The sequence below is a fragment of the Podarcis cretensis genome (genome assembly GCF_951804945.1).
Source record: "Podarcis cretensis genome assembly, chromosome: 3".
Taxonomy (NCBI): Eukaryota; Metazoa; Chordata; class Lepidosauria; order Squamata; family Lacertidae; genus Podarcis; species Podarcis cretensis.
Genome location: NC_137172.1, coordinates 48,468,936 through 48,757,293, shown reverse-complemented (window position 1 = coordinate 48,757,293; position 288,358 = coordinate 48,468,936). Strand labels below are relative to the sequence as shown.

At 43.0% G+C, this 288,358-nt stretch overlaps 4 protein-coding genes across 4 annotated transcripts; 3 read left to right on the top strand and 1 right to left on the bottom strand.

Annotated features, from left to right (window-relative positions):
* The first annotated feature begins 38,001 nt into the window (after window positions 1-38,001).
* On the top strand, window positions 38,002-42,481 carry MAP10 (microtubule associated protein 10). Its single transcript, XM_079971790.1, has one exon. It carries the CDS (start codon window positions 38,035-38,037, stop codon window positions 40,606-40,608), a length of 2,574 nt encoding a protein of 857 aa, XP_079827916.1. The 5' UTR covers window positions 38,002-38,034; the 3' UTR covers window positions 40,609-42,481.
* Window positions 42,482-87,723: 45,242 nt separating this feature from the next.
* On the top strand, window positions 87,724-99,311 carry NTPCR (nucleoside-triphosphatase, cancer-related). The gene is given in 6 exon segments (XM_079971834.1): window positions 87,724-88,050; window positions 88,053-88,152; window positions 91,932-92,094; window positions 92,779-92,875; window positions 94,484-94,693; window positions 99,147-99,311. Coding segments are annotated over 6 exon segments (888 nt in total). The 5' UTR covers window positions 87,724-87,801; the 3' UTR covers window positions 99,216-99,311.
* Window positions 99,312-107,225: 7,914 nt separating this feature from the next.
* Window positions 107,226-226,533, bottom strand: PCNX2 (pecanex 2). The gene is made up of 34 exons (XM_079971845.1): window positions 225,736-226,533; window positions 223,905-224,104; window positions 223,465-223,582; window positions 221,435-221,471; window positions 219,858-221,150; window positions 218,494-218,644; window positions 218,136-218,281; window positions 216,808-216,901; window positions 207,087-207,219; window positions 199,507-199,649; window positions 198,449-198,602; window positions 198,323-198,355; window positions 186,993-187,164; window positions 181,217-181,327; window positions 180,280-180,371; window positions 176,288-176,397; window positions 174,434-174,530; window positions 169,707-169,799; window positions 168,340-168,490; window positions 165,222-165,363; window positions 160,704-160,881; window positions 153,483-153,591; window positions 151,206-151,335; window positions 137,256-137,314; window positions 132,689-132,904; window positions 130,549-130,802; window positions 126,408-126,641; window positions 125,086-125,189; window positions 119,245-119,389; window positions 118,333-118,563; window positions 117,198-117,472; window positions 115,771-115,949; window positions 109,960-110,420; window positions 107,226-108,394 (listed from the first exon to the last, which is right to left on the bottom strand). Exons 1-34 carry the CDS (start codon window positions 225,886-225,888, stop codon window positions 108,221-108,223), a joined length of 6,372 nt encoding a protein of 2,123 aa, XP_079827971.1. The 5' UTR covers window positions 225,889-226,533; the 3' UTR covers window positions 107,226-108,220.
* A 4,399-nt stretch (window positions 226,534-230,932) lies between these two features.
* Window positions 230,933-264,824, top strand: MAP3K21 (mitogen-activated protein kinase kinase kinase 21). The gene is made up of 11 exons (XM_079971810.1): window positions 230,933-232,484; window positions 246,517-246,697; window positions 247,726-247,874; window positions 249,260-249,435; window positions 250,680-250,920; window positions 251,663-251,785; window positions 255,412-255,562; window positions 257,488-257,582; window positions 258,518-259,276; window positions 261,019-262,170; window positions 262,547-264,824. Exons 1-10 carry the CDS (start codon window positions 231,677-231,679, stop codon window positions 261,402-261,404), a joined length of 3,069 nt encoding a protein of 1,022 aa, XP_079827936.1. The 5' UTR covers window positions 230,933-231,676; the 3' UTR covers window positions 261,405-262,170; window positions 262,547-264,824.
* Window positions 264,825-288,358: the final 23,534 nt, after the last annotated feature.

Below are 288,358 nucleotides of genomic sequence, written 5' to 3'. Positions count from 1 at the left end.
GGGGCTCCGAGGTGAGCTTGGCTGTCTGGCTGGTGTACCGGCCACCTAGCGCACCAGCAGCCACCCTGTCAGGCCTGCTGGAGGCGGTGGCCGGCTGGGCCTTGGAGTTCCCTAACCTATTGGTATTGGGGGACTTCAACACCCATGCTGATGCCACTCCCTCCTCACAGGCTCTGGACCTGGTGTCTTCCATGGCGACACTAGGGCTCTCCCAGTTTGTTTCGGGCCCCACACATCAAGCAGGCCACACGCTGGATTTGATCTTTGGCGTCGGTATAGATGTGATCATGTTTCCTTCGATGAAGGTGCCATGGTCTGATCACTATGCTCTGAAAGCCAGGATTGACGTTCCACCCCCACCCTGCTTGGGTGGCGAGCCAATTTGGGCCCGCCCGCAGAGGCTGATGGACCCTGATAGATTCCGTCAAGCCTTGCGGGACCTTTCTCCCCCTGGCGACTCATTGACTGAGCTTGTTGAGGCCTGGAATACCCAGCTCCTGGCAGCCATCAATGAGATCGCACCTAAGCGCCCTCTGCGACCCCGCAGAAACCGGGCTCCCTGGTTTACCGAGGAGCTCCGGAAAATGAAGCGGGACCTCAGACGGCTAGAGCGAGTATGGCGGGGTGCCCGTGACGGAGCCTCAAGAACATCTTATAGGGCTTTTATGAAAACCTATGAGATGGCAGTGAAGGCCGCTAAAAAGTCCTACTTCTCGGCCTCCATTGCATCCGCTAGCTCTCGCCCGGCACAATTATTTAGTATAATTCGGTCTTTAACGTCCCTCGAAGGACAGCCAAATTTAAATAACAATTTGACACACAGCTGTGAGGCATTTGCGAGCTTTTTTGCGGAGAAGGTCTTGTTGCTCCGCCATGACCTCCCTGCCAATTTGGATACAATAAAGGAACTGGAGGCCCCTCGACTGTCCTCGGGTTCAGTATTGGACCACTTTGACTGGATATCCCCAGCTGATGTAGACAGATTCCTCCGAGCTGGAAAGCCCACCACCTGTCCTCTCGACCCGTGCCCGTCCTGGCTGATTAGAGCGTGTCCAGAAGAGGTGCGGGCCCCCCTGGGGGATATCATCAATCTGTCCCTTGGCACCGGGACATTCCCAGGGGAACTGAAGGAGGCAGTGGTGCGCCCGCTCTTAAAGAAAACATCATTAGATCCCTCAGATCTATCCAATTACCGCCCGGTTTCGAATCTTCCATTCCTGGGTAAGGTGATTGAGAGAGCGGTTGCTGAACAGCTTGGTAGGTTTCTGGATGAAACATCAGCTCTGGATCCATTCCAGTCCGGCTTCCGCGCTGGTCATGGGACCGAGACGGCTCTGGTCGCCCTAACAGATGATCTCCGCAGGCAGCTGGATCGAGGCGGGTCGGGGCTGCTGATTCTTCTAGACCTGTCAGCAGCCTTTGACATGGTCGATCACGAACTCCTGGACCACCGCCTTGCCGACGTGGGGATCCAGGGCACAGTCCTTCAATGGCTGCGCTCGTTTCTCTCTGGTCGGGGACAGAGGGTGGCGCTTGGGGGGGAATTGTCATCCCGCCACTCCTTGGTGTGTGGTGTGCCTCAGGGTGCAATACTCTCCCCGATGCTTTTTAACATCTTTATGCGCCCCCTCGCCCAGCTTGTCCGGAGTTTTGGGCTGGGCTGCCATCAGTATGCTGATGACACCCAACTCTATTTGTTGATGGACGGCCACCCGGACTCGGCCCCAGACACACTGATCAGATGCTTGGAGGCTGTGGCTGGATGGTTACGTGGGAGCCGGCTGAAGTTAAATCCTTCGAAGACAGAGGTCCTCTGGCTGGGACGGGACGACATGGGACTGAGGGGGCAACTCCCATCTCTTGCGGGGGTGCAATTAGTGCCAGCACCGTCCATTAAGAGTTTGGGTGTAATCTTCGATACCTCCCTCTCCATGGAGGCGCAGATTGCAGCTACAACAAAGGCGGCATTTTTTCATCTCCGCCAAGCTAAGCAGTTGGCTCCTTACCTCTCTCGCCCTGACCTAGCCACTGTGATCCACGCGACGGTCACCTCCAGACTGGATTATTGTAACTCGCTCTACGTGGGGCTGCCCTTGAGACTGACCCAGAAACTCCAGCGGGTGCAGAATGCCGCAGCGAGACTCCTTACGGGGTCCTCGCTTAGAGATCACATTCATCCGGTGCTATACCAGCTGCACTGGCTCCCGGTGGAGTACAGGATCAGGTTTAAGGTGCTGGTTTTAACCTTCAAAGCCCTATACGGCCTAGGGCCCTCGTACCTACGGGACCGCCTCTCCTGGTATGCCCCACAGAGGAACTTACGATCTTCAAATAAAAACACCTTGAGGGTCCCAGGCCTCAGAGAGGTTAGGCTGGCCTCAACTAGAGCCAGGGCTTTTTCGGCTGCGGCTCCAACCTGGTGGAACGCTCTGTCGCAAGAGACAAGGGCCCTGCAGGACTTGACATCTTTCCGCAGGGCCTGCAAGACAGAGCTGTTCCACCTGGCATTTGGTCAGGGCGCAGCCTGACCCCCTCCTCTGGCAATCTTTACAAAGTTTTAGTTTATGGTTGCCATCAATTTTGATTTTAATTCATTTTTATAATGTTTTATAATGTCACACTGTTTTAATGTTGTTAGCCGCCCTGAGCCCGGCTTCGGCTGGGGAGGGCGGGATATAAATAAAATTTATTATTATTATTATTATTATTATTATGTGGCTTGGGCTTTCCTTGTGGGGCTTCAGATGGAAACATGGCCTGCATTTCTTCAAGGATTCTAGCAGTAGTTAGTAAAATGTTTCTCTTGAGAAGACTAAGCAGGGGCATTATTAATGTGGAAGTGCTGCAGAGTCTTTAAGGACTGTTGCTCAGGAGTGTGTCACCTGCCTTGGAGGCGGGAGAAGATCCCTGGTCTGATCTCCAGATTGGATTGAAACCCTGGAGAGCCTGGAGAGTCAATAATTAGACAGTAGCAAGGTAGATGGATGAGAAGTTTGATAATGCAGACTCCTAGGTTCCTGTCTGTGCAGTTGCCATTCCTAAACTACTTTTGTAGCTGCTGGAAAACAGAACCAATGGAACCCTTGCAAATTGCCCAATGCATAGATACAGATGTTGCTTCACAGCTGGTCCTAAATCATACAGCTTTATCTTGCTGGCATTTGCCTACCATTCCCCTCTGGTGAAATGGCTTATTATGGTTGCATGGAATATAGTTCTGAGTACTTTCTTTAGTCTACCATATGCCTCACCCAAAATGACTTCCCAGCAGCATTTGCATTCATTAGCCACACACACACACACACAAATCTAATTCCATTAGGTCCAACAGCACTAGATCCATCGGTTGCTGCTGATGTTAACAGCTTGAGGACATTACCTCTTCTAGGCAGACAGAGTTTCATAACCTAATAAAGCCAGGAATTAGATCCTGGCTCAGCGCCTCTGCAACTCCAGCTCAGTAAGCCAGCAAAACAGAAGCTGTATCTGTACATTATTTATATCCCCTATTGTCCAAAATATTAATTTACCAAAAAAGGCAGGAAGACAAAGCAAACCTCTGGTACTCTGTGCTGCTCACGGATTTCAGAGACCTTGCTACACAGGCATGAATTTCTGAAACAGAGAGGTGTTGCCTGCTTTTCAGTTTCACTTCAGAGAATCCACAAAATGGTTGTTAACATTTCCAAAAGTCTGCTTTGCAGAATCAAAGACCTGGTTTCCCAAATATCCTGATAATAATGCAGCTGGTATCCTGACCCATGTATAATTCTGATTTAACCTTAAGGGTTTTGTGTTTTGTTTTGTTTTTCTTTCTAAAAATGCTGAGCATTTTTATAGCACCCCAGAGTGTTGAAAGCACTTGACATACTTAAGAACTATTGAGGTAAATAGTTCTTATAACCCCCTGTAAAGTGCATTGGTATTATTATCCCTGTCCTTCAAATGGATGGCTGAGGCTAAGAAATAGTAGCTGCCTTTCCTAAGGCCACATACTGAATATCTTAATAACACATTTTACAGTGTGACTTAAGTGGGGGAAAGGAGGCAGGTTTATGCCCCAAAGAGCTTACTATCTCTAAATCTCAACAGTGAGAGAGGTTCCAAAGGATGCCTAATATTTGCCCCCCCCCAAATATTAGGAATTGTAGTTTACCCCTCACAGAGCAACAATTCACAGCACCCTTAACAAACTACAGTTCCCAGGATTCTTTGGGGGCAGCCATGTGCTTTAGGTGTCTGGTGTAGATTTGGTCGAAGCTAACAAGGGATGAAATGTGTGTTAAATGTTCTTTTTTATACAATTTTAATAATAATAATAATAATAATAGAGCAATCAACTTATTTTTACATCTGGTCAAAACCAAAAACCATGTGTTGACTTCCCATTAGCAATCCATAATACAAACTGTAGTTTAGCTTGAATCAGGACACAGAATCAGCCCAGAAGATAACCCTGAATTAGTCAACAATATCAATAAATTATTTCCAATGGAGTAAAATGTTCTTTTGAAACATTGTAACAGCACCCAAACTTTAAAGGCATCGCTACCTTTCAGATAAGGTCCAAAGTGGGACTTAGAGACATAGAATGCTTCCTTCTCCCAAGTCAGACCCTTGGGTAATTACGTATAGTGACAGGCAGCATCTGTCCAGGTTTCCAGACCGAAAACTTCCCCAGTCCTATCTAGAGACACTGGTGGACGAACCTGGGACTTTCTGCTGATAAATCTTGCACTCCACCACTGCACTACGACCCTTCTCTGTAGCTCAGAAGACAAACACCAGGCTGCTCAGAACTCTGGGAGACAAATGCATTCTACGTTCTCAGGACTGCCTCAAACATTACAGCCCACAACATGCACATTGCAGAGAAAAGACAGTTATGAATGCCATGTGGAAGCCATAATTCTTGTAAACAGCTTACCATGCGGTTAGGGCGGCTGACATCATGCGAGGCGTCTTCATACAGGCACTAGATTCCCTTGGTAGCCACTGGCATGGAGAGGTGTCGTATTACTGGCCCAAACAACACCCCGAGTTGTTTACAGGCATGATGATGATTTCCACATGCAGAACCACCCCATGGAAACATTTCTTGGTAGCACTTGGGTGGAGGAATGCAATGTTTTTGAACCTGCCCTGGGCTGATTTCCCATGAGAAACAGCTGGCGGGCAATAGGCCAAGGTGGAGGGAAGGATGTTGTTCAGGAGGAGGAGGAGAAGGTTGGGGACAAAATGCTAGATTCAGAAAGAGACCAGATGGGAGAGTTGGAGGTAAGATTCAGGGTGAAAAGGAGACCCCAGAGACCCCTGAATTAAGGGGCTTGGAGGGTGTCACTATGCTCACCATTGGCCGCACAGATATGTTGTAGGCTGCTATAGTCAGATTTAATGGGCCAAACCGGTGCTATTTTGCAAGAAAAAGAGGTGCCAAAACTTGTTCCAGGTGATCAAGATACATTTCACCCAGCTGATGCTTTGGCTGAAGGAGGATGATCCAGATTCCACCAAGTGAAATGAATATATTTGTTTGGATCTGGCAGACAGATTTCCGAAGTGAAAAATCAACGGTGCTGCTTTCAGGCGTACAGGTCTTGCAGTGGAATAATAAATGTGACATTGCCGGCCTGCTGGCAAGTGCATTCTTCTGTGTCCTTGCATCACCTGCACAGCGTGGACGTGCCTAGTGAATCACACAGACACCACCCATCTTTTGGGCTGCCCTGTAAGAGGCTGCCCTGGACTTCTCCTGAATCCAGGAAGGGGAGAATGTAAAATACTGTGCCTGAATTAGTGGTGAACACTTGGGCCACTTCACTATCCTCTTCATAACATACACATTTAGGGACCACTGAGTGATTTGAGGGGCAGGGCAAGGTGAGCACGTTCCCTTGTGCTGCTGGATGCCATTTTGTTAACCCCCGGCTAAGGCTCCCCAATGAGAGCAGGAAGCGTTGCTCTCACACCCCAATGTTTCACAGTAAAGTCACATGGGGATATGGCATTGGTGTGAAGCCAAATCAAACCATACCCTTATGGATTTGGGGGAGTGGGGAAATGCATCCACCAGCCATCAGGACTCCCAAGAGTGCAACCGACACAACTGTCCAAACCAGGGTTTCCCAAACTTGGGTCTCCTGCTGCTTTTGGACTACAACTCCCATCATCCCTGGCTAGCAGGACCACTGATCAGGGATGATGGGAATTGTAGTCCAAAACCAGCTGGAGACCCAGGTCTTGGAAACACTGGTCTAAACCATGAAATGGGGGGTGGCAGTGGTGGAAAGAGAGAAGGGCGTGCAATTTTAGGGCTCCTTTCCCCCTGGAGCCCCCAGTTTCAGGCAGAACAATTTAATGAATAACTTTCAGCTTAGCTCTATAGGAGATGTCCTTCCACAGTGCAAAAAAAGCAGAGCATTTAAGCTGCTGCTTCTTATGCCCAAAGGAGATTGAAGACACCAAAGATGGCTGCTTTTCCTTAACATTGTTCCATGTTAAATGCTCTTTGGCTTTTGGAAACAAGGTCAAATAGATTTAAGCTGTTCATGTTATTAAAGTTCTCTGCAGGAAGACAGGGGACAAAGTTGTTTTCTTCTGCAATTTTTTTAAGCCAATCTATTACTTAACACCAGGTAACATATAAATTGCCATTGTAATTGTTCAATGTACAGCATCACTGTCACTTTTTACAGTATCTTTTGTTAGAAAAGTCCAGAGGTTGCAGAAGGACTAGTAACATCACATCTGGACCACGGGCAATGTTGCGTTTTTGATAAAATGCAGCCCAGCGTTGCTTTTGATTTCCCTGCTGTCATACCGCTATTCATTGTGTGAGGCCAATGTAATATTTTTAGCCTACCGAAAGCATGTCATTGTCTTGCCTTATCAAGAAGGCTGCCTTGGGTCATTCCTACTGTTGAGAATAACAATGACTCAGAGCAAAAGGTCACAACAGTGCAGAGATGTTTGAGAAAAGCTCTGCCAGAATCCTTCTGCCTAGCTGACAAAATTCCAGAATACAGATGTAATCCTTCCCCATTTATACATAGCTGAAAACATCCCTGGATTGGTCTGTCCCAGAGCCAGTTTCTCGATGTGGGAAATAGCTAGCCTTCCAGCAGACATGTTTAGTGGGGCACATAATTTAAAATATGTAAGAGTTAAAGGTGTGGATGAGGTGGGACTTGTCCTGCATTTCTTTGGCTTTGTGCACATTTGCAGCTTGAAACACAGTGAGTGTGTGGCCCTGCCCTCCAGTTGTGCTTTTGTATGCTGCTCCTCACAATAGAGAGGTGGTTGGGATGTCTCTACCTGATGTCCATTGCCTGGTTTGTTCCCTCATGCTGAACTCCAATTTGCTAAAGCCATTATCTGCGCATTGGCTGCCTGAAATCTACTCACCTCCGCTTAACGGTGGCTTCCATTTTGTAACTGGATGGAAGCTGGATTAAGGGAAAGCACATCAAGTGAGCACTTTAAAAATATTCTGTATTGATTTATCATACAAACTAACACATAACTATGCAAACAATAACAGAACCATACATGGATCACATGCACTATAAAAATCAAATTACAGAGATGCAGTTACATACAGCCAGATTTTAAGATGAATCTATATAGTCCAACCACAACAAAGAGTGAGTCATGGGACGATTATTTATTGACTATATATAATCAAAACATGGAGACCAGTCTACAGAACTGTCCAATTTGGCTTCACCCTCAACTATCTGACGTTAAGATAAAATATATCTCAAGAAGCTACAGGATGCCAATGGATGATGGCTAATGTCAAGTGTAGTTCGAAAAACCACCACACAGCCTTTGCCTTACTTTTTATCCCACAGTTGTGATGGATCAACCCAAATTGCCTCTAACATCTCCCCTATCAGCGAGAGGACAGGAGCCACCCTGAGGGAAGAAGAAGGGCAGAATGATTATGCTTATTTTCAAAATTTTCTCTGGCTTCGCCGTTCCCATGCATAATATTTGCCTCTCTTCTATGGGCAGAAAATAGCAAGCCAAACCCCCTCCCATTCCTGTTCTTCCTGGCTCAGCTTTTTACAGTTCTGCTTGTCAAAAGCTTCCAGCAAGTCTGCATATTAATGAAAGCACAACTTGTACATTTTATCCGAGCGACTGTGTGTGAGAGAGGAAGGGCAAATGGGTACAAGACAGCAAAGTGTTTCCAAAGAGGCCCATCTGCAAACTTTGATGGGTTTCGCCTTGTATATAATATTTCCTCTGTGTGTGCAAAGCAGCTAATGAGCCCCACCAAAATCCCATTCTGTGGGAACTCGTTATCATCCCCACTCAGTATTTTTAGCGGCCAAGAGATAGCAGTTTTCCTAATGTTCGCCATTGGAGTTGAGCTCAGGTATCTTTCAAGCAAGGCTCCACATCTAGTGGGCAAGTGTCACAAGCAGGGATGGACCAACCTTGCCTATTTTGCTTTCACTCCATATCTCACTTTCCTAAATTCTTCCCAGTTCTGCATCACTCCATGCTTTACTTAAAAAAAACAACAACACAAAAAACTACACAAAAATTCACCAGCATTTTAATGAGAACTTCTTTTAATGTATACAATTTTGAATGCAATTTTTCTTGGCTCCCACTGGATAAAGAACTTGAACTCAGATTATGGCCTCTGCAAAAAACTTCAATGCTCAGATCAGCGCGGTACCTAAGCAAGGGGAAAGGGAAGGACCCAGCAAGTGCAATGGATGGCTAAAGGAACTAAGATCCAATGGGTGATGTACTCCCTGAGCTCCTGTTATATAGGAGTGGGGCGTGGGCATGGCTTTATCATTGCAAGTGGGGCATTTCTTTAGAATGGACAGGCAAATGGGACTGCCTTCCGGCAGGCCAAGCCTGCACTGTCTGCTTGCGCCAGTGTTGGCATCCCTGTGTCCTAGGTGACAGAGGTGAAGACAGCACCAGCTCAGAACCAGACTGATATCTTCTTTGTGGGTAGGTGCTAGTCAGCAGGCGTCAATGGAAGGGCAGGTTCCAGTGGCATGAGAGGCACCATCAGGGCTGGAGGTGGGGTCAGCTGGGTGGCAACTCACTGGGTCTTCCTCACCTGCTGCAATCCCACCCCCTACTCTGGATAGTCTCACAGGGCCTTGATGTGGCCTGTGCCAGATCACTGGGTCCTTTCCCAGGACCATCAGTTTCCAACTTCTTCAGCTGTTTCGTCCAGTTCTGACCAGCCCCTCCAAAACATCTCTTCAGGACTCATGTCAGAGTTTTCCAAAATATACACGTTTTTACAAGCAATTTTCAACAATATAATGCATTTTGTGTGTGTTCTTTTCCCTAATTATATGCCTTCTATGGACACACTTCCATAATCGACACATTTTTGTGTGCATTTTTTGGTTGAAGAACTGCATCACAAAATTCAGAGAAGTATGAATTTTGGAGGCTAAGACCATAAGAAGAGCCTGCTTTATCAGGCCAGTGACCTATCCTGTTCTCACAGTTGCCAAGACCTCAAGAAGGACCTGAGCACAGTAGCACTCTCACCTGCATTTCATTTGTGTCTTGTTTTGGGAAACACAAATTAGGTAACACAAATTTCTCTCCTATCTAACTCCACTGGTCAGGTATCTGGCCTGTCCAGTATTTCTGCAATCACAAGCAGACAGAAAAATGGGAGCTTTATTGATTCCACAAAACCTGCATTTGGCTTGATGGGCCACAAGATATGCAGATCTACCCTAAACTAGCATGAATTCTCCATCCACTAGCCTGGCCAAAAATGCTGCATGGATAGGGGTGTGTGTGTGTGTGTGTGTGTGTGTGTGTGTGTGCATGCAAGCAACTCCCTGGATCACATTCTATTTCGATGCTGATCGAAGTATAAAACAGGACTAGATTTGTCCCCAGAAATTCTGAAAATAAAGCAATATTTTACCTCCTAAGAATGTGGAAGAGCAAGCTAATTCTCAGTCATTTTCTGCACTTTGTCTTTGAATGCTACCCTTTCATAAATGCTGACTCTGTTCACAGCCACTCAAGGGTGTAGAGTGCCAACATCAGCAGGAGGAGATTCCACACCATCCATCCTTTGCTGAGGCTTTACAAATGCAGACAAGGCAATAACACATTAGTTTTCCACCAATCTGCCTGCTTCGTTTCAGCACTTTGACTTGAAAACCATCTGCTCCGTTTTCCACTCCAAAGTACACAGAATTGGCTATTCTGTGAGGTAAACATTAGATTTTTCAGCAGCCTGAAAAATGTCTGGTGCTGCGATGCTCAGCACAAAGGTCAGTCTTGGATCATTTTAGAAAAGTTTTAACATTCTGCGAATGGACACTTGTGACCTGGAACTCAGTCACTGCAGTGAGTTGGAGAGGGAAAATCTGGATGAAAAGGTCGTGTCACTTGTTAAACAGGTCAACAGCTCAGTCAGGCTGCTTCGCTGTGAAGGATCAGGCACACAGAAGGAAGGGTAGCAAACAGGCATCTCAGTCTAATGGTCCTGTGGTCCTGAGTGGTCTCTTACATCAGTGTAAGTTTGGTAGCTGCGAGCCAATTCAATGTGGCAGCAATGTCAACAGCAAAGCAATACTACTACTAGAAACAAAAGATAATGTAGCAAAGCCAGACACTTCTACAGTAACCCTAGCAACACCCATCAATCACAGTGTAGTGCACCAAGCATGTCCCTCCCCACATTAGCTAAACACAGAAAGAACCAATCCATGTGTGAAGAGGGCGGACTAGCTCTGTGAGATCATTCTGCACCACCACACATTCAGCGCATGACCCTACAGCCACAGAGAGACTGCTACACTCTGACAAGTGCACAGTACGGTGTCACAGCCAGCACAAGCTCTGAAACTGACCCTGGCCCCCTCCAGGCTGTCAGTATTTTGCAGAAGAGATTCGAGTGCGCATGAGAAATTTAGGTTTGCACAATAAAAGTGGATTGAAGTTCCCAGTCACCCTAGCACAACAAATCCACTTGAAAACATCAACAAAAGGCTTTTTACAGTTAAGAAAGCAGTGGGGAAATGCACCAAAAAGTGCACCATGAGTGACTGATAAATGGGAAGATAAAGAAACATCAGACAAGCAAATCAGAAAAATGCTCATTGGCCCTGCAAACAAATAAAAATGAAGTCCCAATAAACACCAGGCTCAGTCTAACTTCCTCATAAGCTCTGTGCAAGCAGATCAATAAACAGGTCATGTGGAGGAGCCCATCAATAGCCAAGAACTCTTGGAATTTGACCAGAGGTTCTCTTATCATAGGATTTTGCTCTCAGACTCTCTCAACCTGCACCTTGCTTTAAATTTCTAGGTTTTTCTTCAGGTGGGTTCAAGCAGCTGGCTATAGCAGAGATTTGGGCAGGGGTTATGGCAATCATTTGTTTGTGCTGACACATCAAAGCCATGTGATGAAATCATCTCTCAGCATCTGTTGGCTCCCTCCGCATTTTAAAGGTATTTCCACAGGTGGTGACCTATGTTTTCATCCCCTCATTGTGACCCATCAGTTGCCATAGAAGTTAAAGTATCACTGAGAGACAACTGCTGCTGCAGTTGCTCCTTGCCCAAGTTGTTCATCGAAGCTACCCTCAGATTTCCAAGACAACAACAGGAAACATCACCCACCCCCGATAGTTAATTCAGCTCAGTTTACCAGTATGTATCACTTCACACTGCCAGGAGGAGTCCTGGAGCAATTTATAGAGAAAATAACAAACAAAACATATACAATAAATAATTATTACAAGGAAACAAATATACTAAACATGTCCCCCCCCCCATATCATGCAACAACATAAAATAAACACCCCCACCCACCCCAAAAAGAAGACTCATTGCTTTTCTGTATTCACTGTATTCAAGGACATGGACATTTTTGCCAGTTCAGCATATTGATATTTTTATTCATTAAGAAACTGATCAATTTCACACAATCAGCTAAATTGCTGCTTTGATGCTATTACAGAAAGATAAGTGTTTCGCTTAATTCCTTCCTCTTTTCCCCAGCCATTATGGGTGAAATCCAATAGTGACCGTCCCCCAATGGAATGAATACTGCTGGTGGCACAAATCTCCCCTCCTTTTCTGAAGCTGACAGGCAGACATGTGGGGGAGGGTGGGGCTGCAGAAGGGATGAGAGGAATAGAAATCTGTTGTGTGGTGCTGGATGTCGCCCTATAAGTATACAGATTGTTTACGAGAAGAAAAACAGCACTTAAACCCTTTAGTGTGGAACAGCCTGGAAAATCCATGTGTTTAACCTGTGAACAATGAATTGCTCTGATTAACTGAGTAATGCACCTCAGCTTTCTTACAAAGTGGAATGAATACGTCGTTTCATGAATGAACCTTCCACTCCTATCAAACTCTGCCTACAAAACTTGTGCTTTAGAGAGAGTTATTCTTCTCAGTGTAGACTACGGGCAAAGTCTTGATCGAAGATGGATCTGTTCATCTGTGGCTCCTATATTCCCCCTGCTTCTGCTTTGTATGCTCAGCTGAGCACCTTGCTCCATTTGTTTTTTCCAAGTTTTCAGGTATGTTAACAAGCAGGTCAGCACCATGATTGCAGAAATCTCTGCTCTTATCAGGATGCTATTGTCCTTTCTGGGGAGACAAGGTACCAGCTGCCCTGGAATGTGCCGTTTCAGTCAGGCATGCCTCAGGAGTGTCTGTTAATCTGTGACTTCCAAAGAAGGTTTCTCTTATCTAATATTGTAAAAAGGCAAAATTTATGTGTACTGTTTGAGATAACCGTGAGTGATTCTCCTGTTTTCTTCCCTCAGCAATTTAGGCAGAGCCAACATCCATTCGAACATTCATTTTCCACACTGATACAGTTTCGAATTGATTACATTACATTAGTGAGGAATTAAAGTTAGGGATAATAGAAACATAAGGGTATAAAGCACATGAAGCAAGTTTAGCTTTTAAATCTTTCTAAAGAAACATTACTGTATGTCCAGGGAGCCTACATGAATACCCACATGACAACACGGGAGCTGATTTAATGCAATGTGTGACAAGAATACAAAAGCAAATTTTAGACAAAAAAGGAAAAGAAAACCTAGAGGGAGGGAGGAACAACAAAAACAACCCAATGAGGCTTGAGTGTGCTCATTGAATGATGACTGAGGCTTGTCCACATTTGAGCATTATTTAGCTGTTATTCCTTTCCACCCAAATTCTAATTAGACTAGAGCTGTCCACACCCACATGTATTTACAATTGTATCTGAGGAGAAACTTTGGTTTCCCCCGTTCATACCAATAGGTGTTCCCTTTCATGTCTGTCACTGCCTTCTAATTCGTTGATTCTATTATGGCAATTAGGTACTGGCAGAGCAGGTGCAATGCTTGCGCGCCTTGTGGGTTTTTTATTATTTAAAAAGACAATCCTTGCCCAAGAAGGGTACAAAATCACACCATCTGGCAATTATAAATTTGCTTGGGCAGTTTTCCAGTTTTGTGCAAAACTGAAAGGGGTGTGTGTGTGTGTGTGTGTGTGTGTGTGTGAACTCCTGTGGTCCCTTACTAGCTAGCATGCTGGAAAAGAGACCGAAAGGAATTGTAAACGGTCAGCACACACTTTTCAGCCTGTTGCCCAACATACCTGGTGTAGAAAATTGTAATCTAACACACAACACTGTCAGCTTTACCCATGCAGTCCCTTCCAACTCTACAATTCTATGATACATGTAAATTACACAATGGCAGGGACAACTTTATGGTTGGTCACACGTTAGATTTCACATGAAATGAGTAGTGCATGCCTCTAGAGAAGATGTGCTGTTTCAGTTCATCGGTGTTATGCAGAGTTGAGGCGACCCGTTAAGGTTCCAGATAACCTGCAGGGCAATGGAGGGACGGGGTGGGAACGGAACATTTCACCTGGACGAAATGCCATTCATTTTCATTATTCAAATACAGAATGGCAACACTCTCTTTGCCCAGGGTTAGGCTGCTGTACCACATTTTAAAACAATAGCGCACTTGGAAATAAAAAGCGTTGGAGCCGAGTGAGTTTTTCAGAGGTGACAGAAATGGCGGCTGTTGATTTAAAATATCTGTGAAATATTTGGTTGGCGAGATCTTGCTTAGTGGGTATGATACCCACATCTATTTTGTGCGATTCGGTTTATGAACCACTTCCTGTAAAATGCCTCAATGCCATTTTGATGTAAAAATGTCAACAGTGGAATCAATTCTGTACATAAAAACAATTCCACATAAGCAAAAGCTTGTTGGAAAAGGAAGTTATTCAACAGGTGCCAAAAAGAGGATGGAAATGGTGCTTGTCTGATACCTTGTGGGAAGGAATTCCAAATGGCAGCTGCCACCACACACCTTGTAGGGAATAGATCACCTGATATGATGGTATCCGTGGTTCTCTCTTGCAAAGCACAACAATGAAATGGGTATATGAGGAGTACGACAATGTTTTCGGTTCCACCAGGATACAACTTTCCCTAGGTTGTAAAGGGTTTTCTATACTGGAACCAACGTCTTGAATTTAGCTCAGTGGCTAATTGGCAGCCAATAAATTCTTCCAGCAGCAGTATTTACATGGTGGTGATAGTCTGCATCAGTGAACAGCCGAGCTGCTGCATTTTGCATGGGCTGCAGCTACAATTCTATGCTTCTATTATTCAGGATTCTCAGGACCCCGTTAGAATGCATCACAGTATTCCAACTGAAAGTTGCCAGCACACCGATGACAATGGTTAGGCTAGCCGCTTCAGAAAACATTTGATGAGGAATTTTTCCTATGCAAGAGCTATAGCTTTGCATACAGATGCTCCCAGCTTCAAAATATGGTATCTCCAGGTATGGCTGAGAATGCCTCACAATCTGAAACCTTGGCGAGGTGTCACAGTCAGTGTAGACCATAGGTAGGCAAACTAAGGCCCACGGGCCAGATCCGGCCCAAACACCTTCTAAATCCAGCCCGTGGACGGTCTGGGAATCAGCGTGTTTTTACATGAGTAGAATGTGTGCTTTTATTTAAAATGCATCTCTGGGTTATTTGTGGGGCATAGGAATTTGTTAACCCCCCCCCCAAAAAAAAATATAGTCCAGCCCCCCACAAGGTCTGAGGGACAGTGGACTGGCCCCCTGCTGAAAAAGTTTACTGACCCCTGCTGTAGACAATGCTGAGCTAGAGAGGTCAATGTCTGCCTTGGAATGAGGCAGCTTCCTATGTTCCTATGAGTCTCACTGAAATGAATGGGAGTTGCCTGTGAACTATAACAACAACAACAACAACAACAACAACAACAACAATTTATTATTTATACCCCGCCCATCTGGCTGGGCCTCCCCAGCCACTCTGGGCGGCTTCCATAGAAACCAAAAATACACTAAAATATCACACGTTAAAAACTTCCCTGAACAGGGCTGCCTTAAGATGTCTTCTGAATGTCAGGTAGTTGTTTATCGCTTTGACATCTGCTGGAAGGGCGTTCCACAGGGCGGGCACCACTACCGAGAAGGCCCTCTGCCTGGTTCCCTGTAGCTTTGCTTCTCGCAATGAGGGAACCGTCAGAAGGCCCTCGGCGCTGGACCTCAGCGTCCGAGCAGAACGATGGGGGTGGAGACGCTCCTTCAGGTATACTGGACCGAGGCCATTTAGGGCTTTAAAGGTCAGCACCAACACTTTGAATTGTGCTCAGAAACGTACTGGGAGCCAATGTAGGTCTTTCAAGACCGGTGTTATATGGTCTCGGCGGCCGCCCCCAGTCACCAGTCTAGCTGCCGCATTCTGGATTAGTTGTAGTTTCCGAGTCACCTTCAAAGGTAGTCCCACGTAGAGTGCATTGCAGTAGTCCAAGCGGGAGATAACCAGAGCATGCACCACTCTGGAGAGACAGTCCGCAGGCAGATAGAGTCTCAGCCAAGTTACCTGATGGACCTGGTACACAGCTTCCCTGGACACAGATTTGACCTGTGCCTCCATGGACAGCTGTGAGTCCAAAATGACTCCCAGGCTGCGCACCTGGTCCTTCAGGGGCACAGTTACCCCATTCAGGACCAGGGAATCCTCCACACCTGCCCGCCTCCTGTCCCCCAAAAACAGTACGTCTGTCTTGTCAGGATTCAACCTCAATCTGTTAGCCGCCATCCATCCTCCAACCGCCTCCAGACACTCACACAGGACCTTCACCGCCTTCACTGGTTCTGATTTAAAAGAGAGGTAGAGCTGGGTATCATCCGCATACTGATGAACACCCAGCCCAAACCTCCTGATCTCTCCCAGCGGCTGCATGTAAATGTTGAAAAGCATGGGGGAGAGGACAGAACCCTGAGGCACCCCACAAGTGAGAGCCCAGGGGTCTGAACACTCACCCCCCACCACCACTTTCTGAACACGGCCCAGGAGGAAGGAGCGGAACCACTGTATGACAGTGCCCCCAGCTCCCAGCCCCTCAAGACGGTCCAGAAGGATGTTATGGTCGATGGTATCAAACGCCGCTGAGAGATCCAGCAGAACTAGGAAACAGCTCTCACCTTTGTCCCTAGCCCGCCGGAGATCATCAACCAGTGCGACCAAGGCAGTTTCAGTCGCATGATGAGGCCTGAATCCCGACTGGAAGGGATCCAAATGGTCCGCTTCTTCCAGGCGTGCCTGGAGTTGTTCGGCACTCGCTCGCTCAATCACCTTGCCCAAGAATGGAAGATTTGAGACTGGACGATAGTTGGCCATCGTGGCCGCATCTAAAGATGGTTTTTTAAGAAGCGGTTTAATAACCGCCTCTTTCAGCGGGTCTGGGAAGGCTCCCTCACGGAGGGAAGCATTCACCACCCCACGAAGCCCATCGCCCAGTCCTTCCCGGCTAGCTTTTATAAGCCAGGATGGGCAAGGATCCAGGAGACAGGTGGTTGGTTTTACTCGTCCAAGCAGCCTGTCCACATCCTCGGAGGTAACAGATTGGAATTGATCCCACTCAACTTGACCAGACAGAACTCTAGCACTTTCCCGCCCCGGTCCTGCTCCCACGGTGGAGTCTACTTCTTCCCAAATCTGAGCGATTTTATCTGCAAAAAACTTTGCAAAATCATTGCAGGAGAACATGTGGCCCGTACTGGGCCCCGATGTTGCAGGTGGTTCCGCTAAATTGTGAACCACCTGAAAAAGTCTCCTGCTGCTGTTTTCTGCAGATGCAATAGAGGCGGTGAAGAAATTCTTCTTCGCCGTCGCTATCGCCACTTGGTAGGCTCGACGTTGAGCTCTAACCTGTGTCCGGTCAGATTCGGAATGAGTTATCCGCCACCGGCGCTCTAGCCGTCTCAACGATTGTTTCATTGCCCTCAGATCCATGGAAAACCACGGGGCTGTCCGGGCTCCATGCAATCGGAGAGGGCGCTTCGGAACCAAACAGTCGATAGCCCTGGTTAACCCCACATTCCAGCGGGCCACCAGGGAATCAGCTGAAAGGCCATCAACATGGGATAAAGCATCCCCTACCACTCTCTGGAAACCATTTGGATCCATTAAGTGGCAGGGGCGGACCTTCCGAATTGGTCCCACCTCCTTGCAGAGGGGATGGGTCGCAGAGAAGTCTAGTTGCACCAGGAAGTGATCTGACCATGGCATTTCTTTCATTTCGCTTTTACTTAGTGTCAGATCACCAACATCCATAGAGGTAAACACCAGGTCCAAGGCATGTCCGCGGCTATGGGTTGGGCCAGACTTATTCAGGGACAGCCCCATGGAGGCTATGCTTTCCACGAAGTCCCGAGCGGCCCCTTGTAAGGTTGTGTCGGCATGGATGTTAAAATCCCCTAGGACGACCAAGCTAGGTGTCTCCAGGAGAACATCCGCCACGACCTGAAGCAGCTCGGGCAGGGAATCCTTGGTGCAGCGGGGAGGTCGGTACACCAAAAGGAATCCTGTACTGTCCCTATTGCCCAACTTCCAGAACATGCACTCGGAAAACTGGGTCTTCCCAATAGGATGCCTGGTGCAAACTAATGACTTCCTAAAGATCACTGCAACCCCCGCTCCCCGCCCACATGACCTGGGTTGCTGTGCATAAGAGAAACCTGGTGGACAAGCAGTGGCAAGGACAGGCCCATCTGCTTCATCCAACCAAGTCTCTGTTACACATGCCAGGTCAAGTCCTCCATCCATGATCAAGTCATGGATGGAAGTGGTCTTATGAATCATTGACCTGGCATTGCACAGCAGCACCTTCAGGTCATGTGGGTATCCCTTGCTGATTCTAGTATCCATCCGGTCAGGACCAGACCTGGAGGCAGGAATAGTCCTCAGACAACGACTAAACCTGCCCCCTCTGACATGGTCTAGTCTTAGCGTAACTCCTCCTTCTACCCGTGGTCACTGAGATCGGTTGTCCCAGTGCATCCCCCCCCCTGTGGAACATGCCCCAGCCATTTTGTGGGCTGGGGCCCACTCCCCGGCAGCCCTGACCCCTCCCCTTAAGAACAAAATAACACCTTAAACAAACAAACAAACAAAACCAATAAAGCAATACAAACAAAAAACTGTAAAAATTACAAAAACATCAAAATCAAAAAAATTCCCCAAGCCCAACCAAACATCCATCCTGCCCCCATACCCCACATACAAAAAATCCAAAAGATTTTTTTAAAAAACACTCTGTGCCCCTCCGGCAGTAACAGCAACTGTCCTAGTGAGGCCTGTCAGGCCCCGCCCTGGGCCAGGTGGTAAGTGGCAAGAGCAGGGCCCTCAGGCACTCACTCAGGGGAGTCCTCCTGGGCAGAATGCTTTGGCACAGCTTCCATTCATTTCAATGGGTCACACTCCAGAGAAATTCTCAGTGGCTTGGGCCCATGTCGTAGTGTATCTTTGGTTAGCACCAGTGAAGGGAAATGAGTTTAACTAGCTTTACCCTACTCAATATCTTCATTTGGCTCTTTAGATCCATATCAAAATGTCACCGCTGAAAGCAAATGAAGCCATAATAAATACTGAAGCAGATCAGTAGCCAAATATTTTAATAAATAAGAAGATGGTATTTTAAACAACAACGACTGTGAGATATATAACTATTAGCAAGATTTATTATGGCTCAATGCGATTGCATCTGCATTGCTTTGGTAACTAATGAATTATATTTCATTTACAAAAACTTTGGCGACAACAGCAGTTCAATTTTTAAAGGTATTTTCCAGCAGAGCCTGAAATCTTTCAGCTGCTGTACATGATCACACGGGGAGAAGTAAAAATCCTTAATATGCTGCCTTCAGTGTGTTTACCTGTCAGCTCAGCTAATGGAAAACTCGAACTTTAGCTAATGTGAGCATGGCCACAAGCTAAACTGTAGGCACACATTAAAAGAGTTACAAGCCCCCTCCCCATTATTATTTTTTTACACAAGCTGTTGGTTGCACCACCATAAGCAAACACTCACTCTGTGTTTCACTGTGTGGCTTTCCACAAGGGATCTATTTCCCATCACTTCTAACACATGATCTAGTATTTTGGATCCAACCACCACCAGTCAACTGGATTTGTGCTTCTGTTTATGGAGGGATCATGTGTTGTGCTAACCAGAGCTGGCCTCACCATTAGGGAGAGCAAGACGGCCATCTCAGGAAGCAGATGCTGAGAGACGGAGAATGAACATGGCTGTGAGAGTGATACACCGTCTGCCCTGCACCCCTTAAGCTGGCCTACTGCCATGGCATGTGATGGAGGATTCTGTCCCATTGACAGTGTTGAACTCAGAAACAACTGCTAGTCCAGTTGGGATTTGGACATGGCCAACACCATGATGTTCTTCACTTCAGGTAGTGAAATGTTTTGGGCTGGCCTTGGTCCTAACCAAGGAACTGTCTTACCATTCGTGCATGCCGGGTTCTGCCCAACTTTGGGGAGGCCTGGTGTGCACTTACAACATCACACGGCAGAAGGAGGCCCAATGGGGCCTGTCACAGACCACAGAATATTGAGGGGGTCCAATCCCCTCCTTGAGATTTTTTTGAGGGTCTTGGCCCTTTGATTGTAGTAGACCCTCTAAGCAGCTTACAATAAAAGTTAGTGATCAATAAAAACAGCTAAAATAAATAAACATGATCAAAAATAACAAGTATATTAAAACATGCGAACATCTATGTGTCTGGGTAGACTTGCCCAAGCAAAAATGTATACAGAAGGCACCAAGAAGAGTTGTGCAGAGGCCCTCAATAGGCAAGGAGTTCCAAAGTGAAGGTGCAGCCACACTGAATGATTGATTTCTCCCAACTGTGGAATGTTGAACTGTGGAACATGTAACAGTGCCAGTTTGGCAGATGGAAGCAGTTAAGTGGGCACATGCGGGGTAAGGTGATTATGCAACTAAACTGGTCCCAAGCCATTAAGGGCCCTATTAGAACTTGGTCCCATAACAAATGAACAACCAGTGCAGATCTCTGAGCTGAGGTGTGATATGTTGACAGGGTCTTGTTTGGAATAAGCCAGAGTGTTATCTGCTTGACACTGCCTGCTTCAGCACATTTGCTGCAAAATCCTAGCTACATGCAAGAATGGGTATTAGGTTTCAAGGCATGAACCAGATTAGGGGTTAACCCAGGGATCAGAACAAAGGATCCTTTATTGTGTGGGACACATTTACAGTATTTACTTGAGTCTAATGTGCCACCGAATCTAATGCACACCTCAATTTTCAGAATCTTAAAACAAAAAAAAGTATTTGCTGGCGAATGTAAATGTGCCATCGAATCTTAAGTGCACCTTAATTTTTGCAATGTAAAAGGTAAAGGTAAAGGGACCCCTGACCATTAGGTCCAGTCTGGGGTTGTGGAGCTCATCTCGCTTTATTAGCTGAGGGAGCCGGCGTACAGCTTCCAGGTCATGTGGCCAGCATGACTAAGCCACTTCTGGCGAACCAGAGCAGTGCACGGAAACACCGTTTACCTTCCCGCCAGAGTGGTACCTATTTATCTACTTGCACTTTGACGTGCTTTTGAACTGCTAGGTTGGCAGGAGCAGGGACTGAGCAACAGGAGCTCACCCCGTCGCAGGGATTCGAACTGCCGACTTTCTGATCGGCAAGTCCTAGGCTCTGTGGTTTAACCCACAGCGCCACCCGCGTCCCTTTTTCGCAATGTAATTTGGCCAAAAAAGGTGAGCATTAGATTTGAGAAAATACGGTATGCCAAGTCAAGGCCTCTGTATATGCAACACTTTTTTTCCATGGGAAGCAATATAAACCTATTGAAAGGTGTATAGCAGTTTTACTGAAGTCATCATAAATCTTCATCTGAACAAACAAAACATTTTCTAAGGTAAGTAGAAAATTCTATTTGTGCACCCAGAGAATTTTATGCTAAAGTGATCAATTTCTACAGGCGATCAATAGTGAAATAACTAGAAGTCAGTTTTGATGGGGCATATTTCTTGAAAAGAGTATAGAACAAAGAGCTGAGATACAGAAAATAAAACTGTATCGAGCAAAGTCTACATATTGGTTGTTAAATGATGACTTACATTACAATCATATGTATGTTAAGCAGAAAATTATGGAAATTACATATTGCTCATGAAACAATATTCTATCATGTCAACCCAGGGGATTTTTGATCATCAAAATATAAAATATATAAATTATAAAATGTAGATGCAGCAGTGCAACATGGTAATAACACCCAGTCCATTAATGATCTACAAGCTAGTATTGGAACTACCTACCATCTTCAAAGGGAAATCCCCATCCTCTGTTAAAATACATTAAAATACAGTGGTACCTTGGGTTAAGAACTTATTTCATTCTGGAGGGCTGTTCTTAACCTCAAACTGTTCTTAACCTGAGGTACCACTTTAGCTAATGGGGCCTCCTGCTGCTGCTGCGCCGCTGGAGCACGATTTCTGTTCTCAACCTGAGGTAAAGTTCTTAACTCGAGGTACTATTTCTGGGTTAGCGGAGTCTGTAACCTGAAGCGTCTGTAACCCAAGGTACCACTGTAGTCTAATCTGAAGGTTAACAAACCATGGATAACAAAGGGTAGGCTATCAGTCTAAATTACCTCACGGGGTTGTTGTAGGGTTAAATTGACCCTCCTCTTCTTTGCAGGGAGAGTAGGAAAGAAATGCACCATGCCCAATATGTTATCACTAATTCTTCTCCTCCCCCAACAAAATCATCAAGGGGCTTAATTATTCAGCTAGGCCACCACTGAGGCAATGTTCTCTAGACACTTCACATGCTGCCCCAAGATATGGAAGAGTACAGAGATATTTCTTCTTGTGACACATTCATGTAAGTGGTCAACCTATTGCGGAATCATGTGACTAAGCCATGTGAGGCCTCACATAATTTACAGCAGAGGCGTCTAACCTGGGGGCTCCCAGAGGTTGAAGGGCTATCGCTTCCCCTAATTCTGATCATTGGACTTGCAGGCTGGGGCTGATGGGAATTGGAGCCCAACAAAGTCTGGAAGGCCAAACATTACGGCGAGCCACTGTTGATGTTTACTCAGAAGTGGCTGTAATGGAATTGACCTTGCTCTCGGGCAGGTTTAGGGCCACCATTCCAGCCACTGGAAGCATCATGGGGGCAGGACTGAATAAAAGAAAGAGGGGAGGAATTTAACAGTTCAAGCCAACTTGGGCTCAGACAAAATTCCAGCCCGGACGTTGGGTTTAAGCTGGTGATAGGTACCCCTGTAGCAGCCCACCATATACTGTTGGACTCCAACTCCCATCAGCCCCACCAAGCATGGCCAATGGCTAGGGGTGGTGGCAGCTGTAGTCCAGCAGCATGTGAAGGGTCAAGGTTCTCTAACCCTGGCTTGAGCCTTCCGTCAGGTGAGTACAGAGAGGCTGCTATGTAGCTAGGCTCTCATTCTGAGGCCCCTTGCTATACAACCACCAAGGAAGGAGGTGAGGCTTTTAGGGAAGAAAACCCCACCACGTCTTTTCAGGAATAAACATAGCATACACAATAACCTTTAATTAAAATGTTTAAGTGGGATTTCCACTCTCCCTGACAAAATCTAAAATTACAGCAGGGAAAACGCAGCGATTCTTTATATAGCCTTCACACAGTTCTTGAATTAGAGGTGGTGGTGCACCCTCTCAATGCCCAGTCACTCTTGTCAGAACAGACTTGCATTTTTCAGAACTTTCCCCCTTCTCTATAAATTTAAAGCGAGCAATTTAAAGGCAAGTCTTAATTAGCATATTGAGGATGGTTTATTATTTATGAGATGGAAATCAGGATCCCAGATGACTGAACTCATTAAAGTCTCTTTGGAATGGCTCCCATCTACCTCCTCTCCTGCACCCACACAGCGAGTAATTCACACTTTAATTAATGCGGCGTCTTCCCAAACAATGCATGCTCCTGACAGAAATCTTTCCTAATGCAGCTAAAAGAAGAGAGTCACAATATTGAATTGAAAATGTGGCACCACTGCAGTACAAGAAGTGTGAGATAAGGCAACAGCAGCACCTGCAATTCAGTTTACGCTGGGTCCAAATTGCAATCTGAACGGTTGGGTGGACCTGAAACAATATGTGTACTCTACAGCAGTCAGTGGTGGAACAGTTCCTACCTGACCTTTCTGTTAAGTTGTGGGTGAACATATCAGACGACACAGCGATTCTTCAAACAGCTCTTGTTTATTCACAGGCCAGAACAGAACTGAACTGAAGGGTTCAGCCAGCCTGCTTATATAGAGCTCCACTACAACGCAACAGTAACCATTTTCTGTAACTATCTAATCACTGAACGTCACTTTCAATCCCTTATTTGCATATGTGGACCTGAGCAAACAGCATGCAGACCTAGTGGTGGGAGGAAAAAATCCTTAAATAAGAGACACGGGGGAATGATTAATGGACTTCAATGTCTGTACACTAATGCGCAAAGCATGGGAAATAAACAAGATGAGCTTGAGCTCTTGGTACAGCAAACTAAATATGACATAATAGGCATCACTGAAACCTGGTGGGATAAGTCCCACGACTGGAATGTAATAATGGAGGGATACAATCTAGTTCAGAGAAACAGACCAGACAAGAAAGGAGGAGGCGTGGCGTTATATGTCAGGGATGTGTATACCTGTGAAGAGATCCAAGATTTAGAACCTCAAAGCCAAAGTGAGAGCATTTGGGTCAAAATTAAGGGAGAGAAGAATAACAGTGACCTCATTGTGGGAGTTTACTATAGATCCCCAAGCCAAACGGAGGACATAGATTATGCCTTCCTGGAACAGATGGCCAAGCATGCAAAAGGAAGGGAGATAGTAGTAATGGGGGACTTCAATTACCCGGATATTTGCTGGATGTCAAACTCAGCCAAGAGCATAAGGTCAAACAGATTCCTCACTGGCCTTGCAGACAACTTCGTTGTCCAGAAAGTGGGAGAAGCAACAAGAGGAACAGCCATTTTAGATCTGGTCCTAACCAATGTTGATGACCTGGTTAGTGGGGTAGAAGTGGAAGGATCATTAGGCGCGAGTGATCATGCTCTTCTGAAGTTTACTATACAGCGGAAAGGAGCAGCCAAGCATACTAGGACTCAATTTCTTGACTTTAAGAAAGCCGACTTCATAAAACTTAGGGAAGTGCTGGGTGAGATCCCATGGACAGTAATACTAAAAGGAAAGGGAGTTCATGATGGCTGGGAGTTTGTTAAGAGGGAGATAGTAAGAGCACAACTTCAGGCAATACCAATGAGACGGAAACATGGAAGGTGCCTAAAGAAGCCAGGGTGGCTATCTAAAGAATTTTTAACTGAGTTAAGATTAAAAAAGGATGTGTACAAAAAATGGAAAAGGGGGGAAACCACCAAAGAGGAATTCAAACAAATAGCCAGCACGTGTAGACACAAAGTCAGAAAAGCTAAAGCACAGAATGAACTCAGGCTTGCTAGACAGGTTAAAAGCAACAAAAAAGGCTTTTATGGGTATGTTCGTAGCAAAAGGAAGAACAAAGAAACAGTGGGGTCACTCAGAGGAGAAGATGGTGAAATGCAAACAGGGGACACAGAAAGGGCTGAACTCCTCAATGCCTTCTTTGCCTCAGTCTTCTCCGATAAAGAAAACAATGCCCGACCTGAAGAATTTGGAGCAAATGATTCAGCAGAGGAAACACAGCCCAGAATAACTAAGGAGATAGTACAAGAATACTTGGCTAGTTTAGATGTATTCAAGTCTCCAGGGCCAGATGAACTGCATCCAAGAGTATTAAAAGAACTGGCAGATGTGATCTCAGAACCACTGGCAGTCATCTTTGAGAATTCCTGGAGAACAGGCGAAGTCCCGGCAGACTGGAGGAGGGCAAATGTTGTCCCTATTTTCAAAAAGGGGAAAAGAGAGGACCCAAATAATTACCGCTCAGTCAGTCTGACATCAATACCAGGGAAGATTCTGGAGGAGATCATTAAGCAAACAGTCTGTGAGCACCTAAAAAGGAATACTGTGATCACCAATAGTCAGCATGGATTTCTGAAAAATAAGTCATGTCAGACTAACCTGATCTCGTTTTTTGACAGAATTACAAGCCTGGTAGATGAAGGGAACGCAGTGGATGTAGCCTACCTTGATTTCAGCAAGGCATTTGACAAGGTGCCCCATGATATTCTTGTAAAGAAGCTGGTAAAATGCGGTCTTGACTATGCTACCACTCAGTGGATTTGTAACTGGCTGACTGACCGAACCCAAAGGGTGCTCATCAATGGTTCCTCTTCATCCTGGAGAAGAGTGACTAGTGGGGTGCCACAGGGTTCTGTCTTGGGCCCGGTCTTATTCAACATCTTTATCAACGACTTGGATGATGGACTCAAGGGCCTCCTGATCAAATTTGCAGATGACACCAAACTGGGAGGGGTGGCTAACACCCCAGAGGACAGGATCACACTTCAAAACAACCTTGACAGATTAGAGAACTGGGCCAAAACAAACAAGATGAATTTTAACAGGGAGAAATGTAAAGTATTGCACTTGGGCAAAAAAAATGAGAGGCACAAATACAAGATGGGTGGCACCTGGCTTGAGAGCAGTACATGTGAAAAGGATCTAGGAGTCTTGGTAGACCACAAACTTGACATGAGCCAACAGTGTGACGCGGCAGCTAAAAAAGCCAATGCAATTCTGGGCTGCATCAATAGGAGTATAGCATCTAGATCAAGGGAAGTAATAGTGCCACTGTATTCTGCTCTGGTCAGACCTCACCTGGAGTACTGTGTCCAGTTCTGGGCACCACAGTTCAAGAAAGACACTGACAAACTGGAACGTGTCCAGAGGAGGGCAACCAAAATGGTCAAAGGCCTGGAAACGATGCCTTATGAGGAACGGCTAAGGGAGCTGGGCATGTTTAGCCTGGAGAAGAGGAGGTTAAGGGGTGATATGATAGCCATGTTCAAATATATAAAAGGATGTCACATAGAGGAGGGAGAAAGGTTGTTTTCTGCTGCTCCAGAGAAGCGGACACGGAGCAATGGTTCCAAACTACAAGAAAGAAGATTCCACCTAAACATTAGGAAGAACTTCCTGACAGTAAGAGCTGTTCGACAGTGGAATTTGCTGCCAAGGAGTGTGGTGGAGTCTCCTTCTTTGGAGGTCTTTAAGCAGAGGCTTGACAACCATATGTCAGGAGTGCTCTGATGGTGTTTCCTGCTTGGCAGGGGGTTGGGCTCGATGGCCCTTGTGGTCTCTTCCAACTCTATGATTCTATGATTCTATGATTCTATGAGTGAAAACTATCTACAGTATCCCCCTGCTGGCCCAGGGTGAAAACTTCAGTATATAACACTTTCCTCACTGGTGTTGCTGCAGTTACTCTGAGGGAAAGGGGGAGGGCTGCGATGGCAACAAGTTTGGTGTGGTGCAAACACACACTGGCAGGAGCAGCGATTGGCTCTGATGGTGCATTTGCACCATGCTGACCATGCCCCTTCGCCTTTCCATCCTGGTATGCTGCAGTGATATGGGCAACTGGAGGTCAAAGGAGCACCACCACCCCACCCCACTGTCTGCTACTGTAGTGCTGTTAAGTCTAATGCAATTGCCACACTCAGAGACTCTCCTTGTAATTCTTAACACAGCTGCTGCAAAGGAAAGCAGGGGTCTTGTATTTCTAACAGAGGGGTTTCTACAGATGCACTTTGTTCCAGCCCTATATGGAAAGTAGCACCTGCCAAATTTTCCATCTTCTGTGTGCCCTTTAAAGGTACAGAAGTCCCAGTCTGTTTTGCATCTGGTTCCATCCTTACAAACAAGACTGAGCATTCAGTGCCAGACTAACCCAATGCTTCTTGGTTTTATTCTGATCTAACCACTGACTTTTGAAACATAAACAGCAATAAAATTAAATAGCTCAGCCATTAACATCCACCGGAATCCTCTTGAAGTCTCAGAATGAACAAGAGAGCCCAGAGCAGCCTGACTGAGTTTTCCATCTGTTTTTGAAGAAAAGATAAAATCTTTTGGCACAGAAACCGCACAGAGTAGTTGAACTATAAACTTCTGACAAAATGCGGTTTGGCTGCAGTACGATCTCTTGAGCTGATGCTAGGATGCACACAGTAAAAACATATTTGTACCCAAACAAATATTTGAAGCCCTTTTTTGTTGTTCGTAAAAGCTCATCTAATTGTTTCATCTCCTTCTGAAACCTCCCTGAGGCGCAAAAAGGGCTTTCAGAGTGGAAGGCACTGTGCAGTTTTCAACTGCAATTCAGCCCTGGGTGGTTTACAGCTTGACCTATAAGAATACTGTAAAATGTAGCTTTTCAGGTGGCACTGAGCAAATTGAATAAATCTTTGCCTGCAGTGAAAGGGCCCAATCTGGAGAGGTTCTGGATATTTCAAGGACTGCTTGGTTTCAGCAGGAGATGCAGGTGCTGAACGCCACCTCAAGGCGCAGCCTCGATACTTTCTTGACATCACACATAACTGTGCAGGCTTGTTAAAGCTGCCCTTTATGGCTGACTAAGTAAATGGGATACCAGCATCATTTGTTGGGAAGACGTTGTTGCTGCATATGGCAAAAGAAAACAGATTGACTTAAAAAACAAAACAAAAAACCAACACTATGCAATCAATTCCCTGGATCCTAGATGTGCAAATATCAACATTTAAAGATGTACATTAATTAACAATGAATTACACCAGAAATACTCATGGGGTTTCCAGTAATACCACATGAGGGAGTGATGTTCTACAGTAAACATTATAAGAGAACGATGATGAAACTCTGATTCTACAGTGGGGGGAAAGAACATGGAATTTTATCATGACCCGAACTGTGCTACAGAGTTACTGGAACAATGCCTCCCATATTAGAACAGCAAATCCTGATCCTTATTCTTCTTTAAAGCTAACCTTCCAAAGACGACAGCAAGGGGGGGGGGCAGGGTCAGACTTAATTGCTACAAACCTCCCTAAGTCAAGCAAACTGTTATTTGAGACTCCCTAAAAATGGCAGTGTGGTTTTTTTGCCTGAATCTGAGAGAAAAAAGATTAAAATAGACAAACCACTGAGGTCCACAGCATATCTAGCAAAGCTGAATGCTTGTAAAAATAATCTTCTCCTCAGTTCTTGGCAATCAATTTGGAAGGGAGCTACACACTATTGCAAAGTGCCAGCAGCCAAGATGGGTGAAAAACATGGCGGAAAGTGAGTGGAGGGGTTGATGTTCTGGTACACACCAGAACTAACCAAGGTAGAAGGAGCTCATATATTCCTCAGAAATTTTTCTCACTCCTCCAGAAAGATGTGTCACACTTTTTGAGAACCTCTGAACCAAGGTTTTCATAATGTAAGAAATACAGAAGCATCAGATATAGAACTCTCGCATTATCTTCAAGGTTATTTTCATTACTCATAGGGTAGCTGGGGACTTTCTGCTCTACCCCATGTGGGATCACAAAAAGTGCCATCTTATATCCCTCAGGCTGCTAACAACTATATGAAACCACAAGGTAAGGTTTGGAGTATGCTAATAACACTCTGTTTCTCTGTCATTTGGAGTGGAATCTACACACATATAAAAACCGCTGTGAAAATGCTTTTTTAAAAAACCTTTTGAAAAATACATTGAATTTGGCATAGCTCACTGTCGCCATCTAGTGTTACTGTTGTATATTGCACTTTACAACAGATTTAAAACATTTTATTTGCAGCTGTATAGCTGAGGGTCATTTTCCCTTTCACTTTCAGAGCCTAGATAAGAACACTTTGGAAAGATAGGTGTAGGCAAGTATAGAGACTGAATTTGGGGGTCCACATGAAAATACAGATTTGCTAAGCAGAGCAGCTTTTGACTCATTTTCCTTCAGCTGCAGAGAGAGGATATTTGAAAAGTAACTCAGATTTGCAAAGACTTCAAAAATGAGTAATTGAAGAGATCAGAATAAAAAACCCAAGAAACATTAGCTAGGCTTTAACTGAACAGAGGAAACTAGATTCTTTCAAATGTGAGTTTTTTAAAAAGTAATTCTTCCAAAAGCCTGTTCCCCAAATAATGCCAAATCAGTGTTCTGACAGCAAAAGGACAAGCTTAGCAGACTGACATGTTGGAATGAAAATCTGAGTTGAAGGGCTGTCTCTTTGAAAGGTCAGGTCTTATTTCATGCAATCTTCTCCCTCTCAACAAACTAGAGTAGACAAGCTTCTGTACTTTGTTTTCTTCTCCATTGTCTCTCCCATCACCTGAACATTCTTTCCCGGGCTTACAGTGGGTGGTCATTTTTTATTAGGTCTTTGGTTCTTCTTGGGAGGGGAGAGTGAGGAAACTATGTTCCAACAAGAGAGTATTTTAAAACTGTGTTGATGGGTTAAAGTCAATCTTGCCTTTCCGTCACAAGAGCAGTAACCTAGAACTGGCTTTACTGATCCAGCCATGAAAATCATTTGATTCAAGAAAGCCCCCTCATTAGTAAAAATGAGGTGATGATTATTCCATTACGTGTGAAAAATGCAAAGGATTATATCTACAAACAATCCTTTACTTTTTCACACTTAATGCCAGCACCCAGTTTCTCTTTTCCTTGTTGTCTTATGATGACTGGCTGTTCTGACTCTGCAAATGATAATGCAGTTGTGCCATGCAATCTCCAGATCCTTTAAATCAGAGTGGGGCAAATGTGACCGCCTTGACCCTTGGAATTCTCCTCAGGTCACAACCCTTCCTGAGCCAAATCTACTCCATCCAGGCCATCTACTCTAACCAGCCCAACTTCATAGTCTGCTTGTGTGTTTTTGCCTGGCTGGGATGTGTCCTTGAGAAAGTACCATGGGTGCCAGTTGCAAAATGGCTGCTCTGAAAGGAGAACATTGCATGCTGCCATTGGGGCTCGACATGACACAAAATGTCTGCTGTAGGGCATGGCACTATACAAAATGGCTGACCCATCTAAAATCTGAGAGAGACAGGACTGCAAAATTGTGTGGCCATATCCTCCATATATAAAAAAGGGGATGCAGGTGGCAATGTGGTCTAAACCACTGAGCCTCTTGGGTTGCTGAATGGAAGGTCAGCGGTTCGAATCCGCACAATGGTGGTGAGTATTTCATGACGCCCCCAGGCACTGCATTAAGTCAAACTATGGCATATTGTGAACACACAAACCCTGGGAAACTACAGCTGCTTTGTTTCTCCCCATGCAGAGCTAAGTCACGGCTTGGCTGAGGATGTTGCCCAAAACTGGGCTTGTGGTTTAGCCTTTTCCAAACTAACTAAAGTTTGTCCTGTGATTTATAGCTTATAGTTTGTGCAAGACAGCTATGAGTGCAGGCTGAAATGATACACTAAGCCAAACCATGGCTTAGTTCACTGCAGTGCAATAGCAGAATAATCAGGGAGTAACAAAGAGATGATAATTTTATCTCTAGGAGTCCATATGCTTTCGCTAAGCCATGACTTACCATGATGAGTGAGCCAGGCCTCTGCTTATTCTGGCTATTCCCTGGAGCAGCTATTTTAATTTGCCACCATTGGCTTGGATTTGGAAGGATGTAAACTGCAGTCTTAGCTATGAAGACATCCATCCTTTAAGAAGGGATGACCACCTTCTAATTCCTAGTGATGGGCATTAACATTTAAGTCAGCTTAGTCCCTGTAGAATCAGCGATACAAAAAATATATATTTGTTATTGTACGTCAGGCAAATGTAGGAATTTATTCAGGCCAAACTGAATAAATTTCAATGCCAGAACTCAAGTCAAAGAATAAATATCACTTCACTACGCAGCTTTTTCTGGACAAGCTTAAGAGTATCTATTTTACAGCCAGCCCCTATGTCAGGAAAGGGAAATGTCTGGGCCCTCACTTGCTGTTGGACTATAATTTCCATTATGCTTGAACATTGACCATGATAGCTAGGGGGTTGATGGGAACTGGAGTCCAACCATAGCAGGAGAACCACAGATTCCTCCAAGCCTCCCACCCCCGTCTCTTTCCAGTGTATTGGGATTGGGGGTCAAATCTCTCAGATCAGAAGGTATAATTTTAGGGCACTTACTGGTACTTTGGGTAAAGGCAGGTCTATCTGTGAACACCAATTCTTTTAATCGATCAAATTCAACCCCCTGCCCACCGATACATTGGCTAAATGCTGACTATAAACCATTTTAAAGTGCCACAAAATGGAACAAAATTTTCCTTTCTTCTTAAAGTGGTGTATTGCACTTATTGGCAGGGAAGGCGGGAGGCAGAAAGTCAAGAAACAGAGAAATGGGAGGAGTTGGTTTTCACTTCCATTTATCAGAACCTGCTAAAAATAAACCACAGCTTTGATGTCTTTTCGTTTATTTTTCTTATTGTTTCACTGGTTTTCTTTCGGCTGAACAAAACAACTTTTTAAATGTAAGTATCTCTTCACTCATCATTTCTTCCTTTCAGTGTCGCTGGGACTATTTGGAGATGATGAAGGTGACGATGAAGTGAGGGAGCCAAATGGCCAGAAAAAACAAACAAGCCCTTGTCTGAATTCTCACCTCACAGCAGTATAACCCAAGTTGCCTCAAACTTGCAAGGAGAACAAATGGGGAAGCCATTTTTAAAACTGTTTATTTAGCAACTATTCTGATTTGTTTGTGAAGAGGTTATAATACATCACATTAAGCAATTGCTATTGTGTATTTTCCAGTGCAACTTCCCATCACTTTCCTTATTGCCAACAAGTCCATTGTAGTGGTGCTGGGTTTTGGGAATGGGAGTGTCAAATCCACTTTAATTGCTCAGTGTGATTTTGCCTGTACGTGACTGAATCCAACCTGCAAAAGAGCAAAGCTCTGGAACAATCCCAAGACATCTTACTCAAATGAAGGCAATCTGCCCAGAGAAGCAGCCTTCATTATCAGGGACCACAAATGTAAATTAGTTCCATATGCGAATATGCATCCAAATGCAAAAGTTATGTCTTCAACCCAAGCATTACTTTTAACACATTTAGATGTGCGTTCTACTCCATATCCAAAAGGGAAAGCACATTTAAATGTGCATCAGAATGTTTGTTCCAGTAAAAGCAAGAGGCTTCCTCATTCAAATGTGCATCCTATTTACATTACATGACAGTCCCCAATAAGTACACAGAAGTCTGCTTCCATGTGCAGATTGCCTTCTCTGGATCTGGAACAGCATAGCATTTTGGAAAGTCACATAGAGCCACATGTAACTTATGCCCTGATAATGAATTCACTTTGGCATATCTGGGGTTTAGCAACATGCTGAGGTTTCTCATAGGTCTCAAGTACTCATTTAGCATATGCAGCCTCCACAGAAACATCAGGTCTAGGCCAATCATCTGGCAGACCACACAGCAGACCAGAGAGAAACTTTGGGAGAACTGTGGGAGCAGTCAAATTCTGTGGAGAGCAAGAACATGAATCATACTTTTTTGGAGTGGGGTGCTGGCTTTCACACTTTGTGCTGAGACTGAAATCTGAAGCAAGCATGCCAAGAAATATTTCCTGTTTAACACAGTAGGGCTGACTTCTGAGATCATGGAATTATGGAGCTGGAAGTGATATCAAAGGTAGTCTGATTCAACTCTATGCCATAAGAAATGCACAACAATATCCCTGATGGGTTACCATCCTGCCTCTGCATGTTTAGGATTAGGCCACAAAGCATACAGTTGGTCTTCATATTGGCCCAAGGGGTGGGAACCCTGGACTTAATCTTGAGTGGTGCCCACAATCTTGTGCGAGAGGCAAGTCTTGTCGAGCCATTTGGGAGCAGCGACTGGACTGCTTTTAAACTGAAAATACAGGTAAATAGCCAATTGTCTAGAAAATTCAACACAGTCACATTTGCCTTCAAAAGAGACTTCCCCAACAATAGGGGATTGGTAAAAAGGAAGCTGAAAGGCAAAGTCAGAAGGGTTGACTCACTCCAAAATGTTTGGGCGTTGTATAGACACAATATCAAGCTCAACTAGACTGTATATTGCAGATTGGTAAAGATACTACAAGGCCAAGTATATGCTGGTGTGGCTAATCAGCAATCAAAGCAGCTTTTAGAGGCAACAATGCTTCCTTCAAAATATGGTAGTTTTGCCCATTTGAGAAAGATGAACACAAACTTTCTTTTTGGGGGAGACGGGGCACAGGTAGACAATAAGGTATGCAAAAAAAGAATTTGAGCACATTGCTGAAAACATTAAAACCAACAGAAAGTTTCTTAAATACAGTAGTAGCAAAAGGTGCTGGCTAGGGAAGCAGCTGGACCCTTGGAAGACAAGGGAGTCAAAGGTGTGTAAAGGAGGGGAAGGGGATTGAAGAGCAGCTGAATGAATTCTTTGCACTCATATTCTGTTTGCATGCTTCCCACAGTGGTTGGCCACTGTGAGTTGAGTACAAGTTGTCAGAATACAAGTTGCCATTGGCCTCCATCTGATCATTTCTGATGCGGAAAAAGACAGTGAGGTTGGATCCAGGCTTAGTCTGCAATCGGAAATGTGTGAGTTGGGTGCTGAGGCTTCCTCTGCCAACCCTGCTGGCCCGTCTGCAGTGACACCAGTGTAATTGCACAAGCACAGGACTCCCCATTTCGCATGACAAACACATGCAGTTGCCAAAGAAGGACATTGCTGGGGGTGGGGGAGAGATAAGTCAGTCTAAAACAGCTGGATCCCAAGATGTCCCTACCGTTGTCACTTGATAAGTGTCCCAATCACTACAAGAGCTCCAAGCTATTCCTCGCCTCCCACCCGAAAATGAGCAACAGGGCTGTGGAGACATTGGTGGTTCCACTGCTTTGTCACCCCTGCTGCTGCCCGGCTGGAGTGCAAATGTTTTGTTAGTCATGCTTAGAATGGACTTGTTGAAATCAATGACATTACTCTTAGGCATGATTTAAGTCTGGCTCCAACGCAGTGTTTGAATCAGCGATATACTCAGGGCCTTGCAGAGCCAGGCAGAGGCCCGGGCCAGGTAGATAATGTGCCTCCCCTCTTTTTACCCTGGGGATAACTGAAGTCTTATAAATAAGTAAGTATATAACGTATTTTTTTTATATTGTATTATAATTTTAAATACATTTTACAATAAATACATTATTCATTTTAAAATGTATTATACAATTTTTAATAGTTTAATAATGTATTTAAAAATCTATTTTTAAGTAGACAACTTTGACTATTATTTATAATTAAATTATAATTATAATTCAAACTTCTCCGTCTTCTTATTCTACTCTTAAAAAAGATGTATGCTTGTGAGAAAGCCACTATTGCTCATAAGCCACTATTTCTTTAAAAAACATGGTTTCCACCAAATTTTATCCTCATTGAGCTATATGTACTCCTCGGGTGTAAGTAATATTCCTGGCCTAGTCAACAAAATTTTAAACAAATGGCCACATCTTCATCAACTTTTCATCATTAAAAAAAAAAAGCGTTAAGAAAGCCAACACACTTATCTTTAAGGTACGTGTGGTTTTAACTTTTGGCAAACAAGATTTCAAACAAAAACTCACCAACTTTTAACAGCATGAAAAACATGGTCCACCATCACGTTCACGGCACGCTGGCTGCTGGAGCCTTGGTCGCGTCCACCCACCCAGCGCTCGTTCCGCGCTCCTCTGCGGAGCCAATCGCAGACCCCGCCACGGACGCCAGGGAAGCTTTTCTCTCGCGCTGCCAGCCATGGCCCCAGAGAATCCTCCCACCGCCGCCTTTGCGCCTCTGCATTCACCCCAGTGCATCCCCTGCGATTGTGAATATGCTGACTGAGGACCCCTTTGGAATCGGAGGCCTGGGCCAAGTGGCCCATATGCCCCCCCCTCTGTCTGTGCCTGGATATACTGATAATAAACATGAATACATTCTGCTTAATTCAGGAACCACTGCAACTACATAAACTACTTTACTTCTCAGCATGTAATTATTTGGAGAATCAAACGCAAACACATGCATGTGTAAACCAGATACAGTGGTACCTCGCAAGACGAATGCCTCGTAAGACGAAAAACTCGCAAGACGAAAGAGTTTTTCGTTTTTTGAGTTGCTTCGCAAGACGGATTTCCCTATGGGCTTGCTTCGCAAGACGAAAACGTCTTGCAAGTTTGTTTCCTTTGTCTTGCAAGTTTGTTTCCTTTTTCTTGAAACCGTGCATTCAGGGGGTGCAGTTGCGACTTGACTTCGAGGAGCAACTCATAGCACGCGGTGTGGTAGCCTTTTTTGAGGTTTTTGAAGACTTTGGTGATTTTTGAAGCTTTTCCAAAATCCGTGCTTCGCAAGACGAAAAAAATCGCAAGACGAAAAAACTCGCAGAACGAATTAATTTCGTCTTGCGAGGTACCACTGTACAGGAGGAAGGGAATCTCATGCAAACATGCTTTTTGAACTGATGCCTGAAAGTGGCTATCGTATTGAATAGAGGAGGCTATGGAGCGATGGTGCCTGAGTTTGAGAGTGTTCTGACGTTTGTTTGTTTAAAATATATATTTATTTGGCTACGCAATATTACAATTATTTAAGAATCTATTTATTTTAAAAAATATTATGACAAAGCAAAAGACAAATTGCTATTTCGATAGTTTATAGATGCTTTCAATCTTAATAGTTTTCAGAAACTGAACAAACGTTACTATAAATGTAATACGGTTATATTTTGTACAAAAGGGAGAAACCAAATCCTAACAAATACATTCTGGCTTAAAATAAATCTTCTACTCGTAAGTGTTCCTGTCCTGCATTGTACATTTAATCCTCTAAACTGCATTAAAAGCACAAGCTTTACCATGCATCATAATACAGGCCACAGGCTACTCAGCATGTGAACCATGGGCATTTCCCCATGATTTAAGTATTTTAAACATAAACATTACGTGCAATACTGTGTCATCTTTGGGGGAAGAGTAATTCATTCCATAAAACAGAAAAGGAGTATCTGCTTATCTCTTCCCGCAATGAAAGGGCACTGCTCCATTATAATCAGGGCACTGCTGTCTCCCTGTCAGGGAGGGAAGGGAGCCCATATCTGGCCTGTAGAGGACATGCTCTGTATTCTCTCCAGGCTGCTTGAGTGCACAACTCTTGTTGCAGGCAGCACAGATTCCAGCTCACTGAGATGTGTTACATTAATCCTAACAAACAAGAAGAAGCCAAGTCAAATCTGGTACGTTGGCTTGAACTGTTGACAACAGCAATCTTCCTGTCTGCAAACTAAGTGCCATACGTGAATTATTCACTCCAAATAATTCAAACCCCAAGTGTTTAAAAGTCTTGGATGAAGCCCAAAACACAATCAGATTAAGGATAAATCAGTGAGTTTGAAGAGGAAAAATGGTTTTGGAAGAGTTTTAATTTCCATTCTGATTGTTTGATATTTGGAACAGTTCATTAACTTTTTCAAGCATTCTCTATGCAACAGCGAGTAATAAAAACACACTAGCTCTCATGAAAGTTCATGTTCTCAGAAAACCAGTCTGTTACAATGACTGAGTTATTTTGCAAGGGAGGGGAAAGTTGAGTTTGACATTTTATGTTCAATGAGCCTACATCTGTGGCTGCTCCTTTTTCTTGACAACCCCCCCCCAAAGGATATTTGTCTTCCTCTTCTAATGAGGATGGCTTAAAATCACAAAAGTTTGGGCCCAGATTTATCTTGATTTTGAACATTGGCTGCATACTTTCAATGCTTGTATCAATGAAAGCGGATCACTAAACCGATCACTCAAAACAAAAATTTCATGTTGCAGTGGAGATGATTTCTCCTGTACAGCAAAAAAGATAGAACGTTTTCCAAAGCCTGCAGCTAAAGAAATACATGCATCCATATGTAAACAACGCTCTTCCCCTTTGAAATCCCACTCACCCCCCTCTTCCAACACCTGCAACATTTAACATTAAAAAACAACACAAAAGGAGGAAGGATGTGTAGGAAATGCAAAAACAACCCCCCCTAAATGCAAAAACAACCCCCCCAAAACCCTGAGGAGCATTCAAGCAAAATTACAAATTCATCCCGTTTATTTCCACTAGATATTGGTCAGCATTGTAAAGACAACGACCCAAAAGCAATTTAAGGTGCTTATCTTTGTCTGGATTGTGCCCCTCAAGTCAGGAGACCAAGAGGGGGGGTGGACACCATGTTTCTCTTCACTGGTATCTCAGAATTCTAAAAACTATTTTTGCTCTAGTCTAAGCGAACGGCTGCTTAAACAATAACATCAAGACAAAACGAGGCGCGCAAGACAATGAAACCCGTTCTGCTGCCGCGGATATTGCGCCGTTGCTGGTACAAGCCTCCGCCTGCAGCAACGGCCTGCTGTCTAGCAGCTCCCAGCGTTAGAACGTCTCTTGGCGGGGGCTGGACTAGATGACCCCTGGGAGTCCCTTTCGACTCCGCGGTCCCGACCCCGATACGGCCCGGAGAGCTTGATCGCAGGAGAGGTTAGCTGGGATTCCCAGAGGGCTTTGCGGCTGCGGCGGCCGGTCGCTAGACAACGGCTTCCATAGAGATAATTATACGCGGAGGCTGGCGCGCGCGCGTAGCCGCGCGGTTTCCCCCCTCCGGTCTCGCGAGAGCGAACGTTCGCCGCCGCCGCCCGCCCGCCCGCCCGCCCTGCTGTCGACGGCGAGCCGGGATGGAGGAGGGCGACGGCTGCGAGGAGAGCCTGTTCTCGCTGGAGCTGCTGGTGGAATCGGCGCGCGTGGAGCCGCGGCTGCTGCCGACGCCCATGCCGGCCAGCAGGCCCTTCCGCCCGGCGGTGGCGCTGCGGCTACTGGACTTCCCCACCCTCCTGGTGCGCGCCCCGCACTCGGTGCCGGGCCCGCTGGTGCCCTTCGGGCGGGGCAAGTCGTGCCTCTTCCGGCTGCGGCCGGGCGCCCTCAAGGGCCTCCTGAGGCGCTCCCCGCTCTACGCGCTGCTGCTGGCGCTGCCGCCGGGACAAGGCCCCGCCCGCCTGCTGGGCACCTCCAGCGTTTCCCTGGCGGCCGCCGCCGAGGAGCTGCTGCTGGGCAGCGGCCCCGGAGGGCGAAGGGGGCAGTTTCCGCTGAGGGACCTGATGGGGGAGCCGGTGGGAGAACTGGGCCTGAGCTACCGCCTGAGCAACTTGGGGCCCTGCCTGCTGGGCCACTTGGGGCAGGGGGCGGCCCCCGGGGAGCCCCACATCGAGGAGCGGCACAGATCACCGCCTCGTCCGCCCAGCGTCCACAGCGACAGAGGGGTCAACCTGGAGCTCATCCCAGAAGGAGAAGAAGACCAGCAGGACCCTGCCCCGGAAGGTGGCAGCACGGAGTCCTTCAACAGCACCCTTACCGAAGAACAACCCCCCAGCCTTGCTGTGCAGAAAGCAGCCCAAGAGTTGGAGATTTTGACCAACGTCTTCTGCCCCCCGCCAATGTACTATAGCCGCCCGGCTGAAAATCCTTGCTCCACGCCGAAAGCTGCGGCATCAGGGATGGTGACGGTGGCTGCACCTCGCGAACCTTTTCCAGAAGAAGAAATCGTCTTTCCCTCTGCAGAGCCTCTTAAGGAGGAGCCTTCAGGTAGCGTCCCAGAGCCTGCCTTGGCATCTCCAGCGCTTAGTAGCCATGATCAGCTCAGACAAACCTTGAGCCAGCTGCCTCTGCTGAATGCTTTGTTGGTGGAACTGTCCCTGCTGAGCAACCAGTCGCTGCAGCCAGGGCCGTCTACTGTGCACCCTCAGTTAGCATGGCTATACCAAAATGTAGCAGATGGTACAAAAGCCCCGCCCTCAAGTGTCAAGAGTCTATGCCCCTTCCGGGAATATAAAAAACCCTCTCCTAATCATAAAGAGAGAGGAAGGTCTGCTAGCCCAAAGTTAAAAAGAAATCGCCCAGATCATTTAAAATGTATGTATCCCTCCATGCACGTTACAAGCACTGGTAAAGGATTCACAAAAATGGAAAGAAGTGGCAATCTTGAGAAAAGCAATACTAAGGAAAACTCTTCCCCTAAACGAAGGCTTACTTATGGGCTAACAAATACTCTAAAACTTCGTTTGCTGCGCTCCAATCCAGTCATGTTGAAAGTGCATGAAAAAAGGGAACATCGTAGAAAAAAGCAAGGAGACTTCACCATTGAAAGGAAAGGCAAAAGCTCTTCAAATAAAGGGAAACTATTGCGGAGCTCTCCCGAGCGCCATTCAAAGTCTTCTGTACAATTTGATGAAAAAAGCATCTCTGAAGAAAATGCTCAAATAAATGAAAATGTTGAGACTCTAATACAAAGCAGTACTGACCAAGATTACTCTGCCACCATAAAGGGACTAACCTGTGATCTCAAAAAAAAAGTTGCAGCCCGCCGTGTAAAGAGTCATGAAAATGCAAAACACAAGGGCTTTCCTGAAAGTATTAGCTCTTCTTATAAAGAAAAGAGTTTGAAAGTCCATCTGCCGAGAGTCTGTTTGCAGGATACTAATGCCCTTGAAAGTAAAATTGATACAGAAGAAGAAAAATGTGTACTGAAAAATAATTGGGATGCTTCAAGCCTTCGTAATGATAGCCAGAGCAACAATTTTGAAAGCAGCTATGGACTTAAGAATTCATGTGATGTGGTTCTTGGCTCTGAAAATGCAGCCTATTCAGAAGATTTCACCAATGTTGACAGTTCAGGCACAGCCTTAGAAGATCAAGAGAGCAGCTCTGAACCTTTGCTAATAAACCCAAATCAAAGCCAGTCTGTTATGGACTCGGATTCTAAAATGTCTGAAAGAAGTATGACTGCTGAAAGCATTTCACCCCCTGTTCCAGTTCCCTCAGATACATCTCCTATCCAATCTCTTAAAAAGATCTATTATTCAAAATCTAATGAAAAAGCCACAGGTGTTGCTCTTAATCAATTTGATCATGATTCTCCTTCTGCAAGAGTTTCAAAGGAGGAACTTGCAGCTCAGCGGGCCAACAAGGAAGGGAGCAAAGATATGCAGACCTTGGGAGAGGAACAAGTTCCCTCTGAGAGAAATAATAATGTAGAAAAAGGTGAATCATCTGTGGAAAGGAGCCAGTCAATAAGGACATCTCAAGTTAGCTCTTACTTGCCCTCCAGTGTGTCTGATGTTGATCTTAGCGGGTTAGAAGAAAGCAATCCATCTAAAAAAGAAAAAGATGATAATTTTGAGATGGTGGATGTTACTAATCAATATAGACACATCAGTGAATTAGTAGTAAACAAGCTTCCAGGATACACAATGTAATTACCAATAATAATGACCAGATCAAAGTGAAAATGTCTTTATTTTTATATGCTAAGATTGCAAGTATTATGACTGTCTTTCACAAATGCAGTTTTTATTTTATAAGTGATGGATATAAAAAAATGTACCATGGGTATTTTTAGGTGAGCCATCCAGAGCATGCAGAACTCTGCAACTGTTTGGATTTTAGGCTAGTGCTCTCGCACACACGTACAGAATGGTGAGCTGCTTTTGAAACTCAAACAAGTTTCAAAAACTTTTGGGAGAAGACTGTCATGCAAATATACATTTTTGTGTTTCCAGTGAGTATTTGGGTGCATGCAGAATTTCTATCTGACTGATGGCCAGTGTCTCCCATTTTTAGCAGTTTCCTTTCATTGCAAGTAGATACAGGGATCCTTGATTTGTATCAAGACTGGCTTGGGGTAAAGAATTGACCCTTCCCACCCCACTTCATTTTAGAAAAAATACAAGGCTACGTAAACTAATGTCGTTTACAGTTTGGACCTAAGTTTATGAAGTGGAATGGCATTGCTGCCATGTGACACATTTGGCCTCTGCCACGCTAGCGCAAATATTAATTTGAAAGAGAATTTGGGCTTTTATGCCAAAAGGCAGATCTAACATGTAGCAATGGCTGCACTCAACAATTCATCCTCTGAAATAAATTCAGTCTGATCAATGCTGAGCAAGTCAGTAATATGAATAAGTCAAAAATGCTTTTTGATATTGTATTACTGCAGCACCACTTGATTGCCATGTGATTGTGCAGTGGTTCTACCATCCTAGCTAATGTCCAATAAGTGTTCAGTGATCAAAACAATTTGTATACAAGTCCTCAGACATACTTTCAATTCAAATAGAACAGTCTAATTCTTAAATTAATTTCAGAAGGGGGAAACAGTTAAAATGAGATGAACAGGAGCACTCTCACATTTATTTTTAACTGACATATGAGAGACAAGGAACTTGCAAACTGGCTGTTTATTGTGCAGTCACACTGATAGGGTTGCATGAAACTTGTGTGGAGGCTATATGATGCCACCAGTTTATTGAGAATTCATCCTGATATGTTAGCGCAGCGCTTATATGACATTGCCAGCTTGTGATTGTTATCTTGCATTTTCCAGGGCAATTTCCCTCACTTTTATTGGACTTTTTGCAGTGAGGAAAAGTAACACAATACTTACACTAGAAAGTGTGGGATAAGAACTAACTTTTGCACAGATAAATAGCCTGTTTGGAAGCACGCTGGGTGTCATGCATCAGCGGTACTGATTTTTGTTAAAGATGGGATATAAATACCTTAAGTAAATAATACTAGTAAGACCAAGTTCATGTAAGTTTTAGAGTAGATGTTTTTTGTCCCAATTAAGAGCCAAGTCCTGTTTCTGTTATAGTGCAAGTTCATATTGTGGCTGCCCCTAAAATCATATCAGATCTTAATTCAGAAATGCAGAGGATCTTATTCTACTGCCTGCCAAGTGTACCTGAAAAGCCAGATTTAAGAGTTTCCCACTCTTTTGTGTGAAAGTACCATAAAGAACCCTTGATAAGCACTGGATTGAGATCAAGAATGAAACAAGATTATGTGCTGGGGTTCCATAGGATTGGGCTCTTAGTGCATCAGTACCAGAAGTGAGTGTCATGTCGTTATAGACAAATGCTACTTTAGTTTCATTAGCATAAACATTGCATTCAAAATGTCAGAAGTAACGGTACAGTATACTGAGACTTTCGGGTATAGGGTGGTATAGAAATAAAATAAATAATAATAAATACAGTAGTATATAGTGGAAGGTTCGATTCGATTCAGTGTTCTATTTTAGAGTACTATAGGACAATTTGAAGTGAATCAGGATCAGAAAGGAGAAACAAATGCAGAATTTACAGGGTGTGTTTAGGACAAAACGGGGTTTGGGACACCATAGAACAAAAATATAGAAAAAGCAAATGAAATTCAACTGCAGGAAGTAAGATGTCATTTAAGTTGGAGAGGGGGCAAATTAAATTGAGGGTGTCATGGGAGACAGCATTCTCAAACTATACATAGTAAGTTTCCATGAATGATGAAAAAAGCTCATGCTCTCTAATAATATAGACCAAATACAGATATTTTGAATGGCTCTGCTCACTCTTGTCACTGGAAGAGGAATAATCCAGAAAAGCCAATGTACTAAAAAGTGAGGCAGTTTTTCTGTGAGTGCATGCGCAGGAGGGAAGGGAGGAATATTGACTTCATAAGTACACACAAATTGCAGCTTTGACATCTCTGCCTTTTCAGAGTAACCTACCTCTCACTTGTGAAATCTAGACAGAGGCAAGTTGTAGACTCCCCTTTTTTTGAGAATGTAATTGTTTGAATTTATAATTTGAAGCTTCAGCCCTGTTCATTTATAATTTAAGGATTCCATCCTATTTAGGCAGGCATATATACTTGTGAACTAAGACTTCACTTTTCTATCTTTGCATCATTTCAGAATAGTTCTGGATCTGCCCAGTCACAAAGAAGAGACTAGGCCACACACAAACTTCAACATACTCAACCAGCCCTTTGTGTTGGAGCTTCATATTTATAGATTTATAGAATCCTGCCTTAGGGCAGTGGCTTCATTTGGAAAAGTTCTGAGGTTCCCTTTTGCCCTTCTCTTTTTTCAAATGTTCCTGTCCAATTAATTCCTCATTTTCTGCTATTGTGATCTGAAAGTTTATTGGTTACAACTCACTCAGATGCTGAGATGTTTCCACAGGATGTTAATCTCGTTTCACCAAGACAGCAGTTCATATAATAATATTCTGAATATATTTAGTGTTAAGTTGCATTTTATTAATGTGTTATTAAATAAAACAGTATTTTTATTCTCAGGCTTTTACCCAAGATTGAAAAATTCTAATTTCTTTAATTGCATTTTTCCTAGTTTCAAAATGTAATGATAAAATGAAATGTAATTTCTTTTTTATACAATATTTGTTACTGTCTTGGATTGGGTTCATTCAGAGAAACAATTAAAATAATTTGCAGTTGGTTCTGAAAACATCTTGTTGGTACTTCACTATGCTATAAACTGGCTAGCTCTCAGTTATTTAAAACATACTATTTAACGTTTTTCAAACTCCGTGCTGCAAAACTGTCAGTTCGCTGCAGCCCAGTATAGCACTTCCCACACCACTGTAAAGGATTCTCATACTCTCAAGAGCAGTTTTTTTGGGGGGGGGGTATAGGGGGAATAAGGGGACACAGGTGGTGCTGTGGTCTAAACCAGCAAGCCTCTTGGGCTTGCCAATCACTAGGTGGGCAGTTCAAATCTGCATGATGGGGGTGACCTCCTGTTGCTCTGTTCCTGCCAACCTAGCAGTTAAAAAATGTACCAGCACGAGTAGATAAATAGGTACCACTGCGGTGGTAAGCAAAATAGTGTTTCCGTGCGCTCTGGCTTCCGTCACAATGTCACATTGCACCAGAAGCGGTTTAGTCATGCTGGTCCCATGACCCAGAAATTTGTCTGTGGACAAACACTGGCTCCATTGACCTGAAAGCTCCTTTGACCCCATAGTGGAATTCAACTGGACAACTGTCCAGGAGTCCTTTACCTTTTACTTTTATAGACGGAATGCATTTTCTACAAAAATGTAGAAGCATTTTTTACAAGTATGCAAAGGAAACAAGTTTTGCAGTCCACTGAGCACCTAGTTTGCTATACCGTTTCAGTTCTAGCACTCTTTAGAGAAATCAAAGTTTTTGCATTTTCTGTAGGGGAAACCCGTGCAATTCAGATGACATTAGCGATGTTTGAATCCCACTGAAATCAGAAATGCATGTTGCAATGGGGGCAGAACATAGGAGCACCAATGATATTTTTGAACGGGAGTTTATTTAGAAAACTGGTTAATGTTTCTCATTTCGTTCAAATGTAAGACTTCCCTTTTTTTTTTTAATTCCTCCCCTCCCCTTAATATGACCAAACAGAATTACTTTTCATTCAGTATTTTGCCATTGGTAAGTACATGTATTTATTTCTCTTAATTTTCCTGAGCTTACCCAGCCAGCTTACCTTTGGCGAAAATGATCAAACAGTGATATGTGGGATAGATCAGTCAGTAGAGCGTGAGACTCTTAATCTCAGAATCATGAGTTTAAACCCCAGGTTGGGCAAAAAGATTCTTGCATTGCACAGGTTGGACTAGGTAACCCTCATGATGCCTTCCAACTGTACAATTCTATTATTTTGTTCATTTATTGCTACATACCTTTGACGGCTCTGTATTCTAAATAATATTTGGTTCCTTGCTTGTTTGAATACTGTGATGGTGAAAAATTGCTTTGCTTTTCCAAATCTTAATTTTGATCCAGCCATTGGACCTGCGACATAGGATTGTGTCCATCACATTGCTGAAATCCATACAGCAGATTAGTCTTAACTAACTTAACTACGCCACCCCTTTGATTCTGATGGGATTTAAGCACAACTAACTTCAGCCGGATTGCTTTTGAGAAGTTCATTTCAAGTTTATTTATTTTACCCTTTGGCCATAACAGAGCAGAACAAAATATCAACCAAAAATAATAAATCCAATCAGGCAGTAGTCAAAGAAATACATACAAAACATCTCTACAGAGTTACAGTAGTCCAATAGCCAAGCATCCTGATTACAACCCACAACATGAGTCATTTTTGTTGTTGCTTCCTGGCTGCCAGAGCAAAAACAGTCACTGTATAAAATTGCTTTGCTCCCATTGGCCAGCAGGAATTCTAAGTTCTGCTGGTAGGACCAGAGTTAATAATATCTCAGAAGTTGCTTTAGAAATATATTCCCAATATTCTTGGAAACGCACAGTGCAATATGTAGTAAGGAAGGACTTCCACTGTTTTTCACCCCAACAGAACAATGGCACAGATAAAAAGTTAGTTTGCAGCCCGTCCACCTACAGAAGCCAGGGGCGTTTGCTGGAATTTTAGTAAGGTTAAGGTCTTCCTTAAATCAAACTTGGCTCTAACAGGGATTTCTCGAGCAATATGGAATCTTAACTGCATATCATGACATGTATTTTACATTAGTGATGATAAGCTGTTTAAAAACACCTGTTTTTTAAATCTAACTTAAACATATAGCTGGTGGTATTGTAGCCAGTCTGTAACTTAACGCCTTAATTTTTCCATAGGTTTCAGTCTGGGTCCTGCCCCCCCCCCCCGTAAAATCCAGCAATTCCCTGTAAATCGCCCATTGTCTATCCATATTACCTCTCTTAATTGTAATTGCTTCAATGGGGGATAACCGTAAAGGTGTTTTCCTTTCCAGCAAATTTTTATATTTCTCCCAAACACTACAAATCCTTCCTGAGAATGCAGTTCATAAAACTCTTACAGATTTTAGCTTTCCCATACCAAAGACATGCATGCCAGCCAAACTTTAAATTGTGGCCTTCCCAGTATAAAATGTCTGCATTATCCAATACAAGAGATGATTCATCCAGGTGTAAAAGCAATAGTCTGCCCTTTTGAGACAGAAACCAAGAAAGAGTTTTGCTGTGTGAACAACCTAAGGTTGCAGGTTGGTCTCTATGGAGGTCTGATGTGGGAGCAGTGGACTTTTATCTGTTCAATTGTTTAAGATGGGTTGTCAACTTGCAGATCTCCAGATAATTGCAGTCTCCAACTCCCATCAGACTCAGCCAGCACGGTTAATGGTCAAGGATGTTGGTGGAAGCGGCAACAGTTGTATTATAACAATATCTAGAGGTCCATGGTTTACTGACCCCTAATTTAAGATGTATCTCCGACTATGCTCAACCTGTATCTAAAGAAATGAACATCACAAAATGCCAATTAGCCTCCAGTGACCTTCAAATGGAAACCAAATCTGGGTAAATGCTGAGTTCCTGGAACTTCTTGCTGCTCAAAGAAGTGGGGTGGAAGTAAGATTATTTTACAAGGATGAGCTTCTGTGGACCTTTTATAAGCATTTTGTTTTCATGAAGCAGAAAAAAGGTGGTTATTTGAATTTTAAGAGGAAACGGGGGCTTATGCAAAAAGTCATACTTTAAAAATAAAACGAGTCAGTTTTGTGCTAAAGGACCAAAGCTTGGATCCCAGGTTGCTCCTTCACGTAAGAGGGGAGAGTAATTTGTGCTAACTCCCTGCTCTGCTTCAGCTTCCCATACCATTCCCAGTGGTTCCCCAACTCCTAGCAGCAGAATTGCGGGGGGAGGGGGGAGGTGGACTGTGGAGAGGTAGGAAAGTCCAATTCTGTGAATTGCTAAATTCATGGAATGCCTTGTTTTAGTTGGATGGCTGTCATATTCCCACCTATACATCTTATTTAGTTCGATGGACTTTACTTCCTCATACATATGCTTAGGACCACAGAAGTAATGAACATATTTTCCGCCACTTAACATCAGATTTAGGATCATGCCTTATATTCTCCCATTTTTGATGGCCACTCAGTTGTTTTGTGCTGCAGGTACTTCAACAATTGCAAAATGAATTCCTTTTCTGCTATTTCAAAGAACCTTTCATACCAACTCAAATGTATTCCTCATATTGTATTGAACTTTGACCTGTCCCAGTTAGTTCTCAAAAACCATTGCAGCTTGCTAGAAAATGTGTGTTATTCTTCAGTATGTTGTGAAAGGATGTGTCATATCACTTAAAATCATCTATTAGATCTTGCTCATCCCATTTTTCAATTTATAAGAAATGCACTTGCGACTTATGGTTCTTCTCATTTTAATAAAGTATACAGCCTCCTGGAGAAGCTTTCTTGCTATCATCTGAGTTTTCAATTGCTTTTGGCAAAATTTCAGTTTAAAAATGCATTCAATTATATAAATTACATTTTAAAATGCATTTACCTGCGGTTATTATGAGAGGCACAGACAAGATGAAAACAAATTTTTACAAGGAACGAAATATCTTCAACTGTACTGCAAGCCTTAAGCAATGTAGCATAATTATCTTAACTCACATACGGTAAAAGTAATTTCTGAATTTGTTGTTGTTTTTGAAGCTCATATTATAATTGGCTCACAAAGTGGCAGCATCATAGCATTTCTACATTTGTAAAATTGGATTTTTTTCCTGGACATGATTTGGGTTTTAATGGTTACAGCAAGATTCTCAAGGCCTTCCCTGGGTCCACATAAACCACCATCAACATTTTGTATACTACTTTGTTTCACAAATGCGATTATTGCCCATGATAACCAATATTTATCATTTCCATAGCCCCATATTCATGGTGCTCAGAGTGGGTTAAGAAAACCACCACCACCACGTTCAGCTCTGAGGACTTTCTTGCATCGTGTGTGGATACTTTCTGCACTGAAAAGGGCGGGGGGAACTTTTCACTTTGAGTGCTCTTCACTGGCCATTTATTAAAACCTAAAGTATGTTTCATGCACTCAACAGCTCCCACGCAATCACTTCTGGGAGTGCACAGGGCAATTGGCTCATGGATGATGCTATCAGCATTCCTTGGGCTTTCAGCTATTGGTAAAAGTATTACAGGGTAAATTACTGTTTAGTTTGTGTGTGTGTTTAAGTGGAGCATTAATGGGTAATGAGTAGAGAATGGTTATAGGGAAGCTTGCACATTCTGAGAGATGCAATCAGGTTAATTCCCCAAGAATATCTTGTTGGCCATTTTATTCCATATATTTTGAGTGGCTTTGTGTTACAAAAAATTAGAAGATATTCAGCACTTTCCTTTTCACACATGACAATGGGGGATGGTACAAGTAATGCATTTGCCTAGTTTAGCATTTGTCTTTTTTTTGCCACATCTTAGGATGTGCAAAACTACCTATAACTTGGGTTCTCGTGATCTATGTCACAAAGAAATCAAAAAAGTATAGCTAGATGGATTTGGGTACCTTTGATTTACCTCCCTGCTTTAATTAACCAACTGGTTTTGCAGATTGCATGCATGAGTGTTTGGATGCATAGACTCGGTGCTTTTTTTCTGAGGAAACGCAGGGGTACGCATACCCCTAAACATTTTGTGAATCTAAGTTTGGCCACATTGAGGGGCAGTATTTCAATATGAGTAGGAAAATGAGAGTACCCTTAAACATTTTTTTAAAAGAAAAAAAGCACTGCATAGACTGCATAGACTGAAGTAACCTTTGCAGTAACTCTTGTCTTCTTGTCCTTGGACAATGTTTGTACAGTGCCTGTGTATAAGCTGTAGTGTTACTTACTAATAATGCAGTTTGAATGGGAAATGTTAACCTTTCCAGAATGCCTTGCAGCCCAGTGTTCCAATGTAACAAACAACATCTCTAGACCCAGGGGAGCGTTTCACTTTTTTTTATTGTGAAGGAGGAGAATCAGCAGGTGGGCGCTCTGAGCCTTACTTACCGAATGTTAAAGTCAATCGATCAGCAGTGGTGGTTAAATTGAGAAGTCTATTATTAAGGAATGAGAAGATGTTGTAGTGACACATGCAAGAATTCTCAGTTCAGCTGATAGTCCCCCTGACTAGGTAGGAACAAGTGAGTATGCAGGTAAAGGTAAAGGGACCCCTGACAGTTAAGTCCAGTCGCGGATGACTCTGGGGTTGCTTCATTCATCTCACTTTACTGGCCGAGGGAGCCAGTGTACAGCTTCTGGGCCATGTGGCCAGCATGACTAAGCTGCTTCTGGCAAACCAGAGCAGCGCATGGAAATGCCATTTACTTTCCTGTCGGAGCGGTACCTATTTATCTACTTGCACTTTGACGTGCTTTTGAACTGCTAGGTTGGCAGGGGTGAGCAATGGGAGCTCACCCCATCATGGGGATTAGAACCGCTGACCTAGGCCCTATGGCTTTACCCACAGCGCCACCTGCGTCCCCCACCGCATGCAGGTACTTAGCAGGAAAAATCACATTAGTTTCACTCCTTCCCCAGTCCTGCTACTGGTTTGGCTTAAGGTTATGTCTGAACCTGGGCTCATGGTGGGCAAGATCTTTCAGAGCTGAGTGTTATCTGGGCCTTTGAAGTTGGTTGTATGCTGGTGACTACCATCTCCATATTCCATTCACTAGGCAGCCAAGAGCAGCTGTCTCCCTTCTAAATCAGCACCTGTGATCAAACCAATGAGGTTAAACAGGTTGAAAGCGAATACAAACAATGTGGAAGGGCTACTGGTAGGAAATGTCAGTACTCTGGAACTTGAAGGGTCTGGTCCTTCCTATGATAGAAGGGCTGGTTGTTTCTTTATCTTGAGGGTGAGGAACCACCTTCAGCTCAAGGATCATGTTTCCTTCTGGACAACCTTGGGGTTGGGGGCACGCCTGTGGTGGGTGGGGGCAGGAGCAAAAGTGGGCTTTATTACAAAATATGTATGTTTTGGGCTAAAATGCCTATTTTGTAAAATACAAATAGCAATTGCCACGCAGTGTTATTTTTGTAATTTAAAAAAGAAGAAGAGGAGGAATTTGGATTTGATATCCCACTATCACTACCCTAAGGAGTCTCAAAGCGGCTAACAATCTCCTTTCTCTTCCTCCCCCACAACAAACACTCTGTGAGGTGAGTGGGGCTGACAGACTTCAGAGAAGTGTGACTAGCCCAAGGTCACCCAGCAGCTGCATGTGGGGGAGCGGGGAATCAAACCTGGTTCACCAGATTACGAGTCCACTGCTCTGAACCACCACACCACACTGGCTCACCCTACATTGATGCAGAAACTTGAACTTAGGAGATGTGAATGAACATAAGTGAAACTGAAACAGATGGCTCTGTCCACCCTTAGTTAGAAATCACCCCATGTGAGCCCAGGGTCTGCCTGTGTTCTGAGGTGCGGTCCCTGTGCTGTTGTTCCCACATGGCACAAGGAGGAGAGATATGATACAAGGCATGGGTACAGTGTGCTTTTTCTCCAGTTGCTCTGAGCCTGTGGCTGGAATAAGACAAGCTGTCCTGAGCTCGTGCTTTCTGTAGAACAGGGCTATGGAGCCTCAGGCCTGGATGTGGCTCTCAATACTTCTCTATCCGGCCCTCAGGACCCAACCCAGGCCACACCCCCTCCTCAGCCTGGTTGCTGACTTCCTTTAATGCTTTTTCCTGTCTGGAATGTTTCCTAGGGCACCTTTGCTTGCTTAGATGGAGGATGAAGAGATGTGGGTGTGCAAAGATCTCTTGCGTTTGGTTTGGCTGGAACATAGCTTACTGCAAAGGTAAGAGTTGCATCTGTTGCTCTGTCTCATTTTGCCAGTGGCTTAACCCAGCACTACCATGCAGCTGCTAGAAGGATTCCCATAAGGGAACATTTCCCCTGGGCTGAAAAGAGGATGTAAAACCTACGTCTTCTGCAAGGCTGTGGTGAGTGTGCATTGCAGCTTTGCATTGTCACTATAGCTCTTAATTCTGTTGGAACTACCGATGTTCTTCATTTGTTTTATTGCAGTTTTGTAGTTTTCCTCTGATGGAAGCTGTGTCAAGTTTTGGAGAGGATGTCTTATGTAAATAAAAAAACATTTCTGAGACAGAACACAAAATCCAGACATTCTTTATCCCCTTAGAGGCTTCCTGTGATATTTCTTTAATAACCTGTCCTGACTTTATTTGTAGAGAGTCACAGGGAAGAACAGTTGCATGACTATTTGGTGACAGCTTGAAGTCCTTTGCAGGAAAGGAGATGGATCTGTGAGGTTTCAGACAAAGCCGAATCTGCTTCCAGAGCAGAGTTTTTTAATTAGGAGGTCGTCTTCTACACAGCTTTCTTTATATATCTGCATTTGATGTAATTCTCACTTGTCAGACCAAAGAGGTTATTTACACACCAGCTGTACCACCCTGATATGTATTTCACAGTGTGGCTTTTCCAATTTACCTGCCATATGGGTCTTCCTTTAGAAACACAACAACTGTCTAAACTGTTTCTTTCTGACAACAAGGGAGGGATAGCAAAAAACAAAAAAACACCCACCAAAAACAGAAATAGCGGGGGAGAAAGAGCAACATTTGTAATTAATGGGGGTTTGCTGATGACAAAGTTTCATGTGGGATCCATCATTTCCTGGATCGGCTAATGGAACTTAATTGGAATTTCATTCCTGTCTAAGCGACTGCCAGCATAACAGATGGTATGTTACTGTTATGTTCACAAACTGGTTTATATGACATACAATGATTACAAAATTGAACGGGAGGCGTGCTTGGCAAATATTTTAAAGGCAGAAACCATACTGTTTAAAGAGTGCAAACGCAACGGTTGAGGCACTTAATTAACAATGTAAAGTGGTGGGGTAGCAACCCACAGGGGATTTCCCCAAAGCAAACATCTTTTTTTATCACCAGCAAAATTCTTATAGCTCAGGATCACCATTTGGCCAATTGTAGTAAATTGGATTATTATAGAATGTAGTGGCTGTCGTCCATTTGCTCTGGGAATGGTGGCTACGGCAGAGCAAACATAATACCATAAACAGATGCCCTGTTTATTTGCATTCATCCTGATTTGTTTGTGGCGAGGCTGGATTCCAATGCTTCACAGTAAACGTTATCCCACCTCTCCAGTGCATTTCCCATCACTTTCTTTATTGCAAAAAGTCCCATCTTTTGGGGAAGCACCTTCACTCCACAGGACCTCTCAATCCACTATGATTTCAAGACCCAAATTTGCCAGTATGTAATTGAATCTCACCCAAAAATAACAACAGTCTGGAAACCCCCCTGTATCTTTATTGAATCTGTCAGAGTGCCTCTGTTGAATAGCCTAGCATTGCTGTTGCGTAGTGGCTAAGAGACTCAGTAAATCCTTGCTTTCAACCTCACATCTGCCATGAGCTCACTAGGTGGCTGTTAGGCAAGACATATTCTCTCAATCTTATTGCCCCCCCCCCCGCCTGCCGCCAAATCTGTAATATTAGTGAAAATAACATAACAAAAATGATTTGTATAAGGGGAAATTGCTTTGCAAAATTTTGTCTGTTAGGCAAGATTGCATGCAGAAATGTGCCTATTAGGAGGCATCACACTAAAATGCTGATGAATTTTTCATAAGGACTTTTTTAAAAAAAGAATATGCAAACTGATGTGGAGACCTGAATTTAACATTGGAAAAATTGGAAACTGAGGGAAACCGAAATTGACGTATTGACTTCTAGGGGGGGGGGGGGGGAAGGTTGTTACAGTAAGTTGTTGAAGTTGTTACAGTAAGTGCCACATTTTTAACCAGCGCTTTTTTTCTAGGAAAAAGGTGCCAGTACTGTGTACCCTTGAATTCCCTCAGAAAAATAGCACTGGGCCCACCCCTAGTGGTGAGGGCTTCTAGGAGCTGTGGCCCAACAACAGCTTCCCCACCCCCTAAGGTAAAGGGACCCCTGACCATTAGGTCCAGTTGTGGCCGACTCTGGGGTTGTGGCGCACATCTCGCTTTATTGGCCAAGGGAGCCAGCATACAGCTTCCGGGTCATGTGGCCAGCATGACTAAGCCACTTCTGGCGAACCAGAGCAGCACACGGAAACACCGTTTACCTTCCCGCCGGAGCGGTACCTATTTATCTACTTGCACTTTGACGTGCTTTCAAACTGCTAGGTTGGCAGGAGCAGGGACCGAGCAATGGGACCTTCTGATTGGCAAGCCCTAGGCTCTGTGGTTTAACCCACAGCGCCACCCGCGTCCCCTCCCCACCCCCTAGACCAGATTAAAACCAGGGACTTCCTCTGAGCCAGTAGCTCAGTCTCTTTGCCACACCCTTCAGCTTATCTACCTACAGAAGCCACAAGAAGAGCAACTTTTTAATGACTGCCAGCAAGTGGGTCTCTTCTCCTAACCCCGTTCTGTGACTCAGTTTTCTCCACCTGCTTCCGAGCAGCTTATCTACTTGTTCATACAAGTGTGGCAGCACAAAGGAGGAGAAATTTGTCACGTGAGAACATACGGCCAGATTCAACCCCTGCAGGCTTGACCTCCCTAATTGCCTTTCAGAAATTATTATTTTTGCTGTAGCACAGTCTGTTAGTCATCCATTTTCTCTTTGATTTGACCCTGTGCTGAGCCCTGTTGCCGTTCCTCTTGCATTCCCATTGCAGAGTTTTCTGGTTTAGTTTCAATGTGCAAGAGATGAAAAACACAGATAATTTCTATGCTGGCAGGTTTTATTTTTGATGCCTTATCTTCCTTTCCCATATCGTAGCTTTCTCTTGAACTCGCTCTGCTTGGGTTTCCCACCCTCCTGTTTGGTCCCCACGCTGGCTTATTATCCCCAGCGCATTAATAATTACAAAAGCATTTAATTCTTCGGTGTATTCTTCAGTCCTTCTGGGAGCATTTGTTATCTCTGCGCAGCTGCAGATGGAGGAACTCGCACAACTTCCATTAAAAAGGATGACTGTCCGCCCTGCTTTTCCTCTGCTGCCCCCTCCTCCCTCCGATGATGTACGAAATTGTGCTGACTCCTCAAAAGCAAAGACTGCAGGTGCTAAGCTCTTCTTTGTTTATTCTGGCAAGGTTGGAAATAGCAACTGCTAACAAATATTTTGCCCTTCACGAGTACTTCTTACGGCACTGCAGCTGTTATCTCATGCAAGTACCTGCCCCAAGGGGAAACAAGGAACTTAATTAGGGTAGAATAAGCTTCAAAAAGGTGCCTGTGCGCCAATAGTAGGAATAATAATAATACCCACAATGCTCTGGAGTGGAGAGAGGGGGGTCCTTGAACAGGAGCCTTGGTTGTGCTGTGGGAAGCCGTTATTGCAACTTTCTCTTATGCTTACCAGTATCTTAGAGATTGATGGCTTTTGATAAATCACTAGAAACAAAGCAATTTCATTTTCTTCTGGCATTTATTCCCAGCAAGGTTAATAATAGATATCACATTACCACTGGGAAGAGCACCCCCAGGAAGAATGGGAAAGAGACACTGCACTCAGCAGCTTGATTCTAATGGATTCAAGAACAGGGCACGGCACACCAGCTCTCTCTGTCTCTCCCATGACATTTTTGTGCTGTGATCAATAAAGAATAGGTGTGCATGCCTTTCTGTCAGATCTCAGCATCTTACTGTGAGCTGTACTTCTCCAACTGATATTTAAAGCAGTGTTTAAGGAGTAACACTACAAGGCATGTGGGTGGAGGCACTGAAGGTTTCTAAGCATGCATCAAAAAGATGCATACAGGATATACAATAGCTTTTGTGGTGATAATTACAATCAAAATCCAGCTGCATACACTGGATGTTTTGTTTCTAATTAACATTGATCAAATCTCTTCCTTATAGAAAATAAATAATGCTTTGCCCTATTACTGCAATACTCTCTGTGTGAGAGAGGGTCGGGTGTGTGGCTTTTCTGCAACAAGGACCATGTTGCATTGATTTTTGTGCCTGAAGCCAGTGTCTTCTCTCGAGGAATTGTTTCTGTTGCAGGAGGAAACTTCCTTCCACATTTGAAAATGCAACATATTATTCCCTTTTTTAAAAACCTGATAAGGAACTAATTGTTGTACTGAGTGATATTTAAAATGTGAGTGTACAACTGGAAATGTTTGTGATATAATCAATGGTAAACACAACAATTAACTTACCACATGCTAGTGAAATGTGCGCATTGTATTTACTTCTTGGGGCTTTGAATACACACACACACACACATGGTGCGCAGGCGGGCGCATTTCTGTAGTGCAGTGCAACAAGTCACGCAGTGCCCGTGAAATGGCTTTCAAAATGCACAGGGCCTAACACACACACGTGCACATCTCCTCTCTTGATCCATCTGTATAATGTAGCTCACAATGATCAGCCTGTTACTAGACAGCAAGACCAATTGCACTCAGAAGGACTTATTTCTCATTAAGCAGGAAGGCTGCCCACATACTAGGGAGGGAGTAAATAAACAACAAATGGTGAGACAGTTTAGGAGGAGACATTATTTCCCACTAGGATGCTCTGCAGGGCCAAGGGACATGCGTGGCGCTGTGGTCTAAAACCACTGAGCCTCTTGGGCTTGCTGATCATAAGGCAAGCTCCTGGTGCTCTGTCCCAGCTCCTGCCAACCTAGCAGTTCAAAAGCATACCACTGCAAGTAGATAAATAGGTACTGCTGTGGCAGGAAGGCAAACCACATTTCCGTGCGCTCTGGCTTCTGTCACAGTGTTCCGTTGTGCCAGAAGCGGTTTAGTCATACTGGCCACATGGTCTGTATGTGGACAGTTGACCTGAAAGCAGAGAGGAGCGCCACACCCCACGGTCCTTTATCTTTACCTTACCTTACCTTACCTTTCCTCTGAAGGGCCACCAAAATAAAATTTATAGAAAGTTACTGAGTGTAGCTCTTGTCATCGACTGAAGGCTGCACATGCACATACATTCAGCAGTCCCTTAATATTTGGACTATACTATTGTAATGTGGCCCTGAAGACTATTCAGAAGTTGCAACTGGCTGAAAATACATCAGCCCCACAGTTGACAGGGACTAACCACTGACATGCTAAGAGCTTGGCTTGCTTAGTTCACCCATAGGAAACTTGGCTGATGGTCACAAGGAGCACAGCCAGCACAATGTGCCACTCTCCCAGATTTATTCTGTAAACTCCATCTCTGCCGGCATTTCAGCATATCAACAATGTCTTAGCATTGGCTTTATTTATTTTTTGATTGCATTTTGGTTTAATTGTAATCCATCTTGTGGGTATGCCAGACCAAAAAGCTGGAGTATAAAAATAGCAAATAAATCAACAATTGCATCCAAAGTAGCAAATCCCACAGTCTGCTGTGGCCTGATTGACATGGGATTAGAAATCTGAAAGTCGCAGACAGTCAATTATACACGACAAGCTGACTATATACACCTATTACCATTTTCTTCCTGCAAGGCAGTTAAGTAAATAAACCCATGAAGGAGGCAGCAGACAGGCTACAATTTGATCCTCATTCCAGGGATTCACTGAACCACATCCATCCGACTGCCCCAGAAGAACAGTGCAGACCACATAAAGAACCAGACAAAACACAAGTGAGACCAACAGCAATGCTGGAAGAACACATCCATTGCTCCTTATTCTAGCTAATTGTGCACATCAACTAATTAGTTAGGCCAGACACAGGGAGGTTAAGTAACCACTATACCTCCTTTATCCATTATATTTGCTTTCGAAGGCTTGCCTTGGAAACTAATGAGAAAGCTAGGGAGGACTCTCAAGATTGCCATTGTCCCAATTTATGCATGCATCTCCTTTTAAATGATAAAGTGGTGTGGTCTAGTGAAAAGGTACAAGTGTTGCAGTAGACCTGATTCCAAGCGATTCAGGCACCCATATATTATTTAAGAATATCTGCAGCATTTTAAAAATCAAGGATTTAAGTGGAGATATCTGTTGGATTGTTTCTGGTCTGTATCATACCAAGCTGAAATTGTGAGGCAGTCTCCCATTCTAAGCAGCAAAGTGTTTCCAAATGATCCTCCCCAAACAATTAAAGGTCAATCAAAGTTTGAAATTTACTGCTGAAATGGGAAGGATAGTGTCCCTCTGAAGGCAGTCTTAGGCACACCAAAGGTGGCAACATGGGAAAAGAATCTACTTCTAGCACTATGTATTTCGTTTTTCTGTTTAAGCAATTTCCATCCTGACCTTCATTATTGCTGACCCCAGAACGAGCTGCAAATATAACCACTTATACAACATATACTGAAAAATGCAGGAAAAAACCCAGATGATAAAACCAATGCTCAAACCAGATAAGATTCAAAGGAAAGCCATCCCATTCCATACAAATTACATTTCACCCTGTAAAAACTTGGGAAAGCAAATGGAGTTGGTTTCAGATTTAGCCATGCTTTGAGTCGACTAGTCAACCAGTTGGATTCAAGTTAGTCATAATTACTAACAAGTCCCATTGACTCTACCCTAAACATGCCTAAATCTGAATCCAACCCAAGGTCTTTGTCAGGATGCTGTCAGCGGTTCCCGGCTGGTTGCCCAGGAAAGTATAAAGACAAGGAAAAGTTTATTGCAGTCCTTTTTTTTTATTTCAAACAGAGAGAGGCTATAGAACCCATCCTCTTGGATAATGGCATTGCCCAAGTGAATCTCCTCCCCCCGACTCTTCCCCTTCCTCATTCGTCATCCTTACCACCTCATCTATGGGTGCTGCTAAGTGCCCTCTGTCTTTGAGCTCTTTGCTCTCCTACCTTTAAGGCCTGCTGGGTTCTGGGAGAGCGATGATCTGGAATGCTTTCTAAGGACGTGTCAGCCAGCTGCTCTGGTTCTCCCACGATTTCCCAACTTTCCCCCTCATCTGTCTCTGAGCTGTGACCTTCCTCAAACCCCTGCTGTAAATCTATACAAATCTATACAGTGGTACCTCGGGTTAAGAACTTAATTCGTTCTGGAGGTCTGTTCTTAACCTGAAACTGTTCTTAACCTGAGGTACCACTTTAGCTAATGGGGTCTGCCGCTGCGGCTGCGCAGCTGCCATACAATTTCTGTTCTCATCCTAAAGCAAAGTTCTTAAACTGAGGTACTATTTCTGGGTTAGCGGAGTCTGTAACCTGAAGCGTCTGTAACCCGAGGCACCACTGTACTGTCTTCCTCTTCCTCCTCTCTGGAAGGGTCAGGATGGGGAAGCGGACTCCACCATTCCTCCTCCTCTGCCCATTCCCTGACAGTCTTACGCTTTGAGTGTACTGCCCAACTGATCTTGTTTATTATTATTATTATTATTATTATTATTATTATTATTATTTCTGAACCCATACACCTTTCCCCCTTTCTACAGGTGACATCTATGCGACAAGGAGATCTTCATGTGCTCAGCTGCATACAAAGATATTGGCTTCAGGTCGTTATGCTGCCATCATTTACCTCTTCCCTTCATCTGCTCTCATTTTTCTCAGTACCTAACAAAATACTGTTAGGAGTTGATAGAGCAATCCTATGCATGTCTTCTCAACAAGCCCTAACAGGTTCAATGAGATTTATTCCCAGGTAAATGTGTATAGGATTGCAGTCTTAGAGTAATATTTTCAAGCAAATCTGTGTAACCACAAAAGATTCATGGCATATGCTTTTATTTTAAAACAGTATACTCCACATAATTTACAAAAGTGCACTGCCTTTTGTGGGACAATCATGAACGGCAAAATAAAGAATTGATGCAAATTGTTTTGACAAATGACATTTGTACAAATCACTCCATGCTACAGGAATATTTCCTGAGATAGAAATGAAATGCGAAAATACACCTACTTTCTTTGATACATTGACATTTCCTCCACCCACTTAAATCTGACGGAAAAAGTGAATCAGACTGAGTACTTATCTATGAGCGATTCCCCACCACCACCACCTCAGATGGACCCAAGATCTGGTCATGCTAATCCAGTGTGGAGTCAACTGTAACACAGTCAATTTTTAACAAAGATTCAACATAAACTTCTGGCCATAGGTCAGTATGATGGCAACAGAGTTGTTTATCATTCCAAATGATTGGGGCATTAAATTTCTTCCAAGTTCCATCCTACGCAGCCCCTCAAAGTTCTCACCACTACCAATTCCTGTTACACTCCAGTGATCTAGAGCTTTCTTGATAGTGCAAAACACCCTTTTCAGGGAAAACAAGCAGACCTCTCATCTGCTTAGTTTAAGGCACCAAGTAGAAAACTTTGTTTAAATTGTTGGGGGCTGCCCTGCTTTTACCCTTTTCTTCCAAGCTGTCATTGTCCCGCAAAATCAGCCCCCAGTGCAAGAATCAGTGAATGAGACCCCACCCCCAACCCTAATTGCCATGGGGTCTGTGAAGGGACCTGTGCAGGCCGCATCTGGCCCTTAGGCAGGAAGTTCCCCATTCCTGCCTTAGACTCTGATCTGGCTGCTGCAAATGCAGTGCTTTGTGATGGTGCACTTGACTTTCATTTGTAATGCGGTGTTATTTCTTATTAAGTTCTTTTCCTGAAATATTTTCTCACCTTTTGTATGCTCCCTCAATCATGGCGCTCTGCAGGAAATGGCCTCCTGCAGATGCACAATAGTGTGGCACCTTGGGAACTCCCTCCTGTTACATATCATAAAAGTGTCATCTCTATTCTCTTGTTGGCACTTACTGAAGACTTTCCTTTTATAGGATAACCGGCTTCAGATAGTCAATATTCTTAAGTCTAATTAATGCATGAAGGGGTTAATACCATAGAGTAAGCTGTCCTGGTAGGCTTAGCTATGTCAATTCCCCTTAGCTTGAGAGGAAATAGGTCATCAAGCCTTTGTCACCTCCCCTCCAGTCTACATGTGAATTCAGCATGTGAGGGCATCTGAGCTCATTGATCCAGCAAAGCCACATGACTCTCACCAGCCTATCTTGTGTTCCTATACCAATAGTTTAGGAACTTTTACCACTGCCTGTGCAACTTTTCTGACCGATGTATGGAAAAAGCACAGACCTTTGAAAGTGAACCATTTTAAAACTTTTCACGCGTGGTCTTTTCCTATGCTGGGTGAGGAAAACTTTGAAAGGAACTGTCACCTGTCATGAACTGTTATATGCCATGGAATGTGCACATGGGCACTTCTCACACAGGATAAATTACATGTGGAATCTACCAAGGCAGAAGTGACTTTTATTTTGTCAAACTTACTGGTACTCCTTTGTTGAAGCTTTAGCGAGTTTGGCAAAGGGCCACGCATAAGGAGTAGCTGGGGAGTGATCCCACTGAAAGAAAATGCCAGTGTTGTATCTTCTTATTTCAAAGAGAATGCCAATTTAAGAACTCTGAATGGGTCAGGACAGAAACCACATCTGTTAGCGGATATGGAGATTCGTGATGGAATGGGGTGACCAATTGAAGCTCAATCTAGACAAAATTGGTTGGCAAGCCTTATGTCGATGGCAACAGCTAAAGATGGCATGAGGCAAGTTTGCCAGAGAATTGGAACGGATTTGCGCCAAGGTGAAGAGTTGGTGGAAGAAGATTGGAAAAAATTTAAAGTTTATTTACAGAAATATTGCAAAATTAAGGAATGTTAGAAGGATTTTGGAATGAAGTAATGTGGTTTTAGCAGAAATGATATAAAGGATTAGGTAAAAATTGATTTTTTTAATTGGAGAAAGACGAGAATGTAAAATTACAGTATATTAAGATAAATTATTAGGATAAAAACAAAGTTAGAAAGGATTTGCTGAAATATCTAATTGAACTAGAATACAAAAAAGGGAGGTGTGAGGAGGTCAAGGAAATAAGCAAAGGAAAGAAAGTTATGGAAAAGTTTGAGCTGTTTCCCCCCCCCCCTCTTTTTTCTTTTTTCGAATTGTTTGTATTTTTGTATTGTATTTTTGTATTGTATTTTTTGTATTTTTTATTTTCCTTTTTTGTTTTTTTTAATTTTCTCTTTGTAATCTTTAAAATTTGAATAAATATTATTTAAAAAAGAGAGAGAGAGAATTGGAACGGATTTGGGAACCAGTAAGGGACACCTTATGGGTAATGATGGAGATTCAGATAACTCGCATATGCTGAAAGGACCCATGAGGAACTCCCTCCCCATCACTGGCACGTGCAATAACCACCTCCACTGTTGTAAGAACAGTTGGTCAGCATGTGAAGGGTCTCTACCTCCAACATGTGAATTGCAGGTTGCAATGGATTCTTTGGGAGGGGGAAAGTTGCTCTTACTTTATGGTGTGTACACAAAGCCAAAAGCTCAAAAGGACTCATTCAGTTCACCTCTGACGCTTGTCAGAATTGCTCCCTAGTATCTCTCCTTTGTGTTGTGAGAGCCAACCTGACAGGGTACCTTACTGTGTCTCCAAAGAACCAGAACAGGACAGGGAGTGTCTTCTGAATCTCCCTAAAGAGAGGTTCTAAAATGTGGTAGAAGTTGTTTGAACAGACACTCGCTGCATTATTATATCCAGTATTTGTTTCCATGACAGAGCATGTGTATTGACTCACCAATGTATGTCAAACAAAGCTGGGTTTGTGTAGCATTTCTGGTTTAAGCATGAAAAATTCATAGGACTAATACCAGAAATAAATTTATCCAGCCATCTTCCAAGATGAATTACAGGTAGAAGACGATAATATATAAAAGTGGCAATTTCTTAACAAGTCATTAAGTAACCACACCGTTTCTGTCTTGCAGCCATTAGAATGCACAAATTCAAATTAATTGCTGACAGTCATGTAATTTAATATGGTAATATCTTTATGATGGCTTTTTAATCTTGATCATTATAAAGAACAAATGTGGAAGTGTTCAGCCAATCATCCTGCCCCATTAATATAACATCCTCTTGTGTCTTTGCTATGGCTGAATAGAGAAGAGATTGCCTCGAGAAACAATAATTAATTGTCTCAATTTTTAACAAATGAAGTGTTTTTGTTTTCTTACATGATGTAAACCGGTACATTTTATGTATAATATTGCCTCCTCAAAATTTTGAACTCATTTAAAAAAATATATTGTCTGTTCTTCAAGGCTCTTGATTTTTATTTTATTTTGTTTGGTAATGTTGATTAAATCAGAATCCATTAGTATAGGAAAGTGGTGGAGAAGAAACTTGCATTATGATGTGAAAGTCCACAGTAATCACATGGATGATGTGGGTTTGTTATGCCTCAACCAAGGGACTCCTCATCAGAGGAGGGAGACCACAGACTGTTCTGACCCAGCTTCTCTCTAGATCCTTCTTGTGGATGCTGCTTGACTGTACTCTTGGGCTGTACTCTTGGACTGCTCTGACTTTGTCTCTCCCCTGACATCGTGTTGTCTTCCCTGCTTGCTTGGACTTTGACATTGGACCAGCCCTGGTCCCTACTCTGGGTTCCTGTCCACATTGCATGAGACACTGATGGACTATACGGACACAAATCTAATATTGATGGGAGATATGAATGGAGTAGTATCGACCAACATGGACAAATCTCAAAGACAGGTAGTTACAAAAGATGGAAGACTACCAAAAATCTTTTTTGAAATGACTGACAATATGGATCTAGTGGACATTTGGAGAACAATACACCCACTTGAAAGAGAGGGAACTTTCTATTCTGAAGCTAAAATGACATGGACTAGAATTGACCAAATATGGATTACTAGAGGAATGGCACCTAGGATAAAAAAAGTTGAAATCTGCCCAAAGACTTGCTCCGACCACAATGCAGTAAAGATGGTGATGAAGTTAACAACAACTGGTACCTTTAGATGGAGGATGAATGACACCCTATTTAGAGATGAAGAAGTTTGCAAAAAGGCACAGAAGACCTTGAAGGATTATTTTGAAATTAATATGAGGACCAATATAGAAAAAAGAATTATCTGGGACGCAAGCAAAGCAGTGATGAGAGGATTTTTGATACAACAGAATGCAATTAAAAAGAAAAGCCAGAATGAAAAAAAAGAGAAAATCTTGGAGAAAATAAAAGAGGGGGAAAGGAAATTGAGATCTAAGCCAAAATCACAGGATATTTTGAAAGAAATTAAACTATATCAGACACAATATATGGAGCTGATGAATCAAGAAATAGAGTGGAAAATTAAGCAAATGAGACAGAAGACTTTTGAATCGGCTGATAAATGTGGTAAACTGCTGGCTTGGCAAATAAGGAAGAGACAAAAATTGAACACAGTTACAAATTTAGAAGTGGATGGAAAGAGCATCTATAAACCAACAGAAATTAGGGATTGCTTCCAGAAATATTTTAGACAATTGTATAAACAAGGTCCTCAGAGTGATACGGATATAGAACAGTTTTTGGAGAAAAATGGACTGAAAAAGATCTCTCAGGAAAGTAAAGGGATTTTGAATCAGAAAATAACAGAGCAAGAAATAGAAGGTGCCATTCAAAATATGGCATTGGGCAAATCTCCAGGACCGGATGGATTGACTTCTAAATATTATAAGATTTTGAAAGAGTGGTTAATACAACCTTTGAAAGAAGTTTGTAACGAAATTTTGGAGGGAAAGAAGGCACCAGATACGTGGAAAGAAGCCTTTATCACACTTATACCAAAGACTGAGATAGAAAAGACTCAACTTAAAAACTACCGCCCAATCTCCCTATTAAATGTGGATTACAAAATTTTTGCTGATATTTTAGCGAAAAGGTTGAAAGTAGTTTTGATGGAGGAGATACATAGGGACCAAGCAGGTTTTCTTCCGAGAAGACATTTGTCAGATAATGTAAGGAACATAGTTGATATTTTGGAAAAACTGGAAGTGAATATTAATACTAAAGCTGTTTTGATATTTGTGGACGCTGAAAAAGCTTTTGATAATATTTCATGGAGTTTTATGATAAAAAATCTTCGGGGGATGGGGGTAGGTCAAGGGTTTGAAAATGGTATAAGTGCGATATATTCTGAACAAAAAGCAAAATTAATTGTAAATAATGTGGTTACAGAAGAAATTCCTATTGAAAAAGGGACACGTCAAGGATGCCCAATCTCTCCATTACTTTTTATATCGGTCCTGGAGGTTTTGCTGAATATGATCAGAAAGGACCAGTTGGTTAAAGGAATACAGGTCGGAGTTAAACAATATAAACTGAGAGCTTTTGCAGATGATTTAGTACTTACATTGCAAGAGCCTGAATCTAGTACTAAAAGAGTATTAGAACTAATTCAAGAATTTGGTCAAGTAGCAGGATTTAAACTAAACAAATCTAAAACGAAGGTTTTGGAGAAAAATCTAACAGTATTGGAGAAAGAAAAGTTTCAGAAGGAGACAGGGTTAACTGTGGTTAAGAAAGTGAAATATTTGGGTATAAATATGACATCTAAAAATTTGAATTTATTTAAAGATAATTACGAGAAAACTTGGACGGAAGTAAAAAAAGACTTAGAAATTTGGTCAAATATGAAGTTTTCCTTGTTGGGTCGAATTTCAGTTATAAAAATGAATGTACTGCCTAGAATGTTGTTTTTGTTCCAAACATTGCAAATAGTGGATAAGATGGATTGCTTTAAGAAATGGCAGAAAGATATTTCTAAGTTTGTCTGGCAGGGCAAGAAGCCTAGAATAAAATTTAAGATATTAACTGATGCGAAAGAAAGGGGCGGATTTGCCCTGCCAGACCTTAAATTGTATTATGAATCAGCAGCGTTTTGCTGGTTGAAAGAATGGCTACTTCTTGAGAATACTGATATTTTGGACTTAGAAGGTTATGATAATTTTTTTGGATGGCATGCATACCTGTGGTACGACAAGGTAAAAGTTCACAAGGGTTTTAAAAATCATATTGTCAGGAAAGCATTATATAATGTCTGGATTAGATATAAAGATTTGCTGGAAAGTAAAACTCCAAGGTGGTTGTCGCCAATGGAGGCAAAAGCCGTTAAAAAATTAAATATGGAGGTTAATTGGCCGAGATATTGGGAAATTTTGGAGCAAGAAGGAGACAGACTGAAATTGCAAAGTTTTGAGAAGTTAAAAGGGAAAGTGAGAGACTGGCTGCATTATTATCAGATAATGGAAGTCTTTAAACTAGACAGGAAAGTCGGCTTCCAGGTGGAAAAATCAAAATTAGAAACTGAACTGTTAGAATCTAGTACTAAGAACTTGTCAAAAATGTATAACTTGCTGTTGAAATGGAATACACAAGATGAAATGGTTAAATCTGCAATGATTAAATGGGCCCAGGATATTGGTCATGACATAATGTTTGCTGACTGGGAAAAGTTATGGACCACCGGGATTAAATTCACGGCATGTAGTGCCTTGAGAGAAAATATTATGAAAATGATTTATAGGTGGTACATGACCCCAGTCAAGCTTGCGAAAATCTATCATTCGCCCGAGAACAAATGTTGGAAATGTAAAGAAAGAGAAGGAACATTCTTTCACCTTTGGTGGACATGCCCAAGGATTAAGGCTTTCTGGGAACTGATCTATAATGAACTGAAAAAGGTACTTAGGTACACCTTTCCTAAGAAACCAGAGGCCTTTCTCCTGGGCATGGTCGGCCAAGTGGTTGTAAAGAAGGATAGAACTTTTTTTATGTATGCTACAACAGCAGCAAGAATTCTTATAGCAAAGTACTGGAAGACACAAGACCTACCCACCATGGAAGAGTGGCAGATGAAAGTGATCGACTACATGGGCCTGGCAGAGATGACGAGCAGAATCCGCGACCAGGGAAAAGCAACGGCGGAAGAAGATTGGAAAAAATTTAAAGACTATTTAAAGAAATACTCTAAAATTAGTGAATGTTAGATTGATGTTGAATAAGAAAAATAGGGGTTAACAGCGATTATGATTAAGTGGAAGAAAATGAATGTTTTTATAATAAATCTGAAAGTAAGGGAGGGATTTGTTAATTAATTAATTTGACATGAGAATGCAGAAAGGGGAGGTATGAGGAAGTCGGGAGAGTAAGAAATATGAAATTAAGAGCAGGAAATTATACATGTTGCATTTTATTGTCTTTTGTTGTTTTGTTTTATTTGTTAAAAAATATATGGAAAACTGAATAAAAATTATTAAAAAAAAAAAACACATTGCTGAGACTTCTGGCAAGTCCTCACCGGCAAGTTACTCAGATACCCAGTGAGGATAGAACAAAATTCAGGAATCACACGTTTTGAAGAATGCTGATATGACCACCCAGATTTCTTAGGCTCCTGAGAAACAAAAGGACCTTGCCAAACTACACTTTCATCTTATTCTATAAGACATAGAAATATGAAATGATTGCACGTGTTGTAGGCCTCTGCTGTGGCACAGGTGGCTCAGTCTTGGTAAGATTAGTGAGCTCCAGAAATCATCTGAGTTCCACAAGTTCCACATGCCTTTTAGAGTAGAAACACAAAAAGCAGTACAATTCCACACACCCCCTTTCCAGTTCTATGTAACATGTGGAACAGACTCAGGGCCAAAGGAGATATTACAACAAATGCACAGTTGCCAACAGAAATCATTACAGCTTACCTTGTTCTCCTCTCTACAATGTGTAGTGGAATTTACCTCATGTAGTGACATCACAACATTTGGCATTTGCCAGACACCTACCAATGCGGCAGAGGTGTGGAAATGTTGAAGGCTGCTTGACATCACAACCAAGTACATTCTAGATGTTATGAGGGGAGGAAGATGAGATAAAGAAACATGTGGCAGCTGTCTTTGGGCAGAACCACAGGATTGCCATAATATCTAATTTGGCCCTTAAAAGTTGTCTGTTTTTCTGGAGTTTTTAGTTTAAGACTTAGTATGGAGCCAAATTACAGCTTTGCTGCTTTCTAACTGGTGTAATTACCACTAAATTATAGTTCTGCACATCATCAGTGACCACAGAATGATGCAGGAACATCAATACACATTTCTCCTAAATTGGAACTAGAGTGTGTTCTCCAACATGAGAACACATGAGAACACTGTATGAGTGGAAATAGCAGAACTTTTCCCTCCTCTCCTCCCCATATAACCTCTCCCCAATCTGCTCCTTCACACAAACACAAAAGCTGATTTGGGGAGTGCATGAGGGGTTGGAAGGGGAATGAGAAGACAGGAAAGTCTTTTTGACTCACAGATGGACACAATTATTACTCACAGGTTGTTTGGGGGCTATGGCTGGGTTCCTGTTGTTTATTTCTATTTTAGTTGCATTATGTTTTATTTTCTGTAAAGTACCAGCCCTGGATCTTCTGATGAAAAGCATATAAGATGATGATGATAGTGGTGATGATTTTCAAAATTGGATGCCATTCATTGTGTGGGCATTAGCAATAATCAGTGCAGTTCCGTCTTTCTGCCTGAATGGAGATTCCTTGGCCCTCTACCCCTCTTCTCCATTCTTTAGTGCAAGCAAAGAATTGTTCAAGAACCACTGGTTGTTCAAAAGTCATATTGCATCCAGTGTTGAAAACTGGAAGGAAAGAAAGTGCTATCACACACCACATTTCTCTCACCTGTAAATGGAAGGTAGCGTAGCTCAGTAGTAGAACAAAGGCTTTGCTGGTTTTGTGTGTGTCAAGCCCCAGATTCAATCTTTGGCATCTCCAGAGTTAGTTTGTTTTTTAACAAAAACCAGGCAAGATTTTATAATTCTATGATTCTATGTCAATCAAGGAGAACTTGGAAAGACCTACAGAAGTATATAGTACCACAGGTCTCACAGGATAAGGCTACTGCATTAGGGCTACTATTGTGTCAACCCGGTGAAGAGATAATTATCTCTGGGTTTTTGGAAGCTTGTTAGATCACATTTGATGGCTGGTGGCTTCCAGCTCGTGCACACACACTCTGCCTGCTAGGTAGGGGCTGAAAGAAGTGAGCTGGCAGATGGAATGTCTCCAGCAGAAGGCCAACTTGTTTCAGTTTTACTTTTGCATTGGTCAGTGGTCTCTAATGGCCTGTTGTTCTAGGGCAGCTCTTTATATCCCTTGCAGCTACACTATACTGAGCTGGGTGTCAAGAACCTGTGCAGGAAGGTAAAGAAAGCCGAGATTTGTGCTTTTTAAAATTTCCATGAAGCCTCTTGAAAGATTTTGCACCGTGGTGAGAAAGAGAAACATGAAAAGCAGAAAAGGTGAAGGAAGACGACCCCCATGCTGACTGTTTCCATTCTCCCTCGTGATTCAGTCTGAGTCACCCCCCTGACCTGCAGACAACCTCTGTCAGAGTAGGGGGAAATAATCTTTCTAAGTGTGTTTCTCTCTGAATAAAACATACTCAATCATCTGCACTGTTGCTGCTTCCTCTTCCTTTTATGTTACAGAAAGAGCAGCTGAGTGGTAAAAGATGAAGTGTCTGTAGGAGATGGAAGGATGGAGCAAGTCATTAACTGAAGCAAGCTCCTGGGTCTGCAAGCCAACCAAACCCCAGAAAGAAGAAATGACAAGATCAAACAAATGGTGACACAGAATTAATCAAGGTTTCGCCAAGGGAGAAGAGTGGGAACCAATGGCATCAGGCAGTCTTAGCAGCAGCAGCAGCACAGAATTCAGGGGGGAAAGGGTTTTTGTTTTTCAAAAAGTTGTTTGCTTTTGCAAGACAAGTGTATTTGTTTGAGGAAGAAGAGGGCAAAGGGAGCAGTAATTGGAAAAAGTACAGTAATCACATTTTCAGCAAGACGTGCTTAAAGGGGAGGCGAGTATTAGAGAAGGCAAATTTTCAACCCTGTTTTGAACCACATGGCAGTGAACAGGTAGAGGAAGATACTGGGTTCGGTTTTGTTTTGTACCAGAATAGTGGAAGAAGCCGGCTTGCGTGTTTTCTCCATTACTAATTCATAGAGTTTTAGAATGAGTGAAAGGAACACCGCATTGTTAAACCAAGCAGACATCAGATGGTTTACAGAAGGCCTTTAGGTTTGTATCATTTTACAGAGGCCACTGTAGCCATGGAGACTGTCGTCCACTTTGGATAATCTCCTCTGGTGTCCACTTGCTTATTATGAAGGTAGAGCAAATGCAGAACCAGAAAAAGCTGTGGGGGGCGGGGAGATGATGCTGATCTGTATAAAACTTACATATACTTCTATGTATAGGCGTAACTTGGGGGGGGGGGAATACTATAATTCAAATAGAAATATAACACTTCAAAAGAGGAAAGTAAAATAGAAATAAATTGCCACCAGTGAGTTCTTTCTCCTACCCCACCCCACATGTGTCCTGCCTCTTCCACTGTAAAGTACATTGATTCACTTAATCCAAATAATGAAAAACACACCCATGGCAAACATTTTCTGGCTGCCTAGATCAATAGCTGGATGTTCGACAGCTTCTTTTGAGCCTATGGAAAACACATGTCAAGATCAGGATTAATAACATCCTACACTGAGGTAGTTGGGAACTAAATTAAGAAAGTCTATATATAGATTTGCAATCCAGTACTTCATTGTTTTGGTACAGGGTCTCCACATTCCCGTGCAACTAATGTTGCTTAGGGATACAGCCTTCTGTGGTAGGGAAGAAATTATTCTTTTTAAGTTACAGATAGGTAGCCGTGTTGGTCTGCCATAGTCAGAACAAAATAAAAAAATTCACTGTGTGTATCTGAAGAAGTGTGCATGCACACGAAAGCTCATACCAAGAACTAACTTAGTTGGTCTTTAAGGTGCTACTGGAAGGAATTTTTTTATTTTGTTCATTCTTTTTAAGGTTATTTCCCAAGTAAAGTGTTGTTTTGCTGGCATGTAAAGGGTTAAACATATATGGAGTGACTGTGCTTTTTAAAAGAACTGTTTAGATACATGGTACCTCCTCTGTATACAGACTTTTATAGGCACAATGGACAGTTCTGAGTAGATATCACTATAAGGAAGACTTGGCATTGGTATAGTGCCGCCACCACTTGACAATATTGACTTCAGTATATGAAATACTGACATGTCTACTCTTGTTTCCTTTATCCATTATGTGCCTGTTTAATATTCCTTACTTATAATATTCCTTACTTTCTGTGTATAAGACTAGGTTTTTTTAATTTTAAAAATCATGCAAAAAAATGGGGGTCATCTTATACATGGGTAGTGCATAGGGTGGACGTTTGATTGGTTGCTGCTGTGGCTGTTAGTGTCTATTGCGTGTGTCCCCCAAAATAGGGGGTGTCTTATACACGGGGATGTCTTATACACTGAAAAGTACGGTACTGCTTTCCTATTTATCAAAGAGAAATTGCTAGGCAAAATGAATGGTGATTTCGGATCTATTCTCAATCATCCTGGAAGAAATCTAAGGTATGGACCAGCACACCACACAACTATCAATACACAAAAATAATGTCTGCAACAATGTCACAAATAAATGGAAGTCATCACTGGGACATCACGGAGTGCTGTGCTGCTGCTTGTTCCCCCTGCAAAGAAAAATGAGATGTCTGAAAGCACCCGAAGCATATTCATTCCATTAAGTCACATGACAGCTTATATGAGACTTAAGGTAACTGGAACTCACATGGAGAGTCTATAATTGCCATCTACTGGATAGATGACTCACTGCAATTACCTTTCTAATTCATCATGCCTTCTAATACCAAACTTGGGGGTCTGGTGTCTATCACCTGGGCAGGGAAAGACAGCCAACACCAGACAAGGCTGTAGTTTCTGTATACTCAGAGGACTCCACAGGTATGCAGGGAAATATTTGCTGGTAAATTAAAAGGAAGAGGAGAAGAAATCATTGGCTGATGAGGACTGAACATGCCCAGCGACCACGAGGAGGCACATAAAGTTGAGTTTCCAAGGAGTGGGGAGGAGAATGGCATGGGAGAAAACTGGCCTAAGGTATGCCTGAAGGAATGGAGTAGAACTGAGGACACGTACAGTGAGGCAGATGGGGGTCATCAACCTAGGAATGTAGCTCGTCTCGGAGAAGGAAAACTCTGAACCTCAACCCCTGCTGCCTTGTGACACTTCTTCAATAAAAGAAAAGGTTAAGGAGTAAACCCTACACAAATCCAGAGTGGAGTCCCTAAAACGGTAGGATGGTGCCTTGCCTTGCATGCCTTCTTCCAGCAATTATTGCAGCCAAGCTGGTGCCAGACGTATTACAGTGGTACCTCGGGTTAAGAACTTAATTCTTTCCGGAGGTCTGTTCTTAACCTGAAACTGTTCTTAACCTGAAGCACCACTTTAGCTAATGGGGCCTCCCACTGCCGCCGCGCCGCCGCTACACAATTTCTGTTCTCATCCTGAAGCAAAGTTCTTAACCTGAGGTACTATTTCTGGGTTAGCGGAGTCTGTAACCTGAAGCGTCTGTAACCTGAGGTACCACTGTACTCTGCTTTCCTTTGGACCACAGGCCAAGAGGGGGGTCTGGCTGCCTGGGCAGCCCAGGACCTCCAGAAACACTGCCCAGGCTTTGGGGAGGTCACTTCGGTGCTGCTAGCGCAACAGCTTGACTTCACCCCGGAGACGCACTCCATTGTCTCCTGAGACAAATGGATGCCAACAACTGAGGCATACGCCTCTCTAACCTCCCTACGCTACATTCCAGGATATTGTTATAAGGGAGTTGACCCACCTTGGGGTTGAGGTATTATTAGGATCAGTGTGAAAACACTTTCTCTGATCTTAATTAATCATCCCTCATCAAACCACTGAAGTTGTGTTGAGGACACAGCTAATAACAGCTTGAAGGTGGGGGGTGGCCACTGTGATGACCTCCAGATGTTATTGGACTGCAGCTGCCATCAGCCTCAAGCAACATGGCCCATGGTCAGGGATGAAGCGAGCTGTGGCCCAAAAACATATGGAGGGCACCACATTGGCTTATATCATCCTTAAAGCATCCTGAAAGGAGAAGTGAATTTAGGATCTGCGGATGTGTGCCTAAGGATCACATTACATGACCCCAGTTCCATTGCCAGCTCTCCCATACATGAAAGGATAGGTCACTCCCTACTGTACTACTCTTGTTTGGGGCTAGATAAGCAGCTTCCTTCTCACCTAGTCACCAATTTATGTGGTCATTACTAGGGCACTATACTCCAGAGGTTCAGTGTCCAAAACAGGCTCCAGAACTGAACCGTTTCCCACTATGGGGTGGAATCTCCTGACTTATTTATCCTGTCCTACCATGATTCCTCATGGTCTCTGGACTTTTTGTAGAATGTTTTTGATACATTCCTCTTGCAGCTTCCCACAGTCAAGAGGAAAGTGATGAAGCTGATTCCAGTGTCTCACTTTATATATTTTCTTTTTTAAAAAAAATAATATTTATTAAAGTTTCAAAAGTGTTACAAAAATGAAAAAACAAAATAAAAAACAAAATACAGAAAAATAAAAACAATTAAAAACATTTCAATCTTTCCATGTCTTGTCTTTCATTTACTTGTTTCCCTGACCTCCTCACACCTCCCTTTTTTGTATTCTAATTCAATTAGCAGTTTCAGCAAATCCTTTCCATTTTTGCTTTTATCTTAATAATTTATCTTAATATATTGTAACTTTACATTCTCACCTATTCATAATCCAATTTTACCTAATTCTATAACATTACTGCTAAAACCACATAACTTCATTCCCACATCCTTCTAACATTCCTTAATTTTACAGTGTTTCTGTAAATAGTCTTTAAATTTCTTCCAATCTTCTTCTACCGACTCTTCTCCCTGGTCTCGGATTCTGCCAGTCATTTCTGCCAGTTCCATGTACTCCATCACCTTCATCTGCCATTCTTCCCGGGTGGGTAGATCTTGTGTCTTCCAATACTTTATATATTTTCACTTTATATATTTTCTTTACTACTTCTATTTTCTTTTCTACTTCTATTTTTCCATAAGCACTGAACTAACCTTATCTGTCAGCATATATACCAACCATAATGTTTCTTATGCTCTGTGGAGTATAGAGAGGAGCAGGGATGACCATATGAAAGGTGGAAAAGATCCACAGGAAATAGCATATCCAATTTTCAGACAGAAAACACACCAGCACTTCCTTCTCTAGTCCCTTAGATTGGGATCTGCACTCTCTTTAGCATCTTTCTCGCATGTGTTACCTTGTACCTGTGAAACTTTGCCAGCTGTCTCCCATGGCATTAAGAATTCATATGTTTAATTTTGCTTGCTTTATACTTGCTGATAGTGCTTTCTCCATTCCCTGCCTATCAGAACATAATATTATGCAATATCAAAGGATCACCTGATCCAGCTGTATTATCATAGTGGATTTTTTCAGATGGCTCATGGAGCGGAACATTTGGGGTCCACTGCCTTAACCTCCATCCATTTGGATGGGCCCCTGGTGCACTTTTCATTGTGCAATTCACAAAAAGTTGACCTACAGAGCAGTCATTCTAGGACATTTTCACAAATTTTCACCTGTACTGTACAATGTTCTTAAATTTCAGCCAAGTGCCACTTATCATTTTCCTTTTGGGAACAAAAACAAACAAACAAACAAACAAACACACTTTGCAGCTCCAAAAACCATTGAACTTTGCCATTGTGGTGTGTTCACTACCCCAGCCATTGCTAGCGGATGGGGTAGTAAAGCACATCATCATTTTTTCTACAGAGCTCAGGGAAAGAGCAAGAAACTGTGTGGGGTGTCTACAGGCTGGCACAAACCATATTTCAACTAAGGAAAAGGTTTTATTTGGGGGTTTGTTTGTTTTTTGCAGGTTTCTTGATGGTGGCAGAAAAACACCCCATGAAACTCTTACAAGAATAATAATCAGGGCTTTCTTTCAGTCGGAACTCACTGGAACTCAGTTCTGGCACCTCTCAGTAAATTCAACTCATGATGAATTCTGACACCTCTCTTTCTAGAAAAATAGCACTGAATAGTTTTATTATTTGTACCCCATCCATAGCTGTCAATGTTCCCCTTTTCTAAAGGGATATTCCCTTATTCCACATAGGATTCCTCGCAAGAAAATGGAAAAGTTGACAGCTATGACCCTGCCCATCTAACTGGGTTGCCCTAGCCACTCTAGGAGCCTTCCAGCATATACAAAAACATAATAAAACATTAAACATTAAAAACTTCCCTTTACAAGACTGCCTTTAGATGTCTTCTAAAGGTTATTTAATACTTATCTCCTTCACATATGTTGGGAGAGCATTCCACAGGGTGAGTGCCACTACAGAGAAGGCCCTCTGACTAGTTCCCTGTAACATCACTTCTCGTAATGAGGGAACCACCAGAAGGCCCTCGGAGCTGGACTTCAGTGTCCGGGCTGAACGGCAGGAGTGGAAACGTTGTTAAGGTTTGCTCTCAGTTGTAAGTTTTTTCTAGACAGCTTACAATATTTTAATAACATTTTTTTAAAAAAATAAAATAGTTTTGTTGTTCATAATTGGGAATATCATTGGGCTGAAAAATAAACCCCCAAAGCTATTACTGTGATGCCCACTACCACCACTAGATGAAGGTTAAGGTGTTTCTGGACAACAATTTCTATCACTCTTGTCTATTGGCCATGCTGGCTGGGATTAATGAGAGTCGAAGACCAACAACTTCTGGAAGTCCACATGTAAGCAAACCCTGGTCTAAAAGGGTCATAATTGGAATGAACATCCAAATAGAGGACACCTTCTAATAGAGGACTGTACTCAGTGATGTAGACCACATGGCCACCCAAAAAGGACTCTTTTAAAAGTGTAATGCATGAAGCAGCCTTGTGACAGGATCCAATTAATGCACCATAATTTGTAGACACTCTGATCAAAGAATGCTTTTTATCTTGAAAAAAACAGATGTTGTGAGTTATTTAGCAAAAACTACTTTATTGAGTTGGGAAAGCAGTTTGGGCTGATGCTTGTCCCAAAAGTCTCTCTCTCTCTCTCTCTCTCTCTCTCTCTCTCTCTCTCTCTGCAGCGTGGGGGCTCCATCTCTGTAACAGTTTTGTGTGATAAATAGCTTATCTATGGAACAAGGTAGCAGCCTCTGAAATCACTTGGAAGTACTCAAGCACCATGGTAAAAGACTGTAATTTACTGAGTTGTGCATCACGTAGATACAGACAAGCTCGTGATGAAGGCCTAGAGACATTGTGCAGGTCAAAAAAACTGAAATTTGTTCAGACCATTTGTCTTTGTTTCTGATGCCCAACTGTCTGAGGATGTATGAAGGGCCCAGGTAATGACTCACCATTTTTCATTCCAGGATGTTTTCCCCTCTTTTTCCAGACATTTGAATGCACTAACAAGGGCTGTTCACAGCCATTATTCAGTGTGATCTATATTTGGAGATGGTTCTGCTCTGAAATCACTCTGAATTACTGAGAACTAGCAAGAATCTTTCTATGTCCACGCTGGAAAAAACCAAAGCAAAATAAAAAAAGTAACTGGATGACTCATACCCTCTGAGCAATTCCGCTTAAATATCTAATGTGCTGCCTGTCTTGAGATGCTGGAAGAGCTGTAAGGAAAAGAAGATAATGTTTTACGTTCATACCATTATGCAATTATTAATCCCATTCATCAAACCAAAAATAAAAACCAAATGCGGACTTTCTAATACATGCTGCCTGGGGGGAAAGGGATGAATTATGCATGGTACATGGCGGGCTCCAAATAGGGTTGCCAGATCTTCAAGTCTGTGGGTGTTTTTGCCTTTAAAGATGCCTACATGGAAGTCAAGGGGGAGGGAGACCCCATGCTTACCAAAAGGAAACAAGAGAAGGCAGCCGCCAAAGGAAGAAGGTAATTATCTTGGCACCATGTAGCCAGGTGGCTTTTGAGTGGACAGCTGCATCCACCATGGTCTGCTGATACGGGTGATCAACACCCATGCAGCCAGCAGCGGAGCCTCTCCTTGCTCCATCTGCTACCTCACACCTCCTTTTGGCATGAGTGTGACCCCCCTCCGCTCTCAGACAGTGGCACTGGCCCACTGAGGATCTCCTGCCCATCCAACTGTAGTCATAGCTTTAAAGGCTGAATGCTGGAAGATTCATAGAAGTGCTTCTTCACACAGTGCATAGTTAAACAATAGAATTCGCTCCCACAAGCGGCAGTGATGGCCACCAACCTAGATGGCTTCAAAAAAAGATGAGACAAATTCATGAAGGAGATGGCTATCAATGGGTACTAGCCATGACGGCTAGGCTCTGCCTCCACAATTGGAGGCTGCACTGCTTTTGCATACCAGTTACCAGACAGCACAGCAGGGGATAGGGCTCTTGTGCTCGGGTCCTGCTTGTGAGTTTCCTCACAGGCACCTGTGAGCCCGGGTGGCTGGACTGAATGGGCTATTGGCCTGCTCCAGCACGCTCTTTCTATGTTCTTTCATTCTTAAGGCACAGCTTCCATAACCTCTAAGCTAGTAATTTGTCAAGAATGCTGCCCATTGCCCCATGTGACTCAGTGAAGAACCTTCTGGACCAGATCCATCCTTCCCTGCAAGCTGACCGTTGGCCCCTCCAGGGCAGGAAGTGGTGCATAAGGAGGACTTCTTCTGAAGCTCTCCGTTGCGTGATAAACAAATCTACCTGAGCTCGAGTGAATCTTGTATTTCTGATCCTGGTCCTTAATTGTCAGGAATAGGAAAGGACCATAGCTCAGTGGCAGGCCATGTGCTGTACATGCAGAAGGTCCCAAGTTCAATTCTCAGCACTTCCAGGTCAGGCTGGGAGAGCCTCCTGCCTGAAACCCTGGAGAAGGCTGCCAGTCAGTGTAGACAATACTGAGCAAGATGAACCAATAGTCTGATTCAGTATAAGGCAGCATCTCCAGCGGTGTTCTCTGCTTTGCCCTCTGATCCCTGATAGATCTTAGGTCCTGGCTTCTAGTTGCCAGCTCCTGAATCTCTCCAGATTGATGCCTATGATCCAACCCTGACTCCATCATACTCCCCAGGTGCTCTTCACACACTCAAATGTGATATTTCTAATCATCAAATTGTCATAATTTAGAACCACTTCTAAAAATATGCTTCTAAAAAGGGAGTTTTCTATTTGGGTGCTCTACACCAATTCAGACAGGAATATTTGAGTGGCTCATCAGTCTTTTCATCTCTCTCTATATATCTGCAGTGAGCTGAATAGTTAGTCTTCTATTATGTGGCAAAGGCGCAATCTTGGTTGCACAAGCATAATTAAAAGAGAGCCTGTTTAATTAATTGGTATGCTTGCCAGAAGTTAAATTGTTCAGTGTTGTTCTTTCAAAATGACATCTTAATAAAGACATCCGCTGGGCCATTGACTACTATTAGGCACATAGCTTGCCACTACATTGTAACAGATGTTAATTTCCAATTGTGCATTTCCAGAGAATATGGCTATTGTTTAAGAATGTTGTTATGAGAGACCTTTTGGAGTTAAGTGGGATCTCTTAAATACAAATGAGATGTTATTTTACCAGTGGAGTTAATTACAATGTCACATTGTAAAGTTGGCTGAAGTGATTTACATACAATGAACTTGCCCTAATTTGTCCTCACAATGTTGCTGACTTGTTGATGTTTACACACAGCTTGAAAGAAAGTTTGTAGTGGCTTAAGCTCACACGGGTGGCACTTTGGTCTAACCACTGAGCCTAGGGCTTGCCGATCGGAAGGTCGGCGGTTCGAATCCCCGCGACGGGTGAGCTCCCGTTGCTCGGTCCCAGCTCCTGCTAACCTAGCAGTTCGAAAGCATGTCAAAGTGCAAGTAGATAAATAGGTACTGCTCTGGCGGGAAGGTAAACGGCGTTTCCATGCACTGCTCTGGTTTCACCAGAAGTGGCTTAGTCATGCTGGCCACATGGCCCGGAAAAACTCTCTGCGGACAAACGCCGGCTCCCTTGGCCTGTAAAGCGAGATGAGCTCTGCAACTCCAGAGTCGTTCGCGACTGGACTTAACTGTCAGGGGTCCTTTACGTTTACCTTTTTTTTAAGCTCATCAAAGGCAGGAAAAAGTATGAACAAAGACAACAATGTAAATATGCATTAGTTAATTAGTAATAGCAATGGGCCTAATCATGTGGCTGCTCTCTGGCACAAAAACCATTAAAATGAACTGGAGCTTCACAGGAGAACAGTGGCACAGAGTATGTCCAGTTACAAACCCCCCCCCCCTTATTAGGAGTGAAGTTTGTATATGGCTCTCCCATTCCTATCTATCAGATGTTGTGGACCTGCCCAGGCCTTGAGATTACCCCCATAGACCCTGCATGTGGATCTGTCATCAAGATGTATTGATGAGCATGAGATGTAGGGCCTTTTCTGTGGTGGCCCTGTTGTGGAATCCTTTCCCTAGGGAGATACATATAGCGCTTACTCGGCTGATGTTTTAACAGACTCTTAAGGCTCAAAACACAAACACCAAACTGCATTTTAATATGTGGTACTCTGTATTTCTTTACCTGCAGCTGTTTTAATGTTACATTATTTTTATGTTTTTATGTGATGGGGTTTTTTTGTATTTAGACTTTTAATGTAAAGCAAAGGAAGACCACACTCACACATTTAAAGTAGTATCATATTTTATCTTCTGCCAAAGAATCTTGGGAAGTGTGCGAGAGTTGTCGCTTCTTGGAGCTACAATCCCCAGAGTGATTTAAAAATAAAACCCTCTCCACAAGGAACTCTGGGAATTGTAGTTCTGTGAGAGGAATAGGAGTCGTCTAAGAACTCTCAGCACCCTTTACATACTACAGCTCCCAGAATTCTTTGGGGGAAGCCATGACTGCTTAAAGTGGTATCATAGTGCTTTAAAAGTATGGCGTGAATATGGGCAAATCTGGGTCCATTCATTCCCGTATATTCTGTGCTGAAGTACTTTTTACCACCTGTGGGTGCCTAAACTAGCAAACTGGCATAAATTTGGCCCCATAGGATAGCAATGTAAAGTCTGCACGGTGTGACCAACTGCCATGCATCGCCATATTGATGCTCTTCAGCACAAAGAATAAATAATTGCAGCTTCCAACTGTTTTCTTGTTACACTTCTATAAAAGGGGAGGCAGGAGATAGAAGACGCCATGGGTCTGCCTTCAAAATTGAAGCTATTTAAGACTAAGTGACTGCTAATTTCTATTAAAGGTGCTCTAAGTTGTGGAGTTTGGCTCTCATCCCCTTTTTGGGAAGGAGAGTACATCACAATGAGCTTTTCAGCTTGAGAAATCAGCTGCTATGCTCATATAAGGCTTATCTCTTTTTTATGAGACTCATCAGAGGTAAAAAAAAATGAAGTCTGCTTGACTTTAACACACTGTAACAAAGTCCCCCATGCCTCCCGGTTTGCTGGAAGGCACAATTAAGCCTATAAAAATCTGCAGTTTTCTAACATAAACACCTCTGCTTTTGCAAGGAAGATGCACTGCTTTGGTTTTGACCATAAATAGTAGTTTTATTGGGGTGAGTAGCAAACAGGGGCATCATTTAGAAGCAGAAGCAAGGACTACTCTCCCTCATTTGAAACCTTATGTGATTTATTTATCAGGAGTATTTAGGATGGAACACTGCTTATACACAAGGTTTACTTGGAAGTTAATTCCTCTGTGTTCAGTAGTGATTGGCCTCAAGAAAGTGGGTTTTTTGTTCCAAACCATTAAATGTACCTATATATTAGGAATGCCTAGCAAAGGCGTAGGTCTCTTGGTTTCAGAGAGAGTCTGTGTCAGAAAAAAATATTTCTAGAGTTATGATATATAAAATCACATCAACAATTTCCCCCCCAGGTGCTTTGGTTTTTCAGCGTAATCTCAACTGTAACTAGCAGCACATATTCAAGGCAGGGGTGGGTACCAAGCACCCCTCAACTGAATTTCATACTCATAGGCAGAGCCAGGAGGGAAAAGAGGGCAGCCAAATAGATGGGGTGATGGGAGGGGGGAAAGCTCTTCAGGTCAGTGCCCCTCCTGCCTCAATTGCCCTCAACCAGCCCCTTCCTGCCTTCTCACAACCAGTCCATGAGATGATACTGGGAGTCACTCTCCTCCTCCTTTGTCACTGGGCAGATCCACACTGCACATTTAAAGCATATCCAGTGTATATTTAAAGCACATGACTCCCCCCCCCCAATTATGTGAGCTGTAGTTTGTTAAGGGTGCTGGGACTTGTAGCTGCATGTGGTGGGAAGTACCTTGTGCTGTGCACTGGATGTGCTTTAAATGTCTGGTGTGCATCTGCTCTCATTGCTGCCCTTGTAGAATTCATCAGGGAAGAGGATGTGGGCAAAACTAAAATTAGCTGACTCTGCCTGTCATTGCTCTGACTCCACCACCTGCTGCTAGTCTCCAGGCTTTCTGCCCTTCCAGTCTCAATGGGCACCAACTGCCACTGCTGCAAGTCACAAGCACATCAGCTATCAAACTGTGTTGATGATGATACCATTTGTTGAATTTATATCTTGCTCTTCCTCCCAAAGGAGCCCGTAGATCCAGTCAACCTATATTCCCTCCTGGCTTTAAAATGGGTGGCATCTATGCTGGTCTATCCAACTGGGCCTGTTGATGCTACTTTTACAGCTGCAGGAATGCCAACATTTGTTTTGACCACCTGCGCAGAGATGTTGAGTTTTCATATATGGTTCCATATATGGTATGTTCTCCTTTGAGCTATAAAAATCTAGCTATTAGAGGTATCCAAGAAATAAGAATGACAGGGAGAAATAAATAACCCAAAGGGACAAAACATATTGTATTGTCATATTTAGTGCTGCTGTTTTGCAAATGGCCTAAACAGTGCCTGGGATTTGATGTACGGCTGCCCTTAATGTCGGAGTCAACTGCAGTCCCCCCAGTGCACTTTTAGTATCCACATTCACTGGGCGTGAGGATGCTTAAATATCACTCTAACCCTAGGGACCACATGCCTTTCTTGAGAAAGAGTGTAGCTGAAACATTTGTATTTCCATTGCATGCTTCTTTGATCTAGTCTTTTTGTGGCCAATTGCCTGGGGACCTATTAGGAATGAGTTAGTTATCAGTGACAACCATGCTGAATTGATTTCCAGAAGGATAGCCCTATTAGTCTGTTGCGTCTGAGAAAATGGACTGCAGTCCACAACAGCTTCTACCACAGTAGATTTCTTAGTCTTTAAGGTAGCACAAGACTCTCTGTTGTTTATGCTGAATTTGTCATTCTGGGTTTTATATATAGGCCAATAAAGAATGACCCTGAAGAGTCTGTGCGCAAAGCAAGTGTAAAGCATGCTAAGAATTTACAGTTGCCTGGCTGTGCACACTTCCTCTGTAGGTAATGGCTACTTGCTGACGACAGACATTGCCAAGCAAATCCTGAGGCCATTTTTGATGTCATAAGGATGCACCCATGATGGTGTTCTTGGCTACACAGTGCCAGACTACCCCGGAAAGAGGAGACTGTACGGCCCTGGCGATGTCTTGGAGAGTCATCACAAAACACCAGGTGTCCTTGACTTTCTCACAGTAATGACAAGGCAGGCATGTTTCAGAAGCTGGTCTGACCTCTACCTTGGGGAGGGGGGCACCTAGTCTGAGAAAGAGTCTTGGGACCCTGTAGAAAGCCCCAGAGAAGTCATTAAGCAGTGGATGCATTTGGCTCTCCAGTGCTTCCACCACCATTTGGGAGATGGAAATATGTTCCTGTTTGGTTTCTGGCCTGGTTGATGGTGCATTGTCTTGGCAAAAGCTATTGTTCCCACCCAGCCTCTCCCTCCTTTCCCTCTCTCTATGCCCCTCTTCCTAAGATGCAATCATCTGAGGCAAAATCAGAGTGTAGGGTGTATGTAGCGTTTTTTCCCCTTGAGGTATTATTTGAATCAGTGACCCTGGGAATATGTTTGAAGGAATGAGGATGGCACTGTGGGGGGAGGGGACATTTAAAATAGAGAAATGTACTGGATGTTGATATTTAATTACACTTTTAAAAATCCCTCACAATGCTTTTAGGAAACATGATAAATTCATATTGCCATCTGGAACCAGGCACAAATTTTGCATAAATCTTACAATGTGACATAACTGGCTGACTGAGACAAAATTCTACATTCAGAGTAACATTCCTGTTTGCCCTATAACTTTTGACAATTGTATCTGAGAGATGCAAAAATTCTAAGAAACTTGGTTTATGCAGAGCTATATATTCCATGCATTATATAATCACTGTAATAAGAAGCAGCTCGTTTCCAAGAGAACTACGATACGCAGACTTGGGCAAAGCAAGCTGAAGAATCATTTAATTTTTATGACATATAACCTTCATAGCTTTTCCAAAGTATATCAGAATAAAACAGATCTTTGTAGGATAGAACAGAAGCAAGCCTATATTATTTAAATATAGCAAGTGAAACAATTATATCAAGGCATGCTGACATTTCAGTAAATGACCTACAATGCGTAAGTTGCTCCACGGGTGGTCACGGACCAGATCCAGGTGCTCTTGGAGGAAACGGATTTTCTAGATCCAGTTCAATCGTGATTTAGGCCCAGTTTTGGCACAGAAACTGCTTGGGCCACCCTGTATGATAACCTCTGTTGGGAGAGGGATAGGAGGAATGTGTCTCTGTTAATTCTCCCTGACCTTTCAGCAGCTTCCAGTACCATTGACCATGGTATCCTTCTGGAGCAGCTGTCTGAGTCAGGAGTGGGTGGCACCACTTTGCAGTGGTTCCAGTCCTACTGGGATGATTGAGGGTAGTGCTTGAGAAGTGCTCTTCTGCTTCATGTAGACTGGGGTTCCTCAGTGTTCAATATTATCCCCTATGCTATTTAACATCCACATGAAACCCCTAAATGATGGTATATGGAGCTTTGGAGCATGTTGTCACCAGTATGTTGATGACACACAGCTCTACTTCTCCTTTACATCTGCAGGTGTGGCAGTGGATGTGCTGGACCATTGCCTTGCCTTGGTTATGGACTGGATGACAGCCAACAAACTGTAGCTCAATCCAGATAAGACTGAAGCACTGTTAGTAGTAGATGGTTCCCTAGACCAGATGGATGGGAGGTCAGCTGCACCTGATAGGGTTACACTCCCTCTGAAGAAGGTAGTATGCATTCCTCTTCTCCCAGGTTTTTGGCTAATTAAATAATCTATGGCCTTTTAAACTGGGGGGGGGGGTATTGTTTTTGTTTATCAATATGTTATGTACTTTTGTGTGTTTATATTGTAAACCACCCTATGGTCCTCGGTTGAAGAGCAGTATAGGAATTTCATAAACAAACATAAACATAAACAAACAAACAAATTCAGAAATAAGCTCCGTTGAGTTCAGTGGGACTTACTCCCAAGGAAGTGTGTGTATAGAAATGCAACTTTACAGTGCAACACTGCATAACTTAGAAGTAAGCCTGTGTTCAATTGGGCTTATACCAAGTAAGTGAGCATAGGTTTACAGTCACAGAATCACAGAACTGTAAAGTTGGAAGGGACACTGAGGTTCATTTCGTCCACAGTCTCCCTAACTTGGGTTTCCAGCTGTTTTTGGACTACAACTCCCATTATCCCTAGCTGGCAGGACCAGTGGTCAGGGATGATGGGAACTGTAGTCCAAAAAACAACTAGCGACCCAAGTTTGGGAAACCCTGATTTAGTTCAACCCCCTGCAATGGAGCTGTTTCATATGGAGATAAAACCTGTGACCTTGGCATTATCAGCACCATTCTCTAACCAATGGAGCCAGCTCATGTGCAGCCCAATCCTCACCACGTTCACTCAGAAGTATTTCCTGAGTATGCAACTTTATTCAGTATTATGCTTTACAAAACAATGCTTCCTTTCAGCTTGAAATCCAGCATGTCACAAATATTTCAAGCCTAGGGCTCCTTTAAATGATCAATTTATTGAATATTCATCTTGATTTGCTCGCACAAAGCTTATGCAGAAGTTAGATTAAGGTTACCAGACGTCCCCGTTTCCCAGGGACAGTCCCCGGATTTACAAATCAGTTCCTTGACAAAATCCATCTATTTAGTAGGAAGTTGAAAAGTGTCCCCGGATTCATTGGGGGGGGGGAAATCTGGTAACCTTAAATTAGATTATCTCTAGTTTTTATTGAGCACTCACCCACATTTGCTTGTGGGGTATTTTTATATCTTCCTGTTCATCATTCCCCATTTCTTCCCTAACCACAAAAGGTCTGTTTCTTTTTAAAAGTACATTTCTTGCGCTAGAGTGACAGAGTGCTTTAATCCACGTTAATTGTGCAAGCCTACATTTTCTAACAACAACAGCAACAACAACAATTTATTATTTAGACCCCGCCCATCTGGCTGGGTTTCCCCAGCCACTCTGGGTGGCTCCCAACAGAGTATTAAAAACACAATAAAACATCAAACATTAAAAACTTCCCTAAACAGGGCTGCCTTCAGATGTATGCACTTGAATCCTTTTGGTCAAATGCTAGCAGTCTGTAGGTGCGCCAAGTTAAGAGATAGGGGAATATATTGCAATGGAACATTCTTCAGATAAAATCAAAGGAAATTAACTGGAGAACAAAAAAAGAGGACAGTAGGGTGTGTAATTCACCACCACCCCTTCCATATTTCAGACATTATTCCTTTGAAGCAACCTATATGCATTCATTGGTTCAACACTGCTAGAAAAAAATTACATACACCAAGGTTTGCATATCAAAAGCACAAGCTCCTTAAAAAATAAAAAAGACTTGACCACTGTTGCTAGGATTGCTATAGTTCATAATAGTATACTTAATAATAACATAATATTATACTTCATAATAATAAAGAGCCAGAAAAAAAAATCCCCTTCAAATATACATTTTTTTTGCAATTTAATTTTGAAAATACCCAAACCGTGACCTTTCTGCAAATCTGCCCTGCCCTAATGAAATCTTGTTTTCCCACTCCTGGAAGCTGAAATGGTGCCCTCAAGCACAGAATTAGAGCCCCAAGCTGGGCTTTGCTTTATAAGATCACAATTCTTTCAGTGTAAACTACTGAATCCAAGCAAGGGCACAGGTCACAGCCTAATATTGTTCTCATTCTCTCCTTCCAGTTCCTCCCCTAGTGAATAGCAGTTGGTTAAATGACCTCTTTTCTCAGCCATTGATTTGGAAACTTGCTGCTAATTGATTTTCCCCATTCAACCAGAAACTCTAGAAATTCATTCATGCTTTACAGTGTGCTTGTAGGAGATACACTTCCCCTTGCTTGATAATTTGCTGGGATGAACTCTGGAATCCAAATTCTACCCTGCAGAACAAAAAAAAAACCTACGCTGCATTTCAAATCTATACCCTTACCTAAATTACAGTAGATTTCCACCAAGGCCCCCACTCCAATTAGAATGTGTTGTGCTGCCCTGATGTACAGAGCTTTCATCATTCCCCTTTGGCAAATTAGAAGCTGAAATTTCAGCAAAATATGGAGCTGAAATGTCTATCTGCTGATTGATGTTCTCAAACTTTGTAATCTGTTCTATCAACATGAGCCCCAGGTTTGCTAGTCCAGAGCTATTTGATTTACACTATCTGATAAGTGTGTCTGGAGGGGAGTGAAGCTGTGTTCTTCCTCTGATTAATTTGAATGGGAGCTTTCCAATGTTGGGAACATAAAGCCTTTTTGGTAGCTAATTTTGCTTCTAATACCTTATTATTAGACCCTTTCCCCCCTTTGAGATGGCTGGAAAAGAGATGTCTCTGAGCATATGCAAAGTACGCCTGCCACAGGGTTCACCACAGCAAATCCCCCATGTGAGATTATTAGGTGATTTTTTAAATTTTTTATTTTAAAGAAAAATTCAAGCAAGTAGAATTGAGCCCAGGGAAAGTTGTATTTTAGAAGTTTGTTTTAAAAGCAAACATTTCCTGGTGTGGGCAGAAGGTATGAGGAACCATCAAGAGGCTTTGCAGGTAAGGCTTTTGTGCAATGATTAAGACTGCCACCTACAATGTTAGTCAATTAACTGTATGGATTTAAGTCGATTAAACCCATACACATGAGTAAAAACAGAACAAGCAGCATGCATACTGTCTTTGTTTCTAGATTATGGACGTGTGTCAATCAGTCATAATCTTAGAAGAATAACCTCTTCCAGTTTGCAACACAGAAAGCCAAATGCTTCTTTTGAGATTATGTTTCCCATCTGTAGTTGTTATATATTATCAATAATTATAATATAAATCTGTTGCCTGATTAATTGGTGGCACCTTTTTATTTGATTACAAGTTTTAATTCAATTAATCAAACCAATGAATCACATATTAGTAGGCACTTTGTAGTGCAGGATCCACATGATCTTTTACTGAAGAAATTGCTTCTGTTGTGTGGAAATCACAAGCTTCCAGGATTCAAACCCCAATTTGCTGCTGCAATTTTTATTTTTAAAATGCAATTTTTATTTTAAAACTTTGCAAAGGCAATAAAGACCCACTCTTCTGGCCATAGATAACTGCATGTCCCTGTGTCCCTGGCTCAGGGTACAAGGCTATTCATTGTATGGGAAGGGGTTATTGCTCTGTTTGGTAATCTGTTAACAACTGACTTTGCTCCCAGGTCAGTCTTCCTGTCCTTCATCTTTCCCTTATATCTTGCTCAGTCTTCAATTGTACCACTGATTTCCCATGTGGTTTCCATTGTTTTACTGCCATTTTGACTCAGAATCATAAATTGATTTTCTTTTAGTTTGAAATGCTGAATGCATCCCAGTAGCCATACCAACAGGAGGGGGAGGATTTGAACTGGGGCTCCTGTTATGTTCCACAGAGCACCGGTGTATGGGACTGACAAGCTGCATGCAAATAATGTGGTTAATACCACTCTCGTCGGGTATGGTCCGAAGGCACGAGGCTACCATCTTGTTGAAGCTGATCAGGTCTTAAACTGGTCAGTGTGTGGATGAGTGACTACCTGGGAATGTGTACCCACCATGGGGTCCATGATGGAGGAAAGACAGGATATGAACATTAGGAAATAATAAGTTAATAGTTTGGACAGAGCATGACAGATTTCTAGGGCCATTTAGGAGCGATCACCTAAAAAATGGTAATTCTCACAGCTTAGTACTTCTCCACAGCCTAGCAGCTGCTTACTTGTGGGAGAGGCAGGCAAGTGTCCAAACAAAACTGAAAGTGATGAGGCTTTGCTTCCCATGATGTACACCCATCCCGTTTGTATCTCTCTCTCAACTCTGGGTACATAGGCTTTTGAAACAATGCAAAAACCTGTTACAGATAGGTAGCCGTGTTGGTCTGCCATAGTCAAAACAAAACAAATTTTTTTTTTCTTCCAGTAGCACCTTAAAGACCAACTAAGTCTTTAAAGACTTAGTTGGTCTTTAAGGTGCTACTGGAAGAAAAAAAAAATTTATTTTGTTTTGAATGCAAAAACCTGTTCACCAGAGAGGAAAGTGGGGATGTGTGTGTACACAGAAGTGGTGATTCCTGCCTTAAACAAGTTGTTCTCATGCATGTTATCTCTCTTGCAGAGCAAACATCAGAGCCCAGTTGTCCCTTAAATTTATGATGTTACAAGCTTTGGTGCGTTACAGTCCGCTTAATCAGATGCATATATGTACAAGCCCATTTTTCAGGCTAACACTTTATGAAGTGGATTGTAGTCCATGAAAGATCCAGTGTTATATAGTGGTTAGTGTCTGAATAGGAAACCTGGGCTCAGATCCCATCTTGGACACAAGGCACACTGGGTCACTGCCTCTCAGCCTAACCTACCTCACAGGTTTGTTGTGCGGATTAACGGAGGAGGGGAAGAGCCGTGTAGGCCGCCTTGAGCTTCTTGGAGAAAAACATAATACGGGTTGGCCTCCACCTGTCTCAGGGGACAATGGAAGCGTGCACCTTCCGTGTATAGTCAAACCGCTGTGGAGTTACAGCGCCCATGACACCTTCGACAGAGGGGTTCATGATTTGAGCGAGAAATAAGTGCCATAAATAAGTGAATAAAATTAAGCCATAATAATGTTGATAGACTTTAAGAGGCCAGGAGGGGACTCGCTTTAAGCGATGCATGCTTCCTCAGAAGCAGGTCCCACTGTGTTCGGTGGAACTTACTCCCGAGTAAGTGACCGTGGGGTCGTCGCAGCCCAAGCCTGCGAAAAAGAGCGAGCAGCTGTCCATCGCAAAGCGGGCAACGGAGCTGCCGGACTTGGAAGCAGCAGAGACGAAGAAAGGGGAGAGAGAGGCTGGCAGCCGAAGCACCGCGGGCTCTTTTCCCCGCTGCCGAGAGCGCGCGGCTGGAGGGAGGGAGGGAGGAAGGGAGCGCGAGGGCTCCCGCTACGGCAGGCCGCTTCCCCGCCGCTACCCGGACGGAGGCCCCCGCCATGGCCAAGCACGTTTTCCTGACGGGACCGCCAGGTAACCCAACCCTGCGGAAGCGGAGTGGAAGGAAGGAGGGCGGGAGGCCCTGCCTGGGCAGCGGCCCGGTGCTGCGAGACTTCAGGAAGGGAAGGCGGAGGCAGAGCTCGGCTGAACCCAGGCCTCCTCTTCCGCCGCCTCCTCCCGGGCAGAAAGCGGAGCCGTGCCTCGGCTCCTTCCTGCCTGCCAGGGGCGAACTTACTTCCGAGTAAACGTGCTTAGGGCCTCACGCTCCCCCGCCCATTCCCACGATCGCCCTTCCCTGGCATGTTTTGAGTCGCCTGCACGGTGTGGTTTCTATCCCGAAACCTTTTTAAACTGGAAAGGTTTGCGTTTAAGCGCTTAGGCTGCAATCCTAGGTGCACCCACTTAACTTGACAAGAAGCTCCATTGAACCCGGTGAAATTTACAAGAAAATAAAATCTGAGTGGTAATAGTGTGTAGCTGGGGCGGGGAACCCTTTTCGGCCAGAAGGCTTCACTCCCATCTGGACGACCTTTCTTTGGTACATGCCAGGTGCAAAAGTGGACAGAGCAATGAATGCAGATTTGCAGTTTTGCACACCAGGCTAAAGTCTGCACTGGTGCTTGTGCATCCGTCTCTGTCCTGGAAGCCAGAGGCATTATGAGAGCTCAATGCTGCACACGCAAGGAGGAAGTTCCAAAATGCTTGGTCCCCAGGCTTCAGCTTGTCTGCCCTGCTTGGACTATAAACCTGCAATTATTTACACTCTGAAATAAACCTTGTTGAGTTCAGTGGGGTTATTGTGAAGTAACTACATATAGAATTACAGCCTTGTAGTGCAATACTTTGACTGTGTCGACCACAGCAAACTATGGCAAGTTCTTAAAGAAATGGGAGTGCCTGATCACCTCATCTGTCTCCTGAGAAATCTCTATGTGGGACAAGAAGCTACAGTTAGAACTGGATATGGAACAACTGACTGGTTCAAAATTGGGAAAGGAGTACGACAAGGCTGTATATTGTCTCCCTGCTTATTTAACTTATATGCAGAATTCATCATGTGAAAGGCTGGGCTGGATGAATCCCAAGCCGGAATTAAGATCGCCGGAAGAAATATCAACAACCTCAGATATGCAGATGACACAACCTTGATGGCAGAAAGTGAGGAGGAATTAAAGAACCTTTTAATGAGGGTGAAAGAGGAGAGCGCAAAATATGGTCTGAAGCTCAACATCAAAAAAACAAAGATCATGGCCACTGGTCCCATCACCTCCTGGCAAATAGAAGGGGAAGAAATGGAGGAAGTGAGAGATTTTACTTTCTTGGGCTCCATGATCACTGCAGATGGTGACAGCAGCCACAAAATTAAAAGACGCCTGCTTCTTGGGAGAAAAGCAATGACAAACCTAGACAGCATCTTAAAAAGTAGAGACATCACCTTACCAACAAAGGTCCGTATAGTTAAAGCCATGGTTTTCCCAGTAGTGATGTATGGAAGTGAGAGCTGGACCATAAAGAAGGCTGATCGCCAAAGAATTGATGCTTTTGAATTATGGTGCTGGAGGATACTCTTGAGAGTCCCATGGACTGCAAGAAGATCAAACGCATCCATTCTTAAGGAAATCAGCCCTGAGTGCTCACTGGAAGGGCAGATTGTGAAGCTGAGGCTCCAATACTTTGGTCACCTCATGAGAAGAGAAGACTCCCTGGAAAAGACCCTGATGTTGGGAAAGATGGAGTGCACAAGAGGACGAGATGGTTGGACAGTGTTCTCGAAGCTACAAACATGAGTCTGACCAAACTGCGGGAGGCAGTGGAAGACAGGAGTGCCTGGCGTTCTCTGGTCCATGGGGTCACGAAGAGTCGGACACGACTAAACAACAACAGTGCAATACTATGCATGCTTATTCAGAAGTGAGTGCTACTGCATTCAGCGAAGTTTAATCCCAGGGAAGCAGGCGCAGGATTGCAGCCTGACATAATTTAGCCCCAGTGTAGAAGGCATAGTTAGGATTGGTTGTAAGCCTGTTCTGCTTTAAATGCCAGTACTAAATAAAGGAAGTCATTTGCACTGTTTGTGAGAGACGCTTCTCTCTGGTAATATTTATCTATGTAACAGCACATAACTCATTTTATCATCTTTACTAGACACCTGCGGCTAAGAAAATGGCCTGATTACTTAAGATATTTGGAATTCCGCCTCCGCTTTCCACATTGCTTCTGAGCCCCATTATCTCTTTTGTTCCAGATCCAAGTATGTCTTCTGAAAAGTATTCCAGAAAGACACCCCCCACACACAGCATAGTGTTTGAATTAAACCAGGTTTCTGTTGTCTTAGTATTGTAGGTTGCAAATAGGTATGTCCTTTTCTCTGTAAATAATATAGTGGTACCTCGGTTTAAGCCCTGTTTATGAACTATTCAGTATACAAACTCAGCAAAACCAGAAGTAGTGTTCCGGTTAGCGAACTTTACCTCGGTCTATGAATGGTGGAAGGGCACTGGCGGTGGGAGGCCTCATTAGGGAAAGCGCACCTTGGTTTAAGAATGGCTTTGGTTTAAGATGGACTTCCAGAACGGATTCAGTTCGTAAACTGAGGTACCACTGTACAATAATGATAATATCAAAACTTAGCATTTAAACGTTTTCCACTCAAAACTGCAGCACTGTGCACACAGAGTGTGGTCTACTTCTGAATAAGTATGCATAGTATTGTGCTATAGTATCTATTCTGTTACTCCATGAAAACACACAGTTGTTTGTAATTTACAGAAGAAATATGGAATTGGATTTATCTGACAAAACACATTTAAATATTTTACAGATCTCACATATTGCTATTGTTATTAAAGTTAATTTCTTTTTCTTTCCTTATAACTCATGCCACATTTTTGATCCTTGCAGGTTTTTGAAACTCTATCTGCCCATCAGTTAAAGTGCAAGCACCCGTTCTTCCCATTAACATTTAGTTTGTGTGACTTAATTATTAAAAAATGATTTAGTACATCAGCTCTAAATAATATACAATTATCACTGTCCTCCTCTTTTATTGGAGTAAATTGGATTCCTGAAAATTTAAATTATGAGCCAAGGAAACAGTCATTTATCAGTGGATGTTAATATGATTATACAAGATGACTGCAATAGAGCTTGGGGTGGGTGGATGTTACATTAATAAGCAAAACTCTTTTATCGTGTAGCATTCTAGAAGATGCAGAAATTGAGATGATGGCCCTCATTTATCACTTCTGGGGATATTTGTCACTGGGGATATTTGTAATAGAGAGGGCTACAAAATACCTAAGCAGATGCTCTTCCATTTTTTTAGACTGTCCCTCTCTCTTAAAAACTGACACTTGGGAATGTATCCAAAAAAGACAATGGATATATATGCAATGACCTAATGTGTTACTTGCCTGGGAGCTCCAAAATGCAAACGGCACAGCCTTGACCATTCTCCCCCTGAAACAAATGGGGAACAATCTGATCACAGTGTGTAGGATCATGTGCCCGGTAGACCAGACCCATTGTGTTATGTCTTCATGTTTCCATCTCATATTTTTGCCATGATAAGGGGCACAAAGACTTACAATAATGATGACTCTGATGTGCATGGTGAATTCTTCTCAGCATAACTTGCAGTGCAGGCTGCCACAACTGGAGGCCAATTTGGATGAAGCATCCATTGCAAGGGCAATGTGTGCTTCAGTTAGGAGGAAGGAGCCAAAAGAGTCCAGAAATACATATGTGTATTTGTTTTGTTGCACATCCATTATACTGAAAACAAGGCTTAAAAAACACTCTTCTTGTTATAGGAATTGGGAAAACAACGCTGATCCAAAAAGTCACTGAAGTTTTAAAATCATCCGGTATCCCTATTGATGGATTTTATACAGAAGAAGTGAGAGAAGGTGGCAGGAGAATAGGATTTGATGTTGTCACTCTGAGTGGAAGAAGAGGAATTTTGTCTAGAGTTGGGTATGACGTTTTAAATTCACATTCTGACACCTAATCTGGGAATGCCTTTGTAGAATGCACAACTGCCCTTTGAAGCTCCTGTGCTGCTCATTCAAGGGTAGCTGGAATCAGATGAAACGTTGAAGTGGTGAATAAGATTGTGAAGTCGCTGTGCTGATCTTTAGTGTTGACTTGTTGCTGCCAAACGGCAAAAAACTCTTGTTACAGAAACCAAGCAAAGTATCAGGGCATGCAATAAATGAGAGGCAACAGGCACAGGGATAGTTAGCGTCCACCAGAATGATGTGCAGTGCAAATGACGAGCAGCTGTACTCCCAGTTAAAATTTACAGCAAGTTTCTGGAACAATTATATGGGTGTTGAGCCAATCCCACGCCCTTTTTATATCACCCCAGGGTAGTTACCAGTTTTTGTAGAATTCTGTTCTTAGTAGCTGCCACTTTCTGGTTCCAGTTGATGTGTTTCATTGTGATATTGTGCATATATCCCACCAGGATTGCAATATTAGCAACCATCTGGGGCATCTAAGAAAGGTGGGAGGACATTCTAATGTGACTAAAGGGGCACTGCAAGGGCATGTGAAAATTTTGACATGCTTCACATAGTCTGAGGGTTATCTGCTAAGGAACAGGGTTCTAGAATGCTTTATTGTTCACTGTGTTGGGTATTTTCTTCCTTCCTTCAGCTCTGGTCCTTCCACAGCAAGGCGTGAATACCGTGTTGGCCAGTATGTAGTGGATCTAATGTCATTTGAACAGTTGGCTCTTCCTTTGTTGAGAAATGTGAGTAATATTTTGGAATTTCTGGAGAACAATATGAATAAATGAATAAAACATGATGAGGAGTTTATAGTGAAATGTCTTGTACTCTTCTATCTTGGTAGAGCTTAGATCCAGCACCCCTTTCCATTGTCAGCTCCATTTATGAGTTTTCCCAGCTCCCACCATCCTCCTGTCCCTCTGCACCCACAGCTTCCTACATGTCTGTCTGTCTGTCTCTCCCCACCCCGTCCTCTTGCACTCCATGGAAGATGGTGTGTTACCCAGAGTTCTGGTGTGCAGTGTAAGAGTGGACACACAGTGTTTGGAGTCCCCTTCCTCCCAGTTCTCACATTTGGTTTACAGGTTCAGATTTCTGTTCAGTTGCAAAAAGGAACAAATGATTCTCAACACATGGCTTACAGGACTAGTGGGAAGCTAAAATGCTACTGGAGAAATTTGCAACTGTGTGGGTGACTGTATAACTGCTCTTATTCAGCACCATTTAGGATTGGTAAATGCAATTCCAAGATAAATCAGCGATGTGATCACTAAACAAATTAGAAAACACTTAGTATCCTGAAAATTCTCCAGGAACGATGCTGACAAACTATATGCTCTACCATAACTCGTTTATCCCGCGGAGCTTATCCAAACACAAAGCGTTTAATACAGATATGCCTCATTTTAGGAAAGTACAAAGGCATTTCTTGTCATTTTCCTTTTCTTTTATAGAGTATTTAGCAGCAGGGTAATAAGTGGCTTGGACAGTACAATGAACCCCAGAGGGTGAAATAACACCCCTTTAGCTAGTTTCTGTCAACTGTTATTTCAGTAGGTGCAGGACCATATATGTAGTCAGACCAACATAACAATAATTTTAAAAATGATTTTTTTTTTTGGGGGGGGGAGGATGGGGAGCACCAGGTGGGCAGGCAAATAAAGAAGGACACACAGGAACAAAAAGGCATGGCGAAGTAATGTAAAACTATAGTTTGTTAAAGAAATAGGTGATCTGAGCAACCTGCTGGGTTCTTTGTTGTATGACTTGAATCTTAAGCTGCAGTCCAGTACACATTTAACCTGGGAGTAAGGCCCTTTGAACTCAGTATTACTTACTTCCAAGGAAGCACTCATAGAATTGCCCTGTTATAACGATGCATTGCAGTTACACAACTTTTTTTCTCAGAAGTAAAAGCCCCAAGGGTCTGCCCCTGTAACACACATGAGGTAGAATCTATAGAACACATCCTTTTGTTCTGTATTTTTTATGCTGGAATTTGGAAGCATACAGTTGGCCCTTTACTGACCAAATTACCAGGGAGGTCAGATCAGTTTAACGTTTAATATTTAATGGAAGATAAAATCCTGAGGATATCCCTGATAGTGACTAAATTTCTATCAGTAGCAGGGAAAACAAGAGAATAACTCGCCATCTGAATCTGGAAGGACTATTTCCAGGGGCCAAGCAGAGGTTATTATGTCGCACTTCTGAATAAGTTTTGCTCTAAGATTCTGATGTACTGTGTATGTTTTAATTTTATTTCTGGCCTATTGACAGTAATAAATTGACTTAATCTACTAAATTTTCTTACTGGTGGCTTCAATCAGATACCTATATTTTCCTTATAGCCTGATCTTGCCAGTAGCACAGCGAAAAAGGTCTGCATAATTGACGAGATCGGTAAAATGGAGCTCTTCAGCCAGTCCTTTATTCAAGCTGTCCGTCAAATTCTGACTGGATCAGGAACTGTGATTCTTGGAACGATCCCAGTGCCTAAAGGAAAGCCCTTGGGGCTTGTGGAGGAGATCAGAAGTAGAAAGGAGGTGAAGGTCTTCAATGTAAGTAGGCTGAAGGTCCACTGAGCAAGTTTTCATCTTTTGCCCATTGTGAAGTCTAGCCCAGTTTTAGCAATCAGCTCTTACCACCATTTGGTTTGTGTTCTGGACAGGATTGCATGCCCTTTGGAGGAATAGGTTTCCTGCTTGTGAGGGGCTCATAGTTCTATCTTTGTCACTAGAGATGATGGGGATTGATCTTGGGATCTTCTGTGGGCTAAGCATGTCCTCTGCCAACAGGATGGTGTGTCCTCATGCACTCGGTTATAGTCATATGTAAACGTTAGCTATGGCGTTCAGCTAATGAAAGTGGCTGGCTACAGAGACCTCTGTTCATGGGTGCACCAGGGGCCTAGTCTGGTCAATTAACTTGAGTTCTTGCCCTTTTGAAGTCCCTCAGTCCATTAGATATTTTAAGGGAAGACCTTAAAACAAATGCAACACACTTTTTCTTTTTTGCTTGGCACTAGAGATAGGAAAACATTTCAGAGTCCTTGGGACCAGCAATAGCATCAGAAGTGTCCACAAAGCCTACCACTTTCCACCACATTGCTCTCTTGTTGCTTGTTTGTGTCGGAAGACCTTTTAATTTGTCTCCCTGCATAATAGCTCTTCCTCATGTTTGTTTCTGGCACCTGGTAACAACATGTCAAGGCCTCTTTAGATTGCACCTCACGAAACCAGAAGTACCAGACACAAAATCAATGCAGGCAAATGCCCAAGATGTTCTTGATTCATTTGTGTCAATTTAGTTTGATAGAATCTTCTAAGAATATGGATTTATAGTTCCACTCCCCCCCCCGCATCTCATCAGCAGCTCCATCCCCAGATTGATTCTGCAAGTTGATTTTTGCACAAACTTCTTTGGTTTCCCCCCACTTTAAATTGTCCAATATAGCTCTTGCTAATTTAGGTCATGCATGCTTGGGATGCTCGTAGTGTTTTGCCTATAAAAGCTTTCAGCCCTCTGGAAGGAGGATTGTTGTGCCTCCTATCCTTTCCAGGGCCCTCTTTTTCTCTGCAAACATGGCATATATAGTTCACTCATTCATAATTTACACGTCTTGCCTCTCTTTGCTAGTTTGGTAATATGCCATCGACACTCACTGCACCTGGTTGCATATTTTCACATCTGCAGCAGCACATGCAGTCTATTGAACCTGATTGCTGTAAAGCAGTTAACATACAAATCGGGTAATTTGGAGGTGGATACCTTGGGGCCAGAAAGAAAATTTCTCCCATGGGGGAATTACAGTGAAGAAATTATCCACTTCCTCAGCCTTCCATATTGACAACTGTCACAATCAGTGTTCGAAACTTCCATTGTTCTATGCCAGGCATAGGAAAACTCGGCCCTCCAGATGTTTTGGGACTACAATTCCCATAATCCCTGACCACTGGTCCTGTTAGCTAGGGATGATGGGAGTTGTAGTCCCAAAAGATCTGGAGGGCTGAGTTTGCCTATGCCTGTTCTATGCGCCTTTGGGACAGGGAATTTCATTAGCGTGAGCAGTTTCTGAACTCTGGGCGCTGTACTGCACCTAAGATTTCAGATTAAAATTGCTTTTATTTTAAAATAATATTTATTACTTTTAAACACTACAAAAAAAGGGGAAAGAGAAAAGAAGAAAAAAAGAAAACAATACAATACAATGTATAAACATTACACAACACAACACTAACACAATAAACTTAACAAAACCAAACAAAAACAATTCAAAACACACATCTTACCATTTCAATATCTTATCTTTCATTCACTTGTTTCAACGACCTCCTCACACCTCCCTTTTCGTATTCCACTTCTATAAATTGTTTCAGCAAATCCTTTCCATCTTCCTCTATTTTCTGTCATATAATTATCTTAACATATTTTAACCTTATTTTCCCTTTAATACTCTAATAATCTATTTATACTTAATTCCTTATAACATTTCTACTAAAGCCATATAACTTCATTCCAACATTTTTCTAATACTCATTAATTTTACATTATTTCTATAAATAGTCTTTAAACTTTTTCCAATCTTCTTCCACCGTCTCTTCTCCCTGGTCTCGGATTCTGCCAGACCTTTCCGCCAATTCCATATAGTCCATCAACCTGGTGATCTTCTGTCCGAAGCTCTTAACTCTTTTCCAAGTCCCTTCTGCAAGTCTTCTTTGTGCTTATACAGTGGTGCCCTGCAAGACGAATGCCTCACAAGACGGAAAACTCGCTAGACGGAAGAGTTTTCCGTTTTGGAGGTGCTTCGCAAAACGAATTTCCTATGGGCTTGCTTCGCAAGACGAAAATGTCTTGCGAGTTCCTGCGGGTTTTTCCCCTCCCCCCCTTTTTCTAAGCCGCTAAGCCGCTTATCTGCTTATCCACTAAGCCGATAAGCCGCTAAAAGCCGCTAATAGCGCTAAGCCGCTAAGCCATCAATGGGATTGCTTCGCAAGACGAAAAAACCGCTAGACGAAGAGACTCGCGGAACGGATTCTTTTTGTCTTGCGAGACACCACTGTACAAGAACTTTGCTTTGTCTTCTACTGATCTTATTTTTATTTTCCTTCCTTTGAGGCTGAAGAGTAGATCTTGGGGAAACTCCCTCCTAAAGATGATTTTATTCCTTCTCGACAGGGCAACCAAATCTCCATAGTTAGACCTAAGATCCAAAAGTTATTTCAGGACGTCTTTAAAAATTTCCTCTCTTGACTGTTGTTCTTCTAAGTTCTTCTGGTAGTTCCAACAGTCTCTTATTTTGTTCTTCTCTTTTTTCCCTCCTCTTCCAAGTCTGAAGGCCCTCACAATTTTAGTCTCTTCTTGACCCAAGTCCAGGTCCCAAGAAACAGCAAATTCCTGTGTGAGGAAGTCCATCAAATCCAGTTCAAGCAGGGCTCTGATCCTCAAAATCTGTTTTTCTTTAGATTCAATCATGACAGGCATCAACTTATGATCATCAAGTTGCGTCTTTCTCTCTCCAATTGTGTTACTTTAGGTTCAACGGCAACAGCTTTCTCCCTAGCCTTCTCCGCAGTTTGCCATGTCAAAGTAGATTCCTGTGTCAATTTCTGGATAGTTTCTGTATTGATGTTCACCTTTTGTCCCAAATTATTTATACTTTCTATATTTAAATCCAGCTTCTTGTGAAGCTGTTCCAGTGAGTCATTTATCTTACATAATGCAGCCACTAAGGCCTCTTCTGTCAACATTCTTGACCGATTCAAGGTCAGTCCCAGAATCTCACAGCTTTTTATCTTACAGCTGGAAATTCCCCCAGCTCAGCTCTTATAACAGTTTCAGAGGTTTCCTCTAGAGGGAAACAGTTTCTATTTGTATTAGTCCTTTTAAACACAGTTCAAACAATAAAGTTAGTTTCAATTTTCAGTTACTTTTACTCCTTTTTAAGAGCAGACGGAGAGCATGGAAACAATGTATCTCTCTTATTTAGCTAGCTGTCAGCAAACGTTCTATTCACTATCAATGAACAATCCAAAAACGTCAGTCTTACTAGCAGCCCGTTTCCAGGTTTGGAGCGGTGGTATTTTAACTTTCTTTGCTCTCTCCTGCAGGCACACACAATCCAAAACTTCCCCCCTCTTCTGCTTCCAAGGGGGGTTTAATGTTTTCTACCGATGGAAATTTAGTCCTTTACAGTAGGCTTTCCAAGACTTTAGCTTACAGTCTCTTTGCTTCAGTCTATTTACAAAAGGGGAAGGCGGACTTCCTGTTTTGAACCTCCCCATTTCGGTGCCAAATTAAGACGTTTGAAAATCCAATTCTTCGCTCTACTCACAGGTAGTTGCTTTAAGATCAAATTGTCCACAGGAAAAAGTCAGCGCTCTCCGGCAACAGCTATGCGGCTTCGCTCCATGGAAGAAGTAGTCAATTCGAAGCACTGCGTCACTCACACCACGTCGCTCCGGAACCCCAAAACTGGGTTTCCCCGCGAGTGGGGGAGGTGCAAAAGGTGCCAGCCAAATCCCATGTTCACAGGCTTCACCCGCCTGTGATTTTTAGTGGGTCTCCGCCTTTGCCGTGGCGGCCAGACCCAGATTTCCACAAGACAAATTCCTCCCGATCAGAGGAATTCCGCCATTACCAGAGACGCCAACCCGGAAGTCAAGATTTCAGATTAAAATTGCAGAGTGGAAGGAAAGGAGAACCTTTTTCTGCCTCTCTACTTCCAGCTACTCTCTGAAGACTGGAGAAGAGACCCTCTTAAGAATATTAGGGGGGTGGGCAGGGAAAGGACTAGACAATATGAAAAATGAACATAATATTTTAGCTGCAGTTCATTCATTTTCAGCTTTGTATTCTTGCTATAAAAAAGCACACCTAGACATTCCCCCTGATGTGCCCATAACCTAGGTTTAAGGTACTATTTAGCTCCTAGCTTTCATATCTCAGTTTCTAACACTGGTCACAATAAATGGCCAGCAACGTTAACTAATCCATATTTTTTTCTGATTCTAGATTACAAAGGAGAATAGAGACAGCATTTTGCAAGATATTGTGGCAGCTGTGCAGAGCTGCCTAAAATGATGCACACCATTTTATGTGTTCTTTCCATCCCAGTGCAAACTCCATCTTTTTCTTTTTCAAAATAATGTTTATTAAAGATTTTCCTCGTTTACAAAAGCACGTGCATTGCCTCTTTCTTCAGGTTGCGTTTTCTGCAGATCAGTTGCATTTGTCATGAGACATAGGTGTTATATGCAGTTTAGGGTTGGGAAGAAAAGAGGGGGTAATGGGAGAAGGGGGTGGAGTGGTAAAGCTTATGTTCATTTACTTAGTGTATGTGTGGGGTTTTTGTGTCAGCGTCACTTGGGTAGGTTCTCTTTTTATTTTCTTGTTATGTTTCCTTGGTAGTGAGAGAGGTTGGTGTGGCCTAGGGTGTGGTTGATTGTCTTTGGTTGACTGCAGTGGGATTTGTTTGTGTGTGGGGGGGGAGAGAGTTGTTTGGTTAAGTTAGCCATTTTGAATCGTATGCTGTCAGTGGGTTCATGTTGTTGCCTTGTTGGGCTGTGATATGATAAAGGGGAGGCATACCAGAGTGAAGGCATCCTCTTCTATTTGTCCCCATGTCAGTTTCAGTCTATTGGTTAGCTTTTCTAGTAAGGCTGTTTCCCATACTACTTGATACCAGTGTTCCATGTTTATTTCTGACAGGTCCCTCCAGTGTCTGGCAATGATGTTTCTGGCTGCTGAGAGTAGGTGGGGCAACCTCCATCTTTGAAACTCTACTGTCTTTGAATATGCAGGTGTGAATTATGATGTTTCACATTTGTTGCTTGCCATTTATTTTCAAATCAGACTTGGTTCATTTGCAGTTAAAATAAGAGCCAGCAAATTAATCTTAAGACCTGAAAGTAAAGCTGTTGGATTATTAGCTTTGCAATACTGATGGGAGGCCAGACTCTGAGTTGAGTTGTACCTAACTTTGGTCTGGGACGCGGGTGGCGCTGTGGGTTAAACCACAGAGCCTAGGACTTGCCGATCAGTGGTTCGAATCCCCGCGACAGGGTGAGCTCCCGTTGTTTGGTCCCAGCTCCTGCCAACCTAGCAGTTTGAAAGCAGGAAGTGCAAGTAGATAAATAGGTACCGCTCCAGCGGGAAGGTAAACAGCGTATCCGTGTGCTGCTCTGCTTCGCCAGAAGTGGTTTAGTCATGCTGGCCACATGACCCGGAAGCTGTCTGCGGACAAACGCCGGTTCCCTTGGCCAATAAAGCGAGATGAGTGCCACAACCCCAGAGTCGGTCACGACTGGACCTAATGGTCAGGGGTCCCTTTACCTTTACCTTTAACTTTGGTCTACATGAGTAGTGAACCAATTTGACACCGTCCCATATCAAAATTAGTAGAAATAGGTTCAGATGTTTTCAGCTGTAGTATTGTGGTGGAATTGGAGAAATTTATCTTGATATAAATCCTTGCAAACAGTTTGCATCCTGTTTCTACCCATGCCCTGTACACAGATGTACAGTAGGCACATACCTGAGTTGCACATGGAATGCTCTTTAGGCAAATCAGTTAAGAAACACAGATATATCATCTCGACTTATCTCTCAGTGTAAGTGAAGAAGAAAAATATGATCTGGGATCCAAGGGACACTCCTACTCATCTTTCTAGTGTTCTTTTGGGGTTAAAAAAACAAGCCTAACTTTATTCCGCTGGTGTGATATTTGATCAGGATTCTGCCAAGTTTTTCAGTTGTTTGATTGCTAGCTCTTCAGTTTCCAGATCTCTGGTAGGTATTTCATTCATTAAACTGTAATATTTCTCATGTAAGCCAACATTTTTCTATAACTCAGCTTGACTTCTGGTGGTGCTAGTTAAACAATTAGTGTCCACTAATGCTTAACCATTTTTGTTTTGTTTCGCACCGTTTCGTTAATAAAGGAACTACCTGTATAAATTACTGTGGCACAGCTTGTGTCCCACAAGACCTATGAATGGTGTTCAGGAAAAGTGTTTACCACTTAATCAGTTCTGCATGTCATGAAAGCTAAATTCCCAGCCAGGTGCACATTTGTTTTCATGCATTGTGTGGTGTTCCTTGGCTATAGCAAAATTTGTAAAGGAATTTAGCCCTTTTCTTCCTCTGCCCTGCATGTGTGAAGTGTAACAAATATTGAATCAAGACATCCCTTGGTTAATGCAATATGGAAACCCGCATTGACTTCAAAGCCATTTATATGGATACCAGGTTAGAATCTGTCTACAATAGCAAAAAGACAGTGGGTGCACGTTTTCCCCATAGGACTATCCTGTTACCAGCTCTACCTTATTGAAGGTGCTTAGAAGTCTGCCCATGGACTTGACAGTAATGAACGAGTCTCCCCTGCCCCGTATACTTGTGGCAAAGGCTTCTTATAACTGCAGTCTGCTACTAGACTCCTACAATATTATGACCTCACTCAATTTTCTCACCACTTAATATTGAGAGTGAGCTGGAAGTGGGAAACTGGCAGCCCTGTTTCATAGACGATATCTCTGATCATTATATTTGGCATCACGAAAGAACTTTCCCCAAGTAGAACTGACAAGGTTTTTTCACCTTTCCTTGCAATGTGTGTCCCAGTTCCCTTGAGAGTCATTTCTTGCTATTGCAGGTGTTCTGTGCGTCATACCGATATCATTTTAAGACATCAGTATCCCACGAATGCAGCGTGACTATTTCAAACGTGTATCAATAAAGGAAGAAACTGGATTAGGAGAATGAACCCAGTGGTTTGCGGGTAGCCTTAATGAGCAAGTTTCCCACTCTGTTTTTGTTTCATGAGACCTTATGTTGACAATAGTACATTATCTGCTTTTGGAAGGTCCAAGAGCACTATGATACAAGAAGCAGCCCTACAGCAAATAATTTGTGAGTCTGGTCTCCACGGCACATGGTGTATCTTGCAGAGCTCTGATTAAAGTTGTGTTGCACCTGTGGATTTTAATTGGTATAACAGGGAGAGCATAATTTGTGCTTGATCTTCTCCATGGGCCTATGCATCAAGGCCATTCAGCACGTATGTTTGTAGCAATTCAAGCCAAGAAAAAGTATCCAGATGGAGTAACAAAGGCTGTTTTGTTCAACTTGTGTTGGGTCTATTATGTATTTATTTTGCACTCAGGATTTCCGAAGAAAGAATTTTGTAACGTTTGCAGAAGTTCAAAGGCGGTAACATGAGATTTTTAGGGAGATTTAGTGGTGAAAATGCAAACAGCGCTATTTCATTAAGGACCTAGGAGGAGGGAAAAGAACAATTCCATCTTTTAAGAATTCTGACTGTTGAAGCAGAAGCCCACTGAACACAGCTTTCCTTAGCTCCTCTACTTTTGTGCCTGGGTATTGCGTTTTACCTGCTTCAGAAAGAAAAGAGAAGCAGAAATTGGCGAGGAATGGCTACACGTCAACAATGACCACTCAGTGATTTTACAGGAAGTGTTTTCTGTCTGCCTCAGTTCTCCATCTAAACAATGGGAAGACTAACCTTCACAGTTAACTTATAGTGTTTTCGGAGCCTCTATAAAGAACCAAGAATGGATGAAGTTCTCTCTGGCTTTTTTCTACACTGGCTTCTGTTCCCATAGAAGCAGCACATCTGTGCATGGAATGAGGGGTGACGGGAGCCAATACAGCAGCTGTTCAAGTGAAGGAACACCTGCTGGGTGCAATGGAGTCTCAAGTGATTTCACCAGTACAAGCAGAGTGATAACATCTTGCACTAACACAATAAATTGAAAATTGATCTGGCCAGCATTAGTAGTGACTTGCTGTGCTATGGCTTGACGTTCAGTATCGTGAGACTGACTTCTGAGTGGTTTCTGCTGTGAATACTACCCTCCCTCAAGCTAGTTCTGGCTGTGTAATAATAATAATAATAATAATAATAGTAATTTATTACATTTGTATACTATCCTTCATCTGTAGATCTCAGGCTGGTTCACAACAAAAAAGTTCTATATAAAAAAGACAGAGTACAGAATACAAATAAGAACAAAAGCAAACCAATAATCCCCCCTCCCACAACACATTTAAAAGAATATCAGATGGAATACAGTCTGGAGAACTGTCAATAACAAGTTTAAAAAGCAGAGGTTTTAAAGGAGATCCAGTAATGAGAAGGTTTCTTTTAGAAAGACTTGCCTCCTAAGCAGAGCAACCACAGAAAGGGGAAAAAATAAAGATTAACACCAAGCAGTAGAAAACAATTTTAAAGAAATGAAACTAAAATGCCTGTGCCATGGGCTCCCCACCATGATTTCTCCTCTTTAACTGTTTGACCTCACCTGGGAGTTACATTAAATCAGGCCCATGTTACTGAATGCATGGCTTCTGGTGGATGAGCTATGCACCTGAGTCAGGGGGAGGACCACTAACAGTGACCCCCCCTCCAAGACCTTAGTGATTTAGCAGGGATATAAGGTATCAGGTGGTGTTTGAGGTATCCTGGACCCAAGTTGTCAATAGCCTTGTAAATGAATATAAGAACTTAGCATATGGGCAGCCAGTTATCATGTCTATTATACTGGAAGCCATTCTACCAATAACTGCCTTAAGTGAATTGGCTGAGAGGTGATTGATATATATAAGGAGGAAACCCATGTTTGCAATTACAATGGTACCTTGGGTTACAGGTTACAGACGCTTCAGGTTACAGACTCCTCTAACCCAGAAATAGTACCTCGGGTTAAGAACTTTACCTCAGGATGACAACAGAAATCGCGTGGTGGCAGTGGGAGGCCCCATTAGCTAAAGTGGTACCTCAGGTTAAGAACAGTTTCAGGTTAAGAATGGACCTCCAGAACGAATTAAGTTCTTAACCCGAGGTACCACTGTATGGGGCTGCAAAACACATAGGCATAGGAAATGCGTAAAGATTAGTACTGGAGCAGTGCAGAGCTAAACAATGCAGATTTTGACAAAATGGGTTTGGTGCAGCCTTCACCTTAAAATCCTTTCCAGCAGCAACTCCACCCGCCCCCCCGTGCGCTTTTCAGCTTGTGACTTCTGTAAACAATGCCCTCAAAATCAACAGCTGTGCATCTGGGAATGAAAGATGACTTGAATTCATTCCAGGAAAATGAGAAGCAAACACAATGAGAGTTTGCACAAATAGTTTAAAATCGGAGAGAATATGTGACAGGTGTATCATTTTCCAGTTTGCCTCCCAACTATTACAGAATTGCCTGGCAGAAGAAAGTGATCCTTGTAACACCGTAAAAAAGCGGCTCATGTGTTGGCTGCAATTATCATATGAAAGGCATCAAAGCTTTTGCCCATGAATATTTGTGCTCATCTCATAATGCAGCTGCCCTGTGATTAATCATGGAGCATTTGTTTACAGAAGCTGTACATTAGCCTGGACTGCATTTGATCCAATGCAGAGTAAGATTTTTGTATTCACACGGAAATTTCTGCGATGCAGGGATGTGATGAATAGATTTAAAAACAAAGGCTTAAATGAGATTATGCAACATTTCCTAACTCACCAAGCTCTTTCGCTTCTAGAGAAAAAAGAACTAAAACATATACACAGGTGTGGTAAAAGCAATTATTGAGGAATTACTACAGCAAATAGGGCTAGAGATTGCTCTGCAGGCATGTGAGGATTGGCAGAGGCCAGGCTCCAATCACCTATTTGCGGGAATTCTGCAGAACTGAACTAAAGATGTGCCAGAAGTTTTGTGCTAGGCATGGCCTGATTAAAAAAACAAAAGCTGAGCCACAAAAAGTCTTTGCTGGGGAACAAACAGTGGCTCATGTCCTGCTTGGGGGCTTCCCAGAGGCAAATGGGATGCTGTGCTAGCTTGGCCTTAGTGTGATCCAGTGGGGCTCTTCTGAAGTGGAGGGGAAAAGCAGCTGGAACTGCCAGAAAGCCCCATGCAGAGGTGCCTTGTGCTCCTTTCCAGTAGTCTTCTGCAAAACGCAGTCCGGTGCAAGGGAAGAGGAGCTTGCAGCTGAATGGGTATTGGGAGCTGTTGTGGTTTATTTCTTATAGCTGTGCAGGGCCAGATTTGGGGTTTGATGAGGCCCTAAGCTACTGGAGGTAATTGGGCCCTTTATATGTCCAGCTGTCCTTTGTCAACAACAAATTGTCACTGTTTTTGCACCATTGAATTAGATAAACTGAACTATGAAGATAAGCTAAATTTAGGAAAAAATCAACTTTTAGATAATGATTAGGCTAAACTAAAAAGTTTTAAAAAGTCAAATGAATATATCTAAAATTTAAGATATAACATTGGAAAATTAGATAAGGTGGGGACAAGGTGATAAATTGCTGTATTAATTTTTATATTTTGGAACGTAGGAGAGGGAGATGTGAGGAAGTCCAAAAAGGATAAGAAAATATGTTATGAAATGTGATGTTTTTTTGTATGTTTCGTTTATTATGTTAAAATTTTTTAAAAAAACTATTAATAAATATTATATTAAAAAAACAAAAAAACAAAAACAAATTGTCACTGTTTTTTGTGTTGAATATATGGTAATTTATAGACCTAATAGGTATCTAAAGCCATTTGCACATAACAAATAGGAGCCTACACAACACAAAACACTGTATGTAGGTTTAATTCTGTCTGTTTTTTATCTTATATTTTGGAAATGTACATCCAATTGTTTTTTCTTTAAAAAATTTTGGGGTCCCCAAGAGAGTGGGGCCCTGAGTTATAGCTTGTTAGCTTATACGTAAATCCGGCACTGGCTGTGTGCTTCACTGACAGCCACCGAAAAGGGAGGTAAGTAGAAGCTAATTCTGCTACAGGGGCTCAAAACCATGGAAACTTCTGCTGTCTTTCTCCCCAAAATGAAGAGCAGCAGCCGGCCATCTCTTTGGCCATCTCTCTGCATCCATACAATCCTTGGCAGCATTTTCTCCTCCACCCCAAGTAAATTCAGTACAAATCTTTGAGATTTTAGAGTCTTCTTCTTCTTCTTCTTCTTCTTCTTCTTCTTCTTCTTCTTCTTCTTCTTCTCTTCTTCTCCCCCCCCCCCGAGAAACAGCACATTTCCACCCTAGTCTTCACATTGGAATAATATTATTGGAAAATATTATTTATTAAATTTATATACCACCCTTCATCTGAAGATTTCAGGGCAGTTCACAGCATGCAAGAGACCAAGTTCCTGTGTCCCAAATGCCTACTTGGAATTTGATGCATAAGTTTGCTCACCTTTCTTGGGTAATGATGGCGTTGTGGGCCGCCCGCCTCTGCCCCAAGCACTTACCTGACAGGGGAAGCTGCTTGGAGGCTTCTCAAGGTCAGCAGGGCACCCAGAGGTCTCCTTGCCCACCAGGGAAGAGAATCCTGATTGCCTGCATATTCAGCCAATGTCAGGCAGCCTCAGGAGCAGGCAATGCTCAAGGGGCAGAACCAATTGGGCCTGCAGGCTCCGCTTGGGTCTGTGTCTTGAATACTTAAAGAGGCCCAACCTCAACCTCCACGCAGAGTTTCCTGTCAGCTTTGATGCATAGTTTGTATTGTTTGGGGCGCAGAGTTATAGGATAGTAAAAGAGGTGATAAACATGGCCCTCAGAATTCCACAAAAATTGTAAGGGGATTAATTTTGGGTGAGTATTGTAGGAATCCTGGTGGACCAAATGTTGCAAGCCATTGTGATGCAGCAGAAGCCCAATAAACATGATTATATGACTGCCTTACTTGCACACCAAGGCTTTGTTCATGTATCCCACAACATACATTTTTACTTTCAAGCAATGTGAATACTTGTCCCCTACTCACAAAACATTTCCAATCATCTCTGGCTGCAGAGCTGTAGCTGCGGGGGCACTACCTGAGGTGTTTTGGTTTTTGTCCTTGTTGAAGCCTCCACAGGGGCGCCATTGAGGCACCCAGCCTGTGTATGCATGGTGTGTCAAACTGAGTGTTTGACCTGGGTGAAATAAAACCTAGTTTTGCCCCTGCCTGGCTGTGAATCAACTCCTTGTCTTAGTTCCTGATAATTTCACTAATAGACCATAACCATGAAGAGCAGAAATGTTGTGCGTCCTTCCGGAGATAGTCAAACAACAACAGCAGAACCAGACACTGGTAGTTGTAAAGTCTTTAATTACAAAAAATAATAATAATTCAACATCTTTGTCTGTGTTTGTGTATGTGAAAGAGCATCGTAGTGCTTTTGAGTCTCTTGGTTTCAGAAATAGGCATGAATTTCTGCCAACCAAATCAGGACTGCAAGACTATGCAGCCCTTTTAGAAAAAGCAGCTTTGTTTGCAAATAAGGAGCACCATTGGCTTTGTGAAGGCTTTTCATGCATTGGCTATATTTGGTTTACGGCAATGTGCAGCCTGGCACTTTCATATACTATTTCATTATGACTGCATGCAGTGGGCCACCTTCTGGATTAATATGTTGCGGCACATAATTGTCAGCTGCATAACACTTCAAACAAACAGAAGAATGAGGCCTTCCTTTTGACTTTCCTTTTTTTTTAAAAAAAAAAGATTCTGCATACTAATGTTGGGGTATGCAGTTTTCTCTTCTATTACATATTCATTGCTTCCATTAAAAAAAACAATTGTTTCTGATGCATTATGTATAAAATGCCAGTTATTTAGCATGCAATCATCTGTTTGGTTACAACTAGAGACAGATGTTGATGTGCTTTTTCACGGAGATGCGGTCAGAGTTTCTGTTGCTTTCAGTCTTAGTTCCACGTATGTGTGTTCTCGCTCCCTCCTCAAATCTTTTCCAAGTTCCATCTGAAAAATATTAGCACTTCGGGGTAAGGAAAGTCAAGACAAGTTGTTGATGTTTTTTTCCAGATCGCACCTGAATTTTCATGAACTTGAGATGATGTCGCCCAGCGCTTTTGGATAGCACTAAATGCCAATCGTAGAACATCCTGCTTCTATATTGTAACATTTTTCACTGAAGAATTAAAAAAACAGATACTTTACATTTTGTGTTGTGTTTGTTTGCTTTTTGTTATACTTGGAATAACCTTAACATTTTGTCTGGGACGTGAAGCTAGATGTGTTTTGATGTCATGTGCAGAGCATTAGCCCTTGGTGCAAGTGGATTTTTTACTGCTCTTCTGAAAGACTGTGTTGGGAACCTGTGTCTTCCAATGCCATGTCCTCTTGGCTGGCTCTCCTACATTCCAGCATGTGGCTCATCAGAAGAGCATGCGCAGCACCCAGATCTCTTCGCTGTCTGGATTCACTTGTGTCAGTTGCTTCATAATCCTCAGACGATTGCTTTTAAAAGAGAAAAGGAGATTGTGTCAGCAGTGTCTTAAGTAACCTTTGAAATGGTATTTTAGAACAGTTGGCATGCACTCTTCTGCATGGGCAGTTTGAGCATATTACACTGATCCTGGTCTGACTGCACTAGCTACCAATTAGTTTCCAGGCCCAATTCAAAGTGCTGGTTTTGATCTATAAAGCCTTAAACAGCTCAGGAACATAGCTGTCAACTTTTCCATTTTCTTGTGAGGAATCCTATTCAGACTAAGGGAATTTCCCTTTAAAAAAGGGAAACATTGACAGCTATGCTCAGGACCGCAATACCTCAAGAGCCACCTCTTTCCATATGAACCTACCTGGACCTTGAGATCAACTCCTGAGGCCCTCCTTTGTGTGCCTTCTCCTCGAGAGGTCTGGAAGGTGGCCACACAAGAACAGGGCCTTCTCTGCAGTGGCTCCCCATCTGTGGAATGCTCTCCCCAGGGATGTTTGCCTGGAGCCTTCATTATACAGCTTTAGGCATCAGGCAAAAATGTTCCTTTTTAACCAGGCCTTTGGCTGACCTGATCAACATCCTATACCCTTTTAAAATGTGGCTCTTTTTTTGGGGGGAGGTATTATTGGGTTATTGTTTTATATATAGAGAGAGAGGGGGGGGAGAGATATCTTTTTTGTGAACTGCCCTGAGACCTCCAGGTATAGGACAGTATATAAATATATAATAGGCACCAAGGATGTCTAGGTCTGTGTTTTCACCTTGGTCCCGTCCCCCCAAATGCCTCTGTGTTGCATTGCTTTGTAAGCCACTCTGGGAGCTAAAGAATGGGATATAAATAATTGGAATTAATAAATAATTTAATAAAAAAAGCTGTTCTTGGAGATGTCAGAGTCCATCCACAGGAGCACACAGAGGGTGGGAGGAAGAATGGAAAATCAGTTGCATCCGTGTGCACCCCTGGAAGCATCTTAGATAAGCTCATGTTTAGATCCTGGCCAAGATGTAAATTCTGGGCTGGGATTTTACCTCAGCCACAGTAGAGCAATCACTGAGGGAAGGCCTGTTGCAGTACAGTATTTGATACGGCTTTTGCCGAGACAAAGCAGAGAAAGAGGCAGTATTGGCAAGGATCCCTTAAATCACTAGCTTATTAAGTCCTAATACCATATTTAGCAAACGGGTTTTGGGTTGCTTCTGACTGGAAAAGCGGAGCGAGAATGTCACAGTGCCAGCCAGCTTGCCAAATTTACAGCAGACTTGTAGTATTAGGATGCCAATCTATTCCTGAGGAAAGCATCCCATGCCTTATTTGACATGACAGCTCTGAGACCTCCATTATCCTTTTAGAATACTCCACTACTTTGTCTCCATCTGGTAATCTCAGATGATGTGATATTAATACGAGTAGTGCTCTGTTCCCAACAGAGAGGGAGTTGCTCAACAGCTCTCTATCAAAATCCTTATTGCTTTCACACTCCACATAGCGAGGAGGAGGCTTGCGTGGACTAAGTGGGGCACTGGGGTGAATGAGTCAATAGAAAAATATCCGCCAGTGGCATTTCTGGTAGCCTTTTCTTACCCGCGTGGTCTCTTGCATAGTACGGCTTGCTGCTCTGGCAGACGGTCCCATTGCGATGTTAACACTGCTGGACGACTGGGTGTCTGTGGTGTTTCCTCCATCGGCAGCCGAGAGCCCTGAAATAACCAAAGCGCTCGAAAAGCTTCTCTTGCCAAATAAAAGGCTGAGCGTTGAACTGGTGGAAGAAGCCAGGCTTGAGCGGAGCATCGCGCCAGCTCTCTCCTGCACAGTGAGCTGGCCCAGGGTAGGGATGGCAGGAGTCTGGGAGAAGACGGAAGTTGCTGAATTGTGGAAGGACAGCTGGCTGCCAGAAAGCCCTTGGGCAATTTCATGAGCAGAAGTGGAAGTCTGGATGAATGGCTGGTGGCTGTCTACGATGGGACCAGAATGACTCGAACGAGGGGGCCTTTGGTTTAAGGCAGCATGTGTCTGAACAGACTGGCTCCTGAACTTTCTTCTGCCTGTGAGAGAGAGGGAGAGAAGAAAGGATTATTTTGGGAAATGACAGCTCCAGCAATAGCCTTCAAAACGTACCGCCTCGATCCAATTAGTGCACAGTAGGAAGTACAAAGGATAACAATTAACAGTTTTTTATCCTGAAAATCCCAGAGAGCTTTAGGGATACAGAAAATTATAGTGCTACTGGCAATCTGGCCAACTAGTCGGTGACATCATCCAAACTATGCATCCATTCCAATGCAATTCCATGGCAAAATATCCAAGACTTTTACAGCAGTTCTTAACTGTGCTTTATTGAAAGTAAATCCCACAGATTGCAATGAGACTCACTTCCAAGTCTCCAAGTATCTTTAGGATTCCAGCTTTGGCGCAGGAACAGTCTTATAAGCAATGGTCACAATCCAACACACAATCCCTTGGCTCTGAATGGGTTGGGACTTACCTCGGAAGTGGGCTTGTGCAAGCATAACTCTACCTTACAGATTTTAGATGCGATTGCCCATCTGCTGTCTTGATCAGTGTCAAACATGGAATGAGAGGAGAGCAAGAGGAAAGTATTGGGAGCAGAGTGGAAGCAGGGAAGGGTCACCAAAAGTGGACAGAAAGCACCAGTGCAAACATTACCAATACAATGACTATAGGCATAAGACCATGAAACAAGAGAAGGTTGAGCAGAATGACGCTGGATCTCTGAACAGAGAGACCTGAGAATGTGGTGAATCTTTATTGTTGATATCAGAAAGCAGTACTGAGTTGACCTATTTGAACCGCCGCCCCCTGCTCTTCACATTAATTGTCCTTACAACTGTGGAGAAGCCAAGATTTCCCCTTGGAGTGCCTTGGCTGTACTCGCTGAATTGGGAAGAGGTTAACTGAGCAGCAGGAGTAATTTAACAGTGGAAGTAATATCTAGGTTTCTTTTCGCCTCTTCCATATGAGTTGTTGAGACAAGAAACAAACAAGTCCTGAATGCCCAGAACATCTGCTTGAGCAAATGTCTCTGTAACATTAACAGCAGGGATCTTACATGTGCCATTTGTGGCTTCCCCATGCTGCTTTTATACCTGTGTTTTGAAAGCAACACTGAACATTGGCTCTGTTATTCAAATAAATTAAAATGTTTGCCGCCCAAATCTTTTGATGTCACAGCCATTACCATGGACTAGCAGATTTGCAAGACACGGACAGGGAACCAACATGTTGCTGAACCATAATTCCGATTATCCCCCACCAGTGGCAGACTTTGGGCCCTCTAATTTCAGTGGTGCCCTGCGTAACGCTAAAATTCTCTTGTGCTCTGCTCTACAGCATTTCTGTTGCACCCTCTGCAGAGCAGCACCCGGTGCTGCCACACCAGTCGCACCACCCTAGAATTGCCTCTGCCCCCACTGTTAGCTGTGCTGACTGGGGCTGATGGGAACTGGAGTCTAACTGAATCTGGAGTGCAACATTTCCTTATCCCTGTTGCATGTAATAGTCATTAGGTTCCTAGGAACTCTTATGGATCATCTTTTGCTTCTCTGCACAAGAACAGCAAGTTTTGCTCAGCAATCCTGCAAGAAATAAATTTTCAATCCTATGCACCTCTTGAAGCCCCCATCCTCTAGGTATATGTGCATAGGGGCTTGGAGGGACACTGAAAACCAGTCTAGTGCAGGAACACAAGTGCTGGACTTTAATGGGTGAGACTTGGGTTCACACTGACTCAGCCTTTAAGTTCAGGCAGCGGCGTAGCTTGGGTTGTCAGCACCCGGGGCAAGGCAAGTAATTTGCGCCCCCTAACCCATGGATTTGCGCCCCCTAACCCTAACCCCCAGATGTTGCGCCCGGTGCGGCCGGCCCCCCCTGCACCCCCCACGCTACGCCACTGAGTTCAGGTAGGGTGTGTGTGTGTGTCTGTCTGTCTGCTTAACCTATTTTACAGGGCTGTTGTGTGGGAATAAAAGTTGACAAACCTGACAGTTGCTGCTTGGAGCTTTTTGGAGGAAGGGAAGCAAACAAACCCAACAAAGCAACAGCTCCACAGATACCTTGTGCACAGCAAACTCAGGCTCTTAAGGACTGCTGCTGCTACCTAGGAGGACTGCCTGCTGAGGGCCCAAAGAACCCTGTCCTTGCCTCTTTCCACCTGGCTTAGAGCAGGGCTTGACAGACTTCACAAGGACTGCAGCTGCTTTTAAATTGTTTTTAATTTTAATCTGTGTTGTTTTAAATGAGACCATCTTGGCTGTGAGCCCTGGAAGATCTGCACCCTGCCTTGCTGACCCTTTCCCACCTGGCCTGGGAGAGTGGAATGCTGACTGACTCCAGCTACAAAAGCTGAAGCTGTTGAACAAATTCTTGGGCTGGAGTATTGTTTATTGATATTATTGTTGCATCTTTAGTTTTAGATCTTATGATTTACGTGGAAATTGTTTCCGTTTGGTTGTGTACTTTTTGATGTTTTCTTTATTGTTTATGACTTCTGTCATGTTTGTAATTATGTAAATCTTGTCATGTCATAAGCCACCTTGAGCACAGTTTCAACTATGGAAAGGCGGTATTCAAATAAAATGATGATGATGGTGAAACTCCTAACAAAAGAGCACCGCTAACTCTGAGTCACCTGGAGTTGCTCTGACGATGCAGCGCAGACACAGCCGGTCCTTAACTGTGTGCCATGCAAAGGGTTTGTGTGAGATGCTCTCGTGATGCAGCTCTAATTCAGGACACTGAGATATACAATTGCATCAGAGTACCTGGATCAGCTTGCAATACCAGCACAAGGGCACCTGCTGAAGCATCCTGATTTAACATTACTAGTATAGAAACTCAAAGGACTGGGTTGGAGCAAATGACTTCAGAGGCTCAGGTGCAATTGGAAATCTTCCCTGCTGTCATGAGAAGGAGTTCTTGGATAGTAAAAAGTAGCAGCAGTCAAAAGGAGAGACTGGTTCACATTGCAATATAATAATATGCAAGTAATGCAGGCCACTTGGCGATTCTGTGTTATTAAAATTAAAATATTCCAGTAATAGCAAAATCTATAAATCATTCACACTAACTGGAATTGAACCAATGGTCATGGTTATATGCTTAAGCTGAGAAAGAATCAACCCCCTTTAGGGCTTTCGACATGACTAGTAGCAAAACAAGCTACATGCTGTCATCGCAAATGTGAGGTCATCTCCTGGTAAATAAAAACCAACCCACTATTCTCTAGTGGAACAGGGAACTTAACCTCGTGGGATGCTGATGGAATGTAATGAACATATACTGTTAACGCTGTTCCTGTTTAATGAGTAGCCTAGCCACTTTTGGGGGGGATGTAAATGTATATACATTACTCATAAAATTTATATACTAAGTGATTGTAAAAAAAACCCTCAAAGCAGCTTACAAAAAATAATAAAACAGTAAAATTATCAGTAAAGACAAACTATTTAAAACATTTTTTTAAAAAAATCATTAAAATCAGCAATACGGAACTGGATGTGCATCTTGCTCACCTATTAGCAATGCACCAGTAAGCATTTCTACTTTTTCTGCTTAAAATAACAAACAGCCTATTTTCAGAGCTGGCCTGACAGGTTGTGGTGGCCCCCGAGTCTAAGCCCTGTGGTTCCTATTAAAGAGGCGCAACGCTATTAATCATCTGGCACACCTTTGAACATGCATCCTCAGATAGCGCTGCAGTTTGGAAGAGAACTGGAGGGAATCTTCCACTTTAAACTGTAATTAGATGCAGGCCTTCACAGCAAACTTCTGCTGCAACAATACCCTTATTTTGAACATTCGCTTCTTCAAGCTCAGAGTCTGGATTAAATTCTGTTTCTGGGTCTGTTGATTATTTTAATGTTAATACCTTTATATAAAAAATTACAGCTAGGAAGTGAAACAAGGGAATCTGGTACCCTGATGTTCAGAATCAAGTGTGGCCAAACATCTGTTCACAATTTCAGCAGCTAAGCTGACCACTGTCCAGAAATATTGCATATTTGTCTTTTAATTAAATGGTTGCAGTGCTGTACAGTAGACCACCCATATTTGCACATAAATAACCAAATATCTGCAAACATTTAGAAAACAAAGGCTCCCCTATACACCTAAGACACTTTTTTGAGGCGTCTAACCCACTCCCATTGTGCCTGGTTCTACTCAGGTCATAAAAAACAACTATAACCGAATTTTGCGGATGCCAATATAATTAAATATTAAATTAAGAAACATTTAAACCCACTTGGGCATCTCATGATTATTATATTGCAATTAAGCCTGCCTTCCCAATTATTCCAGCACTAGTTTACAAGAATAAACAGTCATATGTGTTCAGTTAGGCCAAGTTAGAAGACGCAGCAGCAATTCTAATCTTGCAGTTTTCATTTACGGGAAGATCATTTCCAGCCTTGCCTACTAATGGCAAGGACTTGAAGTTTCAGCAAGCAGCTGTATAATCTATACCTAAATATAGCAAATGCAGCTAACTTGAAGGTTCAACAAATCCAATATCTCCTACTGGACCATTTCATCCTTGCAAGGGCACATAAAGAGATATTCATAGAAAGTATCATAGAAACTTCTGCACCTATTTGTCTGATCTTTAGCCATCTTCAACTGCTCAGAAATGACTAGTACCCCAGCCAATGCCACCCAGTTTGGTCAAAAAGTTATAGCCATTTGTTCATTTGCTTGCTGTCAGGGCACTGCCATCAGGATGGGAGAGGGACGCAGAGGGATACAGAGAGCCTCCGGTGATTCTGAGAAGCAGGTCCTCGTCTGGCAGTGGAGAAAGCCACACCTCCAGTGGAGCCGAGGGGGAGGTGGGTAGCCGGGTGACGGGAGGGCTCGAAGATGCGACAGGGAGCCCAAGTGCCTCACCTAGCTCAGCCGGCCAGGAGGCAGCCATGCTGCTTCCATTTCCCTGCTTGTGCAGAGGGGTGAAACGTAAGGAGGGGAGGCGGAGATTTGGGGTGTCTAAGTTCTTATGCTGGGGGAGAAACTGGAAAGGGGCACTCCCAGAATCTGCAAGTGACTGAGACAGACATGAACTTTGGGGTTCTGCACTGTAAATAGTTTGCACAAATAAAACCTGTAAAAGACAGGTCAGAACCCTCCCTGGTTACTCACGAGCAACCACCTCCACACCTGACACCTGTGTAAGTCAATAAGGAGATATAAAAGACTGCGGATTTTCCAAAATGAGGTTCCGATTCGGATCCAGGGAGAAGCAGGTCATTCCTGAAAGCAGTCCAAGTTGAACTGGCCCACTTTCTGAAGCACCCAAGAGTGTCCTGAACCGAATCTTACCTTTGGTGCACTCCTGCTGATAGATATTGTAAAGCAAAAAGTAAAATAAATGAATAGTGTAAATACCTGAAAACTGAGCAATTTTTAAAGAAGGCTGCAGCTGGGGTGTGCTGTTCCTCGTATGCTGGGCACTGCTGCTCTGACTTGAATTATTAACTGGATTGCTGCTGGAAGATCCATTTCTACTCGCTCCTTCCTCAAGGTTTCCTCCACTGTTGTGGCTTGGATGGCAGTCTTTCCGCATCCTGTTTAAAATACAAGGGAACAAAAAGGGACCCCAAAATTGTCAGGCGCACCCACAGCTGGCTATAAAAAAGGACTCATAGCAGTGAGGAGGGGGAAAGTCTTCCATTGTTCATGAAGGACACTTTGTCACAGTAAGCCTCCCTCAGTTAGCAGCTACCTGAATATAGGAAATGCAAGGAATTCAGCAGGCAACAATGACTCAAGACCAGAATCACTGAAGCAGAGGAACAGATGTCAAACAGGGCCCTTTCTGTGGTGGCAGCCCAGCAATAGAATGCCTTCCACAGATGACATTGGCCTTTGGGGCACCAGCTGAAGGCACTTTTTATTTCCCCACCCACATCTTTTTGTAAGTTCTGTAGTTTGGCACTGTACTGCTGTCAACTTCTGTTTTCTGGTTGTTACTTTCAGTTTGTGAGTTTTATGTTGTGTAAGATTTTATGGTTTCATTAGCATTCAAACATTTATATGTGTGTACCACTTTTTTTACTTTTTCTGTTAACTTTAAAGGTAAAGGTAAAGGTACCCCCTGACCATTAGGTCCAGTCATGACCAACTCTGGGGTTGCGGCGATCATCTCGCTTTATTGGCTGAGGGAGCCGGCGTACAGCTTCCGGGTCATGTGGCCAGCATGACTAAGCCGCTTCTGGCAAATCAGAGCAGCGCACGGAAACGCCGTTTACCTTCCTGCTGGAGCGGTACCTATTTATCTACTTGCACTTTGACGTGCTTTCGAACTGCTACATTGGCAGGAACAGGGACCGAGCAATGGGAGCTCACCCCGTCGCGGGGATTCGAACCGCTGACCTTCTGATCGGCAAGTCCTAGGCTCTGTGGTTTAACCCACAGTGCCACTTGGTGGCAAATAAATACTATCAGCAGAGTAAACACAAGGCCCTGTGGATTGCACTGTGCTTTGATTCCTGAAAGGAAGAGCTCCAGGAAAGCAGCAAATACAACAAGGAGATGCTCTATTTTGTTTTAACAGAACAAGAAGTTCCGCACACAGAGCCTTCACACTTGTTTAAAGGGAGGGCAGGCTGGCCACTCAGCACACTTTCTCTTCTGACCCAACTCAGGTGTACACAAACCTTGGGCTGGAGTGAAGGGCGTTAAGAGGAAAAAGCTGTACGTCCCCAAGCAATTTATATATTTTGAGAGCACTGCTCCCCCTACAAAAGAACACGCACACACACAAACTCATTTCCAGATGTGACTGAACATCTGCTGCGGTGTCACCAGCTTACCTAAGCCACTTGTTTCTGAACCATCTTTTGATGTTGTCCAGGCTTATTGGTCCACCCCAAACATTCTTCAGTTGTCTGTGGGTCCCTATATAGGATGTGGTTAAAGGGGAAACATACATAGGGTACCCCAGAGGCTGGTCGCACGAGGAGTTAATCAGGTTTCTCAAAACCTGCTTGTTGTTCTGGATGCTGCCTCGTTCCGGGTTGCGGTTGCGTAAGAATATCAGTTCCTGTTGCTGTCCAGCCCAGAGCCCTCGGACACATTCCTTGTTAACCTAAAAAGCAAACATATGGATATGCCAACATGCTCCCCAAAACACCTTAAGCGCAAATTTTAAAGGAAAGCTTTATGCATTTGTTTTTTGATGGTATTTAACAACTACAAGGCTCAACAGGATACATACCGGAACAAATAATATGTGTCGGTAATAATATGGTAATCCATTTGTTAACTGCAGTACATATACTCACCCATCTTCACTGGGGAAAAGTTATAACTCTTTGTATATGGTAACATTTACTCATAGAGTGAAGGGCAAGGGAAGGTAGACAAATCAACAGATTGTTTCTTGATGTCTGTAAAGCATTGGTGCAACAGAATGCAAGAAAAACTTCAACCACATGCACTATCAAGAATGTGATAAATAAAATATTCAGGAAAAATGAAATGATCACAGGTAGACTTTCAACAGTATGTTAATCATATATTGTTATTTGTGTGATGATACATTGTTAATTTTCTTTTTTTAAAGCTGTGTTTTATCTTTTCCCCCCTGCATTGTTTCTTATTATAATAATAAAATAAAGAAGGAAAGAAACACAAGATACTTAGCTTTCTATTGAAGCACAGGGAGTAATCTCCAGAGGTGCAGATCATGTGGGTTTGTATCGCTATATGGTTAAGTCTCTTGGTGGCCCTGCACTTAGTTGTATCTGAGCAGTCGGGAATTTCCTATGTATTTTCTTTTCTTTTTCTTTTTTAAAGAGAGAATATGATTCTTGTCGACCTTCCTAATTGGTGTGTCCATGACAGAGGACATCTTTTTAGGCAATCATTATTCATTTATTTGTGTGTGAGAGAGAGACATATTATGAGCATAAGAGCAAAACAATGAAAATTATGCAGCTGTGGTACCTTGATCACTTTGAAGCTTAAGTAGCTTTTGTGGAGCATAATAATTTTGTATTCGTCTGTCCCTTCTTCCACCACATGCCTCAAAGTGAGAAGCTCCTCTTTGTTTGAGAGAACAGCACTACGCCAGGCAGGATCACCTTCATGGCAGATTACCACTTTTTCTTCAAATGACTGAATTGCCTCATAAAGGATGGCAGGATCCTCATATTCATCCGGACAGGTAAACTGGTCCTTTTATTAAATGAAAAGGCATTGCTATGATCAAAAAGTTCTGTGAAGAAGATGGAGGTTGTTGGCAGCAGCGTATGCAATCTTGCTCCCCATGAGATTTGCCAGAAAACTGTTTACTTCAGGTCAGAAAAGACTTCATTGGAGATTAACATGATTAGAGGAAAGGGAGTTCAGAGCAGCTACCACCACACAGAAAAAAGCAGAAACCACACCCATTGAAGTCTCCTGAGGATTTAAATGGATCTGAAAAGTTTCGCTTGAAAGCTTTAGAAGGAAATCTGATTAGTTTATGGGCTGAACATCTATTCTGAGTCAGAGACTCAAACTGTGGCAAACTAATAGGCAGTAATCCAAGTCTACCTTGAACTCAATTCACACTCTAAAATGAACTGGCTTTAATAACACATTCTCACCATTTCACTATACAAGTAAAGTAACTGGTGAGTTTGCATGTAGGCAGAAGGCTCAAGAAGTACAGGAGAAATCATTTTAGTTCTACAGAAAAAATGTTTAAGAAAACCACAACTGCACTGTTGTGTTTTATTGATCCATTTGAGAGAATTGTGGGCCTCCTTTTTACAGCTACCATATATTGTAATCATTATAAAAACAATATTTCAAAATATAAACAGCATTATTGGTAATGGTGCTAGAGAAAAGCATAAAGCGAGGAAAACTTGCCTGATGAAGTTTCAATGACATTCTGATTGCAGGAGCAACAACCTTGTGTAACAGATCCATATCTGCAAACACCCATTCATCTCTTGATGTGATCCGAAAGTCTCCTTTGAACAAGGCATGGAGTCCATGGAGGAAGGACTCTAAACTGTGGAAGAATGTCATTAGTTAATCTCTTTCACCCAACAACACTGTCACTGGAGGACCAGCTTCTGTGGCCAGGGCTTATCTTTTTCGTGGCCCAGTTGGTTCACCACCTAGGGCATTTCCTGCACAAGGATAGCCAGGCCAGTTTTGCATGCTGTGGTAACTTCCTAATTCTACTACTGCAATGTCCTCTCTGTAGGGCTGCCCTTGAAGGTGGTCCAAAAACCTGCAGCTAGTGCCATATACTGTCACTAGATTGCTGACTGGTAGTGGTGGCTGGTGCCCATTGGAACTGGTAGAGTGTAGGGCAAGGAGACCAATATTAAGTGAAGTCAGAACCACTGCTAATTCTCATCTTGTCCCATTCTTCCTCTTCCCTGCTGAGTTCTATAATAGCAGCATGTAGACTAAGGAAGTAGAAGCTGACAGCTGGTACCACCCCCAGGTAGTACCACCCCCGGGACTGGATGTAAGAAGGCAGGAAGGCAAGTGGTGGCTGGCTGAGGGCAGAATGAGACTGGTGGGGCAGTGCTGTGCTCCTTTTGTCCAAGCGGACCAGTCTCCACTGGCACCCATATTTCAGGATTTGCACTGATGTTACCAGGCTCAATCTAAGGTTCTTACGTTGACATATAAAGTCCTGAATGCCTGGGACCTATATATGTGAGAAAATGCCAACCTTCTAAGGACCTGATAGCAGCAGAGGAGACCCTTCCCTTCACAAATGGCTGCCTTGTATTCAAACCATAGAGTTGGAAGGGGCCACAAGTGCCACTGAGTCCAACCCCCCTGAAATGCAGGAATTGTTTGCCCAATGTGGGGCTTGAACCCCCCAACCCTGAGATTAAGAGTCTCACTCTCGACCAGCTGAGCTACATCTCTGGCTTTAGTGCCGACGCCTTGCCAATCTACCCCCAACATTGCCTGCTCTCGCTGGCCATTCTCCCAAGTTTCTGTCCCGTTCCCCTCTACCCGATCTGTATAATTGCAAATGCCAGAGACTGAAGCTGGGACCTTCCCTATGCAAAGTGCGAGCTCTTCCGCTGAGCTACAATCCCCCTCAGACTCAAAGAACAGATGTTTGCATGAGTTTATTATTCTTAAAAAAAGTAAAAACTACTTATGCAGTTGCCTTGAAGCATGTTTTCCAGGAAACTAGGTTATGCTTTTCAGGAAACCAGAACTAGACCTTGGAGCATTGGTTTCAACCCCACAGGATGTTGCTTCGTCTACCTGACATGGTTTTACCATTTTTACAAGAGCGTATTTTTGATTGCGTCCTTGGAGAGGATGTTAGAAGTTCTTTTTTATATATATATTACCATTCCTCTTTCTTTCTTTTTTTTTAAAAAAATACAATTTAAATAAAATGTGAACTGCCTACATAGCAGAGCATTTTTAATTATATTCAGGAGTAGAAAAAAATGTGTATAGACCAAAAGTAGAAGTGCTGTATTGAAACTGAGGTTTGACTGGGCACTTTCTTAAACTCTCTGTTCTTCTTACAGAGCTTCAAAACAATGCTGCTATTTTTTGTTTCTGCTAGCATACTATTAAAACTGACAAACAGCAGCAGGAGGAAAGCTTATTGAAAGACTGCTCTATTTCAGCACTGACCATGAATGGAAAAGCTCACATATATTGGGCACAGGCAAAGCTTTTGAGTGTCAAATGCACATAAGCACATAGTAACAAACAGAGTGTTCACACAACTTTAATGTTTGTGGAAGTCAGGAAGGGCCATAGTTCAGGGGCAAAACATTTGCTTTGCCTGCAGGTCCCAGGTGTCTCCAGGAAGGGCTGAAAAAGCTCCTGACAGAAACCAGCCAGTCAGAGCAGATAATACTAACCTAGAGGGACCAATTGTCTGACTCAGTATAAGCCTGCTTCCTGTTTTCCTATGCAAGTCACATGACAGCACTGTGCATACCCTGTAAGCGCCCCAATTTTCCAGGAACATTCCCAGAATTATGAAAGCCTTCCTGGCTTCTGATTTGAACATAGAATGTTTCTATTTTCCCCGCCGGTGATGCCACCACTGAGCTTGGGGAGGAGGATGAGCCAGCAATTGTTCTGAGTGGTGGTGGAAACATGGGCATCCAAAGACCCTTAAAATATTGTGCCCATCTGCAGATGTACTAGGACCAGAAGAAAATGTGCTACTGATCGCAGAGAAGGCAACAGCTTATTTGCTGGGTTTTTATAAAGTGGGATTTGGATTTATTACCAAGGAACGTGCATTTTAATATCATCTCACTAATAACATTAACAGCTATGGTAACAGTGGCACAAGACATTGGCTGCAACAATAGAGCTCTGGGTGAGAGCTTTTATTGGACCCACATTCACAATTACCGGGAATAATTCAGCTTATTATAGAAATGCATTGAGGGCTCAGTCTGCCTAAATGCAAACAGCCAGTTCAGCAACTTGAGCTTCTTAACAGCAAAGTAGATTCACATTAGGAGCAAAATAGTAGGAGACAATTACACAGCTCCATTATTTTAAATATTTTATATGTCTTTCAGTGCCATATGATGAGATCAGGTTATGAAAGCAGAGATGAAATAAAATATGCAAATTTTATGACTGTACCAAAGCTGTTACTCGAAACTGTCTAAATTTCTCTTTTCGATGTATGGCAGATCTATTAGTTCAAATCTATTGCATTTCCTCAGTTTAACATGCATTCTTGGGAAGACTTTAATAAGGTTATATTGAAATTTCCCTAGCTTTCTTAATCTCAAAACCTCCCTCAGGGCCCTTCTTCTTCTTCTGGCCTGTTGGCCAATTTATTTTATTTTATTTAATGGGTTTTTAATCTTCTTCTCAGGATATTTATCCTCACAAGGTGCTTTACAACATAATCATGTAACTTTCACAATACACGAAAAATCCAAATGATTAAAGTACAATAAAATAAAAATAACATTAAAAATAGCAGTAGCAAACAAAACCATTATAAAACCCCAGCACTAAAAATTAACTAAATACAGACTGGAATAAAATAAAAGGTGAACAAAAAAAAAAGCCATATACATTTCCCTTCAGAGGGGTATTTCACAGATATGGAGCTGCCGCCACAGGAAAGGGCCTGTCCCTTATACTAACTAACCTGAAAGCTCTCACCTCTGGACCAGAGTTCAGGTGGTCCTTCAGGTAACCTGGTCTCAAACCATTTAAGTTTAATGCCTTAAACTGGGCCTGGGGAAAACAGGCAGCCAATGTAATTGGCCAAGAGTAGATGTAATATGAGCAAACCACGAGCTCTGCAAGCGTTCCAGACACTGCATTCTGCACCAATTTAAGTTGCGGTCTCCAATGTGATGCCCATGGGGCAACGGTGCCCAGAAAGACTCTGAGCTTAGCCCACCCCCCGACTGCCCCCTTTATCATAAAGTGGTGAGGATGGCTACCTTTCCCCCTTTTAAGAGCTGCACAGAGCTGAAGTAGGAAGAGCAGAACTCCTTCCCACTTCCTTTTTGGAGTTCCTCAGATTGGCATCTGAGCAACTGAACTGAAAGAGGAGCGACAGAGAGGTAAGATGGAAAGAGGGGCAATCTGGGAAAGTAGGCGAAGGAAATGAAACGGTCAATGGGAAGAAAACGGGGTGACAAATGAGTAAAAAAAAAGAGAGAGAGAATAGGACACAGAAATTGGATCCAGTAAAACAGATCCTCTTGAAAACATGTGCTTTTTCATTGGTCGTCCCCCCATTACCATTGATCACAACTGCCTCCATTAATTGAGCCATAAAAATAATGGAACTAGACATCTGAAGGCATCCCTGTTTAGGGCAGCTTTTAATGTTTGATGGATTACTGTATTTTAACTTTTGTTGGAAGCCGCCCAGAGTGGCTGGGGAAGCCTAGCCAGATGGGCGGGGTATAATTAATAAATAATAATAATAATAATAATAATAATAATAATAATATAATAGCTGGGTCATATAAGAGGCTGTCTAGCTAGAAGGATATGCATCCTTTCTATAGCTATGCTGTGCTTCTTAATTAGCAACTGTACTGCATAATTTGAAAGATAATGTTTGGCTTCTGCTGACGTTCACAGTGACAGGTAACAGAAATGTTATTTACATACATTGCATGAGAATATTTACCTTCATGGTTTACCATTAAAATCTCCCATTAATTGATTAAAGGTAATTCATGTGTAAATGAATGCAAATTGCCAGCGTACATATATAATGTAAACTTCACTATGTATGTAGTAGCATACAGCTCAGCGTTGCTCTCTAAATATGCATTTTGCCTTGTAAACGGTAATGGCTTTTAAATGAATGTAGCATCAACATGAAGCAAGCTACATAAAAGGCCCGGTCTTACTTGTTGTCTGCTAAATCCTACATAACTTTACTGTGCATAATAACACCATTCTCTTCTTGGCATACGGCCTAGCAGTGAGTCATGGGTTTATACACAGCCCTGATGCCAACGTGATAAGGGACAGATGAGATCCTCTACTATGTGCAGTTCCCAGCTCCCATCCACACACATGTGAAGCATAGGCATGGCAGAGTCATCAAAATGGCATTATTGTATTGGCTGCATCCACATCTCCTGAGAAACCATGGCTTATTGCAGGGATGGGGAACCTCTGGCCCATAGGCTAAATTTGGCCTGCCAAGCCTCCCTATTTGGCTCAGAAGGCCATGTGGGGAAGGCACGGCCACCTAGTGCCATGCATGTAGGGCAGGGCTACAAAGGAATACTTGGCAGCTTAGACTGGGCTTTAATTAATGTGCATGAGTACAAATAAGCCCTAGTCAACCTTTGACTCATCATGTGCTCCCCCTCCTCTTCCCCAACAGCCAAGAGGGAAAATTCAGCAGCATTTCCTTCCATGTCACATCCACAGTTGCCCCAAATTTAAAGCACACAACTTCTCTTGAAGAATTCAGCTTCAGGGAAAGTGTGGTGGTTCTGAATATCATTGCACTGTGCACGTCATGTTCCATTGCACCCCAGATCATGTCAAGGAAATGTGTGAACTAACCCATGGCAGCCAAGAGCTTCTGCTACTTCAACATGTTTCTTGAAGAGAGGTTTAAATTAAAGGAACCTGTCCCCCCTGTGCAGAAACATTAAACATTAAAAGGGAGGTGTATAAAATGCCCGCCACTTTTCTCTCTTTTATAGTGGATGGAAACTTGGGTGTTTCAAATGCACACTAGATCAGTTGGTGAGTGCAAAGTATGACTTAACCAGTTATCTATTTTTCATTAAAAATGCCACCACCATATTGCGAACCACGTCTTCTTGGAACAACAGAAGTGAGGGATGGTCTCAACTGCACAACAGGGGAAAATCTTTTAGTGCTACACACTTATTATTAGGGGGAAAGCTCCATTGAGCACTGTGGGATGTACTTTTCAGGTCAACATGCAATATTTACACTGTAAATCACCAAAGCAAAAAGTACATAATCTTCTTCCAATTCTATTTTGGTTTCACTGGTGAAATTAACTCTCAAGATAATCATTAAGTTTTGTATTTCATTAGGGACAACTAAGTAACAAATGCTGCCATTTGTAACTGTAACCATTTTTTTTTTACAAATGATTTTACACCTATCCCTTGTGTTTTTCCTTTCTTCCACTACCCCTGCAGAATTTAATGGCAAATGAAAAACCAGCAAACTATTACATCCATAATTTCCATGGCATTGGAATAAAATTACCTGATGGCCATATTGTGCGATGCTGTTCCTAGTGCTCTCCTACCCAAAATGCACAGGGCAAAGGAAAGAGTTACCAGAGGAGAATCTTCATCACACTCTATTGGCTGAAAAACAGTTACAAGTTTTCAGTTAATCCCAAAGGGGGGGGGGACATTGCCAGTGCAACAACCCATTGTGCTTTAATGCAAATACAGTGGTGCCTCGCAAGACGAAATTAATTCGTTCCGCAAGTTTTTTCTTCTTGCGAGTTTTTCGTCTTGCGAAGCACGGTTTCCCATAGGATTGCATTGAAAATCAATTAATGCGTTCCTATGGAGACCGCTTGCCAGGCTGGCGGTGCGGAGAAGGGCTTTTCTCCCCACCGCAAGGCTTCAGGACAGGTACGGGAACAGAGGGGAAGGCGCGCAGCGCTTCTCCTCTGTTCCCGGGGCTTGCGGTGGGAGGAGGGTTTTTCCTCCCCACGCCAACATTCAGAACAGCATTCTGAAAGTTGGCGGTGGGAAGGAAAACCCTCCTCCCACCGCAAGTCTTCAGGACAGCCATCCGAAGGCTGGCGCGGGGAGAAGGTCTCTCCGCCCCACCGCCAGCCTTCGGAGCAGCCATCCCAAGGCTGGCGGCCGGAGCAGATCTCTCCGCCCCACCGCCAGTCTTCGGAGCAGCCATCCCAAGGCTGGCGGCCGGAGCAGGTCTCTCCGCCCCACCGGCAGCCTTCGGAGGAGGTCCGAGGACAGTGGGAAAGACGCGCTGTGCTTCCCCGCTGTCCCGGAGATTTCCCTATGGGCTTTCGTCTTGTGAAGGAAGCCCATAGGGAAATTCGTTTTGCGAAGCGCCTCCAAAACGGAAAACCCTTTCGTCTAGTGGGTTTTCCGTCTTGCGAGGCGTTCGTCTTGCGGGGCACCACTGTATGCACAAAAAGTACCACTGTTGTCTTTGTGACTAAAGTCCTTTAATTTCATAACATATCAGTGTAAGGTGCACTAGATCAGTTCCACAGCAGGTCATACGCAGTAGCTAACAAGATACATACGCTCTCTCTATTCCCAACACTTTCTGCTTTCTCAAGTGTTACCATCATGTTTCTCCTCCATTTTGCTCCCCAGTTCTTACAACCAATTCAGTGAAGGAGCTCTTTGGAGTCAGCTCAAGAGCCTCTTATCTCACTGGAAAACGAGTACCATGTTTACCACTACGTATTGCTGATGGCTTGCGCTCCAATAAACTTCCTTGTTTTGATTTGGAACATCTGTTCCTAACAAGAATTCAAGTAAAGGCGAGAACCCGTCCCACCCCCATTAAATCAGCAGCGTTAGACCGAAATGTACCTCCATTCTTTTTGCAGCACAGAACTGAATCCAGTCCAAGTAAACACTGCAGAAACTTGCCCTGGTGATTCCTTGAAGGCAAGGGATATAGTCATCGTCAATGTTAATATTGAACATTGCAAGGTCCCGCTCTATGTAATGCCACTTGGAGAAAGGCTGCAGTGTTTTTTGGAACGACTCATCTCTTAGCCAATGTAGGATTTTGGGGGAGCTTGCAGTAAAGTATATAATGCTCTGTAAAAAAAAAAAAAGAAGGAAAAAGGAAAGAAGATGATGTTGCTTGTTTTAATAACACAAGAAGCCAGAAGTTATTTAAATACTACAAAGGTGAGAGGCAAGCCATCTAAGGAGAACAAAGTGATATTCTCTAATATCTTATTGCAGTTATGTGACCCCTTCAGTCTTACATGCCCCTGGGACTTTGATGATGATGATCAATCAATGGGGATGATGAGACTGTATTTCAAGTGTGCACAATAAATGAATGGAAAGAGCAACAGTAAAATTAGGAGGTAAAGAGGCCACAATAGAACAAGCACAATTACTCTACCTATTTTAAATTCATGGGTGCCACACTCTCAGTTGCATATTCAAATTAGCAAGTAAATGTGGAAAATAGGCCCTACTTAGTGCACAGAAACAAAACAGAGTGATGGATACAAACCAAGGACAGGTTTTTTTTGTGCCGAGCCTGATAAGCACAGAACCTTTTAAGAAGAGCCATAAAAATGGAACTCAAAACACACACACACACACACACACACACACACACGACCGCAGCAGACTTATTCTTTAAAGATATTTTTTTAAGGAATAAATTGAAAAGAGAATGTGTAGGCACTGGAGGAATAAATAACCGGCAGTAACCAGGCAGGAAATTATTTCAAATATATGCAGAAAGGCTATAGGAACTGACCCACTTTATTAGAGGAGAGCAAAAATTCTTTTTATGTGGAGAAATAGTCTCCTCCACCTCCCCCCGGCTGTCAACTGAATGGCAAGTTGGACAAAAAGAGAGAGAATCAATTCAAAAAGCCAACTGCTAGCATTGTTTAAAAGATAAATGTGAAATCTTCAAGCATATGATAATGTAAAATTAAATATTTTGAAACTAGATGCTAATTCTGCTATTCCACCATGTTTACATAGCAGCATGCTTTCCTCAAAAGAAATTCTTGATTTCTAGTATTAGGTCTTTAACCTCCAATTCTCCTTCTCTTTTGATTCAATGTATTCCAGCCTCCTTGATTAATTTTAAATACAGCTTGTGCATAAACATGTTCCTACACTTCAGAATGATAAAAGCAGAATAGTGAAAACTTTCCATTTGTCTTAGATCGTACTGATGTCTCATCCTTAACTCCAATATCCGTCAGGTTACCAGTGTCATCCTGTGGAGGGCTCAGATTCAGATGATGCACAAGTCATCCCACCTTGGAGGGAGGGTGGGAGCCCTCAGCAGACCCTTCTGCAGCATCCCAGCCTGAAGACCTGGCTCTCCCTACATCCTCATAGTCTGAGGATGATTACTGCACTGTAGTGTAAGCTATCGGGACGCAGGTGGCGCTGTGGGTTAAAGCCTCAGCGCCTAGGGCTTGCCGATCGAAAGGTCGACGGTTCGAATCCCTGCGGCGGGGTGCGCTCCTGCTGCTCGGTCCCAGCGCCTGCCAACCTAGCAGTTCGAAAGCACCTCCGGGTGCAAGTAGATAAATAGGGACCGCTTACCAGCGGGAAGGTAAACGGCGTTTCCGTGTGCAGCTCTGGCTCGCCAGATGCAGCTTCGTCACGCTGGCCACGTGACCCGGAAGTGTCTCCGGACAGCGCTGGCCCCTGGCCTCTTAAGTGAGATGGGCACACAACCCCAGAGTCTGTCAAGACTGGCCCGTACGGGCAGGGGTACCTTTACCTTTACCTAGTGTAAGCTATGGGCCCTTTAACAGTTTTAGACAGCTCTCTCAATAGGCTAGAGCCACTGGAAGATAATGCCTTGGCAGCCTTGGGGTGACTCTGGTCCTTGCAAAGCTCAGCCAGCATCAGTGCTATTTATTAAAAACATTTGTACTCCCCCCACACACCCCCATAACAAAAAGTAGTCTGTGTGGCTTATTAAGGCCATGAGACATGTTATAATCTTTGTTGATCTCTGGATTAGGTTAAAGCTAAAATAGCTAATCTGTGCATCTACAGATGTTGATCCAAATGTTTGGTTTCTTCATGGGCTCATTTTTGAAAAATGACTGAGGTAAGAGTCTAATTTAGGGCTGGTTCAGAGGTTGATGGCCAAGAAAAATTCTTACATAAGGTAGAGCACAGGACCTGGTCTTGGGTTTGTATGCACCAGTGCTTTGCATGTAAAAACTGGAGTATTACTCAGGAATGCATGTGTAAAGGCATTTAATATGATTTGGGGAGGAGTGGTGGTGCAGAAATGGCTACTTCCCATTCTTCATTTATTTATTTAATTTATATCCCACCCTTCCTCCCAAAGGAACCCAATAAACACATCTGTAATAAAAATGCAATTAAAATAAAATAAAATTCAAAATATTTAAAAACTGTTCAAATATCTAAAAACAATTAAACACCACAAAACTTTTTAAAACACATTTAAAAACAGATGCAACCAAATAATGTGTTTGAATAGGCCAGCTGAAAAAGAAAAGTTTTCAGTAAGCATCTTAAAAGGGTACAGTGATGGCAGTTGCCTAATGTCAGTTATTGAGTGAATTGTGCATATTATATTCTGACCGCATGCTATTACTTACATTAATGTCTGGTATCTGCTATTTTCAGACCTCCATCCTTAAGATCGTAAGAACTGCTCTGCTGGATCAGATCAAATACCTAGTCCAGCATCCTGTTCACCATATTGGTCAATGCCCCAGTGCACATAGGATATTACTGTAAACATCCCTCATTTTAGTCTCAGCCTCCCATTTACTAAATTCAATATTCATCAGGCGCAGAGAAAGAAGCAATGCATTCTCTGGCAGTCATTGCAACAAGCTTGATTTATCTCAAGGATTTATTTTATGAAATAAAGAAACGGATCTCCAACACAGTTGGATGTCCATCTTTGTTAGTCAATATCACCAACTGATCAAAGTAGTCAATAAATTCCATTCACTCTCTCCATGGTTAAGAGGAAAGGAACACAAGCACTTTTCTTAAAGATGATGACTGAAAGCTAAAATGGGATGACTTAATCTGCAAATACTACTTTTGCTAAATCTGTGACTAGTTGCTTGATCCTATTGAAAATGGCTGTTGTAGATGCCTGTCAGCATCCCGTTTATCAATAGCTTAATGTGATAGCCTGGCATTTGCTGCGTTTGCTGCCCATTGCCCGACATTTGACCTTGATGGAAGTGTTGGCAAGGCAGGTCAGTGACAATGCCTGGTCATCACTGTGTGGGTGCTGTTTTAGTGAAAGCCTTTTGCAGTTTTGAAAAAAATAACCATGTTTTTTTCTCATCACAGTGTTGCACCTGTATGGGAGCGAGGGGATGGGTCTGTTGATTAGAGCAGTTCATGGAGGGTACAGCTATCAATGGCTGTGTTCTGCCTCCACATCAGAGGCAGTGCATCTGTGGATACTGGTTTGCTGGAATCACATGCGGGGAGAGTGCTTTTGCCTTCAGGACTGTTTGTGGACTTCCCCCAGACATCTGGTTGGCCCCTGTGAGAACAGAATTCTGGACTAGATGGGCCTTTGGTCTGATCCAGCAGGGTTGTACTTAAGATTTTTATATTCTGAGGTTGTTGTGTTGGTTTGTTTTTTGGTTATACAGGTTGTAGCACAGTCAGGGCCGGCCCAAGACATTTTGCCACCTGAGGCAAACCACAAAATGGCACTCCCTTCCTACGCCATCTCCCCGTGAAGATCTATGTCAGGAACAAGGGGGGGTGGATAAAGTTCTACACTGGGACCTGCTGCCCCTGTGGATTCTGCCACCTGAGGAAATGGCCTTACTTTGCCTCATGGGTGGGCCGGCCCTGAGCACAGTGTTGTGATTCATGATGTCGCAGTTATGCAGTGGCCAATGCCCCCAAAACTTATTTGCTTCTGGTTCACATAAGGGTTTGGGCTGCCAGATTACAGGCCATTCTTCCCAGAGGTACTGACAGACACCGCTTTTACCTTGATGTAATATCTGATGAGTATTCTTCGCAGATCAAACACCTGGAGCATTGTGGCAGCATTGTTGTCAATAATGCTATAGCCTTCCAGGATATACTGAGTCCGCGTTATTTCCCAGGTCAGCCACCGAAGGTTAAAAGCTGCGTTGCACGACAGCAAGTGAGGCAGGCGTCCAGGTTTGCAGCAGCAGCAGCCTTCATTGTCCTCATCTCCTTCTGTTATAGCCTCCACCTCCCTTTGTTGGCAATATGTCCCTTGGAGTGTAGTAATAATTGAAAAGCAGAAGGACACAATGGCAGTTACTGGTGAGATCAATGTGAATGAAACTGTTTGTGGCTAATACTTGGTGCTCCTTTAAAATACTTAATAAATGGCAAATGGAAAGGGGAGGGGGTGGAGGGGAGAGCTCCAGCATGGAATAAAATGTGCCAATTAATCTGTGCTCGAGAGAGAGTGGTGAGGTACAGACTGTTGATTTCACCTTATAAAGTAAAATATGCTGAATTCTATGCTTTAGGCAGCCTGGCATAAATTATATGGAGCCTAATTATATCTAAATGCTTTACCTTAACTGTAGAATGATAGGGATTTAGAAGTGCATGCCAGTGTCTTTGCTTTCGGAAAGAATATCTAAACGATAAACCCAGAGTGCTCTTTGTGCTTTTACAGACCTGTTATACCCAGGTGGAACATGTTCAGCAACAGGACACCCTCCCCCCCCAAAAAGTAAGAGCGCTTTGCCTATAAAAGTCAAGATTTGTTATAAATAACATGCTAACTGTAGACTTCCCTCTACCTAAGTAATAAATGGAATTCAGTTAGCAGCAAGCCATAGGGTACTGCAGCTGTTTTGGCTACATATGAGAGTCAGTACAGCACAGTGTTTAGAACAGGAATCCCAGGCTTAGGGGACCCCTTGGCACATCTCTGGGCCATGCCTACTTTCTTCATGCCACGCTTCTTACCTGCTCTGCTCTGCTCTGCGAGTGCTTTTGCCTGCCTGGAATGAAATCAGAAATGCCAAGAGGCAGGTGTGCTAGACAGGGTTGAAGAGCCTATGAATGAGTTTGGAAAAGGGAGAAGGAACTTAAGACCTTGTCCCCAGCCATGTACCTGCTTCTGGTCTGCTGGGGCTGATGCTCACTCCCCTAGGGCCCAGAAATGCCTGCCTGGAACATGAGCTTTGCTGAAGTCTTATGTACCAGTGGGCCAAATAGGAGTAGAATCCTATTTTGCATGAGTTGTGTGGAGTTCCACACAATGGAACTCCAGCAGTAACTCCTCTTCCCTGAATCTTCCCTCTGCACCATTAAAATCTTCTCTGGAGAGTCCCCAAATCCCCAGTGCACAAGTGGAGGTCTGTTCCACTGATGCACAGGTGGCATTGGATACAACCCTATGGCCTTTAAAACAAAACAAAACTAACTAACTAACTAAAACTGGTCTATTGTGCACTTGGTGGGGGGAAAGTCCACATTGTTTTATTCAACTTACTAATAAATAGTTTCACATTCTGTCTCTAATTCTTCTATGATAGCAATGCATAACTGCACTTAGGCTAGCAAGCAAAAGTCTGCTGTTTGGCTTTTTGATTTAAATTCCAAATTATGCTTTTGGGGCTAAAGCAGCAGGTATCATGTGCATCAAGACCAAAATATAATTTCCCAGACCTCCATGAACCAAAAAAGCATTAAGCTTCACACTGTTTTCTTTCTAACCAATTAAGATTGACTGCTATACCACAAATTACTCTTCCAACAAGCAGAGAACTGGGAACATCTTGCTAAGATCTCTTGTCATGAGTACCGCAGCAGGTAAACTTATAAAGAAAGCAGTTAAGGGCTGGAGACGAAATGGGGACAATCTGTTGCCTGGGTGTGTGTGTCACATGTTGGCAGTGGGCATGGCCAGAACAGAAACCAGGTGGTACTAAACCAATGGTGGGGGACACACACCATCTTTTCTTCCCAGAAACAGTGCCCAAATAATTTTGGATGATGTAGCAACAACCCAGATAGAGAATTTTACGCCACTACTCAGATTTGCAATGCACACATGGCTTGCTAATGAGAAGGGCACATAGCAAATGATTTTTCTCCTCTTTCTAGCTCTTTATTCTTTGAGCTACATAGGTGCTTACCTCGAAATTCTAGCCCCCTGAGTTGGAAAGTGACAAGACCATTTCCGATTTCTATCAAGTGAACAAAGGCATTCAAGTAATCTGATGTCAAAATAAAACAGTCCCCAGAGCTGTAGTTTCCCCAGCGCCCAAGTATCAAATCTCCACAAAGAGACTCCTGCAGAGATCTTGTCAGGTGCTCATAAAAGATGGAGTTGAGGTTGTTATCGTCATTTCCTAAAATCACAACAACACAAAAGAATGTAAAAGGGATGAGCAACAAATCACCCAGCAGAAGACTCAGAAAGGAGTCCTGTTTTTCTGACCACTTACTCAACCAGAAGCTCATCCTTGGAGATGATGATGATCATATTGGAAGCACATGGCACCATTAAATGTTGGCCCACTTTACCACATGTATCACTGAACGCCTTTTAAAGTTTGTTTTGGGTTGTATTTTTTTTTTAATGTTTCAAATATACTTTTATTTCATTTTGTATTGTTTTATTGCTTGGCTGTTTGCTGTCCTAAGCTCCTTTAGAAGGAAGGGCCAGATAGAAATTTGAATAATTATATTAAGAACAACAATGTCAGAAACTTTGGCAAAGAGTCTTGGGGGGGGGGGATGAAAATAGTGAGAAGTCAGGGCATGAGAGATACACTTGCAGACATTTGCTTTAGTTTTACTGAATATGCAAGCAATTGTGATCACGGCTGCCCTCTCTTGAAATGCTTGGATGCACGGTTGTTATACGAGCCACAAAATTATAGATCATAATAATGTCTAAGATTGCAATATGTAATGATTTATATTCATTGTACAGTGAGGTCTTCAACAGAGGTTTGAGTGCCATGAAACAGAAAAGAGGAGCTTAATTGCCAGATATTTAGATATGAAAACTCTTCCTGTATGACAAGGTTTTAGAGAGATGATATACACAATATTTCTTATTGCATATGTAGTATACTGTGTCTATGAATGTATGTTTAACTGCTTTTGATGTCTCATTTTTATTGTTTATGTTTAAGTTTGTATTATTAGAGTGAAATAACGCCAAAATGCATTGGCAGTTTGTATATGGTAAAACTTTAATAAAGCTCCATCATTGTCACCATACGTGTGCTTCTACCGCCGGATATTTCTTAGGTTCTGGAATAATAGGACCTGAGAGACCAGGGTTCAAATGCCCACTCAACCACGTGGCTCACTGGGTGACATTTGGCCAGTCCCTGCCTCTCAGTCTAACCTACCTCACAGGGTTGTTGTGAGGATAAACTGGAGGGGCAAAAACCATGTACACCACCTGGAGCTCCTTGGAGAAAAAGAAGTGGGATATAAGTAAAATAAATAAATGGTCTGAAGGCACAGGATACTGCTCTGTTTGCAGGTCTGTCCCATAAGCTGCCTGCGAACCACACGTACCTGTAAGGCACTCTGGACTCTTTCAAGGAAGAACAGAGGATAAGTAAATATGAGGAGCCTTTCCCTCCATAATTTTAGCCCAGTTGCTCAGTTTTGAATGTTGTGACTTTGATGAGAAAAAGGCAGCTTCACTGGAGTAGAAAGCTCCCCATTCATAATTGTGCTTTACAGTTTGTATGAGGAGCACTGTCTTACAAAATGGGGAATAAGACTCCCAGTCTTACTTAGTACTCTCCACATTTATTTAATTATTCCCTTGTTAGAGTGTGTTGTGCAGAGTGATCTACAACAAAGCCAATGGACACATTGGCGTCTTGAACCTCAGCCATTATGATTCATATAACAACTGTAGCTTCCAGATTCTCTCATGAATTGCCTGCTTTAAGTAACATTAGCTGAGAATGCTTGACCCTGATGTAACCTTGTGAAAAATAAAGTTAATAAGTAAATGTAATGCACTTCATGCACCCACCAGACTATAAATGCTTCAGTTAAAAGCCAATGAATAAAGCAATAGATATTCTGGCTTTCAGATTCTACTATTTCAGTTTTGTTAGTCACAGATAACCAACCAGAGGCACCACTGCCTTAATAAGTTGGAAGAAAACCTTAAGTCACATTACAGACCTTGAATTCAAATGGGAACAGTATTGTGCAGTTTTATTGAGACCAACCAGAAATCGCACAACAGTGAGCTAGGTTATGGGTATCACAGAAATCTTCCTCAGGCTCAACATTAAAAATAGGTGGGGGATACAGGAGCCAGAAGGAGAGAAGAAAAAGTTGTCACTGTTAGAAGGCACTGTTGAAACCTCATCTGCAGCAAATTGTAGACAAGGCCGAGGAAGCATTTTGTGAAACCCAAATGCTAGTTGACTACTATGTGATTTTTGGTGGGTCCTAATGAAGCTATTTCCATTTTGGGTCCCCCCCCCAATTGATTGCACCACACCCAACACCAACTATGAAATCTGTTCTGATGTGTTCACCTGTGTTCACATGCCACACTAAGTTTGCCAATATTTTTCTATTCCTCAGCATATGTCCCTCAGACAGAAGGAAGCATCTTAAAGGGATCGTGTAGGCCTGTTTTGACCATGACTGGTTGGACTGGGGAGTTAATGCAGAAGCGACTTTGGGGTATCAAAGCAATAGGCGTGTGGCTCATCCTGAGTAGGGAGGTGGATGAAATAGGTGGCAAATAATGCATTGTTGGTTTAGTTATTTGCATATGACCTGCAAGTTATGACATGTTATTCTTGTAACAACCCAGTTTGTTTCTTGGCCAAGCAGGAATTTTTGAACCTAGGTTTCCCTGGTCCAAGTCCAACTCCTCATCTGCTTCTCCACACTTTGGACTGTTCAGTCCTTTGAGAATTGCGAAGTCTAATTCGCAAACCTAAGCACTCGTGGCATGCAGAGCGCTAAAACGCAAATTAAAACAAGAAACTAAATACGATTAATGAAATGAAGCAAAATCTTCCATGTGTGCCAAAACAGTGTCACACAGTCTAACTGACAGTGCCAGTGAGCTTGAATTCTCTTGCCTAATTAACATGGCTTGGCTCGGGCAGGGCTTCCATTTTCTCCCATGCATCAGTGCCCACCGAAATATTCTATTTAAAGGCTACCCAAGGTCCTTGAAGTCCTTGGAAATGTAGATGTCAAAAACTTTCAGCAAAGTTCCCTTTTGAATATGCTGATGAAGATCAAACATGAATTAAGAGTGCAGGGCAATGTTAGGTATCTGGATTAGCTGGTTTTCCAGCACATCCTCACAGCACATCCCCATTGAAGGCTGATTATAGGGCTGCTGGGCTGACATGGCCACAGAAAAGAAAAGGAAAGGAAAGGAAAAGGAAAAGGAAAAGGAAAGGAAAGGGAAAAGGGAAAAGGGAAAAGGGAAAAGGGAAAAGGGAAAGGGAAAGGAAAAGGGAAAAGGGAAAGGGAAAGGGAAGGATTCTAAAGCCACAACTGACTACAGGAATCACACACAAAATCTGCAAGAGGCACACACAAAAACTGTGCTGATTCTTAAAACACCTCCCTTTGTATTGGCACACTTGAAATTAGACTCCTGGGGGGGGGGATGGAACAGCAGTGATGAAGGGATCATCTGTGCCAGATTCTCATTCAGCCAATAATAACCTGAAGCATAAGACAACAAGGCTCCTGTGTCTTTAATAGCCATGCAGATGAGGGGGTTGTTACAGCTTCTTCACTGGGTTCAGCAAGTTTCATCCATCAAAACCACCTCTTCTTGGAGACTTACCATTTTTGCATTTGCCCCCCTGTTCAAGCCATAGCTTGAAATGCTCTGTTCTAGCTGCTGGTTGCTCTAGAGCAGGATTTCCCAAATTTGGGTCTCCAGCTGTTTTTGGACTACAATTCCCGTCATCTCTGACCACTGGTCCTGTTAGCTAGGGATGATGGGAGTTGTAGTCCAATAATAGCTAAAGACCCAGGTATGGGAAACCCTGCTCTAGAGTTACTGCACTTCACTGAGCACCTGTAGCTTCATAAGGATGTACTCTAAGGCATCAAGATTAGGCACAAGCTTGATTTTGGTGTGAGGGGGTGATGCACAGAGATAACATCAGTATAGGATTTCCCTGCACCAGCAAAATTGATAGATGGCTATGACACTATACATACTCATCCAAAATGTTTTCTGTGAATAGGCTTATTTGCAGCTTGATAACCCTTTTTAATAATAATAATAATAAATAAATAAATCTTACAAAATGAAAACAAATTCATCAAAAATCTTATTTAAAGCACGAATATTTCAAAATCTGAAATAACCCTTTCTATTAGAATATTATTATGCTTTGAACTACAAACAGAATGGGTTGGATCCAGAGGTTCCCTTCTGAAAGTGGACCGTCTCTTTCAGAGGAAGAAAGGCTTTTTCCAACTTAGAACAAGTTTCTAATGTGACAAAACAGGACTGAAAGTTTCCCTTAGTGCACAAGGTTTTACACAATTTCAAGATGCTTGTGCCCAGTCCGTGTTGTGCAAAATCTTCTGACAGATCTTCCACAACATTTTGCACCACTGCCAGAATTTCATTTACTGTTGTCTCCCTGGATCCAACCCAATTACATCCAGTATTTTGAACAATCAGTCATTATAAATTTGAGCAAAATAAATTCTGTCCCCTACCTGCACCCTTTTCAATCTGAAGTGCCAGTCTCGTGTTGGAATGGTCCACTCGTTTTGTGCTGGAAATAAACAGATACCTACAGTTTATCCCTGTCTTCTATTTCTATTCTGTACAAGTGATTGATTCCTGATCTGGCTTAATTTGTCCACATAAAATATTATTGTGCAGTGTTTCATTTGCACACAACCCAAATTCTTCTAACATCAACCAACAGTGCTGGCTTTCTGTGCTGACTGAATTCCTTGTTCTTTCAGATGGCAGTTCCAGAAAGCGAGCTATTTTAAGCAATGAACCATCAAAAACACTAGATCTCATACTGACCACAATTATGCTATTGACACCTGCATCTTCAAAATATTCCTCATAACTTAATGTGGGTAAGTTTGAAATAAATGTATTCCCAGCTTTCCACATTCAAACAATAAATATCTATCTGCTCCAAACAAACCATCTTTTAAAACACCCTCTGTATAAAGACACATCAATTCATGAAGGAAAAAGACATGGGCATTTTGAATGTGCTGCCAAAAAAACAGTACTGGATTATCCAGAGCTCTGTACTACTTTATAAACTTTTACACACACATATATAGAGGAGATGGTTAAAATGCTGGTATGGCCAATCTGAAGTTTCTGTCTATAAAGATTTGATAGTCTTGCTTCCCACATCATTGGAAATCCAATATATATAGGGTAGCTTTCCTGAAACAAAAGAGATACCACCATAAACCCATTAGAAACAGCATGTTTTTCCTCCTGGCAGATTCATCTGTGTTGGCCCAAAGAGTTTCACACAACTGCTTTGTAAAGTTTTAGAATAACACATGAGATAACCCTAGAACGTTGCTCTTATCTGCCTCTTTAACTAAGCATCACAAGCCCAGCCTTCTCAAAACTGTTTAAAATGACACAGCTGTTGCAAAACCAAAGTACAGAGAAACTATTTCACTCCTAAAGTTGTGGAAATCAGAAGTAATTTAGCCAAGGGACATCCGCAAAGTCTATTTTGGACTTTAAAATCTCCACACAATTATGGCAGCTGAATTGCTGCAACTTGATAAAAGCTCCAAGAATCTGTACAGTATTAAAATTCTAATATCCTGTATCCCAGACTCAGCTGCACATTCACCCTTGGGCTTTCAGCTGTCAGCTAGGATCTCTTTTAAAAATGAACTTTTGAGACTACTGGGCAATGGGAGCTTTTCTCCAGTGGCTTCTTACTTAAAATTTTGTTCTTACCACTCAGCCAGGGTGATAATTAGCTCAGTAATTGAATTTCTTCCTGAGTGGCCTTATTCCTCACAAACCGAGTGCAGGTCCTCTGGAGCTTGCCCAGAGGAGCATGTGAAAATTGTGAGAGTCTCTTCAGCAGGGAGCTAACTAATTCTGAAAGACTCTGCTAAATTGTTAAAATGACTTCACTGCTTCCTCTTCCTCTTTAAATGCCTGTGAAGGCCGATCAGAAAAGGTTCAGCATGTATGTAATCACATCATTTTATCAGTATGTTTGTTTTCTTGTGGCGATACCGTGCATCCCGTTTTTATTTCACTAGCCAAAATGTAATTCTTGTTCCCCAAGGCTCATTTTAGGCCACTCCAAATAGATGAGAAGAAAGAAAAATCTAGTCCTATGTCAGATAAAAACTCAGATATTTAAGTCAACAGAATATGGGAGACAGTTGTGGTTATCTGGGGAGGAAAAGGGCAGCCGCATGCCTCACTTTGCAGAGGGCAGCCCTCTATTTCAGTGTCCAGTCCCAGTCCAGTTTAAAGATAACCCTACGAAGAGAGTCCAGGGACCCTGAAGGTGCCCACCAGCAGCTAGAAGTTGCTCACTAGCACTTCTTCTCGATGGCTGGGGTGACTCACGTGACCTGCAGAGGCCAGAGTGTAGCAGGGAGAGAAGCAGTGCCTCACAAGGGGCCCAGGCAAGAACCAGATGCCCAGGCCTTCAAATGCAGTACCTTTGGTTCACACAACAGGGGTGGCATTATCAGTATGGAGCCATGCCATTTGGCCTGTCAGAAGCTGTACGTCTCATATACTAAAGCTTCATGTTTAAATTATAGTACCTAGGTGACATCTTATTGTGTGGGCTCAATGTCTGTAGAAACATCCGACTTGCATGCCTACTGTACAAAGGTAAGAGTTGTATCCATTGCTGTGCCAATTTTTGCCTCTTGCCTTGCCCACCACTTGCATGTAGCCCTGGCGTAACCTTTTAGACCCTTGAACTGAAAAAAGGTTTCCCTGTTGTAGCTGCTCAGTGAGGATTGCCATTGCCCTCTACTTTCCTGGATTTCTGAGTCACTGTGGTAGTAGCATGACACTTCTTTTGGCCATCACATGGTAAGATGTTAACCACGAAGAAGCATGGCAAAGGTTTTCATATTTCCATGGCTAGATGGTGCAGACAGTACAGATACCTGGCTTCCCATGTGGTTTCTTTTTTTTAAAAATGATATTTATTAGAAGTTTCAAAAATTACAGAGAAAGAAAAAAGAAGAAAGCAACAACAACAAAAGAAAATTTTCAAAGCATATATAACAATACTTAAAAAAGGAAAAAAAGAAAAAAAACATAAAAATCAATACAACAATAACAATAAAAACCACAATATTCCATATCTTTATCTTTCATTAACTTGTTTCATCAACCTCCTCACACCTACCTTTTTGTATTCTAGTTTAGTTATTTATTTCAGCAAATTCTTTCCATCCTTCTCAATTTTTTTAAATAGTTTGTCTTAACAGTCTAACCTATTAATTAACTCAGCAAATCCTTTCCATCTTTCACTATATTCTGTCATTCAGTTTACCTTAGTTTATTTTAACCTTATCTTCCCAAAAATACCTTAAGACTTAAAACTTAATATTTATTTATACATAATTCCTTATAACATTTCTGCTAAAGCCAAATATTTTCATTCCAACATATTTCCTAATACTCATTAATTTTACACTAATTCCCAAAATAAATTTTTAAAAGTTTTCTTCCAATCTTCCTCCAGCGTCTCTTCTTCCTGGTCTCGGGTTATGTCAGTCCTTACTGTCCATTCCATCTAGTCCATCAACCTGGTAATCTTATATCCGAGGCTCTTAAATCTTTTCCATGTCCCTTCTGCAGGTCTTCTTCTTGTTTGTACTTGCACTTTACCTTGTCTTTTGTAGATCTCTTTCTTAATTTCTTTCCTTTCTCATTGAGGAGTAGGTCTCGGGGATGTTCCAACTCAAAAATATCTCCATCTCTCCTCAGCAGATCAGCCCATTCCCCATAGTCCCATTCCCCACAGTCAACAGTGTAGTCCAGAAAATATTTAAAAGCATGTTTCAAAGTCCCTCCAAACTTAAGGGGCCCCACAACTCCAGACCCCCCCGGCCCACTTCAAATTCAGCCTTCAACAACAATAGCTTATGCTCCTGTAGGGCCTCGGGCCTCTCTATTTGTGTTACTTGAAGTTCAACAGCAGCCTCCTCCATTATCTTCTGCGTTTGCACTTGCTCTATCAAAACAGATTCCTGAGTTGGCTCCTGGATGGTTTTTGTATACATATTCACTGTTTGTCCAAAGTTTCTGACTGCGACAGTCATCAAATCCATCTTCTCATGCATCTGCTCCAACAAAGTGCTTGTCTTGCAAAAAGCAAGCACCAAAACTTCTTCCAAACACATTTTTGTTCAAGGTCACAGTCTGGTCCCACGATCCTAATCTCCACAGCTGTAAAATCCCCAGAATGACTCCAGCAACAATTTAACAAGCTCCCTCTAGAGGAGGCAATTTCTATTTGTATCCATCTTTTAAAAGCAGATCCAACAAAAAAAAATTACTTTCATTTTTCAGATTTTTTGTTTCTTTTAAATGCAAAAGGCAACATTGGAATTAATTTGTTTCTCTTCTTCAACTAACTGTCAAAAGATGTTCCATTCACAGTCAATGAACTTCACCAAAAATCTCTGTCTCTGACACCCCGTTCCCAGGTTTGAGACGGTGGAAATTTATCTTTCTTTACTCTCTCTCCTGCAGGCTTGAACAGTCAAATTTTCCCTCTTTACTCCTGCTTCCAAGAGGGGTTTAGATGATCAAAACAGGAGGAATTTAAAACCTTTATGTACAACTTTCCAGACTTTGGCTTGCACGATTTTTGCTTCAGACTATTTACAAAAGCGGAAGGCGGACTTCCTGTTTAGGACCTTCCCACTGAGTGCCAAATTAAAGTGTTTCTTAGCCCAATTTTCCGTTCTACTCACGGGTACTTGTTTAGAGTCCAATTGTCCCCAGGAAAAAGTCAGCGCTCTCCGGCAATGGCTGTGCGGCTTCACTCCGTAAAAATAGCGGTTGATTCAAAACACCGCACCGCTCATCCCACGTCGCTTCAGGTCCCCGAAAAAGGGGTTTCCTTGCGTGTAGGGGGGGGCGCTCCTGGTGTCAGCCGAATCCCACGTTCCCAGGCTTCCTCCGCCTGGGATTTTTAAAGGGTCTCCACCTTCGCCGCGGCGGCAAGACCCAATTTTCGCGGAGCGGGTTCCTCTGGATCAGAGGAATTCCGCCATTGCCGATGGCACTAACCCGGAAGTCAGCTTCCCATGTGGTTTCAGTGCTGAGCATACAAGAGTCAAGCATGGGGGCTTGGAAGGCCCAGGTGTGATCCCTGGAATCACCAGGTAAGGCTGGGAAGTTCCCCTGCTAGAAACCCTGGACAGCCACTGCTGCCAGATAGAGTAGACAATGCTGAGCAAAATGGTCCATTGGCCTGACTCAGTTTAAGGCAGCTTCCTATGTTGAATGTGTGCATCTGGCCAATGTACCATGTATCCATGCAATTCAGGAAGACAGAGCCGAAAGACAATCCAGGAAAGAGGTACTCTGAATTGGCCCCAAGGAGCGATCCACCTTGGCCACAGCAATTTTGCTCCACTTTGCTAACACAGGGAGGAAAGCAGGAAAACGGAACAAAACAAATGTCAACTTTGTGGAAAAAGGAGAAGTAAAAGGCTTCACGTCCACTTTTGCCTAAGAGTGCACCATTCTGAGTGTCTGTTTTCGAGATCATAATTACTGGGAGAATGTTTGGGGCATGCCTGAACAGCTGGAGGCCTGTTACAGTTTTCTCCTCAATATAGCGAGAAAGCTGGGACTGCGACGCACGGAAAACTGGCAGCTCTATCCTAACCTCTTTAGAGACACTTAACTGATTTAGTTACACTATGCAGCAATTCACTGGAGACCCCCAGAGCAAACACAAGCTGTGCCATTCCCCAAAATAGAAACTGACAGATGCTTTTTGAAAGGACAGACTAGAAACAGGAAGAAGGAGAGAAGCAAGAAAGAGGCTTGAAAAGGAAGAGTGCAAGATTCCTGGTGGCAGCTCCACAGCTGAGAGGCATCACACTCACGATGCAGAGCTTGGGCAGCAGCCTACTGTTCCGTGGGGTTCAGCAAACCCGTAAGAAAGAAAGAAATCACCTTATTGCACTGCTGAATTTGTTACTTTTAGAAGAGACAAAATAATAAAAGGCATAATTCTAGCGCTACTGTTCTGTTCGGGGTTTCTTTGCAAGCCGGGGAAAGGTCAGGTTTTGAACATACAGCCGAAGCTTTCAAGTGTCCACACATTAAATGAGATTTACTGCCATTTCCTTCTCACTCCTCCTACCTATAGGATGTAATAATTTGAGCAGCTGTAAAAATAAGGGGGAAAGAGCAGCCTCCATACTGGGGAAGGGAAGGAACACATGCTAACGTGGGACTCTTGGATTCAAGGCTGATGCTGTTTTTTAAGGGAACAAAGAAGTGTTCAGAGTTTGGTTTATATAGTGGCCACTTACTAAGAGGCAAGACAGATGGAACAATTCAGTAGGTACCACAATGAGACTTTGTTTCCTTTCGATGTGTGATGTATGTTTACAGAAGACACCTTTCTCTTGCCTCTTTTCCGCAGTCACTCCCTTACTTTACCTATTTTATCAGTCGGTTTTAGACTGTGAGCCTGTGGGCGTGGATTTATATTTTAATTTTTTTATAGTGTGGTACTTAGTCATCTAAGGAGCTTTGTAAATAAAAATATGATGGCAGTGCTTATAGCAGGAAAACTCACAGTATCACAGTGAAGATCAGCAGCCCAAACCTGTTTAAGTTGGCTTGATCTTCCATGGTACCAACAGCCAATTTAACACTCTGTGCTAGGTAAATGGGGAACAGCCATAGAGCTTCCCATTGCTCATAATGAAAGTCTCTTCGTATAAGGCCAATTCATATATAGGTGGTGTGAGAGCTACCTCTGTGTGGCAGCTTCCCGCTTCACTCTGGCAATATAGGCAGAAAACATGAATGTGTGTGAAAAGATGAAGTACCGTATTTTTCGCTCCATAAGACAGACTTTTTCCCTCCTAAAAAGTAAGGGGAAATGTGTGTGCATCTTATGGAGCTAATGCAGGGGGGAGGCAGGTGGGAAAAGCCCCCAAGAGCCGCACAGAAGCTCTGTGCGACTCTTGCGGGCTTTCCCCCAGGACCGTGTCAGTCCCTTCTCCCTCCTCGTAGAAAAGCCCACAGGAGCCTCGCGCTTCTTAAAGGGTGCGCGGCACCTGCGGGCTTTTGCGGGAGGTGGGGAATACTCCCATAGCTTGTTGGGGCTGGGGAACCCAGGCTTCCCCTGCCAGCCCCGCCAAGCTCCTGAGCAGCTCTGGGGTAGCCCGTGAAGCCTCCGCAGGGCAGTGGGATAAAGGCTCCCCGCTGCCCTGCGGAGGCTTCGCGAGCTACCCCAGAAGCCAGAACAGCTAGAGAGAGCGCTGCGCAGCACTCCCTCTAGCTGTTTTCGCTTTTGCCTTAGTGGCGCAAAGCGGGGAGCCTTCATCCCGCTGCCCTGCGGAGGCTTCACGCGGCTCTGCCCCTTCCCCCACCTCCCGCAAAAGCCAGGGATAGCCGAGCACGTGGCTCTTGCGGGAGGAGGGGGAAGTGACAGAGCGAGACTCTCTCACTTCCCCCACCTCCCACAAAAGCCCCCAAGAGCCCCGCTCAGCGCTCCCTTTAAAGAGCCATGCAGAGTGGGCTGCCCTTCTCCCTCCTGGGGGAAAAGCCCCCAAGAGCCACACACACACTTCACGCGGCTTGTGAAAGGGAGCGCTGAGCAGAGCCTGGGATGCATACAGGCTCTGCTCAGAGCTCCCTTTAAATAATTTTTTTTCCTTGAATCCCCCCTCTAAAAACTAGGTGCGCCTTATGGTCAGGTGCACCTTATGGAGCGAAAAATACGGTAATCCCCAGGACTCAGCCCTAGTCTATTTGTCACCCTTGTCACATTGTCCTGCTAAAGATACTATCTCAGTAACAAGTTTGCTTCCCCCTCCCCTCCCCCAAAATTTTCTGCTCAGCTTCCCCCTACCCAAGTTTAACTAGTTAGATGCAGTCTTTTATAGCTGAAAACAGTGACATTTAGGTTTTTCTTGAAAATGTTGAACCAAAATTGAATTTGACATGTAATTTTGCCAGTGTCGAAGTGATAGCAGGTGATGATCATGTCCCAAAGCAACGTCTGAGGAACTGTGAGGAAGCAATATGTTCATCTTCAAGAAAGCACTAAGAACATAGATATTTACAAATAGTTCCCAGATGTAATCCTGCAAATGGGGGGTACATGCAAATGGGGGGAGAATGTTCTTCACTCCCAGAGAAATGAAACAGGAATCTGAGCCAAGATGTAGCCATCAATGGGAAGAAGACAGAAGTATGTGAAATCTAGCAAAACGGCCATGACTGTGAAACATTTCTTACTATGGTGCCCCATACCCTGAGTCCATGTTCAGTAAGGGTGGAGGGTCTCACTGCCTTGAAAAGCCAACATCTCCTCTGCTCCCAGTTTCAATTCCTGAGGAAAACACTGCCTAGTTACAACACCAGCCAGCACTTACTGGATTAAGCACAATCCTATAACAGTGTTGCCTGTGAAAGCCCCCCAATACAATACATTTGTTCCAGCTCATTGGACTGAAGACTGACATTGGGCTTTTATTAAACTATAGGTAAAGGTAAAGGTACCCCTGACCGTTAGGTCCAGTCGCGGACGACTCTGGGGTTGCGGTGCTCATCTTATTTTATAGGCCAAGGGAGCCAGCGTTTGTCCACAGACAGGCTGCTTCTGGCAAAACCAGAGCAGCACACAGAAATGCCATTTACCTACCTGCCGGAGCGGTACCTATTTATCCACTTGCACTCTGACGTGCTTTTGAACTGCTAGGTTGGCAGGAGCAGGGACCGAGCAACAGGAGCTCACCCCATCGCGGGGATTCAAACCACTGACCTTCTGATCGGCAAGCCCAAGAGGCTCTGTGGTTTAGACCACCGCGCCACCCGTGTCTTTATTAAACTATAGTACTCACCCAATAAAGTGACAAAACAGCTCAATAAGGTCAGGCTGGAACCTAGGAATAATCTACCATGGGACAGAAACATAAAACAAAGAGGGGGGGGACCACACTACTGGCTGTCTCCTTCAACTCCACTCCAACATATCATCAAGGATCTAAAGCCTGTCCTGGACAATGATATGTCATTCCTTACAAGTTTTGGGCATGAGGCATGGACTTATTTACACGCTGATCCATAAATAAAACAGGTAAATACTAGCAATGACAACAGCAAACAAACAAACCTATGAGAGAGAGTGGGAACAGAAGAATCAGACCCTGCAACAAATTAATTTGCCAACTCTGTCCCCATCTATACTTCAGCAGTGCTGATAAATGACCCAACATCTGCCCAGACATTAAAGGCTCATTCACTTGCACAGTCTCCAACAGGATAGAAATTAGCTTTCTATGTAGGACAAACAGCTTTGTCTCCATCTCCTGCTCCCACAAAAAAACCCCACACCCCTCACCCCGGGAGAAGACTCATGGATCATCTACACCAGTTCATTCAGCAGTGTCCTGTTGTTGAAATTAAATTGTGTCTTGCACCATGAGCATTACATTTGCTACATGGGGTCATCTACTGATCTAGGTACCCATCTCAGGACACTTATTCCAAGAGCAAGAGTCTATTCGAAGAATGGGCACTGTGTTCTTCTGTGCCACATGGAAAGAAGCAGAGGGCTTTGGCTGAGCTTGTGATTGACAGTGCTGAGCAGGAACTAAAAGTGACAGAAAAGAGGAGGAACAGAGAAGCCTCACTCATCGCCACACATCTCTTTTCTAGTGGCTTGCAGAATATGGCTGCTTCACATATATGGCCTCCATATCCTGTCCCTCACACAGCAAACTGGATCATGGCCATTTTTACATATGCTGTAGAGCAGCATATTGTGGCGAAGAAAAGTGGCTAAACAAGTCTGGAAATGATTAAATAACAAAGAACAATTTAATAGAAAATATAAAAAGCTGACATCAAAGCAGACGTAAAAGAGAAAATTCTTTAACAGCATGTGGATAAAAATAAATTAAGGAAACAAAAGGAATAGCTAGATGAAAATAGAAGCCAAGAACAAACTGAGGGCAGGGGAGTGGGGCTCATGTTAAATGCACGAGAAGGAAGAAAGCAAGAATCCAGTTAGATCAGTCAAGGGACTGTGCTGAGAAATTAATGACAGATCACAACATTTTCCCACTCGGGGATGATTTCATCACCAACAAGGGACCAACATTGGGTGTATTTCTTGGGCACAATGTATTTGCTGTTGGTTCGTTTTGCAAGGACTGCAACATTTAGAAAATAAGCCTAAATTTAAAATGCAGGTGTTCTGCAAGGGAAACAAGTGATTCTATCTCCAAGCAAATTCAGTGACAGTTATGGGTGCTTGGACACCCATAACTGGGTGGTCTAAGATGGCAGATTTGTGGTTCTATGTCTACTCCTAAAATGTTGCATTTGCTTGCAAAGTGTGGCTTGGCTTGGCTCACTTTTTGGAATCATCAGAAACCATTTCTTTTCAGGTATTTTCTGAGATGGAAGATTCCAGTCTGCTTCATCTGATCTGGCACACTATGCTCTATCTCAGGCATAGGCAAACTCCGGCCCTCCAGATGTTTGGGACTACAATTCCCATCATCCCTGAGCACTGGTCCTGTTAGCTAGGGATGATAGGAATTGTAGTCCCAAACATCTGGAGGGCCGGAGTTTGCCTATGCCTGCTCTATCTGCATGCACTGGGAGGACAGAGATTGATTCTGTGTTTTGAAGAAAGCAGATAGATGAGATCACTATCTTCCCAACTTTATCATTCTATGATGTTGCTGAATAAAGATTATCATTAATCCTGGAAAGGTTATAGATAATGTTTTAAAGTCCATAATTCACCAACCTAGCATGGCAAAGTATCGCATTTATTGCTAGATACTCTGTGGAGTATCAGACTGGGAACTGATTCTTCCTTCAGGCTTAAAGTGGATTTGATATGAGGGGTCCCTCACCACATCTCTCTTTGCTTTTATTTTTACCGTAAAGAAAGCATGGAGGCTCTTCCATCTCAGTCCTCATTGGGTTGGGGTTTTTTGGGGAGGGGGTTGCCCCCTTAAGTTTTTTCCCTAAATATTTGTTACATCTCTGCAAAGCTTTGGATTTCGACAATCATGTTGATCCTTCCCACTTGTATGTGATTGGTGCTGTTGTGGCGATGAAAACGTTGGTACTCAGAGGATGCATCTGTTCTTTGTATACAGTGCGATCACATCTTACATGCATCTTAACACAGATGCAGTTTTATGCTTTTGACTGCAGCCTCTGGGGGACAGACCTCTCAAGTGGGGAACCAGGGAGAAAGGCTCTCAAGGAATATCCGAGTGGAGTGGAGACCTCCTGATCTGTATTTGGAAGGTGGGAGAGAAGCAGTGCCCTGCAGTGAGCTTTAAGAGCTACCAAAGGGGGAAGAGAGAGGCAGTTTTCTAGGGCCCTGGCTGGACTGGAGGGCGGCAATCCCAGGGAGTCTGAGGTTCTGGCCTATACACGATTTTGCATGCATGCACTCTGCCCAGAACTTAACCCTTGCCTAAGATGCCATCTCATTCTCTAGGGTTGAACAGTTGCACCCTGTTGTGTTAAAAATTACTGGCACTGAACAATAGATTCTGAAACTCTTTCCTGAAAAAATCAAGAATTGTCTCAAGTAAATAAACACCTTGTACAACTCACTTTAGCCTTTCCCCTACCCATTCATAGCCACATACGTAAAAATGCTTCTGTTCCCTAGGTAAAGGTAAAGGTACCCCTGCCCGTATGGGCCAGTCTTGACAGACTCTGGGGTTGTGCGCCCATCTCACTTAAGAGGCCAGGGGCCAGCGCTGTCCGGAGACACTTCCGGGTCACGTGGCCAGCGTGACATCGCTGCTCTGGCGAGCCAGAGCCGCACACGGAAACGCCGTTTACCTTCCTGATGGTAAGCGGTCCCTATTTATCTACTTGCACCCGGAGGTGCTTTCGAACTGCTAGGTTGGCAGGCACTGGGACCGAGCAGCGGGAGCGCACCCCGCCGCAGGGATTCGAACCGCCGACCTTTCGATCGGCAAGTCCTAGGCGCTGAGGCTTTAACCCACAGCGCCACCTGCGTCCCTGCGCCACCTGCGTCCCTAAAACCACAAAAACCAAACACTTGTTATTGTTCTTATTAGGTGGACCTTTGAGGAATAGGAGGTGGAGAAAAACAGACCCTGCTGGTATCTTCAGAGTTTGGGGATATCACAGCGCTTGCAGCTCAGTGGGAAGAGAGGAGGAGAGAGAAGGCTCTGGAGATCTGACCTGACTTATCCTGGTTATGTAACTAGAATCTTGATTCTTTCTTTCTGTCTCAAGCTGCCAGGAATGAATATGTGGGGCAATGATTCTTTACGCTGGAGCAGGAAGCAATTCAAAATGAATGACTTGTTCTTGTAGGCTGTGATTGACATTATGTCCACACGTGCGTGTACATGTGATCAACTGAAATCATTGCAGGCACAGAATGCAAGCCATCAGGAATGTCTCTTGAATAAATCCCTTGACATGAGGGCTGCCATCCAATTAAATATATCTTAATTAATTGAATAAGTTTTGATGGATTAATTAATTTATTGAACTTGCATAAATCTGCACATGGATTCTGAAAATGAAAGAATTCTCTTTGGATTAAGGTGATGCGTGAATATGTCAGAGTATGAAAGACCCATACAAATGCCTCTCCTTAGATGGCACCCACCATTGGGGATTATATAGGTAAATTAAAAATAACATAAAAGGTTTATTCAAAATTAATAAATCTGGCCAATCAATCAACTAAGCCCTGCAACCCTGCTTAAAATGGGAGTTTGCAGAAAACAACAGCCCTCCTCTTGCGCAACTTGCATTCATTTCACACAAGATGTTTCCATATGGCATGCATATGTGTAGCAACCATTTTTATAGTTTACCTTTCATGAGGAAGGAAGGAAGGAAGAATGAAAAGCAAGAAAAATAAAAGCGCTTCTGTTTATTGCCACTTTGATCCTATTGCTAGGATTTTTCTGAAGGCACACAGTGGCGTTTGCCAGTGTACCTATAGCGACATGGCATGCTTAGCAAGTGGGCCACAACTATTCTACTATGCGTTCCAGCTATAATACCATTAGAAAGGCTACCAGCACATATTAGGGGCATAGAACTGAGTTTATGTTGATGGCTTTGTGGCATGTGAAATGCACTTGGAATATACGCAGCAGAGTGGTTGCAAGTTGCATGTTGCCCAAAAGTGTGTGTAACAAAATTCTGAAGCTGTTTTTCTTATTAGAAAAAGAAAAACTACTCTCTTGGGGCCCCCAAAAAAAATTAAAGGGAAAAAAAACTGGATGTACATTTCCACAATATAAGATAAAAAACAAATAAAATAAAACCTACATACATCAACAGTGTTTTGTGCTGTGTAGGCTCCTATGGGCCCCGCCTGCTAATCTGCTCCCTAAAATATCACTGGTTTGCTCATTTCTATATATGGGGTACCTACATTCTGCATGGACTTTTCAACAATTACTTTGATAAAGTGCATATTTTGTTATGTGCAAATGGCTTTACATACCTATTAGGTCGATAAATTACCATATAGCATATATTCAAGACAAAAAACAGTGACAAATTGTTGTTGACAAAGGACAGCTGGACATATAAAGGGCCCTATTACCTTTAGTAGCTTAGGGCCTCATCAAACCTAAATCCAGCCCTGGGTGCCATCCCATTTCCATTCCCTCCTTGCTGCTTAATAATAATTTTGTTATTTGTACCCTGCCTATCTGACTTCAGTTCTATGGCTCCCTACCACCCTGGCTGGGCTTCAGAAAGGTGTTGCAAATATGTACTTGGAATCCTGGGGCTGGGGAGAACAGCAGTGGGGAGCAACCTGCTCTCCCTACTGCCCCCCAAAAAGTGAGAAAATGACTGGAAAATCACCCCCTACCCCACCCCCCTGATGCTGACATTGCTTTTCAGCAAAGAAGTAAACTGTCAGGGTTTCCTTACACATGACTGCATGTAATGTGTAGTTTGGCTCTAACAGACTCAGCCTTAAAGGTGAGAGCTTTGCTGCCCACCCAGCACCACTTATCTGACAGAACATTAACTGGCTAACATAAATTGTATTAATCCATTTTGACTTCTGCTGCCCAATGGCCGAAATGATTTAGTTTCTAACTGTGGCTGCTGAATCAATAGCTGTTGACATTTGAGGCAGTTATGATTTACTCCCGTAGTTTTTTGGGGGTTTTTTTGTCCTCTATGCCCAGTAAATGGGTTGTGACAACTCCACTCTGATGATTGTTTAAATACATTTATTTTCCAAAATGACTAACATTCTACCAAACAGCCACTGGTGCAACATACCCGGGAACAGTAGCAAAATAAGCAGAGCAGTCTTCAAGGTCCACAGAAAAGCTGTGGGAACTGTTAGGCATAGAAGGAAAGCTTTCGAAAGCTCCAAAAACATTTAACAATAAAGTAAACAGATGTATAACACTTTGCCTTACTTGTAATTCCTTTCCCAGAACTTCACTGGTCTGGCGTATGATGTGAGAAAAATGACACTCCCGAGAAATGGACTCAGCGGAGTAGAAAAGATTGCAGTGGCCAGAGTCTGAAAGAAGAGCATTGCCGAATCTGAAAATTTCAAGTTAAGGTAACACAGATGAAGTCGCTGCCTTTTATGCTGTCCTTTGGGCACTTTCTGACCTATTTATCTTACTAACTTTCTCCCCAAAGAGACAGAAGCAAGGAAGTCTCACGGAAAAGATGAGAGTCGCCATCATTCAAACTTACCTGACTTAGTTGTGTGTCTATCATTTGTCCCCAGTGAATGTTATGCTATGGACAAGATTACTGACATTTATCCAAACTTTCAGTGTCCCTGGGCTTCGAATGCCAATTGGAAGAACGTTTTAGCTGAAGCTAAGCCCTTTTAGGTCTGACTGAGTTCAATGATAGAGCTCTAAATAGATGCATAACTGCCTCATTGAAATCAACAGTACTTTGAAGTGTTTTTCTTTTCTTTTTTTTACTTTGGCTACAGAGTCAGTGCGGTGCAGTGTTGGCGAGGTCCTGAGAGACCCGGGTTCAAATTCTCACTTGGCCATGAAGCTCCCTTGTGCCTAACCTCTCAGCCTAACCTACCTCAAACAGTTGTGGGAATTAAATGAGGAGAGGAAGAACCTTGAAATCTTTGTATTAAAAGATGGAATATAAATGCAATAAATAAAAAATAAATGAATAATAGATTGGGCTATTTGTCACTTGAATTAATTCAGGGTCCTGTATTGAAATGTGTCTAACATTTCTTCTTAATCTGTCATATATGAGCAACTTCTACTGTCATAAATAACTAATATGCTAATGATTTCTTTTTTTCATCCGTCTGTCTCAGCAGTTGGAAGGTTACATACAGTGCCTGCAGAGACTGATATGGGAGAGACATGTTTTGTTGGTAATTGAAGTAATAATCACATTTCAGCTTTTCTCCTAAGGCCTAATTAATCAAACGTTTGATGTTATCTGCCGTTTTAGTAAATACTTATCAAGTGTATATCTGCAACTCCTTAAATTTATTGAGAGGATGCTACATAATGATGTCTGTGCCTATTAGTGATTATGTGAGATGAGTTGCCCTCAGAGCCTCTCAAACCCAATGGAGAGGATATGGGGATGAAGGAAGTGTCAACAAAGTTCAGTTGCCATAATATTGTGGACTCGTGATTCATACTGGCTTGGAAGGACAGAAAGTCATCACTGTGGAGTACGTGCAAGGAGCAAGAAAGGTAGAGAAACCAAAGAAGAGGGGGCGAGGAAGCCTCCTAAAGACTACTTCAAAATCAAAAGCATTACAAAAATATCTATGCACACTCAAAGGCAATGGAGGCACTCAATCCATGCATATATTCCTCTATAATAAACAGGGAGAAAAAACGTAAGAGGTCTCATGCCAATAAGCAAATGGATGACCTTGGGGAAAAGAAGGCCTACACCAGGCATAGGCAAACTCGGCCCTCCAGATGTTTTGAGACTACAATTCCCATCATCCCTGACCACTGGCCCTGTTAGCTAGGGATGATGGGAGTTGTAGTCCCAAAACATCTGGAGGGCTGAGTTTGCCTATGCCTGGCCTACATCTTTAAGACCAGCAGGACCCCAGCAATAATCCAGCGAACAGACTTTCACGACTTCACCACAAAAATGTAACATTCATAATAATAACAACAACAATTATTGCTAATCTGATCTCTGTAGTTCAGTCACTTTCTCTATTCCCAATTAATGACATAGAGGCAGTGCCACTAGTAGGGCTTCCATTTCTGAAAATGTCGTATCAGAGTGACGAGATTAGCAGAGATTCCCAGAGAGTCTGGGAAAATCTAAGAGTCACTGTCCAATTTCCTTATCTGTCTGAGAGCCAACAATACATTTTAGCCATTCTTGCCTACATACTAGACTGCCTTCTGAAGCAAAACAGACTTTAAGTTACACACCTCACCGAAGAAGTAATAATGTCACAAGCAATAATGAAATACATTTCTCAACTCATTGCTTTTTCTTATTTTTATCCGTTTAATAATTTATATCCCACTTTTCAAAGTATTGTTCAAAGGATCTTTTTTAATATTGCATTTTCTCCCTGTGGGAATATCCATACTTTTTTTTTCAAAACTTTAACATAAAAAAAATATACTTTTCTTAATATAAATTGCCCAAGAACACCCTGCTTTCCTTAACCCTCTAAATGCAGAACAAAATAGCAGGTACACTAAAAAGGATATGAGGTATTGCAAAGAGCTGAGCAAATACATGGAACGAAGAGCCCCAAGCAATCTGCCAAGGAGCAATATAGGTCAGAATGAACTGCAACTTTTGCAGGAGGTCCCACAGCTGAAAGCAAAAGAGTCAGAAAAGTTATGACAGCGTATGTGAAAAGCACTTTTTTAAAAAAGAAAGAAAGAAAGCATTTTACCATATATATCCTATACAACACGCAATGTCCACGTACCTATATTACAATTATACTACCTCTTGGATTGTTGGTATTCAGTTCTTATAGAAAGTGAAGTGGAATTTTTATTTTAACACAATATTTACTCAATCAATCAATATTATTATTAATTACCTGCCCTTCACCCCAAGGTCTGAGAGCCGGTTACAGCATTAAACACAATATTAAAAACAATTTAAAACAACTTGCAATCATAAAAAGTTGGGTCCTGAAAACATACATCTCTGATGTCAAAAGCCAATGTAAAGTGGGACATCTTCAGCATTACCCATAAGCTATATAATGAAGGTGCCTTGTGCACCTCTGCTGGGAGTTTCACATCTTTGGGGCCAGCACAGAGAATGCCCTCCCCAGGGCTGCCACCTGCCCTCCAAGCCCCTGAGGGTGGAGGAACTACCAAGAGAGCCCCCTCTGCTGATCTCAGCACTCAAGAGGGTCTGTAGGCGATCTTTCAGGCATCGGGGACGTGAGTGGTCAGGATAGCCATATGGCACACAGAACACATCTACCAGATAAATCCACCAGATTTTTCTCTGTAGAAAAATGAGCTTTCTAGCCAAGATGTTGTTCCCCATCACAAATGTGGGAAGGGGAAGGGGAAGAGAAGAAGAAGAAGAAGAAGAAGAAGAAGAAGAAGAAGAGGAGGAGGAGGAGGAGGAGGAGGAGGAGGAGGAGGAGGAGGAGGAGGAGAATTTTCCTAAAATAAAACGAAGATATATAAATAGAATGGCTAAATGTGTGAGAGACTTCTTTGTGTTCCATGCTCCATAACCAGACATTATAATGCTGTGAGTTATGACATCAGGGCATGGTTCCAGATGAAGTACATCTTTCAGAGGCAAAGGGAGAAACACATCCAGTCGATTGTCTTTTTCAGTGGGGTGATTCACGCAGCCATTTTTGAAGATTACTTTCAGTTATGGTGGTTTTTGCTTTGACTGCCAAGACCAAGGGTCTCCAACATAGCACTTATGTGCCTACAGAGGCCTTCCCTGGCACCCACATGGCCCTCTCTTCAAAGTTCAGATTAAAAAAAACCATTATATTGTAGTCAATAGACTAGGTTGTGGTATATGAGTGGCTGGCGTGTGTATGGTGTCCCTGACCTCCTCTGGTTTGCAAAAGGTAAAGGTAAAGGGACCCCTGACCATTAGGTCCAGTTTTGACCAACTCTGGGGTTGCAGCGCTCATCTCGCTTTATTGGCCGAGGGAGCCAGCGTACAGCTTCCGGGTCATGCAGTCAGCATGACTAAGCCACTTCTGGTGAACCAGAGCAGCGCACGGAAACGCCGTTTACCTTCCCGCCTGAGCAGTACCTATTTATCTACTTGCACTTTTACCTGCTTTCGAACTGCTAGGTTGGCAGGAGCAGGGACCGAACAACAGGAGCTCACCCCGTCATGGGGATTCAAACATCCGACCTTCTGATCGGCAAGCCCTAGGCTCTGTGGTTTAACCCACAGTGCAACCCGGGTCCCCTAGTTTGCAAAGACACCCCCCCCAAAAAAGGAATGTGACCCTTCACTCAGAGTAAATGAAGATGCAGTTCTACCATACACTCCACTCCCACAGTTGCACGCTGCCTTGACTTATTTTTTATTAGGTTTTTTTTCCTTTTTCAAAATGGTCTGATAAATCTGGAAGTCTGGCTGAATACTGACGACTGCTTCACTGTGCCTGTCCATCCAGACTAACCAATGAAAAAGTCATCAAACATTGAAAGTAATTTTGTGCACAATCCCGTTCTATCCCTTTCTATTCCCATCCCTTGCTTTTTCACAAAACTCTACATTCGGAGCAGAGCACACAAAATCACCAAGTCAGCTAGGCTCTTTGAGCAAACTGCAACTATGCAAAGTGTGTGAATCATGAAAATTCAGAAGCATTATGTGAATCTGCCCAATTTGCAAAACTTGTTATCTGCTGCAGTATTTGAGCTTTGTAATCACAGAGCTTGGGGTGCTTTAATGCCGCATTTGAGACCCCCAGATTCATAGCCCTGTTATAACCACATAACTGTCGGTTACCTATTTTGAAACATCTTACTGCTTCCACTGTTGAATTGGAATTATAATACTTTTCTTTTATGTGCATCCAATTAGAGATAATACTTTGCCCATTTGCAGACTAATTTGTGTTTATCTCCCTTAATGTGCATTGCTCATGAATGTTTTGAGCAATCTTTCTGCATCTTTGGAGAAAATTGGCAGAGCTGGGGGACTTACATGTTGCCAATGATAAAGATTTCCTCATTGAAGTGCAATTTCTTTTCTACAAATCTAACTTCCCATTAACACTGAAAGTCATTTATGACTTGTGTACATCTTAGCTTCTGTTTATGCTTTCACCTATTTTTCTATACAGAATGTCATTCAAGTGAATCTTGTCTCTGAACTTAAAATCTTTATAACTCTTCCCCTTAATTTGTTTCAATTCTGCTATCAGTAAATAGTTGTATCCAGCAGTAACCTTCCATTCATGGAGAGCTCTTTAATCCTCTGGAGACTAATAATAATAATAATAATAATTTATTATTTATACCCCGCCCATCTGGCTGGGCCTCCCCAGCCACTCTGGGCGGCTTCCAAAAGAATATTAAAATACTGTGATACATCAAACATAAAAAACATCCCTAAACAGGGCTGCCTTCAGATGCCTTCTAAAAGTCTGGTAGTTGTTGTTCTCTTTGACATCTGGTGGGAGGGCGTTCCACAGGGAGGGCGCCACTACCGAGAAGGCCCTCTGCCTGGTTCCCTGTAACTTGGCTTCTCACAGCGAGGGAACCGCCAGAAGGCCCTCGGTGCTGGACCTCAGTGTCCGGGCAGAACGATGGAGGTGGAGATGCTCCTTCAGGTATCCTGGACTGAGGCCGTTTAGGGCTTTAAAGGTCAGCACCAACACTTTGAATTGTGCTCGGAAACGTACTGGGAGCCAATGTAGGTCATTCAAGACCGGTGTTATATGGTCTCGGCGGCCGCTCCCTGTCACCAGTCTGGCTGCTGCGTTCTGGATTAGTTGTATTTTCCGGGTCACCTTCAAAGGTAGCCCCACGTAGAGCGCATTGCAGTAGTCCAAGCGGGAGATAACCAGAGCATGCACCACTCTGGCGAGGCAGTCCGCAGGCAGATAGGGTCTCAGCCTGCATACCAGATGGAGCTGGTACACAGCTGCCCTGGACACGGATTTAACCTGTGCCTCCATGGACAGCTGTGAGTCCAAAATGACTCCCAGGCTGCGCACCTGGTCCTTCAGGGGCACAGTTACCCCATTCAGGACCAGGGAATCCTCCACACCTGCCCGCCTCCTGTCCCCCAGAAACAGTACTTCTGTCTTGTCAGGATTCAATCTCAATCTGTTAGCCGCCATCCATCTTCCAACCGCCTTCCGCCAACCGACTTTCATGAAGGAAAGGGGGAAAGTGATTTCCACCCATTTTCCCTCCTCTTCTCAGCCCCCTATGTCCCGCCCCCATTTGATCCAGCCTCCAGAGGCCTGGAGGAACTTCCAGAATAGTATGGGAGGTGTTGCAAGGAACTGCAGGAAAAAGGGGGCAATTTTTTAAAATGGCCTTCCTCCCCATACCATTCATAAAAGGCTCAGTTGTATCAAAGAGCTTTCCATAAATGAAGAACAGTCCATTTTTCTTGCAGATGAGGAAGTTTCATTACAACCTCAAGGAGAAGCCCAGCAGGTGGTCTTGTGCTGAGCAGATTAAGTTGACAGATTCATTTTGTAACGTTTTTCATAAGAAATTTTGACAGGTTTTGACCTTAATCGGAGCCAAGCACACATATTGCCAAAGGACAAGGGTTCAACTGAACATATAAAACATTTCAGATTGAGATATCAAAGACCTTTTCAACAAATGTTTTGGATTTCAGGTGATTATGTTGCTTATCAGAATAAAAAGGCCAGTGGATTTCTGTCCTATCACTGAACATATCTTTACAACACTGGGTTGTTGTATGATGAAATAATCCAAGTGGAACTTATCAGACTCTCTATGTGTATTCAAGAGACACCACTCACCAGGCAAGATAGATTATTGCAGTTTGTGAAGTGTGAGTTGTAGGGCTTAATTCTTTTGGACAACTTGGTTCCACTTTTGTTATCTGTCTGTAGGGGGATGTGAACACCAGCAATTTCCCATGGCAAACTTAAAGTTCACCAGTCTCTAATAAACAACCATTGCAATCATGCAAAGTAGTGGCATAAAGGGTATTTCCAGAGAAGAAACAGTGGGCGCAGGGAATCTGCTGTTGGCATTCATCCGTCTCAAGGGAAAATGGGGTGAAAAATCTGGGATGAAGTCAAACTGCTGTGCGAGCAACACTGAAGTAACTTTCCTGGGGTGCAGGCCTGGGCATTGGGCACGGAGAACCTGGGCTGCCCAGATAACAAGACCTACCCTCTCGCCCTCACTGATGTGGTCCAAAGGAAAGCAGAGCCTCCCAGTAAATAACTAACGGGCAATTATCCTCCACTATTTCAATCAGTCTCAGTTCCCTACATATCGTATGGCTATTTCTAATCCTGGATCACAGCCAAAATGCATCATCCACGCACAGCCCTCCCAATACCTTTATGCACCATTTTAATTTTGGTTCTGGGGGCAGGGCTCCCAACCAATTTACTGAACTGGATGTTCCAGTATGCGGTAGCACATCCAAAAGCAGCTACAAGGAGCTAATAGGGGGAGGAAAGTGGCTGTGGAAAGCAATGCCCTGTGAGCAGTGAGGTTGATTTGCATCCTCACTGGACTGCATTAATTACATACATTGGTCACCAATGTGGCGCTTGCAGGTGTTCAGAAGTCTGCAGAGGTCCTTCCTTGGGGCCCACAGGTGCCCACTGCCTTCTCTTGCTCAAATTAGGCTTGAAAGCAGCTTTATTTTGTAGTCAATAGAAGCCTATTTAAGCCTAATTGCAATGGGGATTGGGGGGGGGCTCTCCCCTCCCCAGCTGTGACCCGCTCACACAGTAAATGCCCCATACACTGTAATTAGGCTTACTTCCATTGGCTACAAAGCTTTATTTCAAGCCTAATTACAGCAGTGGGACAATTTGGGGCGTGGGGGGCAGTCACAGATGAGGAGGAAGGGATACCCCTTCCCTTGCCACCTGTGACCCCCGTCACCATTGCAAAGCACGTTACTGAGGACAGATGAAGAAAGTGTCATCTAACCTGGAATAACAAAGCTGGAGATGTTGTCTACTGTGGGTTTATTTCATTTCCTTTAGTGGAAAAATGGACATGCTTCTTCAACCGTGGCTTCACACGGATTTTTTTTTCTACTGAAATGATTATACAGACTTACAACACTTAGGAAAAAGCCTTGCTGCTCAGACATGGGAAAAATCACACCTTCAGAGAATAATAAGTTCCTGGCTGTCACTTCCAGAGTTATTTCTACATAGCCAAAGGTGGTGGCAGCAAAAATGTGCTTTCTATCTTTCAAAAATAGTTGTCAACATTATGGTGATTGAACAGTGCATTGATTGAAGCTGTCAGATCCTTTTCTTGCTGAAGCAGAATGGACCATAGAGATTTGGGAAAGATACAGATACAGTGCCTGACGCCATCTGAGCAGGGACCTGACAGATAGGCTTTTCATAGGAATAAAGTTACCCCAAATTAATTTTTTTAAAGGCCAGCCCACAACATTTCAGAGATTCTTGGGGATTTAGATCCATGTGATGAAATAATAACCTGCAAAATGTAATAATTAATCTTCAAAACCCAGCAATCCTATAAGTATTTCATTTACAGAGTCACTGCAAATCTCTAATTACCAGCTCAATGAGATTGTACTTTTCACTCATTGTCTCAGCATGCCTCTGAATGAAACAATTTCAGCACGCCTACTCCACACATGCTATTTCCATTTTATTCACTTGTTTCCCAAGATATTGCTACCATGGTCAACTTCTCAATAGTTAATGGGTATAGATCTATAGATATATAAAACATTTGCCCCAAATAAACTCATATAAACTTTTAGGGAAGTTCTAAACCTCTAAGACTAATCAAGATCTGCCTCTCAAAAATATGTTTAATTGGCCCCTAGCCTGTAGCATTTCTTCAATAAACCTGTAATATATGTACTTGTGATTTTAGTACAGGCAACCCCCAAATTATGTGAGAGTTATGTTCCAAGGCACCAAGTGTTTAAGTGAAATCCTGTATATTTGAAACACCATTGAAAAAGCCTACAAACCCTCCTCCCTCACCCTGTCACTTTTTGTGACTTTTTGTGACTTTTGGGGTCATTTCCGGGTTTGGCACAAGTCATGGTTTGTTTCTTTCCAAACAAACCATCAGTAAGACAAGAAACAGCCTTGGTTACCTCTTGTGGTTTGTTTGGAGAATAACAAACAAGGAGCACAGGTTCAGATATTCCAGCCTGGTTTGTTTCCTGGTGGTGTAGCAGCAGCAGCAGCAGCAGCATGAGCTGGAACTTCCATTTTGTTTCTTTTAGACTATGCTTTAATGTGACATGTTAACTATGTTTTTCAGGTGTTATTGTACGATACAGTTAGTAAAGGTAAAGGGACCCCTGACCATTAGGTCCAGTCGTGGCTGACTCTGGGGTTGCGGCACTCATCTCGCTTTATTGGCTGAGGGAGCCGGCGTACAGCTTCCGGGTCATGTGGCCAGCATGACTAAGCCGCTTTTGGCGAACCAGAGCAGCGCACGGATATGCCGTTTACCTTCCCTCTGAAGTGGTACCTATTTACCTACTTGCACTTTGATGTGCTTTTGAACTGCTAGGTTGGCAGGAGCAGGGACCGAGCAATGGGAGCTCACCCCGTTGTGGGGATTTGAACCGCCAACCTTCTGATCAGCAAGTCCAAGGCTCTGTGGTTTAACCCACAGCGCCACCTGCGTCCCTTACGATACAGTTAGACACATGTTATTTGTTATGGATTTTTGTTTCTTTTTCTTAAACACTCAAAATTGTGACAGAGCTTTAAGTAATAATTCACTTGCCTTATTAAACACAATGGACATCATGAAGAAATTCAACAAGAAGTTATCGGAGTTACCATAGTAGTCAAACTGGAAGAAGATGACAGTAAAGCTTAATGTAACAAACTGGTGAATGGGATTACAAAATGAAGACCGCAATAGCTTCATTCCCGCAATTGTAATCAGAAAGATATCACAGCTGCAAGAGGGGAAAGAAAGAAAAGAAAGAAAAAAATCAGGAAAGTAAAGCTTCAATAGAACAACTTATTAGGATGGTTTCTGTTTCGTTTAACTAATCACTATACGAAGGTGACTATTTATGTCTGGCAGTAGTACCATTTTTTAATTGACTTTATTGAATCAAAACACAATGACATGGCTCTTCAAAGTTCTGGTACAACTTTAATCTGGACTGGTCCTGTATTAAAAGACAGGAGGTGACATTCAACATAATAGGGTCATAGAACTGTAGAATTTGAAGGAACCTGAGGGTCATCTAATCCAACTCCCTGCAAAGCAGGAATCTCAACTAAAGAATCCATATGGATAGACACCTAACTTCTGCTTTAAAACCTCCAATGAAGAAGTGTCCACCACCTTCAAAGGAAGTCCATTCTAGCTGTTACTGTCAAATAGTTCTTCCTGATGTTTAGTCATAATCTCCTTTCTTGTATCTGGAAACCATTGGTTTGGGTCCTACCATCAGGAGCAGGAGAAAATAAGCTTGTTCTATCTTCCATGAGATGGCCCTTTAGATATCTGAAGATGGCTATCATCTCTCAGCCTTCTCTTGGCTAAACATACCCAATTCCCTCAACCATTCATCATAAGGCTTGGTTTCCAGAACCCTGATCATCTTGGTTGCCCTCCTCTGCGCATGTTCCAGCTTGTCAACATCCTTCTTAAATTGTAGTGCCCAGAACTGGACACTATACTCCAGGTGTGGTCTAAGCAAGCAGAATAAAGGTACCCCCGCCCGTACGGGCCAGTCATGTCCGACTCTAGGGTTGTGCGCCCATCTCATTTAAGAGGCCGGGGGCCAGCACTGTCCGGAGACACTTCTGGGTCACGTGGCCAGCATGACGAAGCTGCTCTGGTGAGCCAGCACCAGCGCAGCACACGGAAACGCCGTTTACCTTCCCGCTATAAAGCGGTACCTATTTATCTACTTGCACTTAGGGGTGCTTTTGAACTGCTAGGTGGGCAGGAGCTGGTACCGAAAGACGGGAGCTCACCCCGCCGTGGGGATTTGAACCGCCAACCTTCTGATCGGCAAGTCCAAGGCTCTGTGGTTTTACCCACAGCACCACCCGCGTCCCTAAGCAAGCAGAATAGAGTGGCACTATTACTTCCCTTGATCTGGATACTATACTTCTGTTGATGCAGCCTAGAATAGCATTAGTTAGCTATTCATTCATTCATTCATTCATTCATTCTGCTGCTGCATCACACTGTTGATTCATGTTCAGCTTGTGGTCTACTAAGACCCCTAGATCCTTTTTACATGTACTACTGTCCTCCATCTTATATTTGTGCAGCTGGTTCTTCATGACTAAATGTAAAATCCTGCATTTGTCCCTACTGAAATTCATTTTCTTAGACTGGGCTCCAGTTCTCCAATCTGTTAAGGTCATCTTGTATCCTGATTCTGCCTTCAGTAGCATTTGCTCCCCATCCCAGTTTGGTGTCATCTGCAAATGTGATGAGCATCCCCTCAATTCCTTCATCCAAGTCATTTATAAAGATGTTGAACGACAACGGGCCCAGGACAGAACCCTGCAGCACCTCACTTTTCACTTTTTTCCAGGATGACGAGGAACCATTAGTGAGCACTCTTTGGGTTTGTCTGGCATGACTTGTCTTTGAGAAACCCATACTGGGTCTTAGTAATCACAGACCAAATGTTTTATTATCTGTTCTATGACCTTTCCTAGTATTGACATCAAGCTGACTGACTGGCTGGTAGTTACCTGGGTCTTCTTCCCACCCCCCTTTTGAAGATTGGGACAACATCTGCCCACTTCCAGTCTGCAGGAAGCTCCTCTGTTCTCCAAGAATTCTCACAGATAATAGACAGAGGCGCTGAGATAACATCGGCAATTTCCTTGACCAGACTTCATCATGTGACCGGACTTTCACTTGCATGATGTGACTTCCCATTCTTCTTCTCCCTCCCTGGGTGCCCCCCAAATCTGCTTGAGGGTTGAGGAATGTCCCAAAGCAGAGTTTGGGGGCACATGAAAGGACTACAAGGGAAAGGAGGAGAGTAGAAAGTGCAGCACAATGGGCTGCATTAAGCAGGATACGCAGATTCAAATTTCTGCTCTGCCTTTTAGCCCACTGGATGATTTTGGGCCAGTCACTATTTCCCAGCTCAACCACACAAGTCTACTGAAAGAATTAAGATGAAATGGTATAACACAACTTCCCCTGAATCCTTTGGAACAAATTTCAAATAAATAACGATTTAAAAGGCTGGTGTCCTTATCTAGTATATATATAACATATCTGAAAGATGTACCCATGAATTAAACTGATTTCCCTGCTGAAAGCACAGCGTTATATGTTTTCAGAGATCATTAATCTTTATAACAGTTTTGGTGTCAACATACTGTTAAGTACTAGAAAATTAGACCATAAAGAAAGATAGTTGGCAAACTTCCCAGAATTCTTGCTTCTTTTAGCAGGCATTGTGCTTTTAGTAGGCATTGTGCTCTTTGTTTTACACCTTTATTTGTACATTGATCCATTTTTGCTGTGGAAAATAATGGAAGAGGGTCACAAACCTCTTGCACAAATGGGCCAGGGAACTACCATTTGGGGTAGCAGAAAACAGGGGTTCATTGTGAAGGGGGTTGCCCTTCCTTGACTTTCATATAAGATTGCAAATGTGAACCTTCTCACTGTTCAGTTTTAGTTACCGTATTTTTCGCTCTATAAGACGCACCAGACCACAAGACGCACATAGTTTTTGGAGGAGGAAAACAAGAAAAAAAAGATTCTGAATCTCAGAAGCCAGAACAGCAAGAGGGATCGCTGTGCAGTGAAAGCAGCAATCCCTCTTGCTGTTCTGGCTTCTGGGATAGCTGTGCAGCCTGCATTCGCTCCATAAGACGCACACACATTTTCCCTTACCTTTTAGGAGGGAAAAGGTGAGTCTTATAGAGCAAAAAATATGGTATTTTTACCTCAGTGAACCAAGCAATTTCCTTTTGTAATAGAAGCTTGCCTGACCCATTCCCAAAGGGATGTACTAGGACTTTCAGGGCACCTTTCACCCATGGAAAGAAACTACTGTATGGGTTGACTACTGAAATCAGCCAAGTGGGAATTTTGTCACCTCACAGAAGGGATGGTAAAGCAGTGATGGGGAACTTGAGGTCCCCCAAAAGTTATTGGGCTACAACTCCCATAAGCACCAGCCACACTGCTAATGGTGAGGGAGGGCAGGAGTTGGAGTCCAGCAGCATCTAGAGGGCCACAGGTTTCCCCATTCCTGAGATAAGTTATTGATGCAAATCTTGAACTCATTGTTTCATAAAGGAATTGTGATGCTGCCACTATCTTCAAATTAAATGAAAACAAGCCACAAGGTTTCAGAATGTCTTCTCCAATGAGCGACATGCGCCAGTATTTTCAAGACCTTGATACATGTTGTGCTCTGGTCGTTCATTTGGGATTTTCAGCCTGGATGGATTTCGGTGGATATGAATCTAAAAGGCACTTATTCTTTGCTCCATGTCCCTTCAAGCAGATCTTTAGGTTCGCTAGAGATAAGGCTACTCCAAACAATCAACTAAATGTTGCTATGTGAATGAAATGTCAGAAACTCTTTCGGAGGCTGTCAGTGCTTCTTCTCTCACCCGTACTTTCAGTTTTGAAAGCAACACAGATAAGACGAGTTCTGAACTCATTGGCAGGCATGCTCCAACGTGATGAGAGCGCTTGCTGGGTTTGGCATCCCTGGAGAAGAATGAAGTCCAAGAAGGAAGGGCAAGGAGAAGAGCAAATGCTATCCTCCAGCCACATATGGCAGCCCACCAGGTTCAGGCTCATGCTGCCTGCATGGCCAGGGTTAGTGCAAGACATTTTTCCGCCTGAAGCAGAGCTCCTATGGCCCCATGTGTGTGGGGATAGACAAATCTCTGAGGCCACCTTACTCAGCACACCTCATTCTGAGGAAAAGCACTTCCAAGGAAGAGGCCCCACTGGACAGTCCCACTTCCAGCAAAGGAGCACTCCTACAACTCTAAACAGTGGTGAGTTAGTGGGGTGAGGGCACATAAATCCATCGCCTTTCCTGCCGCACCATCTGATGCAAAGGTCTCAATGTGGCCAATGGGTAGGCCAACCTGGAGGGAGAGACAGGAGAGACATCAAGCGCCTCTCCAGTTACAAATAATGGCTGCTATAGGTGACAGCAGTTTAGGAGAGGCAGGTCACAAGTTGTGGAAGCCTGAATGGTAGACCAGATGCATAAATGATATTGTCCAGCTCTTAATTCTACAAATAATGTATCACAACATTTAAGTAACTTACTGTGGAGTCAGCCTCTTGTATTTGCTGATTGAGAAGGCGTCGTTGGTGAGGGCATTCAGTATTATTGCCGGATACAAGATGTACTTTTCAAAACACTGAAGCCACACATAGAGTCTTTCAAACCACATTAAATGGGCAGCACCTGAAAATTTCAAAACAAAATGATGTTCTGTCAAAACTCTTGCCGTGCATAACAGGGTATAGCTCATCTGTCTCACACATGGCATTAGCTGATTTATTCATTTATCACATGGAATGTGAATGCCAAAATTGGCTCTGATGGGGGGGGTTGATCTCTCATCAAAATCCGAAATGTGCTAGGATACCAAAGTGAAATGCCAAAGGGGCATTGGATTCATATGAGCAACTAGAAGTTGATTAAGTGTTGGATCCCTGGTCAGTATTGCATATGTAATTAGATCAGAGCTCTATAAGAATGCAGATTTAACAGCAGTTCCAGAAGCAACAGAAAATTGCAGAAGAAAACTAGTCTTAAGTAAGGGGATGCACAAGCCATATGTGAATAGCAGTGCAAAAACATCAGAGAAGGCAGGTCAATAGCAATAGCAGTTGGGAAGCAGGCAGGAAACCCAACACATCTTAAACTGGGGTGACTATTTCAAATCAGAGAGTCAAATTCTTGTTCAAAGATACATTGGTTGCAGGTAGTTTTCTTCTTCTAGTATTTAACATGTTATCTTCTGAACTGAGCCAGGTAACCCTTAGCTTGAAACACATTTGGTTTCCAACCTGGGCACAAATCATAGCTTAGATAATATTGTTGGCTTTGGAAGAATTCTTGGGGGGGGGGGGAGAAAGTTGAATCTTGTGCCATATAAGAATAAAGTATTTGGTGGAGTGCACCACAATCCTTGTCTGCTAGTATGAAAACATTCTGTAATAAACTGTAACAAACTAAAAATTGTTCAGTACATTTTGGTATCAAAGATGCTCTTTCGAGATTGATTGTTCTGTGAATACATTTCCATGCAACACCCTCCTGCCAAAGACACTTAACATTATAATGCATCTTTTTTATTATTTAAATAATGCATCTTATAAATATGTTTCTCTGCAGAGTATCTAGTTGTTGGATTGGTTTCAAGAAGAGACTGAGGTCACAGACGAGACCTACTGTCTTGACGTTCTTATCTTCAAACATGTCAAAAACACACATTGAGAGTGATTAAAGCACAGACCCATCAAAAGTTGACAGCAAGTTTCTTAATTGGAGCAAAGAAAAAGTGAGGGTTATCCAAAGACAAGCTGGATCCTAGCCAACAGATTTCCAGGAGACCTGGAAAGAAGTCTTCAGACACCACCTGCTGAAGATAGCAATTCCAAAATACCCACAATATGACTTTTTTAAAAACTCAATTTTAATGTTCCTCGCGACACTACAGGGCAGGAAATTTAAATCATAGTCTCATATATTCATGCCACCCAAACTTTATTTTGCATCCAAATAACTGAAAAAGAATTCTGCTAGAAATTTAAACACTGAGATGCATTTTAAAATTATGGGTTGCACATGCTGCATTAAACTCACTAATCAGCCTGCAGTGGGTTTTTTTGTTCTTGTTTCTTCTTAAGATTGTAAGAAGCTAGGGGAAGGACTACAGCTTCCCCAGCAGAGCACCTGCTTTGCATGCAAAAGGTTCCAGGTTCAATCTCTGCCATATCCACCTAGACTCCCTGCCTGAAACCTTGGAGAGTTGCAGCCAATCAGAGCAGGCAATACTGACCCAGATGGACCAATGGTCTGACTTCATATAAATAGCTTCCTGATAAAATGGACAAAACTAAAGTCAAAGGGCAGAACAACTACAAGCGCTCAGGTTAGTTGGCTGACATAAATAGAGGATGCAGGTTGTAAAGATTGTTCTAAACAAAGGGAGAAACTTGCCATCCACTACTACAACACAATATCCGTTTATGCCAATTAGTTCTTTACTGAATCTCTGCCAGGCCTCTAGGAAATTGCATAGCAGCAGGGCTTAGTGGGTTGAGGTCACTGAGAGAACAGCAAATTACCATCCCTGACAGCAGTCGAAATGCTGAACGGATATACAAAAAGAAAGGAAGAAAAGCAACCACAAAAAAACAAACAAACCAGTTTCAGCAATTCAGCAATGCTGCTTTCTATTGTCAAACTTTATTTGTTCAAATATACTTTCATAAATTGTTGTGTGTGTGTTTTACTTATCTCCAGTCAAAGGTAAAAACAAGCCATGATCCAGGATCATCACACACAGAGGGAGGGTAGACGAATTTAGCAGGAAGAGGGATCGCTCACCTGTCTTGCTTCCTCTCACCCCTGACCTGTTTCCTTATGCTTCCTTCCCACAAGCGCATGCAGCAATCTGACTAACAGAGCCTGAATCAGGAACAGCTCTGCACACAAATGTGATTGCTGGATGTGCTTACAGGAATACCCTAAGGAAGAGCTGGGTAGGTCAAAATGCATCCAATTTTGCAACATTGCTTTCTTGCAATATTTATTTTGTGGTTTTCAAAGATACATAGCAACAATTGAGTTAAATGCAATGGGAAACAATCTAACAAGAATTAGTAATGAAAAATGGGGTGTGTGTTTACATGATCCATGGGAGTTCTATTCAGAATGGAGTCCACAGGGGAATTAATTGACTTTTTAAAAGTTTTTAATGTTTTTGCTTTTATATTATTTTTTGAACTTTTTAATGCTTTTATTGTATGGTTTTTATATCGTAATAATTTTTAAACACCTTTGATATAGCTTTTTAAAAAAGAGATATACATATATATATATATATATACAAATTTATCTGCAAGAGTCCACTTTGAGTAATATCACTGGAATGGGCAAAGAGAATTCAGGATCAGATAGATTCTGTCTCTCTCTCCTCTTGCTGTCTCAACTGCACATTCAGAGAGGCTTCTGCCTGATCCCTGATATGCTATTATTCTTGCACCCAACAATTGACTTTGCCACAATCTGCCTGTTTTCATTTCCCTTTGTATTCCGTGGACGATTACTCTCACTGATGTACAAAAAAATCATTATAATGTAAAGCACATATAGACAGTGTCACTTAAAACTTTTTTCTTAAAAAAAGAAGAAGAAGCTTTTACACACCTCTTAATTCTCTCTGCTGGTATTCTTTATTTTTAAGGATCGGGTGGGAGATCCACAGCCATGGATGGTGCTTGCGAAGCTGAGGAATTAGGTAGTGTGTTATGAATCCCACAGTCCACGCTAAAGCATAAAGCACAATGCTGAGAAATGGCTGAGTTGAAAGGAGAAGAAAAGGGGGGGGGAGAAACCAAATCTCATTTAAAAACAACATATTAAGTACTATAATATATATAGTTTAAAAAAAGAACCGCATGATTTTTTGTATTGCTGTTTCCATTCAACATTTGCCCATTTTTATTTTGGAAAACATATGCTTGTACAGGCAGATGTGGGACTGAGGAAACAAAAGCAAACTCTCCTGTCTCTCAGTTACTCTTTACCATGTGCTTTATTACACAGTATCTACTTATATTTTTGTTCAAAAGAAGAGAAAGGTTGCTGTAGTGTTTCACCCGCCTTTGCTAAACTTGTTCTGTGTGTGTGTGTGTGTGTGTGTGTGCGCGCGCACACACACACATGCTTTTTGTTTGGGTTTGTTTGGGTTTTTGCACATTCACAGCCTAAGGAGTCCATTGTGCTGGGTCATAAAACACAGAAAGTGTCTTTTTTAACAGAATGCCAATAGAAAATCAGAATATACCAGATACAAGGCTGAAGCACAAGGAATGCTTCAGGCAGTATATAGAAATTGCTTCCATGATAAAAATGAATGGAAGTCAGAAAATAAGGGCTACAACAATTGGTTGACACACTATGGCCAAGATGTGAAGATCACCTGAAATGGTTATGATCTTGGAGTGCATGACACTGTCACCTGGCCACTGCTAATAGTGGCACATAAACACTGCATACAATTTCTTTATTTGGACATAATGCTAGAAGATAAGCTAGCTGCATCTAGTGCAATAAGTTCCACTAGCACAACAGGACTTTCCCCCAACTCCTCCCTAGTGCCAAGGGCTCTAGGGAACCTCCTGTCCTTACACTGTGGCAGGCTTTTGTTGGCAAAAACCTTTCATTTCAACTCACGAAAGCCTGACTGTCACAGATATCCTATAGCTAGCAGGTTTTCTCAGTATTCTGAATGCTCATAAACTTTCCAAGGCATTACAGTAGCTCAGCCAATTTGTACCAGAGGCTTTGCGTCACCATGGCCAAAAAACATCTTAGTGCATTGCACCTCATATTTAAAAACTGGATTTTCATATGTGTGAAGTGATACAAAACTCCCAGTACCACTCACAAGCAAATATTCCTTCGTCTGCTAATGTGTCTTCCATAATGGCCTATAATGAGATCTCCTTGCTTTGAATAACAGAGACAATATCTTAGGAAATAATGTAGAAGAAAGGAATTATAATACCTACCCCTAATGACAAGAAAACAGTACTGGCACTGACTGCAAATGACAGCACAGCCGCCACGGAGCACACAATGAGATCTGATTTCAAGGTTTCCCTCTGTGAATATAATTTTAAAATGATCAAACTCAAGTTAAGACCAATTTGACTTGCTAAATGAAGCTACTCCATCTTCAGAAGTTGACAGTTGCAATGAAATTCACATCAGTCACTGCTCAAAGAAGGGGTTGCCAGCATGGCATCCACGCAGGCAGAGGCCTTCCCTGGCACCCACAGGGTCCCCTCCCCCCGAAACCCCGCAGGCTGAAATGGGGCTTGAAAAAAGGCATTCTGCTGTAGCCAACATAATAGACTGCAGTGTTTGGTTGGTTGGGTGGGTGCGAGCCACCCACAACAGCTTCTCCAGTTTGCAAATGTGTCTTGGGACCCCAAAAATATGCCCATGGGTCACCCGAAAATGTCGACAAGCCCTGAATTAAAGCATTCCCCAGTTGCTGTTCAGGTAAAAAAGTTGGCAAAGTATTGCTCTAGTTGCCTTTAACACAGGAAACTCTCTCTCTCTCTCTCTCTCTCTCACACACACACACACACACACACATACTCCACCTCTGAAATGCATGGGGATTGTACAGGAGCAGTGCTTGGTGGGTTGAGTGGAGTCAAACTAGGAGTTGGGGAGACCTGGGTATGAATCCCCCAATCTGCCATAAAGTTCCCCTTGGCTAATCACTTTCTCTCAACTTAGCCTAAGGGTCAGGGTAACTGTTAGGATAAAGCTGCACAGCACGAATGAACCACTTATTTATTGCCTCCTTGGCTGAAGCTTTGCTGCTTTATTTATCCTAAAGCATAACGTTATGTAATATAATAATAATACTATTTATATCAGCCCTCTAATGAGCATAGAGAAGTATAGCCACATCTAGTAATCTTGATGACAGTCGGGAAGAGCAACAGAAAGTGGAAACAAAAGGGCAGAGCAATTGCATAGCCTCAAGAATTCAGTATACTCTGGCAGTGGAACGAATGGCCTCTATACTGTACATGTGTTAAGCCCAAAAGCAGAAAAGCACGCAAGCAACCCCCCCAAGGCATAAAAATAGTAGGTATGCCACCAACACCCTTGGAAACACCACCAAAGCCCACCAATTAGGGTTTGCAACTACAACATTGTTTTCTCTCCCACTGGAGTCAAGATTTATTGGATATGGTGAGATGCACATTTGCACTGAAATTTGTATCCACTGATGCGATCTGGATACACTATAGAACTGCACTGCATTACTGCATTGCATATTGTTGGTGAGAGGCATATTCTCATTTGCTTTACAAATCAGATAGTAATGCACATTCCCATCCATGGTGTTATGCCAATAGATATGCAAAACAGAATCCAACAGTGTGAATGCAGCAGGGTGACTATAGATTCAGCCCACTGTGTTTGGAATATGTATAACAGGAAGGGGGGAAACCCCCCAGTAAAAACGAGCCTGGTGGGATTTGGGTTGCGATTTTTGATAGTTTAGACTTTCGTCTAACCTTCTACAAAGAAAATGCCAATTTCATACCACCCTGTCTCAAATCTGAGAGAACTATGCAATTCTTCTTTTTGCATTTAATTGTGGTTTGTTTTGTTTTTTGGTTTTTTTGGAGCTGTGATTCTCCACTACTGCTACAGTCCAGGAAGGAAGTTAGAGTTTGAATGTAACACATGAATACCCTTAGGCTGCTGGTTAATGCAGTAATCAACCATGTGGATGCCTATGAAATTAATTATAAAGCTAGGAAGTTCCATTCTCCAAGTTGAGTGGTTAATTAGCCAATGCAGCCGCCTTGTTGATTCCAGTCACCAAGGCTGACAATTGTTACAGTGCCATTCAAGCAACAAAAATGTAGCAAAGGTCACTGGAAAATGCAGTGCTAAATTATTGCTAATTTGGAGGGGAATCAGAGAGGCTTATTTTAAATAGTAAATCCCTCTAGATTCATCCTGAAGAGTGGACCAATTATCTTCAGCTCAAATGGTATTGATTTCAAGGCACCCAACTTAAAAATAAATATCATCCACATAATTCTATACTCTCTGTGTGTGTGCACACACAAACATGTGCAACACACGTTAGCTATTACATTCCTTTTTACCAAACTGAAATCATCAGGCTAGATAGGCAGGAACACACATATGTTATATTACTTTTTCACATGCCAACTTCAATTCAACATTTAACAATATTACTTGATGCAGTTTGACTCTGCAAACCACAAGGGACATAAATCCCACTTAAGGGAAGCTGTAACTTGTAAACCAAGTTATATTCAAGTGTGGTTGGGCACTGCAAAATATTGTTCAATTCACCATAGTCAACACTTAAGGGGATGCTTGATTTACAAATATCTTGAAGGTTGAATCTGGGTCTGAAGATGCCAGGGGAAGGAATATGCCTTTTCCAAGGTCTTTTCTGCAATCCCTGTCTGGTCCACAGTACCCAATCAGAAGTGCAGGAAGTTGCCACGTGGATAGGACTTTGGAATAAATAGAAAAATCATTTCATGGACACAAAATGAGGCAACTGCTGTGACATGGGGATTTCTGCTAACTCTTGGATGCTAGTGTCAGTCCCATTAATGGTATCTATTACAAACTTAAGTAGAGGAGCAGGAATTGTGTCTGCAGCTGCTAGAGTTGTCAAGAAATGCCCTTTAATTAATTTTGGAGGAATCCAGGGCTGGTTCAAGAGTTTTTGCTACCTCAGGCAATGTAGCAACCACCTCCACAGCTGAAAGCTGCTGTCAAGCTACTTTGGTACCTGAGGCAGAAAATCCCACAAGGCCTTCTCCCTACCTCTGGGAATAAATATTTCAATTTTTTACTTTACTTTCTTAATTACTTTAACTAACAATGTCAGCTACCTGAAGTGGCTATCTCGTGCTGCTTCGTGGTAGGGCTGCATCATCCATTAATTACATATATATTATATTATATTATATTATATTATATTATATTATATTATATTATATTATATTATATTACTTTTTAATTCACCTTTCACCAGAGAGAACAGATCCAGGGCAAGTAACAGCATATAAAAACATTAACAATAGCAGTATTTAAAACACACACAACACTACCTATAACCCCCAAATCAATAATCTAGACAACACATTTTTATCCCTCAGGGGATAAAAGCAGATGGTTCAGACCAGTAGCAGAAATGTAAACTGGAGAGGGGCAGGGCATGATGATGCTTGCTGTCCATTTGAGTGAAAGGCTAAAAGCTATGGAAGAAGAAGGGACCTTTTTGGCTGCTAATGCTGTGAGCCCGGCTAGGTTCAGGTTGTATATATGTGTAAACAAGCCATATATCCTAAAGACACCAGAGTCTTGGCTATGCCTCATTTGTCCAAAAGGAAAACAAGCCCTGGCTGGGTTAAGGCACACCTACAACCCCTGGAATGTCACAGTGCTTGTGGCAATTGGGTTGGCGTGTAGCAGCATTCACCGAGTGAGTTTAAAGCAGATTGTAAGTTGACAAAAGAAGGGTGTGAAGTAGGGGGGCTGTCTATTATTGAAGTTAAAAAGAAACAAAGCAGGGGATGCAAAGTATCCTCAGGGGCCTTCAATCTTCATTAATACAGCAGTGGAGGGAAGCGACTTAACCTGTTGACACACCTGTTTTCTCCATCTAAAATCCTCCCCGCTAATCTTAGTGTGGAAAAATATAGGTAAGAATATAGGACACTGTTCCAGACTAGCAAATTGGTCCCTCTAGCCTAGAACTAACTACTGTAGGAGTGGGGAAACTTTTTATTTGGAGGCCTGAGGGCGCTAAACCCTCCTAGCCAACTTTCCAGGGGCCTCCTCACATGTCACGCACACAAGGAGGGCAATGGCATGCTGCCAAACCCCATCCCCTCCAATGCATCACCTGGTGCCTTAATAGCATTCTACTCATTTGAGAGCAAATGTATGGGGGCTTTCTCTACTCCTGAAGGATTGTCATGTGATTTTGGGCCTTGCACTATTTCTACCCCCTGGTCTGCAATGAATGCTAGAGGCTCTTCAGGGTTTCAGATAGGGGTATTCCCCAGTGCTGCCTGGGACCTTCTGCATGCAAGCCTCTCTATCAGTAGCTATCTATGGTCTTTCTCCAATACAGGTATAGGTACCGACATTGTGCATGTGCTTTTTCCATAGTGAGCTAACAACAGTTCTGGAGGAGCAATTTAGATTGCAGAAGTGGCACAGGAAGGGAAAGCTAAACCCCTTTCAGCCTTCACTGCTGTTCTGAGCAAAATCAGAGACCCAACACGACTGCTTTAAGGTTCTGTTTCTAATCAACACCCCGGATAATGCCTGTTTTAACCACGAGTGTCGTAGGCAACTCCTGTTAATTTTCTCATGGAAGACATAATGATTTCCATTCACACAAGATGCAATTTTGCAACACCCTCAGCACTGAAGAATCCCAGCGACTTCCGTCTACGTGCCAAAGGAGGAGAAGTTAAGAGCGAGGAAAGCAGCCTTGTCGTCCCTAAACCCTTTCTTTCTTCCACTGTCATTCATCTGAAGCAATTCGCAGCTCTACCCCAGACTTGCTTCTCTGCTAGAGATTTAAATAATTTGACCAGACATCTTGACACTTTGTGTGTGAAATAATATCACAGCATGGTTGTGGCATTTCAGATGACGCCTTTGCACGGGCTCCCCATAAAAACAAAGAAAGGAAACCTACCACTGACTCTCTCATCTTCTCGGGTAGCGGATCAGTTTGTGAATCTTCCAAATGTTGATGCAGAAAGTGAGGGAAATATTTACATTGAATAAGAGACCTGGTTTAAAAACACACACACAAAAACCCTCATTTAGGACATTTTCATATAACAGCTTGTAAATGAGCTATTTATAGGGCAAACTAGGCATAGTGGCTATGTTTTCTAACTCGTCTGGGTAAAACAAGGGGAAGCCACTACAAAAATATGTGAGCCCCACCTAGTCTCTGATGCGCTACAGTGACCCATGACAGAAGATCATCACCACTCAACAGACCATCACATGGAGGTATTTCAGGATCTGGCTGAAAGTGACTGCTCATGACTAACAGGCCAACACTACAGAAAAGGCCCTTTCTTGTGTTGCCCCCCTCCATTCTCACATGGAGAGGAACACGAAGAAGGGTCTCAGAGGATGACCACAGAGTCTGGGATGGTTTATATGGAGAGAGGCAGACCTTCCACTCTGAGGTTCCCCATGAAATAAGAAACCTGGAAGATCAGGATTCTGCATTGTCTTGGGAGCCTATTCAGGTACAGCAGACTCTCCATGCAAGCATCCAGGGCCATGAGACATAGTGGGATGCAGAGATGGGGTCTGTGCAGTCAGGACCAACAGTTTCATCCCCACTCTTTCCCTAGTGCAATGGTTAATTGGGTATGTGGAGACTGAGCAAAAACGAGTTAAATAAACACAACATAAGAGGCAAATAAGTATCATTTTCAAGGTGTGAGTTTGCCCCCACATCCTTAGCACCTACATTTTTTTAAAAAACATTTTTTGCACATATGCAAAATGCACTAGAGAAAATAACCTGAAAACAATTTGAGAATTGATTTAAGGGTTTTGCAAAATTATACTTAATGTTAGTGTTTCTTTTCTTTCAACCAGTCATAATTAAGAGGTTAAGAACTGCTGTATCAATGGGGGGGCGGGAATGCTAATTTCAAATTTAGTTTTGTGTTCCAACTTCTTTTTCATCTTTATGGCACTGCATCTCATCTGAACATTTGCAATCCCTTGAATACCCTTTAATTTAGTTCAAAGTAATTTGAGGGAGGGAAGAGGATTATGCACTTAATCGTGGTTAGTCCATGAATATTTGATGCTTTTTAAATATCAGAAATAAGTGTTTTAATCCCAAACAAGATATTTAAGAGCAGTTCGAACTGCAGAGATGTGATTAAAGGTATTAGAGGAGATTAGATACTGTACAAGGCAAGCAAGCAAAGATTTCAAGGACACAAAACTCCTCACTTAAAAGTAAAACGCAGGAGCTTCTTTTTTTGTAAATAAGCATGAATGAAAAGTGGGTACATTTTCAACAAGGGGAAACATGTTTGTACTTTTGGGGGAATTTTAAAGAGCTATAATGGGTGTTTATTCCATTCTTGTGCAAAATCTGTGCAGATTTGGGTTTCCCAGAGCATCACTGTGATCAGCGAGTCAAGACACCATTTGTCAAGTCACATGTCATATAGATGCACTCTTAATGTCCCAACCCAGGATCTAGACAGCCCAGGATCTACACATCTAGACAGATTCCTAAAGACCTCCTAAAGAAAGAAGCCTGCTATTTTCCCCCCTCATAAAAATGTAAGAATTGACTTTCTGGATCTAACAAAAAATCAATCAAGCGCAATGGTTTGTAACCTCAAAGAACCCTCTCGCTTCTGGTTTTCCTGATGATTTTCCTCCCACAGGTATGCTCACCACACAGATCAAAGCCACATCATTCCATTTCTGTTAATTTTACAGGAGCATCAATATAAGCCATAGTGACAAAGATCTATAAAAGGATTTGCTGATGACTTACATTAAAACAGACGGGTCGCTACTTTGCCTACTGAGATGGTATGAAAGGGCAACCAAAAGGCCACAGAAAGCAGAGAACAATGCAGGAATGTGTTGAGCATCCCACGGCTCCTGCAGGAGTAAATGGGGGTGGGGAAATGTCCTTAAATTCAACTGTAACACCACATATTAGAAGAATTACACTGTTAATTCTAATCTGGGAGAAGTGGTGATGTTTCCGACACACTGCATAATTATATAAACCACAACAGCATCCTTATATAAACCACAATAGCTTTTCAAATCAGCAGTTAGCAGCAAAAGAAACAAGGAAAACCACAGGAAGTCAGATGATTCTACCCGCCCACCCCGCTGACCGACCACCGATTTCCTTCCTACAAACCTGCGGACCCAGAGGAACAATGAATACTTTATAGTGAATCCATCTCATTTCCCTTCCAGCACAATGACATGGAGTAGTCTTAAAACACTTAAAAGTGCAAAACAGTCGATAAAACACCAGTGTCTTCCATCACTTGCTTAATATAGACAACTGCTGCCTTATGGGTTCTGTAAAACAACAATGCAAACCACACAGAAGCAGCTTCGTGTGGCAAACCGCAGGTGGTATATAGCTCCCACCATATTGCGGACAATTTCGATGTCTCCATTGCAAAGCTAGAAATGAAAGAAATTGGCGGGAACTGTATAGGGAGCTGCCTCACACCCACTGAAAGCTGAAGGGAGCAGCCTCCCTTGGTGGCATTTCACACTATGGCCTTTGCCTGCACATCTAGTAAAATTGGGCCTAATTATGCCAGCATTCCTTGGTCCATCGTTGTATAGGCAAGCAATGCCTATCTTACGCCTTCTGCTTTGAGGTCCAGACGTTTCTCTGTTGCCACTCTAATAATAGTTTCATAAATTTAAGGTGCTTTTAGAAGTTATTTTATTGTTTTATCACTTGTGTGACTGACAGCCAGGTTCCTTTGGGAGGAAGGGTGGGTTATATAAGTTTAGTATATAAATAAAAGAATACGGTAAGACTCAGTACATATTCAAAACCAAGTTGCTAAGGAAAACCATGAAGAAATATCACAATCGTATTCATTTTGACATTTGTGAGCGTCATATCACTCATAATAAATAGTAAAACTTGAAAGCTATTTCATCTTTCGAATAGCTGTAGGAAAGACTCCAAAGTTTTCTAATTTAAAGAACTTTTATCATTTTGCAGCCTGTCTCCAAAACTGCCTCACATATTCTGAAGTATTTGTAAATACAGATCATGTTTTTCTCTCGACTCTATGAACCGAATGTAATGGAATCGTGGATTTCTTTTATACGTGCTTCTGTGGATATCAAGTCGTGTTTTAAAAATCTACCGAGAATTCTAGCTATTTGAAGATTACCTTTACGCTGTAGAGTTTGTCGCTCAGAAATGTTAATTAAGACAAATTAGTCAAAGTTATGGGTGTGTGGATTAAGTTACTGGTACTAAAAAGTGGGCCTCACAAAGCACTTCATGCCTCATTAATATAATCAATGGGTGTGAGAGAATTTAAATATACCAATTCCACCTGTTAAGATAGCCTTGAACAGTAATTAGCTACAGGAGCCTGTAAATCAATTTTGTACTTCAATGCGCCTGAGAACATATGCACAGAATACACCCCGGCACATGTACTGCCACTAAGCGTGCCTAAAAGCAGGGATAGCAAATCAGTTTCCAGTGTAGACTTACTGTAAAATAAGTGGCTGGGCATGAATAATAAACATTTGTAAAGTAGGAAAAACCATAACCAGGAGGATACAAGGGAATTATTTGAATGGTATCAGTGACTTCATGGGGTATTATCTTAACTCCATGTTGGATCATGCCACAAATAAGCCTACTTCCCATTGATTTGGGGGGCTAATTTTGAGAGAGTCAAAGGCTAAGGAACAGCCCAAGTTAAAACTGGAATGGGGTCCTATTATGTAGTTGATGGATAGTGCTGGTCTTCTCCTGGTAGATCCTGCAACGAAGATGCTAGCTAGGCCTTCCTTTGGATTCAGGTTTGAGTCTCCACCTTACTACTTATTCCCTCACAGGCAGCACAACTCCCATCTGACAACTTTGATGCAAGTCACTGCCTTCTGAAGCCAGGCAGTTGCCCAAAAAGTCTTTCAGTGCTTCCGAGGGAAATGCAAACTCGGGCTGGGCCACAGAACAGTGACAGAGAAGACATGCTGCATGAGGAAGGTTCCAGCTTCAATCCAATCCCATTTCAATACACACACTGAAAGAGGTGGCCATTATAAAGTAGGCGTTTCAAAAAGGATAATTTACAAGAGAGAAGAAGAGGAGGAGGAGGAGGATTTGATATCCCGCTTTATCACTACCCTAAGGAGTCTCAAAGCCGCTAACATTCTCCTTTCCCTTCCTCTCCCACAACAAACACTCTGTGAGGTGAGTGAGGCTGAGAGACTTCAAAGAAGTGTGACTGGCCCAAGGTCACCCAGCAGCTGCATGTGGAGGAGCGGAGACGCAAACCCGGTTCACCAGATTGCGAGTCCACCGCTCTTAACCACTACACCACACTGGAGAGGATGTGATGTCGAACTGTATTGAGGCTGCAATCACCTAAGTTGCATGCATGCCACACATTTAAAGCACATCCTCCTCCCCAATAATCCTGGGAACTGCATGAAATTATGTTTTGTGTGCTTTAAACACATTGGGTTTTACATTTCACAAGCAGCAAAATGCTATATGACAAGGGATGTCACATCTGCTTGGTTCATTTATTATTATTTATTTTGTTTATTTGTTTGTTATTATTACAATTTATTGCCTGCCCTTTACCCTAAGTTCCCAAGGTGAGTTACAACAATTAAAACACATCCAAAATGTTTCCTTCTTACTTATCATTTTTCAGTTCTCTATGACCACTTGCACTGATCAATAGGACAAGCAATCTTTGTGTGGAGAAAGTGTGTGTGTGTGTGTGTGTGTGTGTGTGTGTATTTCTTATTATATTCTATCTATGCAGACCACAAGCAAAGCAGGAGGGAAAGCACTATGAAATCTGAGTGCCCTTTCTACTGAATTTGGAGCGTGCACCACGCCACTACAAGAATGCCCTGAAATGGAAAGGAAAGTCATTTTTAGAAAGGAAATCAGGCTCACGTAGGCCTTCACTTTCACACACCATAAAGAGGTTTGAAAATTCCAAATCCAGAGTGGACTAAGGTTAGAAGGTGAAATAAGTAGTATCATTTTTGCATGCCTAATTTTTCTGCTTTAGGAGTATCTTCAAAAAGAACAGAGTCATAAAAATTCAAATGAGGCATAATTTTCCTGTGTGAACAGAAAGTCTGCAGTTAATATGTGTAATTTGAAGGAGATATCTTGTAAATCTTTTGCAGCGCACTCCAACTTCAGGGTAGCATTATGAGCACATTTCAAAGCAGTATGAAGTCGAGCCTATGGGCAAGATTGCTTATCTACAAAGCCACCTGCCTGCTGTAATTTAGTTGATTGTACTGTGAAAAGATGTGCAAATGGCATAACATGTTTAAAAGGATTGTCCTTAACGCTATTTACCAAAGGCGATTTGGAAGTTCAGTTAACCCTCGGAAAGCACAAAACTATACAAAGCAAATGATTAATGAGTTAGCATTAAGATTTTCGTTCTCTCCTCCATAATCGCATATAATATTTCCCAGCTCCTTCCACTTGAAATTCTCCTTTTTCAGTTTTCACAAGAGATGCTCCACTTGCACGGTGGCCTTCCTTCCACATTTATGTTTCACAAACATAAGTTATGATGCAGGGTCTCCTTGTTGAAGCATATATGCACAATACACCAAGTTTCACAAACTTCCCCCCTTTTTTTTGCAAGGAGGGAAAATATTGCAAATCTGAGCATTATCTATACAGGTCTGTAGACAGAAGAAAACAGAGAAACTGAGACTGGAACCACAGTAGCAGCTGCCCTGCTTTGCCACCAGAATCACTCCCCTTCTTACCTTTACTGCATTGAAACAGAATGCGTACAGGACAATCACAACTATGAAGCTCCGAGAAATACTGTACAGCGAAGAGATCATCCCAGCAGCAGCTGAAATACAAAAATCAAAATGCACTGCTTCCTCTCTGGATATAGCTGTTATGGCGCAAATTAAAATATGTCATGGATAGCTCAGTTTGTTAGAGCGTGGCACTGATAATGCCAAGGTTGCAAGTTCAATTCCCACATTGGACAGCTGCATATTTTTGCATTGCAGAGGGTCGGACCAGATGATCCTCAGGGTCCCTTCCAACTCTACAATTCTATGATTCTTTGACAGATTCCTGCCAATTATGACAAGGGTTTTGCCCAAGTCAAAAAATTGAACAAGTTATTGGACCTGGAGAGACCAAAATGAAGGCACTGTGGTCTGGCGGAGCTGCCTGAGGCTGCCCACAGCCATGTCCTGTTTGGCAATCACTTTGATATGTGTTGAATCAGTAATGCCAAACAGGACATGGCTGTGGGCAGCCTCAGGCAGCTCCGCCAGACCACAGTGCCTGCCCACAAAAGCAAGACCTGTGACGGCTGAAGAGGAGAGGCATAGAGAGGCTAGAGGAAGAACCATGATTGAGGAGGAAGGCCCTGATTAACATCACTTCTCCCCGATTTCCCAGAAACTCACTAAGGCTGCTGTAGGCTGGAACGAGGTGCATTTAGTGCACCTGACTGGTTGCTCAATGGGACACAGACGCAAGAAAGTGCCATCAGACCCAGTTGTCCCAAGCCCTTCCATGGATGGATGGACAGCTGAATAGCTGGATGGCTGCAGCCAGCATTGCTACCAAAGAGGCAACACCAAAGGTTTTCTGGTCGCCATATTTATCCGTGTTGATGATCATGAAGAGAGAGAGTTGTTGCGTGCAGGCATTATATACACAATATAAGTTACTTACCAGAACCTCCAAACAGCAGCATATCAATTTGTTCAAGGAGATATATGCAGAAAGTGTTGATTTGAGGGAAAAGGCCAAGAAGGGAAATGGCAGGAAAGCAAAATAAAAATCCTGAAATTAAACATGCAGAGAGGCAGAAAATTAGATTATTGCCTGCACCTGGAAAAAAAAATTATGTCATAAGAGTACAAAACCAAGAAGGGGCTTTGGGGAAACTGTTGGGACTCCACCAAAGCTGTTACCTACACATTCCTCCTTTGTTGCTGTTGATATTATCTTACTGAGTTTCCACATGAAAAGGCTATAATATAAATGTATTGAATATCGTTACGTGAAACTGTAATAATTGCTTGATCTATGGTCTAAATAAAAATACAATTTGGTGAAGAGACGATTACACCCTCGTGAACTCTGGAGACTGCCTTGCTCTTATTCCCTACACTATGAGGTCAACATCCTAGTGGACTAGTACAGAGCTTGAAGAGTAGAAGCTTTTTAGTGTCAAGATGCAACAAAATGATTGGATGTTTAGGTAGACATATAAGAGGGACAACTTGTTCAGGAGTGGTTGGCCCATGGATATAAGACTAGATACAGAGCTGATGGCCAATTAGTACAAATGTGAGGTGCATATGTGACTGCAAGGTCAGTATACATTGAGAAAACTATCCTTCCCATGAGCTATTGCAAGGCCTTATGGGGTGGAGCACACCAGAAGTGGAAAGACCTCCCTCCATCTCCTTGCTGCTCCAAGAACACCAGTTGAAGGAAAGAGGGAGGGGTTGAGGATTCAGATATTTGGGGAAGCATCTTGGTTGGTTTATGAGCCAATCTGGCACAAGCCAGAGGGAAATCGCTTATCTCGTTTCCAATTTAAAACATGTAGCAGGCAGAGGCAGTGGAAGACAGGAGTGCCTGGCATGCTCTGGTCCATGGGGTCACGAAGAGTCGGACACGACTAAATGACTAAACAACAACAGCAGGCAGAAGGGAGCATATTGTGTCAGGACAGCATGTAAACTGCTGCAAAGTCAGTTACGCTGGAGCCGTATCATGAGAAATCCAACAAAAATCTGATCTGAAATCCATGGGAAAAAGGAGGGGGAGGCGCCTCCTGTCGGGTCATAGTTCCAGTTCAAGAAAAAAGCAATCAGACAGCTATGTTAACAGGGCCGTAGGGAGGCTGTAGAAAATTGGGTCTCAAATTGCACACAGATTGTTTGTTCTGCTTCTTATGGTGGGGCAGGGGGACACTTTGTTATTTCTGGCAATTTCCCCTCTGAATAAACCATGTGTTACTTAAGCAGACTGGGCAGGCTACATTTTTTATTCTAATCTGCCATGAAAATGAAAATAAATGGGCCGGGGGAGCAAAAGTCAGTTTGTGCGAACTTTCGCATCTTACTATACAGCACCTGGCACACTGTTACTTGGCTCCTTTCTTACAAGGTGGCAGTTCTTGCATGGCTCAGTACTGGGCAAGAACAGTGAAGGCATCCAGCTTTGTAAACATTGACCCAGGAAGGCCCACTAGGCCTTCACGTTGAGAGAATTAAGGCAGAGCGGGGGAAAGGAAGGTTTTCTTATTCTAGGCAGTTAACAACGATTTGTAATATGATGTCCCTAAGGGATTCTAATGACATGCACCTTTCCAACAGAAAACAAAAGAAGATATCAAGCTGTCTAGCATAAAATTAAAATAAACGTGGTGGTGAGACAAATCCGCTGGATGAATCATGAGCTTATGCTGGCATTCATTTGCACTCCTTTCTTGAGCAGCTATTGAACAGGTATATGAGCTCTATTATGGGTACATATTTGCATGTAAGAACATAAGAAGAGCCTGCTGGATCAGGCCATTGACCCATCTAGTCCCGCAACCTGCTCGCACAGTGGCCAAATGCCTGTGGGAAATCAGTAATCAGGATTCAAGCGCAAGAGCTTCCAGTTACTGGAATTCAGAAGAACTGCTGTCTCCAACCGTAGAGGGAGAGGACGGCCATTGTGGCTAGTGACCCTCAACAGCCCTCTCCCTCCATAAATTTGTCTAATCCTCTTTCAAAAGCTATCCAAGTTGGTGGCCATTGCCACTTCCTGTGGCAGCGAGTTCCATAGTTTGACTATGTGTTGTGTGAAGAAGCGCTTTCTTTAATCTGTCCTGAACTTTCCAATGTTCAGCTTCATTTGATGTCCACAAATTCTAGTGTTATGGAGTGGGGGATCACAATCCACTTTCTCCAGGCTTGAGTAATTTTAAAAACTTCCATCATGTTGCCTCTTAGTCACCTTTTCTTTAAACCAAAAAGTCCCAAACATTGCAACCTTTCCTCATAGGGAAGCTGCCCCATCCCTTTCATCATCATCATCATCATCATCATCATCATCATCATCATTTATTATTTATACCCCACCCATCTGGCTGGGTTTCTCCAGCCACACTGGGCAGCTTCCAACAAAATATTAAAATACGATAGTCGGTCAAACATTAAAAGCTTCCCTAAACAGGGCTGACTTCAGATGTCTTCTAAAAGTCTGGTAGTTGTTTTTCTCTTTGACATCCAGTGGGAGGGCATTCCACAGGGTGGGTGCCACTACCGAGAAGGCCCTCTGCCTGGTTCCCTGTAACTTGGCTTCTCACAGTGAGGGAACCGCCAGAAGGCCCTTGGAGCTGGACCTCAGTGTCAGGGCAGAACGGTGGGGGTGGAGACGCTCCTTCAGGTATACTGGACCGAGACCGTTTAGGGCTTTCAGCATTTTGGTTGCCCTTTTCTGAACCTGTTCCAGCTCTACAATATACTTTTTGAGGTGAGGTGACCAGAACTTACCACAATATTCCAAATCTGGCTGCTCCAAAGATTTGTATAATGGCATAATGATATGTTTTCAAATGCCTTTCTGAATGATCCCTAGCATGGAATTTGCCTTTGGCACAGCTACCACAAACTGGGTCAACAACTTCGTCAAGGTAGCTAACTATGATCCCAATGTCTCATTCCTGGTCTGTCACCTCCAGTTTAGATCCCATAAGCATATATATGAAATAAAGATGATTATTTTTTGACCCAACATGCATCACCTTACACTTGCCTACATTTAATTGTATTTGCCATTTTATTGTCCATTCACTGAGTTTGGAGAGGTCCTTTTGGAGAATGGCACAAGAAGACTAGCTTGGTTCTAGGGCTTCATGGGCTTTTTGATGCCATCAGCCAATGCATCAGCCAAACTCCTTATCTCTTATTTATTAAATTCTTCCAACCCTAAGTGCTAACTGATGAGCAGGCCGAATCAACAGGTTACCAAGCAACTATAGGAAATAACGAAAACACATCTGCTGGAGTCAAAAGGCCCATTCTTCAGTAATAAGGGAACCATTTGCCCAATCACACACTTATTAAGATGGGAAATTAAATCCATCATTAAAATAGGGTTGGAGGAGAGAATAAAATTATATTATGCCCCAAAAACATAATATAAGTGACCCTTAATGAGGAAGAGGCCAAATGTTGAGAGAGAGAGAGATTGTTTGGCAGAGAAGCCATTTCATTGTGAGAGACTAGAACAAGAAAACTGTAAAACTGGCATGTCAGAACTATAAGATATATGTGCCAGGGCTTATCACAGAAAGGCCCGATCATTCACTGGTGGATTCCCTCTGTTGCTGTAGGAATCTCATCAGTGGCTGCAGGAAGTCAGTATACCTCCAGTATACCTGAAGGAGCGTCTCCAACTCCATCGTTCAGCCCAGACACTGAGGTCCAGATCCAAGGGCCTTCTGGTGGTTCCCTCACTGCAAGAAGTGAAGCTACAGGGAACCAGGCAGAGGGCCTTCTCGGTAGTGGCACCCACCCTGTGGAACGCCCTCCCGTCAGATGTCAAGGAAATAAGCAACTATCTTACTTTTAAAAGACATATGAAGGCAGCCATGTTTAGGGAAGTTTTTAATGTTCAAAGTTTTATTGCTTTATTATTATTATTATTATTATTATTCTGCTGGGAGCCACCCAGAGTGGTTGGGGAAACCCAGCCAGATGGGCGGGGTATAAATAATAAATTATTATTATTTTTAAGTCAAGGAGGTGACCTTACAAGATAAACCCAGGGAGTTACCAAACCTCAATGTTCCTCTTTAGTGCTAGGTCTGCCAGAGCCCTCTGGGTCAGGTTGTGGAGCCAAGCAAGCTTGGGCAGGTCTAGGGACTAAGGCCAGTGCTTTTGTTATGTCAGCCAGGGTGGAATCCAGCACAAAAGCTATCTGTTCACCAATGTGGTTGAGTTTCAGCACCACCCAGAACTCATAATACAGTTACACTATGCAAGACCACAGCCACGTAATGAATCATGCACACCCAGCTCTGGTTCTGAAACACAGGGTCTAATTCCTTATTTGATGACTGAAACAGAAGGGTCCACACCACTCATGGGAAGTACCGGTACGTCCCCTGCTGGACCTACCTTTTCTATTTTTAAAGCTATTTTTATTATTGAAAAACAAATAAAAAACACAGAATTCAACATCAAATAGCAAGCATTTTTAACATAAGAACTAAAAGAAAGAAAAGAAAAAAGAAAACTTCTGATTCTCTATCAGCTTTAAAAACTCTTACTTCATAATAACATGCTTGCTCTCAAAGTGGCTAACAATCCCCACCCACCCCCGAGAATAAAAACAAAATTAGAATTTATAAAATACATAGAGTAAATGTTTATTTAAAGCATCTGAAACATGGTATTGTTAAATTTGGTAAATATGCATCCCAAAAGCACACTGGGTGTTTTCACGGCACCCTGAAAGGTAGGCAGAAATACAACTGGGTGGACCTCTGTGGCAACATCCTTACTTTGGCACAATGACAGAGAATGCCCAGTCCCTGGTGCTACCTACCCCATGTTACTTCCAATGGCAGAGGACAACACAGAATGGTCTCCAGTGTTGTCCCCAATGATTGAGAAGTTTCAAGTTACAACCCTAAAAACTACTTCAATGCATCTTCCAAAGGGGTCAGTTTGGAGCAGAGAAGTAATCTCAGAGGGGTATTTAACCCTTTCACCACTTTTCTATTGGAATTTTCTCACCACGCTTCTCCCCATCTCTCAGGATTCCAGCTGCATGTTCTCCTCCACAAACATGCATTTGGAGCAGCTGGAGAGGTCAGCAGGGTGAGGTGGGGAGAGAAGACATGGGGCAGCTTGGGGAAGGGTGAGCAGCAGCAATATACCTTTAAAGAGACATCCCACCTCTTTTCAGGCTCTTTTTTAAAAAGCAAAACAAAACATGGCACTGCATAATAAAGACATTAAACAACACCTGAACATTCCTAACATTCTGAAAACACCCCCAGCTATTATTATAACTTCAACAGCATCTTCCATTACATCATGGTGGGGAACCTTTTTCAACCCAAGGGAGCTTTCACTACTGGGCAACCTTCCAAGTAGAACATGGCAGTAATCGACGAGACCAGAGGCAAAAGTGGGTGAGGCAACAAATGTCATTTTTACCATTGCATAGTAGGATGTTTCTACACACAGGGCCAGTGAGGGGTGTGGCTTGGGGAAGTTTTTGTGGTTCAGATACAGAGGCCTGAATTCCCCTGTCCCTGCGCTACACAGATCAGAGGTTACCAGTGCTTGACCATGTACAACACACAAGACATCCGTCCATGTTTAAAGGTTTATTCTCTACCACATTCTGAACCCCAGAGATAAAAAGCAAAGAGGCAAAAGAAGTGACAAAATAAGAGCACCAGACTGCCCATTATTAATGTTTAACTCACCAATCACATGGTCTCTGGCTGCCCGAAATGATCCTGGTGAGAAGATCTTCAAGCCATATACCGTATAAATAGGGGGACTTTTGTTTTGGGATCCTGCATCTAGCAATAAAATAAGGCCACACAATATACAAAAATACACAGGCCTGCTATATGTTATCAGCTGGTTGTGCCCCTAGAAAAGCAGACAAAACAAAAATATATTTAATGCTGCCATTATACCCTTTCATACGCAAAGTGCAAATTTTCATATTGTACATCACAAAAATATTTCCATATCGCAAAACATGAAAAGTATAAAACTTAAGATATGCATCTCAAATATCAGAGAATAGCAGTATATTATGATTTTCTTTTTTATTCCAAAATCCAAATGTATATGTCATTAACTACAATGGCCTGGTTTGTACATAATCCTGAACCATAGTTAAAATAAATGGTTTAAAGCGAACAAGCAATGCACTGTGTGCAAAAGCCTGCTACTCATCCATGTCAAGCCAGAGTTTATTTTAACACGGTTTAATGCTACATGTGAACCAGCTTAATAGCAATTATATGGAGCCACAAACTGTGTACCACTGATGCCATGGATGAAGTGGTCAAAGGATCATACCACTGCCCCACTTTTGGGGGTGTCTCTTGTAACATTATGTTCAGCACCCTGGGAGCTGCTGTATTGCATGTTCTTCCCATGCTGCCCAGCATAAGGTTACCAGACGTCCCCGTTTCCCGGGGACAGTCCCCAGATTTACAAATCAGTCTGCATACAAAATCCATTGACGTTGAAAAGTGTACCCCGATTCATTTTAAAAAATCTGGTAACCTTAGCACAGCAATGCCGGAAGATCTTGGATACTGTGGTGGGATAATGAGCTGCTTGTGCGTTGAAACTCGATCCCTCAGAGCTCACTCAGTTTAGTGAAACCCTGCCTTGAGAGGAGCCCTTGAGCATGGCTCCCTCAGTCGCTGGTAGAATCTGACAGTGGGCGTTTGCGGAAGCGTTTCCAACATAAAAGCTGTTTCACAGACATGCGCCTCCTGGATTCCCTGCGTGACAGTTTCCGGCGGGGGGTGGGAGTTCTTAAGGGCTGTTCTGATACCTCCTCGCTGTTCCCACTGGAAGTATCCCAGAGCCTCCCCTCCGACTCCCTTTCCTTTGGAGCTCTCGCACTCCCCCTACTGGTTCCCTCTTCTGCTGAAGAAGAGGCTCTCCTATTCTCCTGAAGCCTTCTCACCACCTGTCCTTCCGATGGCAGTTCCCTGACATCCACCTCCCCCCCAGGGCCCCCTTCACCCCCTCCCGCCTCTTTTCTTACTGGCGGCGAGGACGGAAATCCCTGGAAGGAACTCCCCTCATCCTCCGAGGATTCAAACACTTCTAACCACGGCCTACCGCCTCTTTCCCCCTCTTCCTCTTCTTCGTCGGAATCTGTTTCCACCTCCACTTCCGACTCTGGGAACCCTTCAAATTCCCCTTCCTCATCTGTAGTCCCGAAGTGTTCCCTCCTAAACCTTGCCACTGGTTGTGGTTTACTTGGGAAACGCCGATGAAACGTTTCTATTAAAATCTCGTCTTTGACTTCCTCTGCCGGTACCCATGCGTTTTCTGACTCTTCCTCCCCCTCCCATTCTACCAAGTATTCCACCTGATTCCCCTTCCACCTGGAATCAATGATCCCTGCCACATCCATGTTGCGTTCTCTCTCTTCTATGACGGGTGTCCGGGTGACCTCCCTCTCATGTTCCCCCCACTCACACCCCTCTCTGTATGGCGACAGTAATGACCTGTGAAACACTGGATGCAATTTCATGTGACTGGGCAATCGGAGTTTGAATGCTACTGGGTTCACCTGCTGTATGACCTCAAAGGGTCCCAACCGTTTGGGTCTCAATTTCTTACACCCTCCCTTGAACGGCAGTCCTTGGGTGGATAGCCACACCCGGTTACCCACCCTTATGGTTTCGCCTTCCCTCCTATTTCTGTCAGCTTGCTTCTTATATTCTTCTTTGGCTTTCTCTAAGTTGAGTTGGAGCTGACGGTGGATCGCTTCCATCTCTTCAACAAAATTTTCCGCTGCAGGTACACTCCACCTTCCCCCGCCCTCTCCTGGAAACGCCCGAGGATAACACCCATAATTGGCTAGAAAGGGACTCATCCCTGTGGACACGTTCTCCGCATTGTTGTAGGCAAATTCTGCCAGAGGTAACCAGTCCACCCAATCCGTTTCTCTGTCCTTTACATAACACCTCAGATATTGTTGCAAAACCCCGTTTGCCCTTTCTGCTTGCCCATTTGTTTCTGGGTGTCTGGCGGTGGAAAAACTTACCTCCACATGCAACATGCTCATTAGTTTCCTCCAGAACCTAGAAGTAAATTGTTTTCCTCTGTCGCTCAAAACCCTCAAGGGGACGCCATGCAACCTAAAAATGTGCTCCACAAACAACCTTGCGGTTTCTTCCGCTGTCACTGCATGTGAACAAGCTATAAAGTGGCACATCTTAGTTAGTAGATCTACCACCACCATGACCGCGGTTTTCCCTTTGGATCTCGGTAGATCGGTCATGAAGTCTATGGATACCATCTCCCATGGCCTTTCTGGGGTGGGTAAGGGTTCTAATAACCCCGCTGGCGCCAACCTCTCTCCCTTTGCTCTTTGGCACCTGTCGCATCCCCTGACATACTCCCGCACGTCCTCCCGCACCTTGGGCCACCAAAACTCCCTGGTAACCAACCACATGGTTTTGTGCTGCCCGAAGTGCCCCGCCGTGGGGCTGTCATGCAACTGCTTAAGCACCCGCCCTCTTAGTTCCCCACCTGGTATGTAGAGCGCCCCTTTGTAATATAGTTTTCCGTTCTTTTCCTCAAACCCCCCTGCGTTCTCACCTGTCTCCCTGAGTTCCCTAAGTTTCTCTTGGGCATATTCATCGTTTTCAATACCCTCTACCAGTTCTCTTTGCCCCACCAATGCCGCCCCACAAACCCAGTGGTCCTCTGAGATGATATGTCTTTCTTCCGCCCCTCCTTCCCCCTCCAAGTACTCAGGTTTTCTGGAGAGAGCGTCCGCCCTGACATTCTCAGCCCCTGGCACGTAGCGAATCTCAAAATTGAACTTGGAGAACTCTTGCGCCCATCTTACTTGTCTCTGGTTCAACACTCGGGCTGTCCTCCAGTATTCTAGATTTTTGTGGTCTGTCCGCACTTGAACCTTGTGTTGCGCTCCAATCAACAGGTGTCTCCATCTCTTGAACGCTTCGTGGACAGCGAGTAATTCTCTGTCGTACACTGTATAATTCCTCTCAGACTTGTTCAATTTCCTCGAGAAGAAGGCACACGGCCTCCATTCCGACGTATTCGCTCCTGGCTGCAGAAGCACGGCCCCCACCGCTCTGTCAGACGCGTCGGTTTCCACCCTCATCGGCTGCTGCAGATCCACGTGTAAGAGTTGTTCTTCCGAAGCAAACGCCCTCTTTAAACTTTCAAAAGCTCGCTGCGCTTCTTCCGTCCAAACAAATTTCTTCTTACTGCTGAGACAATCCGTGATGGGGGCTGTTAAATGGGCGAAGTTCTTGATGAACTTCCGATAGAAGTTTCCGAACCCCAAAAACCTCTGCACATCTTTCTTAGTTTTCGGTGGCCTCCATTCCAGCACCGCTTGCACCTTGCTAGGATCCATGGCCAGCCCCTTGTCCGACAACCGGTACCCAAGGAATTCCACCTCCCTGGTGTGGAACTGACACTTCTCCAGTTTCACCCACAGCTGGTTTTCTTGCAGTTTGCTCAGTACTTCTCGCACATCTCGCACATGCTGCTCTTCATCCTCCGAGTACACCAGTACATCGTCCAAGAACGCAGCGCAGTTCTTGTACAGCAATGGTCCTAGTACGTGATTCATGAATGATTGAAATACTGCGGAACCCGCCTGGAGGCCGAAGGGCATAACGCAGTACTCAAATGCCCCCAAGGGGGTGAACATAGTGGTTTTCCACTCATCTCCCTTTCTCATACGTATCAGGTTATACGCCCCCCTCAGGTCCAGCTTGGTAAAAATCTTCCCTTTTCTCACCCGGGTCAGAATGTCATCGATTCTGGGCATAGGGAAGCTCACGGGTTCGGACACTGCGTTTAGGGCCCTGAAATCCACAATTAATCTCGGTTTGTCCGAGTTTTTTTTGTCTACAAAGAACACTGGACTACCCCCCACCGCTCGTGACTCCCTGATGAACCCACGCTTGAGGTTTTTGTCAATAAACTCCCTTAGCTCCTGCATTTCTCTGTCAGACATTGCATACACCTTGCCCACTGGCAATTGCGCCCCTGGAAGTAAGTTGATTTGGCAGTCAAAGGGTCTGTGCGGGGGTAGTTTATCTGCTTCCCTTTCGCTGAAGACGTCGGCCAAATCTGCATATTGTCGTGGTACCCTACCTTGTTCCATTGCTTCTATCTTTGCTAACGTGGCCTGAGTCCCCACTTGGCCCCCTCTTTCTGTGCAGTGTCCCATACAATGTGCTGACCCAAAGGAAACCACTCTCTGGTGCCATCCCACAAGCGGATCATGCAGCGCTAGCCAGCTCATCCCCAAAATGATGGGCGCTCCTCCCAACGTGGCTATATTAAACGCTATCCGTTCTGTGTGTCTTGCCACCCTCATTGTCATGGGGACAGTTTGCTGGTCTACTTCTCCCCCCAACAGCGCCCTCCCATCAATCGTGGTCACCTGCAGGGGATTTTTTAAAGGAATGGTTTGTATCTGATGGGCGGCTGCAAACTCCTTACTCATAAAGTTGCAGGAGCTGCCTGAGTCTAGTAACGCCTTCACTTTTAGTGGGTGTCCGTTTGCCAGCTCCAGCAATACCTCTATTACAAGAGCTGGTCTTGGGGGTTCTGGCGTGGGCACATTTACTGTTCCTTGGCCTGGCTGCTGTGCCCCGTCGGTGGCAGCCAGGCGTTGGCTTTTACTTGCTCCTTAGCTCCTTCTCCCTCCTCCCCAACAGCTCCCGCCATTCCTTGCCATTCCTTTCTTTGCGGACAAACTCTGGCAAAATGACCTGGCTGTTGGCAGAGAAAACATTTCTTGGCGCCTTTTCCCTCCTTCTTCCGCCCTTCACTGGGGTTTGAAATTGCGCGCGCGCGCGCTGTTCCGATTTCCATCGGCTCTGCTGGCAGAGAAGGCTGCTCTGGCATCTCTGGAATGCGGAAATCCCTCCAACGCTCCCCTTTCCCTTCCCGCTTCTCCAAGGCTCTGGCCTCCTGGCGTGAGCCTATGGCCAGCGCTGATTTAGTCAGAAGGTCCATAGACTCCGCCCTGGGCCCCCGGGAAAGTTCGTCTTTCACTGCCGAAGATAGTCCTTCTTCGAACAGCATTTGTATCGGTTCCGCTGACAAATCCCATCCTAATTTATGGATCAACATGGTGAACTCAGTCCAGTACTCACGGACAGATCGGTTCCCTTGTTTACACGCCATTAACTGCCTGCGCGCCACTCCCTGCTCAATCTCGCTGGAAAACATCAGATCCATGGCGCGAAAAAACTTCCTTGTGTCCCTTAGGGCTTCATTATTGGCTGCCATTAGTGGTCTCACCCAATCTCTGGCCGGGCCTTCGAGATGCCCAATCACAAAAGCAACCCTCGAATCCTCATCAGGAAAATCATCAAACTGCAGATTGAGGGCATATTGCATCTCAGTCCTGAAGGCTTGATAATTCCTGGGATCACCCCCAAACTTCTGCACCAGTCCTGGCACTTTCCTCGAGAGCTGGGCGGCTTTCCCCTTTTCTGCATCATGAGCCCTCCTCTCCTCCAACCTCGCCGTTTGCAGAGCTAACTGTACCTCCAACATCCTGTACCTTTCTTCCAGGCTAGGACCGGCTGCAGCTGCTCCCCCATCTCCGGCTCCGGCTGGGTTGCTCATGATGCCTCTCTTTGCACAAGCTGCTTTCAGGGACTGTCAGATTGCTGTGGTGGGATAATGAGCTGCTTGTGCGTTGAAACTCGATCCCTCAGAGCTCACTCAGTTTAGTGAAACCCTGCCTTGAGAGGAGCCCTTGAGCATGGCTCCCTCAGTCGCTGGTAGAATCTGACAGTGGGCGTTTGCGGAAGCGTTTCCAACATAAAAGCTGTTTCACAGACATGCGCCTCCTGGATTCCCTGCGTGACAGTTTCCGGCGGGGGGTGGGAGTTCTTAAGGGCTGTTCTGATACCTCCTCGCTGTTCCCACTGGAAGTATCCCAGAGCCTCCCCTCCGACTCCCTTTCCTTTGGAGCTCTCGCACTCCCCCTACTGGTTCCCTCTTCTGCTGAAGAAGAGGCTCTCCTATTCTCCTGAAGCCTTCTCACCACCTGTCCTTCCGATGGCAGTTCCCTGACAGATACATAGGAAGATCAGCATTGATTCATACTGGAAACCTCAAAAGTGGCAGCAGAAGAAGCTGTGATCTTCACTTTTCCTGTGCGCTGTCAGATACCCACTGGTATGGAAGGACACAGAAAGGACCCACACAGCAGCTCCCAGCTAACGTAACATTGGAAGGGGCACTCCACCCCCAACTAAGAAGTCTGTGCAAATTTTCAAAACTGCAAAACCCACGGAAACAGCCTGAGATGAAGAGCACTTATAGCTCTCACATAAAAATCCTAGGGACAGTTATGCCAAGTCTCCCCCAGCTGTTTTAATACTGAAGGGCAAACATGTGGGGACTCTAATCATTCTTTAATTTCCCTGCTGTTGTGTGTCCTGGCATTAGCATCAACCTGCCTTGTGTGCTTTCACTTTAATGCAATTCTGTGAATTATGAAGAAGTACAATATGGCAGCCTGTCATGCCGACTTGCGGAGCCGTTCATAAGGGTGCCTGTGCTTTCATTTGCATGTATTATAAAATGTGAAAAAATGTTGGTGCTTGTAACACATTATGCAGCACTGCTCTGTTTCAGATCTCTTATATATGTGCCTTGCTTTTCCATTTTGTCAGGGGAAAAGCTGCTGTAAGGCTATCTGAAAAATATAAATGAGGTTTTGAAAACAACAACAAGAAGAAGAAGACTTGGGCGTGGAAGAGAAGGGAAAGTAGAAGCGCAAAAACTTTATGGAGCCTTCTTCCAAAGTCCATTCAGATTTTCAGGAGGCTGGTCAAAATGATCTCCTTTCACAAGGCGTTTGGGGAAGGGTGATCTGGTTAGCAGAGAAGTCCCTTCTGTTTTATGACGATGCTGTTTAGTTTGGTACTGATCCAGTTTTAGCAGACTTGTGCTTTTGTTGTTATGAGGCATGTTGAGGGCCTGAATCACAGGATGTTGGATGGACTGGAAAGAACTTTGGTCTGAACACCTATGGATTGTGTGGCATCAATTAAACCTTGTCTTAGCTTAACCACTGGCGGAGGAAGAGGGGTGCAGAGGGAGCACACCGTCCTGGACAAAGCGATCCTGGTGGGGTGCCACACCCCCAAGACGTGCACCAGCCCTGCCCCCACCTGCTCTCCGCCCCCGATGCCAGAGCATGAAGCTCCGCCACTGAGCTTAACATGACAGCTAAAAGCAGCATGGATGAGCAATGTAGCTGCACCCTCTTTTCCAGTCCCCTGCATATCCATGCAATCCCAACGATTGGTGGGATTTCCCCCTCTGCAAACAGAAAGGCTCCTTCTTCTGTTCCATGAAGGAACTGAGATCCAGTGGAAGCTCACTGCTGGAGGAAGGTTGTATGTGAGGTGACTTTTGTTGATTCTGCCTTCGGCCCTTGCCCGTCGAGTTTCTTCCCACACAGTTCCAGAGGGTCCCCTAACACTCCAAACAGATTTTCAGGGGGTGCATAGGAGGTTGCAGAGAGAATCAGCTATAAGTGCTTCTCCCATTCTTCCACAGGAGCATCCTGTTGGTGGAGATCCATCCATAGATTCCATCCAGATGTTCATAGGACTGAGTTATTTGTTTGGATATAGCTGGCGATAGGGGTGGAGAGGGTGCTCATATTACAGTCATGATGGGCACAACAGACTTTCTTCCCAAAGCTTTTGCAAAACAGGGGATATGCAGAGCCTATAATTGCACAGCACGGTGGTTTGAAAGAAATGGCCATACTAAAAAGACATCAGAATCAGTGAAATCAAAAATAGGGCAGGTTTCCCTATATAATAGCATTTCATAAAAGAAATCATAAATTTAGTATTTCAATAAAACTTGACTACCACTGCTGAACTTAGGTCCCCAATATTGCATTAGAAAAATGCTTTCATTAAAAATCATTAGGTGCTTTGTCTCTGCCAGTACTTTCAAATCAGGCTTTGATGTTATTATAATGCAATTTTGATTAAGCCAATTTCTTTTCATTTTAAAACAAATGTGCACATTATTAATGTCTGCCCATGCAACTGATTTGATTACCGCTCATGCTACTTTATATGGTTTAACTGACAAACAGAACTTACATTTAGCACAGAGAAAATTACCTCTTTAGCGAGGTCTGAATATTTATTTCTTATAAATCACTGGAAATCATATGTAGTAATGATTGGAACTAGAAACTAATGTGCTCTCTAATAGCAATGCCCAGTTTGCATCTAAGCATGAAATGCCTTTCAGCTCTGATGTATCTAGCAATTCCATATGCTTTGTGATTTATTTATGCTTGCAGGGAAAAGAAACACAATGAAGTTCAGGATTAGCTAATTTGCATGTTAGCTGTGACATGAATTGCAGTGAACTTTGACAGCAAAATGACTTGGTGATTTGGGATCATGCAGAGTCTTTAAGTTTGAACCCATGGAGTTCTGGATTCGAGTTTTACAGTCTCTGACTGATGCAAGGGAGGGCTTATACAAATTTGGGAAGAGCTACAAATGAGTGAGAGAGATCCCAGATTCATTCCCAGTTAAGTGTGGGTGCCACTCAAAAGTTGATAATATTGGGCTAGTGGTTGCAATTATAGAATCTAGGGTCAAGCCCAGAGGGTAGTACTGAGAGAAGTCATTGGCCCCATGGTGTTTATGGCATCTAGTATCACAGGGTATTATTTTCTCATTAATGCTTTTCAGCATCTCGATGAAACCTCTAGAAGCAGTCACGAGGACGAGGTGTCATCAGTGCACAGATGAAACTCAGCTCTTACTTCCCTATTACATCTGAATCAGGTGGCACTGTGTAAGGACTGGATTGGTGCCTGGATGCAGTAGTGGGCAAGATAAGGACCAATAAATAAAGCTTAATTCCTGGTAAAATGCGGGAGCTCTGGGTGGGTGGTTTCTGTGTCCAGGGGATTACCTATTCTGAACAGGGTCACACTTCCTCTGAGAGACCAGGTTCACAGCCTAGGGGTACTCCTGGATCCATCTATATCACTGAGGCCCAAGTGGTCTAGGTGGCTAGAATACCTTTCTATAAGCTTCGTATGGTGAGACAACTACACCCATTCCTCGATTCCTGGTCACTGTGATTCAGGTGTTGGCAACCTCAAAATCAGACTACTACGTTAATTCATTCTAGATGGGCCTGTTGTGTTTGATCTGGAAGCTGTGACGAGACCAGAATGGAGCTGCCTAGTTGCTGATGGCAGCTTCCCATCACCAGCATATAACTCAACTGCATATAACTAGCTATCATGTCAAATCCAAGATTCTGCTGATAGTATATACAGCTCTGAACAGCTTTGGACTAACTTGCCCCATTCCTGCCTGGTCTTTATGCTCAGCTGGAGAAGAACTGTTAAGAGTGTCAAATGATGCTTGCTTTCCTTCTACAAGAAACAGGGCATTCAGTATGTCTGCATCCAGTCGTGAAGCCCCTGCCTTATTCATATTAAGCAGACACCATCAGTACTTTGCTTCAGATGTTTGCTCAAGACTCATCTGTTTACACAAACTTTTTTTGATATATGGCTCAACCCAGTTTCTATTGTGTACTACAGTCCAGATGTTAAGCACTTTTTTGCCGTTTTATGGGTATGTTAACTGCCTAGATACTTTGTTTATTGTGTGGCATACGAGCATATAAAATAAATAGGTTTAACAGCCACAGAAATGCCATTCTGTCTATGCTCAACAAGGCAGACATAATTAACTAATTCAACCAGCATTGTCAACAATTTCCAATTTTTTTAAAAAAAAATCAGGCTTCCAACCATTTCTGAAGCACATCACACACAATACTAGAGTATGTGAGTTCAAGGTTACACACATAGTGCTATATCTAACGATATTGTCCACTGGTGCATGTTGAGTTTTATTTTACATATTATTTTGTGTGTAAAAGTAGCAAATCAATTATTTGCTGGGGGGGGTTCATCAGTTTTCTAATCAGCATTAAACCTAGCCAGCTGATAACCTACAAAATAAGTATCAATAAGTATCTAAACAGTCACATGCCACAATCTTTTCCCCCCCTTTCCCACACCTTTTACTGCAGAGAATCAAATAGTACATTAAATTCTACCCTGAGCCCTGAGTGAGGACAAGTTAAAACTGGCAACAAATTGAATTCTGGCTTCAATTCTGGCTTAAATTCATAGTTACCATCACTAATAAGTCTCCAAGAATTCTGTACACCAAGGCCAATTTAAAAAGGGAAATCCTTATTCTCTGCTCACTATAATAATGGCTACCCGGATTTTTAGAACCCTCTATAATGGCCTGTGGGCAACTTTAGATATCACCTGTGTAAGCCCAAATAAGTAGATGAGCAAGTAATTGCATAACTCATCTTACCAGAAACCCATTTAACATCCAAAACAAATGACTCAGGCAGCAAAACTGGGGGAGATGTGTGATTTCAAGATGCACATCCAGCACACATCTCCCCATGGAGAGAAGGATGTGAGTCACTGCTTCAGACAGTGTCTGGAAGCATGGAAAGGAGATGTGCAAGTCATTTGCACATTTTCCTTCAATGCTTCTGAGTAACATCAGAAGCCACACTTTGTCAGCTGGGAATAAGTGAATTCTGTTCCTGCAATTAGCAGATCCCATGCATCTCAGCTTGATGCCACTTGATAAAAACATTCCTAGTATATATCATAACTCTCCAGTTTTGATTCTTTAATTATGCTTCTCCCAAAGTGCTACAGTACTTTGGTGCTCATGCAAAAAGGGTGAATCAGACATGCAGAATGACAAAGTACAAGTTAATTTAGCAAGGAGAAAACATGTGTCACATGCAAGTCAGTCAACCTGAGTCTTCTTCTAATTACTTTGTATCTATCATCAGAATAACTTTTAAGTTGGAAAAATGGAGTTAGGATTCTAAAGAGATGGCTTATTTCAACTATTTCCAGAAATTCAGCTGAACCAACTGACAGAATAGATATGTCACCGGTAAAAGCTTTTATCTGTTGGATGAAACTTACATGTATTGGTGAGGCAGGATCAGGCTGAATGCTCTGAAAACAAAACAAGATTCACCGCATTAGCTATCAGCGAATTACAGGACCCCATATGTGTTTGTTGAACTTGTCTCTTTTTTTTACTTTTACCTTTAGAAGGGAGTATTGACAGCTTGCCATGATTAGACAGAACAGGAGGATCCAAATGTCTTTACAAAAACCTTGGTTCATAATTACAAAGCCAAGAAAAGAAACAAGGATTACTAGTAGAATTGCCAAAATGTTCTCCTTGATATCTTCTGTCCTATAGAAATAAAACACAAGTATTTTACTCAAAGAAGAAATACAACCATATGTATAACATATCTTTATAGCAACATTAGGGAGAGGAGGGGGGAGGTGCAATGTGCTAACTAAAGAAATTAAGTGAAACTAATAGAATTTAAGTCCATAACTGTGCAATAAATAATAATAATAATAATAATAATAATAACAACATCTCAGTTATTTGCATCAGGCTTAACCTTCTCTGGATGCCCTAAAACAAATCTGTATTATGCCCTGATGAAGACACAATACTCCATCCTTAGATGGCTTCTTTGTGCAAAGTTGTCGCCTGCCCCCACAACCAAAGGAAACAGAACAGCCCTTACGAGTGAGAAAGCAAGATGTGTGTACTGAAGTCACAGTACATGCAAAATATTGCTGAGTCAGAGTGACAGGCAAGGGTATTATTTTTAAAAAAGGTAGGAAGACCATCAATGTTCCCCATGTTTCAAATTACATGTGATTATTCCTTAGGAGCACGTGCATTTCTGGCAACCCACAGTTTCTGTATGATTGCTACAATAAATGGGTCTATATAAACGTTAGCATTGTCAAAGATATTAAAAACCCTTTGTGCATTTTCAAAATTAGTTTATTTGCGTCGAAAACATTTTGGTTTCTTGGCATTCCCGAGCAAAGCCCAGCACAAGGCTGCTAACTGACAATGAAACAAGAAAATATCCTAATGAATTTTCTTCAAAAATATGCTAGTGTTTCACAATTTAATCTCTACCGTATCTGCGAGTAGACCTTTCACACCGAATCTTCGCCTCCTTTTAAGTCCCTTTGGTCTACCTCCCAGAATCTGAAATGCCAGCCCTATTCTAAGGAACAAATAAATGTCACTGTAAAATAGTAATTTTAAAAAAAGAAAAGTTTACCTGTCTAGCAGGGCCAGCAAGGTAAGTCGATCATACCAGATTTTTATCCATTTGCCAGGAAATACGATAAATTTGTAAAACTGCCTGTTAATTTTCTTTTGTGCCGATGAACATGATGAATCCTCAAGGTCTTCACTGAGATGCTTTAAAATAAAATAAAAGATGAATATAATTGTGTATTGCCTAAGAGAAAGCTATGCAATTTCATACTGGTTTCTTTTTCCAGTGGATACTTTTGAACGAGCCTCTATATTGAACTTCTTAAAAATAGATTTCATTTTGCTTGCACCATGAATAAAACCCAATTTTGTGTGCATAGAAGAAACTAGTCTATCTTTCATTGTAGTCATAAAGTTGTGCCACAGACCATTTACAATATACAGAAACAAAATACTTATTGAGCCCACTTCAGCCAAGATTGCTCTTTGACCTTTAGGCTTTGTATGTGATTTGAATCTATCAAACCACAAACTCAATTACTGTAAGATGCTGGAATAAGTTCCTTTGACCTTTATTTCTCTGAAATACTAAAATTGTTTTCTAACTACTCTCTGCTCCTTAAAAAACATTGTTCAATTTAATCATCGGTTAACCTTTCGGAATCAAAACCATCATCTAAAAAGTTTAACATACTTTCTAATGAAAAATTACCACAGTAAAAAATAAGCTATGTTTTCATTGGGCAGTCAGATCCTGTTTTAAAGTTACAGGTTGACTGCTATCCTGCCCCTGCTCCAAATCTAACAGCCGTCGACTTCCAAAGTAATACTTGCGTCAATGGTATGGTTCCTACAATGCTACAGTCATGTATTATATTACATCAGAATAAGACATTCAGACGGAATAATACAAGTTAACAAGGCCAGAAGTTGACCTAAAATAAACCCTAGGGAGGATGTTCTCCACTCTAGAATCCTTGAGTTCAAAAGCCAAAGTCTGGAATGGAACAGGCAGAAAGCCCCATTTTATTTCATTTGTTTCTATTGAAAAAGTGAGTAGACTTTTGAATGAATAAGTTTTGATTTAAAAAACCCCCATTCATTTCCCATTCACTTCATTCATAGCTCATTAGTGACAAGGTGTGTATTTTTAAACTGCCTATAACATGGGTATACTTTGTCCTATCTTTCTGGAATGTGGTAGGTCTGATCCTTTGGAAAGTTTGAAAGAGGCTAAAAAATACCATGCCATTTTTCAAAATGTAAAACACTAAAGTTATAGGCAGCTAAAGAGTATGTAGCTAAGTTTCACTTAAGGAAGTAGAAAACGACAGTGAATGGGAAATGAAAATGAATGAACTAATTACACTGGTCAACAACAAATTTGTTGTCTGTGTTTTTTCAGTTGATTTAGGACAAATCTGATGCGCTGAATCCAAAAATCACATTGGTTTTGCTCAATCAGGTCAAGTTTTTGAGCTATGGCCACATGTCGTTATTTTATGTTTTTGTTCACATGTACGCTTGTGTGGAGCATTTTAGAAGAAGTTGGTGGGGGTAAAATGCCATGTCGAATAATTGTTTTGATTGGAAATGATTATTTTAATGACAAGAAGTATTCAGGTCCGATAGTTCTGGGTGATTATGTCGAAAAGGGATCAGTTTGAAGTAATAAACCCTCGAAATCTTCCATAAATTGGTGCAGCAAAGCATAAAGTTGGGGGATCAAAACTAAGTTAATGGGGCAGCTGCCCCACTAAGTATCCTGATCTTCAATCAGCACGTCGTCCTGTAGCTCATTGTAATGAAATTCCAGTGCCTATCTTTGGAGAACTTCCTGACATTAGTGATGAAGATGCCTCCAGTGTTGAAGGACATGAAGAAGAAGAAGTGGTTCTTGAAGATGATGCTCCACATCCATTTTCCCAAAAGGAGTTGAATGATCTAGTTCGCGACCTCAGCTTGTCAAAGGACTCTGCTGAACTGTTGGCATCCAGATTGAAGGAAAAAAACCTCCTCTCTGACAGTGCTTGCATCAGCTTCTTCCGCAACAGGCATCAAGAGTACCTCCATTTTTTCTCGGAAGAGAAGGACTTGGTGTACTGTGCAGATATTGCGCAGGTTCTGCTCAAGCTTGGAGTGCCACAGTACGAACCCAAAGATTGGAGACTGTTCATTGACAGCGATCACTGAAATGTGTTCTGCTACACAACGGCAACCAGTTTGCCTCTATACCCCTGGCTCACTCGAGTACACTGAAGGAGAACTATGAAGCGGTGAAGTATGTGCTGGAGAAAATTGATTATGATCAGCATAAGTGGTTTATTTATGTTGACCTGAGACCGCTACTGCAGTGGAGCGAAGCCGCGAGCCATTGCCGGAGACCGCTGACTTTCTTCCCTGAAATTCGGACTTTAATTAATCCGTGAGTAGATTGGAATTTGGACTCAAAAAATTTTATCTTTGAATTCGGCACGATCGGGGGATGTGCTAAAGGGAAGTCCGCACCCCCCTGCCTACAGAAATTTTAAAGCAAAGATCGGAGAACTAAGGTGGAGAGTTCTTTCTTTGGTGTTTTGTAAAAGATAATATTTGCACGAATTTGACAGAAGAAGATGTGTGCTGGAGAGTAAGAGTGGATTTTTAGAAGTTTTTGTTTGAACCTCCCCAGACCCGGGGGTGTCCTTTATGTGAGCTGGAGAAAAAGGAACGAGGAGTTTGACAGCTGTCAAAGGAGCTGTCAAACGGGCAGCGAAAGTTAAAAACTCTATTATTTAACACTTTTTGGACTTAATTTGTTATATTTGAACTAAAGTGGTTGGAGATAAAGTAGGGAAATAACAAAGTAAAGGACTATTGGAAAAGACTATTAAGTAACTAGAATCCCCCTAGGGGAAACATTGAAACATTGCAATGGCTGCAGATGGAAAATTACAGGCAGAGTTAGAAAGAATGTTTTTTCTTGTGGGAAAACTGGAGGAGCAGACCACGGTCATGAGTAAACAACTCATAACCTTGAACTCTAAAATAAATGACTCTGCTGAAGGTACAATGGACTTGACCGGGGAAAAACCTGCAGCTGAATCAGAAGAGATAGCTTTGGAACAGGGGGAGAGTGAGCAAGGGCTAGTACAGATGGAGACTACCAACCACAAGCCTACATTGTTAGATTACAAAGAAGAAGACCCTTGGACTACAAATCTGCGAAAGATGCGAAAGAGGAGGGAGGAAGCACCTGGAACATCTGGAATATCTGAATTTAAAAGAAACAAGAAATATGACTGGGGCTTCCTATTTGAGTATGGATTGGTTGATCTTCTGCAGCAGCTGGTGTCAAGTATTTTGGATGGAAGAAATTCTGATGAGACCGAGCTGGAACTTCCCCAAAACCTGAGGACCAATGAGGAGGGCTACCAACAAGATCGGCAAAGAGAGACTGACAAGGACTTAAAGGCCTCAGATGTGAGGAACCCAGGCTAAAAACTGTTGTTATGGATGTGGGGACATTTGGAAGGGACAGAAACCGGGGCTGGGGGGGGGGGAGGGAGAACTTGTTTTTAAATCTTTATGACTTTTGTGTTTGATTACTATGACCTATTTTTAAGATTAAAGGGAAATTCGTGGAAGGAACTCGAGTCGACCTTAGAAAAGGCTTTAACATTTATAAGAAAATTGGATAAGTAAAATCTGGCCAAGTAAATGGTTTTTTAAATATATATATATATATATATATATATATATATATATATACACAATAATAATATGCAAAGGATGAGAGATATGAATTTGCTGAGTTAATTTAACTGAACTAGGATGTATGAAGGGGGGGTGGGGGGAGGTCAAGAACTGGGGTTAGGAAAGTAAGGTTATGAAATTTTATACGTGTTGTCTTTGTCTATATGTGTGTATGTTTGTCTTGATAAAATGTGAAAATTTAATAAAAATATTTTAAAAAAAAAATATTTATGTTGACCTGAAGATGGTGAACTTTTTGTTGGGACAACAGTCTGGCTTCACCAAGTACCCATGTTTTCTGTGCATGTGGGATAGTAGGGACCGTGCTCAGCATTACAGGAAGAAGGACTGGCCTGTGCGGGAGGAATTGGTGCCTTGCAAAGAAAGGAACGTCATCAACGACCCTCTGGTGGACAGAGACAGAATACTCTTCCCACCGCTGCACATCAAGCTTGGCTTAATCAAGCAGTTCACCAAGGCTCTGGACAAGGATGGCGACTGCTTCACTTACTTGTGCCAGGCTTTTCCAGGATTGACCATGGAGAAGTTGAAAGCTGGCATCTTTGACGGTCCTCAGAGCCGTCAGCTCATCAGAGATCCAGAGTTCGGAAACTCAGTGAACAAAGTGGAACTGGAAGCATGGAAGGCATTTGTTCTGGTAGCGAAGAACTTTCTTGGCAACAATAAGGCCAGAAACTATGCAGAACTTGTCAACAACATGCTGACTGCTTTCAGAAACCTGGGATGCAACATGAGCGTCAAGATGCACTACCTATTTTCACATCTGGACCGGTTTCCTGAGAACCTGGGTTCAATGATTGACGAGCAGGGGGAGAGATTCCATCAGGACATGAAAGAGATGGAGACCAGGTATCAGGATCGCTGGGACGCAGTCATGATGGCTGACTACTGGTGGACTCTGAAGAGAGACCTCCCTGCCGCTGAGCATTCCTGGAGTTCCAAGAAACGGAAGTTCAAGCCCTGAAGTTTGAAAAATGGTGAAGCAACATGCAATTTATGTGTACTTACCTTTATCAATGCCCACCATTCAGTTTACAGTAAACCTGACCTGATGGAGAGAAACGGATGCCATTTCCTGATTCAGCAGTGCAAAAATACCCTAAATCAGTTGTAGAAATCTAGACAACATTCAAAAAGTAAAAAATTGTTGCCCAGTGTTATGTATCGGCTGTGAAAACAAATGAAAAGCAAATTGATGAATAATAAAATGAATTAAACCCACTCCCATATATAAAACAGAAGATAAGATAAAATTTTACCACTGAATTATACACCAATCAATCAGTTTGATACTGTTGCTAAAATATATGCGAGGTATCTGTTAGTTAAACTTGAAGCCTGGACAATAGAAAATAACATCTTCATGGAAGAACAAGAAAGATTTAGGAGCAGATTCTTCATTCTGCACAACTGCTTCATGCTGAGCCATCTAATACATAAACATTCAAGACTCGTGAAAGGGTTATTATCTGCAGTATCTGTGAATTTGAAAGCTGCTTCTGAAACCATTGTTGTGGCTCAAGCTATCCAGCACCAATATTGACCAATGCCTTCTGATTCTTTTCTAGATGCTTTGTTCTAACACCTCCCCGAAGGGAAAACTATCTTTGTAAAGGGCTCTTAGTGGATTTATTTCAGCTGATAGGCGGCGGAAGCAAGGATATGCTCTAACTTCCTTTTTAATTTTTTTTAAAAATGTCAACAACATTGTTCTTTATGTGAAAGCTGAAAAATAACTTTCTCCATCAGTTAGTGAAGAAAAACTCCCCTTCTTCTATTTGAGAATTATTCTGGCCAGATTTTGGAAGGTTTCTGGCCAATCTGAAGCATATGGTATAATTAAAAAAAATCAACAAGTAATAATGTCTCTTATGCATAGAAACCCCATGTTAGAGTGAAATGTTTACTATTTACTAATGGGAAGTGCAACAAAATGTGGAGTCATGTTTACTCTGAACTTAAAATGGAAAGCGTAATGCTGGTGGTCAACAAAAGAGGTTCAAAGACTCTCTCAAGGCAAATCTAAAAAAATGTAGTATAAACACCGACAACTGGGAAACACTGGCTTGTGAGTGCTCCAATCGGAGAACAGCCTTTGCCAAAGGTGCCATGGACTCTGAAGATGCTTGAACTCAAGATGAAAGGGAGAAACATGCTAAGAGAAAGGCACATTTGGCAAACCCACACCATGATCAATTCCCAACCAGAAACCTATGTCCCCACTGTAGAAGGACGTGTGGAATTGGCCTCCACAGTCACTTATGGACTCACTTATAAGACTGTCTTCATGGAAGACAATGTTACTTGGCTATGAGTGATTGCCAAAGAAGATGAAGAGAAATGCATGCATTGAAGTAAAATGGAGTCTCATCTCATTCATTAATTAATGGAGATCTCCCCTTTTTTATATTTGTGATGACCTATAGTTATAACCAAAAAAAGCTGAACTGAATTAAAACACATGAAGTAATTAAATGAAAACTTTCTGCATGCACATACTTGCTACCATGAAGGAACATGGGCAAGGGCGGAAAGCCAAATTTTTACCATTTACTAGTGGGAACTGCAAGAAAATGCCGCAGTGTGGATTCTCCCTGTCGTTGCTCCCCTTAGGAGTTTCCCCACCTCCAAAGGTTTTGCAGACCTTGAAGTTCCCACAAGTCTGCTGATACCAGCCTCATGTGCATGGATGATGGCATTTTGGCTACATAAACAATGGCACAGGAAGTGGAACTGGAGCCAATGGCCGGCAGAGCCAACTAATTCTACTTTTGTCCCCATCCTCCTCCTTGCTGAGACTAGGGAAGAGGAATCTGTCAGGTAGGGCCACCCCCTGGGCTTGTTGCAAGTGAGAAATCAGGAAGGTGGGGGCTGGCTGAGGGCAGACTGAAGCTGGTGAAGAAGTGCTCCATTTACCCCAATATCCCAGCCTCCATTGTAGCCCACTTAGCTAGGCTGTTGGCCCAGGCCATCAAACTCCTGATCCAAGTGCAAGAGCCCCAACAGTTGCACACCACCCCCAGGAAGCACAGGAATACGTGTGTGTGTGTGTGTGTGTGTGTGTGTGTACACACATACATATACAGTTGTACCTTGCTTGTCTAACGCTTGATACTCATACATTTCGGCTGCCAAATGATCAAAACCTGGAAGTGAGTGTTCCGGTTTTCAAACATTTTTGGGGAAGCCAAACATCTAATGCAGCTTCCACTATTGTTTTTGGCACTCCTGCACAATCGGAAGCCAATTGGAGGCTGTGCCTTGGTTTCCGAACGTTTCGGAAGTTGGATGGATGTCCGGAATTCATTCTGTTCGAAAACAAAGGTACGGCTGTATAAGATTTCCCCACCTATACTCACACAGCAGTCATCCCAAAAGCTATCCTACAGAAGCTATCCTATCAGATTTGCCAATTCACAAACCTTGAACCAAAAACCCACAAAAGCTTCACCTATATATACACTTCAGTGTATCCTACACAAAGGCAAACTCTCCTTACACATTTCAAGACAAAACAGCTCTTCATCAGGAGATTAACTAAAGAGATAATGAACAATAAATGAATATATTAATACAATGAATACATAATCAGCCTGATCCAGACAATCAGCAAGAGTGGGGGTTTCAGAAAAGGTTCACTCTGGCCCCATCAGTAAGGAATGCCTTCCTTCCCTGCTGGGAGTATTTATGGGATCTTTTCCGAACAAGCATGCAAAAGTAGTCAAATATCCTGAAATAACTGTCAAGTATGTACATCAATATTTACAGGATTATTAAACAAGTCACCCTAATCCCAGCAATAACAGAAAAGGCCCATTTAAAAGAAATCTCCTTCCCTGGGACATATTTATACAAAGTGTTAGGAACTGAGATATTACACGGTACCCGTTGGGTTTCAGAAAGGGTTCTTCGTGCCACCATCAGTAGCAGCTGCTGTTGCAACGCACTTGGCCCATGATCAGAAGATGCTTCTTGGCTCTCTGAGGTAGTTGTGCTAGAGGAGCTGAAATGGGTTTCACTGCGCACAAAAGGAGATAAAGGACTAGAATTAATTTTTAGTGAGTGCCTCATTAAGGCACTGAAAAGGCTATGGAGATTGAGGGAGTGTTTGTACAACCTGCAGCTCCCCAAATTGTTTTATGAAACCTCACCCCAGTTTCTGCAGAGTGATTAAAACCTAGGCCACTCAGTACCTTAGAGGTCACTGTCTGGAAGTAGCATTTTGCAAGGACAGGGAACCTCAGTTATAGAGACAGTTTAGAGAAGCTTTATATACAAGGATGACGGCAATGCAGTAGTCATAAATAATGGGGAATGCTTTCTTTGCAGAGGTGAATATATTTTGCTTATTTTATTCCAGCTATATATATACCACTTAATCACCAGAGCTTCTAAGCATTGTACAGTGAGATTACCAAGAGCACACAGTGGATTAAATCAATTAAATTAATCGCAGAAAGGTCTGAAGTTCAACAGGGAGGCGGGCCTGTATGATCTCAGCTGGGGCAGAGTTCTACAGAATTAGGCCCACAATACCGAATGTATGGCTTCTGGTAGATACAAGCCATGAACCTGAGCCATAAGGGACCAATTGAGGAGGGATTTAAGACGCAGTCTAGTGACATCAGCAACTCTTTCAAGGAAGTTTTGCCTTGTTGAAGCAATTGTGAGGACACCTTCCCAGTGCCCACTCCTTATCTCCAGAGTCTTTCCTGAAGTGTAGGTGGGTTGCTATGAGGCAAGGCACAGTGATAACAGCAGGAACCTTTAATGAACTAACAGAACTGGACAACGGGGCAAAGCAACTGCTTATATACATTCCTGAAGGCCTGGGTCGCTCCCACTCCCAAAGTGATTGGCTGTCTAAACTTCCAAGCTGCGAATCACGACTCAGAGTTTAAGGGCCAATGGCAGAGGCCCAAATCCTGAAATGTTCTGTATCGAATCAGAACACAGGGGCTCAGAAGCCTTAGTCCAGACTCAAGCTCAGGCAAACAAACCGCTGAATACATAACATTTCCCATGCAGTCTCAGGCTGTGCCTGCGCACTCACCCTTCTCTGCTCTGCCCATTTCATTTTTCTGCGTGTTCTAGGAGGCCAGGGTGAGGGGAGCTGGTCACAGCAGGAGAGGGAGACTGCATCTTCTGCAGCCAGCCTCTCTGCCTCCTGGTCTCACTCCTCTCCTCTTCTGTCTCGGCATCTGAATGGTGCTCTGCCATAGTCTCTTCCTGTTCACTAAACTCGCTACCTCTTCAGCTTCCACCACCAACAGTCTGCTCCTTCCACCTCTGACAATGCACCAATGAGTGCATTGTCGTCCCACCCTCGTTCAGAGCCTTCAACCTCTGGCAGTTCCCTTGGGGGTTCCTTGGCTGGTGCCTCCAGCCGCTCCTCTGCATCCAGCCCATCCATGACATTAATCTTTAACTTGCACTAGAACTCCACTTGGGACGTGGGTGGCACTGTGGGTTAAACCACAGAGCCTAGGACTTGCCAATCAGAAGGTCAGCGGTTCGAATCCCCGCAATGGGGGGAGCTCCTGTTGCTCAGTCCCAGCTCCTGCCAACCTAGCAGTTCGAAAGCACATCAAAGTGCAAGTAGATAAATAGGTACCGCTCCGGCAGGAAGGTAAATGGCATTTCCATGCACTGCTCTGGTTCGCCAGAAGCGGCTTAGTAATGCTGGCCACGTTACCCGGAAGCTGTACGCCGGCTCCCTTGGCCAATAAAGCGAGATGAGCGCCACAACCCCAGAGTCGGTCACGACTGGACCTAATGGTTAGGGGTCCCTTTACCCTTTACCTTTAGATCTCCACTTGGTGAATGTGTTTTTGCTAATCATTGGGTGCCCAATCCACCAGGCACATTCTGTATCACGGTGGTGCGCCACATCCCCTTTGCTTCTTTTCTTGCTCTACTTAGTTTTGGCATGTTCCTTCCCCCCACCCCCCACTCCTGTGTTGTTTAAAGCCTGTTCAGCCTGAATGCTATAATATTCACACACTTGACTTTATTTTTTAAAGTACCATCTCAGATGACAGTGCATAAACAGTAAGAAATCTAGACACTGTGTTAGTGTTTTATAAGTATTTAAAATATATAATAAAATATTAAGTAAAAGATGCACCCCCAAAAATATCATAAATGTAGGATCTTGAAAAAGAGGTTTGGTATTTCTAAAAATCTGCTGTGTTATGTAAATAGCTACCACAGACAATTAATATCTGCAATGGAATAATGAATGCATTTCGAAAGGTAAATTAGCAACTACCAATCTACTTGACAGGCATGGTATGTATGCATGACCTATGCAAAAGGTATACAGTGCCCTCTACTGACACTCTGGAAATTAATTCATTTACGGTGTGATTTTGTACATAGCTTAATTTGGTAAGGAAAGCAATCTAGCGCATCTGTTGCATTATAGGTACATCATGAGTATCCATAACCAGTACACAGGAAATCCTGTTGCTTCAGGAAACGTAGCTTGAACCAAAACGACTAAACCGGTGTCAACTGGTATTTTAATCCAAGTACTGAGGGCCTCAGATACAGAAAAAAAGCAGCATGCACAAGGCACTCTACTGAAATGGAGAAACAAGTTTTTAAGGCTACCATTCAAAACACACTTGCTAGGGACTAAAGCACCAATGCGGCTTAATTCCAGAAGGGTAGTGGAAATCTCTACCAACTCTTAATTTAGGCTGCAAATGGAACAGGAACATAGAATTTTCAGCATTCAGGCTGCAAACTTAGCTGAGAGTTAAGCCCCAATGAATTCAATGTGACTTCCTTCTGAGCAGACATGCCACTGGACTGTCCTGCCAGTTAAAAACCTGCTTAGTTAATTATTCAGTTAGTAATGTAAAAATAATGTGCTGTTGACACTTGTTGCACAAGACCATGAAGCCAATCTTTAGTGAACTAGTCCATTCACTCAACTGATTTTTTTAAAGTGTTTTGATTGATTTTAAAAGGTGCCAATCCCAGATTAATTGGACAGCAGCTATAACAACAACAACTATTTTAAACAGAAACATATGAAAGCTGAGGGTGGCACCCATCATCTGAAATGAGGTATTCCATCTTGTGGGGAGATGCCTCTTTTAAGACAGAACGTGCATATGCCTGGTGTGATTTTTGTAGATTTAAAAAAATATGTATATATACACAGATCTCACTATCTATACACAACGCATTCTCAGCAAATCATTTGGCGAATATTCCCATAACAAGTCACTTATTCTAATTTCTAATGCATTTCTGGCCCTGGGAATTTGACCATAAAATGATGGGAAAACCTGGGAAAACCCAGGGAAAACCTCTGAAACTCTGCAAATGGCAAACAAGGAAGGAAAAAATGCTCTATTATTTATCTTATCTCCCCCCACCCACCCTTGCCCCATGGTTTCTGATGAAATGGCTGCTGCGAAGCAGCAAAACACAAAACAGTAAGGCTTGGTTAAGGCTGCTTATTTGTTTACAGTACTAAATGCAGGTCCAGCTGTTTGGATATCTGCATCTGCAGTGTGTACAGCAAGGTTTGTGGACTAATTTGTTGTGTTTGGATAAGTGAATTTTCATATGACAAGAGTTTGGATAGTGAGAATTGTATGCAGTTTTAATTTAATGATTGTTTTCCCCATGTTTTTAGCAGTTCTTATTTTTATCTGAGTTTTTTAGGGGAAAAGGTGGAGTGTAAATAAATTTTATATATACAGACACACATATCTTCAAGTGCTGTTAAATCGTATCTTTGTTAACTGCAATTATTCTGGATTGTACCCCAAATAATTTCAATCACCTTTACTAGCACTCTCTGAAAAATACTTCAAAAGATAGATCAAGATGTGGAAGATGATAACAATTATTGCCATTCTGTTTTCTCGAGAGACCCCTCCTGTTTCTTCAGAAGACTGATGTCCCTCCCTTATGACCTTCTAATCTAAATGATGCACCAGAGTTTAGATCACTGCAGAGATAGTCGCGCCTTGAAAGACATTTGCTGCCACCATGTGGCAATGTTTCCCCCATTCCTTTTCTTCTTTTTCTGTAGACTTCTATGGCATGATCTAAATTGCCAGCTGTTGAGTACATTAACAAGTGCCAATAAAACCTAACTGCAACATTTTCCTCCTTCTCTGAACATCCCACATTGGATATATTATATGTTGTTTGATTTGTGAGAGGGGGAGAGAAGAGAACGGATACAGTTCAAATTATCTTGGCATGATAGACTAACTACAGAAAGGAGACTCTTTTTACTTTATCATTTCTAAGCAATTACTTTTGAATAAATGCTGTCTGAATTTTTTACTTCCATACTAAGAGACAGATGAAAGTACCAAGCCAGAAAGGAAGGCTGGCTGATCACAAATGAGGAAGAAAAACTGGCTGTTTATCATAGTAATAATGAAATAGAGTTTTTAGAAGAGCTCTAAAGCTTTAAATGCTAAGCCTAAAAGGAGCTTTCCTACAACATAAGGAGATATCCAACATGAAATAGTCTTATGTCACTGCTTAGATTTCATCATGATGTAGCTCTGGGCTGGTACACGTGCTTGGACGCAGAAGGCCCCAGGTACAATCCCTGGATTCTGCAGGTAAGGATGGAAAAAGATTCCTGTTTGGAACCCTGTAGAGCTGCTGGACAAGATGAAACACTGCAGTCACTTGGTACAAGCCAGTTTTCTATGCTGAACTTTCACTGAGGACTCATTTGTAGCACAACCAATGACACAAGTTTCATGCGTCTAGAGGGTATCTATTAAAAAACAGCAGTTATAGTTAGGGTTGCTAACTTGTTTAAAAAAAGAAAAAAGCCCAGCAACATCAATTGTGTCTTTAAAAGCAACTAGATCTACAGATCTGAGCAGGGCTAAAACGTTGGCTGATCATTTCCACAAATCAAGTGGATGCTAAAGGCGCAAGAGAAGGCTAGGCTGAGTTCTCTCCTGGCCCATTTGTAATTCCAGTTCCAGTGGACATAAAGAATGACACAGTACCTTCTCCATTTGCTTCAAATGCAGGAAATATACTGAGCAAACATCTCCTTTGTGTGCATGGAAAGTTTCTTGACACTGGAGATAGATGGGTGGTCCCTGTTCTCCCAGAGCTGTATGTGCTCCACCTACTTCCTCTCTAGTTTTGGATCAGATACACCATAGGAAAAGATGGTTTAGACCACAGCCCCTTGGGCTTGCTGATCAGAAGATCAGTGGTCCAAATCCATGCGGCGGGGTGAGCACCCATTGCTCTGTCTCAGCTCCTGCCAACCTAGCAGTTTGAAAGCACGAAGTGCAAGTAGATAAATAGATACTGCTGTGGCGGGAAGGTAAACGGCATTTCCGTGCGCCCTGGTTTCCATCACGGTGTCCTGTTGCGCCACATGACCTAGAAAGCTGTCTGTGGACAAACGCCGGCTCCCTCAGACTGAAGCAAGATGAGCGTCACAACCCCACAGTTGCCTTTGACTGGACTTAACCATCCAGGGGTCCTTTACCTTTTTTTACATCATAGGAACAGACATTTTAAACAACAATCAAAGGTATTGAAGCTATAATTCTGTATATGCTTTTTGGGGAATAAACCCTGATTAAATTAGTGAAATGTATCTGCATTGGATTGCAGTGTAGAAGTGTATTTTAAGAATAAAAATGCTATGAATGAACGTCTTCTGGAGGCACCTAGCTGGCCGTTAATAATTAAACCTCCATATCCCATAATCCCACAGAGTTTCACTGTGTATTGGTGAAAATGTGTGTGGCTGCGTAGCAGTGGAAATTCTGTATATGCTTTTTGGGGAATAAACCCTGATTAAATTAGTGAAATGTATCTGCATTGGATTGCAGTGTAGAAGTGTATTTTAAGAATAAAAATGCTATGAATGAACGTCTTCTGGAGGCACCTAGCTGGCCGTTAATAATTAAACCTCCATATCCCATAATCCCACAGAGTTTCACTGTGTATTGGTGAAAATGTGTGTGGCTGCGTAGCAGTGGAAACCTGTCAAATGCCAGCATCCGCTCTGCATCAGTAATAAGGATCGGCGGCTTACTGCTAGAATTGAAGGATGTCCCTGTCATTTAAAATCACCTTGGTAGCTGGGGAGAAACGAAGCCTGCTTTTTTGATGCCATTCAGTGCTAAAGAACTTTACAATAATGTCTGCTTCTGTTCCAGCAAAAAAGCCTGGAGTGCAGAGTACATTTGCAGAGAGTTTGGAGAGCATTGTGATGTTGAAAACTGTCAGATATGGATGTAATTGCCCAGGAGATCTCTGATACCGTTAAGGTATTCAGACAGATGCCTTTGTACAGTACAGAGCATTCTGCAGCTAGTTACTTTGGGGAATGAATCCAAACCAAGTGCACAGAGCAACTAGACTGAAACTCTTCCACATGCCTGAGGCCAGACACACTTGTATTTTGCAGTATTTAAGAACTTGCTTTAGCAGAGTGTTTTAAAATTAACCTTCCTCCTAGCCACTTGCAGAGAATCGCTCTTTGCAGCAATTAATTCTTTGTAGCCTGTAGGCTTTGACTTCTACCGGAAAGAGTAACGTGCCCTCAAAACAAACACGACAAATTAATCATGAGGCTTTCAAATGAATTCTCTCTGCATTATGGGGAAATTTACATTATAAAGCTGTCACAAGGCCAGTCAAAGTAAGGGCTGCGAGTGTGCAAAAAAGAAGAGACTGGGAGGTCTGCCTGGTAAAGAAAGCTCAAGTACAATTGCTGTCACTGTCAGAGGCAGCACCAGCAGATGATCAGATATCACCGATCGACAACATAGAGTAGCTGCGTCCATCGTGACCTGCTTGTGAATTATCAGATGCATCTATGTGGCCGCTGTGGTAGCAGGAGACAGAATGGCAAGATGGCTGCAGCTATCTCCCATTTGTACCCCATCCTCTTTCCAAGGAGACAGGATGGCATGCATGAGATTATCTCATTTTGTCCTCACAACAACAAAATGAGGTAGGTTAGACTGAAAAGCAGTGAAAGTAATGGCACAACATTCTATCCTCTTCTGTTATAACCACACTGACTTTTTATGACCATCGACAAGTCTTTTCTACCAGAACCCCCTTTATCCAAATGAAAATCCTCATCCACTTTGAGCTGCTATTTGCCCTGGGAGCATTTCACCAGAGCCAGCCCAGCCATTAGGCAAGGTGAGGCAGAAGCCCCCTAGGCTGCATGCCTGTGGGTGACCTGCCTGCCCCATGAGATCTCACCCAAAGTTGGCAAGATCTTGCCTGAATTTGGCACTGATCCACTAGTGGTGGATGTGGAAGGATGTGCAGCAGCGGCAGAGTAGGAGGCAGCAGGAGCAGGTAGGTGGGGGGGTAGCAGCAGCGGCACGGCAGGGCAGTTTCACTTCACATGACAAAACAGGATGTGCTGCCCCTGCAATTTAAACAATGGCTTTTCATCTGATTTACCCAATGAGTGTGTTTGCACAAATTAACAATTATTGTGAATACTTGTTGTTTGTCTAGCCTATGGAGACATGAACGTTGGTGGGGATTTCAACAGTTTGGTATCACTTTTCTATGTTTTTCTGATTTTAAATATTTCATATATCTATGTATTTTAGGATGCTGTTTATTACTGTATGCAAGGCATTTTTCCATCTTGTTGGCTGCTCCAGGCTCCAGGGGAGGAAGGGCAGCATAGAAATAAATCATTATGTAGTAGTAATTACAATAACAGCAGCATCTTAATAGTCACCCTATAACAGTTACACAACCCTGAGTTGCTTTCAAGGGAAGGCAGAATACAAACATGACAGAAAAGCAGCCTCAAGTTTTCTCACTTCTGGCAGACATACACATAAAGCCAGCAGAATATATTTTTTTGCGAAGTTAAACAGCCCCATCATAAAAGTAGTTTTTCCTCCCTCGGGCTTGCATGGCCACAACCCCAGTCTATGTGTGACCTGGTACAAATGTGTCTAAGGCCAGCCCTGCAGGGAAGTAAGCAAGGAAGCCACATGTCTTTTGTCTAGACTGAGGGAACTAGAAATAGCCCTGAAATATATCATTTTCAAACTGTAAATGACACCTGAAAATCAAGAGGGAGTAACAAATAAAAGAGTGAGGAACTGGAAGGAGCATAATTATTTATGGAAACGCAAGTTGGTGCTGTTCAATTCATACACCTAATTTGCATTATTTTCTCCAGCCAAGTATCAGAGCAAAGGCTGGTGGAAAATCTTCCTATACAACCTCATCACAGTCAGAGGCAATATGCCTCTGAATACCAATTGCTGAGGAACATGAGTTGGGAGAGAGTTGCTGTGTCCATGTCCTACTTCTTGGCTTTCAAGAAACATCTGGTTGATCATTGCAAGAACAGGAAGCTATACTAAGCAGGCCTTTGGTTTGAGCCAGCAAGACTCTTCTCACGTTCTTACGAAACTGGTTCTTTTGCCCTGCAATTCCTCCATACACTGAATGCTGCAAGACCCATCCCTCCTCTCTCAGTCAATATGAATAGAAAGGGCATTTAACATATATAACAGAATATACCATGTGTGCTGATGAGGAGACATTATTATGATTGAGGATCCAAATACACTGTAGGGTTGCCATATTTTGGGGGTGGAAATCACCCAAAGAAAGTTGCTGAGCTTCTTTTGGGGAAGTTGTTGGGCTTTGAGGGGGGGTTTTCAAAAATCCAAACATACCACTTTAAACAGTCATGTTTTAAGTCTACTTTGTTAAAGTTGCTTTAACTATTCATCCATTTTCCCAGGAAACATAGGCTACAATATAGACAGTACTGAGAGTGACAGACCAATTGCCTGCTTTGGTGTAAGGCAGCTCCCCATGTTCTACATTCATTTCCTAAAAATTATGTTCCCAATATACAGTTCTGCAAAACTGAGAACAGCTACTGGAATATACAACTTATCATGAAATGCAGTTTTTTCCCCCCGTTTTTATTTTACTCCTCCTATATATACAATACAGTGGTAACTCCGGTTGCAGATGAGATCTGTTCCAGAGCTCTGATCGGATCCCAAGGTTTTTGCAACCGGAGATGCCTGTTCTGCACTGCACGGTAGAGTGCTTCTGTGCATGCGCGTGCGGCGAAACCCAGAAAAATACTTCCGGGTTTGCCACGTGCGTATCCCGAAGGATACATAACCAGAGGTGCTCATAAGTAGAGGCACCACTGTACCACAAATAAAAAATAACCAGTGCCTGGGCTTGCTTTTCTCCTTCTTTCTCCCAAACCCTTTCCCTTCTGTTCAATGTCTTTTAGATTATAACCTTGAGAACATGAACTATCTTTTATTAAGGTCTTCATAAATTGCCCTGAGGGCATTTTTCTTTTTATTTATTTATTTAATCATTTATTTATAATAATTTGTATAAACCTCCCACTCATATAAAACGTCAAGGCCCTGCACAGCAATATATGCAAGCACAATTAATCATAAAATACCATAAAAATATGGGGTAAAATGCTATGAGTTTAAAAAGCAGATTCAAGTACTCATTTTGCCTTTTTGTTCACTGCATAATTCTTTCACAACCCATGGGAATGTGAAAAGGAACAGCTTAATACATTCTAATAGAAGAGTTTACTTACTGAGCATGAGAAATACAATCATAGTTGGGTGCTGGATTTTGCATATTTCCTTCTTTTTGACTGCCAGCCTTTAAGTAACAGGATCTAATTTCTCCTTTAAAAAAAGAAGAAGCCACCGTCAGTTTAGTGGTGTAATTATTTGTTCACACACTGAATTTTAAGACTGTAAAATAAGAGAACTGGAAGGGAATATGTGGCTCAATCCTCCTGCTGGAAGCACCGATCTTGCCCTAAGGTATCTTTGCCAGTGACCTGTACACTCCTTTAAGGTGGAATTTCATTAAAATGACCCACGGCTGCAGCAGAGTCTTTTAAACACTCTGGGCTGCAAGCATGCTTTGATGCAAGTCATACCACAGCTGCCCACTACTCAGCTTCCTCACATTTTATTTATATGGGGGGGGGGCAGATTTCAGGCTTGTGGAATCTACTTCTTTACTAAGATCCATTAACCAGAGCCAGGTGAAAAAGATATACACATCCAATAAATTATTCCCAGAATTTGTTTTGAGGACCAAAACAAAATGGAGGTCACAATCCTTCCCCACTTCATTTCCCCCATTTTAGCAGTATTATTGAGGAGGATGGAGGAAAGTAATTTTGTGGTTGTTATTATTAAACAGAAATCTTTGCTTGTCTACTTCAAATCCAGAGATCTACCAGAAGATCCTGATCTACCTTCTGTCCACTCCAATAGACACTATAGGTTCTGAGAAAAAGGAAGGGGAAGTCTGCTGTGGTGAAGAAGCAGGGGTGATGCTTCGATGCTCTATTCAATCAGCTACTCCACAAATCATCTAGACTTTGGCCGGGGAACCACCAAAGTCAACAAAGCTCTTGAATCTACTTGCAGTGACCGTTTGTCAACATTTTAGCATTATTCAGCTGTTAATTCCTTCCCTTACCCCAATTTGAATTAGAATGTATTAGCCCACACCTGCCTGCATTTAATTAGCATATGAGAAACGACTTCTGTCCTTCCCATTCATACCAGTTGTTTAGTCGTTTAGTCGTGTCCGACTCTTCGTGACCCCATTCATACCAGTAGGTGTTCCCTTTTGGGAAACTCCAGTGTGGACAAGACCCAAGTTCTAGAATCCACTTGGCTTGGTGAGTCTGTGTGTATGTTTGGAGTATATGAATACAGTGATCTAAGCGATCCACCCAGAGTATGAACTCCTTCTGCATACAAGGCTGTGGATCTCATGCCCAGGTACTTATATAACCATCCTACAATCCAATAAATATTGAATGCATTTTGTAAAAAAATAAAGCAACCTTATTCATAGATACCTCTCCCTTTCTCCTAAGTTCTCTACGGAGCTTACCATTTTCATCTATGAAGACATGCATTGCATCCACAGACATCTCTTCTTGCATAGAAGCCTCAGGCCCACTTATGACTTGCAAGAGGGAACTATCTTGCTGCGAAGTAACCCGGTAAATGATCTGCCTTTGCCTGGTGCTCTGGTAACTAGGCACAAAAGCAAAACAGAGACACTGAAATTAATTATTCTCACTGTAAGCAACCAATATGAATCATTTCAGACACAGTCAATGAGGAGCCTGGTGCTCTGGTAACTAGGCACAAAAGCAAAATAGAGACACTGAAATTAATTATTCTCACTGTAAGCAACTGATATGAATCATTTCAGACACAGTCAATGAGGAGAAGAAACTTCTTACTGAGCAGTGAACTTGATAGGCTCTGGGACAGTTGGATTAATACTACCAGAGTCTTGAGTTTGCATCTCTGGCTTATCCTGCTTTGAAGATCCATGTGCACTGTTTTTATCCATTTCTGGAGTTTCTTCCTTTTTCTCTGTTGTGCAGCCATCTAAAAAATAGAAAGGCTACTTATACAAGACACTGGAAATGTGTTGTTTTCATGCTTTCTCTTTTTGAGAGAGCAAGAGTATTTTTGATGAGGAGTGAGACACCCAAACGATGAAAACAACTACAGTCTGGCAGACAATTTTTCAAAGTCATATAGTATTCAGAACAGGTTTGGGCAAGGATCTGTTTATGTCAGGTGAGTTACCTGTGACCCTCAGATTAGTTTCATGTGAATGGGAAGGAGGGAGAAAAACAGTTGGGAAAGAGAAAAGTAACATGGCTTTTGAAAGAGAAAAAAAATGTCCCCCAATCCTGGCTTATAAACTTCTATATAGCACCTTGTACATAGGTAGTGATGTAAAAGTAATAAAAATAATAATATAAGGGTTTGAAATTACCTTCCATCTTTTCCTTTATGCTTCCATGAATTTGTGTCAGTGACCAGTGGGGCAGCGTGGGTTGTCAGCACCCAGGGCAAGGCAAGTAATTTGCGCCCCCTAACCCGTGGATTTGCGCCCCCTAACCCTAACCCCCAGATGTTGCGCCCGGTGCGGCCGGCCCCCCCTGCACCCCCCACGCTACGCCACCGTCAGTGACAAAATGACCCATGACTAGAACCTGCAGGCAATGCTAACATAAATAAACACCCCCCTCATTTTTTTGCTTTTGGAATCTCACTTACACCATAAGTGTAAGCATATTTATTCAGAACAGGGCTTAGTGGAGCTGACTTCAGAGCAAGCACAGCACAAGTTCCAGTACAAGGAGACACTGTGGTATAGGAGCTAATCCAAGGTACTAGCTAACACACCTCTCTGGCTGTGGCTGGACAAAGCAGCACAGGATTGCACTGTCTATTTCATGTAGTGTTTCAGAGATTTTGTACATCTATTTCCACCACAGGGGACCTCAAAAGAGTTTACATATAACTGTAAAATAGCCAACACAAATAATAACATGCAATGAAAACATCAGTTACACAAACTGAGGATTTCTGTGTGTAACTCATTCGTATGTGGTTTAAGAATCTTCTGTACGGCACACAACAGCATATGGTACTCCATTTTCAGCTTTAAAAAGCACCACACTTTATATTCTGGACTATATATTGCTATCTGCTACCATCCCTTGACTGGCAAGTTGCTCTTAATGCAAGTGCTCAGAAATGCCTTAAGTGCAGAGATGGCTCATAATTCTGAAAGCATGCAGCATACCTCCAGTTATCCGCTTATCTTTTGCAGTCTCTGGTTTGCCATCAGACGCAGTTGCCTTTGAGGTGTTAATGGATTCCAGCAGCGAGACGAATTCCAAGAAATTAGATTCATTTGGCATCTGTCCTTCTTTAGCTTCCAGGTCAGATTTAGAGGTTGGCAACAGCTTCTCTTTATCACTGACTGTCTCTGAGGAATTCTTACTTAAAAAAACATCGGTCCCGCTGTCCACACTGAGCACGCGAGCATGCCTTTTCTCATGAGCCGTTTTGTAAGAGGGTACGCCCAAATTCTGCTGCCCTTCTTTGGAATGTAAAGTAAGGACTTCTACGTTCTCAGAGGCATTCTCCGGGCAAGTGCTTACTTCTTCGTGATTATCTGTTGGGTTGTCACCATCCTCTTTTGCATTATTGTCCTGTTCGCCAGATTCATAGCCCGAACACTGGTTGGATGAGGCATCTACGTTTAAATTGTCTGGCGTTCTCAAACTTTCGCTCGCTTCTTGATAAGCCTGGCCTCCGCTGTCATCAGACAGTTCAAAGGTGATGACGGGGATTCTCATCATTTCGCTGCTTTGCTTACTGTGCTGGTCTGCCATGACAACACCAGATTCTGGATCCGAGCTGGATCCGATTTCAGCCCCCAAAACTTGCAAATGGCGCGAGCCATCCAGGTCGGTGGTTGAGTTTTGGGTGCTACTCATGGTGATCACAATTTTAATCGGTTCGTGTAGTGTAAGCGGATCTCCAGAGAGAGAATTGTCAATGAGAGCAACAGCTACCTCACTCTCCGAATCATCAAGGTGAACCTTCATGTCATCAAGGTAGGAACTTTCCAGAGGTCCATCCACTCCCTTGGCTGCCACGGTATTACACTGCAGGCAACTAGTGGTAGTGATGTCTTGAGCAGACGCATCCAGCACTTTTTCTCTCCGGAAACACTTTGGGTTGCTTAGATGCTCAGAAATGATGACTGAATTATCAGTGCTCCAAGACTCAAAGGAAATGCCAGCTTTTATAATGTCATACTGGGACAAGGAAAGATTTGGCAATTTCTTAACCACACCTTTATCAAGAGGCGTATCCTCCACTGCACTATAACTAGAAAGCTGCACCTTCTCATCCTTTTCACTGGTTGCAGCGCTGATAAATGTCTCCATGGCATTTGGCTTCGTCACTATTGCTGATGTGGTAGAACTTGACATAAGTGCCATAGAAGCAGACAGAATATCTGCTTTGACACAGGGTGAGGTAGATGAAACCGGTAGGGCAGGCTGGTCTTCCAGAAGCATTACTCCTAATAAGAAGGGACACAAACACATATGAAGTTCTGTCAAGCTAGGCAGTCCAGAAAATCCCCACTAAAATCAATGGGGCAGTACACAACTAAGCCTTTAAGTCCTACTGCTTTCAGTGGGTCATGAACATGCTCTCTAAACAAAGTATAAATATTAAATGTTTACAAGTTATATAAAGTTCACTGCTACCGTTTATTTTAGGAACCTGCTCTAAACTCTGAGGTGTACAGTTTTTGGGGTGAAACACTTTTAACAATAGTAACCAACATTATCTATAAGGTACCTTTCAGATCTTCAATCGTTTCTTGTGCTGGCAGTTCCTAAAAATGAAGCAAATGGATTATGTGATCCATGTTATATTTAAAATGTGCATAATTTAAAACAGAGTACTTTAGCAAATCATAGTAAGTATAGCCTATATCCCACTTAAAATCAATGGCAGAAATAATAAAGACAGAATACAAGGATTGCACCCAACATCTCATAGATGTCTCAGGGTAAGCCATGTGATTACTCTACATTCAATGAAAGATGTGGTGGTGGTATTGAAACTAATTATTTTGTTCATAGTACATTTCACAAGTTAAGAAAGTTTTTTCCCCTTTCAGATGTCAAGAGTCAGCAAGCAATACTTAAAAACACATACTAATAACTCTAACTGAATACCTGAGACCTGTAAATTGGAGAATATTGTTGATGTTATTTGAAATGTATCTGAATCATGACTCCGTCTCAAAGCTCTACACAATTGCTACCCATGCGAGTCAGCTTCCCTCTTAGGCCAACATTGGTGTTATCTACATGTACAAAACAGGAAAATGTAGCCAGGGATGTTCCCACACTGGTTTAATGGGTAAAACCTCACCTCATATTTTTTTTATTGCCACATTCTAGTGGGTCTGCTTCACATAGAGTTGTGCACACTAAAAAAGCTTCCCTATTGTCTTCTGCAACTAAGCAAGTGGACCTGTTAGAGCCCCAGAAGAGGGAAGAAGGTGCTGGACTCACCAGCGGCGTAGCATGGGTTGTCAGCACCCGGGGCAAGGCAAGTAATTTGCGCCCCCTAACCCGGGGCAGGGCAAGTAATTTGCGCCCCTAACCCCTAACCTGCCGCCGCTGCCAGCTTCTACTTGCTGCTGCCTGGGCTGGGGTATTTACAGTAAGGTAGCCACGGCGGCGGCGGGTCCGTGTCAGGTGATCTGAGGCGAGTTGCCGCTGGCGCTGCCACCCAAATGACGCCGCTTGCCCGGAGGAGGAGGAGGGCAGAGAGGCGAGGAAAATGCAACATGGCCCAGCAGGTGCAGCGGCAGCGGCGGCGGCGGCGGGGCTGTGAGGAGGGGCTGCCTGGCGCGCCCTCCGCGGCCCTGACACGCGGGGACCACGAAGAGCGCTGAGAGCCGCTGCCTGCCGGACGCCTTCAGCCCGGACGCGCGCACAGCTCGTCGGTTCTGCGAGACATGGGGCTCTGCTACAGCCTGCGCCTGAAGCTCTTCGGCGACTCCAGAGGCGGCGAGCGCACCCCCCCCCAGATGTTGCGCCCGGTGCGGCAGGCCCCCCCTGCACCCCCCACGCTACGCCACTGGGACTCACCCCAAAGGACCCCTTCCTCTCCTCCCATTCACTAACAGTCATTATCACTATCACAGTACTCAGCATTGATCACATCTTGGGACAAGGGGAGAGAACAAAAGAATTCTGAATCTTTAAATTTCCTTCTCCTTCTTTAGCATTTTTGGCCACTGAATGATTATTATTATTATTTCATATACTGCTTAATGCTAACATAGGGTTCTATACTTGTAAACCACTTGGAAGGCTACTACATCAGCATTAATATAGACATCCAGAATTAAAATAACAGAATAAAATAAACCCACCGAAACATTAAAATATAGACACCCACAAATAAATTATGCAATTCAATTAATACACAGTAATTAAAACAGGATCTTTTCAAATCTGCATTGATAATGATGACCAGAACCAGATGTCATTGGAGCTACAGTATATGGGTATCACCAAATACACCAGCCCCACCATTCCCCCTTCCCTGTCATGTGTACATCAGTAAAACAAAACGGATGGCCTGGCACCACAGCACTCTGAATTTCCCTGCCCAACTTCACTAGCTGCTGCTTGCAGGGATGGCAAACCTCGGAACACAATGACATCCCATCATGCATTTTGCTTTGCTAGGCAAAGGAGATGGTATGCTACTATTTTTACAGTAAAACCCACAGTACATTTTTGATTGTCAGAGAAACCCAGTGGCATATGTAGAGTGAACAACACTGCAGAAAAAGCTTTACTAACCAGGACTCCTGAAGAGTGATGAGAGAGTATAGCCTGCACTTTTACACTGCTGTGGATGGTTGGTGTTGAACCATTACGCTTGAGCTCTTCAAATGCACAGCTGTCCCCAATGTTATTGCTATTCAAAAATAATAAAGAACAAAGAGGTCAGGGATGACTTTTTCTCACAATGACCATCACCAGTCCTGTTCCAAATATATGTGCAAATCAGCCTGTCAGAAAATTGGCAGTCAATCAGTGATTCTGCTGGGATTAATCTACCTCCCTTCCCTCTCCCAAACAGCTGCTTGGCACCATCCACAATTTTCTGACAAAGGCAGGAAGCCTATTTGCTCACAGTAGATTATTTGCATGCCCAAGCTTGTTTCCCTACATGTACGCCTCCTCATTATTTCAGAAGGCACCAAGGATAACCTTACACAGTAAGGAAGAAAACTTGCCTGAGATTCATATGCCGAACTGCATTATCTCTTCTACCTTCTTTATTTTGCTTTCCTTCTTTCCATGAGACCTTTTGTTGAATCACTTCTCCTTTGTCAAACATAAGATGCAGGCGATAACTGACCACTTTGATTATCGTGAAAAGCACAGTCACAGAACTACAGTAGACAAAGGCTGTGATGGCATTGGGAGGGAATGCCTAAACATAAGAATAACGAAGAGTTAATGCAACTGATCCATTGGTTTGCCAGTAGATTTCATTTACTTGCAGTGTGACAATTTAAATTTGTAACAAGACTGATTATTGATAACCCTGCTAATGTTCTCCTAACAATTATACAATACTATTGGCATTTACATGGGGCTTTTCCTAAGTGCTTGAAATGTAATTTTTACAACAACCCTGTAAGGCAGTGGTGGATAACCTGTGGCCTTCCAGATGATGTTGGACTCCAACTCCCATCATCACTGGCCACTGGCCATTCTGGCTGGGACTGATAGGACTTGGAGTCCCAATAGCATCTGGAGCAGTTATGACATATGATACCCCTGTTGTAAGGTATAGTAACATTGCTAATCATTTTCATGTTACAGATGTAGGAGGAGCAATGAGGCTGATGAGATTTTACTTTGCCTAAGACCATTCAGTGGCTGATATGAGACACGGAGCAGGAACCTCTTAGCTCATTTTCTTAACCACTACCTAAATCGGCTTAAGGTCTGTATAGTTAAAGCCATGGTTTGCCCAGTAGTGATGTATGGAAGTGAGAGCTGGACCATCAAGAAGGCGGATCGCCGAAGAATTGATGCTTTTGAATTATAGTGCTGGAGGAGACTTTTGAGAGTCCAATGGACTGCAAGAAGATCAAACGCATCCATTCTTAAAGAAATCAGCCCTGAGTGCTCACTGGAAGGACAGATCCTGAAGCTGAGGCTCCAGTACTTTGGCCACCTCATGAGAAGAGAGGACTCCCTGGAAAAGACCCTGATGTTGGGAAAGATTGAGGGCACAAGAAGAAGGGGATGACAGAGGACGAGATGGTTGGACAGTGTTCTCAAAGCTACAAACATGAGTCTGACCAAACTGCGGGAGGCAGTGGAAGACAGGAGTGCCTGGCATGCTCTGGTCCATGGGGTCACGACTAAATGACTAAACAACAACAAAAATCGGCTTACTTGCAGGGATGTGTGGGTGTTAGAATGCTCCATATATATATATATATATATATATATATATATAATTTCTTCAGACTGGCAAGAGATACAACAATTGCAGATACTTTGGTCAGGATCCAAAGAGCCACTCAGCACTTAGTCCAGGGCTGGGGAAGCTTTGGCTAACAAGACATTGCTGAACTACAACTCCCATCAGCCCCAGCAAGCAAAACTGATGTCCAGGGATTATGAGAGTTGCAGTCCAGCAACCCAAAGGTTCCCACACCCGACATACTCGATAGCAGAACAAAATCAAAAGAGAGAATAAGCCTTGGGAAATATAGGAGCATAGTGGATGAATATTTTACTGGCATATTGTTAGAATGCACATAATCATAGTTTTATTGTAGCACCAGCTGGGAGAAGGATCATCACTAGAGTTTTCTCATAGGACACCTTCTGAATCCCCATAATCCTTCTCTCTCTCCCCCATGCCGTGCTGCCTCCACCTGATCACCGGGACTTCCCGGGCTTGAGCCGAAGCCCTGCTTTCTCCGGGCCCTCATCCCGGGCGCAGGAAGGGAGCTGCGGGGCCGCCTTGCCCGCACAGAACCTGGCTCGGGTCGTTGTCCCCGGGGCTCTGGGCCTCTCCCTCCCCGCCGGCTCCCTCCTCACCAGGTGCATCGCCATCGGCAGCAGGAGCAGGAAAAGCCACAAATAGAGGTGGCAGCTGTTGGTGAACTTGCTCTGCTCCGGATCGTGGTACCAGCCTCCGGTGAGCGCCGCCCACACGCCCTGCCGGAGCAGCTGCACGGCTTGGGACACCATGGCCGAACCTGGCAGCCGCCGCCGCCGCCGCCGCCTCACTCTCCTGGTCGGTGCTGGTCCCGGCCGCCACCGCCGCCGAGGTGATGCCTGGAGCCGGCCGCCAGGACCTCCATGCCGGATGCTAGAAGGATTTTCCCATCATGCTCCGCGGCGCCCTCCGTGCCAGCGCTCCCTGAGATGGGAAGCTCCGCCCACCACGCCTTTCGCAGGACGTGGCCGCTCAGACGCGCGAGGGATTCCCACGCTGGGCGCGCAGCTCCTTTCTGCCCGTTTTCTCCTCTGCCTTTCTCCTCGGCGTCCTGCCCTCCGGCCGCTCATCGCCTCTCCATGGCTGGACTCCCCATCTCTCCGCTTGGGAAGATTTCACACCAGACCCCTGGACTGTAGTTTGCTAAGGGGTCTGGGAAGAGGAGCTCCGTGAGGGCGAACTACAGCTCCCAGGATTCTTGGGCGCCACGCTGCCCTTCCCTCCTTCGGTTCTTCCCCAGTTGAGTTTCCAGGGTGCAACCGATGTCGTTCACCCCTCCATTCCCAGCGCAGTCTTTCCCCCGCCTCTTCCCAATGAGGATCGGTAGCTTTGCCCTAACTTCAGATGGGGCTGAATTGCAAGCGCTGCCGTCCCTGATCATTGCTGACCGGGAATGGTGGGTGGTTGTAAGTCCAGTGGAATCTGGGGACCCGGAAGTAGGAGATGGGTGGCCTCTTTCTGCTAAATACGTTTACGAATCTATACAAATAAAAAGATAAATATTATTTAGAATGCAAGTTTGCCTCTGTGTGATGCTTCCTATTAAGCATCTCAAGGTTGCGCTGAATGTGTACTGTGGACGCAGTGCAAAGCAGACGTGAGCATTCCAGCCCGAGAAAGCTTTATGTGCTTCACAATATATCCACTAGGGGGTGCGATAGGAGAACTTTTCTATATACAGTACCTGCAAAAACAGTTTTGAAAGGAAGATAGAAATTCTATTTTATTGCTTCTCCCGCTTATGTATTTTGACACACAACTTTTACCACTGCTTTCAAAATAACTCAGAATATGTAAGTCATTTAACTATTTTCTTTACTGCTGTGTTGACTTTTGGGGAACGCTCAGTTTTATTGTCAAGACATTTTCCCTTGTTAGCTTTTCATCTTCACAGTAATTCTTTCCCTTTGTCCCATCAACAGTGTGACTGCTTCACCTTCCCACTTTCTCCATGGACCTTATCCTACCTCTCTCCTAGGTCTTGGAATGGCCTATATCTGCCCCTTGCCACCCCCCCCCCACCACAGACACACACTTATGCCCTCCTCTCCTCTCTCCTGCCCAAGCCTCTGCTCCTTTACTTAGCCCTAGTTGTAGTGAATGCCTGTTACAACGTGTAATATATTATACTACAATGATTACATGAGAGTATATATGGAAATACAGTCTTTCAATGTCCATAGACTTTGCAAGATTCAGCCTAGACATTTTCAAGCAATACATCTAAAATATTATTTAATAGTGAACGTTTGATCACTTTTCATCACTTTAGCTTATCTTCCTCTGCTGAAATAAAAAGGATCTGCCCATTGTGTGGACTGACATGGATGGATTTTTTACATTACCAGAGATCACAAATAAAATAGTTTTGTATTTCACTACATCAGAAATAAAAAGAGGGGAGGAATGGCAGCCCATGTAAACTCCCAGCCCATTTACAGTGTGTGACAGCAAGTTTGAAATTTCACACAGCCACTTCTGACCAAACGATCATGCACACAAGTCAAATTCACCTCGGATAAATTCTCAAGAGGTGCTAAAACCCACCTCTTACAATCCTAAACAAAAAAACAGTTCAAGGAAGGGGACAAATGGAGTTTATCTCCCAGCCCAGCAGATGGAATGGCATCTCTCTCCTTCCCTTTTGCAACCTGACAGTTGAAGGAGTGAAGGAATCAAATATACTAGATAATTTGAGGGCTGAGGGACAATGAGCCCTGCACATTTTGTTTGCAAGTGGACTGTTACTGGACCAATTTGAACACAGCTCTAGGCATACAATATATATAAGCCCACATTCATGACGGCAGGAACGTCATAATTCTAGATGGTTTCATTTTGAAAGCAGAACTGCTGTTCAAGCAGAATTGCAGCTTCTTTGGCTTTAATTCACCCTCCTCAAGCATCCATTCAGTTTCAACCAGCTCCCTATTAGCATTACTCTGGAGGCCAGGACAAGGCTCTTCTGTACTAAGCAGCTTAACAAGAAACCTCAAGATAATAATGTCTCAATGAACTCAAAAGATAATTGTACCTGGCAGCATTTAACATTTTCTCTGTGGCTGGCAGAATTTCCTGCCAACATGCTCCTCCTACATGAATTGGACTCCAGAGAATACATAATTTATTTTAGTCTCTGCAGACCGATGGCAAGTGGTTCATTTTTAGCGTTTGCTCTCTTGATGGGTTAATTGAACTGGCTGTCAGTGGCTGACATATGTTTATTTTATGCTGACTTGGGTTTTATTGCTGAATGGTTGCTGGGTTGGCTTTATTATATTTGTTGTGTTTTTAAACTTGTTTTACACTGTCATTGTATGTTGCTTAGTAAATCTTTTTATTATTATGTGACTGGCAAATGCAAATAATAAATAAACGCTGCCAAGCCGAGGAAGTTTCCCTGGAGGTTCCTAACATCTTCCTTTTTCCTTGAAAACAATGCTATGGTTCTATAGTTCCTTCTAGCTATCACCCCTAAAAGTGGCATTACTATTCAATATTTTTTTCAAAGCACCCCCAAATCTTGCACATACAACAGTGGCCTGGAAGCGTCATTAAGGCTGCAATCTTATGCTCACTTACTTGGCAATAAAAAGTCAATAGGACTTACTTCTGACTAGACATATATTTGAAATATCTGATATTATTATTATTATTTAATCAATAATCTATCCCAAGATCCCAGGGAGATGTACAACATTAAAAACATTAATTTACATAGCATAATAATAAAAAGCAATAAAACAACCACAGAAAAACATCATAATAGAAGTCCCCCCTACTTTAAAAAGGCCATAGATTGTTTAATGGATGAAGGCCTGGGCAAGGAAGAATGTAACCTCAATAAGTGACCTAATAAGTGTCTTACACACATTTTCCTAGGAGTAAACAATACACAGATCCAGAGTGGAGTCCCTAAGACGATTCAATGGCACCTTGTATGCCTCCTTCCGGCAACTCCTGCAGGCTTGCGTCCCAGAGAGGTCACTTCGGTGCTGTTATCGCAGCAGTTCACCCCCAGAGGCATACTCCATTGTCTCTCAAGACAGACTGATGCCAACAAGCCCCACTGAACGCAACAATTCCAAATATTTTCTCAGGCTATAAACAGGGATTGTTGGGAAGGAGGTAAAGAAAGTATCAGATGAGATAGACAGTGGTTCCACTTCCTGATCTTCATTCCAGGTTCATTAGTGGAATGCTCAATTCCCAGCATCTCCAGGCTTACTTCATAAGTCCTCTGCAATTGTGTAGCAAGTATCAGCAACTACACTATCTAGTGAGCACAGATCCTTATCATGAATCTTACTTACCGGTATATATTATGTTGGAAAATATTGGGTATGTACCTTTATTTATTCTGTTTTGTATATTCTGCTTTATTTTACAATGTGTATGCAGGTAGCTCAGTTTTGTTATCATTCATCGGTTGTATGCCTTGTATCTTATTTCCAGCTGAGGTATCACTTTAGCTAATGGGGCATCCTGCTGCCACCGCCGTGCGATTTCTGTTCTTATCCTGAAGCAAAGTTCTTAACCCAAGGTACTATTTCTGGGTTAGCAGAGTCTGTAACCTGAAGCGTATGTAACCCGAAGTGTCTGTAACCCGAGGTACCACTGTATTATGAAACAGCAGCATCATTCCAGAGACACTGTCCTTTTGAGGCTTTTGAGACGTCTTCTGCTGAAACTTTTGAAAAACTATTGAGAAACTTTACTTTACTCTGTTTCAAATCAGGCATTCTTGCCACCAAAGACTGTGCTGCCTAACATGCTCTGCCTAGAATTGTGTCTGGGTATAAAGTGGTCTCAAAACATGGGCAGCTTACAGGAATTGGGCCAAAGCAATTCAAGTGCCCATGCCCCTGGGATATTATAGTTTACGAAGTGCTCTAGCATATTCTTTCTCTTTCTGAGCACTGTAGTTTGTTCAGGATTGCTGTGGATTGTACCTTAGTGGGAGATAAACTACATTGCCCAGTATTCGTTTGAGGGAAGTAATGTGCTTTGAACGTGCTTTAAAAGTATATACAAACACACACCCCATCTCTCTCTGAACAGCAGAACAACATAGGAGAGATCCTGACCCCTGTCATGTGCAAGGCTGTTGAAAACAAGCTACCACGTATTATGATGCCTCGTCCTAGTCTGGAGAGGGAGGAAGTACAGGATTCCAGTCGAGGCAGGAGGCAAAGTGGGGCTTTGCGGGTGAAAGTGAGCATCCATTTCACCCCAAAGTTCCTCAGAACAGGATAGCTTAGTCGGTAGAGCGGGCAACTCCTTTATCTGAGTGTCGTGGGTGGGTTCAAGCCCCACGCTGGGCAAAACATTCTTGCATTACACGGGGTTGGACTAGATGACCCTCGGGGTCCCTTCCAACTCTACAATTCTGTGAGTCTATGAAACAGGTTTACAGGAGTTTCCTGCTGCTGCGCCCCCCCCCCCATCCCATCCCATTTCTCCGTCTCCTGCGCGCGCGCACCCGAGGGGAGCCCCTGCTCAACAGCCCCCATCCATTGGAGGTCCAGCCTTCCGGGTTTCAGGCGAAGAGCGAGCCTTGATGCCGGCGCTCTGGTTCCATCGCCCCCCCCCCGCCCTCCTGGCGCCCCTTCCTCTCCCGAAGAGGCAGCTTGGTCTCTGTCGCGCGCGCCGCTCGCTCCCTCCGCTCCTGCGCCGGGCGAAGGGCAAAAGCAGCCCCAGGCACCTGCCCGGCTCGGCTCTCCGACCTGCGCCCAGAACCTGGCCCCTGCGTCACGTGGCTGGGGCCAGCCAATCGGGGGCCAGCCAAGAGGTTTCTTTCTTTCTTTTTTTTTCGGGAGCAGCCGCTGTCGGAGAAGGAGGTTGGCTGGGAAAGTTGCTCTCTCGCCGCTCCGTGTCGCGCGCCCTCGCCCGCCTCTCTCGGCGTTGCTGCTTTGAGCAGAGGGGGCCACGCCGCTCGCCCCCCCCCCGGACCTCGCTTTCCCGCCTTCGCTGCCGGAGGCGGGCCGCTTTACCTGTTGCTTCAGCCGCCGCCCCGCGCGCCCCTTTGCCTTCCTTCTCCTCACCTGGCCCCTCCTGCCTTCCCTGGGAGACCCCGGAGGGCGCTCGCCTTTTGCCCTTCCGGTCAAGCCTTTTCGCTCTTTCTCTTCCCTTCTTCCGGCCTACGTTGTCCCCGAACCTCTCTGCTTCCCGTCCCCAGTCTGTGGACCCGAGACCTTTCCACTTCCTCCCTTGCTGGGCGCCTTCCGCTGAGCCCCCACAGCCTCCTAGCTTAGGCTTCCTGGACTGAGAGAACCTCCCACTCCCCACCTCGTTCTTTCATTCATTTTCTCCTCCTGATGAGCCTTGCCCTGACTCCCCTCCCTCCTCCAATCCTCTGCCCCCCTCCACACTCCAACTTCCTGCCCTTGGTCTTCCAATGCCTCTGCTTGCTCCACTTCCTCTGCCATCACATTCCTGCCCAGTTGAAGCGTTGAGGGGGATGGTCTTCTTCCAGAGGCTTCCCTGACTGTTCCCAATGCTGAGGCCAAAGTGGATGAGATCTGTGCCCCCGCCTTGACCATGGCCTTGGTGAGCTCCGAGGGAGCAGCTGAAGGGACCTCGGGGACCACCGGCCGTACCTCCTGCCCGCTCTGGACCGTGCTCTATGACTACGAGGCCTCCGGGGAAGATGAGCTGAGCCTGCGGCGAGGGGAAGTGGTGGAGGTTCTCTCCAAAGATGCGGCGGTCTCCGGAGATGACGGCTGGTGGGCTGGCAAGATCCGCCACCGCCTCGGTATCTTCCCGGCCAACTATGTGACCTACCAGCCGGGACGCTACCAACATCCCCCGCTGGGATTGCTGGAAAAGTCTGGGCATGAAGCCCAAGCCCAAGCTATGGGCGATGGGCATCCTGTCAGTGGTGAAGACCATTTGGGTTCTCTAGAAGAGATTAACTTCCAGCATCTGGAACTGCAGGAGATCATTGGAGTTGGGGGCTTTGGCAAAGTTTATAAAGCAAAATGGAAGGGCCAAGAAGTGGCGGTGAAAGCAGCGCGGCAGGACCCAGATGAGGACATCAAGGCCACGGCAGAGAGTGTGAGGCAGGAGGCAAAGTTGTTCTCCATGCTGAAACATCCCAACATTATTGAGCTTCATGGTGTAAGTTTGCAGGAGCCCAACCTCTGCCTGGTCATGGAATATGCTAGGGGAGGACCCCTCAACAGAGCTCTGTCAGGGGCCTCTCCCTCCACCAGTGGGAGTCATTGGGGCCGTCGGATACCTCCTCATATACTGGTTAACTGGGCCGTGCAGATAGCTCGTGGGATGCTTTACTTGCATGAAGAAGCCTTAGTATCCATCCTTCACAGAGACCTCAAGTCAAGCAACAGTAAGTACAGTGTTCAAATAGTTTAAAAACTGAGTGAGACAAGTTACGTTTTCCTTTCCATTTTTAAATGTTGCAACCCCGAACACTGTTGCACTGTGAGAAACATTGTTTTTAAACAATGTGGTGTTCTAAGTGAAGGCAATGAAATATTTTTTCTGTAAGACCTGGGTTTGGCAATGCCACAATGAAGCTCTAACCTCTTGAGTCAAGTTGGATAAAAGAGTCAAGTCTCAAAAGCAAAAGTTAGACTCTAGGCATTTGTACTGGGATTTGAAATCAGTACTTTTTCTTTTCCCATTCAGAATCTGCCTTTCAATTATTCTATGTTACAAGATAATCCAGTTCTGTTGCATGAAGTTTCTTTTCTGTTGCCGCAACACCATTGTAGATGCACAAGCTGTTCAGTTTTCAGCTGTGTCTGCATTCTTAGAAAACCTGAGCAGCCTCTTACAAGAAAAAGGGTCTGGGTGACATTTTTCTTCTGAAATTTTGGTTTCAGCATTGTTGATTATAAAAACAACAAAAGCATTTGTTTGTTTGTTTTAGGAGTTATATTTAGACTAGGGCTATTGCTTATATACACTACCTGTCTTGTAAATACTGAAAATCTAAAATAGTAATGCTGCTCAAATCTGTGGACTGTTGTTGTTTGGTGCCATTTTGTTAAATCTGGGAGGAAGCAGTCTTACTTCACCAATAGCTTATTATTGTTTCCAGGTGCCTGAGGTGTTTAATGTCATAATTTGAAGGGCGGTAAGTGTGCAGAACTGCCAAAAAAAAAAGTGTTTCATTGTCTTTACCTGTCCTTGTGTACCATGTCAGATGGGTGGGGTTCAAATAATAAACTACTGCTGCTACCGATTATTATTATTAATGTGGATTGTGAGGATCAGTGTTGCTTGGGGTGTGGGGTTCGTGCCACATCCTGAAAGCTCATAATGAAGGATCCCATTGCTTTTCAAGTGGAAAAGAGAGGGGGGATTACTTATTCTCAAAATATCCTGTTGCAACACGTAGAATAAGCAATGGTGGAATAGTTTGAAAATTCAAAATGAGTGAAGAAAGCTTCCACATTTTCCTGCTACGACATGGCCAGTTTACTTTGTTGGACCAGTATTTTCTAGTCGTTGGTATTAAAGGAGGATTCCCCCCCCCCCCCGGTACTCACACTACAGTAGTTACGTTAGTCCCCTTAAGCTTCTGCAATGGCACCCTGTTGACTTAATATAAGGCTGCTGCTTCTCAAGGCACCCACCCATGTTGGATATATAAGCTAATCTCCAAATGGCACCTTAAACCTACGTTATAATTGCCACAATAGAATAAATTTGTCATTATTAATTTCATTTCTATACCACTTTATATTTTAAAGAAAAAAATCTCAGAGTGGTTTAAAGGTAAAGGTAAAGGTACCCCTGCCCGTACAGGCCAGTCTTGACAGACTCTGGGGTTGTGCGCCCATCTCACTTAAGAGGCCAGGGGCCAGCGCTGTCCGGAGACACTTCCGGGTCACGTGGCCAGCGTGACATCGCTGCTCTGGCCAGAGCCAGAGCCGCACACGGAAACGCCGTTTACCTTCCCGCTGGTAAGCAGTCCCTATTTATCTACTTGCACCCGGAGGTGCTTTCGAACTGCTAGGTTGGCAGGTGCTGGGACCGAGCAGCGGGAGCGCACCCCGCCGCAGGGATTTGAACCGCCGACCTTTCGATCGGCAAGCCCTAGGCGCTGAGGCTTTAACCCACAGCGCCACCTGCGTCCCCTCAGAGTGGTTTACAACATATTAAAACATCAAATAAAACAATCCAGAATAAAACAAATTCAAGCTTCAAATAAAATATTTCAGATCCTTCTCTACGTGACATTTCCCCCATATTTATTTACTTAATTTATATAGATTCCCCATAGGAAGTCAGTGTGGTGTGGTGGTTAGAGCATCAGACTAGGACATAGGAGATCAGGGTTCAAATACCCACTCAGTCATGAGGCTCACTGGGCCAATCACAGCCTCTTAACCTAATTCACAGGGTCATTCTAGGAATTAACTGGTGGGGGGAGGGTGACCCAATTTGGATGTAAAATGAAGCCAGGCCTCTCGGTTTGATCTTCCCACATATGCTGGGGGAGAACTATCCACATATCATGGTTAAGTATGGTTTACTGTGACAAGTAAACACAACCACTGTTTCACTTGTGTAGCATATAAGGGTTGTTTATTTCTTATTTGACATGTGTGCAGGTCAGAAGCTTGTGCCTTCTTGCATTTGTGCACAGATGTTTATGTGTGCACACACACTGCATATAAGTGTTCTGTCACTTGTTTGGGATCTGTGCACCAGCTGCAGTCTGGAAATTGCTACCAGAAATGGAATGGAAAGAAGTCCTCTTAAACCAAATTCTATGTGTGCAGCTTAAGCATGAATGGACATCCCTCTGCCATGGTCCATAAATATGAGGCTGGAAATCATTCAAATGTGAAATATGACTAAATGTAATGAGATTATGGGAAAGTTCCAATAAGGTAGCAGGAGAGGTGGAAAGGCCTCATTTGACTCCTCCGTGCATTTCCTTCAGCACCCAAAAGTTAGATATTTATTCTCTTGCAAAACTGGTTTTATCTTTAAATACTGCCTTATTTCTGGGGAAGAAATGAAAGCTCCCCAAAGTTGCAGTTTTAATATATTACCATGAAGTATGTCCTATAGATCCTAGTGAAACTTAAGTTCTGGATAAACATGCTTAGGGTTGGATTAGATAGTGCAGATGCTGGTGTGCTACATTCTGTAGTTATCTCTAGAGTGCAGCGTTGCTCCCAAGCTACACACTTTTTTAAAAAAAAACATTTTTATTCAATTTTTCCAATACAAAATTTATACAAATCATACATCTTTTTTATATCCATTCTCTTTTTGACTTCCCTCAACTTGACTGATACTCCTTCCCTTCTTAATTTCTTACACATTTCTAAAATCTTACTTCCATTATTTTTATAGATTAAGTCTTATTTTACTCACATTCTAACATTTCTTCTTACAGAGCTTCATTAAAACTTACAAGCATTATTTGATTATCACTTAATTTATGCATATACTCTGTAAACTTTCCCCAATCTTCTATAAATCTCTGATCTCGTCAGTTTCGGATCCTTCCCGTCAGTCTATCAAGTTCTGCATAGTCCATCATCTTCATTCTCCATTCGTCTAGTGTAGGTAGCTCCTCTTGCTTCCATTTCTGAGCCATCAATATTCTTGCTGCAGCTCCCAAGCTACACACTTAACCCCTGAGTCATAAACACCCTTCCATCTGGGCTTTCTTCATAATAACCAAATACCGTATTTTTCACTCCATAAGACGCACTTTTTTCCTCCTAAAAAGAAAGGGGAAGTGTCTGTGCGTGTAATGGAGCGACTGTGTGGTCGATCGCTGGCCCCCTTTCTGGCCCCGCCCCCTTGCCCCGGCCTCCATTGTTGAATGTTCTGCAGATGGAGGCTGTTTGTTTTCCCAGCGACATGTGACTGGATGATTAGATTATCTGTCTGGAAACTGTAGAAATGGCTCCCCGTCCTTTCCTAAAGAAGCTGCAGAACTGTGAGTTGGATGTTTTCCCTTTGCAAAGTAAGCTCAACAACTTTGAGCTAATCCTCAAAAAATGGGGCTTTTCCCCTTTGCAAAAGAAGCTGCATAACTTTGAGCTGATCCCCCCAAAAATGGGGCTTTCCCCCTTTTCTCCTCTAAAAACTAGGTGCGTCTTATGGTCAGGTGCGTCTTGTGGAGCGAAAAATACAGTATATATCCCAATTGCTTTTCAGCAATAATAACATGATCTGCTATCCACACACAAATGGGGTAAAATAGCCTTGCTACATGCAATGCAGCTTGGTTGTGATGCAATTAAATTCTTTAGAGATGTAAACAAAATCTGGCTAGTTCCCTTCAGGGTAGGAGAAGTGCTGGTTTTTATACTTCTAGAAATGAGGAATGGGCCATCGTGAGTTTCTCCTTTCCCAAAGGCCCTGGTGAATGCAACCTGAAACCTGCATGGCACCTACAGAGCCTTATTTGCATGTCTGCTACCTCCTCCCACCTTCCATTTTAGGAAGATTACAGGATGCAGGCTCATAGATTTTCATCAGCTAACTTTTAAAAAATTCTCTCCCTCTCTTTCCTGTCTGCCTCACTTTGTTCAGCCTGATGAAAGGTTTTTGGGAACCTGAAAGGTTGAATACAATTTTGTGACATACTCTTTGGCCTGATACATATATTGCCCTTATATGGATTTTGAAACAGCGGCCCGATCCGTGCCATACATCTCAGTATCTTGTGGTTTTAAACAGCCATGGATTCCTCCAAAGAATCCTCCAGACTTGGAGCATATCTGAGGTGGGGGGGGGGGGAGCTGCAGGGTACAGAATAAGCATATATCCCATTTGCAGATGTTGGAGGCCACATGTGGATATCATGAATGTACGTCCAACCAGCAAGCTCCAGTGGTAAAGCACAAACACCAAACTGAAAAGAATTGACATCTGGAGAAATGGGTACCTTCACCTTCTACACCACTAAGCCTTAATTTCAAAAAACTCATTTTAATTCTTTTATATATTTTAAGGAATTTATATTCCGGCTTCCACAATAACAGCTATGATCGGGTGGCCTACATAATTTAAAACAAAGTAACAAAATGTCATAAAAGAAGCTGGACAACAACAGAGACAAGTTCATACAGCCATCATTGAAGGCACCAAAAAGATAGGAAACCAGAGTCCGTGTCAGGAGTGTTTCAACTTGGTGTCCAGAAGGAATGGGGATGCATAAGGAATAGCTGCCAGGAGTCATCCACCTTCCCAATTTCTCTCCCCAGCCTAACAAGCAGGCTGGTGGCCACAACTTTGGGTGACCTTTCAGAGAGGCAAAGTGTGTAAGGGAATGAGTGAGTGACCCCATGATATAGCACAGTGTTGTGCAGCATAGATGAGAAGAAAGATATAGTGACTATGGCAGGAAGAGGAAGCAACTAAATCTGAAAGCTAGTGGCATATTAGGAGGTTGCCAGAGACTTGTCATGCAGCTGCTTAGCAGAGCAAACCCATCAGCCATTCCTGCTACTATTTTAATTGTTAGCTGTTTTGCGTTACATAATATTGTACTATATGGTGGGCTTTGGGGGCGAATCATAAAATTGTGTAATGGTTAGAGGTGGCTACATATGTTGAGTCATGAGGTTCTGCCTACAGTAATGAAGGTAAGGTGCAGGTCATTTATAGGAACAAGCTGCTTCAGTTTGAGCCAGCAAAGCACAGGAAATGCCCAGGCTATCCCGAACTTCCTTTTAGTCAGCTTCCTTTATGACTCGTGAAACTGAGCATTCCATTATTGTCTCATCTTAAAGCCAAGCACATATGCTGCGATTAGATAGCTTTTCCCTTGAGGTTTGATTAGAAATTATGACAAATGTAATAATTTCTCTCCACCCACACCCTGCCTTATGCACCCAAAGGCTTACTGACTGCTAGGCATTATACTAGTGCTTCTTTTGCTCTGCGTGGGGATAGTCGGTGATGCAATAGAGGATGCATGAGAAAATAATAAGGAAGCAATCCCTTGGGAATTGTATTGATGTCAAAGGTTAATCACATCCCTTTCTGCTAGATCTGGCAGAACCTCTATGCGTTAATGACAAGCAAAGTCAAGCATTTCTTTGTTTTGATGTTTTGGGGTGACATCATTTCTGACAAACTAGACCAGGAACCATAGTACAGTGGTACCTCAGTTTACAAACTTAATCCGTTCCAGAAGTCTGTTCTTAAACCGAAACCATTCTTAAACCAAGGCGTGCTTTCCCTAATGAGGCCTCCCGCTGCTGGTGCCCTTCCACCATTCAGATTCTGTTCTTAGACCGAGGTAAAGTTTCCGGTTTTGCGGAGTTTGTAAACCAAATCGTTCTTAAACCAAGGTATGGCTGTAAAGGTTTCCATCATAGAGTACCTTTGTTCTAGTCTAAAAAATATTTGTCTCGCTCCCTGAAATGGATTATATTCGCTTTCCTTGCTGAATAGCCAGCACTTGTATTTCGTTTAGTAAACTTTCCATAGCTGTTCTGCACATGTATAAGCACATTAGAAGTGTTGTCCTGGATCAGATTAAAAGATTACCTGGTCTATCATTATATCTTCAGCAGCTGCCAGCCAGATGTCTCAGGAAACTCAAAATATGATGGAGATTACTATTCCTTTTTTTTTTTGCCCCAACATGTGGACATCAGAGGCATATTGACAGAGCATGGAAATTCCATTTTAGCAGTCACTGATGATAGAATTGACCTCCATTCATACGTGTGTTTTTTAAATTCAATTGGTCCTAGGTCCATCACAGCATCCTGTACAAAACTATACATGTGCTGTATAAATATGTTTATTTCTATTTATTTAACAGAATTTGTATACTAAGCTGTATACAATTTGTATACAATTTTATTGTAAATAAAATCTAAGTAGTTTAGGGAGAAGGATTGGGGAAGGGTATTATTCCCCAATCCAACAAGGATTGGGGATTAATACCCTTCCACAGAGTTTCTCCAGTATAATCTTTTGCGATTCTCTGTGTCCAAAAACCCATCCCTTGTGACAATTATTGACACATCAGAAGAAGTAAACAAAGGAAAATAACTCACATTCTACTGGGAAATTAAACTTGGAAAACTAAAGCTAAATAAAATCTGTTGTATGATCACCTGACCCCCCCCCCCCCATTTTTTGGGGGGTCAGAGTTCTAAATTGAAGTTATTGAGGGTATTAACATTATGATCAGATAGGTAGGTTGCTTATAAGAAATAGAAGAGTTGGTAGTGTGCCACTTTGTAGTAGCATTATGGAGATTTTGAACTTGTAAATCAGCATGCAGTCTTATTTTGACTGAGTCTGGTGGGATTTAAAAGTCCCAACAACCTCTGGAGGACTACAGATTCTCCATTTGTGCTCTGCATGGAAACTTCCATGTCTAAAATCTTCCCTGTCGTATACTTCTGCCTAAACAACATTAGCATCCCTATGTAGCATTTTGCTTTCTGTGCATCGTTGCTGTCATGTGGAGAATATGTGAGTCTGACTGCATGCCTTCACATGGATTGTTGCCAGGGGGACTGGCTCTTTTCAATGCTTATTTGTGGGCAAGTAACATCTTAACCAGGCCCTCAAACTTTTGCCTTTCAGGGCAAAAGTTGATTTTTCAAGAGGCGTAGCCATATTTGTCTTTTGCAGCAAAAACTACTGCGAGCCTTGTGGAACCTTGAAAGAGTAACAAATCTATTATGACATAAGCTTTTGTGGACTAGATCTTGTCTACAAAAGCTTATGCCATAACAAATTTGTTAGTCTTTAAAGTGTCACAAGACTCTTTGTTACTTTGTTTATGCACATAAAACAAATACGCATATGCAAATGCAGAATGGTGTTGCAGTGATAATATGGGGCCACAGAGGCAGTGGCTGGGAGGGTAGAAAAGATTCAACTTGACAAAACATATCTTGCTGTTGAGTCTGTCTCTTGGAGCAAGGCCCTATGAATTACCGTATTTCTAGCATGTAGAATTTTTCGTTTGCAGGAGGTGCATAGAGTTGATGTTACAGTTCTGTTTCACGTTATTAGTATCTTAATAAGTTCGTCAGCTTTTGAATGACTGTATTACTGTAAAATTAAAATAATCTTACTGTTTGAAACACACATGGAAAGAACTGTTGCTCTCAGCTTCGAGAGTAAGAAAATACACCTTTTAAACAAAATGCAATACCTTTTTTTGGCCCTTTTGTGGAGACGTTATCTATAACACATGATTTAAGGAAATGAGCATGTTTACAGAATTCTGTTTCCCCCACTAATGGCAGGCATTTTTGTGCCAATGAGCTAATTATTTTAATATGGCTCAACCAATAACTTCTTTGTTTATCATCTGTCCACTTAATTTTTCTGTAGAAAATTAAAGTTCTTCTGTTACTGTACTAATCTTGAATTCAGAGTTGCTTGTAAGGTAACAAAGTTCTAATATAAGATGCCAGACCTCTGCTGGTTATACCTGGTTTGGTGAATAAAAGTGTGGGGACTATATTTGGAGCTATATTAAAGGCCCCGTGCATTAAAAAAAAATTAATATTAAAAACTTGTAACCCAGGGGCTGCCAATGTGGTGCTTTCCAGATGTTGTTGAACTCCAACTCCCATCAGTCTCCCTGACCATGGTTAATGGTCAGATAATGAGAATTGCATTCCAACAATATCTGGAGGCACCACTTTCCTTACTCCTGCAATAACCTATCCAACTACTTCCTGATGAGTGGCAGGGTTGTGCTATATCTGAATTTTAATTCATACTGTACCATCTCACATATTTCTGCCAAAGATGCCCATTTGACAGGATGGTCTGGAAGGTGGCTCAATAGAGAAAAGCCTTGAAACCATTAATACAGTGGTACCTTGGGTTACATACACTTCAGGTTACATACGTTTCAGGTTACAGACTCTGCTAACCCAGAAATAGTACCTCAAGTTAAGAACTTTGCTTTAGGATGAGAACAGAAATTGTGCTCCGGCGGCACGGCAGCAGCAGGAGGCCCCATTAGCTAAAGTGGTACCTCAGGTTCAGAACAGTTTCAGGTTAAGAACAGACCTCTGGAACAAATTAAGTACTTAACCCGAGGTACCACTGTAGCTTGAAGAAGCCAGGCAGAGTGGGCTGAAGGACATGGGAGACTTAAGTAAATGCAGATGAGCTTGGCAGAGGAGGCCAAAATATGCATGTATCAGCCAGGAGGGACGGGGAGGACACAAGATTTTCAGTTCATTGCAGGAATTTGATGGATGTGCAAGTACAAAAGGACTGCATCTTTGGTAGTGTGAAATTATTCTGCAAGTTGAGAAAGTTTCTCCCACCATTGTGAGGCTCAAGTTTTTCACAGGGGCACGACTTCACTTGCTGATCTTTGAAATAAAATATGTACTTCATTTTAGCAAGGAGCTTTTCCTCCCCCTCTTTCATAAATGACTCAGATGTCCATTGAGAAACTAGCTTAGAATTCTAAAATGAAAACCCCAAATCAGTTACTCACTTCAAAGTTTATTGCCAAGGGGCTCTTTCTCTACCTAATGCTGCAGCTTCAGACCCAGACATGCCAGTGTTGGCAGAACAACTCTGCTTTGTTCTTTTCAGTGCTAATGAAATGTTTACTTTTGCAGGTGTGCTTTTAACTCAAGCCTGATAAGCCAGCCAGCTTTCTCCCTGCTTCCTCCAAAGCACTGCAGCAGCAGCAGCAGCAGCAATGTCTTGTGTCCTGTAGGTTCTTACTCAAGAAATGAAACAATTTTGAAACCTGTATTTAGTGTAAAGTTATTGTCAGAATGTTAATGCTCCTAGCTGCATAATGCTGTTCTTTAGTCATATTTTCAACAATTATTATCTACAAAGGCAAGAATAGCAATGACGTGTTTCATCTAAAGTGATTGAAAACACAGAATTTGGGGGTTGGATTCAGAGCAAATTAAAACTCCATTGGGTTTTGTGAAACTTAATGGGACTTGAGCTTTCCATGTAGATTTCAGTGGGTTCAAAGCATCACTAATTTGGTCTGGATCCACGCCTTTCCTATAGAGCACAAAGTTTAATCATGGGCAGTTCTTCTAGATAAGATACAAAAGGTCATGAACATTGAGCAAGTGGCTTCTTAAAATGATAGGAACCCTCCCATCAGATGTCAAGGAAATAAAGAACTACACAACAAGACATCTGAAGGCAGTCCTGTGTTAAGAAGTTTTAAATGTTTAACATTTTACTGTGTTTTTTTATGTGATGTAAGCCGCCCAGAGTTACTGGGGAAACCCAGCCAGATGGGTGGGCTAGAAAAAAAATAAGATGATGATGATGATTTATTAAGCAATAGTTTGTCTTGTTGGTCATGAGAGCTGCCATAATAAAATCTACAAAAAGAGACATAGGCTGGAATACATCTTTGTGATATGGTGAATGTCCACACTCAACAATGCCTCTCTCCCCCTTCCCCATCCCAGTACATTCCACCACCAGTTTTCCAACTGTATGTTATGGGCAAGGGGGAGAATTGGATGGGGAAGGGAGATGGAGGGAGAATTGCATAAAAAAAACCAACCCCCCCCCAAGCAATAATAAATGGATATTGAGATGGGGTTCTCTTTAATCTGTGAGTGTTGGTACTTAGCAGACTGAAATGAACACAAGCAAGGCAGAGAGAGACAGAGAGAATGTGTGACCCATGAAATCCTGTGATCATCCACCAAGTTCAACAGCTGTACCCCCATTGCTGATTATGATTTGTTGGTTTAAAGCTGCATCGAGATCCAGTAGGCTTGATAGATACAGGTATGGCCATGTTAATATCCCACAAGCAGCTCTCAGACTTGATGGTGGGTTGTCCTGCAAAGCGTAGTGCAGTCTGACACTTCTATGGATTTGTGTGGCCCATTGTAACTTGACTGCCAAGCTGAAGGGAACATGGAGGGCAGAGATTTGTGATTTGATAAAGCAATGCCCTAAATTTACCAATGGTATCATCTTGTTCCTTGCTCCCCGCACAATAAACGGACCACCTTGAGCCAAATTAGTGCAGATAATCAAGGCATATGTTGCTACAGGGCAGCACAGGCTTCCTCAACCTTGTCCCTCCAGATGTTTTGAGACTACAATTCCCAGCATCCCTGACCACTGGTCCTGCTAGCTAGGGATCATGGGAGTTGTAGGCCAAAAACATCTGGAGGGCTGAGGCTGGGGAAGCCTGGGGTAGTATGTAACCTTGCATTTTGTACTTGCATACTGCATTTACAGCATAAGCTTTCTTTTGCCAATCAGTAATTGTGCTATTGCATAATTACCATGAAACACTTTGCTGACTTGCCAGTAATGGGTGGCTCTCTAGGAGAAATCTGAATATCTTTCCCCCCAGTTTATTGTCACTCAACCCAACATTGCTGCCAGATTTCAAAGGGCTTTGGGTTCATTGTGTCCTCCCTGCGACTCATCACAAAACTTTCTGTACTCTCAAACTTCAGGTGATCACACTTTTACTATGTGCTTGGCTGTGTTGTTGTTATGCATTGTAGAGTTTTTCTTACAGCCAGATTTCATGTTCTTTCATACCAAGTGTTTTGAGGCATGCATGCTGCTCCTCCTCTTTCCTTAAGGGTAAGCCCTTGCAATAATCAAGAGGTAGAATTTATAGAACATGTGATTTCTATGCTGGAGTTTTGCAGCATATGATTGATTAGCCCTTTGTTGACCACACTACCCGGCAGACCAGTTCAGTTTTATGTTAAATATCCAATGGAAGTTACAAACCGCCGGGCGCGCGAGGCTTGGGGCGGCAGCCTGCAGCCCGAAGCACGGGGAGCCCTCCAGAGGGCGCCCCATGCTTCGGGCAGGTGTGCGCAAGGCTTGGGGCGGCAGCCGTGGCTTGGGGGGGGGAATAAAATTTTTTATTCATTTTGCCCCCCCCCCAAAAAAACCCAAGGTGTGTCCTAAGGGCCGGTGCGCCCTATAGGATGAAAAATACGGTAAATTTCTATCAGTGAGAAGAATTCACCACCTGAGACTGGAGAGGCTGTCTTAGCAAGGACTCACAAGAACAATCTGTTTTGCTCTGAGATTCTTGTGTGTTGTATACTTTTTACTTTTGGTTTTTGACTGTAGCATATTGATGGATTGATGTTCTTGCTGAGTGGTGCCTTGTTTCTTCCCCAAATTCATGTAGTTTTATAGCCTCTACTGTGGTTTCTTCCCTAAGGGAAGTGATGTTTGCAATCAAAGGACCCATGGAGTGGTAGCAGGGAATGGGAGAGATTTAAATGGAAAAGAGCGACTTACATGTAGCTCCTCTACTACAATCATGCTTGGTTTGTTACAGATAATATTATAACTTATTGTGTGTATATTGAATTGGTCTATGTTTTAAAATGTTATGGCTATTAATCCAAAGGAGTAGGTTTTCAAATGGCTCTGTGCACCCAAATTTTAAATAGGAATTGGTAAATAAGTGGCACGCATACACAAAATCCACTTTAGTAATTGGACTTGATGCTATAGAGGTGCGTTCTAAAATATGTTAATGTTATGGACATAGTGCTAGTTCTGAAAGCACACTTTCCTCCTGAGTTCTCTTAGCGTCAAAGTAAATGTTTGCAAAGTGTAGCCTTTAGGACTGGGCTCAATCTGAAGTCGGAATGGCAAATATTGACATTGTGATTTTAGTGATCAAGTTCTACAAATTGTTTTCGTTTTGGTGAAGCGCATTTTGCATGCAGAGTCCCTCACCTGAATCATATAGCATGTGTGTTAAAGTAACTTCCAGATTCTGTATCTGTTATTTGTGACCTTCAGTCACGTATGGCTGAGTGCACAGAATAAGCCCAAGGTTGCAAAGGTCACTTGTTTTGATATGAAGCTAATGAGGGGCAAATATCTGTAGAAGTCCAAAAGGGATGGCCTAGCGCAGGTTGCTAAGCAACAGACCACAAGAATTTGTTCAGTCACGAGGCACTGGCGCCTATTTAGTTTGTTTATGTCAAGTGCTCTGCCACCCAATTTGACAAACGGGAGGGAGGGGGGAAATTATACAAAGTATATGTAGTGACTGCAATTCTTCATCCTGCTTATGGGAAATAGTTCTTGACTGCTGCCCCCTCTTTCCCATTAAAATGAAACCTGGCCATATGCCAGTTATTACCTTTCCAAGTCAGTTTGTGTTTGGTTTCGGTCAGATTGACTGACATGGAATTTGTGGAATTTTGCTTTGCCTGTGTAGAATGCAAAACAATAGGCCTTTCATTAAAGTACAAAGGGCAGCAAGTTCATATCACTATGTTCACCACATTTTCCTGCTTCTAATTATTTCTGTCATGGGCACTGAGTTTCAATATAATTTTATTCAGTACTTCACTTGTGCCTCAAGGCACACTGTTATGGATCAGTGACAGAGTCTTCTTCTTTTAAATAAATGCATACATGAATAGTAAAATATTAAACATTCTCCACAGTTGCAAGGGTTAGAGGTCACCTCGCCTTTTGCTTGAACGCATTCCACAGCCCTAGATAGTTTTAACTGGTTACCTGTTAATGGTGCTTTGCAATTTATATGGCCAGGGAAAGAACTTAATCGCAATTCATTATCTGTACACTGGACTTTGAACCATGTCTGTCTCAAGTGTTTAAACATAGTTCCTGCTATTGACAACGATAGTGTGAACTGGATTTCAGCATCGTAGTTCTAGTTGAGCTGCCTCTGTGATTCACTAGTTTTGTATGCGTGAGGATTCTGACATAAATCTTCTCCTGCTGCAATCCATCAATCACTAGGTTAAACTGTGAGGAGAATTAGCTCCAAAATTGGAAATTGAATCTGCACTATTTAGTGTATTTCGACACCACACTAAACTGCAGTTCAGTAGGCTATAGTGAGCTTCTGACTCATGTAACCCTCTGTCTCCTTCCCAATCCTGGGATGAGTTTGCCAGCTTTTGCTTCTGGCTTCCATTAACCTCAGCTTGTCATATCATCTGAACTGACAAACTGTAGTTACTGTTAATTAGCCATTGAAACTAGTTACTCAGGAGAAGAGGAGAAGCACACAAGTCTAAGGTTCCGGGCAGCTTATTCACATTATACTAAACTATGGTTTAGTGTGACACCTGAACTCTCTTAATTGTAGGTGTTTACTCCTTCAACATTCCACACCGTATGTTAGTAAATCATCATTCAAAGCATATGTATCTACTCAAACTATCAGGTTTTTTTGGGGGTGGGACAGGCACAGCTTTAATCCTTGATGAATTGCACTCTGAACCTCTTACTATGAGCTAAATCCATGTTGTCCTAGTTTTATTTATCAAATAAAAATTTAACATTAATTTCTAAAAAGGGAAACACTTGGCTCCATATTGGCTGCAGACAGATTATGCTTGCATTTCCAGATGGGTCAAGTTAATATTAATGGTGATCTATACATTTCTCCCCCCCCCCTTTTTCAGTTCTGTTGCTTGAGAAGATAGAGAATGATGATATTCATAACAAAACACTGAAGATTACAGACTTTGGCTTGGCTAGAGAGTGGCATAGAACAACTAAAATGAGTGCTGCGGGAACCTATGCATGGATGGCACCTGAAGTTATCAAATCATCCATGTTTTCTAAAGGAAGTGATATCTGGAGGTAATTATGTTTTCAGTATTCTCGTTATATATATATTTAAAAATAACTTTTGTACAGCTGAATGAAATTTGAAGCAACTAAAGTTGTGTGGTTGTTCCTGGTGTGGTGCCTGGGTACATGCTGCAAGTGAGGAGCACCACAACTTGCAAGGTCCTGGCTCCTAAACCTCACCCAGTCAATCACTCTGGCACTCTGCTGATTCTAGGCTTCCCTTAATGGTTCTCACTATACTTCTCAATATATTGGTTCTCACTATATTGCATTCTAGAGATCAGGAGGAATATCTCTTTATACGCCTATGTTCATTTTTTAACACCTGAAAGATGAGGTCAGATATACAAGGAGAGGAATTCAACTTTGCACTAAGGCAATTGTTCTGTCTGGTAAAGCATTTTTGCTCGCCAGGCAGAACCACCACCACCCCACTCATCCCTTCATGAGTAAAACAGTTTCATAGAATTGTAGAGTTGGAAGGGACTCTGAGGGTTATCTACTCCAGCCCCCTGCAATGCAGGAATATGCAGCTTGGATCGAACCTGCAACCTTGATGTTATCAGCTCCACACTCTTAACCAACTGAGCTATCCAGGTTTCATTTACAGTATAATTAAAACAAGGCAGGTGAAAACCCACAACCACCAGAGCAACAATAAAACAGCAGCAGCAACGAGATCAAGCATCCATCTTAAACACTTCAAGGAATTATTCAGTTCGTTCTTCCTTTCTCGTGGACCGCAAGCTGAAGGCTTTATGGAAACAAATATGATGAATCCACTTTCAGATATGCAGAATACTTATTTATGTAGCTGGATTTTCATTTGCTTCCAAGTAACATGCCTGTGGCCATAAGGCATTTCATTTAGCTGCAACCATGTGTTGGAATGATGTAGAGCATGGCAATGGCATGTCCTTTGTTGCGGTGTGTTTGGATGCTTTCCTTGTTTCTAGACGGGTTGATGACCTTTTTAGTTTTTGTTTTGCCCTTCATTAAGCCGTGTATTTAACTGTCAAATAAACATTTATTTATAGTTATGGCGTATTGCTGTGGGAACTCCTTACGGGAGAAGTTCCATACCGAGGCATTGATGGTCTTGCTGTGGCTTACGGTGTTGCTGTCAATAAGCTTACTTTGCCCATTCCATCCACATGTCCCGAACCATTTGCTAAACTAATGAAAGGTACTTGTGCTGCTTATTAAAGGGGGGGAGAGTTGCTATGAGATAACTCGCATGTTGTCTATAATATGTGTACATTTTTTTTAGTTTTAGCATTTCATTTAGAAATGTCATCACTTACGTTAAGGTATAGAAAACACCAGCTTCCCATTTCATTTTAGTCCAGTACTAAAAATGTTTTTTTTAACACATTCAGCAGTGGAAAGTAATTTCATTTTAAAAGCTGCATTCATCTTTGGAAGTGCTTTCTTGCTCATTTATTCATTAAGTTATATTCTGCCCTTCCTCCAAAGAAGCTCAGAATAGCAGTGTAGCCTCACCACAGCCTGTGATATAGCTCAGGTTGAGACAGTGTGGCTTAGAATCATAGAATTATCATCTAGTAGTCCAAACCCCTGTGATGCAGGAATATTCAGCTGTCCCGTACAGAGATCTAACCTGCAGCCTTGATGCACTGAGCTCCAACCAACTGAGCTACTTGCTTAAAGTGTGCAAGTCAGTGCAGTTAATGCTCAAAGTTAATGAAAAGTTACATCGGAAGCAGTTTATTTTGTTGGTGTAGCATGGTTTTCTTGATGCAGGATGTTTACGGATCTACAAATTGAATAATTCATAGGGGGGAAGTGAAGGAATCCTTATTTTTCAAATAAGGCTCTTGTGTGCCATCCTTCCATATTCATCATTTGAGCCTGTATTAATCTATAGGACATGGGTCTGTGCCTTCGGGTCACCGTTGCAAAAAGAAGATTGTATGAGACCCAGGTGAAAATGCGCATGGTGAATATATTTGTGGTCTCACTTTTTGAAAGTGAAAGGACCGTAAGTTATTTAACAGGTCATGCCTAAAATAATCTGTGCATGCATCCAAGTCACATGCTACCTTTTATACATAGCTCTGGACAGTCTGAAGAAATTGCCTCATTTAATGCAATCTCAAGCAAACCGTACTCTAACAAGAAAGTACTCTATTAATTGTTTTGAGTTTTGCTTAGAAACAGTATATAAATGTTTCAAAAGAAATGCTAAAAAATAATAATTGAATTCTTAAAAGCTGCCAAGTTACAGGGAACCAGGCAGAGGGCCTTCTCGGAAGTGGCACCCGCCCTGTGGAACGCCCTCCCACCAGATGTCAAAGAGAAAAACAACTACCGGACTTTTAGAAGACATCTGAAGGCAGCCCTGTTTAGGGAAGCTTTTAATATTTAATAGACTATTGTATTTTAATACTCTGTTGGAAGCCACCCGGAGTGGCTGGGGAAACCCAGCCAGATGGGCAGGGTATAAATAAATAAATAAATTATTATTATTATTATTATTATTATTATTATTATTATTAGTGTCAGATTTTGTTCCCTGTTCTTCTAACTGATGCAATTGATGAATTTTAGTGTGCTGGGCTCAGGATCCCCATATCCGACCGCCCTTTACCTTGATTCTTGAGCAGCTTACTGCCATTGAGGGGGCTGTTTTGACTGAGATGCCTCAAGAATCTTTCCATTCCATGCAAGATGACTGGAAACTGGAAATTCAACAGATATTCGATGAACTTAGGACCAAGGAAAAAGTGAGTGAATTGGATCTTTTCCCCCTCTTAATTCTTGGTACTCTTTAACTCTTTTAAATTGCTCTTTTATCCTTGCGGGGTGGTGTATAGTCAGAACACACTGGGCTTAATGGCAGGTGGGATTGCCAAAGTCACCCCACTTTTTATTTTTATTTTTTTGTCTTTTGCTTAAAGCTGAACACACACGTTGTGGGCTTACTATATACAAATGTATATGTAATTGTTTAAAAGTTGGATGACTAATCATATATAAAAAACAAAACCTTCTTTGGGTGAGCAACTAATTGTGAAGAAAAGAAGCTTCTGTATAATTTGAAATCTTGCCTTTTCCTATATGTATACACACACACACACACACACACACACACACTACATTGGGCTAATTATTCTTTTGTTACAAATATTAATGGGAAACTTCCTAAGCTACCATCCAAGTTGACTTTCATAGTCTACATTAAAAGTTTTTATGCAGAAAAAGTAGGGGAGCCCTTGGGGCACTGGCATGCCTACTGGATCTTAGTTATCTGGCATTGTATTTAATAATAATAATAATAATAATAATAATAATAATAAATTTTATTATTTATACCCCACCCAGAGTGACAGGGTTTCCCCAGCTACTCTGGACGGCTTACAGCATATATAAAAAATTGTAAAACATCAACCATTAAAAACCACTTTATACGGGGCTGCCTTCAGATGTCTTCTAAAAGTCAAATAGTTATTTATTTCCTTGACATCTGAAGGGAGGATGTTCCACAGGGAGGGTGTCACTACCAAGAAGGCCCTCTGCCTGGTTCCCTGTAACTTCACTTCTCACATTGAGGGAACCACCAGAAGGCCCTTGGATCTGGACCTCAGTGTCCGGGCTGAATGATGGAGGTGGAGACGCTCCTTTAGGTATCCTGGGCCAAGGCCCATTTTTCTTTTCCTCTTCTGCAGTCTCCTTGCTAAAATAATAATTTAGAGTCACATTTCAGAACACATTGTGGAGGTTAACAAAAAACAAACCAAATTGATGAGGGAAACAGTGTCCCAAATTCCCATTTGTCCTTAATCCAACAAAGCCTGGCTAGAGTCTGGTTGACCACCTCTTTTAAAAATAGCCTTGGTGTGGAAGGAGGGAGATTTCACCCTATCTCTCTCTTGTTTGAAAAGTTGTCAGGTAAAATACTTACGGATTTTTTTTTCATCACATGGCAGAAGACTTGTGTCCTAACTAGTATTTTTATAACTATTGTTAGGAGCTAAGGTCACGAGAAGAAGAATTAACAAGAGCTGCTCTCCATCAGAAGTCACAAGAAGAGTTGTTGAAGCGGCGTGAACAGCAGTTAGCAGAACGGGAGATCGATGTACTGGAGCGAGAACTCAATATTTTGATATTCCAGTTAAACCAAGACAAGCCCAATGTGAAGAAGAGAAAGGGAAAGTTCAAAAAAAGCAGATTAAAGCTTAAAGATGGTCACAGAATCAGTCTGCCTTCAGGTTTGATTTTCCTCATCTATGCAGATTTATTTAGGATGGCTACTGCATTTGCAGATTTCAAATATTGGGCTGAAAGTTTTAGAGGTTGCTATTGAAAGGTTAGATACAATACTGATATCATATTATGCATTTCAGTGTGACAAATGAGCAACATTTTGAATATATTGAGGCGTTAGCACAGACCTCCCTTGTGTTTGATTTAGAATTTTGTTCTACCAGCCAATCAAACTTCTTGAATTGGGAAACTAAATATACCGGGGAATGTTGCTTTGAAGTAGAATTCTGATAGGGAATTCCCGTGTTGATAACATATTATATCTTTGTTCACTCCTAAGTATTTATTACTGGTGTGTCAAGGGTTTGTGAAAAAGCAGCAAACATGGATTCCTTCCTCTGCTCAGTAGCTGTGGCTGCCGTTCTTCCTGTACCTGTTTACCTGGGAGTAAGAACCACTAGATTCAAAGGGTCTTACTAGGATTGTGTTGCACTTAGTGACAATTAAATATGAACCAACATGAAAAGCAGTGCACCACTGCTGTGTTGAAGCTAGGTTGTGATTATGCTGTAAAAACACTGCACAAAGTTCTTTAGAGGTAGGCAAAATTGCAGGTACAATGAATAATCAATTTTGTGTTTATACAAAATGCCTGTGACTATTGTTATATGTAAAGAAGTAGCATGTTAGTTTGAATTTGGGTTTTTATTTTATCATACAAATACATTCTTCTCCTATTTATAATAGATTTTCAACACAAGATAACAGTGCAAGCCTCCCCGAACCTGGATAAGCGAAGAAGTTTAAACAGTAACAGCTCTAGTCCACCAAGTAGCCCCCTAATAATTCCCCGTCTTCGAGCTATACAATGTAAGTCTAAATCAGGTATTGCCCCCCTCCCTTGATTTTCTTAATCTGGAATGACTGAACTCTCCCGATCTTGCAGTACATTTTAGTACAGCCTAAGTCTGAAATCCTATACTCTCTTAGCTGGCAGTAAGCCCTATTGAATTCAGTGGGACTTACTTCCAATCAAACATGTATAGGAGTATATTGTAAAGTATTGTTAGCCAGTACAAGGTGAAGTGAAGATCTGATAGTTTAAAACAATGGACAGAAAATTCTCAAATTCAAAAAAGATTTTGTTATTAATTTCAGAGTTATTTCGCACTGTGGTTAGCATTAACAATGGTAATGAGATAGTGACTTAAACTTTAACTATGTCGGAGGCATAAAATAGGCATTCCACCAAACCATGGTTTCTGGTAACTATAGTTTACAGCAACAAACCATGATTTGAGCATCTGATCCAAAATGGTTTAGAGCTGCTTTTTTGCTTCCCTTTCGCACCTGCTCAGCATTCCTGTCTCAAGGTGCTGTGGCATTTGGAGGTAATGTGTGCCCACAAATTATGGCTGGTCAGTTCAGAAAACCTGAAGACTTTGGATTGCAAACTAGCCATCAACTTTTGATTCTGGTTTCCGAGCATCTTACAAACCATGGTTTGTCAATTTGGGCTGTGCAATTAAACACAAATAGCCTCTGGTTGTTGCTTGGTGTGTGACTTGTGCCCAAGACTGGACTTGTAGAATTTTAAATAATGTTATTCTCATGTGTGTGTGTGTGTGTGTGTGAGAGAGAGAGAGAGAGAGAGAGAGAGAGAGAGAGAGAAAAGAAGCATGAATATAGGTGGGCAGTTTGCTGGAATGCATCTTGAGATTTTCAGTAGAGTTACTGTATGTTGTGTGTGTCTGCCTGCCTCTGTGCACGCATGAAGGGACTTTTACATTCAGCTTAGTTCCAAGTGTTTTCCCCTTTCACACAGCCTAACACTGGTTAATTATTCAGTGTCTTCTGTTTGAGGGTAATAAATTATCACTCCTGTTTCCCAGAAATGAAAGGGGCTATTGTCTGTCTGTCGTTCAACCTGGATGTCTTGTAAACAAAAGATTATTTTCTTCTCTTTGAACAGCATTTTCTTAATCCTTTGTTCCCATTATCTTCTGTTCTTTCAGACTTGATAGATAACGCTGAAGGGGAGTTCTTACAGACATTTAACTTGTGTACTTATTTGGCTGAAGCTGAAACTGTTTTCTTATTCTGTGGTACATTTTCTCCCTTTACCTAATTTTGGGCTGCACTGCAGTGGCTTAATGGAAGGAATGGGAGCCCCTTCAACACAGTTTAGAAATAGAGGTCTAGTCACCTTTGTCTGGAAATGAAATTCCAAGGCCTATCACATCAGGTTTTTAATGAAAATAATCAAAAGGGCTATAAAACGCAAATTCTTCCTCATGCAGGATTTATTTTTAACTGTTGGTAATGCTTGTAATCAGGCTTTATTGATTTGATTTTATAAATGTCATTACCAACTTGGAAGTTTTCTGAAGCAGGAGAGGTTATATCTCTAAATTTGGTTTCTTTAGACAATTATACATTGGAACTATATGTTGAATATTCATTAGACTGTGAACCCAGTCTTGAATATTTTTTGAGAGACTCCTTGAATTGGGCAGATTGTAAATGAGTTTGTAGTTCTTTCACTGAATAAGTAAGTCTGCAAGCTTCCCACCACCACCATAATCCTTCTCAAGAACATAAAATGTTAGAATATTAGAATTGCCTGGGATCTATGGAACTGAGAAGAAAAGAACATATGCTGGCTGTACAGTTATGGAGTCTGTAGTGTGCAAGCCCTTGAAGGGGCTACATGCACATTAGGCCAAATCCTGCATAGAGGTTGTTCCAAGGAGTCTTGGAATATGTATACAGAAGAGGATTTTTCTAATGCAGTCACCTCCTGTAGAAATGGATCTTTGTATCCCAGTAATTGGATTCCTGTGATTGTAATCTGAACAGAGAGCATTAAAAACCCACAAAAAGTTGCAGTGTAACTTTACCAATTTTGCTTTCCTCATACATGTATGCCACCTAAATGTATTGTACATTATCCAGTGGGCTGGACCTTGGAATGACAAGTAAGAGAAAGGCAGAAGAGAATTTGCCTTGTCCTTCCTTTGCACCGCAACTTCTTGAAATTCAGAATAGTGTGTCATGGGGCATGCAGGGGGGTATAGGATCAGATAGGCACTGTTATCCAATTTGGGGTGACAGCCCATTCCAGAATATCTCTCCCTGAGTGACTTTTGGTCAGGGAGAGGAACAACTGTGTATAGAAAGGGGTGCAGAAGTATCATTCTGCAAGGTTTCTTCCACTCAGAGTCCAGTTCAATATGTTTAGGAAAAATTAGGGAAGGTATAATGAGAAGATGGGGGTTAAAATTCTCTCAACTCTATATGGCCAAGCTACTAACTACATTCCATCTAAACATGCTTCATTCACATCCATTCCTGTTTCTGTGTTGTATAATAGTATTGTGTGGCATAGCAACACTTCATTTAGTAAATAATTATTATTTTCCCTGTTGGTAGTTATCTGGGCAATGTACACAATAGCTCTTGTCGGTGTGGCTGCCCAATCCTCTTTGCTGTATCAGTGCAACATTGTGGTCAGGTTGTTACACCGGATTAGATGAAACATGATGACTATAGCGTGATGTCGTGTCTGAACTGGAAAGCTGCCACAACACAATACATATTGCACTATTTCAGCAGCTGTTATATCCACTCCTAAAGATTTGTTGTTGATGGTGGTGGTGCTGTCAACCATAGGATTTGACTGCTTAAAAATGGATCACTAAGTAATCAGCTGTGAGCACTTACCTCTCATCTCCATTTGCTGGAGAAGCTATTCCTAGGATGAATGGAAGGCCTCTGTACTTTGGGATGCCTGGTTAAGAATATGGTATTTGCTTAATACCAAGCTGAAGTGCAACTTGGTATTTTCATCTCTATTCTCTTAATTGTTTCTTCAGTGATTTCCAAAACTGACCCAAATACAGCTAACGGGCAAAGAAACAGTATATATGTGTACCATCAAGATGTAGATATCACAAGCGAATATGAACTTCCCAGTGGGGTTAAGAAAAAAGGCAAGACCACATTAAATCATAAAAGGTGTTGGTTAAATTAATTTCTAAGCTAAATTTGTATGCACTGATAGCCTGAGCACTTACTTGGATATCCATTCCAGAGATTGTGTTTCAAATGAATGCAAATGCATTAACTGTATATTATGACTTTGTCCTATTAAGTTATATCACAAAAGGCATTATTCTGCATGTATATCTGATACAAGTGCTCAGTAACTATAGCTTGCCAAGATGTATAAAGAAAAATCAAAAGCATGAAAAGAAATCGGATATTTTCTGTTGATTGGCATAGTTTCTTTTCTTACTTCCTACCTTCATAGATGAGATAACTCTTTGCCTGCTTGAATTTGATTTTATCCTAGCTGTCCTTTAATTGGGGGGGGGGGTGTAATCTCTTTTACAGTAGCATAATGTGAATGCTAAAGCATCGAGTATTTTCGGATAAGCACTGCCATAAAGCCATACTGCTTGGAATTGCTCTTGAGATCTTCCATCTTTCTGCAGTGACCTCCGATGAGAGCAACAAAACGTGGGGAAGGAGCACAGTTTGTCATCAGGAAGAATTTGAAGATGTCAGGCGAGGCTTCAAAAAGAAAGGGTGCACATGGGGGCCAAGCTCAGTTCAAACAAAAGAGCGTACGGATTGTAAAGAGAGGTATGGCTGCTATGTGGCATGAGGAATGCAATACAAAGGTGGTGTTTTTGTGGTTGTTTTTGTTTTGAGAAGCTTATAACCTGTCCTTTACCTGGAAGTCCCAGGGCTGTTTAGAATACAGTGGTACCTCAGGTTACATACGCTTCAGGTTACAGACTCCGCTAACCCAGAAATAGTACCTTGGGTTAAGAACTTTGCTTCAGGATGAGAACAGAAATTGGGCGGTGCCAGCGTGGCAGCAGCGGGAGGCCCCATTAGCTAAAGTGGTGCTTCAGGTTAAGAACAGTTTCAGGTTAAGAACAAACCTCCGGAACGAATTAAGTACTTAACCTGAGGTACCACTGTAAAATGAATGCAACAGCACCTTAATAAAAACCAGTATGCATATGTAAACTTATATATACATTTTATAGTATATTTGAATCTGCTTGATCTGTAGTCTCAACTTTTGCCCATCAGGGCTAGTTGGGGATTGTCTGGGGAGGAAACTGTATTAGGTGCCTTGAAGGAAGTGGCAGTATAATGATTCTTGAAGAAGCCCACTCTGGACACTGAAATGTTCAAAACACACACACACACTCCTTCTGTGTACTGTGTACTGTACACAGAGTAATCTGGGAGTACTGAAACTGGTTTGTTTAAATTATCCATACTTAATGCTGACTCTGGTTCCAGATTGGACAACACAGGAAGCTGTGGTTAATTAAAACAGGAGTGAAATCTTCTGAACAAAAGAGAGGGCAGAGGGAGCACTCAGGCCTGAAGCTTGTTCTGGCTCATTCCTTCTTGTGCACAGCACACAAAACCATGGTTTGGTGAGACGCACAAATATAGCCAATGTGTTGGGAAATCAGAGTCAACAAGTACAACTGAACTGAATGAGGCTTGCAAAACCATACTTATTTTCCATCTTATAGTGGCTAAACCTGTGGGGGCTTATTCCTGATGCAGGTCCAGTTAGGATGCATCTGTCTATGCCTAATTGAACAGCTGTAATCAGTGCTTTTTTTCGGGGGGGGGCACAGGGGTACACATACCCCTAAACATTTTGTGAATCTAAGTTTGGCCTTATTGATGGGCAGTATTTCAATATGAGTAGGAAAATGAGAGTACCCCTAAACATTTTTTAAAGAAAAAAAGCACTGGCTGTAATGAATAAGAGTCAGAAATTCTGGCAGCAAAATTCAAACACTGTGGGGAGGGCAGAGGGCAGAGACAATCTCTTACTTGAAAGCATCCTAGGTTTTTACTTAATGCAAACATGAATTACTGGAGTTTTAAGGCACACAATTTGAGGCATGCCAGGGGTTAAACATTTGGAGATGTCTTGTTCAGATTTATTCTGAAAAAAGTGCACCCACTTCACCCACTTCGTTGCTTGAAGAAAATGTTGAGAACCATCAATTATACAAAAGTCCTGTGGCTTAGCTACAAACTACTGACTCTGGATCTCGAAAATGAATAGGTTTTATCTTTTAATGCAGTGCAGCAAAATGAATAGTTTCAAACTCCTGATTAACATTGTAACATTTGTATCAGAGATGTGGGTTTTCCAGAAAACCTTGAATTGGAAGATTTTCCACTGTCCTAAATCACTGAAGATTTGATTCAACAAGTTTATAGGACTTTATATATATATAAAAGGTCATGCTCTGTTTGTATACTGTAGGAATGTCCTGAAATTTTTGTTTTCAATCACCAAAAGTAGTTGAACTGAAATGTTTCACTGCAGGAAAAGGATGGGTGGGATTAAATAAAGTCCAAATCATTTGTTTCAAGCAAGCCAACTTTTAACTGCTGCATAGGAACTGCAACAATAGCCAGATCATGTTCTGTTGGTTTGTCCCGTTAAGGTTTTTCATTTTCTTAGCTATCTGTTTATCAAGAGTGGTTTTCTTCATACTAAAGATTTTCTCTTGTTTCAGAATAAGACCTCTCTCAGATGGCAGTAGTCCTTGGCCAACACTTTTGCTGAAGAATCAGAAAGGTGTTCCTTTAGCGTCTTTGTTCATAGACCAAGGTGAGTGTGCATACTATATATAGTGATATAGCTATATATGGAAATACTCCTTTTATTTTTCAAGATCTTGTGGGCATCAGCACTCAGAATTAAACATGGAGTTCATAAGAGTAGTTAAAAACCTTAAAACAGAAATATTCTAAATGAGATTTAAGGGGGAACCATGTTCAGAGACAAAACCATGTTAAGCCAGACTTTCTTGCTTCTTGTGGCTTGCTGAGAACAGACAACAAACCACAGCTTTAAGGTGGCTTGCAACTGTGGCTTGTTAGAGAGAAGCAAGCCATCTGCTCATTTTCAGTAAGTCATATCAGTGTGCATCAATAATCTGCTCATTTTCAGTAAGTCATATTAAGCCATGATGCACAAATGTGACTAATGTCCAGTCATTGCCATGTGATATAGCCAGCAGCAAATCATGATCTAGGTAGTCCTGTCACGAACCTGAAAGTCTTTAAATGGAGAAGCTTGGGGTTTCACATGGGGTTTCACATGCAGAACATGAGCTCCACCACTGAGCAGAATTTCAACTTTATTGGTCTTATTTGCTACCCCAGAGACATTCGTGAACACAGGAGAAATAGCAAAATAGATGGTATGAGCATACAGCCAGCAACTACATTCTTAAAAACTAAAAACCAAAACTTAAAAACTAAAACCAAAGAAATTTGCCATCTAGCTCTTCAGAAGGGCAGTTTATCTGGGTGGTCAAGTTGAAAAGCAATTGCTTTATTGTTTACTTGTGTGTGATTAAGGTTTCTGCTTAAGCAAGCCATATGATACACAATAGCTTCTCCTCTTATTTGTTTTGGTGTTTGAATGCACTTCACAACTCTGCAGAGATATTACAGTTGCTAAGCTTTTTTAAAGTACATACTGGTAGTGAAGAAAAGAATGTTATACTTGAATGTAAACAACTTAATGTCTCTATACAGAGCAGAGGCTTTCCTCTGAAGGTCTGGATACTAAGCGACCAAAGCAATTAAAGTTGCCAAATCAGGCCTACATCGATCTACCTCTTTGGAAGGATGACCAAGGATTTAATTCTGCAGAACAGGAGAGCTCTGAAGAAAGAAATTCAGCAAGTTCTGCAAATAGCACTCCACAAATGACCCCGACAAACAGCCTCAGCAGAACATTTCAGAAAAAGAAAACTGACACAGTGCTTTATGGATGTGGGGTCCTCCTTGCATCAGTAGCACTGGGCGTGGATATTAGGGAGCTGAACAGATTTCAGGCTCCTGAAGAAGTACTGCCCAAGGAGGAAAAGAAAAGGCGTGAGGGAATATTTCAGCGAGCTTCCAAGTTTCACAGAAGTGCAAGCCCTGTAAGGTTGCAGCCCAAGAAGGAGGAAGCGCACATCCCTTCACTATGTCCACCTGCAAGTACTGTGAACCTTTTCTCTCTTTCTTCTGCTTCCACTAAATGCCTCCTTCAGTCTGACAGTGAAGATACAATTACGAGCACGGTGTCCTTTAACAGAGATGCTCCCATTAGACACTTTTTGTCTGAAAGTCCTGCGAGTAAAAGAGAACAAATGGCCAAAGCTGATCCTGCTGCTGATTCTAATGTGCCATCTCCCCGTCTTCCTTTGAGGGAAGAATCTCAATTCATATCCAATGCCTCTTCCTCAAAAGCAAGAGCTTTGGGTCACAGACGAACCGTGTCAGATGGAAACCCATGCCATTCCATAAGTGAGTAGCAAAATCAATCAATCAATCAATCAATCAATCAATCTGTAATTTGTTTTGTTTTCTTTACAAAGTACTCTGACATTATGATGACTATTATTATCATTATTTAATAATTTCTATATTGCCCTTCATCCAAGGATCACAAGACACTTTACAATATAAAAACACAAAAATGCATGCCATAGTAACAAACTAAAGCAATAACCTTACCCCACACAATTTAAAAGGCCATAGATTGTTTAATTTGCAAAAAGCCTGGGAAAAGAGGAACGTTTTTGCTTGGCATCTAAAGATATGTAACACACGCACCTAGTTAGCCTCCCTGGGTAGAACATTAAATAGATTTGATGTAATCTATTATACAGCTGCCTTCCTTTCCAATTTGCTAAAAACGTTAGCTAATTTCTAATATATACCGTATTTTTCGCCCTGTAGGACGCACTTTTCCCCCTCAAAAAATGAAGGGGAAATGTGTGTGCGTCCTATGGGGCGAATGCAGGCTTTCGCTGAAGCCTGGAGAGCAAGAGGGGTTGGTGCGCACAGACCCCTCTCGCTCTCCAGGTTTTGCGGACCTCTCCGCAAGCAGCGGAGCGCTCCCGCTGCTTGCGGAGAGGTGCCTGCATGCGAAGCCTGCGTGCGCTGAGCTCAGCCCGTACAGGCTTCGCGGACCTCTCCGCAAGCGGCGGGAGCGCTCCCGCTGCTTGCGGAGAGGTGCCTGCAAGCCGAAGCCTGCGCGCGCTGAGCTCAGCGCGTACAGGCTTCGCGGACCTCTCCGCAAGCGGTGGGAGCGCTCCCGCTGCTTGCGGAGAGGTGCCTGCATGCCGAAGCCTGCGCGCGCTGAGCTCAGTCCGTACAGGCTTCGCGGACCTCTCCGCAAGCAGCGGGAGCCAGCCCTGGGCTCCCACGGCTTGCAGAGAGCTGCCTGTTTGGGGACTGGGGTCGGGGGAAGCTCGGGCCTCCCCCGCCCCAGCCCCGTGCCTGGGGGGGGGGAAATAATTTTTTTCCCTTTATTTCCCCCCCAAAAAACTAGGTGCGCCTTATGGGACGGTGCGTCCTATAGGGCGAAAAATACGGTATATTAAGAGGAAGCTAAGTTGACCCGTTGATGTGCATAATAGCTGGCTGTTATGTGCATTCACTAGGCTTCATGGAGAATGTGCATATAATCCTTCCACGAAGAAGGAATTGTGCTTATTTCCCAGTCAATATATATAATCCCCAACAGGCCTTGGAAAATGTATATGCAGTGACGGACTTTTATACGTTCTCCGGCCATTATGCATAATTTCCACCAGGCTTTGGGGAATGTATATATTTTGAGGCAGCGGGCTAAAAGCAGCCCAGAGAGCACAGACTGCACACTTCTGAACAAGAAATAATAATAATAATAGGACATGTTTTTGGATATTATGCAAAGTGACTAGAGAGTGTGCATATGGCTGAGTGAATGTACAAAAAATTCCACAGTGCCTGCTGGAGATTATGCATGGTGGCTGGAGAATGTGCAAAATTCAGCAGAGAGGTGCACATTCCCTGTCTTTGAATGTTGTCTGTTCAAAATACATGTCAATGTCATCATGGAAGGATTCTCCATACTCTGTTGGGCCTGGTGAATGTGTACAATGGCCGGTTATTGTGCACATTAACTGCTCATCTTAAGTTCCCCTTAGCATATACACTGTATATGCACTGTCCTAGGGTTGTTTTAAATTTGTCTTTGTTGCCTTTTCCCTCCGCTCTAGGTAATGGAATTGCTAATGGGGCTCCGGAGAGTGTTCACTGCCCGTCTCTCCAGCAAAGAAGCAATCCTTCACCTGTAAAGCAAGGTATTGTCAACATTATACCAAGACCTCGACCTTCTTCTCTAAGAAGTTGGCTAGATCCTTGGCAGGCTATTCCACAACGTCGGAAGTCAAGCCCTTTTGAGTCTGACGGTTCAGAGAGTGATAGAGGTTCAACGCTTAACTCACTGACAGACACTGATGAGAGAACTAAATCCCATATGCCATCTTTGCTGGATATTGATGTAGAAGGTCAAAACAGTGACTCTACAGTGCCTCTGTGTAGGTTGAAGAGTAAAGCATGCCGGCCATCGATATATGAACTGGAGAGAGAATTCTTGTCTTAAGTGCCTTGATTTTTTTCCTGTGCCCTTTCTAAAGAAACATTTTCTGTGCATGACAACTTTATGCTGCTTTTCCCCTAATCTTTTTGACCAATAGTGCTGGTATTACACCAGGCAGAAAAACATTAAATATAGAAAGAATATACAGTGGAAGGGTTGCTCTGCAACACCCGTACATGATGTGAGTGTCTAATAACAGTATTCTGAATGAATATGCGTGTGGAATTCATTTAATTCCTCACAATTTTAATTTACCTTTACCTAGTTGCAGAACAGCAGGCCCTTTTCACCTTTGGCTTTTTCTCATTAACAACTTGATCTGCTATATCCTAAAGTTCAGTTGCAGCCAGTGGAAGTTTTGTCTGCAGGCAAAAGAAAAGTAGGATTTTACCCAAGGAATTACTTGTAATCAAACATGGAATTGTTCAGAAGTATGCAGCTTTTCAATTCCCAATTGAAACACAGTTTAATTAGGCAATCCCCCAAAGGCAGTAGCTGTTAAAAATAATAACTTTTAAGAACTTTTGCAAAGAAACCCATCATATAATGGCAATGATACACTGCTGTGTAGATATACATGTGTATGGTTTCCTTTTTAAAATAAATAAGGTAAATATTAATATTAACTTGATCACAATTTCCAAAATCAGTGGTACCTCTGAGTAAGGTTATAGGAAACAAATGGAAAAGACAGGCACTTTCAAACTTGATTTTTTTTCCTGTTGTTCACTGTGCTTAATCTCTTGTAGAACTGAAAATGCTGTTAAAGGTAAAGGTAAAGGTACCCCTGCCCGTACGGGCCAGTCTTGACAGACTCTGGGGTTGTGCGCCCATCTCACTTAAGAGGCCAGGGGCCAGCGCTGTCCGGAGACACTTCCGGGTCACGTGGCCAGCGTGACATCGCTGCTCTGGCGAGCCAGAGCCGCACACGGAAACGCCGTTTACCTTCCCGCTGGTAAGCGGTCCCTATTTATCTACTTGCACCCGGAGGTGCTTTCGAACTGCTAGGTTGGCAGGCGCTGGGACCGAGCAGCGGGAGCGCACCCCGCCGCAGGGATTCGAACCGCCGACCTTTCGATCGGCAAGCCCTAGACGCTGAGGCTTTAACCCACAGCGCCACCTGCGTCCCGAAAATGCTGTTAGAGAATCTTAATTGCTGAAAAGGTTTCAGTGAAACACATGTTTTGCTTTACTGTGCCAATCATAATTTTCTTAAATTCCTTTATGGTCTTTTAAAGTCTAATGTCTTATAGATCTGGATTCTTATTCAGCATACACTACAGTATGTGAAACAGAATACAGTAAGAATTTCACAGTAACAATTACCTATTGAGAAAGATGCATTTCAAACTGTGTGAGCAATTTAAATGAAATCTTTGGCCAGTTATAACATTATAGTATTCATGTGAAATAAATTCTTGAAGGTATTTTAAGATATTGAGGCATTATTAAAATGTAAAATGGATAGGTTTTCTGAAATTGATTCTTCTAAATTAGAAGTTGTTCAGAAGTGGTGCCCTTTTGGTAGATTTGCATATGAAGCAGAAATGAAATTGCCTTTTAATGGAGCATCGTTAGTATTTTTACCTGTGTGTCTTCCTGTCTTAAGGACTTTGTCTGCTATGCCAAGGACCCCAGTGCATGAGTAGGAAGCCCTTTTTCTCACCAGTGTGTGCATGTGCTGGTCTTTGCTTTCTTTCTGTAGCTTTCGCACCACTCCAGAAGGTCTTCTGACATTCAAGAGCATCGTGGGGTGGGGAGTGCCAAGAGCCCCCAGTGTACATGGGGAACACAATACACAACCCTTTGGATTCTGCCCTTTATTTCAATCATTAAGCGTAAGGTTTGACTGTGCATTGTGAATTTTGAGACAATGGAACCCACCACTGAAACCACAGTCCTCTAATCCAAAGCCATAGATGGCATTCCATATTCAGCTAAGGTTCCATAGCAAAAGGACATGTTAATTCTGAAGGACATGAGCTGCAATTGTATGTTGTATTTTGCTGACATGTTAAAGGTTTTCCGTTTTAATTTGTTCAGAGTGGTGAACACTCTCCTTGGGGCAGGGAGAGACTAAAGAGAAGAAATTACAAGTGTTTCTTTGGACTTAAAAGTATTATGTCTGCTCAAAAATTTTAAGACACATTGCCTGCTAGTTGTAAGTTGTGTGGTCTTTGTCTACTAGATAGTAATTAAGTTATTTTATTTGTTTATTGATTATTGTTTCTCTTCAAAGCATTTTATATTTCTGTCAGTTTCTTCTTTTGAAAAAAACCTTAGGTGCTGCATAGTACTTTTAAAATGTTGCCCCTTTGTATTGGGTAGAGCAGGGGAAGAGAATCCGGCCAGTGGTCCAGATTCTACTCATCCCCCCCTGCCAGCCAAATTTGACAGATGGGTAGGGCCACTCACCTGCCAAGCACCTGGTGTCGCAGTGATGTCAGTGAGATCGTGGTTTGAAGTCCCAACAATCTGCTGACACTCGGAGCCCTGTGCTACATTTTGAAGCCTGACAATCAGCTGATCAAAGCATAGAGCAGGAACTCTTTGCGAGTCACTTGAAAAGAGTTGGGGAGGGGTACTTTGAAATCCCAACAATCAGCTGCTTGTCAGGCTTCAAAGTACTTGCAAAGCACCCTGCACTATGCTTTGAAGTACTGTTGATCATCACCACTTCACAAGCTCAGTACAGTTCTGAAGCACTGTGCATGGGGCTTCTGACAATCAGCTGACTGGTGGCACCCCATAAGCCCCTTTTGGACCAGACCAGCTGCCTTTTACCTGTCCATACCTGACATCATATATGAACCTTTTTCATAGAATCACAGAATTGTAGATTTGGAAGAGACCTTGAGGATCCTGTAGTCTGACCCCTTGTAATGGAGGAATATGCAGATGTCCCATAGAACCTGTAACCTGTGGTTTTCTCAGCACCACATTCTAACAAACTGAATTACCCAGTGTCATGTGATTAGCAGGTGGGCATGGCGTAGCCAAATGGCCTGGAAAGCCAAATGGGAAGGCCTGGTGTACCTAATTAGGCCCAAGGGCTGGAGGTTCACCACATCTGGTGTACAGTTCAATTGAGATTTTGTGCTTTATCATTTAAAACTTACACTGATTTAGTTCTTTTATATAAAAGAACTCAGGTGTATAAGAAAATCTGGGGAAGCCTTGCATGTAGTTGGTGTGTATATCTGAAGTTTATGATAAACCCCTAGAGATCCGGAGACACTGTGTACGGTCCTTTTTTCTGGAATGAGAGACTAGTTTTGGATTGTGCAGTAATACGCCGTGGAGTTTGTTTCTCTTTTCCTTTGTCATGACTATCTCAGGTTTCACAATCAAATGCCTTGTAAATGTTTGTTTAAATCCATTTTTTAAAAATTTGTTTTCGCAATTAAAGTTAAATGGATGCTCTGTGAAGTCCCATTTATTTCGGTGAGAGGAAGATAAGTGCCTGCTTAGCACACTCATTTAGAATCATTGCATTGCATCCAGAGAAGATTGTTCTGACCTCTCCTCATGCAACAATGATACACACACACCTAGTACAGCCTCCACAAAAAGCCTGCACACCTCCCCCCCCAGCAAAAACAAAAACAAAACCCCACTCCTGGGACGGGTCCTGGAAGTCTAGAGCAGAATGGAGTATGTGGAGGAATTGGAAGGAGCTGCCTTCTGATTGCAGGAGTGTTGTTTTTCGCCCACTCATACAAATCGTCTGCCAGAGCCGCTGTATTTGAGGTACATTCTATTTTGGCTGGATTGTGTAGTGGGTTCTGATTTCTTCATAAAACAGTATTGCCAAAAAGATGTGTGCCTGCCTGCCCAAATACCTGTCTAGAAGTTATGCTAAACATCAGTGGTAAAATGTAGAGCAATACTTTCAGGTAAATGTTAGGGAGTGCTTTGCATTGAATAAACTGCCCCCAAAATGAACTGTCCACAAGAAAAAGATTTCTTTTGTTTGAAAAGTTTAAATCTTCATGTCAATTGCATAATGTTTTCCTATCCAATTGTCTCCTGTTCCTTTGAACTGTGCTAGAACCAGTTGCTCTTAATATAAAAGGCAAATATTACCAGTAAAGTTAATTGAGTTAATTAATAGGGTTAGACTCAGTAGCCTAATTCCATCCCATTTCAGTTTTGATCAATCTTTTCTTTTTTGTAGATTTTTTTCAAAGGATGAAGGGATGCACAAAAATTGCACATTTTTAAAAAAACTTTTGCATAAAATCTGCATTTTTAATACATTCATAAAATTGTCTCAAAAATGTGCATTTTTAAACGTAATATTCATATTTTGTGCGCTGAAACGGTGTAGTGAAATCTGGGCCTAGTAAATAATCTGGGAGTTGCATTCCAATTTCATTCCAATTTGCAAGCAAGATTGGGAGCCTCAAATCCAATTGGTCTGCGCCCAATTGCATTCCAAACATTCTTCCTTTATCCCTATCAATATCTAAAGGACTTAATTAATTAATTAATTAATTAATTACTATAGCGCCCTTCATCTGAAGATCACAGGGTGGTCTAAGGATATCTAAGGAACCACCTCACTCAATATATCCCTGGTAAACGTGCTTGTCAAGTAGGCCACTGCTGATAGCACTGCAGTGCCCCAGGCTATTGTCGAAACAGGCTTTTAGTGTTGCAGCGCCAGCTCCCTGGAATGAATTACAAGCCGAAATCAAGACAGCCACCTCATGCTGGGATGTTAGAAATTTTATAGCTAAAGAAAATGTTCTATTGTTTCGGATTCCATGGGAATAACTTCATTGTTTATTGGTTGAATTGCTTTTAGAAACGTCGAATTGATTTTATTATTTCCAGAGCTTGCATTTTTGTGTTTTGTCTGTTTTTATCTTGCATACCACTTTATGCTTTGAAGTGGTCTATACATTTAATAATACTAGCAGTTCATATTCTGTAGGCATATCCACTGGCGTTGACATGTTCCCATGGCCATTCTTCTGGACTGCTCAGAGATGTTTGAGACCAGCTGCAGTAACCTCCCAGGCTCACCTTGCAGTTTGAGAAGCACAGTTTAGGCAACTTTCACCATTTGTACAGAGATTGGCCTTTGTCCTACACGGTTCCACAAGATTCAATTTTGTTGATTTTTCACCATTTAAAGCCCTATGCGGCTTAGGACCTGGGTGAAGACTTTATGATACAGTCACCTGTAAAGTCACGCTTCCAGAGTTGCTCACAAACCTGTTCATTTAGGCACTTCAGCTGTGGTTGGGCTCCAACTCCCATCAGCCCCATAGTCAATGGACTTCTCGAGGGAAAATTGGTTCCCCATCTCTGCTTTAACTTGCAGCTGTACTCAGGCCATGCACCACTTTGCCTCTGTTAATCTATTTGTAAAATATAATTTCTCTGAGTAGCATTTGGGTCTGGGATCGGGGGGTCCAGTGCCCTTCTACATGTTGCTTGAGTCCATCTTCAATCTTCATCCCTGACTATTAGCCATACTTTCAACTTCATACAATCATGATTATTATTATTATTATTTTAAAAATGATGTTAAAATTATATATAACTTTGCAAGTGAAATAAAATAATTGATGGCCCTTTGTGCTGCTGATTGTTCTCCAACAGTATTAAAGACAAAGTGAAGATTAATCTTTTTCTTCCCCAGGCCTACTGATATTTGGCAATTTTACAAACTGTGACAAGTGCAGTGACTAGGAAGGAAAATATGGTGCTTTGGGCATAATCGCCTCCAGCATCTTTCCATGTTCACTAGGTGGTAGTAATAGCCGTGTCACAACTCCCAGTAATGCTGCTCAGCAGAATACTTTCGCTGGCAAGGAGAGATTTAAGAAAAATGTCAGTGCAGTTTGCCATTCTGGAGCTGTTCTTTGAGCTGGGACATCACGAGCCCCTTCACACATGTATTTAAAAGCAGGTAGGGAGGTTTTCTATGGCAAACTAGGAAAGTCAATGATTTGGAAACTGGTTCTTGAAGGGATGAGTGTTGTCATAGATTAAAGCCCACATTTGCTTTGTTTTAAGCTTATAAAATGCTATGTCGTTGTTAAAACAATCCATTGTTATCTATGCTTAGTTGGAAGCGAGGCCCACTGAGTTCTTTGGGGGATATTTAAAATGCAGTCAAACCTAACAATTCATGTGTTGCTAGATAGGCACATGATAGGAGCTGAAGCTCACAGAGTTTTCCTGTCAACTTGCTAGAGAGAACTCTGTGAGAGACACTCCCACTGTGCACTGACAGGGAGGGCACAGCTACCAGTATATATTCTCCTACCTTGCCAGGGCACACTCATCTTTTTCCAGCAATCTGAGAACTTCTACCATTTTAAGCTAGACTTAAGTATATCTTTGTAACCTCCTTTGCTGGCAATTGGCATGAAATCCAAACAGAAAGATTAACTGATGAAGAGATTTGTGATCAGCAGCTCTGTGTGCAGTTTGTGCTTTCCCTTCTCTGGCTGCATGATGGCATCTTGGGCCAGCTTCACTGAAAATCAAGATCCCGATTTGCTACTAAAAGCAGGATGAGGCAGTATCATAGTAACCCTCCAAAGGTGTTCATAGCATGTTGATCAATGGGGTCTGCCATGCAACAGTGGTTAGCCCATCAGCAGAACAGACCATCCAGATTGAAGGGGGGGGGTACAAGCAGCTGCAATGGGGAGAAGGAGAAGGGCAGGTCCCACTGTGTGAGTCCAAATCTACACAACCTGTCATTGGAAACCACCCCAAAATGGACAGTGTCACGCCGAAGTCATGCTTTGGTCCACCATTTTAATCAAAATGGCACATTGCTCCCAAGCATCAGTGTAGACTGCCCCCCCCCAAAAAACCACACCTCAAGAATGCTCATGACGAGTTTGACAATGATATCTCAAGAGGTGGCCATACCCACAGAAGAAAAATGGACAGACAAACCATTTCCCAAAATACATAGTAGATAAGTTAAATCTTTTACTTACAGATCATGATACACCAACAGATGCCCAGGAGAAATTGGGGACTTTCTCAGAGTAACTTCTAGTTTTCTTCTATTTCCGTTAAATAGCTTTTCATAGAAGTAGATCTGTTGCTGTAGCATCTTTTCATCCTCTCTTCATACCACCAGGGGGCACTGGTGGGCTATATTGTTTGATTTGCTCTATCACATACTTGTGGTTCTATTGGATAAAGTACACACTCGGGAAATTAACATGAATTATGTCATCCATGTTATGAATCTAAATTTTGAATGTCAAAATTTGCCATGCCATCAGAAAGCTTCACTCCTGTTTAAATTGGAAGCTAGCAAATTATTGCTTGATTATGTTTTAGCGTAGAGTATCTGGAGGCTTATCCCGACCCTTATTTTTGGAACATTTTATTCCACATCTTCTTTGGTGTTCTATTCATTTTGTATTCACATGGGACCCTTTGAGTCATGCACCTCCTGCTGAGCTGACATTCGCCAAAAAAACACCCTTAATATTAATCCGTTATCTTCTCTTCAAATTCATCTAGGAGGAAGTGAGAAGTATTAAAGTAAAACAGGCCACCCCCTCTAACTTCCAATGCCTTTATGCTATTGAAGTCAAAATAATCTTGTTTGATTATTTGACCCATGAAGCCATTCTATCCTTTTGTCTAAAATTTATTTCGAGGATTCATAAGTTAGTGTTTTACTACTAAAATGAACACATTTTTTTTTAAAAAAATAAAATCTTTGTGTAAATGGAAAGGACAGTATTTGCCTAACTCCTTGCATGTTTGCAATAACCTTCACCTGTGCAATGAGACTTGCAGTCTCCTCCTGCCATGCACACCCTGTGTCAGAGTCAGTGCTACCATGACCCTTTCTGAGGCAGTTGCCTCAAGCAGTGCTTCTGGTGAGGGGCAGGGGCTGGCAGCAGATTTGGGTCTGACTGCTGCACCTGCTTCCCTGCTTGTTTGTAGTGTCAGATGCCTCCTCCTCCTCCCTGGGGCAATGTCTTCATACCCACATATCTCTTTCTACCCTCCATTCAGGCAAGAACATATTTCCCCTCTCTTCCCCACCCCCACCCCCAAAAAACACGCTTCCTCTTTCTTTCCTTACCACTGAGCAAGGTTTGGTCATGACTAATAGAAAGGGAGAAGGTAAAAGCTTATGCATATTGTTAGGGCTAAATTGCTCCTGTGTCAATTTTTATGTTTTGCTAGGTTCTTGTCTTCAGGCCACGTTTTCTGTGCAAGACTAACATACTCTGATCTTGGTTCCTTATTAGTTGCTTTTAATGGTTGTCAGAATTCTTCCACTGCTGCAGTTTGGTAATGCCTTCTTTTTCAGCTAATGGAGCACTTCTGTCCAAGAAAATTGCTTTTGGTGAACAATATAATGCAGTAGTTAGGGGTAATTTTAACACAGGGAAACAAGAGCGCCATCATTCTGCTTCTTTCAAGAGCCTTTTTAAAAAAAAAAATTGACAGAGTTTTCAATTGTAAAGATTTTTGTAAAAGTTCTTGGCAGGATGTAAATTGCAACCAAGTGGGGAAAATGCCCAACTCACTGTTTTAGCAATGGTGAACTGCAAAACAATGCAGAACAGAAAGGGCTTGGGAGGCAAATGTCATGGGCCTAAGGTTAAGGGGCAACAGTAAACCATTTGTGAATAGGAGGGCTACACAACCTGGGAGGAGCAGAGAACCCCCCCCCCCAAGAGAGGCAGGGGAATCCAACCTCTTTGCAGCTCAAGATTTGCCCTCATCTTGCAATCTCTTACTGGAATTTCAGATATTCTTCTCCCTTCTTTGGAGGTCTTTAAGCAGAGGCTTGACAACCATATGTCAGGAGTGCTCTGATGGTGTTTCCTGCTTGGCAGGGGGTTGGACTCGATGGCCCTTGTGGTCTCTTCCAACTCTATGATTCTATGATTCCGGTTTCCCATTTGCCTTCCCCCCACCCCCCGCACCAGAGAAAACAGCAGGTGCTGGACAGGAATTGTGCCAGAGGGGTGAAGGAGAGGACATGCAGTTCAGATTATAATGGGTTTGAGAATGGTGAGGTACAGCTGGCAGGAGAGTGAAGGAGACATTTGATACATAGTGCTGTTTCAGAATGCTGAGACAACACCTCCACATATTTGACTGCTCTTATTTAATCCAGCATCAACCGCCAGGAGTGACACCTCAACGCCTTCCACCTGCGCTGAGTCAGGAAGATGTGGGGCATTACAAGGCAGGGCAGAGTTGGAAGCAAAGATGTGCTCTCCCAAGCCCGCATTCCCAGCGTGTTTACACTCCTGTCTCAGCAATATCTAGGCTAGCTTGGTCATGTCAACAGAATGGAAGATGGCAAGATTTCTGTGGGGAGCTGGTTCAGGCACCAGGCCCACTGGCAGACCAACTCTGCATTACAAAGATGTCTGCAAATGTGACATGAAGGCTGGCAACATCAACCTTGCCCTGAGGGAAGTCCTTGCAGATGATTTCAATGCCTAGAAACAGACAGTCAAATTGTGTCTCCAGAGCAATGACCAGAGGAGGAGTGACCACTTTGAGGAGCACAAAGAGAAGATACGCCGTGGTGCATCTGCAGCAGCACAACCAGATGCCTTCATCTGCCCCAGCTGCAACAAAACATGTCTCTCCCATATTGGCCTTTACAGCCAGCCACAGCAGGAGCTGAAACTCTCCAATGGTTTGACTTCACCCACAAAGGCACAGTCCTCCTTTGTCTCCCAAGAAAGACGGATGCCAACAGTCACCAAGGTGCCTTCCAGAAGTTGTCTGCCTGCAATTCCCATCAGCCCCAGCCACCATGACTAGTAGGCAAAGATTATGATATTTGTAGTCCAACAGCATATAGAAGTCCCCTGATTTAAGGCAAGGTCAGTGGCTAACCAGCCACCATGGACCAAATCCAACTGTGTGCATGTAACTCCAGTTATATACACACAACATCAGCAGTCACCTGCTCAGGGCCTATAACAACAGGTTTGGGCCCTGGTGGAAAAAATGCCAGGTCTACCAGCAAGGGCAGACCACCTTAAAAATGTTGCATGGGATATAAAATAAATGTGTGAACTCATATTTATGTAAGTAATAAATATGATTAGTCATACCTGTTGAAAATATTAAGATTACAAAGACTAGGGACCTGGGATAGCTCAGCAAGTAAAGCATGAGACTCTAATCTCAGGGTTGTGGGTTCGAGCCCCATGTTGGGCAAAAGATTCCTTCATTGTAGAGGGTTGGACCAGATGAGCCTTGTAGTCTCTTTGAACTCTACAATTCTTTGGTTCTAATATCAATAGTAGAAGCACCTGCACAATCACTTTAAGCGTGAAACTTGCATGTGCGACACAACACAATGTGTACCACACAACTTTGTTGCATTCATTTGTTCACTAACAAAAACATACAAATGCAACTGTGTGTAAAAAGATGTGACTGCACTGTCATACTGTCAAAGCGCAGGGATGAATGTTCGTATAGAGGGGGCAACGTTCACGGCACAAGTTCACAAATCATTGTTCAGAACTGTGCGTGCGTTGAACATAAAATACATAAGTTGTTAAGATTTACATAAGACCGTATGAAAGATAGTCAGCCCCTTGGCCCCTTTTGCACCCTTGGTCCCTGAAATACCAGCTTTCCTCCCCCTCTCCTCAGTCCTGTACCTGTTCAGTGGGAAAGAACAGAGGGACTAAGTCCAGCGTCCACTCCAGAGGACTTTGGTCATCTCCCTTATCCTACCAAGTGGCAAAGAGGCTCTTTTTAAATTGCACATCGTGTCTTTGCAATCACAGTGATTGGCAGTAGACTATTGTCTTGTTGAGAGCTGTGCCATTTTCTCATTTTAGAGAAGGAAGGGAAATTACAGAAACAGAACTAATCTGAGTGTAAACAAGCAAATCTGCTTCGCTTCTGCTGTTGGGACAGGGCTTTCGTGCCTTGGCTTGCTTCTCTGTATTACGCCTGTTGGCAGCAGCTGCCTCATTAAAATGACTCTGATTTAAAGTAAAAATTAAAAAGTGCCCAGACCCTGTTATCTACACCTGCTTTCCGACTGCATCCTCTTCTCTAGGGTAAGACAATGAGCAAAAGTTGAAAGGCCTCTCCGGCTCCTTTAACTGGGGTTGCAAGCTTTAATTGGCAAAATAATTTGTTAGCGCTTTAGTTGATTATTCACAGAGAGCCAATTTTAAACTAAGAAGGAAAATTAATCATGGGGTGGGGATTTGTTCGCCACCCTTCTTTGCCCCTTATCCATTTACATGAATTGATATGGCTTTTGATGAAATGTAGATTAAATTCTCTGCAGCTGTTGAAAGTGAAGGGGTATTATAAGGTTCTGAACTGAGTGGGAAGATATTGCCCAGCCAGTTTTCCTAAGGAGAACAACATGCTACAACATGCTATTTGAAGATGCATTATCTGGAGCCCCTAAAACACGACTCCAGTAAAACTCTACTTCTATTGTTGAATATAGAATCATATAGAATCGACAGATTTGTTAAATAGGCACTGGAAGGGTGAAAGCTATTGACTGCATTGGAAGATCATATGGATTAAAATAAATTCATTGCTCTGCTTTTGTGAGGGAAGATTCATAAACAGTTTTTCATGATAACACATTCTGTGTGTACTTACTTTAATGCTTATTTTTGCTTTGGGATGTGCGTGCATGCATTAGCCCAAAAGCAATAAACTATTTCATTTATTTTTCTGACAGCATTTTGGTTGTGATGTGTGGCTGTAAGAGAGACTGAAGAGAAAATATTAGAAACCTGTCCCGGGAAGACCAAAAATCATTTCCAGAATCTCACTCGTGCCTCCACAAATTAAAAATAATAATAATTCTGGAATATTTAGAAATACTCACTGCCAAATCATGACCTTATCTATAAAAAAAAATGCCAGTGAGAGGCTATTGTTAATATTTGAAAAGATCTTATAATGGGGGCCAAAGTTCAGTGGTAGAGCTTGGTATGCTGAAATCTAATCCCTGGCAAGGATCTCAAGCTGCAGAGCAAAGAAATACCCGTATTTTTCGCTCCATAGGACGCACTTTTTCCCCTCCAAAAATGAAGGGGAAATGTGTGTGCGTCCTATGGTGCGAATGCAGGCTTTCGCTGAAGCCTGGAGAGCGAGAGGCATTGGTGCGCACCGACCCCTCTCGCTCTCCAGGCTTCAGGAAGCTATCCGCAAGCCTTGCAAGCCCGGCAGGAGTTCCCACGAGCTCACGAGGCTTGCGGGCAGCAGCCTGCAGCCTGCAGCCTGCAGCCCCAGCAAGTGTCCACAAGCCTTGCGTGCCCGGCGGGAGGTCCTGCCGGGCGCGCGAGGCTTGGGGTGGCAACCTGCCGCCCGAAGCACGCGGAGCCCTCCGGAGGGCTCCCCGTCCTTCGGGCGAGTGTCTGCAAGCCTTGCGCGCCTGGCGGGAGGTCCCGCCGGGCGCGCGAGGCTTGGGGCGGCAGAAGGGTCTCCTTCTGTTCCTTCTCCAGGTTCGCTGAAGGGCGATGCCCCTTCTCCCTCTCTGCGCAGCACCTCTCCTGTGAAGGAGGGGCGCTGGGCAGAGAGAGAGAAGGCGCAGTGCTCCTTCAGCGACGCGTCTGTCCTGGCTTCTGCTTTAGCCCTGCGCAGCCTCTTTGGGCAGGGGGAGCCTTCATCCCGCTGCCCTGAAGAGGCTTGGCGCGGTTACCCCAGAAGCCAGAACAGCCACACGGTATCCCAGAAGCCAGATCCCTCTTCTGGGGTTCAGAATAATTTTTTCTTGTTTTCCGCCTCCCAAAACTAGGTGCGCCCTATCGTGCGGTGCGCCCTATGGTGCGAAAAATACAGTAGCTTTCTCTGTTCAGGCCTCAAAGAGCCACTTGCCAGCGACAGTAGACAATGTTCTCAGTATATAGCTTCCAAGGGTGGCAGGATAATCAAAAAGTCAGTTCTAATTATTATTATTATTAATAAGAATAAGAATAATTAATTTATTATTTATACCCCGCCCATCTGGCTGGGCTTCCCCAGCCACTCTGGGCAGCTTCCAAAAAAATATTAAAATACTGTTATACATCAAACATTAAAAGCTTCCCTAAATATTAAAAACACAATAAAACATCAAGCATTAAAAACTTCCCTAAACACAGCTGCCTTCAGATGTCTTGTAAAAGTCAGATAGTTGTTTATTTCCTTGATATCTGATGGCAGGGCGTTCCACAGGCCATGAGCCACTACTGAGAAGGCCCTCTGCCTGGTTCAGAAATACACTCCCAATCCCACTAAATGCACCTTCACGTAACCACTACCAGGCCCTCACCCTTTGAAAGACACAGATGCTGTTGAACTCCAGCAGCGCTAGCGAAAGATGATGGGAGTTGTAGCCCAACAGCTTATGGAGGGCCACATGTTCCCCATCTGCTCTGAACAGCAGCATCGTCCGGACAGCGGGAGGCCTGGCCCATCACTCCTCTAAAACTTCCTGCTGCCCAGAGGCCATGTAGCTCCAGTTACTGCTAAGCAGAAAACAGATATATTTGTAGCTAAGACTGAGCAGGTTATTTGTCACCATGGTAGCATTTCTTTCCAGGAAACCAGCATGACTCTGTTTCAAGTAGTCATTCAATATGCTAAGGTTCAGGAAGCCCAAATCAATTTGTTATGAGCTTAACTATTAATCAACCACAGTCTATAGATTCCTGAGCAGGACAGAGAACCTCCTGCTTGGCGAGGCTGGCGTTTCATTTTCAGGGCAAGAGCTTGTCTTCCCCCATAATTTTTCCACCTCCAAGAGATTGCTTTTTGGTTTTGTTTCACTGCAGTCCATAAGAATATCTTCTGTATTGTTATATGCTCCCTAGCCTCTGAGCTGTGAGAGATTTCATGGGTGTCAGTGCACACCTCAGATTGGGTTTCCATGGAATGGAAGTCACTGGAGGCTATGGTGCCGTTGTGAGATGCAGTTTTATTAACATTGGGGGAGGGGGGACGTCCATCTCACATGTCTATCTTGGCGCACCAGGCAGTCCAAGTAGGCTTCTTAGGTCATTTCTCCTGAATTGCACTCACCTGTCCATCAGATGATATCACCTGGAACAGAACTGGATTTAGGGCAGTGCGACTGGTTCCGTCACACTTGGCGCTGAGCCTAGGGTGTTGCAACTATGATGTAGTGAATTGAGCAGAACAGAAGGTGAGTGACGACGGGGATTTTGGCCTCGCACAGGGTGCCCCTGAAATTTGAAAGACCAAAGTCTGCCCCTGCTTAGAGTATTATGTCCAGTTCTGGGCACCTCAATTAAAGAAGAATACAAGCTGGAACATGTGCAGAGGAGAATGACCAAGATGATAAAGGATTTGGAAACCAAGCCTTATGAGGAACAGTTGAGGGAGTTGGGCACGTTTAGCCTGGAGAGGATAACATTGAGAGGTGATATGATAGCTAAAGGGCTGTCACATGAAAAATGGAGCAAGCTTGTTTTCTTTTGCTCCAGACGGTAGGACTTGAACCAATGTATTCAAATTACAAGAAAAGAGATTCCGACTAATATTAAGAAGAACTTTCTGGCGGTGAGTGCTGTTCGACAATGGAACTTGACTACCTTGGAATGTGGTGGACTTTCCTTCAATGGAGGTTTATAAATGGAGGTTGGATGGCCATCTCGCATGGATTGATTACCTGTGATTCCTGCAGTGCAGGGTTTTGGACTAGAGGACCCGTGGGGGTGCCTTACAATGCTACAATTCTATCATTCTGTCAATTCCGAAGCTCAGAAACCTAGCCCTTCTTCCTACATGCCAAATGAAAATGCCTCCCGATGCAAGAAGTTCCTCCTGGTTAGAAAGCGTTCAAGCCAGAATTTCACTTCAGCATACGGTCATTTATATATAATCACATGTGAAAATTATGTGGCCACCTTGTTCCCCCCCTTTTTTTGGGGGGGGGAATTCATCTTACAAGGTAGCTTTGTGATAGTTATGTTATATATTTGAGAGTGTCTTCCATGTAGTGCACATCAGTATCTCACCACGGGGCTTATAGATGTTGAGCAGGCAGCAACTAAAGGGGAAATTGATTGACTCACTTTGTGAACACTGAAAAACTGACCAATAATGGGAAAGTTCACTGGGGAACCTTCTTTGGCTGATTAGCAAGAGCTGCACAGGGGGGAAATGGTGCCTGGAATGGCCTTCAGACTCCCTTCCAGCTTCCTAATTGGACTCAATTTGTCCCTACAAGGTACAGTTTAATGTTACACAAGGACTTTTCCCCAGTTCCATAAGACAGTTTATTTCCCTCTTTCTTTGTCTTGGTACATTTTAGTGCCATTCACCTGGTTTCTCGAGAACGCAATTTCTCTCCAGATATTCTTTTCTCCAGATGAGTGGTGCTGTTGTTTCCTAAACCTTTCCTTTATGTCTCTCAGTCTTGTAGAAATGCTCAATTATTTTCTCCAAGCACAGCAGCTCAAGCTCAGTGGCAGCAGGACTTACCTCACCACAGGGCAGCTGTGACCCCATGTCAACAAATTTCTCTGGAGCTTTTGGAGAAATGTATGTGCTGGAATCCAATTAACTGAAGACTAAAACTGTATAAGATAGATAGATGATAGATAGATAGATAGATAGATAGATGATAGATGATAGATAGATAGATAGATAGATGATAGATAGATAGATAGATAGATAGATAGATAGATAGAGATAGATTAGATAGATAGATAGATGATAGATAGATAGATAGATAGATAGATAGATAGATAGATAGATGATAGATAGATAGATAGATGATAGATAGATAGATAGATAGATAGATAGATAGATAGATGATAGATAGATAGATAGATAGATAGATAGATAGATAGATAGATAGGTGATATAGATAGATAGAAGTCCATGCAAGGAAATAGGTAACCAGCATGTTGCTAACTGAAATCTTAACAAGTTCTCTGGACATTTTACCTCATAACAGTTCCAAATCTATTTTCCTGCCGATGGGTCTCAAACCCTCAGTGAGTTAAGGACTTCCCCTGCATGTGAAGACAGGAGTAAGGGGGCTGGCCTTAGTTGATTAGTTTTCAACACTTACTGGATCCAGGGATTAGGAATGTGGCACCCAGTTTAACAACCTAAGCCTTGACTGTTTTAAAGAATTATCTGGAAAAACATTGTTCTCAAACAAAATCTTTGATGTGTTTTGACTAAAGTTTGCAAAGTAAACAACAGACAGATAACATATCTTATGTAAGAGAAGTGAAATAAGGAAAAAAACACCGTTAAAAAGATAAGGAAGAAGAAAGAAGCCACATGAAGGTGGAGGGAAGTCACATGGGAAGAAATATTGATTTATTTTGGTTTACATTTGTGTATAAATTAACATATTTTGAAGAACGAATGGAAAATGTATATAATTAATCAGTATAAAACTCAGTAAAGAATATTAAAAGAACAACAACAGCAACAACAACAACAACAACAACAACAACAACAACAACAACAACCATCCGAGCCTTGATTAAATTGTAACACTTAATGAATCCCGGAATTTAGAGAGGTTTGGCACCCATGAACTCATAACACCATATTTACCAATAATAGGAAACAAAAGTTCCCTGCAGGAACAAATACTCATTTGCTTTCAACTTGCATCAGATATTGCTCTACGAGGAGAACCATAATGGGAAGAATGTGTGAGGAAATGTCAGTTCTCTTTCACTTTCATAGCCACTGTCCCTGGACAGATCATACCAGGCGATGCCTGACTGGTTTTGATACTGACCAGCAGTTTGTTTCCTTTTTGTGCTCATAATTTCACTTCAATCCACTTGGTGGACAAGACGCTGTTTTGATTTTCTCTTTAACTGAACTCTACCAACCCAAAATACTGGGGGACAATGAAACTGAATTTACCAAAATAGTTAGCTGCATAATAAGGAACAATTGCAGCAGGGGGTATACCCCTCATAGAGGTATAATTGAGGCCTCTCTTGTTTAGACCACAGCAGGGGCTTTAAGAGTTGCTTTCTCTAAACAACCTGGGACCAGTTTACTTACAAAGTCACTTTACCTCACATTTACCCCACTTGGCCACTTCTGTCTGTGGAATTGTCACTACTGCAGATGCCACATAATAAGCATTCCACATTTATAAGAACTTGATTTTTTGTATGGCAGCACCTGTACTTTGGGACTCCTTACCTACTAAGAACAAGCAGGTGTTTAGACAAGTCTACCCAGATGTTTAGAAAGTTGAGGTAATATTAACCTGTTTTAGCATTTTAACTTTGTATGTTTTGAGGTACGGCTGTAAATTTTTCTTGATTTCTTGCTTTTATCCTTTTGTAAACTGCTTTGAGCTTTTTTTTAATTTAAAAAAAGCTATCAAGTGGTACATACATTTTATGAAATAGCCATCAACGCAGTTACCAATAATATACCGGGCACCCCTGCAAGAATGATCAGGTGTGAGGTGATTGATCCATACTTTCATGATTCTAAATGGTTTAAATATTGTGGAAAAGATACCAGCTCCATTTATATTACTAGTAGCAGTAGTACTCAGCTCAAAACAACACAAGGACAACAAGTCAATAATGAAATTATACATCGGTTCATGAAATCTTCAACCTTTTTTTTTAAAAAATAAGCATTTTATAGAAAATCTTGTTTCAAAAGCTCTCTTAGTGTTGCCTCTCCATGCCACATCTAACTCTTGCCAGTTCTTGAGACTATTGTGAAATCAAAGGAAATGTTTTTGCTTCTAAGCCAAGGTTTTCAAAATGTCATTAGAGTCTCTATGAAAACATTAAGAGTCATTTGGAAGCCAAAACACTTTCACTGACACCCTGGAGATTGGGCTTCAATAACATTAAAGAAATATAAATGTCACAAAAGTCAAATAAACTTTAATTTGAACACAGCACTGGTAACTGTGATGTTCTCCAGTTTTTTTCTTGCTCTTGTTTTGAATGCCTATTAAATACCAAGGTCAGCCACGTCCCCCTGCGCTGTTCTTGTTAATATGATTGTCTACAGGGAAGTGTGTTTGCCCAGTTCCTAGCATTCATTCAGTATACTATGCTTTTGCTATGATGGAAAGGTTCGGCATCAAAATACAAATTGCTTCATAATGTTAGGAATGCTTGAGGTCAAGGACTTTATAATTTCATACTTGTGCTTCACTCTCCTCCTTCCCCCCAACCTCTGGGGGGCTTCCCTTTTGAAACATGTTAGCAGATACATTAATTCTGGCCCATCCAAACTTCATAGTGAATTTTGGCTGCTAAAATAGCTTCTGCAATCCAACCTGGGCTCCAAAAAAAGGGCTCAGAATGGCGTTTATAACCACATGGTCTCTCTGTTTTGGTACAAACCGGCAGAAAGCATTGCAGCTATACTAATGTTATTAAAATTATGTATTCAGAGTGAACTATTTTTATTTTTCACAAAGTTTGAGAAACCATTTGCCACAGATCATCTTCATGCAGTTTCTCTTTGGTTATGGGGACCCAGAGTTGGCTTCGGGCTTTGTAGCTTGAATTACCAGATTGCATTTTCGAAAAAATAAAAATAAAAATGGAGCAAGGTATTTAAGAAACCAATTGCAGGAATGACACCTAAAACAGGGAGTCAACCCATTTTAAAAATGGCAGAGCAACCCTTCAGAGAGTGCCTTGTGCCTTGTGCTTTGGAACATAGAATGGTGTCACCCACACCAAATGACTGATAACTATACAGACAATACTATTGCAGGGCACTTGTGTGTGTGCTGGATCATTGTGAGATATATGATGTGGCAAGCTCAGTGTAGATGCATGTATATTTGCCCACCCTGAGTTCAGAGACGGGAAAGGATTGGGCAAGGACATTTTTTACAAAGTGAGGTGAAAAGACCAAGTAATGCAGACTATAAATGAACACAACACCCATTCAAAAAAAGGAAAATGTCTGAGCTTGCCATCATTAGACAGGGTCATCAGGTTACAAATTACTGTATTGGTTGTTCCCTGCATAGTTTTCATCCCTGGGCCAGCTGAGTCGCCAGTAGTTTTTCCATTGGCTCTCATCAGACAGCTATGGTCCCAAACCTGCTTATCCACCTCAGGTATTTTATCTTTCACTTGCACAGGAAAGCATTCACATAAAATCGAGTATACATGAAGTTCCACTTTGTTTGCATATGGAGAACTTGGTGGCCTCTTGGGTTTCCAATGCAGGAATCTGAGCAGAGGAGATGCTATCTCAAACTCAGACTGACTTATTTGTTGTCTCTGCTAATGTCAGTTTTGTTTGAACATAGAATTTCTTTACCATAGTTAACATCTATGAAAAAAATCAATAAGAACTTAAGTCAATAAGCACTTGAGATCACTTCCCCAGATTCGATGTAGGTAAACTGCTTCCTGTTCCCCAGACACAATGACATTATCTGCTGCACATGTTTGTATATGTTTGCAACTCGCACAGACTGTACTTTCAGTGTGATGAAACAGGCACTTGTGATTATTCAGTGTACCAGATGCATCTTTCATCTGGAAAATAGCCATCTAACAGTACTTGGAGTGCTTTGGCCTTCCTGCAAAGTTCCACTTCCTCTTGCTGTAACAGATGGTAAGTTTAGCCTTGCAACTAAACAATGCATTGTGTTACTGAGCTGTAATGTTTTCTTTGCAGTACAGGTGAGCCACACTTAGGGTGCATCGTCTAAGCAAAATAAACCCCTGCTGCACAGCAAGCCAGCTTGAGGCAAAATAAACCTAAGATGGCTGCTGCCTTTGCTTTTAAGGAAGCCTTTTAATTATTTTGTTGGTTTCATTTATTCAAACCATTTTAGCCTCCTGCATCTTGCCATGAAACATCTAAGACCTTGATCATATGGATAATCTACTTAAAAGTAAGACCCATTTAGTTCAACTGGGTTAGCCCAGAAAATTGGGCATAAGATTGTAGCCTAAAGAACATAAGCACATGCCTTGTACTGAGTCAGGCGGCTGGTCCATCAACCTCATTCTTGCCTATATGGAGCAGTTTCAGGCAGGCTTCTCTCCCATCCCTACCTGAGGACGCCAAGGATTTAACTAGGGACCTTCTGCAGGGGCAAACTCAATAATCTTGCATAATATGGCGCCCTGTGCAAGGCCAAAATCTGGTGCCCTCAAATGAATCATAGAATCATAGAATCATAGAGTTGGAAGAGACCACAAGGGCCATCAAGTCCAACCCCCTGCCAAGCAGGAAACACCATCAGAGCACTCCTGACATATGGTTGTCAAGCCTCTGCTTAAAGACCTCCAAAGAAGGAGACTCCACCACACTCCTTGGCAGCAAATTCCACTGTCGAACAGCTCTTACTGTCAGGAAGTTCTTCCTAATGTTTAGGTGGAATCTTTTTTCTTGTAGTTTGGAACCATTGCTCCGTGTCCGCTTCTCTGGAGCAGCAGAAAACAACCTTTCTCCCTCCTCTATGTGACATCCTTTTATATATTTGAACATGGCTATCATATCACCCCTTAACCTCCTCTTCTCCAGGCTAAACATGCCCAGCTCCCTCAGCCGTTCCTCATAAGGCATCGTTTCCAGGCCTTTGACCATTTTGGTTGCCCTCCTCTGGACACGTTCCAGTTTGTCAGTGTCCTTCTTGAATGTGGTGCCCAGAACTGGACACAGTACTCCAGGTGAGGTCTGACCAGAGCAGAATACAGTGGCACTATTACTTCCCTTGATCTAGATGCTATACTCCTATTGATGCAGCCCAGAATTGCATTGGCTTTTTTAGCTGCTGCGGATCTTCTCAATTATAGATATTCTCAATTTTGCATCCTCTCAGCTCAGCACCCTGTGTGGGGAAACCACCCTAAATGGCTTTGGCCCTGTATAGCTGAAGGAGTATCTCCACCCCCATCACTCAGCCTGGACACTGAGGTCCACCTCCGAGGGCCTTCTGGCAGTTCCCTCACTGTGAGAAGTGAGGTGACAATTTTATATTTACAGATCATATTTTCATCCTTATATGTTTTTCCAACCTGCATCTGTTTGCTAAAAAAAATTCTTATTTATTATCGGTCTCTCCCACATGCTACTCACAAATGCCTGGGTTTTAATTGGTCCATGTTCTGATATCAAGAAAATCTCTCCTCCACTCCATCCTCTAGAATTTTGAAGAGTGTTCTGAGAAAGAGCGGAATGAGGCACATCCACCTCAAAGAAAATCAAAGGTAGATACGGCTTCTCTGCTTTGGCAGGCTGAGTTACAGCCTTTGGCTACATTCGCTGCTTTCAAGACAGGAGCCAATATATTAGCAAGTGCAGTGGAGGCTTGTCTATTGGGGCAGAAGGGGTGGTGCCCCGCCAAACTCAGCCTGCCCCCACCTGCCTGCCCTCTGACTTACAGTCAGTCCAGAGAGTGGCATTGCCTGTCAGTTTCCTCCTTCTCAGTGTTGCCCTTGTATAACTCAGCAGTGAGAAGAAAGAGGACAAAACTCAAATTAGCTGGCTCCAACTCTGTCCTTGACTCTGGCTCTACCTGCTGTTGAGATCCCTGGCTTCCAGGCTTAATGGGCACCAGCCAGCACTGAAGTAGTTTTTGGTCACAGTCTTGTCTCTGGCCAAGGCATTCTTAAGCAGTTGTAATACTCATGAACAGGACAAGAACAGGGTTATGCCCACTTGTGGTCACTGTCCCTACCCTCCTGTATAATGTCCAGAATAATGTATAATGTCTATAATAACGTCCAGAAGAACCTACCCATGCACATTCAGCTGCTGGCTCCTGTTTTGAATCCTGGCTCCATACAAACATTGAGAAGTGGGATTTGCCTTTGATTTTGGTTCCTTTCTTAAATTCCAAGTGGTTTTCTTTTTTCCACAGCCCCCAGTTTCAGTTCCTTACTTCTCCAAACTGTCTCTGCTACAGGAGCCAACTCTTAGGGGCTGAGGTCCCTTTGCCCCCCCCCATAAAATATTTGAGGTGACTGGTGTCCCCCAAGGTTGATGGGTCGATGCCCATCAAATGGTAGGTGGGTTCCATGTCATGTGATTGATTATTCGAAGTGGGGCTTACCTGCCCCCCAGCAATATTTTATTCAAGTTGGCACCCCTGGTCTCTGCTCAAACAGAAAATGCAAATGCTTCCTGGAACCTACAGCACTGTAAAACAACAACACAATTAACCTTCACTGATCACTTCTGTACAATGTGGCTATTAAAGTGTACCTGGCACACAGGAGGAATTACTTTCACTGGGAAGAAAAAGCATATATGAAATATGAGATTGATTTCAATAGGAAATTTGTGTGCTTCAGTAGCTGTGTCTCTGCTGCCACCATTGCAGCTTTATTACGATGCATGATCCCAAATGGATGGGATTTGAAATGGCTTCAGCACAAAGGAGACTCAGGATCCTGCCCTAGGCACAGAAAATGCTAATTATGGCATTGTGGTCTGATTCCAAAGCCACTGCGACCTGTGCCTTTTCGGAGTGACCTTAAATGTTAGGAGGCTTCACAGGAGAAGCATGTTGTGTGGGGTGACTCACATACCTGCATTTCTAGTTCCAGAGCAATGTCTGAAGAGGAAAGGACAGTATTGCTAAAGTCAAATGCATGTATGGATGACACAGGATGTGAGGACGGCATTTGCACCAAGGAACAGAGCTTTCATTGGGTAAAATCTCAGTCACCAGCAGCAGCGAAGGCCACACAATGAAAGGCTTCTGTGGCTGCTTCAAACAATACCTTCCCCTGTGCAGTTATGGGCACAATTTACAGCCGCATTTATGGCACTGCCATTTCTAATCGGCTTCTGGAAGAGCCGCCTGTGCAGGAAGAGCCGCGGGTGTTTGAGAACAGCCAGGAAAGGTTAGGCGTTTGGCATTTTAGGAAGCTGTAAATAATAAAATCTGATAAGGCCATAGAGCTGGCACAGTCTCTGGAGGCAATTCTCAGAGGTGGGGAAAGGATGTAGCCACTAGAAGGATTTGGTCCAAAAGAAATATTTCCCAAATGATACTTTCATGAAAGGCTTGAATTGGAGTGAATTTGGGTGCACCCCATGATCAATATCGGTCAGTGGGGCAGGGCTGTGGTTTACTGGGAGGGTGAACAGGAGGGACAAGGTAGCGAATGTACTGGCAACGTGGCTCCATTTGTGCATTTGCACAGCACCAGTCTCACTCCTCTTTGTTAGCTGCAGTGACACAATGGTGGAAGCGCTGCTGGCCCACCAATTGCTACTGCATGGACTGCGCCAGAATCTTTGGGGTTTGTACTATTTCTCCCCATTCAAATGGTCCATATTACATGCATGTAAGAAGTCCCTTGGAGTCCCTTCCCATCCTACAATTCTACGATTCTTTGATCATGTTCGGAAGATGCATAGAGATACTACACTACTGAAAAGCAGCTGTGGTGCAATATTAGTGGCGCAAGTACAGGTAAACTCACACATGCAGGGAGAGGTTGTAGCTGAGGGGTAGAGCACTTGCTTTGCACACGAAAGGTGCGGTTCCTGATATCCCCAAGCAGGTGTGAGAGAGAGACTCCTGACTGAAACCCTGCTCCAGTCAGTGTAGACAATATTGAGCTCGATGGACCAATGGCCTGACTTGATGTACAGCATGCTCATAATGATGACTGAGTAGGCCTTGCACATATGAAACAACCATCACATAGCAAGCTCTGTGGAAAAGTTTGTATCACCTCAAGTCTTTTAAGAGATGTGTAGCTCCAAGTCACTTTGGCAAGTGGAGGGTAATATGCCTAGGACAAGCCATGTGTTTTGGCACGAAAGTGCCATTCCAGCTGTAGGTGGCATCCTTTTTCAGTTAAATCTCAGTTAGGGCTGAGCCAATATCCCCCCTCCCCCCCCCCCCCAAGTTCCAACAAACTTTTGAAAATTTTCGTTTTGGAGAAAACTGTGGGAGAATTTGGGTGCTCTCTCTTGCTTGGAAAATATTTGGTGAAATTCTATTAGGGGGTAAGACCCATCGGAACCAGTGCGGTTTACTTTCAAGTAAGCAAGCACAGGATCAGGCTGAATGTTTTTCAAGGTCAGGCATGCTGCATGCATTTTCTCCAATTTTGCTAAGCACTCAAACAAGAGGACAAAAGAGGTTTTGCCCAAGGGCTTCTGCCTTGGAACCTCCTGGCATCTCTTGCTGACAGACCTGCTGGAGAAACAATTAAATCTTCCTTCTCCATCAGCTCATGGTGGGGGTGGGAGCGGAAAGGGCAGCAGCTGTCCCCTGAGGGTCTGGCTGAGAGGATCCTGGAAATGATGGAAAGGAGCAGCAACATTGTTGTCAGGGGTTCAGGAGCAGAGGCACAGGGAGGAGAGGAAATGGAGAGCGAGGGGGAGGAATCCGAGGGGAGCGTAGGAGAAGAGGACAGTGGACCGAGGGATTCCATGAGCCTCTCCAGCGAATCGGAAGATTCACAGAAGGGGGCGCCAGTGGCCAGGGGTAGGGGGTTCCCAAGGGGAACGCCCCAGGAGCAAGGGGGGAGCAGGGACTCCCAGAGCAGTAGTTGGAAATCAGGACCAGCTTCCCCACCAGAGTAGAGTGGGGGGGAAGAGTCCCAAGGATCGGGGCCAGTGCTTTCCCCACCAGGGAGAGAGGATAAGGCAGGGCTGACCACACCTCCATCGGAGAGTCAGACAATGGAGGGGAGGTCAGATCCGGCCAGTATCCCGGAAGAGGGAAGCAGTGACAGAAGTAGTGTAACGGTCAGGAGGAAGGTCACTGGGTTGGCGCAAGAAGCAAGTTCAAATGTACAGGAGCGCGGGACAGCAGAGAGTGAGGATTGGGAACCGGGTCCTAAAGCCCGCCGGAGGGAGGGGGAGGAGCTAAGCGACTCAGCGTCGGAAGAGTCCAGAAAGGGCAATGCCCCAGCGGGCAGGAGGACCCAGAGGAGGAGAGAGCAGCGTAAAAGGTGGAGCAGGGCTAGGATCTTAAACTGGTGTCAGAGGGGAGGAGACTCAGACGGGACTTCGCCGGTCTAGGCTTTAAGACGTAGAGCTGCGCGCTACGGCTTTGAAATGGAAACTGAACCTCAATAAAGACTTTTGTACATAACGACAGCCTAGCGTTGGTCCTCTGTGAGCTGGGACCTAGAGGCAGCTCTGACAATTGTATTTCTAACATTTGAGTCTTGGCTCAAAGAAATTTGGAAAGAAATAGGTGCTTTAAAAACAACAGCCAAATGGAGTTCCTATTTCTTTCCACTACACCATTTACTCTGATGCATTTCTTAGTGGGTGCACACACCATACTTTTAAAGCAATCCCACAAGAATCCTGGGAACCATTTCTTTTTAAGGGTACTGGGGATTGAGGCTTTGTTAGGAGTGGAATACAGTTGCGTGTGGGTGGGTGCCTTTAATATATGATGTACAAGCGTCCTTAAGTTAAGCACAACCAGAACTGGTCCTACTGATGGGTGAAGTGAAGGGTCCACCTCAGGCAGCTGATTTCGGGTGTCATGGAAATGCTGAATGCATCATTCTTGTATTTTTCAGCCCAGGAAGAAGTGCTTGTGGGCTTTTCTGCCTCAGCTGCCAAGCAACTAGGCCAGTCTTGAAAACCTCTTTTTGTTGTTTTGCTTCAGGTAGCTAGATAACTTGGTTCAACCCTTGAGAACTGTCTGGTTGTTGTGTGCTTGGCAATTTAGGCTGTATGCACACTGTATATTTAAAGGACATTTAAAGCACATTTTTCCTGCTCAAAGAATTCTGCCCAGTGTAGTTACAGTGGTGCCTCGCAAGAGAAATTAATTCATTCCGCGAGTCTCTTGGTCTTGTGGTTTTTTCGTCTTGCGAAGCACGGCTATTAGCGGATTAGCAGATTAATGCTATTAGCGGCTTAGCGGCTATTAGCGGCTTAGCGGCTTAGAAAAGGGGGGGAGGGGGAAAACTCGCAAGAACTCGCCCAACGTTTCGTCTTGCGAAGCAAGCCCATAGGGAAATTCGTCTTGCGAAGCACCTCAAAAGACGGAAAACTCTTTCGTCTAGCGAGTTTTTCGTCTTGCGAGGCATTCGTCTTGCGGGGCACCACTGTAGTTAGAAGTTGCTGGGAATTTTAAAAAGAAGAGGGAAAGCAAACACTACCCAGTTAACTGGGTTCAATAGCTAGCAGGCTGCATTGCCTTCTGAAGCAGAGTTCTCTTCCAGGTGGAGCAGATGGTGGGATGATTTTTTTTTTTTTTCTGAGCATATTTTAGTGCTGGCAGTCAAAATACCGCTAGTCAGGATATCTTAACACATTCCAACTGCTGTAATGAAAGGTGCTTCCAAAAAAGAGAGATTGTATTATGCATTTTCATATGTTTGCAAATGGATTCACTCTCTGCTAGCAGCTCAAATTGTTTTGAAGGGGAAATGTTTTTGAATTGAGAACAGCGAGCTGTATATAAACTGATGATTTGCATTTTGCATGAGCAGGAAAGGAGCTTCAGTGTGAAAACGTTCTGCACTCTGGTGCTCCTCTTCCCTGGTATCATCTGCTGGCTTGCAGCCAAGGCACAATGTTATCCAACAGAAGAGGGTTTTGCTAATAGCCAATTCAAAGTGCTGGCTTTGACCTAAAAAGCCCTATGTGTGCCTTGGAATCTTAGCACCTAAAGGACCACATCTTCCCATAAGTACCCACCAACAGCATCTGATAAGAGAATAAGAAGAGGCCTGATGGTCCAACATTCTGTTCCCATAGTGGCCAGTCAGATTCCCAACATCATTAAGAGAGACTTTATTCAAGTGTCCCCTCACTCTGATATTCAAAAGTGGCTATGAGGGAGAGGGCCTTCTCTTCTGTCCCCCCACCCTGCAAAAAAATTACAGAATGCTCCACCGGTATGTTCTTCTGATGCCTACACTGGTATCTTTTCAGCGCTGGGCAATGACATTTTTGTTCACCCAGACCCCATTCACACCATACATTTAAAGAACTATGACCCCATTAAAACACTCAAGGCTTCCCCCAAAGTATTCTGGGAGCTGTGGTTTGTTAAG

Bases quoted from the DNA above. Each gene is read 5' to 3' on its own strand.
- MAP10 (XM_079971790.1), top strand. From the start codon at position 38,035: ATGGAGGAGGGCGACGGCTGCGAGGAGAGCCTGTTCTCGCTGGAGCTG.
- PCNX2 (XM_079971845.1), bottom strand. From the start codon at position 225,888: ATGGTGTCCCAAGCCGTGCAGCTGCTCCGGCAGGGCGTGTGGGCGGCG. The intron at 180,372-181,216 runs GTAAGTAACTTA...TTTGTATTTCAG, and splicing joins GCTGCTGTTTGGAGGTTCTG to CTGCTGCTGGGATGATCTCT. The intron at 108,395-109,959 runs GTAAGAAAAGGC...CTCTTTTAAAAG, and splicing joins CTATGCAAGAGACCACGCGG to CAATCGTCTGAGGATTATGA.
- MAP3K21 (XM_079971810.1), top strand. From the start codon at position 231,677: ATGGCCTTGGTGAGCTCCGAGGGAGCAGCTGAAGGGACCTCGGGGACC. The intron at 232,485-246,516 runs GTAAGTACAGTG...CCCCTTTTTCAG, and splicing joins AGACCTCAAGTCAAGCAACA to TTCTGTTGCTTGAGAAGATA. The intron at 259,277-261,018 runs GTGAGTAGCAAA...CCTCCGCTCTAG, and splicing joins AAACCCATGCCATTCCATAA to GTAATGGAATTGCTAATGGG.